Source organism: Python bivittatus, unplaced genomic scaffold (genome assembly GCF_059951505.1).
Source record: "Python bivittatus isolate LINGU-HERP-01145 unplaced genomic scaffold, Pbiv_v1 ctg000330_np1212, whole genome shotgun sequence".
Lineage (NCBI taxonomy): Eukaryota > Metazoa > Chordata > Lepidosauria > Squamata > Pythonidae > Python > Python bivittatus.
The window spans coordinates 38,023,790-38,312,147 of NW_028277058.1; the positions used below are offsets into that span (position 1 = coordinate 38,023,790).

General features: G+C 39.2%; 3 protein-coding genes across 10 annotated transcripts in view; 1 reads left to right on the forward strand and 2 right to left on the reverse strand.

The window, feature by feature from the left end:
- The window catches only part of GGA1 (golgi associated, gamma adaptin ear containing, ARF binding protein 1), a 21,275-nt gene extending 6,141 nt beyond the window's left edge, over positions 1-15,134 (reverse strand). The window contains exons 1-11 of the mRNA XM_007423221.4: positions 14,753-15,134; positions 13,281-13,365; positions 10,923-10,998; positions 9,067-9,165; positions 8,563-8,686; positions 4,552-4,652; positions 3,687-3,767; positions 2,965-3,102; positions 1,152-1,233; positions 510-617; positions 12-167 (exon numbers count right to left, since the gene is read on the reverse strand). Of these exons, the coding sequence (XP_007423283.2) occupies positions 12-167; positions 510-617; positions 1,152-1,233; positions 2,965-3,102; positions 3,687-3,767; positions 4,552-4,652; positions 8,563-8,686; positions 9,067-9,165; positions 10,923-10,998; positions 13,281-13,365; positions 14,753-14,795 (1,093 nt within the window). The 5' untranslated portion in view covers positions 14,796-15,134. The remainder of the gene's footprint in view (positions 1-11; positions 168-509; positions 618-1,151; positions 1,234-2,964; positions 3,103-3,686; positions 3,768-4,551; positions 4,653-8,562; positions 8,687-9,066; positions 9,166-10,922; positions 10,999-13,280; positions 13,366-14,752) is intronic.
- A 14,750-nt stretch (positions 15,135-29,884) lies between these two features.
- CDC42EP1 (CDC42 effector protein 1) lies at positions 29,885-46,471 on the reverse strand. Of its 2 annotated transcripts, none has more exons than XM_007423223.3 (3): positions 46,240-46,471; positions 40,361-41,348; positions 29,885-35,626 (listed from the first exon to the last, which is right to left on the reverse strand). In XM_007423223.3, the coding sequence occupies exons 2-3, from the start codon at positions 40,776-40,778 to the stop codon at positions 34,779-34,781; spliced, it is 1,266 nt and encodes a 421-aa protein (XP_007423285.1). In that variant the 5' UTR covers positions 40,779-41,348; positions 46,240-46,471; the 3' UTR covers positions 29,885-34,778. The 2 variants fall into 2 exon arrangements, with proteins under 2 accessions (XP_007423285.1, XP_087997184.1); XM_088141058.1 differs by lacking the exon at positions 46,240-46,471 and adding an exon at positions 43,414-43,548.
- Positions 44,734-165,212, forward strand: CARD10 (caspase recruitment domain family member 10). 7 transcript variants are annotated; one of them, XM_025163405.2, is made up of 24 exons: positions 44,734-44,863; positions 45,029-45,250; positions 97,348-97,430; positions 113,633-115,314; positions 118,224-118,442; positions 121,547-121,684; positions 122,887-123,212; positions 129,799-129,981; positions 132,628-132,783; positions 133,474-133,599; positions 134,288-134,485; positions 135,160-135,297; positions 137,383-137,498; positions 138,284-138,324; positions 139,181-139,307; positions 140,323-140,503; positions 144,833-144,956; positions 145,167-145,407; positions 149,697-149,754; positions 150,776-150,851; positions 159,775-159,927; positions 161,170-161,291; positions 162,609-162,724; positions 164,737-165,212. In XM_025163405.2, the coding sequence occupies exons 4-24, from the start codon at positions 115,260-115,262 to the stop codon at positions 164,942-164,944; spliced, it is 3,102 nt and encodes a 1,033-aa protein (XP_025019173.2). In that variant the 5' UTR covers positions 44,734-44,863; positions 45,029-45,250; positions 97,348-97,430; positions 113,633-115,259; the 3' UTR covers positions 164,945-165,212. The 7 variants fall into 7 exon arrangements, with proteins under 7 accessions (XP_025019173.2, XP_087997182.1, XP_025019175.2 ...); XM_025163407.2 differs by lacking the exons at positions 44,734-44,863; positions 45,029-45,250 and adding an exon at positions 77,981-77,999; XM_025163404.2 differs by lacking the exons at positions 44,734-44,863; positions 45,029-45,250; positions 97,348-97,430 and adding an exon at positions 112,361-112,669 and having other exon boundaries at positions 113,633-113,779; positions 115,169-115,314.
- The last annotated feature ends 123,146 nt before the right edge of the window (positions 165,213-288,358 follow it).

The window sequence follows — 288,358 nt, forward strand, 5'->3', positions numbered from 1 at the left end:
CGTGGATTTACCTAGTGACATGAGCTCATCGTCCAACAGAGAGACGGTGCTGCTTTGCTCTGGCACAGTTGCTGAGCTACTGCCTGAGAAAGTTGGCATGGCTGGGTAGGCGGGGCTTGCAGCTGGCATGTCCAACCCCGACAGATCCAGAAGTGCAGAAGTGCTACCTAAAAAAGGAAACAAAGTCTACACCAAGAAGAACAGAGGAGCAACGAACACAGCTCTTAGCCATCACTCCCTTATGTCAGTCAAGAGATTGCTCTGCGAAAATCCCTACCCTACCTCAACTCCCCTCGGTTTTAATTTCCTGATTACTGCTCTATTTCCCCAGTCCTAGATTTGGACTAAATCAGAGTGAGCTAGTCATGTAAGATCACTTTTTGAATCCTAAGGTGGTATAGGAGATAAAAAGATTAAAAAGTCCAATCATCTTGCATTCAGATTTCTACTTTAGACAAGACCCTGACCCCTCTCCTCTTAGGTCAGCAGCTATTATCCAGCCTCCTCACCTCGGAGAGAACCTGCCATAGTTTCACCATTGATCTCCTCTCCTTTCACAAGCTGCTTGTACAAATTGATCACTTGTGTTAGGTTGTCATTAGCTTGCAAAATTTCAGCTGCAACAAGAAGATCAGGATTATAAAAATGAGGGTTCACAGGGTAATCAAATGTTCCACAACAATAGAGATAGAGCCTAACATTAACTTTTTTACAAGAATAAATAAAAATAATATTTTAAACCTATATTATTAGTTACAAGCCTTTAGTTGAAATAGTTATTTATAACATTTGGTTGACATACGGCTCATAATCCAGCCAATGTAAATAGAAAGGTTTGAATCCTCTTGATCAGTGTACGAGTGGCAAGACTACCCAGCAACCTATGAGCAATTCTGCTTCTACTCAACTAGCTAACCTGATTAAAACAGTGGAGACACACAGATGCTCAGCAGGGGATGAGAACAGAGAAGATGCCAGAAGTGGAAGGTCACAAAGTCTATGCACAAGGTAAGTCTGCCCTCACTTTAATCCAGGAACTCATGATTAGGAAGACTCAAATGGAATGTGAAGGAGTCTGTTGGCTTTCTAAAGTTTACCTGAAATTGTTCTGTGTGACTGGACGCTTGCTCAAAGGAAACTGCTGTACTTACCCAGTGCTTCGTCATTGTCCTCTGTGTCACTAGCAAGCCTGAAAAGCATGGGCCTCATGCGCTCACAGCGCTGATACAGCTCCTATAATGAGGAATGTTAAAGTTCAGCATAATTACATGCACTTCCAGGCATAAAGATACATAGTCAATTATCTGGGGTGTTTTTATTTTACTAATTACATCTGTGTGAACCTATTTGAAATTATAAAATTGATTCACATCAAAAGAACCAAAAGGAAAAAAGTAGAAGCGAAATACAAAGTGGGAAACCCACTCAGAAGAGCTCTGGAGTATCAAGAGACAGGAACACTGTGGCCTAAGAGAACAGATTTTTTGGATCTTGTATTTGGGTGATCTTGAAGCAACAGATCCTAAAAGAGCACCTGCCTTTTCATTCTTGCTCAGCCATTTGCAATTAACTGGGTGGCCAGAGGTGGGTGGGTGGGTTCATATTATTTGTGACTACACATGATAAGTCAAGGTTGAGGAGTGCACCTGAGTGAGATGCATGCATGCATACATGCTCCCATTCCAGTTTGGTAATTCCTCATTTTATTCATGGATTTATAACCTTTGAAAGGAGCAGGCAGTGTTTGTTCTGTAACTGATTATTTCAACAAGAGAAACAGTTGTAATTTCTTTTACTGGGCCATCCCTGCAACATTAACACCTTTTCTATCATTAATTGACATCACTTGCTAAATTTCAGGTTTAAAGGCTAAATTCAATGCTTGGATAAACACCATACATTGAATTAAGGTTTGTTTTAACGGTGCTTTTTGAAATAAGCCAAGAAATGGATTCATCCAATGCATTAAGCCAAACCAAGCAACTATCATAATGCCTTAGTAGTGCAGCATGTTTACTGAGGCTAATCTGGTAGACACAAATAGCCAAAAGGATGTTCTGCCCCCTTCTGGAGGCTAGTCAGATTAATCACCTAATCAGTTTCTGATTCTATCAGTCTTTCCCAGCCTGATACGTCTGGAGTGTTAGACTACCAGAATTCCCAACAGCATGCCCAATCTAGAAACTGAAAGGGTGTTAAAATAAATTATACATGACAAGCTATTCAAATGCTAATAATGATTAGAAAGGTGACCATGTTTGTTTTCTTTTGCTGCAATGGATAAGCAGTCCTGAGGCAGCTTAAAGATTAACAAGTATCTTAACATGTAGATTTTCTGTAGATTGAAGTCCATGTCAACAGATGTGGGGAATATTTCTGATGGAGTAGACTGTAGTGAACAAAACACTATGTCAAAAATGAAATGCGGTATAATGTGATCTGGAACCTGTTCAACTTAACAGTAAACGAAGCGATAGTATTAGAAGTAATTTAGATGGTATTATTTAAAAATAATAGTAAACTTGCTGAACATATAAATATATTAGCACAGTCGCACACCAATGTTTGCCAATCTTAGCTGGATGCAGGTGACTGATTTACTCATGTCAGAATGTGGTTTAAGCAACAGACACAAATGTAAAGCAGCCACTGGCTCAACAAAAAAATAATTAGGTAGCTGAGCCTCAAGGGTAACCGGGGAGATACTGAGAATTAGAAAATCAAGCTCACTGAATAGCTCTGTTATGTTAAGACACATAGACATTACCTCAGCATCAGTGTTTTCAATTATGCGTTCTAAGGGGATATTGGACTAACAATTTCAGCTTCTTCATGCAAACGTAAGGGGGACATTTGCTGCTTATTATGTAAGAATGCTACATGTATTCATAGTTATGAATCTCAAATCCTCCATTAGGACTTGTTGCAAAACAAAATGTAAAATATGGACATCTCCTTTCTCACTTTCATGAGATCCTCGCTGCTCTCCTTCATCTCTCCGTTGCTGTAGTTAGTCACCATCTCAGTCAGCAGTTTCACGTTGTTATTTACTTCTTCAATGGCATGCACTCTCTTGGAGATCTTCTCCATTCGCTTTTGGTCCTGGAAGAAGAGGAAGGGTTACAAGTGGGTCCTTTTCCTAATCCTTAGAAAATTAGAGAATGTAAAACATGGCAATCCTGCTTTCTTCAATGACTTTGAAGGGACCCCAGTTGACACCATCCAGTATTATTTTATCAGGATCACTGAATGCTACCTCAGCCCCCTAAGCAACCACAGACACTATGATATGCCACCACAGAAAGTTTTAATAGTTCACTAGACATGTATTTCAAGAACAGATTTTATTTCTGAATCTTGGAAACCTCTACCTTCCACATGCATAGGAAAGGTCCCCATGAAATATGTGAATACACTCAAATTTGAAAGCCATTTTTTCAATGCATCCTAGCTTTCCATTTTGCAAGCTGCTTGAATCAGTATGAGTACAGCAAAAGAGTGGTTTTATATTGGCAAAATCTAAACTGAAATCTCTGGTTAATAATACAGTTCGCTTGCTCAGACTAAGCTTGTTCACAAGATTGTGGTGAGAAAGATCCCTAGCAAGAAATCCTTGAAGAAAAGATTATTGAATAATGCCAATTACAGACAGATGGAGGTGGAAGCATGTCTCAAGCAAGGCTTACCTCTTGAACCATTTCTTTGATGAGTTTGTTGGCAGCTCGGAGATCTTCAGGATGGGAACTTTTAAGCAGGCGGGCCAGCATCTGCAAAGGCACAAAGATCAGAAGAGACCTCTGAGAACAGCTTACAATGGAACAGTGTCTGAAGGAATAGATACGAGATATGAGAACTGGATAATTTAAAAGCATTATTTCTCACATAATGCCATCTTTTTAAAACAACCAGACCTTTGGAAACCTCAGCCTCATGTGTTTTGATACAGACCAAAGATACCCCAGAAAATATTATAACCATCAACAATAGGGTAAGGATACATTTAATATTTTCTGCTTTCTCTTTAGAGCTGGGTTGCACTCTCTGTGATGTACTAAGATAGACAGCCAGATTTCAGGGGCTGTTTCTAAACCTGATTAAGGCAGGAAAAGCAGGACGTTTAGTGAACCTCTGATGTGTTGCCAATCTGTTTTAACAATATTATACTGAACTGTATGGGCCATTGTTATAACTATGCATACAGACAATTTCATCTTTTACCCAGACCAGGGCAACCTGGGCTCTCCAGAAATTGTCTGATTACAGATCCCACCAGTCCATTAAAAACAAAAACAAAGCAAAACAAAAAATGATCCAAACAATAGTCAAGAATGATGGAAACTGAAAAAAAACAGAGTATCAGAGGTTGCCTCATCCAAACATACTAAAATCTGCTAGTGTTAGTCCACTGCACTAACTATTTAAGGGTTCATTTTCACTTTCCACCCAAAGCGTTTTCAGGTGATGTGCTATCTTGAAAAGGCTAAGAGCTTCAAGTCTTAGATAAAGCAAAGGAATTACTGTAAAGTATCTAGCCAATGAATTAGTCTTTACCTTGGATTTCTCTTCATCATCAAAGATTGCATTCTTTGGCCTAGGAGGAGGTGGAGGGAAAGGTGCATCATCTGGCAACTTGGGGTCACATTTTACAATCCCTGGAAGGAAAGGAAAGATCCTACCAAGAGTTCTCTCTTTTTCTGCATAAAGAGTAGAAATGCATTGGAGAGGACAATTCTATCTGTATCCGAAAATTATAGATGTTAATATTACAACACCTCTTTCCAATGTACATATGAACAAGGAAAAAAACACAGCTGCCTCATCTCCACCAGGTGGCCAAAAGTAAGATCTTTTTAATAGACATGTTCCATATCAGGCCAATTTATGAGTCTCCCCAATTTGACCTCTTTTTCCAAGTAAATGAACGTCACAGTGAAGTAGACAGCTTCCCAGTTAAAACAAATGGAGGAACTACTGCTGGTTTCTCCTATTACCCATCCAACCATGGACAAGAGGTGGACAAAGCCTGCCTTCCAAAAAGTGAACTGTAAATCTTCTGAAGAGGTACAAAGTAGCAATGATTAGGGACTTTATTGTACTGAAATCTTTTGGAAGACAGAGCACCAAGCACAATCTTTCCAGAAAAATCCTGATTTGTCTTGTTGACAACTTTTTCCTTCAAAAGGTAGAGGAATGGACCAGAGAATTGACTATCACTGATGATATGAACTAATAAGGAAGTGGAAGAGCATAGGCGAAAGATACCATACAGTGCTCAAGTTCTTCATCTTAAAGACAGATAAACTCAGTGTAGTTGAATATGGACTTCAGTAACATGGATATTAATAAACTCAGAGTAATGTTAAGACTCCTATGGCAAGGGAAGCTAATGGGGAAAGGAGATCAAGATAGGTGGGCTCTCCTTAACAAAAGGAGATGCAATACCAAATACCATAAGAAAATACCAAATACCATGAGAAAAAAAGAAAGACAAAGATAGCAGAAGAAAATGTGTTTAATAAAGATCTGAATTTTTAAAAAAGAACACATATAGGGGATGAAAACAAGGACATGTCACCAAGAATACAAACAAATAGCATGGAACTGTAGAGAGGGTGTCTGGAAAAATAAAGCTGCTAAACTGAGATTGTACTGGAACAAAGACCAGTACAAGAACTAGGGCTTCTTTAGATAGGTTCAAATTAAAAGGAAAATAATCATATAACAAATGCTCAATGATGGTGTTAACATGCTAAAGAGTATCATGGAGGTGGCAAAAGTATTCACCTTTTGGCTCAGTCCTCTCAAACAAGTGAGTATAGATTTCACTAGGCAAATGTAAAGACCAGCATGAAGGAGCAGGATTGAAGCTTGGGACTGATGGAGACATTGTCAGGAAATTAATCAGTTCAAATCTCTAGGACTAGATGAATTATATACTGTGGTACTAAAGAAACGAGTTGATGGTCTGGCTGAAAGTATGTATTATCTTCAAAAAATTGTGGAGAACTGGGACTTCTGGGTGAGGAAAATGGCAAATTAGACAACTCTGAATGAGCGGAGATGCTGTTGTGGCAATGACCAATGGACCAGCGACAAGCTCAGTCTGACGGAACCTCTCCAGACAAGGAGAGGACGAGAGATTGCCTGTTTGTGCTCTAGGCTGTTCCTTGCGAAGAGACCACAGGACAGTGGTTCACCCGTGGGTCTGAGTGCCAGGAGATGAGGGAAGCCATTAAGCTCTCAGCTGCAGCACAGCCTTTAAGGACACTAAATTAGTCTAATCTCACTTTCTAATCATTTTAGGAATTACAATTATTTTAAAGTTAAAAGAGGTCTTCCAAACAAGTCTGAAAATCCACCTGGTGAGTAAAATTTCATCCCAAAATAGAAGAAAAATTAACTTACAGTTTAAAGAATTTAAGAACATAAAATAAATGGAAAAAAGCTAAATAAGAATTTAACCTAAGAAAGATTTAAATGGATTAAAGGACCAGATGAATTTGGAATATTAGGACTTTTGTTAAGAACTTTGAAAAATGGAGTAAATAAAACAAAACAACATTTCTGTGAGAACGTGAATTGTTGAGTCTACAAGGAAGGAAATTATTAGTGGAAACTTTAAAATAAAGAAACTTGAGATTTTGTGAATACAGGTAGCTCTCAGTTTAAGAACAAGCTCCATTCCCAAACTCTGTCCTTAAGTTGAATTTGTATGTAAGTTGGAACAGTATTATTGAATAATATTGTATAAGTAGTATTGTGTAATTAACTTGAACCTTTGTATATTTAACTCGACTCATTGTATATTTAACTTGAATTTTGCTACAATAGACTCTGTTCTTAACTATGGGTTGTCCTTAAACTGAGTGTTCCTAACCCTGTACAGAACTACCTGTACAGAAATGGGACACTAAAGGGGACTAAAGTTCCAGGCAGAAACTTGCAAAATGACAGGTAAAGGTATGATGCTCAAGACATTTCAAAGGATCTTTGAAGCACTGGGAGAAAAGCTTACAACTAAACTGACAGCAATGATTTTTACACCTGCCAACATATTTCTTGAAGAAGATTTTAAAGAAATCAAAGATTTCAAAGATGTAGAAGAGAAAATCCCAAATGATATAGAAATATTTTGAAGAAACTGTGGACAGAGATGATTGTTAGAATGGAAATACAAATGACATATCAAGAGATGGAAAATGACCTGGACAAGGACTTATTATTGGATTTACAAAAAAAGGTTTCTAGAGCCTTGAAGAAAACTTTGAGATGGGAGATAGAAAGTTGGAATGGAGATTTAACCTTATGACAGCAACTTGATGAATTAAAGATTAAGGATGTTTGAGAAAGGGAGGAATATAAAGTCAATCTATTTGATCAGGGTTAAAATAAGAAATGTCCTTAAAAATTCTGGAAACCCTTCATGGACTTTCTGCCAATACCTGGATAGAAATGACAGCAATTTTTGGATTTGTGACTGGATAAATGGGGGGGGGGGGTTATGGGAAGAAGTTAATTATGTATCTAACCACAATGGGAATGGGAAAATTTTAATTTGCTTGTACTTGTTGCAAGGAAGATAGGGAGTCACTTCTTTAAATACTTTTTTCCCATCCCTTCTCTCTTTTTTTTTAATTATTATTTTTTCTTTGCACTTCGTATTTTTTATTTTCTATTCGTTTATTTCTGACTTTAGTTTGTATTATCTTTTAGTATTGTAAAAGTCTTCAATAAAAGTATTTTTTAAAAAAGAAACATTGTGGAGAACTGGTGAAGTGCCAGATGAGCAGAAGAGATTAAATGTTAACTTTATCTTTAAAAAGGAGAAAAAGGAGGATCTGGAAACTATAAACCAGCCAGTCTAATACTGGTACCTAGGAAGTGACCTAAACTCCTTGAAAACAATGCAGTAATTAGTAGCGGTCAGCGTGGATTTGTAATAACATCTTCTCAGACTAAACTGATTTCATTTTTTTAATTTGGTAACTTTCTTAATAGATTGTGGAATGTCACAGATATAACTTGATTTCAGAAATGCATTTGACAAAGTACCTTCTAACATTCTGCTTAGTAAGCTAATTAATAAATAATCCAGAGTTCTCACTTGACCAGATTCAAATTATCATATTTTGGCAAAGACCAACTCTCTTGAGAAGTTCGTAATGCTGGGAAGATTGAATGCTGCAAGGTACTTCTTGGGATATATTTGTATTTTCATTTCTATACTTGCTGGGCAAATTAGACACACTGCTTACAAGTTAGAAACATGAAGACACAACAACAGTAACAAAAATTTAACATAAATGTAATGTTAATTATCTGCATCTTTAAGAGTCAAACAGCTGCTTCGAGGGCAAGCACTGGCCGAAAGAGGGATGCGTGTGCGTGTTTGCAAACACATGAGCTGGGGCTGAAGAAATTCCCAGTTCTTAACACCATCCCTTTAGTATTTCTGTAGTTCTGAACATAAAAAGCCCAAGGTATCAACTCAAGTTTGAAAGGAACTTCTACATTCTTGTACACCTATGTGAAAAGCTCTGGGCAAGGAAAAGTATATCCCACCTTGTTTTTTTAACATCTGATATGCTTCTGTAATTTTCACTTCATGAGAAAGACCCAATGTCCAGCTATACATCAGTTCCAAGATTTTGGATTTCACTTTCTCTGGAGTTCTGTTTCCTAGATACTGAGGAAGAAATAATCACATCTCATATTTAACATGAAGGAGTTAAAGAAAAACACAAGTGTTTGCTTCTAGGGTGTTCTGTACCAAGCACAAGATGAAGTGTCATGTGTTTGGTTCTAGATGGAAGGTGAAGACAAACACAACTGTTGCAATCCTGACAATATCAGACATTAATGGATTAAGCCACCATTAGCAATTCTTCATTTTTCATTTACAATATGCTATCATGGGACTAAAATTAAAATGAGTCAAAATACAAGGTTTTCTTAGTGATGCCAATAATATTACTTTTTATTCCACATGTTGAAGTATGAAATTGCTCTCTGTCACGTCTGCCTAAGTTACACTCTGAACCTGACATACTAGTAATAATGACTCACCTTTGGTGACACAACCTTGATGAGCTCATTAAGGAACCGAAACTTGCCAACTTCATCATGAAAACGCTTGCCACAGTTTTTCATACAGGCCTCTAGCACCTGCAAAATAGAGCGGGAAGTGACCCTAAAAGTTCACGTGCCAGTAGTTCCCCATTCTCTTCAGAATACAATAGAACAAGGGGACGGGGATGGGAACTGAGAAGAATGTTACTTAGAAAAGTATGTCTTCTGAAACTTTCATATTAACTTTTTTCTCCCTACTTAAAAACAACAATAATGCAAACCAGTCTTCCTCAACTCAGTGCCTTCTAGATATTGGACTATAATTTCCAGATATTCTCCTATGTCTGGAAAGTTCCATTTTGGGGAAGGATAATAAAGGTTTGCTCCTCTGCCAAAAATTACAAACCATGACCACAGATTTGAAAATAGATCACGTTTAGAGCTACACGTTTTGTGCACATTATCTTTCTTGTCTCTTAAGTACGGAAAAAATTAAAAGCAATCCCACCATGGCTCAGTACAGAATTAGCCACCTTGGGGCTATTGGGAGAGCATCACCTTATACTAACAACATGCTAAGCCAAAAATAAACAACCCATATTATGGCTTCCAGAACTCAGCTCAGGAATGCCTTATTCAGACAAATGTACATGAACATGAGCTAACAACCTGTTCTATAAAATATAAGTTAAATATGACACAAATTCTACTATGCCAGGAAAAAAAAGTGCCAGTTGTTCCCAAAGACTCAGAGACCTCTTATCTCTCATTTTGTTGTAGGCACAGATGACAAGAATTCATTGGAAACACCGAGCTGAGCACTGAACAGGAGTGTGCTTATTAGACACCTGATCCAAAATCTCAAATGTCAATAGACTTCATAGTCAGATGAGAATTTCCTCTTTCCCAAGTGATTACATACAGATAGCATTTACTCCTGCTAGAAGTAGATTGCAGTTAAAATCATAAAGAGAGGCTGTGGTCATAATTTGTGAGGATGGGAGTAGCAGGTTGTATCAGGGCTTTTTCAGTTACTTTAGAATTCATTACTTAGGACTCCCAACCGATATACATTCAGTTAAGGTTAGCTTTTAGAGTTCATGTATTCATACAACAATTGTTTCACATGAATGGGGAATATATTTATCAATTTACTATATTGTCTATGGGCAAAGGTCTCTGGATACTTTTTAAGTTAAAAACCAAAACACATACATGTTATAAAAATCTAAAATAATCTAAAACTGCCAGAGAATAAAACCAAAGTAAAACTAAAAGCAGTGCAAGAATCTAAAAATAGGTATTTTAAAGCTGAAAATTTAAAAAGCCTAGGAAATGCAATTTTCACTTGAAATGGAAAGGGCCATAAAAGAGTGTCACATGGCTTTTTCTAGAAAGGATGATGTCTCAGTTGACATACCAGTGCTGGAAAGACCCTCTCTTAATTAAGCCATAGTCATAAAAATATACAGTTATAATGAAGCCAAAATTCTACGCCTCATCATTCTAAAGAAATAATCAAACAGAACTGCAATTTTTCTAGAAACCAGAAAACAGTGAGGCTATGGCGTCTGTTCTCAAATACTTGGCATCCCATGAAAAAGAAAAGTGTCTGTATCTGTCAAAGGTATGGTCCTTGAAGTCAGAGTGCAGAGTGGGGTGTGGAGAGATAATAATCAACCTGAACCTCTCACATTCAGCCTTGATAATATCCTACTTTTCTTCCAACATATTCTAACACAACCCCCAAGATTGCATAAGTTATAATTCCTCAGATTCAGGTAGTTATCAAAAAGCATTGTTTCTTTCCAACTTGTAGTAAATCAAGCAGGATACAGTTCATGACTTCTTACTGTGAGAGCCTGAATGGCTTCCCATTCTTGCGGAGACTGGATCTTGTGGGCTAGGAGCCGAGTTGCTAAAGGTGGGCTGAAAGTGAGATATAGAAACAGTTAATGGAGTCACAGAAACTATTAATGAAGTACAGGTAGTCCCTGGGTTAAGAACACCCGGTTTAAGGATGACCAATAGTTACGAACAGAGCCTAATGTAGCAAAATCTGAGCTAAATACACAATGATTCGAATTAAATACACAATGGTTTGAGTTAATTACACAATATTACTTATACAGTATTACACAATTGTGAGGAAAATATATCTTTGGGTGAATCTTTGGTTAAAAGAGACAAGTCTCGTCACACAATAATACTGTTCTGGCTTACATACAAATTCGATTTAAGGACAGACCTTGGGGACGGAACTTGTTCTTAAACTGGGGACTACCTGTAGTAATATTGGGGAAAATGGACTAGTCTTACCTCCAACATCTTGGAAGCTCAAAATGGTGCACATGGGGTGAGAATTCCTCTCAAAATAACATTATGAAGGAGGTTAGTCTGACTGGCCCAAATTCACCCAGTAAATTCTATAGTAGAGCTGAGACTTGAATCTGGATCTCTCTAATCTCCATTTTATTTTAATTATTATACATTCATAATAACTGGTTAGCCACCATTCACTGGAGTATGATCTCTCAATCCAGAGGCTATTCTTTTCAGACCACCTTCAGATCACCTTGAGCCTGACACTTTATGAAAAATGAAGGTGTGTTGGTGAGATGCTGCCTATTGCTATATGAGTCTAAAATCCCACTTTTCCTTGGTGTAGTCTCCATATTTTTTATTTTCTATTAGCTGGCTTCAAGAAAATCTCACTGTTTCTTAAATTTTGCAAATGCTTTGTACCCGTTTTAAGATATTATACCACTTTTTGCAGCAAACACATGAGCCAAGGCAATTTCACAAATTGCTAAGTGATACTAAGCAATTGATTGAAGTTGACTTCTAGGAGATACGTGCTTGTATGGTCAAATTTTGATTATGACTCTAGTCCATCCCATAAAAACATACTCCTAGTTTTAATATCTTAGTGAAAACTCCAAGAAATCCAGAAAAACCTGTGCTGGAGAGCCTAACTACTGATAGAGAGCTTACAAGCAACATTTTGAAAATTCTTTTAACATCGTCTGTTAAAACAAAAGGCATCAATATAAACCGTCTATCCTTTATGCAAATTTGCACAATACAAGATATCAATCTACCCACTAACTGTAGTGTTTTTAAAAAATATCTGATTTATACATACCTACCCAGACAAAGCCTTGCTTAACTAATTGTTTTTACTATTTATTTTTTCTTTCACACATAGGACCTTTCCCCATTTGCATTTAACCACAATATAAACATGCTCTACTAATGTCTTGTTTTTGCTATGTCCCCATGACACTATTTTCAAATTGAACTCAGCTCATGAGTAAGACAGGCTTAAGTTGCATTTGGCTATCCCACCTTTAAAGTAGTGTTTTCCCCCTTAAGCCAGTGTGCAAGTGAGTAAAACCTGATGTGATTTGCTGACTATTCTGCAGGTGATACCTCAGAGATGGGGAGAGTTTGGCACCTATTGGCTACCTCAGGCTTCTGGAGCCCTGCCACTTCCCTTGGAATCTAAGGAATTATCCTCTGCTACCATTCTTATCTTTTTTCCCTCCAGGAGAAGAGAGCAGGTTATAGCTGCCAAAAACCATTCCACAGGTAGCTCTCTGTAGCCTGTCATACAGCTTATCAGCATGTAGGGAAGCAGCACCACAAAACAGGAGACTGGCTCTCTCAAAAAAGCTGCCCAGAGTTGGTTTGAAGTCATGGCACTGAAATCAAATCAAATACAAAATAAAAATCCTGCAGTTCTGAATGAGCACTAAACCCAGTGTCAAAACAAGCCAGCTTGATAGTTTACTGCCCAGTAAAGTGGAAAAACCACTCTGCCTTACAGGCAGATGCTGTCCACTGTGAATCAGGCTTGTAGCAGATCTATGGAGCAGTAGAGGTGTGCATAATAATGCAAAAGAGACTCTCTGCTTTGCTGGACAGCATCCCACATTTCATAGATCAGCTGCTGCTGATGAGAACTGCCTGGGAAAATTATGAGGATTTTGCAAACCTGGACTAGTGGGTTAATTTAGTAACCTACAGCTAAGTAAACAAAAACTTTGAACATTAGGCAAACACAAAAGGATGCAGACACAGCCATAAGCTTCCTCAGAATACTTCTTTGGGATTTTTCTTTCATTATGACTTTTTTTTTTTAGTAACAAGCCCAGATAAAATTGTGTAAACCCTAGATATTAGTCAAATATGAGATCAGGCATACTAACCCCTCTAATTCCTTGTTCAGCTGGTCACAAAAAGCACTGATGTTTTCCCATTCCAAGTCCTTATTTAGAGGATTTGTAGCTCTATCTGAATTGAAAGACAGAAAAAGAAGTTTTCTTTAAATATTTTTACTTGCAATCAGAAGTAATAAATAAGGGTCTGCCAGTGACCATTTGCCAATCATATTATGCAGAAAGGGAAGTTTTAAAAGCTTTATTGCAATGCTGCTACCAGACACAACAGAAATGAGACAGCAGGGAGAAGCCATAGTTAGTGGTAATCCATGTATTTAGATAACAAAGGTCCCAGGCTTAGTCTTCAATAACTTATTCTAACCTTGCAACAAAAAATATATCTATTTAACATTTGGGAGTGTTGCTAAATGAGTAGACAGTCCTGAACAAATTGAACCAAACATCTGGTTCAACATAAGGTAGCCCTACGAATGGAAATTGGAACATGAAGTGATAGAGAAAAAAAATTAAGTTGTGCACATTATTCCTGAGAAGATACCAAACTCAAGTCTTATTTGTCTATGCTACCAACTAACAAATGTTCATTTTTTAAAAATGCAAATCAAAGCCCTCTCAAAATAATTGATCATTATCACAATGTCACCTCAACTCAATATTGCTGCCATCTGCACTATAGCCAGGAGAAGAAACTTGCTACAGCTTCCATTCCTACAAAATAGAAGAATATATAGTATTCATCTACTCTGCCAACTGCAAGTTTGATTAAAAAATAAAGCTGTCAGACCAAAAAGGAGGGGGAAAATGTCACAGCATGAACAGATACTAAAGAAGCAGCAAGGCATTCTACAAATACACAGAATCTGCTGTACCTTAACAATTAAAACATTGCACAAAAACTTTTGGGGGCCAAAGTTCCCTTCACCAGTTTTACAGGTATTAAGAACAATCATTTTGCAAATTACAAACTACCTCATTTAGGGGAGTTCACTGCAACTAAATATTACAAATATCCCCTCGAACATGCCTTGATTTTGATGAATTATATTTAACACTAAACATGTTCCGAATTCTCTTTCGAAACCAATGTTATCTGGTACCAGCGATATATTTACTGTCCATATCGAGTATATGATTAAAGCAGCACCTCTTTCTCGGGATTTGGTTGTCTGATCGGACTGAGCCACTTACAAGCTTCACTTCTGGACACAGTAACAGACCCTAACCTCGGCAGTCGGTGAGAGGTAACTCAGGTTGGGCCGGGCAAGAGTAAAAAATCTCCAGGACTAAAGGGGAGACGGGGGGCAGAGGTCTCTTCCTCGCCCAGCAAACACGTCTGTCCGCGGCAACCTTTTCCCAGCAAGCAGCGATCCCAGGATGAGAAAGGGGAACCGGAGAGCACGTGAGGGCGAGCGGGTCACGCGAAGAAGAGCTGCCTCCGAAGCAGGCCCGAAGCACCTGCTGCCATTAGGGATAAACCCGGGCGGTCCTCCCCAACTTACTGATCCTGGACTCCAACGTCTCTGCCTCCATCCCGGGCTCCATCGGCTCCAGCTCGGTTGCCCCGCCCCTCGCTGCCGCCGCCACGGTCGCCTCGTTCAAAGACTCAGTGCTCTTGCCGCCCTCCGGCTCCGGCGGCGCGGAGCCATAGAGAAGAATCGCCGAGAACCGTCGAGAGGGCCGTTCTGGAAACAATAGAGCTTCGGAAGTTATGGCCGGAACGCCCTCTGGGAGCGGTGCAAAACTTGCTCACAACTTCCTCCTCCGAATCACTGAGACATTTTTATCTCTATGATATAACACTCAGCAACGGAAGCCGTTGACAGAATATCATAGAGAAGGACCTTTGACTACGCTAGAACTCTGCCTTCTGATTGCCTGCGTCAGACTTCTCTGGCGGGTTTTGACTGGAGCGGAAAGAGACTTCGCTATAACTTCCGTCTTTAGTGCCGTCCCCTTGTTGACAAGGGACATTGTTGTCATAAGTCATGCTTCAGGAACAGAAGCGGAGTCTTTAGTGGTGCATTCTGGGAACTGTGGTCTCATTGGTCAAAGCAGACGGGTGGGGTCGGGAGCGGTCAACAGGGGAGCGCTGTTTTTTCCGATTGAGTATTTTTCAGATGGGTTGGACTACCAGACCCACAGTTCCTAGCGAAACGCTTTGCTAGAGCGTTCCGAGCTTGAAACGGTTTCTCTGTCCGCGCACCTTAGAGACGGTTGCAAAGGAAGCAGTGGGGCCCCTGCGCGAAGAGAAGAACGCGCTTTGGGCTGATTGTCCACTGAAGAGCGTGGCTGGAGGCGGGCGCTGAACGTCCGAACGTGCTTTCGGAGATCAGGTGCTCAAGAGCAGGTTTACGCACCTGCTACCTTTGCTTGTTTACTCGTGGGTTACTGAACAAGCCACAACTGGAGCCGTACGCACGTGTGAAGTCAAAGCTAAACAAACCACATTATGTTTAAGGTTTCCTGTAGACCAGGGGTGGAAGAAGTGCTGCTTCTCTTATCTCTGGGGATAAAGAGACTCCTCTAGTCTATGTGGGTGTGTGGGAAGAAATTGGCCTATCTGAAACCACTTATTTAATTGCAAATAAATAAATCCCAGTATCTCTAGCAGGTAGGTCCCCTATATGGAATTAAGCTTGAACCCATGCTTCCTTTGAAATCTTTTTCACTCATTTTTACTAGTAGCAGTCTTCTTATTCCCATTCTGGGTCCATTGTTCAAAAATATTCTTCAGTATGTCCAGTGTTAAAATATTTTGCTTCATTCTCTATTAGTCAAATCTAAGTGTTCTTCTCCTTTAACTGTACTCTTTAGTTCCTTCTGGTTCCCTCTAGTGTCCAACTTTCAAAGTCTCATCCTATCATTTTTTAAAAAAATTAAGAATAAAAGCATTTTCCCATGGGAAGGATTCTTATTATTAATTCCAAAATCTTACTTCAAATTCATCTGGACCCTTAGTCCATTTGTAACTTTCCGAAATCAAAGTTCTAATCTCCCTTTTGCTGTTTATTCTTCCCCAATTTTTTTTAAGTCCTTAAACTTGTATTTAAAACTTCTTTCGCTAAGAATTGAAGGAAACTCACCCAGTGTTTTCAGACTTGTCGATCCAGAGGTTCCTAATAGCTAAAAAGCAGTTAAGCAATTTCTGAAAGTGATTAGAAAAGGAAGTATGCAAACCCAGTGTCCTTAAAGGCGCTAACTGTGGTTTGAGCAAGATGGCTATTCCCTTGTCTCCCAAAGCCCACTGGAGACTGCTGTCTTGTGGTCTTCTCGTGCGGAGCAACTGTCTGGAGCATTTGTGGGTGATCTCAAGTCCTCTCCTTGTCCAGAGAGGAATTACAGTGGTGCCTCTAGTTACGAACGCCCCTCCTTACGAATTTTTCGAGATACGACCAGCTCCGGCCCCAAAAATTTACCTCTACTTGCGAACTCCGCCTCTACTTACAAACTGGATCCGCGGCCATTTTCCCTGCTGCCACGCGGTTGCGGCTTCCTGTAGGCGAGATCGCGGTAGCAAGGAGACATTCAGTGAGGCTTTTGGTGTGTTTTGTGGTGTTTGGAAGGTTTTTGAGGTTTAAAAATAAAATGCATATGTTTCAGAACTGTTTAGCCGTATTTACATTGAACCTTATGGGTGAAATTTACCTCGGGGTGTGACCAAATTCGGAGGGCGGATTAGCCGTATTTACATTGAACCTTATGGGGAAATTTAACTCGAGTTGCGACCAACTCGAGTTGCAACCAGAGTCACGGAACGGATTAAGTTCGTAACTAGAGGTACCACTGTATAAAGCGCCATTGATGCGCTTTTAGCACAGCCATCTTCAGTTCGCCATTTCTTCCCCAGAAGTCAGCAATCACATAGATTTTTTCCATGACAATCTGTCCCTAACCTGATCCTTCAGATCTTCCAATGGTGCACCCATTGCCGCTGTAACTGAATCCATTCACCTTGCTGCTGGTGTTTCTCTTCTCTTTCCTTCCACCTTTCCCAGCGTCAGAGTCTTCTCCAGAGAGGTAGGTCTTTGCATAATGTATCCAAAATATTATAATATGAACTTAGTTATTTAGGCCTCAAGTGAGAACACTGGGTTGATTTGTTCAATGATCCATTTGTTTTCTTAGCTATCCATGGTATTCTCAGGAGTTTTGTCCAACACCAAAGTTCAAAAGTGTGAATACTCTTTCTATCTGGTTTCCTTTCTATCAACATTTGCACCTTAAAATTTCTTCATACATATTCCCATCTTTAATAAATGTTCTACCAAGATACAGAAATTCATCTAATTGGTCTAGTTTTTCACCCTCCTTGTATAATTGGAATCATTTGCTCCATTTTCTTTGTTAAGACACAACTATCTTCTTTCCTTCAAGTTCCCAAGATACCTCCATGAAATAGTCTGTTCCACATTCAGAACCTCTCATAACTAATTTCTCATGAGTTTAACATAATAAAATAATTCATGCTTTTAGGTTTATTCTCTTTATTTTGGTGTTTGTATGTATGAATGGATTTATGCATAAGCTACAGTATGTATTCCAAACCAATATAACAGATACTTGCCGAACAGTTACTACTATCATTCATTCTTGGATTTCCAAATAGCCCAGTCAGTTTTTCTTTATCCTTTCATACCTATCAATTCATGTGACAGAATACCGCCCTCCCCACCCAGTCTCATTCATTCAGAATATTGCCCAATTTCCTCCACATTCCTCTCTGGTCTACCATTATTGCTGTTCACTGGAATGGAGCATGCAGCAATCACCAGTCTATGGACTGTTATTTTCACAGCCTAAATTACACCAATTCATAATGTCTGACTGTATTACTCCATCCAAATAATTAGAAGATAGACGTAGTGCCCTGACTTTTTTTTTTTTTTTTGGTCCCTTCAAATCAGTATTGACTCATGGTGGCTGCCTGGATTAGTCCCTGCAGTCTTCTGGGCAAGATTTCAGAAGTGGTTTGCCATTGCCTGCTTCTTAGGGCTGAGACAGAGTGATTGGCCCAAGGTCACTCAGCTGGCTTTGGGCCTAAGGTGGGACTAGAACTCACAGTTTCCTGGTTTCTAGTGGCTTTCTGATGCCTTAACTACTACACCAGACTGGCTTTCTTTGACATATTTAGGGTATCAATACCCATAATGAACATAAGCTATCACTTAGTGCATTGTGAGTCTAAAACTAAGTTGCTCATGGCATACATACATTAATTTACATTTATGCAGTATTACAATAAATTCCATTTTTTAAAGAGAATAGTATTTATAACATTTATAACTGATGTGTTGACTCATTTCTGGTTCAAAAATATGTCTTGGCAAAATTACCCATTATCTTCCAAACTGGGTGGTAATGTTGATCCTCCTTATTATAGTTGGAGAAAAATAAGCTCTAGATAATTAAATACCATTTGTCCTTTTGTCCTTGCTGCCTCAATAAGCTATCCTGGCTGCAATTATGATAGTTAATAATAATAGCTTCTCTTTTATCTGCTCTAGCAGTCTTGGAGCAACATGGCATGTTAACTATGTACAGTACTTTTAATTTAATGCTTGGAAAAGTTGTCAGCTTGACAAGTGCAGAGTCCTCTACTTGATGACTTGAATGTCTTACTGTGAATGGGTGGGTGGGTGGGAGTAGGTGCTCCAAGAATATCTTGAATGTGATGAAGAAGAATGCAAATCGATTATTATAGCACTATTGATATTTCTAAAGCCCATTCAAATCTTGATCTGGTCAATCATGTCATACAAGACTGTATACAATTGCTAGAGGAGAGGCAGGACTGAAATGTCTGAAGATAATGGATAACAATCTAACATACCTAGATCTGTCTGTAAAAATATTAGGAAAATATTTATTGGGGCATAAAGAGAGAACACAGAAATGCTGCCTATATGAATTTTGTACTCACTCAGCTGAAGACATGCACTAAGGATTTAGCACCTGGAGGTAGCTAGACAATGTCCAACCCTTTTAGGGCTTCTGCTTTGCTTCCCAGTTGCCAAAGGTAAATGTATGGACAGTATACCAGTTTCAGTAATGAGATTTTATATGCAAGCAACTTTGAGGAATGATAGTGCAGATTTTGGTTCTCTGACCACATACTGTTCAGAGTAGTCCTGCTGTTGAGTCGGAAAATTGGCTCTCATAAAAGCTTATACAATAACAAACCTCTAATTAATGCTTGGGGTTTGTGTGATAAAATGCCAAAGAAAGTGCCATATCCCATGTTTAGACTTGGATGAGAGATAGCACTGCTTAGCAAATCACTAAATGGCATTCATTTCCCCTGAGACACCTCAAACAATTCCATCAGTTGGGGATTGTGCTTATGACAATGCCCATATGGCTTTTACAAATAGAGGGAGCCAAACTGTCACACAGAAAGGGAGCAAGAATAGGATTATTATGACAACATCCCCAAACAGAATAACTTTTGGGACAGACAAAAGATCAAAGGAACTGTGTGGGGCTGTCCAGTTAAGCTGAGATACATTCAGAGATTCAAATTCATATAGGAGGGGGAAAAATTATAGTGCAGCAATCATTGGTAACTGAAAACCTGTAAGTATACAGCTATACTTGGAAATGGGTAGAATGATTTAGCAGATTGTCCCAACATTTGACAGTGCTTGTGCAAATTACAAGGGTCCAACACATCTGGATGACTTCTTGTTGTGGAAGACTGGATTGGGGAAAAGACAATGAATCAATGCAACTCCTTACTCAGTAAGACAATCAAGAATTTCCTGGAAGAACCATGCTTGGCAGAATTTGATTCCTAATAAATGTTGGGTAAAGTCCTGCACTACTTCTTGTCTCTTTGAAAGGTTTATATGCTTTAAAAAGAGTAACCGAAATTTCTTTGGCTGGGTAAGCGTTAGTAGACAACAACAGCAATGTTACTTTAATTCATTCCTCCACTTACTCTTATCTAGATTGTCCAATCCATTTGTTTCACTTTTCTGAGCAGGTGTGTGTACTTTTAAGATATAGTGAAACTCTTCCTCCCTTTTTGCATCTGGTTATTTTGAACAAGTTATGTTCTTCAATTGCTGTTCCAATCCTGGCAATCATCTCATCTGTTATATCTTTAAAATCCAATTCGCCTTTTGTTATGAAGTGTTGGATTGCATCTATTTTTCATATTCTGAGCGTTAGTGTATAGATAGTGAAAACCATGAACTTTATAATCCAATTGTCTGATTTTGTATTGAGTGGTTTAATATGCCCCATAATGGCAACATTCCCACATCCTTATACAGCACACCAATCTTTTGGCTCTTCCTCATTGCCGAGTTAAAATACTAGCCACCAGTCCTTGAGCTGGCAGAAGAAAAGGCCAACATAAATTGTGCTATTTCCCCTGCTGATTCCCATTTGGTCACAGCAACAAGGCTGGCAAATGATACTATTCTTACTTACCTATTATGGGCCAAGCTTTGGTGGATTCTCACATTTTTGTTTCCCTTCTCATCAAGCACTAGTTTGTCTTCTGGTATATGGATATTTTTGTGAAGTTTGTTGTTATACAGCCTGGGAAAAAATAACTTGATAGCAAATTGAAGAGTTATAAAAGTGAGGGCCAAGTAACCACTTAACAAGAGTGGGAGGAAAACAAAGCATAAGAAGACTTGAACATTATTTCTCTATGTAGGGCTCATTCTAAAATCATTGTGATTGATTATGTGCCATCAAGTCGTTTTTGATTCTTAGCAACCACATAGATGGATTTTCTCCATGACAATCTGTTCCTAACCTGGTCTTTCAGTCTTCCAACAGTGCACTCATCCATCCACCTTCCTGCTGGTTGTCTTCCACATTTCCCTGCATTAGGGCCTTCTCCAGAGAGCTAGGTCTTTGCATGATGTGATGGAAAAATAATGAAATAAAAGCTGCAAACTCTTTTCCTCCCCTCCCCTCTGCCACTCTTGCTCCCTTACTTGCATATGTTAAATAGGACCTGACCCAAGAACAATCATGTTTCCGCTGCCAAGAATCTTTTAATCCTATCATGGCAAAAACAATGAGAAAGCTGTCACCTGTCTGCCTAAAGGTTTGTCTAACGGGGCAGCCTCAACGAGGACATTTTGTCAACAAGGCGAGAGGCCGCAGGCATTCCACATAATCAAGTACAGGCACCTGGTTATCTCAAGGTTCCATCCTTGTTAGCAATGGAATCCTTAGCTCACTGTTTGTCACAGAGGTGTGACTTGTTTTACAATAGAAAAACACTTTTTTCCTGTTTAACACCAATCTCACTTCTCCAAAAACTTGCTTGTGAATCAGATCCCTTAGATTTCCCACCTTGCAACCCCAAAGTGTATAAGAATATCTTTCTACTGTTTGGGGTCCCTTTTTCTTGTAAAGCAGGCACCCAACTATCATTGCAATAAAGCTTGGTTCTTCTCAGTGTTGTGCTCCTTCTTCTGATGAAATCCAGAACATGATTTGTTTGAGGTAGGATAATTTGAGCCTGATCACTGTAATATTGCTGATATATTTTTCGGGGAGTGGGTGGGTGATGACTTCTTGCTTTCTTTGAGAAATCTTATTTACCTGTAGTTCTTAGATTTCCTGAGAGCTTGTGTATGTGGTTAATTCCTGCTTCTGAGGTGAAACTGAATAGTTTTGTGCTTGGCTATACCTGCCATGATAGCCATTTTGTGCGAATGCCTATAACATGCTTTTGGCTCAAATACTTATTGTTCCCTGCCCTTAATTTTAGTTTACAAATCACAGGGATTGGATTCATGCAGTGCACTAAATCAAAACTAGAGAAGCCAATGGTGTGAAATTTAAAGCCAGCCAATGTTTGGGTGATTGCTATTCCAAATCAGCCTAGTAGTAACCTAGTAGTCTTCACAACATCCAGTTTTGTATGGTAACTAATTAACCAGTCTTTCAGAAAACGATAACCTAGATATCCCTGCAGCAACTAGGAATGGAATAATCTGGCCCTGGAAGAAATCCTTTTTGCTATATATACTAAACAGAGGTCAGCTTGAACACAAAGGGTTTTTGTACTTCTTATGTACCAAAGTTTCTATGTACTTTCTGCATTTCTTACAATAGTTTAGTTATTTTCTTTAAAATAAATAGAAACCACGAATCCAGCCAAAGTCTGTTCATCATTGATAATTCCCATGGTAACGCCTGTTACAACTATTTGCTTATTGCTCTGAACATTGTTAATTCATATTTTGCTGGAATTACCTGTTCTTTTCCATTACCTGGTTCTTTTTTTCTTTGTGTATATTTGTTATGAGGAAGCACTCATATGTCAGTATTGAGCAATTTTCTCTTGATTTTGGCCCCATCAGTTAGGAAAAGAAATTTAAAAAAAAAAGGGTTTTCAACTTCTCTCCTTTCCTGGGACCAAATAAATTGAATCTCAGTACAACCCATTATATTACTTGGGAAAAATGCATGGTTATGCAGTTACATGACTGTATTTCTGTAATTTTTGGCTGGCATTCAAGAATGAACAACTACAGACATTCTTTGAAAACACTTATTATCTCAACTGCTTTAACTCTGGGTTCAGGTCTGGTTTTGGAACAGAATCCAAAATCAGAAACAGAATCTTGTACAAGAGACAAACAGTAGAGATGTAACTCTATTGATATGGTTTGATCAATCAGCCACTTTTGGAACTGTAGTTCCAAAACATACAATTCTCTTGGATTTTCTCGGTGAATTGGGGCATTGTGCTCTGGCAGTTCCACTCCTTGTGGGAATGACCTCAGAGAGATGAGGACTATAATTTTGTATACTAGCAGCTATGCTGCAGGGTGGCAGAAGTCTCCAGTGCTGTTTAACATCTATTTGAAGGCACTGAGAATGGTTGTGAGACGGTTAGGGATAAAATATCACCAGTATGCTGATACTCAGCTTCATAACATCCTAATTAAGAGATGTTGGGCATGTTCTGAACTGGTGTCTCAATGTGGTGATGAGGTGGATGAGGGCCAATAAACTGAAATTGAATCATAAGCATCCAGTATAAACCATGATGATAAAAAAATGACAAAAAGTGTGTTGCACTGTCATAACACAAACTCTGTCCTTTTGTTCTTGTGTCCTGATGTTGGACACAAGTATGTAAGTCAGAAAGTTTGGATTGTGATGTCATGATGCATTTTCATCACTTCCTACACATCCTGCAGATCTCTATGGGATGAATCCAAACAAGATGGAGACCGAATGGTCAGCGATTCCTAGGTACAGGAATTGGGATTCCCTCAGAAAAAGAGGTATGTAATTTGGAGGTGCTCTTACAGTCATCATTTTCACTGGAGATCCAAATGATTGCAGGTAGTCCTCATTTAGCAACCACAGTTGGGACTGGCAACTCAGTTGTTAAGTGAAGTGATTGCTAAGTGAAACTGTGACTGTGCTTATGATCTTTCTTCAGCTTTCCTTTGCTTTACAGACCTACAAAAGACATAACTGTAAGGACTGGTTGTAAAGTTACTTTTTCATCACCTTTGTAACTGTGAACAGTCACTAAACGAGGACTACCTGTATACGTCCAGGTCTGGCTGCTGCCATCTTTGGTTGGCCCATCAACTCTGCCCTTTCCTGGGCAGGCTGACTGCAAATGCTCACGTAAAGAGTAGATTCATGGACTACTGCATTAAACTGAATGTGGAGCTACCTTACACAGAATGCAATGGCCAGGTTGCAAAGTGTGGCACCAGAATATGCTCACATTGGAGTCCATTGGAATTGGTCAGCTAATAAATTCAAATAAATAACAACTTGAATAATAATAAATATCCCAATATCAATATATAAATCTAGAGCAACTAGCATAAAATCAGTGCAAGCATTAGGCTAGTTCTAAGAGGCAATAAGGGAAGAAATGATTCAAGATCTGAAATGAACTAAAAACACTTAACTAAAAACACAGGGATAAATAAAATATTTTAGGCCTGGCCCCAAGAGGTACTATAGGTGCCAAGTGAGTTTCCTTGATAAGGCTGTTCCAAAAATGGGATACTATCACTAAAAAGACTTTCTCAATAGGGGCTGGCTGCTTTACTGAATTAGATGGAAAGTATACTTTTTCTGTGCAAGAAGGGGGAAAAGGAGTTTGAGGTATCAACTTGAGAGGCCCTGAGGACTAAGCTAGCATAATTGGTGTACTTCTTTCTTTCCCAGTAGAGACATTTAGTTTTTCTTTATGCAAAAGATGTTGTGGTTCAGAATAAGCCACAACCCATCAATAATGGTACAGGACTTTTTTTTGTTTGTTTGTTCTTCCTGCCCACTGCATTTCCTAGATATAGTCCTTTCTCTCTCTGCATTTTTGCCAGAGTCCCCTCATTTACTTGTTTTTGAGAGTTCTGCTCTGTTTTTCCTTTCGTTCTCTCTTATTTTTCTTAGTTCTCTTTCAGCCACCTGAAGTTCCTATTTTAGAAACCAGTTTCCTACAGCAGACCATTCATTGGGGAACTGCAAATTGTCTCTCTGTGTGTTTCCCTCTCTCCACTAAGTAGCAGCTTTTTCACTTCAGTCTCCACTCTCCAACTCCAGCTTTGCCACTTCATTGTGAAGGCAATCAAAGAGAACATATTCTATATAATGTATTTCAAACATGTGGTTTCCAGTTTGATATTCTACAGTCAAATATGACTACTACTATTTAAAGCTCTTATCTTGCAAGATGCTGAATGTCACACACTTTTGTGAAGCACTTTCCCAGAGTACCTCAAAAGATTCAGCCTCAGAAGCTGAAGTTAGGATAGCTAGGCATCATAGAGGACAACATTTTCATTCCTTCCTTACCCATCCATTCATCTATTCAATATTATTTCTACATAGAAATTGCACAGGTGAGAAGTAACACCAATTTCTGCTTACTGTATTGTGATATTCACAATCAAGGTATCTGATGTGTTTATTGATGCTATTCCTATATCATTGGTATACCTCTGTGTTAAGTTACCAGTTACCAAGGCAAAGATTATCAAGCTCATTATAGAAACATGTATTTTAAAAACTTTGAAGTGGAATACTGTATGCTGCAATTCCAAACACATTGAAAAAAAGAAGAGTCAAGTGAAGCTTGACTTCTGCTGACTTCATGGCCACATCCATGTCATTATTTTAGCCATAATATGGAAGTATTTTCCACTGCTTTTTTCTGGGATGTTTTTTAGATTTCCCAGTCCAGCCTAGAGCTTTGGTATTCCCCAGTGATTAAATCCCACTGGATTCAGGAAAGCTTGACTACACTATGTTGCACTGGACCCTTACCCTTAACCCTTTGGGGGTTAAGTTATTCAAGACAGGTGGAAAAGTATTCTCCATAACAAATGCATTTTTGCCTGTAATATCTGCCACAATAAATTTGTTAATATTTAAAGGGACCTTTAGACTGTAGGCTATTTTAAAAACAGTGTCACTTCTGATCTTGTGATTGATGTGGAAACGAAGAGTTAGTAATAAGCATCCATTATATTTGAAAAACTAGAAATTTGCATTACCATTTCCAGAAGCTTGTTCCAGAAGGATGTGACAATCTATGTGTATTTTCAGAGCAATAAATACACATTTTCAAATGACATAAAAGTTGTTTAAAGTTTATATCTGACTTAAAACACTTAAAAGTTTATACCTGAAAACATTATTATTTGTTTGCACAATTTATGACTTCTCTTCACATTTTTATGGATCCTTTGTGTGCCATTTATTATCCTAGATGAGCCAAAAATGCAATCTTTTATACAGGCATTCTTGCAAAAATCCCCCTGATACCATTTATTTAGTTCTAGGAGTTTGTAGCTTGGCACACACAGTAAGGATCTTTTAAACGTTATTTTCCCTGTGTGTAGCATAACACAAGTAAATAAACTTTCCTGTAACTTGCACATGGGATTTCTTAACTAATGCATGAGTCATACTAGAGGTAATTTTTCTATCATCTTCAGTTCTGTAAGATTATTTGTCCCATCACGTCTAATTGCACACCAATTAATTCTGTTTGGGAAAGATGGGGATTGTAGTCCAATATATATGGAATGCTCTGAGGAGTAAAGGCTGTGCTAACTGTAAAAAAAGAGCTAACTGTAGTATATACATTGTGGGACCAATTGCTATACTGCACACTGCTATAGAGTAGTTCAGTTTGCATTTAAATATTTCACTTACAACTAGTTCAAGTCACTTAGATGTTGAATTGAAAAGGTTTTCAAACCAAAGACTGTTCTCTGAGAGCGCTTTGAATGTAAGATCGTCCTCTATAAAGCAGAACATATACTAATCTAAAACTAAGGCACATTAGCAAGATTTTTCTCTTCATGTTCCAGTAAAATTTCCAAGTTCTTTTCTGATACAGCATTGATTTTTTCTTTCTAATCCCCCTAGTCTAGTTATGTATCCCATGATACTTATTCTTCAGTAGATTTATTACTAGATTCTATTTTTCCTTGTAGGACCTGATAAACAACTTCAACTTGGCTGCAAAACAAATGATGTATAAAGAGGAAGCAAGAAAGCACGAATTTTCCCAGTGCAGGAGTGTGAGCCAAGGAACCTATTGGATGGAGTGGGAAAGGGAATGCTGTTCTGTTGCACCAATGGCTCTGTAATGGTCTGTGAGTATCTCCTTGAGAGACAGGAGGAGGAGGAGCAGTCTAGGCAATGGTCAGATAAGAGGTAGCTTAGCCTGCAGAAACAACAGGGGCGTGGCAAGTGTCTCAGAAGGGACCCTGCCTAGTTTCTTAGACTGTAAAGGTGAGGGGGGAGAGTTGTACTTTCAGACTTGCAAGATTACTGTAACCTTACAATAAAGGTAGCGTTAGTACTCATGGTTGGTGCTTCTTGTCTGGACTCCCTCTAAAGGCTGACAGGTTATCCCCTTTCCTAAACTTCTCCCTTTGGGCTCATCCTCATGTCCCTCTAACATGCCTAATCTTTTTAAAATTATGTTTTCATGATGTTGTCTTCATCTCATTCCCAGCCCATAGCAGAGACAGATTAAAGTTGTCTTAAGCCGTTCCAGTTTTTAAATAGTGCTTTCCTCTTTTCCCAACATGGTTTTTGCCATGAATGTGATCTATGATGCTTCACTGAAAATGTGGTTGATTATGAGATTAGAAGCTGGGATCTGTCCAACTCCTGTTGGCTACTTGGGCTAGTGTAGACATGCCCCCTCCTGTCTGATCCCCACACTCCTTTGCCACCATTCTGGTTTTCATTTCAGAAGAACCTGGAAACTCAGCAGCCACCTCTTCTAGAGCTGATCAGTGGACTTCTACAGAGGCCATTTTAACAGCAGCAACAACATAATAAAGTTGTTGGTGGTGGCATTAGCTGGCTTAATCATCTGTAAAAACTGGCTTGGCAGCTGCATGCCTACAAGAGAAGTAATGTTTTGGTGTGAAGGGCCTCAGCCTTCAGAGGCAGCAAAGTCAGTTTCTTCAGATCGCAAGCTGATTTAAATCAAAGGCAAATGCCATTCACTTCAAAACAGATCTACAGTTTGCAAACTCAGGATTATAATACCTTCTTACTGTTTTCCTTCTTTCAACCTACACTGGGTTGGGCTTCCTTGTGGACCCAGCTGCTAAGGGGGTAGTGATTCCCCAGTTGAGCAGCAGCACAGCCTGAAGCAGGCAGAAGTAGTGGGGAGTACACATGCCTGCCTACCTGAGACAGCAATCACTCTGGAGGAGATGGGGAAGGTAAAGGTCATGGGATTCATGAAGCCTTCTTCTCTTGACAGCACAGCCAGATCCTCCCCTGTAGCTGACAGGAACTATGGAAGAGAGATAGTTGATTTCTTGGGGGATCCTCCTGGCCAGCCCCTGCCTCAAGGTATAAAGTTCAGCTGCCTCATTCTTACCTAAGTGCCATCCTGTCTTCTCCTGCCAATAACACTCCTCTCAATGCCTTCACCTTTTTTCCCACCACAGAGAGCTCCTACTAGCACAGGAACTCTATAGGAGTTCCAGAATCTTAGCAGGCTGACAGGTTGCAAATGAGGAGGAGAGGCTTTTCCTGTGTATCAGGGATGTTCCATCCCACTTCACCCCACACCCTTCCACCACAGCTCTTTTGGGACACACATTTAGTGCTCTTTCAAAAGAAAGTCAGTCTTGTATTCAGAAATAACTTGACTGACAGGTCATAGATACCTGCAAATTATTACTTGGACAACTTGAAAAATTGCTAAACCCTCTATCTTAGGCATTCACCTACATCTGCCCAACCCTGCTGCTCCCCCCCAATGTTGGTTATTTGTCATTTTTCCCACCAGCAGGTGATGAGAAGATGGTGATGAGGAGAATGAAGGCAGGAGAATCTACCAATTGCTTTCTTTAACTTGTCTTGCATTAGAACTGTAAGAACATATCAAGTGCTGTCAGAATATGGGGCAGGGCAATTTATCCTAGCATATTTTATGCTAGTTCAAGAACTGAAAAATAGCATGTTAAGATAGTTGCAAGGAACGCCCCCCCCACCCCATTACAAGATAATAATAAAGAAGCCTTGGGTTAGATTTACATACTGCAGTGAAGTTTGATTTTTGTTTAGTCCATTATATGAATCCTATCACTGCAGTTTGTAAACCTAGCCATTGGGACTGATTTATCAAAACATAATTAGAACAAACCATGGCTATGCTATGTGAACCAATCCTATGAGTCCCCAAACACTGTTTTGATGATAGAACTGCCTTTAGTAATCAAGCACCTTCTAGATGTTTTGATTATAACTCCCATCATTCCAGTCAGCTTTAGCATAATGCATTTGCTAGGGCCTCAGCTGGAGAAGACTGGATTAGACTATTGCTTCCAGGTGACAGAAAATGGCAATTCCTTTTACTTGAAGGAAGCCCTAATTCCAGGGTGCAGCATATCAGTAAGGAGCATCCAAGATTTGACGTGGCCCATATTATTTATATTTGCTTTTTTGCCCCTACTTCTTAGGGCTATTGCATCTACTGGCTTCTGCTTTAGCAAGGATTCCTGCTCTATTGCTGTAAAGGTTGAAGAAAGCTGCTTTAGAAAGCAATAGCTCAATCTGCATTCTGCAGCTGACATCATATTGCAGTAGCACTTCCTGACTAGTCAGCCTAAAGATGGTTGTTTGTCTTGTGCAACAACAGCCTCATCTTGGTACCTGGCACTGCAGTTTGGAGAAACAGGCTACCAGATGTTAAAAGTGCTTCTGAACATATTAAAGGAAAGCATCTTCCTCCACTTACCTTTATGTTACCTCTGCCTGTCATTATCTTTATGGGAAATTCCAGGCAGTTAGCAATTAACTCAATTTTATTTATCTTATTCCAGCTGTGAGGAGGAGAGGCAGATAATAGCTGGAGAATAAAGCCTCTGATAGCTGCATGAAGGACACATGCTGTCTGTTGCAAGAAGCATCTAACAAACCTCTTATGAAGCTGGAATCAGGCTTCAAAGAATCTTATCTCTATTCTACTAAAGGAGGTTTTACATTTTTATATCACTTCATTTCAGCTCAGTTCTTATCTGGGATGAATTACTGATAATTAAAATCTGTTTCACATAGCTTGCTTTGCATAATATGTTTTGTTTGGTCATAGCTTAGTGTGAATCCAGCCAGTTCTGGCTTGTAAACCATGTTTGTACAAATCCAGCTGTGTGATTTATTCAGTATGTAAGATTATAAATCTATTTTAACAGCCAGCCTAAGCATAAGTATGCACTTAATCTTATTGGAATGGTGGAATATAAGGTAATATATTTTTTTCAAAATTAAAAACACCAACATTAATTATATGGCATTGAACCCTTTGTGAGCTAAAATGGCTTAAGACAGGATCATGAGTGCTCTGAGCTTGTGGATCCATATAAAAGCATCTTTAAAAAAAAAAAAATTGACCCTTTTTGTGTCAAATGTGTGTTCAGAGGACTTTCACAGGAATAGTAACATTAGTGAATTGGATTTGTTAAAGGAAAAATGAGTTTAATTCTGAATTGTATGTGACTGCAGAAAGAATCCTTCCTTTGATTATTTGAGCTACTAAACTTTCTGGTGTATCAAGGATTAGTCAGAGCTAAAGCATTAGCCTCTCAATTAGATGGGATTCTTCTTAGCAGCCTGGTACAGTGATTAATTATGCTTTCATCTCAACCAAAACACATTTTTTCTAGTCTAAAGAAAAATTACATTGATAGTGAGTTGCTGAGAAACAACATGTAAATGGCACAAATGAGTGTGGGCCTAGTACAGGTTTGTGTACTCTTGACTCCTAAAATTGCCTCAGTTGACCTGGAATGTTCTTGAAGGTTAAAGAAAAGAACCGTAAAGATACCAACTAGTATTTATATATACAGATTTACATATAAAAATTGTAGTAAGAATAGTAATAAGTGCAAGGGATATATAGAAGAGAAAGATAGGATCTGTGGTTTGAAGCTTATCAAATAACCCAGAGCAGGAAGAGGGATATTTGCCAAGAAGATCTCCAACTTCCTAAGTGTGGCATTGAAAAATGGGTAAGCAATGGAAATGTCTATTTTTTCCTGCAGATTTTCAGGCTCTTTAGGGTCAAGCTAGACATGATGTTCAATATCTATTTGCATTTAAATGTACATTAAAAAAAAATACAAGCAGCTATAGGTATGTGTGTGGGTGAAAATCACTGAAATAGCAGTGACTGGGGAAGGGGAATGTCCCCCTTCTGCCCAGACTTGCTTTATGTAAGGGAGGGAAGCTTCCATTAATAGTATTATTTTGTAGGATACAGTCAGCTTTGTGTACTAGATTTCTAGTTTCAGTCCTGAACCTCTCCAGATAGGGCTGTGAAAATTGCCGGTTGAATCACTGCCAGCCAGGGCAAACATTATCATAACTAGATGAGCCAATGGCTTTGCTCTACATAAAGCCAATTTGGATTTTTATTTTAAAAAATGTGCACTTGAATGCAAAGATGTATTTAACATCCTGCCTTGTTCAGTGTTTAAGCCAACCCTTCCTAACATCCATCTCTAGCCATCAAAAATACTAGCTAAATGCCAAATCACTCCTGATGTTATTTAAAGGTGCTTACAGTCTTTTCCATTGGTCAGGCAGTCAGCTTGTCATAAGCCACCCAGCAAGGAAAAGCAGTTGGCTAGATGTCCCCACGCAGTGCCTGTTTATTATATTTTCTCTGTTTCTTCCTACTTTTTCTCCCTCCTCCTGCCACGTAGAGCTTATGGCAGGATTAGGCTTCCTCCAGCTGTTGCCAACTTGTGAACAATCAGAGGGTTGTGAGGGACATTTTGGTGACCTCACCTCCCAGCCATCTCTGCTTGCCACAAGGAAAAAAAAAAACAAACAGAAAAAAATTCTCTTCTGTGTGAATATGGAAATAACTTGCTCGTTCCAAAGAATCCATGTTGCCAAAGGGCATCCAAATGTAGGGACTCTCGAAGGCTGTCATCTAATACTCCACTGAATCCAGCTCTCAGGAAGACAAGCCAAGAATCTCATTTTATTCTAAGCCTGTAGAAAAGCACTTTTACTTATTCAAGTTTCTGAAAACAAGTGCTAGAATATATAAATAGTACAACTCACAGGACAGGATTACAGAGTCATGTGGTTCTGAAGGGTAGAGTACTATACAAGTAATACTCATTTAAAGACCATGGTCATTATGTGAAGTGGTCGTTAAGTGAAACTGATGTTTATGATCTTAATTCATCTTTCCTTTGCTTTACAGACCTGCGAAGGTTGTAAATGCGAGGACTGGTTGCAAAGTTACTTTTTCAACACTGTCATAACTGCAAACAGTCACTAAACAAGGCAGTTGCTAAACAAGGACTACCTGTACTCACTAGGACATTATAACAGAGGTGGGTAGCTTGTATTCCTATCAGCAAGTGATCAATTCAAACCTCTGGTTAAGAGAGTTCCCTCCTTTCCCTGTGGCCTGTTACTTGGAAGAGAGAGGGGCAGGTGAACCAAAAACTGGAAATGACTGCCAGACACAAAATAAATGTCCTTATCTATTTTTGGCTTGGATCCCATCAGTTCTTTCTTTACCCCTGCGTATGGTGTCCCCTTCAGTAATCCCTGAGGATCTACAGTCCTTGGCTGAAAAAAGGTCCCCCACAGTGATGCAGAAGACGGTAAAGAAAAAAATCTTATTCGTCACCAGTTACAGAAGAAAGAGCTTTGAAACTCCACTTACTATGATTACTTTGGTTTGCTCAGCTAGAACCAACCCAAATGAACAACTTCAGGGGACCCTTTTTATGGGAAGGGGGAAAGTTAAACATGTTTATACCTGCTTTTAAAACTTGATTTCAATTCATTAGAGAAATCTTACTGGCATCCATGTTAGAGCCTTTGGCAACATTTCTTTTTCACAGCTTCTAATCCTCTAAAGAGTTTACTCTATGACATCCACTTCTTCCCTTTTGTTTCTCACCAAAATAGTTTCTTGAGAGCAGAGTGATTTGATCAGGGAAAAATGCAGGCAGATGGGTGGGAGCTGGAAGAGGGCAATGTATGAGTACCTCCTTAAAATATGCAGGGGAGGGGAAGAGATGAGTGAGGAGCCTGATTCTCATGTTCTTCCATGTCTAGGACAAGACAACCCCTTCTTTCCCAGCCAACATAACTGGCTGAGAGCCTCTTCAAAATGAACACAAGGAGATGATTCAGACTGACTTATCTCAAATACTGATGCTTCCAAAGTCTCCCTATGTAAAAATGGTCACCACTATAATTAGCCACATCATCATAATTTCACCCACTTCTCTCCTTTTGGGGTGTTCAACTGTTGCTATGAGAGTAAAGTACATACAGAGACACTTTCAGATTAAACTGTCTGGCCTTCTCCTCAAGGATACTTTCAGAGATACTACTTTTCTTAAGGATGGTATAACTTATCATGGTTGTCTGAATGGTCCTTGGGAGAAAGGGGGACAGTCTTGTCAATGAAGTTTGTTTGTACCAGTGGGCAGAAGTGCAGAAGTAAGTTGGTAGAGCACATGGCCAAGGACGTGCAAGGCTGCATTTTTAGATTTCATTGAACCTCTCTCCTTCTGGCTGATTGGTATAGAGAATAGCTGCTTCCAAGAGCAATCAGTTGCACAGGGTGGCAGACACATAAGATTTAAATGGAAAGGGAAATGTACACAGGTGAATTTTTGCATGCTGTCCTCCCTATTTAAGCCACACTATACATTATAATTGTGGAATTATTGCAGGGAAGGCATAATAATTGTGCTCCACTCAGCCTATTTTTCAGCTAAGCAGCAGCCTTATTTATGGCAGTAGCAGCAAATTCAGGGGCTACTTGGAAGGCCTCCAAAGACAGTGTGTAAACTGTCCTTTTTTTTTTTTTTTTTAGGAATAAGGAAGCACGAAAGGCAGGCCTATTTCAGAATCTCTGGTTTTATCTTGAGAAATTATTTCCCTTCCTTTTCTTCCTGAACAAGCAATCTGTGGATAAGCTGCTGCAGTAGCCATGCAAAGCTATAAGTGCTAGGGTCAAACTGTTATTTAGGGCTTTGCATTACCAATGCCTGAATTAGGAGATGCAGGATGGAAAAAGTTATATCTCAGCCTTACATGTCAGTAAACTAGATCCTTAACATAAACTGAATTCCTGTGTGCTCTCTGGAAGCAAATAAAACAAGCTTGACATACAGGTTCCCCTGGAATAATCTCATTGGAAGTCTAGGATTACATTTCCTTCTGAGGATGTAAAATAAACAAGAAACAGTCCTATCCCAATCAGAGTTTTGGTGCAGGAGAAATGGACAGTGTGCTAATGAACTGGTTTCAGATCCAAATTTTGTGTTCCTTGAAAAAGAGAGGAATCATCCTGCCTAACTGGTGTCAGTACCTTGGACTGGAAGAACAGCTGAGTAGATCTTTACCTTCAGCACAAGGCAGAAGCATGTGGCAGTTAGGTGGATTTGGTCCCAATGGGATGTACAGCTTCTCTTCCCTTTTCTAGACTGGTCTTTTTTAAATGGTATTTCCCCCCTACAGTCATTTGATAGAGATGTGGAAGGTCTCAGTGGCCTCTGTTCTCAAGTATAATGTTTTTATTTCTAGGGAATGGAAAAATCATGGCACCATCTATCATGATGAAATCAATCAGCCAATGGGAATGAAAGAGGATGTGAAGTCATGAGCATCTTTAAGTGCCAGTTGCCAAAAAAGAGCAACTAGTACTTTTTGTTTGCTCTAAATGGTTCCTTTTTTCTTCTTTTTTTAAACCCACAAAGCAGGGAGGAGGAGGAGAGAGCAAGGTAGAGACATGAGTCCCTTCCTCCATCTGCCTTTCCTACCCTGGCACTCTGCAAGTGTGGTAGAACTGTCACTCTGTGGGAATTCTGGATGTTGCACCCCCAGTGTCTGAAAACACCAGTTTAGGAAGCACTGACATAGATCATCTGGAAAGAAGGCTAATCTTTTAAGTCTGCATGCATCCAGAATGCCAGGTAGCGATACGTTGTTCCCTTTAGTTCGGACATCTCCTAAGAAGGTGGTGGGAGGCCACAAGAGAGCACATATGTCTGTTTAAACCTTAACTTCATCTTCATCCTCTTCATCAACATATTCAAAGGAATCACTGTGTCTCTCTCTAACAATGGTTTCCTCATCACTGTCAGACTTGTCGTGATCCTCCTCCTCCTCACCTCCTCCCCTGTGTCGCCATCCAGTAGCATATTCCTGCTGCTCAGGTGCACCTACTTTCACATGCCATGAGTTGGTATTTGGGCTTTCCCATGAAGCTTGTCTCCTTGGATCTTCTTGTGGAGGTGGACTGTGATAGGTGCTTCCCATCCCATAATGGCATGCTAATACACGGGCAGCATGGTTGAATTCTCCTGCTTCCATGTTACAGTCATTGTGGTGCCCTTTTTGCCAGTAGGTCTCTTTTGGCACTGCCCCCAGTTCAGAACTAGAGCTCCTGCTTCTCAGACAGGGAGATCCTTCCTCAGACAACTCTATAGAATGAGAATCTCCATTGGCATAGACCAAGTGTCCCAGTGGTGATCTAGGCTCAGAATAATCCAAAAGGCTTGACGCGCTTTGGCTCTCTTCACTGTTACCATGATGAGATTCCGATTTCCAAGGCAGTGAGTCCTCTGCCCAGTTGCTCTTGATGTGAAGCGATGAGCTAGGCTCACTGCTGCTTGGGGGTTTACTTTCTTCACCTTCTTTCTTTGCCCTGGAGTCAGGGCTGCAGCCTCCTGAGAAGCTAATGACATGAAGAAGTTCGCTCATCAGAGAGGGGCCAAGGTCCAGGCGGAATGACAGCAAGGAATCTGAACGCTGCAATGCTGACTCAGCAAGCTGGGAGCTCTCGGGAGCCTTCTCAGACCGGGGAACACGTGGAATGGTGCAGAATCCAGATTCTAGTCCTGAAAGGCCATGAAATCAATAATGAGAAAAAAATATGAGAGAACTACTTCTCTGCATTACCTGTGAGAGCAGAAGGTGGCAATTCTCCTATACTTGTGGAATGTGAAATATGAGGGCAGGTCAATATTAGTCCCCAACTATCCTAGAGAAACCAGAGATTTTTCATACGTCCTACTCATAATTGCAGCTTTCATGTCGCAAATCTCTGGAGAAATGTTGACAGATGTGATAGCAAATGGGTTAAAAGGCAAAAAATAAACAAATGAAAACCAAGCATATATATTTGACCGCACCTGGGATTTCCAGGACCAGCTTTCAAAATGGTTCTTTTTTCCTTCTTCTATCCCTTTCTTTTAACCCACAAAATGGAGCGGGGGGTGGGGGTGGGAGGAGAGACCAAGGTAGAGAGATGAGTTCCTTCCTCCTCTTAGTGCTTAGTCAAGCTTTCTCTGTATTAAGAGAGAACCATTTCAGGATAAGACTATTGTAGAGCGCACCATGTCAAACTAACGTTGATTCACATTTGCCACCTCGTGCATGTTGTGTTAATAGTGTGCGGCTAAAATATGCAAATTAGTCGCAGCTCAGTGGCTCATGAACTGTTCCTAATGAACTGTTCTTGGTGCCAAGAGCAAATTTTTCATCCCTGGGTTAACTTAGCATCCATCCTTCAACACTGGACTCCCAGAGCCAGTAAAGGAAATATGCAGAACACGCAGGTTCAGAATTAGAGTGTGGTATTACATTTCTATGTCTGTTTTCCCATTTTATGGCATGTCTTGTGACTATTTCCACATGGCATATGTATTCTATTTCTAGACTAAAAATGAAGACACTCCGAACTCTTAAAATACAGACAGGTTCCATAACCAGCTATATTAACATCATCACAACAGTGGTTCTGTTACATAGTTAACATCAGTTTGTAAGTCATGGCCCTTGTGGGTTGATATCAACACACATACAGTACATGTTGTCATTTACCACCCCTCCCTCTGGCATGCCTGGTATTACAACATGCTAACACACTGGCAGACTATCAGAATATCATAACATATTGAACCAGAAAAGATTATTTATAATTCATTTTAATTTTAGCCCAGTTCAGTGTGCTGTGTGAGCTCAGATCATGATTCCTGAACAATGAGATTTCTCATATTTAAAAGATGCAAAATAGCCTATTTTGTGAAATTCTAGCCCATTTCGCCTCCTATCCTTAATCAAAATTACTGTATGTCATATATTGGCAGAAAGAATGAAATGGATACTGTGACATTTCTTCCATTAAATATAAATGGTGCTAGGTTATCTTCATAGAGGAGTCTTCCCAAACCTGGTGCCTTCAAGGCTGTGCATTATTTCCATTATGGGAAGCATCATGTTCCTGAATATCAGTTGCTGGAGAAACATGGGCCAGGAGGAACCTGAGAAGTCTGTGAGCATCCTATAGAAATCCCGGGTGTCCTCCGTGGGGAAAAAGAGGTTGCTGGTATAGACAGATCGAGTTGACTCTCATTTTATTTTAAATATTATATCCTGCTTTTTATTTCAAAAGCATTCAAACAGAATAAATGATCTTATGATGATTCAGTATGGTTGCTTAATTTTCCAGGGCACATTTCAGCCATCCTCAACTCTGGAATAAAAGATATCTTGATGTACATAGGCATTGCCTTAGTCAAAATCTTCTGTGAATATCCTCCTGTCCATTGCTAAACATGTATTACTAAGAGCAATATGAATTATACATCAGGGCCAGCTGGCCTGGGCAATGAAATATTGACCTTGCTTATATAGGGAGCAAATATATGGGGAGCAATGGAATTGCAAGTTTGATTACTTTCGCAAGATTGAATGGATAAAAGCAGAAAGAATGGGGAACTCGTTTTCTCTTTAAATGATTGGTTAACCTTATCTTTTCTGCACTTTGCTCATGAAGCTGGAATTTACAGGAGGGATGATAAAGTGTATAAAAAGCTGGGAGGGGGGATGTGTTCGCAACAATGGTACGACTCATAGCGTACCACAGAGGGCAGCCTTGTCTCACATCTGTTTTGAACAAAGCTGGGGAAAGAGCAACAAGGCCAGAATGGCAATGTGGGAAAAGGGAACTAAAGAGCCTCAGCTGCTCAAAGTGACTCTCCTAGTCCCACCTCAGTGCAAATACTGCAGTTTTCTACTGCAGATGCAGACACTACAGGAGGTAAAGAAAGCAGTTGGTAATTCAATAGTGAAAAACCTGAATGCTCTCCATAGTTTTGAGTTGAAATAAGAATTGGACTAGATCTTCCTGTGTTGACTGGGGCGCATAAACATCTGAACAACATCCAGGTTTATCATTTGACACTGGAGGAGATCTGCTGTACTTCAGTCTGGTTTCCTCCCATAGTCCCAAACTTTTCTGTTTCATAAATTCCTTCCTTTACATACAGAGTCCTCTCCTCTCCTATCAGCTGTTTGTTTGGCATTCTGTATTGAATACAAATTCTCTTGCTGGAGACAAGCCATCTTTCCAGCACTACTGAAAAATTTCTTCCCAAAGTCTTACCTGCATATCTACTCAAACGTAGCAAAACAGTATAGATTTATAACCTGATCTTAGGTATGTTTCCACTGACACAGGTCCCATTGCATTTGCTCATTAAGATTTAACTTCCAAAATAAGTGTACAGAACAATAATGCCTTTGATGATGATTTTTCTCCACTGTCCTATATAACTCCTCTTTTGGCATATTTACCAACTCTCCAAATAGACACTAAATGTAACAGCAGTAAAGCCCAGACCAAAAGTCATTGCATGTATTGGCATAGATCCAAAGTTAGTCTCATGTTTACAGTGGAGTAATGAAATGTCTGAGTTCTGTAAGCATAATGCCAAATCACGATCTATTTATTTATTCAAGGTATTTTATTTTTACACCAGTTTCAGCTAAACAGGATTCCAATGCAGCTTGCGTGAAATCAGTGATGAACAAAACATCTCATTTGAGATGACACTAATCAAATACATTTTACAGAATTAGAACCATAATCAGAAGATATGTGATGTGATGTGTGTTTTTATAAGCAGAGAAATCACATCTGTTCCTTTTGTTCCTACCCCTCTGCTTGCATTCAGCATAACGTGAAGTGGCCTACACACAGAGAAGTGTTTGGATTATACATATGCTGGTTGTACCCATGTATTTCTACATGACAGTTGGGAGGCCCTTCTTTTCCAGGGATTCTGACTTCCAGATGTAGAATTTATACATGTGTAGGCATTTTTATAAGTCATACTGAACATATCCTATGCTTCAATCTATGTATGATTGCTGTAACATATGCAAAAGATTTACTATTTTTCACATTTGCTGGTTGTTTAGCGCTTAGCAATAAATGTTTATATTCTGTTCACTTTTAAAATTTAAATTTATGTTACTACCTTATGGCCCCCACAAAGCAGATCTTATTGCTCTGAATTATTTGTGTTCTATTTTTCATCAATTTAACCCTTGCAAAATTTATTTTGCTTATGTACCACTGATATAGTTTAAGAAACCCAAGGGGAGTGCAGATGGTAGCAGTCTGATCTAGAATAAACAATATAGTAATAGATAAAAATAACAATTAGCAAGAGGTAAGGAAAGATACTGCAGACATACTAAGCATTAAAAAATAATTGATATGTGAGACCATCTGTACTAATGTTTATTCCACAGCAAAAGTTAAGATAGTTCTAACAATAACATTTCTGCAAGTTCTAGATTCTTTGCAATATACTTGCTTCATTTTGGTTGTACTCACTAACCTCATGCATATTTGCAATTGAAGATTACCCCACCCATTCCGTTCCCTTTCCTTTCCTTTTATAACCGCACTTCCCATTACTAATCTTTCAGCTCTCTATGGAGAGCTGGGTAAACCAGAAAATACATGTAGCTATTTCTGGCCTTATCTTTATCATTCCAGGAAAATGCCAAGTGCATTCTGGAACCATATGACTTAGTAGACTTGGTTGTAAACTAGAAGACCTGTAGCAGAAGAGCCACCACAAAAAAAGATTGATGAAACTTTAAAGCACCCTCAGATGCCTGCTGCCGCTTGGCTGAAAAGCCAAAAAAGGACATCTGAAAGCTCTGAGTCACATTATGATTTCCTGCTAGAAACCCTCAATTTTCACAGTCTTTTATTTTATACTCTTTAAAAATTTTAGACTTATATAATTGTAGAAACTTCTTATTCCAAAGCCTCTGAAAAACTTCAGGGATGTCATTCTAATATGTTCATAGAACAATGCTAAGACTTCAGAGCCAGTATCTGCTATTCAAAATAATGATTTGGTAACAACAAATTGTAGAACTGTTTTCAATAAAATAAGGGGAGACCAAGAAAAGGAAATTACTGCAGCAGAGAATCATAGAAAGTACAAAGTAAGATAGTGTATAATAGACTTCCCTTAAACACATACTATAGCACTTGTCAATCCTAAATGTATAGACCTCTAAAAATATTATTGAAATGTCTATTTGAGTGTGCTTATGAAATGTTTGTTGTGTATCTAAGTTAGTGTGTTTTTCAACCTTAGCAACTTTAAGCTGTGTGGACTTCAACTCCCAGAATTCCCCACACAGCTTAAAGTTGCTAAGGTTGAGAAACACTGATCTAAGTAAACCAAAGCACAGGAAGAACCAGTATCTAGAACAAGATCACCTATTTAACCCAAATGAGGAGTTACCTGGAAGCCACCTACCATAGTCAGAGAAGCTTGTTGGGGGGCTCTTGAAGGGAAATGCTATTCCAAGATCATCACTCTCATAGTGACTCTGATTGAGCTGAGGCAGCGACACAGCATTCTTGATGATGGGTGAGATGGCGGGAGGTGCTGATGAGCCCTGGTCCTTGTTTCGGCTTCCTCGGTTCCTTAGTGGGCTCCTCCTCACGTGCCACAGTGTCCGAGCAAAGAAATTGTGGGGTTTGGCTTCCTCTCCACCATGGTTCCTAAGGAAGGAAGTGTCTCCGAAGGCATCACCACCACGTCCCACATGCATAGTATGGCGAAAGTCCCCCAATGGTGGGCTGATCATGTCCGGGGTCAGCTCTGTTTTGAGGCGACGTTTGCTGTGTGAGCCAGATACCCAGCCGATCACTGGTAGCTTTCCAAGACTCATTTCCTAGCCACTTGACTAAAACCCTGACACAGAAATTCAATGTGTTCTTCAGAAAAGGTTGATATCAATCTGGAGGGTACCTGTGTCACTTAAAAACAATCACACTCCAGCACCCCCCATTGCTTGTTTTCTTTCACTGTTCTTCTTCCTTCTAAACTATGTAATGAAGAATAAAAAACAGGTGTGTCATGGAACTTCTGGGTTTCTTCCAGGATAATAGTGTCTAATTTCCACTGTTCTTCCCAGTCCTATTCAACAGTGACTCTTCATAGTTTTCATGTAGTTACTTATCCGATTTGTTTCTTGTAAGCCTGCATGAGCATAGGGAATCCCAGTCTCTCTCTTTGGATAGCAGTGGTCATTAAAACAGTGTTTGCACTTGTCTGGCTGAATGCGTGCAAAGCTGGAAGATCAATATTACTGAGCTGACTATTCTTCCATCATCTCTCTTTCTCAATCTCTCTCCTTCTGTTGCAAGTACCAGCAAACACATGGGGCAGCAAGGAACAAGAGCCAGGGTGGGAGTCTCACATCTAATGTCCTGATCCTGGATTCTTGCCACAGAGCATCCTAGAGAAGACAAAGAGACAGACTAATCGTTGAAGTTCCCAAATGATTTTAAGGTGATGAATTTGGAAGTAAAGACTTCCCAGGTGTGCTAGTAGCCAGCCCATAATGAAAGCACAATACACAAGGTTAGGTAGAGGAAAAATTACATAGTACATTAAGCAGGTTCCTTCTGGAGTCCTCCACCAGGTGGCAGAAATGGTTTTCTGTCTGTAACACTTGTATTTGTATTTAATACACAGTGCTGTTGATCAAACAATTCTAGAGAGATTACATATTAATAGCTGAAATGACTTTCTCCTTTGCCTTTCCCGGTAATGTAGGCTGGAATTACTGTCAAGCTGAAATAGAGCTTGATGGCAGAGTTTGCCATGACACAATATTTCTCTATGTCTGTACCCTCCAGCACACAGCCAAATGATTGGCTAGGGGGTGCATCATCTTGCAAGAGTTCCCCAACTCTTCTCCTGCAGAGCCTCTGATCCTGATTGCCCTCTGTTACATTTTGTTCTAGCCATATGTGACTTAAAAGGATCCTTCCCTAACATGGGGCTCTACAGATGGCAAAGTAAAATAGCTAAGATGCCTTCAAGTCAAACTCAACTTTTGGTGACTTACAGACACATCCACACAGTTTTCTTACCAAAGCAGTTTGTCGTTATCCTTCTCACAGGATACATACATATTTTAAAATTTCCCAGTCTTCCCAACAATTCTGAAATTTCCTGGTTGTCTCCCATCCCAATATAAACCACATCTGGCCATGCTTAACTTCTGAACCCAGGCAAGTTTGAGCAGTACTGCCAACTGCCATCACCCTCAACAGTACAGGCACCATTGTGTTATTTGCCATTATCAGCCAAATGTTACAAAAGTTGTAGTTCAACACATCTGAGGACATCTGGTTGAGGAAAACAAACATCCTTCCTGTTCCTGATTTCATCAAGAATGAAGATGCCCGAGCCTAGATGTGCTTATAGTTAATCCATTTTACAACAGTTAGGACTTTGTGACTATGTTCAGTGTTTCAATAAGTGTAATTGCTTTCTGGATGATTGGAATTATAATGTCACATCTGGAGAGCATCAGAATAGGAAAGCTATTTTACAGACTAACTCATATGCCTAAGCTAGCCTGCTTCAAACATGGAAACAATCCTACTGTACAATACTATACACTGATTGGCATGTATTTGAAGCCCACATGCATCTGTTTTTGCTCAATATTCAACATTTTAAAAAGCCAGACATTTGAAATATTACTAGCATTTGCACAGTTTTAATGTACTGGCTTAATGAAATGCTTCTTTATACACTTTTCTCAGCTGAAAATGTCCTCTCCTCCGTTGCGCTGACTTAGCCATGTCCAGACACCTCCTCAGATGTCCCTGCTAACTGTCTCCTTTGCTTTCTATTTTGCGGCTCACCTTGGAAAGGCTAGAAGGGCAGAGCAGGAGTGGCTACTGAATCACTAAGTGGTGTTCCAGCTCCACGTGTCTTTCCTTGTTCTGGCTCTATTTGTTCATTCAGGGTCATTCTTATCTACTAGGTTTAGAAGCTGGCAAATATTAAAACAAAAACAAAAACTGAATAACTTCAGTTGGAATGTATGGCATATACCAACTGCTTTTTATGAGGAATGTGGTTGGGTTGGAAAGAAACAGCTCAGTTTTTGGCAGCCTGTAGCCCTAGCCTATACCCAGAAAGGAAAAGAAGTAGCAGTCACCTATGCTGATGGAAACATGGGGGCAGAACATAATAAATGGATTACACACATATAGATGATAGGAGCTATTGGGACTGGGAAATCTTGCTGGATTTCATCCCCATGCACATTTGCTTGGGAGTTCTGTGACCTGATGTCATCCCTACAGAGATCAAGAAACTAACTCCACAGGACGACTAGAACTATACTTTACTGAGATTAAGCTATAGTAACAGAATCTTGCAAATGTGTCTGTGTTTTTCCTTCCCTCTCTCTTATACTCCAGGGAGTCAGGGGGATGCCAGTCTGAGTCTTTTTCTAATACTCTCCCACCCCCTGGACATAACACATGCTTCTTCTGTACCTGTTTGTAGTTCTAAAGACATATGGATGCCTTCTCCAAGGTTATCTCCATGGTTCCCTACACCCAATCAGGTAACACATTTTTGTAGGATATGTCACAAAGAGGGAAATGTAGGCAACATCTCTTGTGTCCCTTGTCAGTAATGATGTCACAGTTCCTTTTTTCTTCTGTTGACTATAGGAGATCAGGGAAACAACAGGGCTAAATATATGAACTTCTGCAATGTCAAGATAGATACATAAAAAACTGCTCTAGCTGGGTCCTCCTTAACAGCATCAGACTTGCATTTTACTGAAAAATACCCAAGTCTATCCATTTTCTTTCCTAGAAGGGAGATTAAACCTTGCTTATACTGTCTGGGGGAAGCTAGGAGTTTTTGTCCAATAAATTTGGAAGGTACCAGGCTGGGAAAAGATGTTTAAGACTCTCAGGTGAAGGTGGACATCTACTAAATGCACTGTTGTAAAGTACACTTCTATAAATTATCCACAAGGATTGTGACCTTTCTCCATCTCATCTCAGCTACCCTCCATCAAGACGCCTTCTTTCATTGAGACCTAGCAGGTCTCAGTAATACCATCATGAAAATGCAGATAGTAGATGGGGGTTGAAAAGAGGGAGAAAAAAGAAGGGCAGAGGAAGGTATTTGCAGATACTCTGCCTGAAGTTAGGATCTGCTCCAAAGCTGTAACAGGCCAAGCAGATTATTTTCGGTTTTTCGACACAACTCCTATTTAACAAATACAACTTTCAGAAAATCAAAAGTGTTGCCTCCTTTTGCATTTGCTGCCCCATTGCCAGCAGCCAGCTTAGCCTGCTCCTGCAGTAGCCAGAACAACTCTGGTTTCTGCCAAAACCACAGCTTTATGTGGCTCCTTATCATCCATCTTTGGTTTTGCTCCTCCTTTCCTTCTTTTTCCTGCCAACCAGCCTAAGTTGCTACTGCACGGACTCTACCAAACTCTGCTGCCCAGGAACAGTATAATCAGCAAAAGTCCTTCCCACTCCTTTGAATTCATCAAGAATCCAGAATCCAGTTATTCTTATGTTTAAGGAAAGTTCATGATATGTACAGTTAACAGATAAACAATGGCTTTTGTTCTGATCCTTCATTGGCATCTCTCTCTCTCTTTCTCAATTTAATTCATTTGATTTAGGTGCTGCCTGACTCCAGAATGACTCTGGGCCTTTCTTTCTTTCTTTCTTTCTTTCTTTCTTTCTTTCTTTCTTTCTTTCTTTCTTTCTTTCTTTCTTTCTTTCCTTGACTCTGTTGAATCCAATGCTGCTTACTCCCAAATGTGTCTCTTGAATAGCACTTGTTGTTTTACATCCCTTTCATTGCCCTGATCTTGCCCAATCCAATTTTTTTTCCAGATGCAACAGACTACAATCTTCATCATGGCTAGTCAACCCAGCCATGGATGAAAGGAATGAAAATATAACACATATGGTGGGTGATGAGTTGGGCAAAACTAGCTTAATTTCTCCAATTTATAAGGAATTTCTTGAACAAGCTTTTTTTTTTTTTTTTACTCCTGTCTTGCCTTTATATAAGAACCTTAAAACAACAAGGACTGAAATGAGAAAATACAACCAATGTCTTCTCTTGTTTTAGGAAATTCCTGTCTGCTGTCCAGACCTTCATAGTTACACAGAGCATGAACAGCCTGTTGGCACCAGAATGCTTTTCAGTTTACAAGTTCAAAAGCTCAACCAGAAACACTACCGATCCTCTTTGAAAAAAGAGTTCAAGCAAACAAATAAACAAAAATGGAAGGAAAAGATCCAGATGGCTCTTTGATGGGGATATCTGCAACTCAAGCCATCTTCCTAAAAGGTAGGAATACGAAAAGTAGAAAGAGCTAACCCTGGGTGGTTTGAAAGCAGAACTCATCCTGCTGTATTACAGCTTTGAGTGGAAACCCAGAATATTTGCTGGAAGGAGGGCTTCCTTGCTCATTTTTTTTCCTAGCAAGTCAGCAGTTAAAACACAGGCTACCGACCTATCTAGAAATGGAACTACCAAAGCCTGGAAAAAATCTTTTGCTTCCAGGCCTAAAGAAATTAGTTTCCCAAGCCACAGAAGAAAAACAAGGCTGCCCCCCCCCCTTTGGTGTGTGTGTATGTGTATATTTGTGTGTGTGTGCGCCATGTATATATGAAGCACATGGAATACTTTTTCCCAGACAGGCTCATGTCTGAGTCTTGCATCTTAAAGTACTGCTTAGTTCCATTCACATACTCACACTCCCCACTCTTAAAAAGAAATTTCATTTCATGCTTGAAAAAGTTAAGGAGCCCTAGTTCTTTAGGAGTATGATATAAGATCCCAACAATTTTACCCCTCCCCAACTTCTACTTCAACACTTATTCTTTTTTTCCTGGCTGTTCCACATGGCACCATCTGTCTTGACTCAAACCATTTCTCCATCCTACTATCTTTTCTTCTCTCCTCATTGTCCTACCCTTTCTCTCCTTCTCATAGTACATTCCTTTTCTTACAATTCCTCACAGCTCCAAACATCCTCAACTTGGTGCCATCCAGATGGGGTGAATTACATCTCCTATCATTCCAGCTAAAATACTGAAGGCATGAAAACTTAGGGGATTGTTTTCCTCCTCCCCTTACTATAATAATTTCCTTGTCCCATCATCGTGTATCATCACCATCATTACCTTTATTTCCTTCAGCGTCTTCTTCAACCCTTTAAGCTCTACCCCATAGTTCCTTTTCCCTCCTCCCGTCCTATTCTCACACTCCTCAAGACGTCCTTAAATTCACCTCTGACTTGCCGAGTGTACAAAAACGTAATCTTTAGAATTTACCTGTCCTGGGGGTGGAGGGGGGAGAGCAGAGATTGTCGTCTTTCTGAGTTTTCTAAGACTCGACTTTTTCCCAGCAAGGAAAACTTGCCGGAGAGAAGAGAGGACTTCCGAAACTCTCTTCTGCCACCGCAGCCGGCGGCGGGGGGTGTTAATGCCAGTGGCGTTGAAATCCCCCAATCGTAGCCTTTTTCTGTCGCCGTCCCTTCACCGCGGACATAAAGAAGCAAAATTAAGGGACGGACACAGAAAAGGATTTGGAAAGAGGGGGGTGGAGTTTCAGCTCCGATTGACCAATCCCGAGCCGACAGAGAATGAAGTTCGGCGAAGTCGGAATGGCTTTCAAAAGTCCAGGGAAATTCAGAAACTCGTGATCTTTCATCTTTCCCCTTCCCCACCCCTCTCTTTCCGAACGAGGCCGTCCTTCTTACAAAGAGTCTGAGATTTTGAATATTTTCCTTCCACGAATAGGATTAAGGAATGGCATTCTCAGCTTTTGGCAGGCTTTTCTCACTTTATTCAGAAAAAAAGTTGGTTTGGGTAGGGGGGTTATTAGATTTTGGTTGACACCTCCCTCCCCACTGTCTTTTCCCCCATATAACTACACACCAAAAGTGGGAAAACCTGAGTCCATGGGAGTAAGCGACTACAGGATTTAAACCTGTACTCTGCAGCTTCACTTCCTCCCTTCTTCCAGCGCCAAATGTGGATCAGGACGATGGGGAAGGAAAAGGAGGTCGTTATTCCCCGCGTGCGTTTTGTTCACGTGAAGCAGTAAATTCCAGTTGTGTTCAGTGCAATCCTAAACTCATAACAGCATGGGAGAGCTGTCTGTGGGCTTCCAGATGCTGCTGAACTACAGCTCCCGGTACAGTAGTCCCATCCAATAGGGCCAAAGAGGAGGGAGTGTAGGTGTTGGACACTCAGCAGTGTATGGAGAGTTACAATACTCTATCCTGATTTAAGGAGCTTTATTTAACATAGCAGATAGGACTTTCTTAGGAGCCCGTGTGTGTGTGCACATCTGTGGGCTTACAACTTCAGACCTGACATTGTTTAAATTGATGAATGTAGGACTGATATTCCAAACTTTCCAACTTAACATTATTCTTCAGAGCTACCAGTTAGTAAAGATGTGTGATTTATTGCAGAAAGGTAAAATGGATAAATAGGAAACTTTGTTATCACTGTGGCTAGGAAATATTTATAATGATATATGATGCGATGTTACATATGCCATTACAAGGCAAAGATTTCTTTGAGCCAAGCATGACTTCTGGTGATTAACATGGCCGTATCAGTGTAGTTTTCATGGAAACAGGGTGGAAAAGTTTGCTATTCCTTTCTTCCCAGATATTTTTCAACTTCTTAGTATAGCCTGTAGCCTTGCAATTGCCTCATAGTGTTTTATCCAAACATTAACTGGTCCAACCCTACTTAGTATTCTGAGATCAGTTGAAGTGAGCAACATGTTGCCATCTGCTTATTTACTTATTTTCTGCCTTTCTGGATACACTTGTTTCCAATGTGGCTGATGTATAATGTTAACATAAATCTTCAAAATATCCACAAACACACATATAGCAAGCACTCGCTGTTCCACCAATTTGCTGGAGAAGTCCACTTTTGGGGGTTTCTTTGACGTTCTCCATCCCTCCCTCCTTGAATCCCTAATATGATTATGTTTAACTATAATATTTTCATGTACTGTTTTGCTTGAACCCTTCCTTCCCTTATTACTCAACAGGTTGTTGATTAATCCAAATAAATGATTTTGCATATTACCGAAACAATAGTGTTTGGAAGGGATAGTGACTCAGTACGTGTATTGCACAGTAAGACCAACAGATGACTGAATGAAAATGGAGCTATAATTTGTCGGGGATTCTGACAATGTAGAATAGAGATACGGTCCCTGGGAGGGAATTTGCACTCATTCTTAAAGCAGCAGCTTTACATCCTGGGGATACTGCTAGACAGACAGGCATTGGTGTGGACCAGGAGTGCTTTTCTCCACCTTGTATCTGTAGTCATACCCCATACTTAGCCGAGTCACTGGTTTTCATCTTGCATGTTGTACAAGACCAGCATGTTTGGTTAGTTGATGGCTCTATGTATTGTGCAAGCTGAGAAAACAGGTTAATTCATTAACCAAGTTCAAGGGACATGAATGCAGTCTCTGTTTTGGTTGTGCTCATTTCTGGAGAAACTGGCCTACCTAATCATTTCCAGGATAGATTAATGGAAAGCGTTCTAGATGGAGATGCCTTTAAAGATAGCCCTAAAGGTGCCATTCAGAAGGCAGTTATCAAAGTTCTGGCTGGAGCCTGTGGGTGGATTCACACATCATTTTAAATCATGTTTTGCTTCATTCTGGTTTATGAATAAGTCACAACTGTAATCATATTGGCTAGGTTTATACAACATGCTGAGCCATAACTAAACAAACCACATGTCCTAGACCAGTGTTGTTCAAACTTGGCCACTTTAAGATGAGTGGACTTAACTGGGAGTTGAAGTCCACTCATCTTAAAGTGGCCAAGTTTGGACAACACTGGCCTAGACAAACACAAGATACCTGTAATGGCTAGGTTTATACATGGTGAAAAAAAAATATTACTGGTTTGCTGGTGGTTTAGCATATTGTGTGAACCCAGCCATTTGTGACTGATTCAGTAAATTATGATTAAACATACCATAGTGTAATGAAATATGAGAATTACCATGCAGGGCATATTGGTTAACATGTTTTCAGGATTTGGTACAATTCAATCACAAATCTCAGTTATCTTGTACATTTTTAGCAAAACAGTGGATATGACTATGTTACTGTGGTATACTCATATTATCCACAGTGCCTAGGGCCTATGAAGCTTTTGGAGTCTATGAATGTATTTTAAGTTTTAAAAAACCTGAAAATATGAGAGGGAAATCAAAATTCATATACCTTAAAATTAAATATATTTAAGATGTTTTTACTATTTCATTATGTGTATACTTATTGCAATTTAATTTTGTGACATCATTCACTGTTGGACAAAATAGAGTTCCCTGTGACTCATTGAAGAGTATAGGTCCAGGAAATACCTTTATAACCCTAAACTTGTGGATTACTATTGCAATGAGAATTTATGAAGATAAATGGGCCAAGGACCTAGAAGGGTCTTAATGTGGCCCTGTGTCACCAAACAGCCATACTTCAGAAAATACCGTTTTGTCTCAGTCTTCAGACTGAGGTTCTGTTGCTCCTGTCTGGATACTGGCAGTTTTTGCACAGTAAAAGAGTTTGCTAATCTTTTAAACCAGTGCAAACATATTTGAGTACTCCTGCTGAAGCCTTCATGAAACTGGGAGAAATGCTTTCCTCCTATAACAATGAGCTGAATTCATGGTTCAGTTAAGATGGCATTGGGAAAAATATAACCTTGCCTTTCAAATTTATGATACTGCTGTGTGGTTGACACTATATTCTTCCAGAAGACTAGGAAGCAGTGGTGTCACATTTCTCTCATCTGATGCCCCATAACAAGGAGTGTACTTTTCATTAAGGAAGTTCTTTATTGTGATTTAAAATATATTTACATAGACTGCTATGTACCTTGATCTTCTCATTTTAGTATTCAGAAAAGATCAAGGGTAGGATATAATGTTAAAGGCTGTCCATTGTTTCTAGTGCAAAGTCCTAAGGAGTTTTGCCATAGCCATTTCTAGAAAGTGATGTAGAACCTGTTTAAAAGGAAGTAAGGGAGAGACACCTATAAATAAGAAAGAAACCCTGGGAACAATAGTATGATGATAATACCAAGGCTTCAGGCTTGAAAGACCTACTTTTATTAAAACCTTAACAGCTACCAGTCAGGGTGGGGTATAGGATTAAAGCACAGAACTTGTTAAACTCAGGAATTTATCTGCACCCTCAAAGCTCAGAATCCTGTGACCAAAAAAACAAAACAAAACGAAAAGTAGCAGACTGGATTCCATTCTCCTCACACAGACCTTCTTCCATCTCAACAGCCTGAGAAGGTAAAACATTTGGAATCCCTTGCCAGTCTGTGGTAGCTCATTCCAAGATTTAAATTCTGCCCACCCGGTTGGAGCACTGTAATCAGTGACTGAACTAAGAGGGGCAATTTTGGGGGGGGGGAAATGCCACTATGGAAGCATTCACCTTTCCCTACTGTCAAACATCACAGAAAATAACAACATCTAGCTGATTTGGGTGTGACTCCATTCTTTCTGTTGCTCTACCATGAGAAAAAAGCGAAAGAACCAAAGGACCCAAGAACATATCAACACATCATGCTTAAACAAATTATAACAGCACAATGTGTAAACCTAGCAACTCGTTTTCTGATTTGTCTATGAACATCTCAGGCACTTTAGTTACATTCTGTGGGGAACCACACAAGGGCTTACTAAATAACATACTGCACAAAGCTGCGACTCAGAAGTACACAACCGACACTCCAGAGGTACATGCATCTCTCAAAGCTTTGGATGCAACTCTAAGAAACCCTCAGAAGCTGTTCCCAAATGGTAATCACTTATGGGATAGAAAGTGGAAATTCTTAAATACTAAACTGAAGAAGAATCACATAAACAGATTTAACTGCATAGACATATCAAACACAATTTCTGTCCGTGATGCATCTTTCAATGGCCAGATGCTGATCTTGTCCTGGAAAAGTTGCATTTCTGTATGTTATGTTTAGAAATGCTGCTTGAAAAGAGATGACGTCCTTTTTCACCCAAGACTATGTGCAAGTGAAAATTTTGAAATATTGTGTATTTTGTCTTTGACGTAGCCCCTCCATTGGTTGAGTTGTAATTTATTCATGGTTGAACCCCAGAGCTTGGGGCAGTATATGTTGTATATGGAATCCTATAATATTTATCATGACAACACTCTGTAAGCTGGATTAGCCTGAGAATAATTGCCCAAGCAAGCAGAGAGATTTCCAAGTGTGCTGCCATTTGAATGGCTTGAATGCATTTCTTGATACACATCCTCATCTGGGCTTACATATACTATTGCTTATCTATAACCAGATCTAGATTTCAGCCATGATGCCTCAACCTGTTTCTTGGGGATTGTAGCTTTTGGAAGGATTTAAATCTAATTAACGTATAACAATGTTTTTTCAAAAATGAATCTAAATATACAGTGCCTGTGGCCACTTCCCTTGGTATGCCTGACTCTCATATTTTTTCCCCAAACACTTTTTAATGAGCAGTAAATAAATTGGATGTTGAGACCCTTAAAAAGAGTCATCAGCCTCCATCATCATCTCTCCCTGCTCTGCCCCTCCCCTAAAAAAGTATCTGTATTCCATATAGACATTCCCAGAAAATAAAAATGGAGGATGGTTGCAATTTAATGCTTTGTCTGAAGTGTATTCATATTTACAAATATATGCTGGCATAATAAGGGGAAAGGTAGAATGTAGGCTGATTATTTGCTTTTGGGTAAATGGTTGCTTTGTAATTGGCCACGCTCACCATTTTGTGATGGTAGCCATGACATGCTCCCATATTTCCAAATGTGTCCAATAGCTCCAAAGAGTTAGGCTTTGCAGATCTAAACCAGTACCTTTCTTATTACATTTTTGAGGCAGGTCAGTTTATATTTTGTTTTGAATAATATGTTTCTGCAGATGCAATATTAGATACACTGTGGGTGTGTGCTTCCAAAAAATAACAAGACATAGGTTTTCCAGCTTGATAGAATATATTGCTTGATGTAACATCTGTCAAATATTAAAAGGTCTGGATACTTACAAAATGGGGTTAACAATAATTTACTTCACAGAAGACTTTCTGAGGCTGAACCTGGTACACCAATTTATTATTAACATGCAGGAACACCACATTCCTTTGGTTTTTATTTATAGGGATGGGATTTTTCTGTCAAACCCATAGATCTGAGTGCACCAGGCTGTGATGTTTGTACATTTCTGCCTAATAGCAGCTGATCATTTCCTTTGGCTCCAGGAAAGGAGAACCAACCTATACATTCCTCTGATTAACTTAATATCTAGGAATGCTGTGTAACTCATCCCGTCATGGAGCTTCATTTCAATCTATGCTTTACACAAGCTGGCAGTACTCCACAGAATTTTCATCAGATGAGTATTTCCATCTCCTCATGGAAGGATCACATCCTTCTCCCCACAAAAAGAAGTCTCTCTTATTGTTGTAGGGTGGAGGAGCCAATTCCAAGAAAGCTGTAATCATGCCTGCTCAGGAATGCAGAACAAATCTTTTCCAGATTGGCATCTGTTGTAGGAGGGGTCATTGACTCTCCATGGGAGGGGGCTGCAGGCACTTTTAACTCCCCCTTCTTCCCCACTACTCTCAGCATTTCATTACTCCAAGGCTGTAAAAATGGCCTTCATTTCCCAGACAAATGGGCAGAATACACTTAAAGCATCTTATAGTAGCCAGACCAACCTGGATTCTGATTCTATCCTTATCTTCTTAACAAAGAAGGCTTAGTTTAGTTCACTACTTAAAGAGGGAACCATGTTGGGTCAGCAGTGTGGTGCTGCTAGTAGCAGTGCTGAGAAAGCAGGATAATGGCAAAGATGCTCTTCCATGTATAGACTTCTGGTGTCCTCCAAAGATCACACTAACTGTTGGGAGCTGAAATCTTAACACATCTGGAGACCATAAGGTTAGGGCAGTTTGCATCAGGATATTGAAGAGCACAGTGGTTCCATTCAAAAGGAGGCAGTCTGGAATCTCAATTTCCCTGAATAAATGAGAAGCTCAGCAGTAGGGTAACCATATTTATACAGAATCTCTCCCCCCCCACCAAATCTTATCTATATCAGAAGACAGAAATAATATAGATATGCATACAAATTGCATATATCACTTGTACATGCGGGTGTAATTTTGGAGGCTGTAATTACAATTGAAATAGAAAACCAATACAGTCCATCAGAATGAGAAAGACTGTGACCAGGTGGCTCATGCATTTATTCAGTCTCCAGGGTGGGTGCTCATGGTTACTGGAGAAATTTAAGGGCCTTTCTTGATATGCTTCTTGATTTTAAAATTGGACTGGACCAGATAGCCCTTCAAAGAAGCACTGTCAAATAGAGGGCCTCCCTCTGTAACATAGAACACATGGCTATCCTAGTATGTAAATCAGCACATTATGAAAGGTTATGGAAGTATTATTGATAAGTCAGTTTTGAGAGAATTGCATACTTCTGGATAAGTCAGTTATAGAAACATGATGTGCTTAGAGAAAAGTTGCTTATGAGAGTAGTATGTACTTATGCATAAGTCTATGTCTGTTAATTAATAATTATGATAGCTACTTGAGACCCACCTGTTCAAAACCTAAAGCTCTGGTCATCAGATGCTAGGAACAATCATTATAACAATCATTACATTTCATAGTAAATCATAGTGTGGTTAGTTTGATATTGGTATAATGTGTTAGAAGAACCCAGCCAATTGTGGCTTATCAAATGATAGACGTATAAAATAAACCATAGATTAGTGTGATGCATGAAAAGCTGTTAATATATGCTGACTTCATCTGATGAGACCAGTAAACTTTGTCTCCAGATTGAGATGCAGTAGAGCCATTACCTGAACCTCACATCTAGATGGAAGATGCCAAGTTCCTGTTACCCCACTGAGCTCAGTCAATGGTCAATAAAGAGAGTTGCAGTCTAACACCTTTAGGTGACAAGATGGGGGAAGGCTACCACAGAAGGAAAGGTAAAAGTCAAGTGTATGTGTCTCAGGGAACTCAGGATACAAAATATAAATCAGAACAGCTGGAAGAGAGACAAGTATGTCAGTAGAATTCAAGATGCTTGGACAAGAATTTCAGAACAGCTTCTCCAAAATCCCATTTAATTCTCCAGATGTTTTTCATTGGTTGTTGGATATTAAAGAAATGGGTGTTCCAAATATTAGGTTCCAGTCTTGCAGAAAAACCTTGTTGATGACAGTGGAATATTTGCTGATTGGCCTACTGTAGTTTATTTGTTCTCACTTCCTTGTGGCTTATGTTAATGAGCTGTTGGTGATTATGGCTTATGTGTGTAGTGGTGAGAGAGAAAGAAAAAGTAACAGAAGGCAGAGTCAATCAAGACAGTCAATCATACTTTTCAACATGTAGGGAAACAACATGCCTTAAAATAATCAGACTGATATCTGCAGCCAGTAGATGAGAGAAGATACAGTATTCAGGCTTTTGAGAAGTTGGACATATTTTGAACATTCAGAAATCATTATAGGCACCATCAGAAGATGTCTGCCATGACTGTGCCTGGTTGTCCAGATATTTGCATATCTGGGTTGCAAATATCTGGACAACCACTAGATGACAACAAAGCACTAGAGCTTTCTGTATCCCTTCACTGCCATCTAGTGGCCATCCTGACATTGCAGCCTGGACACAGTATGCCTCCAGTACTTACAAAAACTCATAATGGAAAAAATACATCCATGTATTCCTATTGCATTCCTATACCATGGTTTGTATATTTCTACTTAGTGTGATACCTGAACCAAACACTGTGGTTAATAAATCATGATTTAGAGTATGGTGTAAACTCTCTAATAGTATATACTATAAATCACTGTTAACCATTACTTAATAAAATGGGTGAACCCAATCATATGCTTAGAAGTGTCTGTAACACATTACTGTGATGCAATAATGACCACCCACATGCAATAACATCATTCCAGTGTTGCAATTATGGGACACTTATGTAGGATGCATCATCATTTGCCCCCCTGTGGCTGTCTGTGCAGACGTTCATCTACCTTGTACAATGTACACACCCCAAAGCATAACCACCACACCCACACATGAATGCACACAAAACAGCACCGATAGTCCTAGTTATCGCTGTGTGAACCTGCGTACCGTCCTCAACCTCTGCACTAATCAGCCCAAATTCCATCCCTGTTTTCTAGATAGTAGCAATGGGAGAAATGTCCTATTCTCCCTCCCCCACCCCTTTTTTTCGAGGCACGCTGGAGCCATTCACACTGAAGGGCAGGCTTCTAGCTAGTCGCTATCATTCCTTTTTAAGAGTACCTCAGAGTCTATGTGGGAAAGGAATCTTACTTTGCATTTGCGCCTCAACTTTCCTTTGAAACGATTCCATCCCAGCTGCATGCATATGTGTGTATAGATGTCTCATCAATATAAAATATGTTAAAAGTTGGAGGAGGGAGTGAGTGGGCATTTCTGAGCTGAGCAGAGCAGAGCAGAGGTCTGGGCAGGGCTACTGGTACCGCAGCCAATGTATTATAAACCCCACCCATCAAAGGACTCTATAGACCAGTGTTGTCCAAACTTGGCCACTTTAAGATGAGTGGACTTCAACTCCCAGAATTCCCCAGCCAGCATGAAGTCCACTCATCTTAAAGTGGCCAAGTTTGGACAACACTGCTATAGACTGTGATGGCAAAATGTGAAAATATAGAGGATGGGGAATGGAGTAGAATCGGAGGGAATTAACATATTGTGCTAAGTTATGGTTTCCATTGCTCAACTATGTTTTTTTTTAATAAGCCACTAATGACTGGGTTCATATAACATGCAAAGCCAAAGCCAAATAAATTACATTATGGCTTAGTGTGCTGTGTGAATCAGGATATTTATAATGTTTAGAGTTGGAAAAAACTTTTTAGATGATTTGGTTCAGTCTCTTGCTCCTTTCAGAACTAGAGCATCTTCAAGAGGCGATTGCTCAGCCTACACTTGAAGATCTCCAGGAAGATCATATTGTTGATTACTATTATCATCAGTGTGTTTTTTTCTCACTGAAGCTATGGCATACTTGTTCTATTTCTCTCTTTTCTCTGTTCTTTCCTGTCTTTTGAATTGAAGGCTGTAAGTTGCAGTGATCTTGAACTCTTAAGCTTTATGCACATTGATGCTTAACTACGAGAATAACAATAAAAGGGCACTGTAGTTTCACTATGTTGGCAAGCTTGTAGAAAAAGCAATTACTGCTACTAGGATAATATGTAGGTTGGAGCGCTTTGACCTAAAAACAGCTGATCTAAATTTTTCCCATGGAGAAAGGCCAGGAGGGAGAAGGATTTAGAATCTTTTGGATCCTGAAATCACCTACCTACCCTGTCCTGGTATGTCCTGACCTTAGAATGTGCCAGCTGTGCACACTGACAGGGAAGTAGAAATAGGGAGTCCAAAATTGGACTCTTCCACTACTTAGGAGGGAGAATCCAGGATATCATATGGCTACTGGACATACAGTTGCTGCTGAAACTTGCAGCAAATAGTCAAGATAGAGACTGAGATGAATCCCTAAGGAGACAAGCAAGAGACTTACCAAACAGGCAGGGGGCTGGAGCATTCTGAAAAATTATTTTATCCCAAGTGCTTAAATTCTCCATGCAGCCCATGTATTTTTGGCTTCCGGAAGCAGAGAAGCTGGCAGCTAAAAATAGACCCTTTCTGCTTCAAAGTCACCATGTCCATCCATTTGATTTGTAAGGGTGCTGCAGAGAGCAGGGTGTGGTGCATAGAGGAGAAGGCAGGCTTGTCTCCACCCTGAGCTGTCTAGCTTTGCCTTTGTTTGCAACCCTAGCTCTTATGAGGACAGGAAAAGGCCTGGAGGCTGAGGAACAATAGCTCATTCTGCTCAGAGTCCATGCCTGATGCTCGGCGATAGGGAAGTGGGCAAGTGGCCAGCCTGCTGGCATGGGCTCTCACCCCCTCTCCAGTTGTACAAAATGGTGAAGGAAAGAGCAGTTATTCATGCCTTATACGTCACCTCCCCAAAACCAGACAGCGTCCTTCCCCTCTCTAACTTACTAAGAAGTGTGTTGTAAGAAAAGATGGTGGGGGTGGGAATGAGAGAGCGAGCAGTCTCCTTTGGAAACAGTGAGAGTCTGTAACCTACTATGGACAGCCTGCAGACAGAGGGCCACGTAGAGTACCTTGTTGTAACTTCATGTGATTCCTTGCTTTTACTTCAAAAGCTCCCTGCAAGCAATTAGCTTTATTTTTTTAATTAAAAAAACAAAAAGAATAATAGTGGCAACATAATTGTGTTTATATATAAAATATATATACACACACAATATATACACACACACACACACATGTATGTCATAACCTTGCCCCACCACATGAGCATCACTTGGACAACAGATTGATTAATTATACTGGTCACCTGGACAAAATCCCTCCCAGTTTGTGATTAAAATCATTGTGTTTCTGTTTACATTATAGATATTAATACTCAAACTGTTTCCCTACCTTTAAAGCAGTATTTGCAAATGTTATGCCAATGTTATGCCAGTTGTTACACTCTTGCCCTTTGTCTTGGTGATACATTATTACTAAATCATGGCAGAGTGGTCAATGGCGTTCATGCAACAGTAGGAGTCAAAGTATTTTAAAACTAATGGATCTGCAATATAAAATAAGATTGCACACTAGTGACTTATTAATGGAAAACTGCAGTTTCCTAGTAATTGAGGATTATATAGTGACAGAATGTGTATGTTGTGCTAAGTCATGGTTTAAACATGGTTCATTGAACAAACAATAATAGGCTTCACACAACATGCTAAACTTCAAACAAGGAAACTGTACTACTGATTAATGCAGTTTGTGAACCCAGTCCCAGTATCACTTGGTGAGCTGGTATAATTCTCACTTGTTAGGAAGAGAAAAAACAGTTGTTCCTTGTCTGGATCTTAATAAAGCCTAGAAAGAGCTTCTGCAGTTTGCTTAGCCGCTCCTGCTAGCAGAAGGTACCAAGTAGGAACCATCAAGCTTGAACAGGTAATGACCTATTCAAGTAGGTATTTGCTAGAAGGAACAAACCCTTGCAGGGCATGAGCAACAATTATGAAATAATTGTTGTTTGTGATATTTTAAAAGTTTAAATTAGCCACAGCATAAAGCACTTTCGGCTCATTATTGTTGGAAGCCACAGTATGGAATTCCCTTCCTGGTCATTGAATTTTTTATTTTTCAACCAGTTGCAAACCCCAGTTTGTTGGGGAAATCTATTTTTGCAGTCTCTCTTTTCTTCTCCCCATCTTAGGGAATTTTCCTGGAATCTCTTGAGCTGGTCGATGACTGGTCAGAGTTGAGAGGATGTCAAAGCCGTATGGGTTTGAAAGGTTGACTTGCTGGCCAGTGACCATGCAGGAGAAGCTGGGGGAGGGAGACAGTTGTTAGACTTTGTACTGAGGGGACCTCTTTCCAACCCTTTGCTCAAGGTCTCCAGTGTGTATAGTTGAACTGCTGCCAGAAAACAGTTGTTTACTCAACTGGGAGCTGACACATTCAAGGTCTCTACTGATTCTACTTTCCCACACGCAACTTGTTAACTACATTCCTGGGCTGAGAGGGACGCAGTGGCGTCCAAGAATGTGAGGGGGCTCCCTGTGGCATTCCACATCCATCCTACATCAGACTGCAGAGATGGAGGGCAGTGTGGTGGGGGCTGAATTACAGGAACTGTTCTCTAGTTGGAAGGAGGCCAACAAGTGACACTCTGTTATTCAGCAACTGCAGCCTTAGGTCTTTTTTTCCTCTGTTTTGTGTCACAATAGTACTGTATGGATATCCATTTCTTCAATTTTAGCTGGTTTTCAACAAACCCCATCATTGTATTCAAATTCATAACTCTCCCACAGCAAAGTTTAGTCTTCATGAGAGGCAATGAACAATTTTAACATGTGGATTCATTCAGATAAATCAGCAACATGCCGGCTTTTTTAATGGCATAAAGTTTAGAGCAATCTTCACCAACCTAGTGCCCTCCAGATGTGTAGTGGCTGCAATCCCAAACTTAGAGACATAAATAAATTCAGCAATGTAGGTGAAATGCTTATATTTCTCTGCTGCTTCAAATGTACTGCTAAGACATGGTTTGTTTCAGCCATTGTTTATTAACTAAACTACAGTGGCAGTATTTGTACATCATGCTAAGCCATAAACTATGATTTATGAACAATACTCTAAGCAAAAATAAAATAAACATAGTGTGATTTATGAGCTTAGGTGTGCTGTGAACCCAGCCATCAAGCGTGACGATTGAGTTTTTATATTTAATACTAAGCATTTTTCATAGGTCACGCTGATCTATGTAGCCACCAGTCAGGATCATCTTAGAACGATGTGCAAAGTGAGTTTACATTGCTGTGCTGAGATGAATTAGTGTGGCTAATCCAGCTTCTTGTACAGCTGGAGCCTTTAACCTAGATTCTAAGGCAAGGAAGGCTATGTACTCATTCAACCACTTTGTTGTGGTTTTTATGCTTCCTTGGCGTCTATAATCCCAGAATCTTTTATGGAATTGGGAAGATGCTTAATACAGAATCAGACGCTGGTCTGTGTTGTTCAGGATTGCTTACTCTGGCAGAAGCTCCCCAGGTTTTACATAAAGGCCTTTCTCATCATCTGTCCTTTCTAGAGATGTCAGAGAGTGAAACTGGGACCTGCATACAAAGCATGTCGTCTATTTTAGTCTCCTATTTTGCATCAGTATTTTTTATGATTGGCTGCCAGTTGCCTGTAACTTCAATAATTTCCTTGTCCTGCCTATAGCTTGTTAATCAAGCAGAGGATACAGCTGAGATCCACAGAGCCCACATGGCAAATTGTAAATAGCTTTGTTGTTCATTTAAAGTTATTATAGATTAGGAAAATAACTAGAAATGATTTTTCTTGCTTCATCACTTCATGGAAAGCAGGACTTCAGCTGAGCCTCACAGAAGAGAGGATGGGCAATGGGACAAAGGGATTGGGAGTGGAAAGGTGACAACATGGCTTCCTGGACTTCCATAATAGCCATGAATTTAAAAACACAGGGAAAAATCAATAGTTTGCGACCTGGCTCCATCTTATCCAACTGCTGGCTGATTTCTGCCAAGTCTTCAATTCCAGCCTGGATTTCTTCCAACTTCCTCACCCTTATTTCTGCATTTGGAGTTGGGCAGGGCCATTTTAGTACTTACCCCACCCTGGTCTTTAATTATATCAGTTCCTGTTGGATTCAGCAGCCTCCTTACATCTGATCCACAGTTTTTGGTTAAAGTTCCAGCCTATTTAATGGTAAATTCACTTCTGCAAAGACTTCTGCATTTTCGTTGAACACCAGCTTTTCTTTCTTCTCCACCAGCAAAGGAAGCCCCTGAGATCATATTGTATGCACGTTCCCTCCTGCTGCAGCTTTGACAAGGCAAGGCAGGATGACTGAAGTACAGGTTGGATTTCTTAAATCAGGAATGGCTATTTCACAGGTATACCTCCAGTAGCACCAGCTGAGACAACTGAAGATACTTATATCTGAACCCAATTTGAAATGTTTTTAAAATGTATTTTTAGAGCCCTATATCAGCCTTCCTCAATCTCATACCTTCTAGATGTGTTAGATTACAACTGCCATAATTCCCAATAACAGCATGAAGATCACTGGACTTGTAGCTCACCATATGTGGAGAGCACCAGGTTGGAGAAAGTTATCCTAGTATCTTAGGGTTAGCATATTTTACAAAGTGCACATCTATAGTTCACGATGTAACTGATTGATTATAAACCATCAAGTCTGTGGTGACTCTTAGTGACCATACAGATGGGCCTTCTCCAGAATTATCTATCCCCAAACCGGGGTTTTAGGTCTCCCAATGGGGCACCCATAGCCACTTTAATTTTATTTATTAATCAAATTTGTATAGTTGCCCATCTCGATATATGACTCTGGATGGCTCACAAATGGTTAAAAAAAATATAAAAACAGCAAAACAGTACAACAGTTTAAAACAATAAAAACAATATAAACAATAAAACCATATCACAAAATTCAAAATTCACTGCTGAGATGGGTACATCAATCCATAACAGTCAATATAGCCACTGCGCAGGCTTTACCATACTCCCAGAATTTCACCCAGAAACAAATCGGGAACCAATGCAGCCCATGGAGCAGAGGTGTAACATGCACTGATCGAGGGGCATACATAACTGCCCACGTAGCTGTATTTTGCACCCGCTGAAGCTTATGAATACTCTTCAAGTGCATCCCCACGTAAAGCACATTGCAGTAATTCATATGAGAGGAGACCAAGGCATGAGTGACCATGAGCAGGGCCTCCTGGTCCAGGAATGGGCATAACTGGTACACAAGATGTAGTTGAGCAAAGGCCCTCCTGGCCATGGCTGCCACTTGTTCCTTGAACAGGAACTGTGAGTCTAGAAGGGCCTCCAAATTGTGCACAGGTTCTATTTGGGGCATTGCAACCCCATCCAAAACAAGAAATGGAAAGTCCCCAGAACCAGAAGGCTTCAACACCCAAAGCCACTCAGTCTTGTTTGGGTTGAGCTGAAGTCTGTTGTTCCCCACTCAAACCCCCACAGCCTCCAGACACTGAGACAGGACCTCCACAGCATCACTTAATTGGCCTGGGGTGGAGATGTAAAGCTGGGTATCATCAGAATATTGATGATTGAGTAACTGAGTCCATTCATCTTATTGCTGGTCATCTTCTTTCCTTCCATCTTCCACCATTATAGACCTTTCAAGAAAGCTGGGTCTTCACATAACAGATTCAAAATGTGGTAATTTGAGCCTGCTCATTTATGCCTCAAGTGAGGATTGATTTGTTCGACGATCCATTTACTTGGTTTTTTTGGCTATCCATGGTATTCTCATGAGAATTAATACTCTTTCTATCCTGCTTCTTCTTCAAAATCCAGCTTTGACTTCCATAGACTGTTACAAGGAAAACCACTGCCTGCATGATTCTACTCATTGGCATAGACATGTCACAGCATCTGAATATCTTTTCCAAGACCTTCATTGCTGCCCTAGCAAGTGCTATGGTGTATTTCTTGACTTCTGGTTCCTTTACTGTTGATAGTTCACTCTAACAGACAGAAGCTATCTAATACTTCAGTATCTTCATTGTCAGTTGTAAATCTCTTAGTTGCATCTGTTGTCATTAGCTTAGTCTTCTTTATATTTAAACTTAGTCCCATTTTTTCACTGTGCCCCTGGATATTTATTAGAGCTTCCAGATGGCTTTTAGCTATCAGGGCAGTAGGATGAAGTTACACACCTGTAAAATATGTTGGATGTTGAAAGGTGGTCTCTGCTTAAGGTGCTTAATCCACCACATTTTCCCACTATCAAATAATTATTATTAGAAAGCGTCTTCTAATATTTGATTGAAATCTGCTTCCTCGCCATTTTGTCCTTCCCGCTGGAGAGATTAAATCTGCTTTGCCTTCTGTGTAATGGACAGCCTTTCGGATATAAAGATTGTTGTTGTATCTTCCCTTAAAGAGCTCTTCTCCAAGTTCAGCATTTCAACCGTTCCTTATAAGGCTTCCAGATTTCTGTCTATTCTACCCTAGTTGGCTCACTTCATCTTCATTTTCAGCTTCGCTCAGTGTCTCTTTGCCATTTGATAGGTAGCAGATAAACAGACTGGATGATAGTGACTGTCCTCTGGAAATTTCTTCTCTGAAACATTCATTCGTCTCCCGTATACTTGCATTTGGGCATTTTGACAGATTTTTCAGAAAGCTTGGTGCAGACTAACGGCAATTGAATTGCTCTCTTTGCTGTTATTGTTAATGATGATATCTTATTTGTTCTTGGGCTGCCCTTTTCTTAAGTACATGTTATAGCCTCTTACAATTTGTCTTGATTAATTTGATGCTTATTAGATGCCTTGAGAGTCCCTGTTAGACAGAAAGGCATGGTATATGAATATTTTATATAAAGAAATGCCAATAAAATAAACAATGGACAATTTTTGTTCTTGTTATTCTTCGTAAAATTAGCAAAGCCAGCTCAATCACAGTTATGCATAGAAATGAGCCTGTTTAGCAAGCTGTCTAGAAGCACTTCTGCCTCTCTGTAGGAAAAGACAAGACTATTTGTGGATGTTGAGCTAAGCTACACATTCTCCAGTATGGCATTTATGAGGGCCAATGTGCCCATTTACACCTTTTTAGCACACTTCAACATCCTAGTGCCATCTGATTTTATTTTTTAAAGTTACTTTATTTTTAAAAATGAGAAGATAGGTTGAAGCAAGGCAGGGCATCACAAACATAATCCTTATTTCCAAGGATGTCTCTTGGCACTAGATAGACCCCAGAAGCATTATTAGAAAATAAGATGGTCCTTTGTTAGGATGTGTATTCTCCTGCCCAAGAGAAAGATAAAAGTACGCGTTGTAGACATGCAACATACATATGTTATTGTGTGCAGGTCTAGGATGCTCTCTTGTAGCTAAGGAGCGGCGTTTTTCTCTCTTCAGAAGTGTAATTTCTGTTGAGGCAGTTTCTGGTCTGTTAGTCGATTGCTGCTTGTCTGCCAGTAAGCTGTTTGTATATAAATCTTTCCACATTGTCCCATATTATTTTACTCTAGATAGTAAACTTGTATACATAAAAGTTAACATGGTTTATATCTATTTGTTGTATAAAAGTTTTGCTGTGCAACACAGCTGCAATACAGAATACTCTAAGAGGCTAAAGAATATGGTGAGGAACAATTTGTTTTTCTGATAATTCAGCATCTTGTGACTGGCCACACCAACCAGAGTAGCCATTTGGTGAATGTACCTAAAACATGCTTTCAAAATTCCCACTGGCTCAAAGAAAGTTTGGGGTCTCTTATGTGAAGCCGTAAAGCTGGCTAAACGATGCGTAAGTCTGCTCAGACCTTTTGGATATGACTCATGACTTGTTCCTGGCTTGATTATTCAGAGTTGGCACCATTGATTAATGGCCTTCATTCTACCAGAAGAAACCATAGGGTGAAACTATGGTTTGTTTTTATCATATGAATGGATTTAGGTTCTGCTTTCTTTCAGAGGAGTGAAGCCAGAATCACATACATTCACACATCATGTCAAACAAGCTTGTCTAAACAAAGCCCTGAGATCATTTCTTAAACACCCATTCTTGCAGGTAGACCCATAGTGGCAATATGATAGAGGCAAGCTAATATCCTTTGTTTTTGTAGGTGTCTCTTCACCCTTGCTCTGAAATTTATTCTACTCCACATTTTTTTAAACAACTGTTACTTCTTGGTTCAGTGAGCAGGTTCTGAGAGAAGTAGCTGATTCATTCCTTATTTTGGTACCAATTATTGTAGTCTTGTTGTTTTTGCTTGTTTGCAAAAGACTCCATTCCTTCTTCTCTCCCACCACACTTTTTCTTATCAGGCTACAGGAGGCTTCAGCAGTTAAAACAATGTTGGGTTTTAGCAGGCGACTGGTGTGAAGTCAGTCGATCCAGACCTGTGGGGAAGAAATGAGCCCTTCCTTTCTAGGCACTGGGTGGTTTTCATAAGACCGTGTGAATCCAAACCTCTGCTGCTGGAGAAACAGCTTGGACCTGGAGAGAATGTCTACTTTGTCCAACAAGTATATCATTGTATAGACTAAGGAGACTACCATCTATGTAAGCATCCACAAAAATAAATCCATTGATATTTAAGGCACTTCAAAATTTTGTTGCTTTGGCTACAAAAGACTAATATGACTATCCCCCTGGAAAATGTTGATAGGAACAGATAACACCGGAGAGTTTTTCTTTGCAAACAGACAAATCAACCGGCAAACGTCCTCAAAGGAGTTTGTAAAGAATGACAGAAGCAAAACAAAATCTCCAGCTTCCCCCTTACTTCCCCCCCTTTCCCTTTTACAATAAAAGTTAAGGACACATTATTTGAGGGTCTCTTTTCTCCATGTTTTGGTTTTAGATGTGGCCATAGACTCCTTTCCTTCTTGATCTGTAAGTATATCAAACGCCTTTCCTCTGATTCATTGGCCAGTTCAATTTTATTTTAAGATACATATTTCTTCTTGTAAAGCATTGGCCCCAACTCCAGAACATCCTGGTGCCAAAGAATATAATAGATAGGCCTTATCTCAGACACCACAATCTCAGACTGTCCCTTCTGTGTGTGGGGGTGTGTGTTGTTGTTGTTTTTTCAATTTTGTTTGTAACTTTTCTTCTCGTGTGCTTGATGTAAAGAGATCTGTCTCTGGCTGCTTTTTAAACTGCCACAGGAAATGCGGTAAGGGCAGGGGTCAGCCAGCAGTCCCTCCCATGGGGAGCCCTTGTACACATAACACGGGGACTTGTTTAACTCTGAAGGAGGGAGACGACCAGGCATTTCCTGTTTATGTGACTTACCAATCCTAAGAATGGAGGGGGAGGGAGGCAGCTGTGATGGGTTGGAGGGGTGGCAACTTAACCAAGAGGAAACACAGCAGTCATATGTGTGCACCAGCATTCTGCCAAGGAGGAATAGCCGAGGAAGGATTTGCAAATGAGCCATTTTCTGGTGACCAGCAAAACGTTGCCTATCCCAGATCTCAGACTAACTTGCACCCTTATAAAAGCTGCATTGATAACATGGTGCCAGATTATGAGCATGATTTATGAAGGATAGTGACAAGACACAGCATGTGCAGAATGGGGTGACTAGGAGGGTGAAGGGTCTCAAAATTGAGCCTTCAGGGGAAATGGTCAAAAGGACTAAGCATGTTTATGCATGAGATGAGAAGACTACACTGAGGTACAGTATTAAAAACACATTTCAAATATTTCTACAGAAGATGGTGCAGACTTCTCTGCTCCAAAGTTCAGAACCAATGGTTGAGAATGGCAAGGAAGCAGATTTGGGCTAAGCATTAGGAGAAGCTTCTTGATTAATAGTGGATTACAGTATATTGCTTTGGGAGTGATGAAAGATTTTTCACTGGATGGGCTGCCTGTCAGGGAGGAGTGTCTGCAGGGGTGGGGGTGGGGTAAAAAAAAGTCAAGATGGTGGTCATGACTGTACAATCAAAGCCTTGCTCCTTTTTAATGTCCACTGCATGTAAAATAGAATTAAAATGAGGTTCAGCTAGTTGATCTCCATGGTATCTTCCAATACTACAGTTCTTTGTTCCTATGCATTGCAAAACACTATTTAAAATTTCAAAATGCTACTCCTACTGAGGCATGCCTTGAACTGTGATAACAACTTGAAAAGCATTTATCCCTTGTGGATCTTTAATCAAAAGAACACCCACTGTCTTTGCTTTTAGATCAGTGCAGGACAGGCCACTGAAGGTTAAATGAAAACAGTATATGAAGAAAAGAAAGAGACAGACTTCAAAAATGAGTCATCATGGCAGGAGGCAAACAACCAAAGATGCCTATTGTGGAAATACTAATGTCATAAGCAAAATTTTGAAAATTATTTTTTAAAAACCTTCCCTCTGTCATGAATGTAGCATTTGGAGTCCTTTCCCCACTTGAACCCAAGCATGGGACAAGCCCTCATAATTTGGCCCCATTATGTTGTCTTATCTTGTCCCCAACCTATGCTTGAGGCATCCTTACATCATTGAGTGTTAGTATTTTCCTTCTTAAATTGATAGCATTCAATGGCAGAAGCACAAACTGTATAATCTGTGTGCATCGCCACACATTACTCTGGAGGCAAAGTCAGATGACCCATAGTGGGGCAAGATCAGCCTGATATCTACTGGCGTCTTCAGGCCGGTATTAGGCATGTCCCTTCCTCTTTGGTCACTGGGTATTCTCCTCCAAAGCCGTTTTGTTTCAGGGAATGGGAAAGACCAACTTTTATGAACCAGGCTTTCCTACAATACTTGCCATCTCCAGGACAGCTGATCCACAGGCTCCAGGAAGTGGGGGTTAAAGAAAGAAATACCTGCTGTTTCAAACCCTGATGGCCAGCTTGAAAGAGCAGAGTCTCTCCACTGAACTACACCTCCTGAAGCCTGCTGGACAGTTGATCCATGACTACATTGTATTTATAGTTACTGGACTCAGAAAGCTGTTTTCATGGCTTCAGGAGAACTTGAATGTAAACTTATGACTCATTTCTACCTATCAGATTACAGCTGCACAATTTGTGTTCCTCAAAACCTTAGATGTTGCCCATCAAACCTTTCCAAAATGTGGAACCAAATGGAAAAAGTGTTAATGCAGCAATAGTAGCAGCAGCATAGTATTATTAAATCCATGGGAAGTAATCATATTAAATGAAATCAAAATGTTCTGCCTGTTTTGCCTCCACCCATTTAGGGGAATAATGTTCCCCCCAGCACATCTTTCAGAGACAAAGAGAAGTTTTGGATCTGAAAAAGATTAAGCATTTTTCTATTAGATAATATGAGGTTCTATAGAGGACTGAGGTCATGCCTCCCCCCTCCCAAAAAACCTAGACTTTCTCTGATTGCTTAGCAAAATCTTTGCTGTATAGCTAATGGTGGATCTAGGGCCCTCAAAAAATTTTTGTTTGAAGAACTGCCTGATCTAATTTCAATTTAAAGATTGAGAACCATAAGAATGGAAAAGAGGGGCTTTGAAGTTGCACTCAGCACTTGGGCATCAGACCAAGCAGGCATTAAGTCACCTGGCCCTATTCTTTCTAAATTTACATTTATGCAATCACAAAATTTAGTACCTGCAAATTGTCTACAGATCTGTGTCCTCTTTTTGGGGGGTGGAACAGTTTCTCTACTAATTTATTATTTAAGTATGATGCATAACTGCATCCCTCAAAATAGCAATCAGTTGTACTTATTTATTTACATCCTGTCTTAGTTTCTAAGGTGTGAGCCTTACAGGAGCTGCAAAATATGGAATCTGTTCTCACTTTTGCCCAGTACTATACATCTACTGTTGTGTCATCAAAAAACTGTATTGTCATGAAAGTTGCTGCGCCCATTGCCAATCTCAAACCTGCCTCTATTATTTCTGCTCCAATTATTGCCAGTCACCTGACTTCCATCTATGGCAATAGGTGCCTAAGGGCCTTTCTCCACTTGTACCTAACCATGGTACAAACATGCCCCAACACCTCCTTTTCTGATGTGTCCCCATAACATTGTCTTCATCTTTTCCTCAGCCCACAAGTGACATACAGTATTTAAATTATCCTTAGCTGAAATGATGTTAAATAGTGTTTCCCCACTTAAACTGACCACATCCAAGAGCAACTACAAGTTGAATAAAATATCTTGCATTTCACCCACTTGGAAGCCAACTCAGGTGACCAGTAGAATGTGGAATCAGAGAGGTGCTTATTGGCTTCCTGTGTATGGTGCAGGCACAGCACATTCCCTCTGATCCCCCATCAGTCTCATCTGTTGCCATTCTGCTGTGGTCTCCCTAAAGAGCTAGTCACAATGGTGTGAGAAACATAAAGAAAATGACCTGAAACAGGCGACAGTGAAATGATGCAACAGTGAAACAGCATAGCACCAAAATGACAGGAGAATCTCACCCCAACTGCCTCCTGAACAGCACGGAGAAACCTGAAAGTTGGCATTTATTGAATTCTTTATTAAAGAAAGGGAGAGAAATCCTGAGCAAAAGTGCTATTTGTGACCTTTTTTCATGATTCTGACCAGCATCTTTAAAAAAAAAAAATCTATTTGGTCTGCAAAGAAATGGGCTGTTTGGTGGAGGGGCGAAGGAAAGAGCCTAGAGATGATGAAAAGAATCCTGTAACTAACCCTACTCTGTTCCTGCTGCAGTGCAGTGATTGATGAATGTTTTTTCTGCCAGCTAGTGGTAGGCTGAAGAGGGAAGGCAGCCAAGCCAGAAGAATCAAATAATTTTGTATAAATTGCTTTGCTTATTAGGCCCTATACATGCAAGATTGGGACAGCACTATTCAGCAGTGAATCAGAACAGAGACAATAAAAACAGGGTAGGGATCAGCAATAGGGGCAATAAATTTTGTACTGGTATAATCTGCTAACTCAAGGGTTTGGAATATAGCAGTTGAACTGAGCAGTGGGGAAAGGCTCAAAGCCAAGCATATTTTAGATAATTTGAGGCTGTCCTTGGATGGTGGCAGCATGAGGGGGCAAATACTTGTGACACAAATACAGTTAAAGATGACTTAATATGATGGGGACAAGCTGAAGGCAACGCCATGAGGCATGGCAGAAAAAAGAATATGTGTATATCAGTGCACGACAAGGCATGCCTGTGTCATAATTAGGTAAAAAGGGGGACAGGGCTTGGGTTTGATCCTAGAAGTAGACCATGCTAATCTTAAAGGTCAAATTCTGCGGGGTATTCTCAAGGTATGAATGCAGGTCTTCCTGGTGACGAAAATCTGAATGTTTACTCTCAAAGCCTTTGGAGCCTCAAGCAAGTTTTGTCTATAGATTTTCTTTGTTTGTCTTGGGTTTGAATGTGATCTTGCCTCTGTCCTTGGCTGCTATTGGTATCTGTGGGATGGCCTGTGGCGATGGGGGTTGGAGAGATATTTTGGCTTGGGACACTGAAAGAAAAAGTCCTGGGAATAGTTAGGAATGTAGTCATGAGGGTTGCAAAGGAGAGTTGGAAATAGCACTAGGTGAACAAAGGGTACTCTGAGCCTGCCTGAAATCTCACTAGTGCTGTGCAGAAAAATTCTCCTGCGCTGAATGGTATGCATATTGCACTAAGCCAGGATGGTAACCCCCAGCCACAGGCTACATGCAGTCCCCTAACTCTATTTTTGCAGCTTCCACAATCTCCCTGAATTGCACTGCCAAATCTGGTTGCAAAACTCTTCTTTTCTCAGCATGATCTTCTCTTGCAGTCTCTCTCTTGATAATTTAAGCTGTAAAATAGGTTCATGTAAAGCTTGGCACATCTATTTTCTTTCAAAAATAAACATAACTACTCCAGGCCTCTAATAAACTGGCCTTATAAATATATAACTCTACTTACCTACCAATATACCCATCACCCTATTCCCTTTTGGGGTAAGCAACATTATGCAGAATGCAGAAAAGGAATAAGAAATAATAAGGCAAAGAAACTAAAAGCCTGAGAATGTATTCATCTTCTTTGGTCCTCCTTATAATTATCTTAAAGAAGGGTTCTTTCCACTATTCCATGAATTTCATGAAAGGGTTGCAGCCCAAGAACAGAGGCACCTGCTTTGCCTGCAGAAGGCCCTGATTTTAGACAGGCATACATAGCTATCATACTATAGGTAGCCCTTGCTTAGTGACTACCTTGTTTAGCAACCATTTACAGTTATGACGGTGATGAAAAAGTAACTTTGTGACTAATCCTTGCATTTATGACCTTTGCAGGTCTGTAAAGCAAAGGAAAGCTGAAGTAAGATCATAAGCATAGTCACGGTTTCACTTAGCAACCACTTTGTTTAACAACCGAGTTGCCGGTCTCAATTGTGTTTGCTAAACAAGGGTTACCTGTATGCCCTTTTAGGAGAAGGGATGTTATGGAAAACATAGAAAAGGAATAAGAAATACTAAACCAAAGAAATTAAGGATGTAAAAAAATGAAATACAGCTAAAACTAGTTGATACCAACATCATTCATGTTCTTCTCAATGTCTTTTTGTCCTTGCAAACCATCTTTGCTTCTATTACTTCCATGTATGACTTCATACATTGTCTTTTCTCACCTCTCTTTCAGGATCTCATCAATTCCATACAACCATGCCTTTCTCAATCTTTCCTTTCTCTCAACCTATTCACTCTTTCTTCATATGTTTGGCAATTCAATCCTCTTTCATTCCTTCAGAATGTATGATCTAACATCTTCAACATACTTCTGTTGTATTGGTCACCTCATTTTGTAATCCAGTCTACATTCATCTTGACCCCATTTCTTTTTTTCCACACCACATGCCTGAGGAACTCATTCCCACTGAATTCAACTTATTTTTATGTTTCTCCTGGCATATGCTGATTTCACTTCCATATAACAAAGCAGCTAAGAGCACACTCTTATAAATAGTCATTTTCACCACCTCCAATAAATATTCATTTCTCACAACAGACCACATTCAGTTCACTACCTTTTTATCAGCATTTGCATACCTTAACATTTTCCCATCCATTTTCCAATCTTTAGTAAATATTCTACCACAGTACATAAATTCATCTACATGCTCCATTTCTTTTTCTTTTTTTTTGCCATTTATGTATAGTTTGCAATTTAGTCAATTTTCCCTTTCAAATTACTTTGATCTTCAATACAGTACTTCTCAGATTCATGCTCCTCATTGCATCTTACAATCTGTATATTCACTGCAAATCGTTTGGGTTCTCTGCTAACAACACAGTATCATGCGTGTATAGATGTTGATGTACATTTATGTTTCCAATTAACACATCAGTGACATCTCTGGGGGAGTTGAATGAGTCAATCTGACTAAAGAAGCATTGTGCTGTCACGTTACAAGCCACGCTCCCTTTGTACATGCATCATGATGTCACACACGTGTCCAAAAGAGGCAGAAGTTCAGTGTAATGGCACAATCCCACTTTTGTCTTTTTGACAACAGCATCAGGAGTCCTTCTCTCATTCTGATTTTTTTGCAGTAGTCATCATTCTCTGATAAGCATTTTTTCTCATCCATGGCCTCTCTCACTTCATTATTCCACAAAGCATCCTTTTTCAGACTTAGTGTAGCTCCATACACTTGTATTTCACTTTGTAATAGAATTGTTTTCACTCTGTTCTGAGCAGCTTCCACTTCCTCTTTCCTTCCATCCACTTTTCACTGATTCTGTTAGATTAATGTCTTTCCTAATACTGTTTCATACAGGTGAAATTTTCTCTTCCTGAAATTGTTCTGCCTTTACTCTGGTTTATTTCACTTCTTTCCTTTTCTTCCATGTCCCTTTTCCCAAGATCCATACAATACTATCAAGCAATGGTATATTCCATATTCACAGCCTCTCATCACTCTTGTATCCTTCACTAATTCTCTCTGTCTTTCATTGTCTTATAAAATCCATCACAATTTTAGATTTAGATTCTGTTGCAATATTTGCATTTACATAGTCTTATACTTAACCCATGTATCTGAAACTAGTAGACATATTTCTCAGCAGATACTCACCAATATATTATTCTCCATTCATTCAGAATGTTGCACAATATTTTCCAGAACTCATTTCTTCCATTATCACCATTAATTGGAGCAACCATCTCCAGTCTATAGATTCCTACTTTCATACATATCTACAAGAATCTAGATGACGTGTACAGTATTTATGCTTTCTAACATACATTTTTGTCTTTTTAATCCTAATTAACCCGCAAGTATTACCCTAGTATGCATTTTAAAAATTGTTTCTGTTCCCTTTTGAAACATCAATATTCTTGAAATCAAGTCTTATTTTTTTCAGTAAATAATTTTGATAACTGCATATCCCTTTCTTCATAATCGCTTTCCTCCCTACTTAAAAAAAACCCCTGATTATTATTATTTTTTTGCATGAAAGTACAAGTACAGAAATAAAAAATGGGTGTACTCTGACATTTATAGGATATGTGGTAAACTCACCCTTTCTGTGTGTGCCGTTTCTCCACCTGCACATTGCTTTGTATCTATAAGATCTGGAAGAAAGGTCTTGCTCTGTATTCTAGGTGGGATACTGGTTCCCATTTTGCACCAAGCCACGTTTTGTTTAACCATGGTTTCTTGAATAAAACACTATGATAAAGATTGCACAAGGGACCCGTAAAAAATGGGCTACCAACACAATTGCTGTGCTTGCCCAATATGTGAAGTTAGAGCCAAAAGAACCACATTGTGGCTCTGTATTTATGAACTCAGCCAAAAAGAAGGTTTGAGGGGAAAAAGAAGGAAGCAGGGCTGACTTGATGCTGAAGTTGCGAGTTGCACAGTGATGGTTTTAAGAAGGAATATAAAATGATGTTGAGGGCAGTCAAGTTTGGTCCAACCTGGTGCTGTGACAGTATCAGGTTGCAATCTCTCCACTGCCACTGGATGAAGAAACAAACAATTGTTTGTTCACTAACCCCCGCCCTTTAAAAATATACAATCAATCTGCTGCACAGAAGTGTCTCTGTTCATAAGCAAAAGCCACAGGTTTTTGTTGTTGTTGTTGTTGCTGAAAGAAGACAGAAACTAGACAACCTGATATTCAGCAAGATGACTGTGTATCTGTATCTATATGGTGAAGTTTGAATTGGCCTAATAACAGTAATTGCCTAAATATGTATATTCAATTTTTTTCTTCTTGACACAATCTACCACTGTCCCCCCTGCCCCCCCCCCCATGTTCAGAAATAATGAGTTAAGGGGCCAATATTAGGAAAAAATCTTCCCCATAATAAAAAGTGATCTCTGCTTCTTTCTCTGTGGGAATTTTCTGGTTTTATCATCCAGTCTAGTGTAGCTCAAGGAACAATAGTGGAAAAGCAGAATTTGTTTTATTGCACAATATATATAGGGAAACAAACCTATATGGGGCAACACTGTTCCAAACATGCTTTCTACAGAGTAAAACTCAGTAATGGAATGGGATTTACTTCTGAGTTAATGTACTTAGGATCTTGCTTGCAGATATCATGGGATTATTGTAGGTAGTATAAAACTGCTTGAATAATATGCTTCTGCTTGCTATTGAACATAAGCAGAGTCCTGTTGGACGCCATTTAGAACCCACGCCGAGGGGCTCTTCCAAGCAGAGAAGCAGTGGAATTCAAGGGACCCTCCATCTCCATCAGACGATGCTCTGACCAGACACTTGTGCTTATATTTAGTCCTCCCGGCCTTTCTCTATTTCACGCTTTTTGTTAAGTTAAGCGCTTTTTGTTAAGTTAAGCGTGACCTCCAGTGACTATGTATGTTTGATACTGCTTTTTTCCAGGATGTTTGTTGTTAAATGGGATGCCACTGCAGAAGCCATTGTGTTCTTCTGCCTTATCTGTGATCTGTGTTAAGGTCGGAGGGGGTGGGACATTGGAGTTCCTACACTTTGTAGCCCCGTGGGATCCTGCTGTAGTGGGGGTGACCCCGCTGCTAGTAAAGGTACCCAAACATAGAATTATTGACATGTCAGCCTTTCTGACATAGAGAAAACACGGTGGCAACTGGGCCAATGTTAGCAATTTTAATCTCTCTCATTTTCTTTTTTAACATAAGGGAAGAGATGTTTGTTTTGGCACAAAACTGAGTGAATGTGAGGAGGCATTCAGTCCTGGCTGGTAACCAAGCACTGACTGGCTGATAGTGCTCTGTACTCAATTACCGGACCAGAAAAGCAAATGCTGATTAACTGTTGGTTCTCTGTGTGCTCTATAAACTTGCAAATATATAAACATGCCCATTCCCATTAGGTGGAAATAGTCAGAACTACTCACCCCATTCCAGCTGCATTTGAATTATGACATGAGAGTTAGTAGGTATTGGCAAAGCTGGCCATCTGAAAGTGCTCTTTGAGGAAGCTATGAGCAGGGTGCAAATGCGCTGGGGAAAATACTATTGCTAACTTAGTTTTCAACAAGACTAACATGTCTGCAAGTGCCTTGCAATTAATTCTTCTGACTTCAGTGGTGGGAGAGAAAAACAGGTAGTATAAATGCACACACATGTGGATATGAAAATGCCAGAGCTCTGCTTCCTCTCTGCTCCTTCCCTCCCCCATCTCTAACCAGTAACACTTGCAGAGTGAGGTGTAGCAGGTCTGCAGCAAATACAGCCAGGTATTTCAAAGTAAACAGTTCTGGTCAGTTTATTAACACATTCAGTTATTGAAGCCTGTGTGGGATTGCCTGTTGTAGAGTAAATGAATAACAGCAGGTGGCAAACCATCGCCCACATTGGAGGATGTGTGTGTGCGTTTCAGGCCGTGATTCTTGGTAGAAAAATAAACGCATGATGAAATGATTCCAGTTTTTCAATGTAACAAATTCCAGAGGTGATGCTCAACAACAGATTAAGCCATATGGCTTCCATTATGGTCCAAGACGCACTGTTAGGTATCATGTACGTCCATGATGCCAGTTGCTCATAGGGCTCAAAATTACAGTAGCCTTCCCCAGATATCGAAGGCATCAGGGCAGGAAAGACTGGCCCATATGTTTCATTTAATGGCAGCTGTTAAGGAATATAGAATTAAGGAAAGGCTGATGGTAGATTTTTGTACACAGTTTTGTTAAAACAAAAAATCATTACACTGTCTGGGGGGGGGGAATCCAAATTTTATAGCTCAGTGATAGTTTTATTAAGATCCATCCAAACAACGCCAAAGGCTATGCAAGCTTTCAAGTTCTCAAGAAATTTTTATCAGGCAAGCTGCCTTAAGAAATTAAGCTAGAGGTTTTAAGCCATGATGTTTGTAGTTTGAATTAATCTGTGGACTGAATGCAGAGCCACCTTTAAACTGTACTGGTATCAGATTTCACTTTCTCTTTAGGAATGAAGAAATTAGTTTTCCCCCCCTCCAACTTTGAAAACACAAAGATTTTAGTCCCCAGTTTATTACCATGTCCAACAAGCCTTGGAGTAGAGACAAATATTTTCAGTACATAAAAAAAAAAAATAAAACCCTAAATAATACTTGCAGTTGAAGCACCACATATAAAATCAATCAAGACAAACTGGATTGCATTTCCCAGCTGAAGAATGGCTTAGATTTTCCATTGCATGGAGCTAAATACAACCATCTATTATCATCAGTGGCTTGCCTTTCGTATCACTGAAACCATGTTTTGTGATCACAATTTACTAAATAATTCACAATTGGTGAGGTTCATACAACATGCTAAACCGTAAGCCAACCCCCAAATTGATTTAGTGCAATGTGTGAATCTAACCTCTATGTTAGTGGCCTTTAAAAGGCACACTTGTAGTGGCTGGTTGAATATCTGGCAAAGGTAATGGAAGGTTAATCTGCACAACCCACAAGATGGCAGGCATGTTGTCATGATCCAAGCCCACATGCATGTACAAAAGGGGCAGCGCTTGGATTCTGGTGCCTCCCTGCCATCTTGTAGATTTTAATTCCTCTGAGGATGACTCTGCCAACTTGCCCTGATGAATATGAGCCACCGATCCTTTCCCAAGGCCGGGAACACAGAATGTCAACTCTCCCCATCTTTTTCTGCTATGTGGAGTGTGCAGTGTGTGGGTTTGTACACACATGCTACTGCCAGTGGGGCTGGAATTACAGATATGTATGTGTGAAATGTTTTTAGAATGGAAGACCAGGATGACGAAATGCAATTAATTCTGCCTCTTTCAGGGATCAGAGATTGGTAATTCCCAGATGCCCCGTGTGCCAAATTAAATACGATATGGGAAGATCATGAATGAATAACAGTAGTTGAGGGGAAAGGGGGCAGCTTGGATAAGACCATGAAAGAGCTTGAATGGGGAAACCACCAACAAACGCATCTCTAGATTTTCCAAATGATGCATGCTTTTTAATATTTCTATCATGCTCCTCCTTATCTTTATTTCAGGCTAAAAAGCCCCAATGTTTTTAGTCTTTCTTTGTAAGAAGTTGCTCTAGCCCCTTTACTTGTTCTTTTTTCTTTGCAACTTTTCCAGCTGCAGACTGGTAGGCTAATGTGGAATTTACTTAATCATGATGTTTGAAAGTAAGCATTTATAGTAGGTCTATTACTGGAGTTGGGCGGTCAATTAATTTAAATAAATAAATAAATAAATATTACATCTTGGCTGCAAAAGTCCAGACACTTCTCTGTATCTCTTTGCTGCCATCTAGTGGTTGTCTGGATTTTTGCAACCTGACTGCAGTAACCCTAATGTATAGCAAGAGGTAATGAGAATTTATGCACAGAACCCAATGGAACCAATTCAAAGAACATCACTGGAAGAGACCCAGTTTAAAACAACACTGGAATACACTGATTGTGGACTGGACAGCAGAGGGTGCTGTTGACCTGGATTAGGCATGCTGCTGTGACGTTGAAGATGGCATTGCATCAGTTCAGCCCATGCTTTTGCGGGTCTTGGAATTTTGCAAACAAACTCTTCCCTTAAAAGGAAAAAATGTGAATTTTGGGCAGACTGGTTCTCCATCCCCTTTCCCTTCCCTTCTGTGGTGAGAAATCTGATGTCCATATGGGTTGAATATGGAAGTAGGAAGCCACCTTGTGGCCTGGATAGAGCAATGTAAGAACTTTTAAAAAGTTGTGATAGTCCATTTGTTGTTCCAGAATAAAGCAGAATTAGATGAATGTAAGAGATTTAATAGGGATGTATTGATGATAAGAAGTGTTTCTCAGCCATTTCGACCACTTCACACTGTTTTGGCCAAGCTACTGAATTTTGGTAGTGAATAATATCCTGTTAAGAATCTCATCAACTGCCCTGTTTATTTTCCTTTTACGGTATTATCAGAAATCCCTGTGCTGAAAGGTGCTCTTTGAATCTGGAGAAAGTCTGCATTTGTGTGCAGAATGCGTATGTTTTGAGCGGCTCATTTGCTTTACAAGGTAAGGGCAATATTAAATACTCCTCCAGGGAAAGAACAGGAATTAAAGCAAACTTGTTAGAAATATCAAGTCACAGTATGCCAAATTACCTTTAAATCTAAACTTCAAGTAAAAAATGTTCCTTTAAAGCTTGGATTTTGCAAACTTTTTCTTAATTCTTACCACCTCTCTCAAGATATTTTATTTGGAAATTGGCATGAAGCTTTTAAAGACATTCCATGCTGCGTTTCCTTAAGAGCAGTGTTGTCCAAACTTGGCCACTTTAAGATGAGTGGACTTCAACTCCCAGAATTCCCCAGCCAGCATGCCTGCTGAAGTCCACTCATCTTAAAGTGGCCAAGTTTGGACAACACTGCCTTAAGAGGGACATGAGGAAGAGAGAACCGTACATCAAGTGCAGTGCTGTGTTTGCCTAATAAAACAATGATGAAGCTTGTGGCAACTTGAAGAAAAATATGAAGGATTCTGCTATTTGCCAGGTGACCTCCTATATGTAAGTACTCTGTGGTAATATAGAATAGTAAGTACCTAATATTTATTTTCCATTTGTGGGGTATAACTTGCTTCTATTTTGTCTTTCTAGATTTCCCTTTATTTTAATAAATGTCTTATGTTTTCCTAGAAATTGAGCATCTGTTCTTACCATTCCAAGAGAGACTTTGCTCACCTCTTGTGCCTAACCTTCTCAAGAGAACTGATTTGCACCTTTCACTGCACCTATGCTACATCTTGGAGGCCAGCAGTTGCCTACATAATAGAGTGCTACCTAATTGTTTCTTGGTCCAGACCTTCCCTCTCCCCAAAATCAGGGGAAAGAAGAAGCTGGCAGGAACTGATTAGTTTGATGTTTGAAACCTAGGCCCATTTTGAAGGGTGGATGGAATTTGAGAGAAATCTATAGGAGTAGTGACATTTATTTCCCAAGTAATCTATAGTGACATTTTTTCCCCAAGTAAACATGCAGACTTGGAGAGATCAAATGATTTGGTGACACTAGTTAAAAATACCTGTCTCTGAATTACTAGATCACTTTCACAAACTTTTGTTGGCTGATCTTTGATTGTAGCAAATTGAAACTGAAATCATAAACTGTTGGTTGAATCATAGCTTCTCCCTAGTCCTACCATTGATCTATTAACTGCATATATATAATTTCTGTTAACCTATCAGGACCAACAACTAGCTTACATATGATGATACAGTCTGGTATGATATTAAGAGTTAACAAGAAGACTCAAAGCCAGTCCTATTATATGATCGCACAATTCTGCATAAAATTGGCACATGTTGCATGGATGCATATTTAGAAAGAATGGTTATCTTTTAAATGCAACACATCTCACCTTAGTGGGGACAACTGACCTATGTATTCACTTAGTGTTAAGTTAAACAAAAAATGATTGGCACCTTTCAAACCCCTGATTTTCTCTTTTGTCTTAATTAAATGAATCTTTAAACCAAACATGGATTAGAAAGCTCTTCATAGAGGAAGTCTGGGTTATCTTTTTTTTTTAATAATAATTTTATTAAACATTACAATTAAAAAGATAAGAACTAAGAATATAAAAGAATAAAAAGAAAAAATAGTGCAGAAAAGGAGAAAAAAGGAAAGGAAAGAAATAGAAAAGAAAGAAAAAAATAAGAATATAGTTAAGAAAAAGAAAAGAAATATATAAAAAAGATTTCCCTTTTTTATACTTGTGATGTTCCTTTATCACAAGTACAAACAATTTTAGTAACTTATCAACTTGTCTTAAAATACAGCAAATGATCTTCCCATATCTCATCTCTTATCTATAAACAAACCATTAAAGCCTTGTTGTTTCAGTCCTGATCAGCAAAAGTCCATTAAGGGTTACCAGAGATGACAACACATCCATTTTAACCTTGGTCAGATAAGCCAACTTTATATTCCTTCCTTTTACTTTTAACAATTTTGATATTTAATCCCTTCAAATAATGCCCTAGAACTTGATTTCATTTTTTTTTTTTTTGGTCCCTTCTCACAAAATCCTTCAAAGCTTTAACAAGCCTCTGTTAACATCTGGGTCCATTATTCACAAATATCCTTCAGTATGTCTCTATATTTATGTACTCAAAAATCGATATTAACTCTTAATTTTAATGGTTTATAATGTGTAATTTTAGGACGATTGAAGCCATGGTGCATAAATTATTGTAAATGATTTTTTAATTATAACCGACAAGTACCTTGACTAGCATACTTTTGGATATATAATCCCTTATTCGGATTGGACATATTTCATGTCTTTCCCTTTCTTTTAATATTGTACTGGTCTAATTGAGTGTAATAAAGTTAAAGTTAAAGTCCTTCAGTATGTCCAATGTTAAAGTATTTTGTTCCATTCTGCATTAGTAAATCAAATTTAAGTATTCTTGTCTTTTAATTTTAATCTTTAGTTCCTTCCGGTTCTCTCTAGTGTCCAACCTTCAAAGTCCCACTCTATCTTTTTTTTTTTTAAGAATTCAAAACAAAAGCATTTTCCCATGGGAAGGATTCCTATAATTAATTTCAAAAACTTATTTCAAATCCATCTGGACCCTTAGTCCATTTCTAACTTTCCAGAATCAAAGTTCTAATCACCCTTTTGCTGTTTATTCAAACAAAAAAAAATCTTTAAGTCCTTAAACTCGTATTTAAAATTTCTTTCACCAAGGATTGAAGGAGACTCAGCTGGTGCTATAAAACTTGTTGGTCCAAAGGTTCCTAATAGCTGAAAAACAATTAAGAAGCAATTTCAAAAAATTATTAAGAAATGAGGCTTGGCGGACTTTATGTCCATATAGGCTCCATTACGGCTGTGAGCTTAATTGAAATCCGTCAACTCAAAGCCGCTTGACTCACAAGCCGACCACAAAAACTTCAGTTCCTGTAGTCTACTCATGAGAAACAGCTGTCCAGAGTGCAAGTGGGCAATCTCCTTTTTCTAGAGACACTTTGCTGGGCAGAATTTGCTGCCTGGCTGCCGATCTCCACCGCAGTACCATCCCTGCTCCTTCAGAGACATCTAGTTTGCCATGAATCCTCACCTGAGGTCAGGACGTTGGGGTTATCTAAGTTAGAATACATTCCTATTCTAGTGGTGAGCAACTTTAAGTAGTATATATCTTGTTTCAGAGGTGGGGAAGGATTTCCCACTCCATTTCTGGTAGCAAAATAATTTGGGTTGGTCCTGAATGGGAACCATTAATGCTCCTGGTGAAATTTTGTTTGCCATTCAGCAGTGGTGGTTGGATGATTGTTGGGCCTTCGCTTGGGTCATCCTTTGCCTAGACCAAGGTTTGTAAGGTCCCTTCTTCTGGGCATTAAGTAATGTGTGATGAGCTGAGAGCTGGACTCCAGAAGATGGATTGGACCAGGACAAATAAATGGTTGGGGCCAGGACAAAAACTAAATTTGATTTAATGTAATTTAAATACAATTAACATTAAAGTTAAATTACACACTGTTAACACACTTCTCTTACTGTCAAATTAGAAATTACTGCTTAGTGACAACATTTGGAGAAGCTTCGGTGGGCCAATCTTAAAGTCACATGTGGTATTCATACCCTCCTTTGAGCCCTCTCCAAACACAGTTGCTGACAATTAGGGTCATCGTTTTTACTACTGTGAAGCAGGAAATACAAAACTGTAATGTAAAACATAAAAAGACGGTTAAGAAACAGAGCATGCTCCTCAGAATTCACTCCCGAAGCTGTGACGGAATGTCAGGAGAATGCAGACCCATTACAAAAGCGGTACCTCAATCTTGGAAAAGTAGAAAGCATGAGAAAGAAACTCAAAGCGATTCTACTTTGACTGGGTTATACCTGTTGAAATAGAATGGGGCTTTGATGGGCTTTCAAGATTTTGTTTTAACCCTCTAATCTTAGAGTGCTTTCCAAGACTCCTAGTTTCCTGATCTTGTATATCTCGAAGGGCTGACAAAAGGTTAGCGGGAAAGAATTCTGGTTCCACCCAAGTGTGACATCCGTTGTCATTCCCAGCCCACTGTACCCTGTGTGCCATACACAATGTGTGTGTCATGCCAGTAAAAGTGAGAAGCTCTCATCCTGCTTTAAAGGGATACATCTCTGGTTTCATACCCCTCCCTTACGCTTCGTTCTTTTCTGAGTTTGCTTTCAGCATGCTTTTTGCCATGGGTGGGCTGTTGCTTCCTGTGTTCCCATCCTCTCCATGACAGTGATAAGTAGATCTTATTTCCCCCACAAAGGCACGCTAAGACTCCAGCATGTGCTCTCCTTTGAAAGGAGCTGACCTTGAAAAGGCCATGCTGAACACCCTCCTGCTGCTGCTGCTCAAGAAAAGGGAAGGAAGAAAGCAATCTCCTTCTGAATTTGCACATCCAGCTGAAGGACATTAAATATTTATTTTGGGCCTATGGAGAATGTCAACACATTTTCTAGAAGCAGAAGTCATTAGTCGTGTTGTATTGTGGAATGCAGTGTGCAGAGAGAACCAAGTCTCTCAATGAATTCAAGAAAAGCTGCTAGCTGATACAACTGCAACGTCAGCTAGAAAATGTCGGTGGAGCACAGTAGAACAGGATTAGCCCTTGAACTCAAAAAAACCATTTCATTTGCTTTATTTACATGGCATTTGCTGATCTACTTACATTTTTAGAGAGCCTTCCTCCCCATAATTTGAATTTGTGTTTTAAATAATGCAATCTCAAATTTGCAGTGTTTGCACGCTGGGGTCTGCATGTGGCAGTTCTATTAACTGGCCTTGGTGTCCCCAACCGGGTACTCAGAAGTGTTGATATGCCCACAGATATTTCCCTTAGTTCCATCAGAATGTTTATTCTTTAAAAAGAAGTTTAAGAAAATAGGGAACTTCTGGCCTCCAGCATAATCTTTATTTCCAGGAATGCTTGTGGCATCTTTCTTAAACAACAAAAACGATGGATGGTGGTTGACCATTACTTTATTTGAAAATGTACCTACGTGTCCAGATAAAATATAAAAAATGAGGAGGGGTGGCATGGAGTGTTCTGTGGGGGGAACATTAGAGCAGTGGCCCATGACCCAGTGGGAGCTGTTATCAACTCGTGGTGCTTATTATATAGCTCAGGAGAATGAACGGCAAAGGAGAGGCAAGCTTGTGGTTCTTCCCTATATGCTCACTGGTTCTTAGCAGAGGATTGGTTTGATGAAGATCCACAAGTTGCTCTTGTTTTATAAACATTTCATTTTGCCACTCTGTCCTACTGCCTAATCCAGTGAGCTGTTACTCTCAACTGCAGAGCACAAGGGCATCCTCAGGGCAAGGGAGGGCAAATGATGATTTGTTAGTCATCATGTCATTGTGTAAATGAGGGGACTAACATACTTGCATCAGATGTCAAAATGTCATAACATAATTGTGCATCTTGCATGGTGTTGTCATGACTCATGTATTATCATGTTGATGTCTTTATGGCTTATTAGAGATGCTGTTGTCCCAACATATTCATAAGTGCTGTAATGCAGAATCTAGGACTATGGACTGACCCCAATTCAGTCCTAAGGACAACAGAGGCTCAGAGTGGCCAATAGTCTGATTAGGAACATAATTAAAACAGGTTGTTGCAGTAATGGATCTCCTACAGTTGCATATATAGATTAATAGCTTATATTTAGGGACTGAAGTTTATGTTTTTAAAATACAACAGTTCATTTCCTGATTCCAAATTTTGACTAGTGATATAACACCTCTAGGTGTCTGACTAGCATAGAGGGTGAGCCTTCCAATATGTGTCTGCTCAGAAATAAGAATGATTGACTTCATTTGGATTTACTGCCAGGTAAGTATATGATTGAAGCCTCTGTTTATGACTTAATTTATCAATGTTAAAGCAATTGTACAGCTAAAGCAAATCTACCGCCACATAACTCATGGATGTCCTTGCAACATTCTGTCTTTTCTATGATTTTGTTAATATTAAGAAATCATATTTTAGCTTTTGCTGTTCTGTATGTTAGATACTTTGATATAAAAGGAATATACCAGGGCTACAATCAACATCTAATGTGCAATTCCAAATTATTCTCAAAGTCTTCAGGGAGGATTTTAGTTCTCTGCTGTTTTGAAGAAGGACAATGAAAGATCAAGCTCTATGTATTTGTTAATAGAAATGGCAGAACTTTTCGATTAAGCTAATACATGGTCTCTATTGCTCAGGGGAAATGAAAAGCAGAGAGAGAAAGAGAGTTAAATTGGATTAAATCGTTAATTTTGTTTGATCACTTGTTTAGTGATTGTACATCTGGCACACAGACCTACGTGTTGTTCTCAGTTCTACCAGAAAAACAAAACAAGTTTTCTGACAGTAAATCACAACTAGACATTACATTCCACGCAATAATTCCAGCCGTATAAAATGCTGGAAGGATCTTATGAAGTGTAGCTCAGATGCCTCTGATGCAGAGAGTTCCAGCTTCAATTCTTGATACAGTGGTTACAATGGGGGGTGGATGGGTGGGTGCAGGAGTTGCCCTAGATATCTGCCTGGAATCCTGGAGAGCTAATGGCAACTAGGATATTGAGCTAGAAGGACAAATAACCCAACCTGGTATATAATAGCTATTCTGGGGGCGTCCACACTTGCATGTCCATGCCCCTTTCAAGGATGCTGCAAAAGTTAAAAAAAAAAAAAAAAGGAAATAGATCACTTCTTTATTCTGGCATAATCACAACAGCAACCTGGCCGTAGCAGGGGAAGGGGGGTTGATGACTGACTTTCCTTCCTTTTGGACTGCAGTTTATCGAAGGAAGTTGAGATGTCAGTGATGGGGGACCAATTGCTGGTATTATCTAGCATTTAATTCTTTTATGAAAGCACTAGCCTGGCACGTCTTACAGAGACCTGGTTGTGAGAGGAGGGGAGTTAATCTCCCCAGTCCTGCACACCAGGATACTCTATGCAGCAGGCCAGAGCTGGAGGGCAAGAAGGTGGCATGAGCTGGAGTGGGACAGGGGGACAGGTGTGGAGATGAAGATGGCAGACATTTTCTGTGAGCAATTTTCTAAGATAACCTAATTTGCTTTGATTTGAACTCCAATGTTGATATGGGTCACAGGGAGTTAACACTGGTAACTGCTTGTCAGGTCATATGGATTCCTTTTAACTTGTATATCTCAAGGATTTGGACAGGCTGTGAAGAACTGAGAACCACTGCTTGTTTACTCAACACCTGCCCCTGTGATTAAATTAGCTAGGCTGCAGCTAGCACCAAGGTGAAGGGAAGTGATTAGTACCCCTTTGAGCCTTAAGGATGCCTTATAAAGCTTACTTAAGAAGGCTTTCTTGACTTGGAAGACCTCTCTAATTTATAGACCAGTCTCTAATATCCCATTCTTGAGCAAGGCAGTTGAGAAAGTGGCACTATTCCAGGTATATCTGAATGAGACAGATATTTTGGATCCATTTCTCTCAGGGTTTTATATGGGATATAGTATTGAGATTGCTTTGATTACCTGAAGGGAAGACCTATGCTGGAAACCAGATGGAAGAGTGTAACACTGCTAGTTCTCTTGGAACTCTTGGTGATTTTAGAAACCAATGATGATGATATCCTTTTGGATCACTTAATTTAATTGGGTCTTGGGGCATTGTTTTGCAATAGATTCCAATCCCCAGCAATCACTGGATTTGCAAATAGTAGATATGATTAGCAGCATGTTTGCAGTTATGATTACTGTATCAACTGTGACTCTTCTTGAGCTTGCCAGATTTAGTGGCTGTTATCCATGCCTTGGTTACAACCTACCTTGACATCTGCAATGTGCTATACATGGGTCTACCCTTGAAAAGTGCTTGGAAATTGCAATTGGTGCAAAATGGGCAAAGATCTGGATGGCCCCAGCCCTGTTAGCCTTTCATAAGGCTCTATAGACCTGGCTGTTCCCCTGGCGTTTGGGTCAGAAGATTAGGGAAGCCCTGCTGGTGATGTGGCAATAAAATAAAAAAAAAAATAGTGATTACACAGCAAGGTACAGAGATCATACGATTCTTCTGCTGAAACATCTGCACTAGGTACCAGTTACCTACTACTGTGGTTGGGGTTGACCTATAAAGTCTTCTTTGCAGGACCACTTCTCTTACCATGAATCTGCCTGGCTACTCAGATCAGCCAGAGGTGCCCACCTGAAAATACTCTTGCTGCCATAGGTTTAACCATCTGACACATAGGTAAACATGGGATTCCTAAAAGCACTCTGTAGGGAAAGGTGCTTGGCTCCACTGTCCCAGTATTGAGGAAGCTGTTAAAAAGAAAAATCTCTTCCACCATGCTATTAATGTATTGTTTTAATGTTTAATGTTTACCTGGATGTTGTTTAATGCTATTTTGTTACTCTTATTAGAGCTTTTTTAAAAAAACGGTCACAAGCTGCCTTGATTATCAGATGGGTAGAAAAGTGAGTTATAAATCCAGTAAGTAATTAAATAAGTTTGTCAAGTGAAATACCAGTTAGCTTACACTCCAGAAATAATAGTAGTGAGTGATGGTTATTTATCAGAGGGCTTTTAAAAGTGATAAATCACAGCCATGACAGATATTTGTGCAGTTTTTATTTTGTTCTATGTTTTTTGATATAGTTTTTAATTGTTAGCTGTCCAGAGTCATGAATGTGAGATGGGTGGTCATATAAATTTAAAGAAACAAACAAACAAACTGGAGTCCTGTTTACAGCTTTCTTGGGACTGGAACTAGGTAGATGTTCACAGAATTGAGTTGCTTGTCTATCAGTGGTTATTATCATGGCTACATGGAAGCTCTTCTGGGGTCAGAGGTAATGTGCTTCTGAGAATAGCTCCTGGGGAGCAATAGCATAAGGAGTTTTCATAGGAATTTGGTTGGAACAGGATGCTGAAGATGATACAACTTGGCTGGATCCAGCAAAGCTTCTTCTTATGTGATGGTTTTCACCCTTTCGCAATTCTTACCTTTCAGATTTCTCCTTGCATTTGGGTTTTGTCTTGTCTGGCCCAGGATCTTTTGTTACCTCATGTGTTCAGACTGCTCATTGGAAGGATTGATACTGAAGCTCAGGCTCAGATACTTTGGCCACCTAATGCGAAGAGAGGACTCTTTGGAAAAGACCCTGATGCTGGGAAAGATTGAAGGCAAAAGGAGAAGGGGATGGCAGAGAATGAGATGGTTAGATAGCATCACTGATACAATGAGCATGAAACTGAGCCAACTCAGGGAGGCAGTGAAGGACAGGAAGGCCTGGTGCGATATGGTTCATGGGGTCATGAAGAGTCGGACACAACTTAATGACTGAACAACAACAAAAGTGTTCAGACTTAGTTCTTAAGAGAAAGGAGGTGATATAAGTTACATGTTGAGTGGGCAGCTGTACAGAATGAATGAATGAATGAATGAATGAATGAATGAATGAATGAATGAATGAATGAATGAAAATTAGCTTTTCATTGCTACCCTTCTGGTCGCTTCAGCTTGAAAGCAGAAGATATTGTGGAAGAAACATTGGATTAATTTACTGCTAAAGACAATTTAGGCAACTCTAATTGAGTGCTTCAAGGTGATTGTATAAAAATGGATAATAGGTTGGTAGCAGGGCATGATAGAAGGCAGGGAGGCTGATGTTTGAATCTTATTTCAGGCCTGGCAATGGGACACCATCTCTAGTTGCACATGGTGGCAAGAGGGAAGCGTATAGTAATAGGTGGCTACTGTTTGCTTCAATGAATCACTTTGCGCATGGAGGTGAGGATATTTGCCTTGTTGAGGCATAGCAATCACATGACTCATCAGGTCGCTTTGCAGTGTGTGGGAGGCATCTTCCTAAGCTTTCAGCAATTGAAAGAGGCTTCTGTACACAGGCATATTACCTTATGGTAGAACCTGGGGCAGCAAGGCATAATTCCCCCTCACAGGGGCAACTAGGTATAGGTGTAAGAAACCCTGAGCAGACATGCAGTGGAAGGAATGAAAAGGGGAAATTAAAGTATTACCATCTCCTCTGCCTCCCCAGTCCTGATCAGAAGTGCCTCACCAACTCTATCTGACATTTCCATAATTCTCATACTTACTTACTTACTTACTTACTTACTTACTTACTTACTTATTTATCAAATTTGTATGGCTGCCCATCTCACAAAAAAGTGACTCTGGGTGGCGTACAATACTTAATTATAAAAACCAATAAATATATCAAAACATTCATTTTTAAAAACTATAAATAAGCTGAAATTGCAGCTCAGGCAGGGGAGTTGCTCCATAGCAGGAAAGCCAGTAGATCAGCAATAACCCCACTGCTCCATAGAACAGAACTTCAACCACAAGATCTCACATCCAGTTATCTGTGGTGCGGGGTCTTTAAAATCCTTCAAACACTTTCACACTCTGCCACCACATCCACATTTTCCATCCATTATTGAAATTAAGTTGAAATATGTGTAACCAGGGCTAGATTAAGGTAAACTGACCTTAATAGTGCCCCTTGGCTCTTCCATTGCTTGACTGACAAGACATTATGACTCAGTAAGTGCTGGAAACTAAAGTTGAGTGTGGCAGTGAAAGAGTTAAGGGCGTGAGAGCTAGGGGGAAAAACTCTATGCCCTTCCCTTGGTGCCCTGAGGAAGTGTTTATTTTGTTTAATGGTTAATCCAGAGCTGTAACTAAATTGAGCATTCTTTCTTCTGTCCTTCTCTTTCTGAGCAGACCACCTAAACATCTTCTGCCTAGTTCTGTCAACTTTTCTTTTCTTCCTGCCAAGGAACCTATATAATTAAGGATGGAGAGGGTTCAAAAACAGGGCAAGTTTATGTTTTCAGATATAGGAAAGGAGTCATTGTTCTCATATGGTCTATCCCAACAACACTAAGGATGCTATTGAGACTTCACAAGGCCAAGTGGCACCTTATTTGGAAATCTGCATCTCCTCTCATTCTTTATCTGAATTCTGACTATGCCTCTTCAAAACAGCAAGATAGCTTGTAGCTTCTGCCTTCTGTCTCCAACCAAGTTTTCATTTGTTTGCTAATTTTTAGGATTTACATCCTACTTTTCTGGCCCTAGGCATTCAAGGAAGCTAACAATACATTTTTTAAAAAATAAAGAAGTCCTTAAATTGTTATAAAAATAGTATCATTGCAACTGAGAAGAGGGAGGTTTTGGCTCCTTCCCTAAAAAATGGAAATAATGGATGCTGAGCATCAGGGGTATTTGCAGGGGGAGTAAAAAAATCAAGATGATGGCCATGCAATTGAAAGCTCACCCCACAAAAGTCAAGATGGTGGACATGACTGTGGGATCTCATGGCCATGGCCACCATTTTGACCTTTTGACCCCCCCCCCAATGGATGTCCCTGCTGAACATAATTCTCATGGTGCAGATTCCATAGCTTGAGAACAAAGAAGCTCCCTCCCATGTTCCTGATAAAGAGACCTTGGAAAGTGGGCACATCTTTAAAAGGGTCCCTCTTGCTGTTTCCTAGCATTTGGATAAATGTCTACTTAGATAAGTGATCCCTAATTCAGGCCCTAATCTTTCTTTCCATAACAACTTGCTTGAGGAAGAAACATGAAGTTCTCATATTTGGGGGATCTTTGAGTTGGTTTAGTGACAAAAGGTATTGTCCCAATGTGCATTTGACTCTTTTTCTTTTGGTAGCTTGGCTTTGCTTGTTTTCCTTATACTGTTTCTCATGAGCTTTCCCCCCCTATCATTTAGACCGTAATGTTCACGGGCAGGTAAGTTTATTTTTATTGCTACTTGGTAAATCATGATGCATGCAGATAGCATGGTACCTAGACAAGTAGATAAATGTAGGATCTGTGGCACAAGATGGGCAATAAAAAGGCCTATATAAATCTGTAAAGTCTCTACTTGTAACACTTTGTCTGCCTTCGTTATCATTTTCAGTATATATACTGAGTATATAACATAGGACTAGGGGCAAAAACCTTATTTAAAAATTATCCAATATTTGCAAGATGACTGTGTATATTTGTATATGGTGGTGGTGGGGAATGCACAAATGCTATATTATTTTTAATTTTTTCAAGCATAACACTATTTTAATAAGACGGTATTTTAATAAGACAATTTGGAAGCAGAGCCAGGGGTATCTGAGGATGGAGATTTATGGTTTTTTTCTGATTTAGGCTTATTCATCACTGGCTTGAGGGATGGGCCCCGCTTTCTGCTGAGAAACAATTCAGTTATGAAAAATGAATTCCATTTAAAAGACCATATCTGAGGTTTGATTTTGCACAGGCATTGAAGTCCTGCTTTTCTTTGCCCCTACCCATGGCCTGTACTTCTAATGAACTTGGAGAGATATTGGCCATATTTTAGTTCGCGGCACTCTGCAATTCTTTTTTCCCCAGGGACTACTGAACTGTAAAGCTGTAGGCCTACAACAGGTCAGAGGTCATCTAATTCAACTTCTTGCATAGAGGCAAGTATGATGTATTTCAAAAATACCATTAGATACAAAGTTGTGTTAGTTAGAAAATCGGTTGTTTAGAAGGACAACTGAAGCAATTAAATAGAACAGACTACCTTAAAGTTTTATAACTTGGCATGTTTACCCCTCTGAGTTAACACTGGAGGGGCACTTCTTTCTAATACCAAAATGTGTATAAGCAGGTCTGGGACTCAGGAAACCCCAGCAAAATGCCCCACTGATATGATAGAAACCTTCCTACTTGGGTGGGGGCGGGGGGGAGGTTCTTACCAAGTGTGAGTACTAAGCACCTGCAAACCTTCTATCATTTAAAGTTTTCCACAATGCCTAAAATACACAATATCTGACAGTCTCTGAGATATCACGACCCCTACCATAGATTTGTGGTGATGATGTAATGGGAAGGGCAGCAAGGCCCCATCATTAGTTTTGGGAGAATGTTGGGATGGGGGGAAGACCTGTGCACAAGCATCTGCCTCAAGATTTGAAGTACTATTTCTGGCCCTGTGAATGAGTTAGAATGACTTACCCTCAGTGATTTGCCCCTTGTGCTGAAACACAGCATGCTATGAGTGTGTCTTCTAATTGGAAAAAGGTAACTGTATACCACTGATTTATGTAGAGAGGCAATGGATGCTGCTGTGAAGGCAATGAAAAAAGAGGATCTTATAGCCCAAATTGCTCAACCTTTGGCTCAATGCAGCAAATCCAGACGAAGAACATCTCCAGAGATATGTGTACCGCTATTGTTTGAAGATGTATGGCAATGCAATGTTCATAGGCAATTGATTTCATTCCTAAACTTCTCTTATCAAAAACGTTTCTCCTGTGGTTCAAACAAAATATATCTATCTGTAATTTAACCCTGTTAGATCTTGTCCTGCTCTATAGGGAACCAGAGAAGAAATAATGAACTTCTCTCTATGACAGTGTTGTAGGTGTCTGAAGAGAAATTATGTCTATCACCCACCTAATGTATTTCTATATCCTTTCTTTGGGCATGCATTCCATACTGCTGACCCTCCATATAAATCTTCCGGGTTATATCCTTCTTCCAGTATGGTTTCCAGAACAAAGTACACTATTTGCAATGAAATAGAATTAGCACAAAACGAATTAAAATAATTGCTTCTCACAATTTGGAAAATCTAGTTGTTGTTTTTTTTAATGCAGACCAAAATCTAATAGGCCCTTTCTAAAGCTGCATCCCTGTAGTGCAGTGTTGTCCAAACTTGGCCACTTTGAGTGGACTTCAACTCCCAGAATTCCCCAGCCAGCCATGCTGGCTGGGGAATTCTGGGAGTTGAAGTCCACTCATCTTAAAGTGGCCAAGTTTGGACAACACTGCTGTAGTGGGTCATATTCAGCTCGAGATCGACTCCAGAGTTTTTACATATATTACTGAAGAACTGTGCTCAGTGTCTAAACATTTGGAGTCACTGACTGCTTTAATTACCTCAAAGGCTCACAAATGCAGCAACACACGTTCCCTGTCTCCTATGGAAGCTAACAGAACAAAAATATGCATGGAAACAGAGACACACATAAAGTTTTCGGGTTGTACCACATACTAGACTAGGCCAAAATGGGATAGAACAGTTTGGTGTTCAGCATGTTCACATTAAGATGTAATATGGTTGGTTTGTTTGCATATTCTGTTATGCGAAAGCAGCCATTTTAATTTGTTCACTTTAAAGTTTACAAGGGTTTATGAACCTACCTAGTGAGTGCATTGGATCCAAACAGAGCATTCCTTTTGTTCTTTCCTTCTCAGGGCACAAAAGCAATTCTGTTTGCCCAAATTGGACAACTACTGAGATTGTGGGATGAGAGAAAGAGAAAATCCTCACAGTTCCTGGCTCTTTTGTTCTGGCCTCCAGCAAGAAGTGATCCTAGCAGGTCTTTTGCAAGGAAAAAGATTCATTTTGTGCCTGAGGCAGATGCTTCTTTACTGTCCCGATATCCATCCAAGTCTAGGTGCACAGAGTCCTAGGCCAGCCAGGCTTTTCTGGCAAATGAGGCAAGAGAAATTCTTCAAACATCTCTCCTCATTTTGGCATTAAAAATACAATAAGAGCAAATGGATGATTTGTTGCCTTTTCATCATAATACAAGTCTCCTGTCTACAGCAGCTTCTTAGCTCTGTCAAATGATCAAGCTGGTCCTATTAGAACAAGTGCTACTCTTTGTCCCCTTTCCAGTGATTGTAGAAGGAAAATATGTAATTTTAAATGAGAAAATTCTTTGTGGTTCTGTGGAACGGGCACACTTTATGCAATTCTTCAGACTCTACTTCGAAGAGTTCCCACTGCCGTGCCCATAGCAAAAATAAAACATCAGAATCACAGTAGGTTTAATTTTAATTAATGAGTAATTAAAAACAAAAGAAAACCAAAATCAACAGGATAAAATGCAGATCACAGGAATATCCAGTGATCTGGGCTAATAGGCTACCTTGCACCAAAAAGACAATAGGTTGAGATAGGTAAGCCTCTCCTGGGGAGGTATCATAACTGAAAAGGCTCTCAGGATTTGACTGTCTGAGTCACCTCAGAAGGCAAGGAGATCCAAAGAAGGACAACTAAGAAAAAAAGGAAAAAAACAACATTTTGCTAGGCTCATGTAGAAAAAAATGGTCCATGAATTACAGCTTGGGGAGGTGTCCATAACTCAGTGACAAAGCAGATGCTTTGCACATATAAGTTATTTGGTTCAATGTTAGACTAGAAAAGATTTCTGTCTGAAACCTTGGAGAACTGCTGCCAATTAATGATAATAATACTGAATTAAATGGACCAATAGCTTTCTGTGTTCCTAAATTCCTTCTATAGTAGAAGAATACACTATTTGATACCATAGTTTCCACAGTCCTTTTCTGTTGGTCATCCTGGCTTGGTCTGATGATCCAAAGTATCTAGAGGACACCAGGTTATCTACTATCTCTGTTCTAAAGAGTCTAAAATTAGATTTATTTTGAGCACCAGGCTTAGAACCAACTTGCATATAACAATAGGAAGTCTTTTTTTCAGCATGACAAACATTCATAGACAATTCACAACATCAGTTGCATGAAGTGTTATTCTCAGTTGGTAGATTCTCTGTGCACATGGGTATATGCCACCCAGAGTAGCTTTCTGTGAGACGGGCAGCCATATAAATGTGATGAATGAATAAATAAAGAGAAAAAAATGGCAAACAGTGGAGAGGTTAAATGGCAATAAAATGCATGAAGTACAACCTGTGACAATTCAAGTTAAATGTATGAACGTGAAGCACGAAGACCATTCATAGCAGCAGTAATTGGTGAGAATGCAACTATTCTAGGCTTGCTAAGCTAATTAGCACTGATTGTGAAGTAGTACTAGGGAAATGACTCCTTCCCTGTGTTTTCATCTTTTCAGTTTTCATATTCTTTTTTAGCAATAATTTTAAGATGTTTTCTTTCAGTGTTTGGCTCACTACCTTGGTTGGCAGTAGCTGAAGGTTAAGATCTGGCAACTAACCACATAAATAAAGGGTGTGTGGCTGACTTTTGAGAGGTGTGGAAAAAATAATCTTCATCACTTTCCAGAAGGAAAAGTCACATAAACTACTCTGGACTAGGAAAAACCTATGGGTATGAGAAATAACAAACACTAAATGCTAATATGATTCATGAGATATGCTTGTAATGGGCATTACATGTCACTCCCCTTTGGCCATGGTTGGGTTAAATCACTGAGGTTCCATAGATGATGTGAACAGGATAATTCTACACATGCTCATTTCTTGGTTTCTTAGTATTTTTAATTTTAGGACAAAAATAGTAATGCAGGTTTTTAAAAAAAAATATTTATGAGATTTATCCCTGTCTTCAACCTTACATGGACTCTAGAGTAGAAAGTCAGAATTGAACCGTCTTGAAGCTACATTTGCATTTTGATCCATGCACTGCTGTTTTGTGGTACAGTTACCAGAGATCAGAGCAAGTGCAATTAGAACATTCAAATCAATATGTAAAATCAATCTAGTTCAAATACATTTAGAAAATTAGGCTGATTCAGTTTGGATGTCTGAACTGATTCAGACCAACATTCCATACTGGGCCTGATTCAATGTGATCTCTTTTGGATCATTCAAATATATACATGCAAGTGTGCAAAACATCTAGATTGGTCCAGTGTGTTCAGTTTGATTTGTTAAATCAAGTTGATGCCCTGAAACAGTCCAAACTGATTTGGAGCTGTGAATATCATGCTGGTTGAAAAGGTGCTACAAGTGTTAGCAGTTAAATTTTTAACACTTAAAATGGACAAGAACATTGAGGGCTGTCAGGCTGGTAATACATGGCAGCTTTATCCAGATGGATGATCTGGTTTGGGGAATGACAAAGGGAATCTGATTCTGTTAATTCTTCTTGAACTTTTAGCATCTTTTGATGCCTCTGAACAAGAAGAATCACTTGTGAGATTTAGGAATAAGGAGGCATAGTTTTGCAGTACTTTTCTTTGTATCTCTCAGGCAGATTTCAGAAGGCCTCACTTGGAGACCGTTGCTCTTTGAAATGGCAGCCATTAGATGATGTTCCCTCAGAGCTCCATTCTGTCTTGATTTTTTAAGTATCTAAATCAGTGTTTCTCAACCTTGGCAACTTTAAGATGCATGGACTTCAACTTCCAGAATTCCCAGCCAGAATTCCCCAGCCAGGGGAAGTCCACACGTCTTAAAGTTGCCAAGGTTGAGAAACACTGATCTACATGAAACTGCTGGGGGATATCACCAGGACATTTGGAGTTGTGCTATCAGTGTGCTGAGTATCTATATTTCTGTGTCATCTTCAGGAAATGGTGTGGCTCCTCTGAATGTCTGCCTATACTCAGAAATGGGCTGGATGTGGGATAATATATTGAAACTGAATCCAGGCTCATTGTTAGGGGCTAGAATGCCTAGCCAGCATCTGGAGAGGTTGCCAGGTTTGGAAAGACTGTGATTGTCTATACTCACTAAATGTGAGTCTGTTTCCATGAGATGTGAAGGTAGCAAAGATTTCCAGTGAGAATGTGGACAAAGTAACAAAAAAAAAGACACAGTTCTGATTCAAACAGTGAACATCTCTCTTGCTGGGATAATGTTAGAGCATCCTTTGCCACAGGAAGGTATAATTCTTTGTTTTTCTTATTTTTCCTTGCCACGTCCCCCAGAATACTCACCCAGGAAATTTTCTGATTAAAAAAGGAGGGGTGGGAAGAGGAAATTGAGAGAGAGGGAGGGAGAGATTGATTGTGGTTGGCTGCTGCAGAATTACTAACAGCAACAATTGTAAAGCTCCATTTGGTCTCAGTTCACTGGAGACAGTACAGCGTGTACTGGCTTCTGATCATTCATTTGAAGCTGGCGAATTGATTCCTCTGATGGGAGGCAAAAAAGTGAGACAGGAATTGAATGCTCAGAGGCTGTGGGTTAAGTTTTCTCTCTTAGAGCTGCATCCTAGAGAGCAATTGTTGTGCACAGTGAGAAGCCAGGAACTGGCTGGCTGGGTTCCCACATTCCTCCCCTCCCCATAACACTTTCTTTTCCTAAGGATGAGTCAGCAGCCCTGTGAGTTAATACTGACTTTGTTAACTAGAGCTTAATGGGGCAGATGAAGGGCAAATGCTGATTTGTGCAGCTCAGGAAAATTCTCCATCCCTTCTCCTGCCCCTTTTTAAAGGCTGCATGGGCTGGAAGCCAGACTGTAGAAGAGGAGGGCATGCGGGAGGGAGGCTTACAGGAGATATCAGGGTTGCACGTTGTTTCCTCAGGTCTTGCAGTTGCACTTTTAACAGACCTGTTCTCCTTAGTCAGTTATTTAGTATGGGTCTTTCTCTCCTGACATGCATTTTTCTCATAATGGCATTTTAATTTGCATTATTTGGGGAGAATTTTTAGGGCTTATATTGCATTATTGTTTATTTTACAATAATTGTACTAACTTAGCCTATTTTATAGGTAACTTTTTTTTGTGCCTTTTTTTTTACTCCTGGACAAGTTCCTGCAGTTTTCTTGGCAAGGTTTTTCAGAAGTGGTTTGCCATTGCTTCCTTCCCAGGAATGAGAGAAAGTGACTGGCCCAAGGTCACCCAGCTGGCTTTGTGCCTAAGGCGGGACTAGAACTCATGATCCGCTGGTTTCTAGCCTGATGCCTTAATCACTACACCAAATTGGTTCCCTTACATGTAGAGTACAAAGAATAAAAGTTATATTGGAAAATATCCTAAATCCATACTACAGTATATGTATAGCCAGTTGAAGGTCGCAAAATATTGTGCGTGAGAACACTGAAGTTGTACATTTGACTAATTAAAAATAAAAGTAGACACATCCTAGACTTCCCAGACAGCTGATATTAATAGCTGTTCACATGACCACAAGAAAGGGCTATTTGCTCTTAAAGCCTTCTCTCTAAGTTTCCTAGCACATTTTCTCTTTGTCACTTTCCAGGGGGGAGAGGCATGAAAGCAAAAATGTAATGCTTTATTCTTGTCTTTGTGGAAGTCACTGGGGGAAGGACGGGAAGCAGGCTAGCTGAAGATCTACTTGGCACCTTTAAAAGGCAAGAAGAAATCCAACAGGTTAAGATCCCTGTTGAATCTTCATCCTGACCCAAATGTTTGCTGGGGCACAGCTGTTAAAAAGCCTACCAGACAGTGTGGCACAGTAGTGAGATACAGAGCTAAATCCTCATTTGACCACAGAGTTCTTCAGAACTGTCACAAACTCTTAGCCAAACTTTGGTGAGAAATAGAAGACGCCGTTTTGTGCATTGCCTTGAGCTCCCTGAGGAAAGTATGAAATCATTGCAATAGTAAAATAAATGAATAAAAATGAATAAAGCAACATCAAGAATTCTAACCAGTATGCTGTACTTCTCTATCTACAAGCCTTTTCCCAGTCTTTTGTTTTTGCTGGAGCCCAAGACTGTCATTTTTAATCTTCATCAGGAAAACAGTATTAAGTTAAACAAAATAAAAATGGGGGAGCAGTTGAGTTTACATTTAATTACCATTTTTATGCAGGAGCAGGGTCAATCAGGTGCTGGGAGGGTTTCAGGCTGCATTTCTGAGTCTTTGAAGCAACTCCCAGTGGCTGGGACAAACAGTGTGTTGACCCAGAAGATGTTTTTTCTCTCCCCCCCCCCAATTTTGGCTTAGTGTGATGTGCAAATTCAGCCATTTTGGTATGCAGACTAGGTTTTGAATTTGTATGATATGGGAACTTAATTAATTGGGTATTAATCACAAACTACAGTATGTCATAGTCTGATACAAGAATACAGTTGTAACCCTAAAGCACTCGGCAGAGAACTAAGAACCCAGCTAGAGGGGGCACTGATCAGACTAGTTTGATGTTTCTTTAATTGCACTTTTTTTCTATAGGTAAAGAAAACAGAATCCCCTCGGAATCATAGTAAGAAATATGGAAGCTTTGAGTTCTCTAGTATTCCTCCTTATGGAAAATGGTAAGCAAATAAACATAATAATAATAAAGTAAAAGGAGGAGAACACAAAGGTGCCTGAAGCTGCAGCATAGAATGGGCAACTCATGTCCATGGGCTACATGCAGCTCCTGAGCACCTTATGTGTACCCCTCTACCTCACTATCACTGACAAAATTCAGCAGTGAAATGGCCAATTTTCCATGGTGTGCTTTTTCCCTAGAAAATAAAAGGATGGGGAGGGAACTGGGAGGCCTCTAGGAAACCTAATTCAATTTCTACCCTTAAGAATTCAGATAAGCTGTCAAAAATGAATAAAGCTGGACTACCAAAATTTAGTAATTTTGTCATTGAATTTGAGAAGCATAATTTTTATTTGGGGACCTTCGGAATTTTAAGGTGAAAATGTGGTGAATTTGCTTTCCAGAGGTTGCTACTTCCATTTCCACTTTAAAATTGGGAAAACACCAATGGGCCAAAAACTTCACCTAACTCTTCCAGTATTCTTTGACCATGCATCTGACAAAGTAAGTGAATTTCAGCCCTAGGAATGTATGAGACAGATATTCTAATTGGGCATAACCAGGGTTAACATCATGTTTTTGTTGATGAAATCCTTGTTTATGTGACACAATGAATAATAGAACCATAGAACTACATTTGAGCCTAATCCCTTGCTCCATTCAGGAATCCAGATTAAAGCATCGATGACAAATGACTGTCTAGACTGCACTTAAACATGCCCAGTCAAAGGCAACTCTTTGTTGGTGATTGTTCAGTTGATCTTGTTGATTGTTGAACTTTTCTCTGACAATAGAATAAACTGAAATCCATTTTTCTATAGCTGAAATTTGGTATTTGGTGTTCTGTCTCCTGAAATTATAGAGGACACATGGTGGCCTTTTTCAGTGTGCCACCCTTTCTGATATTTGAAGAGCATTATCTTATTCTCCTCTCAATCTTCTCAAGGTTAACATCTTTTAGTCTCTGCTTATAGCATTTACCTTTGTTGTAGCCACATTCTAACACTGACTCATATCCGGTTAGTAATGAATAATTATTCCAATAACTTTTTCACAGGTACCATTATAAAGCCAGGTATCTCTTACCCTATAGCTCTACATTTTCATTTCTGTTTTCTAATTGATGAATTTAGTATTTTTCATTATTATCCATTCTTGTTTTTTTAGTCCATGTTTCATAACAGAAAACCAAAGAACATTTTTTTCTTGGTTATCTTTGGCATTCATTGCAAGCCTCTTCCCATTCTAAGCCTTAGTCTTCCTGAACTCATACTTTCAGATTTGGGGCTATTTCCTGATATGCAAGATTCTGTTAATGTAGTTTTGTAATAAGAGTAGAATTAGCTCAGTTGATTGTGTTTCCTGTCTGGTATAGCTAGTAAGGTTGCAAGTCTGGAAGTACAATTCTCCCCTGTCTCCTTTACAGCCCGAGAAACTAGGGAGGGTCTCTTCTGAGCCTCTTGCCCTGCCCACTATCCAGCTATGGGCTTTGCTGTCTCTTATCTGAATGTTCCTTAAGCAGCGTCTCTTGGCTCAGTCTCCGAGGTCTTTCCCACATACCATTACAGTAGGACCTTATTACAGATGGACATGGAGTTTAGTAGAACCAACATAAGTCCAAGGTCTTGAATGATCTTCCATTCATAACCCCAGTCTGAGGCTGAGAGACCAGCAAAGGGTATTGGAACCAAATTTCCTATCTCCCTTTCCCTATACAGGCCTGCTCCCTGCATCCCATCATATTTCTCTCTGCCCTTTGCTATTGCAATCCTCCCCCCCAACTCTCTAGCTTCCTCTCTAGCCTCTATGACTCCCCCCCCCTCAACTCTCCTGATGTACAGGGTACTCTCCAGGCTTCCTCCCAGTAGTCCTCCTTTCCCATCCCTTCCCCAGTTCTCAGACTCTGCAGAATGCTCAACTGCTCTGACTCCTGGACCTCCTGCCCTTTTGTTCTCTCACACCACTAGTTAGGGCTCTATATCTTCATCTCCACCTGTAATCTCAGGGAATTTACTCAAGCTATAAGCTTCCTTCTTCTCCTCTTCTGGAATTGGTCCTTCACCCCATCTGCCGAAGTTACTTCCAACCGAACAACCCAAGAAGCCACCATTTCCTCTTCTGTGCCAGGCCCCTTCCCCACTGTATCCTTCTCAGCAGTCCTCCAACTCACTATACCCTTCTCAGCAGCCTTCCAGCTTCCAGTATAGCACATAAAAATCAAATCGACTATATTATTGGTACAAGGAGGTGGAAGAGTTGTTATAACAGCAAAGTTGTAGTCAGGATATGACCGTGGAACAGATCAGAAACTACTCATATGCAATTTCCAAGTCAAGCTAAAGCAGAAGACAAAAGCCCAGTAGTTTCCACGATACAATCTTGAGCATATGATCACTATTTTCAAGAAAAACATCAAGAATTGCTTGGAAGTTGTGAACCTCATTGATATGGAACCAGAGGAACTGTGGAATGAAATTAAAGAAGTTATTAAGGAAGAATGTGAAAAGACACTGCCAAATATTGAGAAACAGAAGAAAGCAAATTGGTTGTCAGAATAAATGTTGAAAATTGCCAAGAAGAGAAGCCAAAGGCAAAAAGGACAAAGATCTTAGGAAATTGCTTAACAAAGAATTTGTGAGCTGTTAGAACAGAAAAGAAGCAGTACAGTATTACAAAAACATTGAAGATGGAAACACATATAGAAAACAAGGGAAGTCTTTTAAAAGATCTCTGAACTCAGAAGGGGGTTCTAGTCTCAAATTGGTATGCTAAAGGATGCCAATGGACAGATAGTAATCGATTCCAGGAAGATCAAATAAAGACGGAAGGAGTATACTGAAATTCTGTACAGTAGGGATATCAGCATCTGAGGTACCTTAGAGTATATTCCCTATTTACAGGAACCTCTAGTACTAGAGGATGAAGTTAAATCAGCACACCATTATTACCAGGTTGGAAGGCTACACAATTTTTCTACAGAAAAATGGCAAACAACAAAAGAAGAATCAGTAAAGGTTCTAACTAAACCAGCAAATCTGGAGAATGATATAGTGATCAACAAATTAGAAGAGTCCACTTACATGTCAATACTAAAGGAGACTTAACAGCATGTACAAACTAGTGCATAATATCCTTAATTTCACATGCTAGCAAAAATAATGTTTAGGACCACCCAGTGCAGATTAGAGCCCTACATGAAAAGGGAGATGCCAGATGTTCTAAAACCAGATATTTCTGGCTTTAGAAAAGGCCAAGGAATAATATACATTATTGCTTCTCCTTCATTGATGTGCTTCATTGAGTGTAGAAAGGCCTTGATTGTGTTGACCATGTCAAACTGTAGAATGCCCTTAGGAAAATGGTAATCCAAAAATTTCTCACTGTTGCTATATATGACAGAACATGGTGAAACAGATTGTCTCCAGTTTAGCAAAGAAGTGAGACAAGGTTATATACCTTCTTATTTATACAAGTCATACGCTAAATATATATGGAGGCTGGATTGGAAAGTGAGTGTGGTTTTAAAATTGAGCATGGAAGATACATAAATAACCTGCACTGTGCCGATGACACTACTCCTGATAGCTGAAAATGCAAATGATCCGCAAGTTCTAGCAATCAAAGCAGCACAGTGAAAAAATGGGCCTAACTTTAAATATAAAGAAGACCAAAGTAATGACAGCAGGTACTTGGTGCTAGCCTTAGAACCAACAATGAAGATGTTGAAGTGTTGGATAGTGTCTGCCTTTTAGGATTGACTATAAACAGCAAAGGAACCAGCAGTCAAGAAATACACCACAGATTAGCACTTGGTAGGGTAGAAATGAAGGCCTTGGAAAAGGTATTCAGATGCTGTGACGTATCTACTGTATAGCTACAAGGTCAGAATCCTGTAGGAAGTGGCTTTCCCTGTGACAGTCTATGGAAGTGAAAGTGAACTTTGAAGAAGTGGGACAGAAATAATAGTGATGCTTTTGAACTTTGATGTTGGAAAAGATTCCTGAGAATACCATGGATAGCCAAGAAAACAAACAAATGGACCAAATCAGTTCAGAGTTCTCACTCAACTCACAAATGACTAGGTTCAAATTATCATATTTTGGAGAAGTTCATAATGCTGGGAAAGATGGAAGGAAAGAGAAGAGGATGATCAGCAGCAAGGTGGATAAACCCAATCCTGTAATGTTATGTGCAGGGAAACCTAACAGAGTAGGGACAGTTCATTCTGGAAAAGGTCTATTATGTGGTTGCAAAGAGTGAACACTGATGTATTGTCAAAGGCTTTCATGGCCGGAATACGATGGCTGGTGTGGGTCTTCCGGGCTGTGTGGCCGTGTTCTGGAAGTTTTGTTTCCTAATGTTTCGCCAGCATCTGTGACCGGCATCTTCAGAGAGCAGGAGCACAGACAGGGACAGCTCCTGCCCTCTGAAGATGCCGGTCACAGATGCTGGCGAAACGTTAGGAAACAAAACTTCCAGAACATGGCCACATAGCCCGGAAGACCCACACCAGCCAAGTGAACACTGACTTGATGGCATATTATCAATTGATCAAAGCCACTTTTCTTCTTCCCCATTGCCATCTCTTCCCCTGTCCATGTTGGGAGTGCAGGAAGTAATTGTGTATGTAGTAATTGTGTATGTAGGCCTCCTGATCTGCCAAGTGGACTTTACCCAGACTTAGAAGTATGAAAGACCCCTAACGCTGGTAGAGCTGGAGCAAGAGTTGCTGCTGCTGATAAAGCTGCTCTCTACTCTAGGGCCTGTTCCAGATCTAGGCTAAGTATTGAACTTAATCTTTAGTGGGCCCTGTGGCCAGGTGAAAATAATATCCTGGCAAATGGGGTTCTTCTTACCCTGGCCTAAAGGCAGTTGGGGCTGCTAGTGTTGGTAGGCCTGGAAATTCATTTTTTTCCCCAACAGGTTGGTTGTCATTTCTTTCCTTCATGTATATTTTGTGAGGAAAACACATATATTATTTGCCCTTTGATTACTTACTTAATAACAACAGCAGCTGCTCTTAAAACAAAAAGCATCTATTTCTAGCATCACATTGTACATTTCAGAAAGCAGGCTTCAAGGAATACAGTATATCTCCAACTATACCAATCATAGCTTTTCACATATGGTAACCTTAATCAGCTGCTGAACTAGTTACCTACTTCCACAAGAGAAGATTTCTCAGTGTTTCAAACACTCAAAAATGTGCAGCTTTCAAAGCTGTATAATATTAACACAAAGGCACATCTGCAGAGAAGCACTGCCGAAACCCCCAAAATATATGTTATTACAAAAGAGAACAACTCTTAAGATAACTGCTACAGCTTTTTCTCCACAGTTTAATTACGAAAACATTAGCGTAGGCAATTAGGAATGACAAAGAAATGATAGAGAAATACATAAAAGAGAGCTCAAAGTTCCTCTTTATGCTATTTTGTACTAAACCTGAGGGAATGTCTAAATTGCTTGGTTTGTATGCAGTTTGCACAACGAAATATTATGAATGGCTTTGAAAGCCCACAATTACTTTATCTATTTAGTTGTTTAGGGCAGTCTTTTCAATACAGTGCCCTACTTACAGTATTCTTAGCAGTCAATGAGAAAGTTAGGACTTAAATATACAGTAACTTAACCACAGTAGCCATTACTTATGTTTGGAAATGTAGATTTTCATGAGGCTTGCCCATTTCTCCTTCAACACCTTATTAAACATCAGCTGATTTGTCATAAAATCTTTCCAATTTTTGATTTTGCATAACCATAGAATTTGTATCCTCCAGGGAATGCAGCAGTGTCATTTCTTTTCTTTGACTAGCACAAATTCTGTGTGAAGTATGATGATGTGTGAATACACCTTTACCTCTTCTCAAAAGTAAGGGAAGGAGCTGGACCTTTTAAAGAAGGGACATGGACACCTCACAAGAAGCTGGCTGAAGGCAAGGCCATAGAAGCTTATAGCATCAGATAGAAGAGAGGGAGATAGTCTTCTTGTTTCATTCTCCACCCTTGTGCAAAGCTAGTCAAGAGTGTCCTGGTGGTTGCCAGGAGGCTAGAGAAGGAAGTTGTCTAAAGGCTTTCAAGAATAAGCTGAGGGAGATTCACAAGAACTTACAAGAGGCACCAGCAAGGAAGTCCCACCAACAAATTATCTGGGAATGAACAAGTCAAGAAGAAACTACCATACTAGCAAATGGCCAGATACTAGCCATAGGAAAAGGCTTCCACAAAAAGCCTTGGGAGCGAATGAAAGCTGAGATGATAAAGCACTTAAGCTAAGAATGGAGTAATGGCAGTCAAGGAATAAGGGAATAGTTAAAATAGGTAAGTAAGGTGGAAGGATAATGTAAGAGGTAAAGTTCTCAGTGTGAGTAGAGAATGACTGCAGAAAGTATAGATAATAGAGATTAAGGGCTAGAAGCTAAACCCTGAGTACAGAAATAACATTACAGTTATGGGAAAAATACCAGGAAGATGAGAGAATAAATAAGGTATAGAAGTGTATATCATTGTGATATAAGGATAAGAACAGATAAAGGACAATACCTGTAGGAACTTAGTTTCTAAGCATGTCTATGAATACAGAAAAAAAGAATAAAGCTTAGAACTATAGAAATATAAACTATAGTAAAACATAAGATAAATTATAAATGATAAAGAACAACCCCTTAGACATACTGTATAGAGAAGATACAGAAGTGCAATGAATAAGAATTCACTTCGTTGTTTATGTAAAGAACAAAGTTTATTTTGTATTTTTCTTTAATCTGTTCAATCATCCCTGATTCTTGGAGACTGGACAAATCCCTGCAGTTTTCTTGGCAAGATTTTTCAGAAGTGGTTTGCCTTTGCTTCCCTTGTATACAATTCTATAATAAAACACTCTTTTCCCAGTGGGAGATTATGTCCTGTCAGATCTGTAACATCCTTAAAGGAACCCATGATAAAGGTATACTAATCCTGAATAGAGGAAAACTGATATAGCGAGATGATGTACTACAGCCAGTAAGTCTCAGATTCAGGTTTCCCTATATGGTTGAGCTTTCTCTATATGATGAGCTGGAATCTGACATGTTTGGAGGGATGTAGCCTTCAGAATTTGTATCCTACTTTTCACATAAAGAAAACCAACATAAAAACTGTAGTGAGACTTGAAGGGTGGGAAATGCAACAAATAAAGTGCTATTGATATTGCAGAACTCTGTACATTCCAAATAGCAGCAAACACATTAAAAAACCTCCTTTATTACAGGCAGTCCTTGACTTACAACCATTTGTTTAGCAACTGTTTGAAGTTACCGTGGTGCTGAAAAAAGTGACTTACGACCGGTCGTCATACTTACAACTGTCACAACGTCCCCATGGTTATGTGATCAAAATTCGGGCACTTGGCAACTGGCATGTATTTACAATGGTTGCAGCATTCTGGGGGGTCATGTGATCATCATTTGTGACCTTCTCAGCCAGCTTCTGGCAAGCAAAATCAATGGAGAACTTGTGATTCACTTAATGACCACATTATTTAACCATGTGATTCACCTAATGACAGCAGTGATTTGCTGAACAACTGCCACAAAAAAAATCATAAAATCAGGTGTGGTCATGTGATGCCTCGCTTAATGACTGCACTGCTTAATGATGAATTTTCCGGTCCCTATTGTGGTTGTAAGTCGAGGACTATCTGTATAGCCTACCATTTTACTTGGTGATTTATACTACATTGACCATGGTTTTCGAAATTAATTCTTGATTTAAAGTTTAATGCACATTAGAAAACCTGAAAGACCAGGTTAGGGACAGATCATCTTGGAAAAAATCTATCTATGTGATCACTAGGAGTCAAAAATGACTTGATGGAACATAATCAGTCAATTAGTATTTTAAAGCAATATAATACAATTATTTATATCTAATCAATAGTGTACTAGAAAATTATAACCTCTGTGGTATTTTTAAATCCCTCATTTATTCATTTGTGTTTTACTTTTTTTTCTATGTTTGTTTATACAGTATTGTGCAAAAATTTTAGGCAGGTGTGAAAAAAATGCTGTAAAGTAAGAATGTGTGTGTGTGTGTGTGTGTGTGTGTGTGTGTGTGTATATATATATATATATATATATATATATATATATATATATAGTTTATGTTTATCCAAATCAAATCAGTATTTGGTGTGACCATCCTTTGCCTTCAAAGCAGCATCAATTCTTCTAGGTACACTGGTACAGAGTTTTTGAAGGAACTTGGCAGGTAGGTTTTTCCAAACATCTTGGAGAACTAACCATAGATCTCCTGTGGATGTAGGCTGCCTCAAATCCTTCTCTTCATGTAATCCCAGACAGACTCGATGTTGAGATCAGGGCTTTACCGGGGCCAAACCATCACTTCTGAGGTTCCTTGTTCTTTAAGCTGAAGATAGTTCTTAATGACATTGGCTGTATGTTTGGGGTTGTTGTCCTACTGCAGAATAAATTTGGGGCCAATCACATGCCTCCCTGATGGTATGGCATGATGGATAAGTATCTACCTATATTTCTCAGCATTGAGGACACCATTGATCCTGACCAAATCTCCAACTCCATTTGCAGAAATGCAGCCCCAAACTTGCAAGGAACCTCCACCATGCTTCACTGTTGCCTGCAGACACTCATTATTGTACCCCTTTCCAGCCCTTCAGTGAACAAACTGCCTCCTGCTACAGCCAGATATTTCAAATTTTGACTTATCAGTCCAGAGCACCTGCTGCCATTTTTCTGCACCCCAGTTCCTATGTTTTTGTGCATAGTTGAGTCGCTTAGCCTTGTTTCCACGTCAGAGGTATGGCTTTTTGGCTGCAATTCTTCCATGAAGACCACTTCTGGTCAGACTTCTCCGGACAGTAGATGGGTGTACCCGGGTCCCACTGGTTTCCACCAGTTCTGTGCTGATGGCACTGCTGGACATCTTCCCAGATTGAAGGGAAGTAAGCATGATGTGTCTTTCATCACTGGTTTCCTTGGCCGACCACTGCGTCTATGGTCCTCAACTTTGCCTGTTTCTTTGTGCTTCTTCAAAAGAGCTTGAACAGCACATCTTGAAACCCCAGTCTGTTTTGAAATGTTTGCCTGGGAGAGACCTTGCTGCTGCTGTATAATTACCTTGTGTCTTGTTGCTGTGCTCAGTCTTGCCATGGTGTATGCCCTGTGACATGAAACTGTCTTCCACAACCTCACCTTAGTAGCAGAGTTTGGCTGTTCCTCACCCAGTTTTAAGCCTCCTACATAGCTGTTTCTGTTTCAGTTAATGACTGTGTTTCAACCTACATATGCAATTGATGATCATTAGCACCTGCTTGATATAATTGGTTAATCATACACCTGACTCTAATCCTACAAGATCCCTGACTTTGTGCAAGTGTACAAAGTGTGCAAGTATAAGAAATGATGCTGGTTTGAAGCCAAAGGGTAGTCACACCAAATATTGATTTGATTTAGATTTCTCTTCTGTTTGCTCACTTTGCATTTTGTAAATTGATAAACAAACAATTACTATATTTTTGAAAGCATTCTTACTTTACAGCATTTTTCACACCTGCCTAAAACTTTTGTACAGTACTGTATATTTTCCTTAATATTTAATAAAAAATGAATTCTTAAAAAAAAAAAAGAAATCCAAAGCCTAGGTTAAGAGATATGTTATCAAGTAATAAAACTGAAGATTTTTTATCAAAAATTTCAGAGCTGAAAAAAATCCTCACCTTTCTCACTTGAAAAGGTGCAGTTTAATTTTACTTTTTTTACTGCTGTAATAGTATATGGGAAAGACCTTGGGAGACTGGGCCAAGAGATGCTGCCAAGGGAACAGTCAGATAAGAGACAGCATAGCCTGCAGCTGGATAGTGGGTGGGGCAAGAGGCTCAGAAAAGACCTTCCCTAGTTTTTCGGGTTGTAAAGAAGACAGGGAAAGAATTGTACTTTCAGACTTGCAAGATTGATGTCAGCCTTATGAGGTAGACCAGACAGGAAACATGACCAGATGAGCTCATGCTACTTTACCATAAAGCTACATTGACAGAATCTTGCAAGTCTGAAAGTACAATTCTCCCCCTGGCTCCTTTACAGCCCGAGAAACTAGGGAGGCTCTCTTCTGAGCCTTTGCTTCACTCACTATCCAGTTGCGGGCCATGCTGTCTCTTACCTGACCGTTCCCTTGGCAGCATCTCTTGGCCCAGTCTCCCAAGGTCTTTCCCACATACCATTACAATTGCTGATGTAACCGGTATTTTATCTTTTAGCACAATGATCAATGACGAAATCAGTGGTGTTTGTGTTTTATATACCAGAGAGCCAGTATGGTATGGTTGAGGTGTTGGACTAGGAACACTGAGACCCAGGTTCTAGTCCTTCCTTAGGCACAGAAGGTGACTTTGAAACAGTCCTTCTTTCTCAGCCCTAGACTGGAAAGTCAAAAAACGTATCTACCAACTTGCACTTTACCAGTGTGATAAATTACACTCCATAATTTTTAGTGAAGAGGCTTTCATCCTGTAGTGGATTGATTCAGTCTGATAATAAGAAAAACATTAGATTTATATTCTGCCTTTATTTTGTGTAACTCAAAGTGGTGTACATACTGCTTTCACTTCCTATTTTCCCCACAACCATATAAATAGGTTGGGCTGAGAGAGAGTGACTGGCCCAAAGTTGCCCAACCAGCTTTCATGTCTTTTATTCTTTTCACATTTCTTTCTCACTCTTTCTGTGAGTCCAAGAAATATTTACTATAATTTGTACATGCCAAACATACACAATACCGTCAGCCATCTCTCCACCTTGATTTAATGCTTTACTATAATATCTTCCTTAGATGCTGATGATTGATTTACCAATGTAACTATACAATTCTCCAACCTGGAAGAATGTTATTGCTTTTCATTCCCAGAGACTGCAGAGAGGTGATTGTTTTCTTAACTGGGAAAATTGCAGGCACACTAGTTAAAAGAAGCTCTAAGACAGGCAGTCCAAAATTCACTTTAACCATGAGTTCCTTAGAACTAGCCCTGAGCAAACTGGATTCACACAATGCACTAAGCTAAAATCAATCAAACCACATTATGGCTTAGTATCAAGATCCTCAATATAGATAGTATTGGGAGATACCAATATGCTTACAGAATCTCCCTGGCCTTTGATGGACTCCATGGCGCGCTTGACTTTTTTACAGATTAAAAACATTATTTTAATTCTGAAAGAAATAAATGGGAAATGGGCATTTTGGAGAGGAAAGCACCAGTCTTCATCATTTTTATTTCCAAGAATGCCTCAAGGCCTTCAATGGATCCTGGAAGCATGATTAGAAAATAAACATGGTGGGTGACTGCAGCACAGGGCTTTATTTGGAAATGGGGATGCTTGCCTAGAGAAAGGACAAGGAAAGCAGGAATGGCAGGGAATGCTCTGGAGGAGAGGACAGCAGGAAGCAGTATGATAAATGAATGCTTTGTAGCTGGTCATGCTCCTTATGGCAGTACATGTGACACACATAAAAAACAGGGGAAGCTTCTGTTGCACAGTCATGGACACGATCTGGACTTTTCCAACCATACACTGTGGACAGCCCTGCCACCAGCTGGGTTTTATTGAATGCCCTGTGAATCCAAACCCAGCCTTGCTTGCAGTGCAAGGCTAATACCACTCAATCTTACAGAGATTTCGTATAAATTATTGAAGTTATTTAACTGAAAGATTTAGGAAGCAATATAAAAACTAATTTTTAGTATTATTCAGACCAGCTGCATGGCAAGTAATTTCAAATACAAAGCAAAGGTAAATAAACCTTGAGCTTAGATGAACTAAAAGAAAGGCAGTATTACATAATTTCAAACTCAAGTGACTGATAGAATCTATTAAGGAGAGAAGAATATATGTCCAAGGCAGCAAGGGCCCACTTTCATGAACAATTCAACAAGAACCCACTTTCTGCGCTTGCTATCTTTCAACTTCACAAACACTTCCATTTTCTGCAATTGCCTATCTCTTGCAGGCTTTACTTTTCATTTAGGTGCTGGTTAAATATTTTCCTGTCCTTACATATTTTTAATAGTTAATTTGTGGGGTTTTTTTTAATGTGTTCTAGCTTTTGAACATTTTGAATAGTTAATGCTGCTGGGTGGTTTTTATTGTTTCGATTGTCCTTTTAATATTTTAAATATTTTAATTGGCTTTGTTGCTTTGATTTTTTTTTTTTTAAAGGCTGCCTTGGAAGTTTGCCGAAATGCAGTTCCTAAATGTAAAAAAATACATAATAGCACATTTTCACACCTGCTGAGGCCAATCCTCCCATTTACCAGAGTGAGGTGTCCCATTTTATAGGTCAGATTTGGAGGAGGGGGTTGTTTAATAAAATATTCCATTTTTTTTAACCATAGGATATATACCAATTTTATTTTTTGTCTTGGGAAACAGAATGCATGAACTGTTATTGCTGCATACTGATATATTAGTGTTCCCTAGAAGCCACTGTAGATTTCTTCCTGTTCTCCCACCCTATGCACCACAGGGGAGGCATTTGCCTTCCTTGTGTTGTTTGTTAATAGCTGCAGTCTCAGAAGCTCTTTAAATTCTTTATTTGTCTTGCATAGGAAAAAGATTTATAGCCAACACTAACTATTAGCCTATGCTAACTATTAAAAATGTATAAAATCAAAAAATAAAATATTAATTCCATTGGTTAGTCTGCTTTTATTTTTCTGTCGTGCAGCATTGGAAGTAGGCTGTGCTAAGGAAAACTAGGTTGCCTTTGAGCATGATCCCAAGATGGATAATCACTATTACAGTACTCCTAGTTAAAAAGAGGGGAATGCCTTTCTTTGCTCAAGATTCTGGAAAGCCTCTGCCAATCAGAATAGAGGCTATCCTGGACTACACAGGCATATAGTCCAAAGTTTGATTGTAATACTTAAGCTTTGCATACAGAAGATCATGGTTTCAGTCTTTTGCAATTTCTCTTTCTCAAATCTATAGTATGGGGATAATAATCAATGGAAGGACATTGTTTGGGAATACAATTCAAGGTCTTCTTTTTCCAGAGCAGGAGTGGGAATGTTATCTGTCCAAGTGCTAAATCAGGCAAGTGAATCAGGTGATAACAAGACTTTCAAGCTGGACTCAAATTTGTGCCAGAATAGCACAATGTTTGGGAATGAGGGAAGTAATAAAAAATATGCCTTTGTTTTTTTTTTTAAACAGGGACCTTAATTCACTCAGGCAGTTTAAATTGGAACGCTTCTTTGCAAGAATGGTGCAGTGCCAGTTAAAAGCAAAACATATTACAGCTACCTGGAAATCTTTGGTTAAAATTTGATGTGTTTTACAAGTTGAATGTAAGTGGTCGGAAATAAGTTTAATGGTACTTATTCTCAGATCACTGGGGGATTTCCCTACTTTTGTTACTGACTTCAACACTGGCACACATAGTCAGGTTCTGCCCTGCAAGTGGTATCCAGACGACATGGGAATGCAAAAACAAGGAGGCAATCATCCCACATCCATACTGTTCCCCTTGCTGTATTCCCTTTGTGGACTAAGAGAAGCAGGGAGACAAGCTGGCCACTGTCAGCGGAGTGGGAAAAGTTTCCTCCATTCAATAGATAAGGATGGGAGAAAGAAGCCGAGGTATCATTATGGTTTGGCTTCAGAAAGGAGAAAGTAATATACAGGTAGACATTCCCACCAAAGCTGCTAGAAAGGGCTGCTAATCTGTGTTGGAGCATTTCTCCTGGACTGAAAGCTACCCATCACTGACCTTTTGAAACCCAAAGGCATTGGAGGAATATGCAAGGGTGGTACTGATCTAAAATGAGCATGCTCCTTGCATATGCAAGGAACCTATGGAGAAGAATAGGCAACCTACCCTTAACAAGTGGAATTTTATTGGATTACCTTGGGGTGTGTATACTTACTTAAAAACAATGATACACTTATTTCTTCTGGAACCCTAGTCCTTCTTTAAATAGCCCTATGTTTTACATGGGAAAAGCACTATTTTACTCCAGAAAAAAATGTTATATTTTAGAACTAAAAATATTAAAAGGAACATCATTAACTATATAGATCAGTGTTTCTCAATCTTGGCAACTTTAAGATATGCAGACTTCAGCTCCTAGAATTCCCCAGCCAGCCATGGAAATTCTGGGAGCTGAAGTCCACATATCTTAAAGTTGCTAAGGTTGAGAAACACTGATATAGATGCTCACCCAGGTGACAAAATGCTTTTTAAAAAAAGAGATGCAAAACAAGAGGTGTGGCCAAGCCCTCGGGTGCCTTATAACATCACCAAACCTCTTCGCTGCTGCCCCATCGCTTGTCGCTCTCCGGCCCTAGCACTTCGCCGTAGGTGCCTGAATTTCCGTCGCCAGATATAGCTCTGAGGCACCTCTGCATGCAAGCTCCCCGTCGAATCCACGCTTTACGCGACGGCAATGTTTAACCCTAGCTTATTAAATCAACCACAACGGGCTAGATTTACACCACCCGCGAAGCCATCAAGCATGGCTCGTAAACCACAATGGCCGGGTTCCCACCAGGCGCTAAGCCAAAAGCAAAGCTATCGCATTATGCCTGCCAGCCCGGCCACAAACCCTCACACGAACCTCCTGCGCTTTAGCAGTCACCACACCTCCCATGCAGCTAACCTGCTGAGGTTAACGCGTACGCAAGGAACACGCGCAAAGCGCTGGGTAAACACTAAAAATGCCACCTACAGCCAGCCTCCCTCACGGTCCCTGCCCGTCTGCTCCTTTCTACAAAGAGGGTGAGGGTCCCTGGGTCACTTAGCCGGCGACTGGGCGGCCCTCCTGCGAGTTCTTTTCCGCTTTTATCCCGCCATCCCCGCCCGCGGGGGTGAGTTTCTCTCTTCTGGGAATGGAATCCAGCCGCGCGCATTCCTGAGCAGGCCGAGGGGCTGCTGGGACTTGTTTAGGCTCAAGCCACCTCGAATGCTTCATTCGGTTGCAAATCTGCCCCTGCCCGCCTTTCCGCCCACCTCTTTCGCCAGGGAGGAAGCGGCTGTAATTGCGGCCGCCAGGTGCGCGTCTCGGCTTGAGTCGGGCCGAATGAGTAGGCGAGGGAGTAAGTGAGGCGGGGGAGGGGGCGAGGAAGTCAAGCTGGCAAAGAAAGGGAAGGCGAACGCGGAGAAGCTGAGAAGGTCTCTTCAGTTCGGGAGTTTGCTCCCGCTGGAATTAGCCCATCGGTTGCGAAGTTTAAGGTAATGCGAGCCCTTGTGGTGCGAGTTGGGAGAAAAGGGTGTGCATTTTTCTGATGCTGGATGTATTCCGGGGGTCTTTTGTTTCTGCTGAGCAGATGTCAACAAATCCTGCAGTAACTAAGGCCAAGGATGTAAAACTGAGGTGACTCCGTATTCGCCTGCCTTTCATTTGTTCTCTTTCTCTCCCTTCTGCCCTAGTTTTCCTTCTTTGCAGAGCCATGGATCTAGAGGGTGCTATTTTAGTGTCGATAGATACAGTTTTGAATCAGCACATATTTCTAAAGTGTCTTAGGCATGAGGGCCTAAGTTTGCTTGGAAAACATATGCTTTGCCTCTGTCTGTAACTCAGGATGTTGGCAGAATCCAGCCACTGTGACTTATTCAACAAACATTGGCTAAAAGTGATATGTGAAGCCAGACTTTTTTTTCTCTCTTTCTCTCTCTCCCCCACCCCACCCCACCCCACCCCACCCCACCGATGAAGATGGAGAGATCCCTGCAGTGTTAATACTGCAAAGGAATCACACTGTACCTGGGCAGCTATCTTCCCTTTTTAATTCTGTCACACCTGCTGAATCTTAGCATTAGGTCTTGGGTCTGAGGATAAGCCCTAGTGGTTTAAATGAAAACCAGCTGTGATTTCAAATCCCTTAAACTGCGGACACTGTATTGAATTAGGCCATTGTTTATATTTGAGTAGCAAGGTTATTCAAGGTGGGGTGAAAGTTTTATCCATAAACATTTTTCCCTTTCCTTATACTTGATTCATAACATTATGTGACAAAGTGCAATTATGTGTACTTTAGATATCCAAGTTTCAGGAGAGAGAGAGAGAGGGACGTGGCAAAGGAAGGAAGGATATATGACTGTGTAGGGATGAAAAGAAGCATTAGCATTTAGCAAATGAAATAAAAGGGAAACATTGTACTGTAATATTAAGGCAAGTTTTCTGTGCTTTTTCAGACTTACTTAGGATAATCCAAATTCCCTGAAAAGCAAGATGGCCAAGAGATGCTTTTTGTGACGCTGAGAAGAATGTGTAAAGTTGGAGGGTTTTCAAAAGAAAACTTGGCTAAGTACTATTTGGGTCTCTGAGGCACAGCAAATAAGGTAATATGGACAATGCAGTGGCTATTATTTAATCTTAATTGCTATTCTTAAATGTTTAAGTTGTTTTATATGGGTGTCTGTATGTGTGATTTTGAGCTATCTTTCTCCTCTCTTTTATCTTTAAGGGTATAGATATATAGTCCTTTGGATATAGGACTCATGCAGTCTACTATCGCAGAAGCTACATAGCCCCAAGGAAACTGTGTGTGTATGTGTGATGAGATCTATGCACCATGAATCAGCAACATGTTTGCATGTCTGAGATTGGTGATTCAAAGCATTTCCTTAGGATTCCGGCCCTTTCCTCTTAATCATAGCTAGACTTGGGAGAATTAAAGACGATGAACTTGTTCATATTTAGTTCATAAGGGAATAGGGCTGCTATGATTGACTTAATGATTATCTCACAAGATTGTTGTCACTTTTACTGATCCAGGCAATCATTTGGCAGATGTGGCTTTCTCCAGTCTGAAGATGTTGCTAAATATCAGCCAGCAGTTGTTAAAGTCACAGGAACCCCAGTGTGTTTTGGAGTAACTAGTTCATACATCATACTATGAACACTTCAATGCAAATACTTTATTGTACTGTTTTGATTTCCCCATCCATTCTAATTCGTTTGAAGGTGATCTGCAATTGTCTTCACTTCTGTCTAGCTTGAAACACTGAGAACAACTCTATTGAGACAGAAGGGGAGGTGGTGGATGAAAGGGAGCTGGGAGGTAGTGTAAGGTGAGTTTCTGTTAGTGAGGGAGTAGACTGCTGATAAATGCTGCCATGCTCCAAGCAAAAAATCAGTTGAGCTATCAGTATATAGATTTGGCTCTGGATGCCGCAAATATCATGAGATTGGATAAGTTGGGACCTTATTATGAACTAATGCAAAGATCTCACATGGAAGTGCCTAAGCCACAATGTGGTTTGAGCTTAGTATATTGTGAGCTCCCAGCCATTGTAGCTGACTAAACAAATCATAGCAAGATAGAATATGTCTTAATATGTGATAGTTCAGACTATGTTTCTGTGCTTAGCCACATTGTTGTAATAATGATTTGTTGAACAAGCCATAATGATCTGGTTTACAATAAAGCATGATGGGGGAGTTCGTTCATTATAGTAAGCCAAAATCAAACCACATTTTGGCTTAGTGAGTTCCATAAACCATTCTGGATCTGAGGGATAGATAGAGGAAAGGTATCATTTGATAGGGACCTAGCAATTTCTATCTCTCTCTCTTTGGCCTCTGTTTTACCATGCATTGCCTTACTGATGAGGACCACTGTCCCACTTCTTCCTGCTATGGGAGATAGAGCAAGGGATAAACTTTTGATTTTAATCTATGAATATATGACACTTCTTTATGCTGTATCATATAATTGATTTGTCTAGCCTAGTCCATTTTCTGTGATTGGTGGTTGCTCTCAAGTAATTCTGCTACTCAGAACTGATTGAAGTTGGTTGATCCCAAGAATTCAAAGCTATGGACTCTCCCCAGAGATGGAGCATCCCAGTGACTTTGGACACAGGACAAGATGGTATGTATATTTTGCGTTTATCCTTTTAGCTGTCTTTCACTTTTTGTTTGTGTGACGTGAACAAAGTAGATCATATTATCTCATCTTCACTTTGCTGCTTCTCAAAAAAATCTGGCTTTAGTAAGATAGTTTGATTGAACAGGACTGTCCTAGAAATATATACTGCTATAGAATTAAACTTGATATGAACCATTTTCTTTTCCCAACCTGAGGTCCTCTAGATGTGTTAAACTAAAGGGTTCCTATAAACCCATCAGTAAGAGTGGTAGCCAATTTGGAAAGCTGTTATGGAACTCAAACTCTGGAAGAAGCATTCGATACTGCTTCTTCTGTTCATTTAAATGTGGCTTAAGATCTCTCTACTAGTTGCTGGTAATTTGATATTTTTGCTATCCTTCCTTATTCTGACTGGAATTTTTAGGCTGGAAATTTTCTGAAGATTAGTGATGTCTTCTGCACTACTAAACGTTACTCTGGGAATTGCGATATGAATTCTCACACTGTGCTAAGCCAAAATGTGGTTTATTGGGTTTGGGGTATTGTGTGAAGCTAGCCAATTGTGCCTTATTCAGAAAGTTGTTAAACTAATTTACCTTGATTTACTATCTTCATAGTAATTTGTCGTGAGTTCTCAGTAACTTGTCAAATTCCAGTTGCCTGGAATTTAAGGTGAAAACATGGCAGTTAGAGTTTAGACCTCAGAATCAGATAATGGCCATTGTTTTGCCTGTTGTGTAATGTGCCCATGTCTACTGGCCATCACTGAAATTACTAAGAGTGGTTTTGGTAGAAAAGCAAGCATTTGGATCTGGGTCTTTGAAGACTTTGGATATGCTAATATTCTGCTTGAATATTCAGTGCTTTGGAGAAGGCTGTGGAAAATCCTTGAAAAGGGAATAGAAGAACAGCAGGAAGTCTTGCTCAGGCAAAGCACTGCTTATCCTGCTGCTTTGGAAGGTCTGAGCAGATTTGCTCTGATTTGAGGGTCTGACTGTATGAGTTCCTAATAATTTTGTCCCCCAGGGTAAAGGGTAACATTTTTTTGGAGTGGAGATAATAACTGTAGTTTGCTTAATAATAGGGACATTGGTTTATAATGGGGGGGGGGGCAGGGGGAGCCTATGGCTCCCAAATTGTTCTCATTATTGATTGGATAGCTAGGGCTTGTAGTTTAGCAATATTTGAAGGGCCCACTTTGCCTACATCTGTTTTGAATAATTAATATAGTGTTGTTAGCTTATTGAAGTCTTTGTTTACATTATTGAATAATTGGATTTTTCTTCTGTGGGGAGCTTTTAGATTATACAAAGTCTCTTAAATGCCTTCCCATTCTGTCTGGTTTGGCCAAACATACAGTAGATGGTCACTAACAGTTGAATTCTGGGAGACTTCTGGGAGTTGAAGTCCATACCTCTTAAAGTTGCCAAGGCTGAGAAACACTGCTTCAGGTGATCAAATGCAACAGGAGACAGAGCTCCTGCATCTTGTAAGAGTTGTGTTGAAAAGATAAATCTAGTAAGCTAGGACTACTTTCATATCAACAGGCATGTGCTTCACTAAGCAGTTTAAACCAAAAGATTTGCTGATGCTGCAAGGGACTTGCGATTAAAATTTTGATAATGAGGAAGGGTACAGTGTAAGAGAGTAGTAGTAGTGATAAATCTGAACAAATACAGTTTTCTGCTTTGCCTTGGGGTTGGGAGATTTTTTTTTCCTCTGTAAAGGCTACTGTAAAGTCATTCAGGGCTCAGTCAATCAGAGCCAGTTCTGAAAACACACTGTAGAATTATAGCGTTGCCAGAGTACATGACCATTTTCTTTCTGCATGCCACTCCATGCCTTTTGCTCCTTATGTCATTATATTATGTGCTAAACTATAATGTGATTTGTTTGAATTTGGCATAGCAAGTTGTATACATACCACCATTGTGGTTTGTCCAGCAAGCCATGCCTTGGTGCAGAGACAGAGAGTCAGTAAGAGTGGATTTGGAGACTTAGATGATACTGAGAGTTTCACAAATTAGACTGAGGGCTGAAAATTGCATGAATCACTTGAGCCAGAGAGCTGCATTCTAGATTAGATCATGTTTAAGATGGGAATAAGAACTAAGGAATTAAGCTAAAGGTTTCACCATGAAGATGGGTTTTGAGATGGATTAAAAATATGAAAAAGTAGTGACAAATTTTAGATGTCTGGTAATTATAATAGATGTCTTCAGTTAAGCTGCCCTACTCTCTAGCTTGTATAGACATCTGAAGTACACTACAACGTGGAAGATTGTTTTTATGTCTCCGTCATCCTTGCTGGTACTGTTTGTTATTTGTAGCTAATTGTTTTCTCTCTTAGGCAGGAGTATATAACTTACAGCATGTGCTAGATGTGGCCCCTGAGTTCTCTCTCTGCAGGCCTTGGAGCTACTTCTGACTTTAGTAGTTTCTTGTCATTTTGAGATGGGAAGCACAAGAAAATTGTTAAGTAGGGCTGTGCAGAGATTTGTATTTGAAAGGCAAATTATGATTTGGAGCATTCGTAGGTAGGTAGCACCTGCTGGGAATACTTTAAAGCAGCTACATCTTTTCCTGGGCTTGTGCATGATCCCCACTACTTTGTGCATCCTAAAATAAAAATATTATAGTTTAAAAAAAAAATCCCCAAGACTCCCCTCTCAAATTTAATTCCATCTACATGCATGATGTAGCTCATCATTTTGTGGTCTTCAGTCTCCAATAAAGAATAGCCCTAGGCTGTTTCCATGTTCTGTGCAGGAGTTAGAATTCCCACTTTAGCCTTCAGTATGCACTACAATGATGTGAAAAATCCATTCTGACTGTTGGTACAGCAAATTGTTTAAAAGCATTTGAGGAAATTAATGTCCTTAATTTCAGTAATACTGAATATGTGCTCATAGGGCCGGAGGATATTATCAGCCAGGTCCAAAGCCTTTCTGAAGAAGAAGAAGAAGAAGAGGCTTTGTGGGAGAAGATTGAGAGTGTGAGACACCAACTAACTCGCTCTTTGAATCCAGAAAAGCTGACACCATACTTACGCCAATGTCGTGTGATAGATGAGCAGGATGAAGAGGAGGTGCTGAGTGCCTATCGGTTCCCATGTAGGAGCAACCGGACAGGTGAGAGACATTTGGAATTTGTATGGAGGAGAGATCAAAGAAGAGGGAGTGCCTCTTGCTTTCTTTAAAGTACAATATAGAGGGTTGGCTCTTGAATGAAAGGAAGGAGCTGCTCAAGGGGTCCCAGTTATGGCTCTGTGGTGCATTAAAAAAAAGGCTATGCTGCAACAGATCAAAGTTCCACGTAGCCCAGCATTTTCTTCACCCTAAGGCTTTGCTGAACTGAAATCTGACTTGTGTTCTCAAAGTTTTCTTGCCCAACAAAAAACAAAACAAAAGCTGCCCTCTACATTTCTAATTTCTTTTGAATTTCCATTAGTGATGTTTTTCAGCTGCCTTTGTTGTTGATGGTGATGGAACATGGTAATGGTTTAGTATAGTATAGTAAACTTTATTGATTAGTCAATTGACCATATCAAGAGCATGCTCATGCTAGTGTCTATTACACAACTTCCCATCAGTATGAATCCTCTTTGGCTGCTACACTACCTCTCAACAGTGTGGCACTAGATACCTCAGTGGTCAACTAGATGCCTTTGGGAAGCCCACCATATGTTCTGAGCAACCCATTCTCAGGTTTTCCAGGAAGTCTCTAGGTAAATAAGGTAGGATATAAATCAAACAAATATAATAATGATAATAATGCTTCTTGATTACAATGGCTGTAGGTGCGCCCCTGGAAAACCTGAAGGGCCAGGTAGGGTACAGATCATTTTGAGGAAAGTCTGCCTAAGTGGTTACTTAGAGAGGCATGGCTGCCTCTTCAGTATATTTACTGCGATAATGATAACAGACTCTTCTCATGTTAAGTATGGATCAGCTTTTATAAGTGGCTGCACTCTTTCATTCATAATAGGCAAATATCTATCCAAGTGTTTTTTCTCCATTTGTTCAACTTTTGAAACACATTTTAGAATTTTAAAGTAGCTCATTTTGTGACTTGATGCATTATGAACATGCATGATTTTCCTTGTCACAATATATTTACATATATTGCTGAATCTGATGCTTACAGTTTTCTGAATTGTCATTGATGTAACAGAAAATTGTCTCATTTTTATAAGCATCACCACTAGGATTATTACCCTTCTGAAAACATTTTGAAGTGGGAAGTTATATCTTACCAATATCTACTAATTCAAGTACTGATAGGTTGTATTGTGTTCATATATACACACTCTACATATATTAATCAGTATGGGTGTATAGAATTAATATACTATGAATATTTAATACACTGTGTATTGTGTATCTGCACTGAGTTATCTATACTTTATCTGTTAATAAGTAGGTAATAAACGCTGAAACAATCTCTCTTCTAAATCAGAGTCCTCGGTTTGGTCAATAAATGGTAATTGTAAATAAAATACCTCTTCTAAATCTGAGAACTTCTACATGTTATAAGGAGCAAATATTGCAAAATAAAAGGTACAGTAATGGTAAAGATGGTCTTGAGCCAACTCCAGCTGCTGAGGAGTACATGGGTACAACCGTGCAGTTTTCTTTGGCCGTGCTCTTTTGTCCTAAATCAGAAAAGCCTCTGGTTTAGAATAATAAAGAGTTCTTCAGAATAAAATTTCTCCTCTAAACCAGTAAACGCCTGAACTGGAGTCATAAATGGTACTTCAGACTTCCTCTCAATCTGAAAAGCCCTTCCCTAGACTGGCATAATAATCCCTCAATGTCCTTATCCTTAGAAGTAAACCCATCACCAAAACCTTGGATTGTACCATGCTTTCTTGGGGGCCCTGTGGCTAGCTTGCTTCTCAATAATGCTGGCCATGCTCATCTTTTATGCTAGGGGTGGGCAACCTTTTTGTGACCAAAAGTTGCAGTTAACATTGGGGGGGAATGGAGGGCTGTAAAGTGGGTGAAGCCACACAATACATGAGGGTTAGAACAGGATTTGATGGCAGGGAATTTGGGAGTGTCTTCGTGATATGACTATTTTAGTGTTGACACTATATATATTTTTTTTTCTGTACCCCACCTCAAAGTGGCAGGAAAGTGCTGTCAGTTTTCCATAGTCATGCTTCAAGGTCCCCCAAATGGGGAATCAAAAACTACAGGAGGACCAAAGGCTGGAGGCTGCCTACCCTGGCTTTGCATCTGGAAGCAGGACTAGGACATCTGGCGCGAGTGCTCCTGTCATAGGAGACAGAGACATCAATTTTGCTATGCAAGTCCTCCCACCACTAGTCAGCCAGACTCAAGGAACTTAATTTAAAAAGTAGCATTATCACAGAGATGTTATTTTAAGGAAAACAAGCCAGAACAAACCCAGTCCCCATCAAATATAAACATAATGCAAGCCATGCGGGTAGATTATGTTGCTTTACAAGTGAAAATTGTTTGCCCTCTTTTTTTGTAAACTGCTTAATTAATTGTTGAAGACCTAGACCGAACGTGTACTGCTCAGGCCCAATAATTTAGGCAGTTGCTTGTGCTACTTGCCCCCACACCAGCCTCATCTTCCTTGTAATCATCTTCCTTGGTAGGTTGTACCATCTGGTCATTTTATTCTGATGGTAGCCTGTGGCCCTGATATTAAACTGTGGTGTTTCTCATCCCTGACTTTACTGATGGTTGCTGGAGGCAGTTGGAGCTTATGGTCATGTTATTTTGATTATTATTTTACGGAATAGATTATGGTTTCTTTTTTCCTTGACCTTACATAAGACCTAAAGAATGTCCTTAAATCCTACTCAGGAAGACTTCACTCTCACATCCAGTGACCTTTAAAAGACCGTTGCTGTTCTTGTAAAGGTTAGACCAAGTAGCCTTTTCAGACCTTTCAACTTTATAATGCTGGGACTGGATTAGCCCACTGCATGAAGTCCTAATGTGGTTTATTTGATTTTGATTTAGCATACTGTATGAACCGTGCTATTAACCGTAATTTATGGCTTAGTGTGATTGTGAACCTGGCTAATTGTTATTTATTCAACAAATCATGGTTTATTTAATGAGCCACAATTTGGCACATGATGGCTTCATGTGATATGCAAACACCAAGTCTAGGATTCTGGTTGCTAATCACATGAAGCCATCATTTGTGTCCTGTGGGTGTGATTATTTATTTATTTATTTAAAAACCTCTGTAGGACTCCTCATGGATATCCTTCGAAGACGAGGGAAACGAGGCTACGAAGCATTCTTAGAGTCCTTGGAGTTCTATTATCCTGAACATTTCACCCGACTGACAGGAAAGCAGCCTGTTCAGCGTTGCTCTATGATCTTGGGTAAGAGGTTGTAAGAAATGCAACATGCAGTCGGATTTAGAGAAGCTTGATTCTACTTTGGAAGAAGCAGGGCCTTCAAAGGTCTCGATGCACAGGTTGTCTGTATGCATAAACGGATGCTAGATTGAGCTTTCTGCTGGTATAGAGAATTTTATGTGAGATTGCTTGGCCTGTGCTGTACCTAAATTTCTATATCTGTTCCTTTTTTTGTGTTTTGTTTTGAATGCCCTCCTAACATAAAGTCTAGGTAGTGGCTGCCGTTTAGAGGATGAGGTACTCCAGAACTGGCCTTTTATTTGTCATCAGAGCGATCTGGTTTTGAAATTTTAAGAAATAGCAAATAGGCACATGGATATTTTTTAGAGCTGTCCTACCACACAAGAAGCAGCAGGAAGCTTAGCTTTGCACGTGTTGTCTTTGGTTTATGGATGACATCAGCTCTTCAGGGCAGTACAGTATTATAAAATGCTTCATGATACCAGGATTATGTTTCTGTATATTGGTTAACTATTTTGCCTTTTCTCTGCAGCTTCCACTCATATATCTTTTGTTGTTGTACGTGAATAGACTCCAATATTACCATAATGCTGTTATCTGTGAACAAATGTTATTTTTATTTGAACAGCTCTCTTCCCAAAATAAAGGCAAAATGTACAGTTTGAGCTGATTTATCCCTAAAATAATCCGCTTTGGATGCATTTTAATAAATTGCCATGTGATTATACAGTTTGTGTTTTCTGAATGCAAAGTATGTATATAATAGGTATGTATTAGAGAAACATCCCCATATTAGAAAGAGGTATGTAACGATAGAGTTCACAGAGAATTTGGTGCATTTCTCACAAAATACCAGTTGAAATGCATGTACATTTGTACAGTTTTCAGCAGAGGAATTTTGTTTGCCAGAAATGTCCGATACTTAGATTTTCTACAGAACAGTTTTACCAAGGCCAAGAGCTGTTTTGCACCCTATGCAGCAAAGTGTGTTGCTATGTGTTTGCAGTGATGATTGCCTCAAATTTTAAGTAGACATGCATGTTTATAAACATGCTATTTCACATATTACAGTGCTTGCAAATTCAGTGGGTGAGTGGCAAGCTTGCTTATTGGGTGAATTACACATGAGCTGCTCTGGCTGATGGCTCCTAGCATTTCGCCTACTTGTGAACCAACCTGATGATCATCCTCTGTCCCTTTTCCAGATGAGGAGGGCCCTGAAGGCCTGACTCAGTTCCTGATGATGGAGGTGAAGAAGGTAAGGGCCCAACGGAAGGAGCATCTGGCCAGAGAACACCAGCTCCAGATGAAGAACCAAGCGTTAGACAAAGAATGTAGCCAGTTGAAGCAACAGCTCCAAGGATTACAGAAAGTGCAAGAACGTTGGCAGAGGTTCCAAGAAGAGTGGGACTCCAACAGCCTGGAGCTGCTAAGGCTGAAGGATGAAAATTATATGCTGGCCATGCGCTATGCACAACTGTGTGAAGAGAAAAATGCTGCTGTCTTAAGGAGTAGGGACCTGCAACTTGGGGTATGGTGAGCAGGGTGTATGTGCGGTTGTACGTACACACATGAATGCATGCTAATATTAGCAATTCAGTACAATGGAATTATGTCCAAATTAAACCAGGTTCTCTTCTGTCAATCAAAGGTTATTGTGTTACTAAAATAGTGCTTGGGTGAACGTAATAGCTTCTTACAAATCCTAGAAAAGAGAAATATGAAAAACCAGAAAACTGATAGTTGTTCTTGCTTTCAGTTTCTTGGCACCTTATGTTATGTCTGGTATAAAATTGCCTGTCTTGTTCTTCAGTTTCTCATTACATTGCTCATTTTGAGGAACCCTCAACTTCATCCTAACCCTTTCTAATCCTATTCTCTGCTGAGTTTACTGCTGCTCCTGCCTACCTGCCCTTTTCCCCCTAATTTTGAATCTGCCCAAACATTCCACTTAGCTCCAGTGTAACTCATGACTCAGATGATATTCTTAAATGCCAAAAGGAACTGGGTTTGTGAAATGGCAACTGTTAAAAGTTTTAGAATTTGAGAATCAGACTGTGTCTTGTGCCATGCTAGGAGTAGGTTCTATTCAACAAGAGTTTCCTTGTTGACTGTGACATTTATTAGCTAGGAAATTTGAATTTCCATAGTTTGAAATTGCTGGTGCCTTTTCTAGAGAAACCCTGGATTTGTACTTTTAGATCTAAGCAGAGTCCTGGAAAATCAGTGACTGAACAAATACGTTTGACACTTGTGTTTACAAATCTTTATGTTAGAGATGTTGATAACAAAAATGTGATTTATAAATATGTTTTTAAATGTATCATTATCATCAATAGTTTTTCTCTTTGGTGGTAATTGTACACTTTTGCTAGATCTGGTGCATGATCAGCAGATATTCATGCAATTGCAAAATATCTAATCACCTTAGACAGGAAGGTAATTTTCCCAGGGTAATCTTTGTCCCTTGGTAATAGAATTCCCAAGTTAACATTTATGTCTCTGAAGCATTTTTGCCCACTCTTTAGCCAGAGTGTCTCCCAAAATCACTTTCAACTATGGCAGTGTTGTCCAAACTTGCCCACTTTAAGATGAGTGGACTTCAACTCCCAGAATTCCCCAGCCATGCTGGCTGGGGAATTCTGGGAGTTGAAGTCCATTCATCTTAAAGTGGCCAAGTCTGGACAACACTGAACTATGGGGTTAGCAATAGTTCCTGCCATTAGCTTTCAGTTTAAAAGACAAGACACACAAAGAAAAAAGATAGGGAGAGGTGGGAAAAAATAAAATTAAAATAATCACAATATCACTGTTATGATAGTGGCCTGAGTTGGGGAAAGCATGGCATCTTTCAAATTTCCCAGAAGTGGCTCTTATGGTAGGGGATATTTAAATGCATAATAAATGCATAATCTAAAACAATCTTAATGGCGACAGATGAACAGTAGGTCCGGAGGTCAGACGATTAACCTAATCTGCATTTAAAAAAACAAATGTAGCAGTTTCAGATGGCATTTATTATTGGGAGAAAGGAATAATTTGTCTTCTAAATTAGGTACCTTCTGGATGTGTTAGAACTGTGTGGCAGCAAAATGGTTAAAGTGTTGGGTTGGATCTAGGTTCAAATTCCCACTTGTCCATAGAGTTCACTGGCTGATTTGGGCATGTCACACTCTCAGCCCAACCTATACTAAATTGCTGTTCTGGGGATAAAACTAGGATAACTTTCCACCCTCCTATATACTGTTGTAAATTCTGAGAGGAAAGATAGAATATAGATGTGATAAATTAAATATTCTCTACCCCACCCCACCCCTCTTCCCAACCAGTGTGGCCAAGGCTGGGAATTCTGAGAATTGGCTGCCTGGGAATTTTGAAAGTTGTGGTCCAACACATCAGGGGTGTGCCAGGTTAGACAATATTGTTCAAATAGCACAGTGTTGTCCAAACTTGGCCACTTTAAGATGAGTGGACTTCAACTCCCAGAATTCCCCAGCCAGCCATGTGTTATTGTCCACTCATCTTAAAGTGGCCAAGTTTGGACAACACTGAAATAGCAAGTGCAATTTATGTGGTAGATTGTTAAGGTTTTGGTCCATAGGAGCATATCTACATTGCTTTATTTGTTTATTTGATTTATATAACTGCCCAACTCACACATTGTGACTCTGGGCAGGTAACGTAGGATTAAAACCAAAACCAGAACCAACAATAAAGACGAGAACACAGGAAAAACCAAAGGCAACCCACAACATTACTTGTAATTCAATATTTCAGATGTTATTCATGCACAGTTTTAAAGTAAAATCCAGGCACAAGTAAAATGTTCAGTAATATTGAGCATATCAAGTGTAACTGTCTCTTGCCATTTTAATCTGAGCCTGCCTAGTCATTTAGGAAGGTATCCTTTGATTCCTTGAACTATTATTCAGTCTCCATTGCAGCCCCTCATTCTGCTCTGTGTAGATGGAACATTCACCTGTTCTTGTAGAGTTGGAATAGGCCAGAAGACTAAGCCCAGCTCTCGGTCCCAATGCAGGATTCTTTCCTACTGCAGACTCTGGCACATTCTTTGTAATACATATAATGCTAGAATTATGACATAAGCAGTGAACGGGAGTGAGCAAAGTGCCTCCTATAAAAATGTCTACAGCATAGGTGAGCTTCAGATGGTCCTTTTGACTAAGCCAAAATAGTCTTTGTGGGAAAGACCAAAGGAAAGGCATATTTCTTCACAACCGAGAATAAGATAACCTGAGACTATGAGATGTGGCCTTGCTATGTGGGAACTGGATTGTGCTTACTGTTGTATTGCAACAATGGGATTTAATGAAAAACTAGTAGCAGTTTTTGTGTGTAACTTATAGTGTCCTTTTAAAGTATCCCCAGGAGAAAAATTGGTTTGGATTGGAACATAAGTTATTTTCTATATCAAATTATTAATTTATCTAACCAGGGAGTTCTCTTGGATTTTAGGCAGAAAGCTCATCCCTATCACTGCCTATCTGATATTTTTTAAGGTGCAGATGCCAAAAACTGAACTTGGGATCTGTTGCATACAAAGAAAGGGTCTGATGTATGGTCCCTCCTCAATGTTCTCATCTCCAGTTTAAAATTCCTAATGTACCAAATATGTCCAGTCATCTTTTCCAGATATCAATAAAGGTAAAAAGAAGCTCCCTTATTCCAGATCAGGCCTATTGATTTATTTAGTCCATTATTGCCTACTTTTATTAGAGGTAGTTGTCAGGCAGGAGTTTTGTATGTCATTTGCCACTTGATCTTTTTAAGTAGAGATATCAGATATTGACTCTTGGTCTGATTGCATGCAATGCAAGCCCCCTGCTAGTAGCCTATGAATGTTCTCCAGGTATAGCAGCAAGTCCAGTTGTCTATCCAGTTTTTCCTTGCCTTCCAAATCCCTCCTAAGAAATCTGGGCCTTTTGGTGACTCTCCAAATTATAACTAATCTAAGGGTATGTGTAAATTAAAATTGCATTTAAAAATATGGTGTCAGATATTTATTATTATCCTCTGTCCCTCCCCAGTTATACTGTGCCCCTGAAGAATAAGCCACTACCTCCTATTTTGCTCTTCAAAGCCCTATGCATATTGATGATGCCGTAAAAATGATAGATGGTGGCAGTCCTGGCCTTTTTTAGTTAGATCTGAGCTTGAAATTGCTTTCATATTTGCTCTGGGAAGGCATTAATTTACAGGCCATGGCAGAACTATTCCTAATCTTCTTTTGAGTGAACTAAACAAGTTAAAATTGGGGTGGGGCATCTTTTCATGTTAGCTATATCTCCCAGAAATGTAGGATGAATTCTGAGCGTACATTTATATGTACATATCTGCTATGAAATATATTTTTTATTTTGTTTATTTATATATCAAATTTGTCACTACCCATCTCATTAAAAACCAACTGAGCAGTTTACAAAGCAGTTAAAGTCAATTAAAATTACAATAGAAAATAATGCTAAATAAATAGAAAATAAATATAATCCAAGGATAGATGTTAAAATTGGCAGTAACCCAGGGAGTGTCATCAAGATGCCAGCCACCCCCAGGATTGGATAAGATTCTTGTCACCCCACACAAAGCTGGCAGAGCCAGGTCTTTAATCCTTTCTGGAAAGCTGGGAGGGTAGGGCCCTGCTGCAGCTCTGGGGAAAGGGTGGGGGCAACGGCAGAGAAGGCTCTCCTGGGCCCTGCCAGCTGACATTCTCTTGCTGATGGGGTCCACAACATGCCCTCTCTGCCTGACCAGATGGGATGGGTTGATGGGGGTGAACACTTTGAATTGGACCCGGAAGCAAGCTGGGACCCAATGCAGCTCCCGCAGTAAAGGTGTTTTATGTGCCATTCTTGGGGCACCTAAGATTGTCCACATGGCCACATTTTGAACCAGCTGTAGCTTCTGGATACTCTTCAAGGGCAGCCCCATGTAAAGCACATTGCAATAGTCTAACTGAGAGATGACCAGGGCATGAGTCACTGACCGGAGAGCCTCCTGAATCCAGGAAAGGGTATAACTGGTGCACCACACAAAGTTGGGCAAAGACCCTCCTGGCCCTGACTGCCACCTGCTCCTCAAGTAGGAGTTGTGAGTTCAGGAGGACCCCCAGATTATGTACCAGGTCTGTCCAGGGCAGTGAAACCCCATCCAAAACCAAAGATGATACATCCTCAGATACAGGGGCTTCCAATCCATATAGGTTATCCTGATTATTTCAGCATTTACCCTTCTTTGTCCTTAAAGAACAAACATGCCAGCTTAACAATATGATACCATCTGTTATTATTTGCATATAGTACAATTTAAGAATGAGTTCTGTTCCCGAGGTCTGTCCTTAAGTCGAATTTGTATGTAAACCAGAATAGTATTATTGTATAATACCGTATAAATAGTATTGTGCAATGAACTCGAACCATTGTGTATTTAACTTGAATAATTGTGTATTTAATTTGAATTTTGCTACAATAGGCTCCATTCTTAACTATGGGTCATCCTTAAACTGGGCGTTCTTAAGCCAGGGATTACCTGTATTTGAATTCACAATCATCTTAATTATTTTATCTCAATAACACAATCAGATAAACTGGTATTATTGCTCCATATTGCAGATGAAAGTTACCTGAGATTATTTCTTTTATGGTAAAGTCAAAATTTGAAACACAGACTTCATGGTTCTTGATCACAATGCTACATTAGCTTGAACAACCGAGGCTAAAGTAGAATAAAGCTATGGTTAAAGAAACACACACTCATTCCTGTACATTCATTAATCTCTTCAGCTTGTGACTATATAAAAGAGAGAAAAAAACCTTAAGAATCTCATGTTATAGTATTGATTATTTTAACATGATGGAGTATTGTGTGCTGTAGTTTTTGTGTATTGCACTTGTATGTATATTCAGCTTGCAGAGGAATGCTTGGTTATTTTTCCCCTTTGGTTGAAATACAAATAGGTAGTGCCTTTTTATAGTAGCCCCTAAGCTCACTTTGATGACACTGTTGAATTTTGTGGCATGATTTCCAAAAATTGGAGGCATGCATTTGTTACCATTTTGAGATGGGAAATGCATGGAAATTTGAAAGCATAAACCTAAAATAAGCTTAATGCTGTTAAAAAGCATAATTCCCACTCAAGCAGAAAAGAAGAAAGATCTCAACCCCACCTATGTGATGTAGCCCATCCATTTTATTTTAGTATGGCTTTTCTTTTACTTTGCTACTATCAAACATTGTCCATGGTGATCTAGGATGTGGGTTTAACTAGCTTACCTTCTGTCTTCTTTCTAGCTGCTTTCAGTGGCCTTAGAGTTGCTCCAAATTAAATGCAACCCTGAATTTCCTCTGGAGATTGGTAGATACTTCAGATGAATCCCAGGTTATGTTACATTTGAAGCAACTGAAAAGCAGGTAGGGATATAAAAGAGTCAGATGCCAAATCCCCAACTTAAACAATGTTTTCACCCAAGATACTTGACAGAATTTATTAGATCACATCTTGGTTACTTGGAGTTCACCTTGAGCATTGAACACATCTACTGCTTCCTCTGTATGCTGGATGTCTTAACTGTGAACAAATCTATTTAAAACTGTTTAGAAGTCTTTCTGAAACCACTATTCTGCTGCCTTCCTCAAACTGGTTGCCACTAATCATGTTGGATAACAATTTCCACCATCCCAAGTCACCATCCCAAGTCAGTGTTGGCTAAAAATGATGGGAGTTGAGTTTAGTACAGCTGGAGGAAATGAAACTGGAGAACACATGGCTAATCTTCTCTATTTTCAATCTAATTTTTTAAAAAAGAGATTTTGAATATGTGCCCATTAAGCACTTGTTTTGCAAACCCACAAAGCCATCCTTGATCTATCATTAAATTCAGAAATAGGGCATATATTGTGAAGAGAACTCACCTATACTAAAATGTACTCCTTTTTATTAAAGTATTTTATTGACTGAACCATTAATAAAGTTTTATGTAGGACTTAATTTTGATTAACTTCTCAATCAAAACGAAGCCCTACATAAATTTATTTACTTGTTTCTCTAGTGTTAAAATCAATGTAGTGCTGTGATAGTCCTTATTTGTTCCATATTTCAGGTAGATCAGTTGAAATGCAAGATCACTAGTATGGAGGAAGAGTGCTCCTTATTGAAGAAGCAAGCATTAATGGTTCCTCAGCGAGAGGTGGAGGATCATGGATTTATTGACAACATTTCTGAATTGCAAGCTGAGAACCAGAGGCTAATTGCTTCACTTCAGGAGCTGCAGAATGTAATGCAGGTACATTCTGAAAAATGTGGACTTAGTCTATAGAAACATTTTCTACTATGAATCTTCTCCTACATGGGATCCTCTTTGTGTTTAAACTGGGACTGCATCTGAAATGGCATCCTTGATCTATGAAGCCTAATAATTTAGTTGTAGAGGAACCCAAACATGGTAACTCAGGGAAGCGGGTGCTGCTAGACCCTCCCAGGTTCTCCATGGTATAGTCCAGACTTCCCAACTGGTGCCTTTGACAAGTTTTGGACTTCACATAATTCTTCAAGCAGCAGGGCTAAATAGGCTTGGAGTAATTTGGGTATTGTATTATACATTTAGAAACCAGATGTCAGGGAAGGCAGCTGAGGACTTGAAAGGAAGCCTATTTGTAATGGAATAATTTCATCTGCATATAATTAAAATGTCTGTTTTAGAATTTCATCTTGGGCCTGTGACTGGGTTGCTACTTCCCACTAATATTACTTGTTTTAGCTATGGTTTGTTTAATAAACAACAAGTAAACAATTGATTCATATATCACACTAAGTCATAAACAATGCTTTGCAAGCCACAGTGGTTATGTTCACAAAATAACCTATGCCAAAACAAAACAAATCACATGCTTTGGTGTGATGTATAAATCCAGTCTGTTGCTACCAGGACAGTTATTTTTTTTCTTAAAACCAAGGGATAAAGACTTTACTATTACTATTTTTCTACTTCTATTACCACTGTTATTCCAGTTGCCAGTGGAATCTAAGTGTACAGACGTAGTCCAGGGCAATTAAAGGGCATCTGATTGGCAAAGGCTAAACTAGCTATATGTGTGATTTTATGCGCAGCCCTTAAACAATTAAAGGGTGAATGCCAGCAAGGCTATTCCTTCCTTTCCTGCAGTGCCTTGTATTTTTTGTGAATCACTGTCTTTGTTCCCTTCTAAATTACCTCATCACAGCATTGACAAATGTTGCTTCCCCTTGACTGGCTTCAGAACAGAGTAGTTTTTATAATAAGTGTAAGCCTTGCCACTCCAGCTAGACACAGAATGTATTACATGGGAGATGTGTTCATTCTTGCACTGGTGCTGGATCAGAACCTGAGTTGGTAGAGTACTAAAAATAAAATATATATTTAAAAAGAGGGCCTCTAGCATTGGCTTAGATGCTGCTAAAATATCAGTGGGTGGTTTGAACAGCTGTGACTCTCAGCTGTTTGGGAGACGTAAACTGACTGTTATATCTGGGTTATCAAAGAACCCCTATTTTTACCCAAGAATATATGAATATATATAGTTTTGAAGTTTTCCTTGAATATATGATTTAAAACTAACCTGCATTATGGAATTCTAATTATTTGGTCATTTAGATAAGTTTATCTCATAATGTACAATTTATTCTAATTTGTTTTAATTTTGCTGAATGTTACGTAAAGATATTTTGGTTTGAGATTCTTCTTTTTTCCCCAAATCCACTTAGGTTTTAACCAGGAAGAATATATAGTTTTTAAGAAAAAAAAGTATTGGTGAGGAAGAAGCATATGAATGCAATCAGTTATATAAATCTATTACATGCTCAGCAAAGTATTGCCATTTCCATTATACTCTGTAATTTTTATCTAGAGTGGTTTAAGAACTGGTCCCAGAAAGCATGAAATTGTAAGGTTCTTATCTTGGAAGACATGAACCCATCTCCTCATGTTCATAATGATCCATAAAACATTGCTTAGCTATGATATTTTGACTATACGGTTTCAATCTGACACAGCTTGACTCTTTAGAATAAGTATTTTTCACTGCTTAGATCCCCTCATATCATTCCTCTAAATATAATCAAAACCATAGGTTTGGCTGTACATTATTGGCTTTGACAGCTACTGTGGCTTACTGGTTTAATGCAGACAGATGCAGAGTCAGTCTGTGGAAGCGCCATCAGGGCTGACCCTACTACTAGGGATACTGAGACAAGTATCTTGGGCTGCAAAAAGGAAGCCAATATGCTGTGGAATATATTTCTACTGCCAAGGAAGAGAGAGATCTGCTTGTGTGGTTTTCTGCTTTAGAAAGCAGTAACTTGACTGACCTTAGAATCTATGGGTCTTGATTTTGCAGGGAGGAGCATCTTTCATTGCTCTATCTCAGGGTGCAGAATATCTTGGGCTGCTCTTGCTGGGAGTGAAAAGGCTATTAAACTAGATCAACCTTATAGTCTCAAATAGGTTTAACAGTCACTCTTCCCTTAGGAACTAAGGGGCCAGACTTGCTAATGGGGAGTTCTCAGAATTCCTACTAGACTAGAGGATTCAGAATTATTTAGAAGAAGCCATGAACTTTAAAATGACATGATGCTGCTATGACATTTGTTGCATGAATACACCTTTCATTTTTGGTGGTAGTGAAGATATATAGATATAGAATCAGTTAACCTTTCTCAAAATAAGGCCTTCCAGTGCTAACTGAGGATGAAGGGTGTTGAACACATCTGGAGGGTGTCAAGTAGGCAAAGACTAAAATAGACAGAATGCTCTACTCTGGAGTTCCTGCTGGAGATATTTTAAAATATTCCACTATACAAGCATGGCAATTTCTGTTCTTTACTCCAAAAGCCTTAATTATCCTGAAATCATTATATTCTAGCAGATGAGTGACTTTGCTACTTTACTGTTTAGAAAGCAAGGGAAGACCAGGTTCCGGGCTCTGAGAGGGTCCTTCTAGACATTCTGGAGCATGATTGGAAGGAAGCACAAGCAGATCGACAGGAACTGTGCCAGAAACTCAACTCCTTACAAAATGAGCTGCAGTGGGCTGAAGAGCTGAGAGATAAGGTAAGATGTTCTAATGCTAACCCCAGACATTTAAGCTTGGAGATACTTTGGAACAGCCATGAAATCCTTGTTCCAGACATTAATGAGCAGGGAATCTCTGCTTCATGGGCTAAAGGCAGACTACCAGTCAAGATAATTTTGGACTTTATCCAGGTCACTGATAGCTCTTTGTTTTGCCCTGTTGCCAAACCACAAAACTGATGGAGGGAATCTTTTGTAAATTGAGACCAGACGATGGAGAATGATGATACTATCCCACCCTCGATGCCTACTGAATAGGTATACAAAAAGAAAAATAAGAGTCACATTCTAACATCATTCATTTCTGGATCTTGCTACTGCTAGAAGGAACACCTGCATAGATGATCATTAAGGCAATTTGAACCTCAGCAGGAAAAAGCCTTCCACCCTTCTTTTAATGTCTTTTAAACATCAGGTACATGCTTTCTACTCTGGGTACCCTAAGTTCAGTCCCATTATCCTAAGCTATGCATGATAAGTGAAAGTAGGGTGCAAGTGATGTGAAACATATGCACGTGCACTTCCTTCCTATTTCATTATATGACTTTCCCCATGTAATTATGTTCTGAACCCTGGCATTTGAAAACAGATTGCAGGCCGCCAGCTGCCTTTGTTTAAGACCTAAACATTTACTTGGAAAATAATCTATCTCTGCAATTTCTCTCTCAGTACCTGCAAGACATGGAGGATTTGCAGTTGAAATTCCAGACTCTGCAGAAGAACTGTGAACTGTATAAGCACAGGATGAACACCGTGCTGGCTCAGCTAGAGGAGATTGAGAAGGAAAGAGATCAGGTAAATTGCTTCCTCTCTGGAATATTTCCTTAGTTTATAATTATGGGCTGCAGTTAAGATTAAACCATGTGGTAATAATATTCTTGCTACCCCCATATCATGCCACTCAAAGTAACAGAAAAATAGAGAAACCATGTAGGAATGATAAGATGCAGTGGAAGAATGATGCTTGCTTTATGTTTCCAACCCAGCCTGTTTCCCAATGTGGTTCTTCATAGATACCCATGTAATATGATTTCAGATCCTAGAGAAGATAGAAGCATGTAGACAAAGAGAAGTCTGTCAGGATGGAGTTTATTTATACCAGTTCCACACTGCTTGGATTATTTTTTATTGAATGTGCTGCTGTTCCATTGCCGTGGCTCTGAAAGTAATTGTATACTGACTGAATTATATGTTAATGCATTCTCATTTCTCTGTATTTCAAATAGCTATCTTACTGTAATTTTATTATTAATCTGGAAGTTCTTTGTTCAGAAAGGCCTGGTGAATGCCAGAAGGGGCTGAAGAAGACTTTACTAAACTGGCATTTTATCTTTTTGATTGTGGATACTAAAAACAGTACAAATTATGCAGTAGTGTGCAAAAACGGGTATAATATATTTAGGAGAAAAGAAAAGCATATGCTCTGCACAGTTCTGCCTATAATTTCATCCACCAGCTCCCCTTCTTCACTGTTTCTTTTCAGGCCATTCAAAGCCGAGATAGCATTCAGCTCCAGTATTCCCAAAGCCTCATTGAGAAGGACCAGTATCGTAAACGCGTTCGGACTTTGGAGGAAGAGAGGGATGACTTGCTGAGCAAACTCACACAGGCTGAGGGCAAGATTGGCACACTAGAGGGACAGTTGCAGCGATGCTTGTGTAACAGGGGCCTTGCCAAGAAGGTGTGTTTGGAGGAAAAAAGGAGCTTCTGGCAGAAGGACAAGAAGAAGGCTAATGTCTTGCTGGGAAGGGAAGAGAGGCTAGAATTTAATGGAATGGAGTTAAGCTTGCTAGAGAGGAGGAGGGCACATGTGAGCGGCGATGTAAGCTACCCTCCTTGTCCTCATTCTCTAGATAGCTGCAAGATTGAGAAATCAAAACACAAGATGCACATGTAAAAAAATAGCCATATCCCACCATCCACCAAGAATGCAAAAACCAAAAAAGGGCAGCTAGTTATTCCAATCTTAAACTATATTAAAGTCTGTGGCATCCAAACTGCCCCAAATTCTTTTTCAAGCCCTTGATGTTTCATCAAATTGAAACAGAAACAAATCCCATTGCGTACATAGGATTTTAGCCTGATATTAAGAACTCAAACAAATTCTGGTACTGCAAAAGTGAAATTTTCCTCTGAAATGATTGCGTCAGTCTGAATGACTCTTAAGATCAGAGAAGAAATGGTCTTTTTTACTCTCCATAGAATCATTGTACTAAATGGAGTAATACAAAGCGTTCTTGTCTGAGAATTAAGCTGTGTGTGTGTGTCTGTATGTGAATGAATCTTTAGGGATTAGTTACTTTACTGAGGTATCTTTCATTCATTCTCTCTTTTTCTCTCCTCCTGCCCCCCAAGATATGTTCCTCTTCCCATTCACTCTACAGCAGCGCTTGGAGCATAATAGAGAAGCCTTTGTCCCCGGAGGATGGGATTGTAGATTCACCAGACATCTTGGACATCGTGTTCCCTAGAGACTCTGTAGGGCCAGATGTGGTAAGAAGAGATTGTAGAAGCCGTGAGCTCATAAAGCACATGTCTTAAATGCTGAAAGACCTCACTTCAGTGATAGCTCTGAGGACAAAGAATTAGGTGGCACAGAATAGTTACTCCTGACATTTCTGAGGTATAACTTTGAAAGCCTGTCCAATAGTGAGAGATGTTGAAAGTTGTAGTTCAGCAAAATGTGGAGGACTATCTTGCGGTGGCTATGAATGAAGGAAGACCGCTATTTGTGAGAGCTGATGCTTTTTGGAGGAAAGAGCTGATCTGGTATAAGATAGTTTTACATGTTCTTGGAAACTGTCGCTATTTTTCTGCTCAGGTGGCAGAAACTGATATCCGAAGCTGAAAATATGCTTAGCTAGGGCAAAGCTGAGGCTATAAACCAGACTTCTGCAACTTACTACCCTCAAGTTGTATTGGGAATCTTGGATGTTAGAGTCCCAAAACTTCTAGAGGGTTTTAAATTGGGAGTTACAATCCCAGGATATCTGTGGAAGACTGCCAATAAGCCTCTTTTATGACTTTTGATGAGAACAGAAAAAATCCCTGTTCTCAGAACAAACAAAATAATGTAACCTTCTGCACTGTGCCCAGCAGGTATGCAAGGCTGTCCACAGCCACTACCATTGGCTTATTATGTATTGGAGTCCTACATTCAGTAAATAATTTACTGCAGGAAGCCATACTCACCAGTTATTGAGACAGTGTAGTGAATCTGAATGATGAAAATTCAACTGCTTAAAAATTTGGTAGAATATAGTGACTAAACCATCAGTTCCCAACACAACTTCTTTAGGAATAAGTTCTAGTGAAGACACTAGAATTTACTTTTGAGTCTGCAGGTTCAGATGAGTTGGGCTTCATAACTGTAATCAAGGAAACACCAAATTACAAATGACAATCCAACTTTTTAATGAGCTCTGTGACATGGGGATACCCTTCTCTATCCTAGTGTCTTCCATATGTGCTGGACTACCACTCCCTGAGTCCCTGGAGGGAATGAAATTTAACAGTCTCAGCATAGTTCCATCAAGATGGAAAATGCTTCCTTATAGATAACTCTGAATGTTCCTATAGTTCTCAAGAACTTGCATTTTATTGTAGCAAAATATTATAGCTTTGATATTCTACAGAAATAAAAACCTGGAAAAAATAAAGTCTGGAAATCAGCACACTGCTTTGCATTCCCCAAGACTATGCCACCTTTTCCCTTCTTCCTCAGTCCTTTATGGACTTTTTTTTTTAAATGCAGCTGAAGTAGAGCTGACATATTACGCGTGCACACTTGACTTGTGTAATTCAATCCTCTTATAAAATGTTGGGGCCAACAACAAATCCATCCTTGGTTTTCCATACTTGTATGCCTTTTAAAGAAGAACCTGTCAGCTGTAGCCCACGTTCTCTTCACAGCTGGCTTCCAGATGGAGGAGAAACTGCCAGGAACAAATTGGTTTCTATCCTATTTGCTTCCTGAAGTTTTCTCCTTCTTCCCAGGATGGCTTTTAGTCTGGAATGTTTCTAATCTTCTATGCAGTTGCTGGTGATAACAAAATGATAAAACTATAAATAGAACTTGAACCCTCCCCTTTTATTCTGTCCTAAATTTGCAAGCCAGATAGATAAGCTCTTGATTAGAGTTTAAGTATTTAGACTAGCATTCACCAATTTGGCATCCTCTAAAAATGTTGGGACTACAGTCCACTGGATTCCCAGCCATCATGACCACTGGGAATTCTGGAGAACATCATCCCTACACCTTGGGAGGTTGCCAGGTTAGTCAATAGGGCTATACTTTTTCAATATATTACTCACTTCTGTCAGTGGCACTTCTGTGCCACTGTTAGATGATAACCTGTGTGACATGTACATGCAACTTCATCAGAAAAAAATAAGTTTTTGTCTACAGAATGTTTGTTTTGACTTGCATGCCTTTTGTTGAGTAATTCATGATTAAAATTAATTTGTTTAAATGGAGAGGTGATATCACCCCTAGCTGAAGAATGGTTTAGACAAGGAAATATGGGGTGAGGAGTAGGGAGTTGTCTGAATTCAGCGTATGTTTTCTGCCTTCCTTAGGAAGTGACTCCAGACAGAGAGAAGGAAATAAACCGGCTCTCCATCTTTCCCTTCCCGCCATGTGCGGGTTCTATACTACGACGGCAACGCGAAGATAGGCCAACTCCTGTCAAGAGGTAATTGGAATATGCTGTAGTATGCTGTAAAGAAATTTCTCTTGGTTGCTTTCCTGAAGCTTGGGCTTGTCCCTTCGGAAGAGCTAAAGAATTTTTCTTGCTGCAGAACATGCTTTGACATTAATGTATGATTGAAAGAGGAGAATTGGAAGTAGGATATTGTACCTCAAGCATATAGAGTTTCAGTGTTATCATGAATTCTGGTTTGACTCCCTGTGACTTACTTTAATTCAGATTGTCAAATGTTTGGTAGAAACTCGAGATATTCTTTCAGTGCTGAATTTGAACAGTCCAATCTCTCCTCTTTCTCAAGGCTCTCATCACTGCCAGTCCATCAGTTTTCTGTGTGGGGGGTGAAAACTTTTATCTTCAGGAAATGGAATGAAAGGAGTCAATAATGGCAGAGAGCAGAAGTAGGCCAGGTGAGAGACAGGAACACCTTAAATTCTAACCTGCTCCCCAGATATTTTAACCATTCTGTTTTGGTGTTCCAAATAAGAGATTTTAGACTCTAGGATGAATGAGAGAAACAAAGTGGTAATGGGGTTACCCTGTTCTGGTTAAAAAAAGAAACTGAAAAGGGCAATTTATTGATATAGATAATATGATAATATGGTGGAGAATTAATGAAGGCTGGAAAGGAATTTCCCACTATTTTATACGTCCTCTGAATTGTTTGAAGAAATGAAAGGATATTAATACAAGAGATTTGATTTTGATATTTGTAAGAATCTGAAATAATGTTTCTCCCCCACTGTGTTCTGTATTTTTTTCTGTGTCTTCAGTTGGTCTTATGGGTCCTTTGGTAGCATGGAAGACTTAACAGGTATTGCTAGTAATGATTTCCTATTAAACATTTTCATCTTGAAAGCTGCATGAGGGAATATTGGGGTGGGGAGAGAAGAGACTTCCCTCTTATAAAATCACCTGTGCATCCACTAGGGGGCACACTTGCCCCATGCTTGGGTTGCTAGCTCTGGGTTAGCCATCCAGGGGTTCACTGGTCTCATGCATGCGTGCTCGGCTCTCAAGTTATTCCTGTTTGGTATGCTTAATTTACTGGGGGGGTTATTAGACAATGAATTTGATTCAGATTCAGAAGAGTAGAAGCTGGAAAAGATGAATGCTTCAGCTTCCGGCTGTTATCGGTTCTTGGTGACAGGCTGTAAATCTCTAGAGTCTGTCTCACTGTATATCGTGAGATGGGCTTGTTTTGTGGCATTTACTACCAAGGCACCTAGCAGGAAGATTGGCATTTAGGATGATCCTGTCTGGAGTTTTGCATTTAGTTGTTAATACGCAGAAGGTTTGCCCAGAACCCAATCAACCAGTACCCAAATTCAGTACAAGCTTCTCTGTTGACTCCATGAATGGGCATTCCCAGTCCTGATTTTTAAAGAAATACTGGGGTCCTTTAAAGAGGTCATTTTTACTCCATGACTTGCTTTCTTGGGAGGCTGATATCACATGGAGTGACCCAAACTTGTAGGTGGGGAAGTCCTTTTCCGAGTCCCACCCATCCTGTGGCACAGTAGCCTTGCAAAGGAAAGAGTCCTTCAGTTTGGGTTTTTCTTCCCATATTTATGTCAGTGTTTTTTCTCACCTGAATCTCCCCAGCACTCTAATGATGAATCTGTTGATACTGCCCATAGGAACTTGTTCTCCATCTTTCTCCCCATCAGGAAGTACCACCACCACCACCACAGTCTCTTCTGCCAGATCACCTTCCTCTTCCAGCAGTGCACATACCAGGACAAAATCAGAAGTCTGCTTGTCCAGTGATTCTGATCAACAAAAGTTTGCCAGAAGGTCTGTTTGCCTTCATATACCCTCCCCCCCTTAATTTCTAGAGACAGCTTTATTAATGCACGTGTCATAGATAATAGGATTGTCCTACGTCATGAAAGATCAGATGTCAGCTGCAACCTATAGCACTATTTCTGCTGCTACTACTACCTTCTACTCCCTTGCCAGTTCAGACCAGTAGGGAAGCTGCTGCATAATGATAATGGCTCTTCCAGCTATTAGATATAGTCTTTTCCTTTTTAGGAAATCGAAATCCAGATTTGCTATTATCTTTCATACTTTAAGATATTTTCTTACTACCCTGCAATATACTTCTGTAGGGCAGTTCACATTAAAAAGGAAAGAAAATACAGCCTCCCACCATTCATTAACATACAAATTATATCAGATCCAAAGAATTTCAACAAAACAAAGCAGATCCTGCCTTGTTGATAGGTAAAATACAGCTTTTATTGATCTTGCATCTTCCAAATGCAGTCTAACATAGGGACTGCAACTCTCATATTCCCCAATAGACATGGTAGCTGGGGGTGATGGGAATAGTGGTCTAGTACATCCTAATGCCAGATTGTGAAAAGCTGGAAAAGTTCCAGCTTAAGTCTAGCAAAAATCTTTTTTCCACAAGAAATGGAGGCTATTACCCAAGGTGCTGGGGACCTGCTGGCAGCTGAGACTAGGTAGACCTGTGAAACAAGGACCATTGTGTTAAGACAAAAATTCTAAATATGGGATTACGCTGCATTATAGACAATGCCTTGTCTCCCTAGGATTAGAATCTCTAGCAGTGAGATGAATTTAGTTATTGCACATCTCTTCAGATGAACACTCTGCAGTAGCTGTAGAAAATCTAGGCTTGCATGGTTCATCTGAGCTTGATGCATGATAGAAACTAGAGCATTTTACTTAGAATGGCTCCATTGTTCTTATAAGGCAGAACTGATATCCATCCTCCAATCATCTCTCCATTTATACAGAGGCCAGAATCTAAATCCCTATAATTGTTTGCTTTTCTTTTCAGATTGGTTATGGTGCATTTGTCTAACACAAGTCCCCTAAGTGTTCCAGCACCCCAAAGCAGAGGACTGACTGGAGACATTTCCATCCTTGGAGGAAATAGAACTGGAATTTATGTCCAGTGGGTGAAACCAGGCTCAGAAGCTGAGAATGCAGGACTACGAGAGGGATGTCGGCTCCTAGAAGTATGAACAAAACTCTGGAATTATGACTAATTTCTATGAAGGAAGAGTTGGATAAGAAAGGGAGAAACACTAAGTCTTGGATACTAATGAAATGGCATTCATTTATTTCAGTTCCACTCAACATATAACTAATATTTCCATATACAACTTTAAAATACTCTTTTCAACATTCCCTCACTTTCAGTTAATCTTAAGTCATTTCATCACTTTTATTTTTAATCTCATTCAGCAAGATGAGGCTCCTTGTCTTGTTCCCCCCCCCCCATTCCCAGAACGTTCTTTAAAATTTCCATAAAAACTGCTCTACATTTTCTTCATAACTATTCCTTGTTCTCTTTTATTCCATTATTTGCCATAAATACTGTTATCTCATTCTCATTTTTGCAGCAGCAATCATTTTCTTATGTGGACTTTTCTTCCTCATCCACAAACTCACTTCATCATTCCACCAAGCATCCGTTCTGTACTCCCCATTAGCGTATCTTCACACACTTCCGTAGTCCTCAGTAACATAATTCCTTTCACTCTGTTCCAGGCATCTTCCACATCCTCTTAACTTACATCTACTTTCCATTCATTCTCTTGGAATATTAATCTGTTCTCTCATACTTTTTCATACAGGGGTCATACTTCCTTTTCTTGCAGACATTCTAGTTTCAGACTTATACCTTTCATGGCTTTCTTTTTCTTCAATGACAATTTTATTCCCAAGATTTACTCTTGACAGCCAAAAAAATCTGTCCCATGTTCAAAGTCTCTCATCACTCTTATATCCTCACTAATTCTCATCATAAAAGATGAAAATAATCATGAATTTAGATTTATATTAATACTTTTGCCATGTGTGCATGAAGAAACTTATGTTTAAATCATATTTTTGAAGCACACCTTTTTTCTGAACATACAGTTACCATTCTTATTTATTTTTCAATCTCCTGATGATCCAATCTCTTTTTATGTACTCTTTCATCTTGCTCCCATCTATCCATTCAGGTTACCTAACAGTAATTTTTATTCTGGATGCACTCATTCAGAATATTGTACAATTTCCCCCAAAGTCTTTTTCTTCCATTTTTCTTCCATTAACATAATTCACTACAACTGTCAGCAATCTATGGATTTCAACTTCCCTACACACCCACAGCAAACTACTGTAGATGAAACCAATTCATACTTTCTGACATAAATTTTAATGTTTATTGCTCTGGTTATTGCTCCAGTTCACAGTCTTTCATGTGCCATGGTTATCACCAGATTGTCCAAAGATACTGACCTCCACCACCCATCATAAGCGCAGCTGAGATGCATTTTACCCCAAGCAAGTTCACACTATTCTGTACCAGTTAGGAACTCCAATCTAGAGACTACTTTGGAAATCAGCATACTGTTGCCTGCATTCTACAAGTTGGAGACATAACTTCTTGATACTTTAAAATAATATTGAATTGAATGTAACATTGTCATAAGCTTATTGATTCCTCAGAATCATCTGTTTGGCTGTTATGAAATTTGAATGCTGTACTGGATAGACCCTTGGTCTATCCAGCCAGCTGTTGTTACATTTCTAAAGCAGTTAACAAACAAAACCCTGTCTGATAGGTTAAGCATTTTTACCCCTGCATTGAAAACAGAATGCTAGAAGTTCCTTTCCAAGTTCTATCTTATGATTCTGATCATTGGACTATACCAAACATGATGGAATTGCTTGTACTTCTTACTGATTGGCCTTTTCATTGAGTAGCTAATTAAATGTTATATCTCTCAGCAACTGATTGATTTTCAGCATATGTTATAATAGCTTGAGGAACAAGAGCACAGTTAGTAATTTTTGATTCTGAACTAAATTATCTCCCCCTCTCTCCCTCAGGATGGTAATATGTACAGTGGGGCAAAAAAGTATTTAGTCAGCCACCAATTGTGCAAGTTCTCCCACTTAAAAAGATGAGAGAGGCCTGTAATTTTCATCATAGGTATACCTCAACTATGAGAGACAAAATGGGGAAAAAAATCTAGAAAATCACATTGTCTGATTTTTAAAGAATTTATTTGCAAATCATGGTGGAAAATAAGTATTTGGTCAATATCAAAAGTTCATCTCAATACTTTGTTATATATCCTTTGTTGGCAATGACAGAGGTCAAACATTTTCTGTAAGTCTTCACAAGGTTTTCACACCCTGTTGCTGGTATTTTGGCCCATTCCTCCATGCAGATCTCTAGAGCAGTGAGGTTTTGGGGCTGTCACTGGGCAACACGGACTTTCAACTCCCTCCAAAGGTTTTCCATGGGGTTGAGATGTGGAGACTGGCTAGGCCACTCCAGGACCTTGAAATGCTTCTTACGAAGCCACTCCTTTGTTGCCCGGGTGGTGTGTTTGGGATCACTGTCATGCTGAAAGACCCAGCCATGTTTCATCTTCAATGCCCTTGCTGATGGAAGGAGGTGTTCACTCAAAATCTCACGATACATGGCCCCATTCATTCTTTCCTTTACACGGATCAGTCGTCCTGGTCCCTTTGCAGAAAAACAGCCCCAAAGCATGATGTTTCCACCCCCATGCTTCACAGTAGGTATGGTGTTCTTTGGATGCAACTCAGCATTCTCTCTCCTCCAAACACGATGAGTTGAGTTTAGACCAAAACGTTCTACTTTGGTTTCATCTGACCATATTTCATTCTCCCAATCCTCTTCTGGATCATCCAAATGCTCTCTAGCAAACTTCAGACGGGCCCAGACATGTACTGGCTTAAGCAGGGGGACACATCTGGCACTGCAGGATTTGAGTCCCTGGTGGCGTAGTGTGTTACTGATGGTAGCCTTTGTTACTTTGGTCCCAGCTCTCTGCAGGTCATTCACTAGGTCCCCCCGTGTGGTTCTGGGATTTTTGCTCACCGTTCTTGTGATCATTTTGCCCCCACGGGGTGAGATCTTGTGTGGAGCCCCAGATCAAGGGAGATTATCAGTGGTCTTGTATGTCTTCCATTTTCTAATTATTGCTCCCACAGTTGATCTCTTCACACCAAGCTGCTTGCCTATTGCAGATTCAGTCTTCCCAGCCTGGTGCAGGTCTACAATTTTGTTTCTGGTGTCCTTCAACAGCTCTTTGGTCTTGGCCATAGTGGAGTTTGGAGTGTGACTGTTTGAGGTTGTGGACAGGTGTCTTTTATACTGATAACAAGGTCAAACAGGTGCCATTACTACAGGTAACAAGTGGAGGACAGAGGAGCCTCTTAAAGAAGTAGTTACAGGTCTGTGAGAGCCAGACATCTTGCTTGTTTGTAGGTGACCAAATACTTATTTTCCACCATGATTTGCAAATAAATTCTTTAAAAATCAGACAATGTGATTTTCTGGATTTTTTTTCCCATTTTGTCTCTCATAGTTGAGGTATACCTATGATGAAAATTACAGGCCTCTCTCATCTTTTTAAGTGGGAGAACTTGCACAATTGGTGGCTGACTAAATACTTTTTTGCCCCACTGTATTATGTCATTCATTTAGAAATACAGCAAGTCAGTTCTACTATATTTGGGTACCTTCTGTGGAGTAGAGTCTTGTATTGTTGCTCCAAAAGATGGTGCCTCTTTAAGCGTCAAGCCCTTCAAGATAGACAAATTCAGAAAAAAAAAATCACTTGGATTTCTGGAATGAACTTTATTTCTAGTTGGATAATGTAACAGTATCTTGAAAACCTGCCAAAGCAATTCTTCAACTCAATTTATACCTACCATCATTAAGACAGAGTTGTTTGAGGTCTCTTTCTCACATTTCCCCCCTACCTTGGATCTTGAACACACTGCCGTGTTTTAATCTTTAATGCCCCTGCTTCCTCCTATAATGGTCTTGCTCCCTCCTTCATATTCCCAAGGTCATTTAGATATTCCATCACAATAAAAGAATAATAAAAATGGAATTGTTTATGAATGTTATATTATTCCATGTGGCTGTCTTTGTCACTGCTGCTAATACAGCCTGCATAGACAAGTTTCCTCTGTGTTTAGGTTTGGGCAGGGATAGCCAGGCATGGTGCATGGATCCACCAGTAAACAGAAGTCTGCAGCCTGTTTGGAAAGCTTTGGGGGAGTTCTTTGATTTAAGAGCTCATAAGACTTCCATTCCTTTTTTAGAGGAAGATCTAAGAACCCAGCAGCAGCCCATTTCAAAGATCTCCTGTTTTAAGGAAACCTCTTAGCCAGCTTGTATTCATCAATCTTCTCCTGATTTCTTGTACAATTTACCATTTCAAAGGAGGTGAAAACATTTCTTTTAAGCCCAGAAATGTTATTCTAAAGCTAGTGGATCTTGTCTTTTTTCTCTCTCTCTGTGGCAGCTTAGGGAGGCACAGCTAAATGGAGAGGGGCTCTCTTTGGAGAACTGCACACTGGAGGTTGCTCACTTAAGTTTGTTGCATTGGAAGGACCCATCTGCTCTTCTATTCTTACATGATATGAGAGGTAAGTAGCTAAGCACATGGTGTCATGGTGTGTCTTTGGACACCAAAGTTGAATATATTCTGTGTCTGTGTGACCATATTACAAACATATTGAAATGAATACCTGACCAAAATTTTTCATCTCTAAAGAACATCTAGTTGACTGCTAGGGTGCTGGTCTACATGAACCATTAAGACTGTTTCCTTACTTATACTCTCTTCTCTTTATTAGGTTACCAGCCTCTCAAAGAAGCACTTGATTCCAGAAAGAAAATTCTTGGTGACTCATTTTATGTGCGTACTAACCTGAGCCTCCTGGAGCTTTCAAACCCATATGCTCTATGTGTGAAATGTCGAGAGATCCTTCATGTTACTGATACCTTGTATAAGGGGCAGTTGGAATGGTACTGTGCCCGTGTGGACCCCTTCACGCTTCAGGACTTGGACAGGGGCACGGTACCTAATTACAACAGGTAATCATTCTGCGGTATGTGTCCCTTGTTCATGTATTTCCATTACTCCTTTGTATCTCAAAAGGAAAAAAAATAGTTCAATGCATTTTCTTCACCAGAGATCATAACTCAGTGACTAAAGATATGCCATGAGTGCAAAAAGTTCCAAATTCCAGCCCTAATATCTCCAGCTATGTAAAGAAAGGAACAAATGTGCACATGATGTGAAATCAGAGTATGCAATATTTTAATGGACAGACCCTTAAACCAGTTTTATATTCTCTACCCTATTTTTGTACTTGTAGTAGAATACTAGTAGTATCTGGGTCTTAACCCACAAAGTAAAGCACCACCATGATATATGGGTGTTGTAGATGCAAGGTTTGTAGGAAAGCAGGTTTTTGTTGGGTGAAGGAGATTTTAGTAACCCAATTTAATTTACAAAAGGTCCTGTTCATTGCCTTTGATTTGCAAATTCAAACATTTGGAGAATGAATGACAACCTTAAGGTACATTTTGCTTACTAAATATTGTTAAACTCTAGGCTGCTGGATTTCTCATCAGTTCTGCAAAATGTTATTTTTAAAAGTATTTTAATGTAATTTGTAACACTTAGATACTATTATTAGAATAACTTTAGAAGTACTTGGGTTTATAGGATTAACTTAGTTTTATTTGGTACTGTGCTTTTCCTCTACTACTTATCAGAATTTTAGAGAAGACTGGGTGGATGTATACGGAGAGGTACATGTAGACAGAGCTGGAACTGGCAATCTGGAGTAAGTGGGGTGCTCACTGGAGAGATCTTAATTTGCCAGTCCCATGTTCAAACTGCTAATGAGTTGGAAATACCCATAGGAATGTTCATGGTCAAAATCTTTGTTCTGAGATTTCCTCCAATATCACTGGGGAGAAAGAGATGAGAACTGAGTAAAGATAATGGAAATAAATATAGATTTGTATTTTAAAAAAACTCAATTTAAATTTGCCATCCTTAACCTAACACCCTCCAGGTATGTTGGATTGCATTTTCTGCTGTACGCAGCATGCTGATGGGAATGACGGAGAATAAAAATCCAGTGTAACCAAACAATATTAGATTGAGGAAACATTTTTTTAAAAAAACAATTGATTTAATAAACTATTACTTACTGTAAAATAAGTTTTAAAAAATCCTTGTGCATGGGTTAATTCTCAGTCCTTAGCAGGGTTCATTCTCAATGCAGGTGGCAGGCACTGTCTTCGCAGTGGTATTTCTTCCTTACTCTTTTGTTTCAATATGCTGACTTCTCAAATATATAACCTTTTGAAAAACAAGTACTACTTTTTCTTTAGAGTTATTATTTTAATTATACATTATTTTACGCATATTTAATTTAAAAATGAATTGATTTGGTATATAATCTGAAGTTTCCTGGGGCTGGCTGAAGGATCATATTATGCTTCACCAGCAAAATAGGGAGCTATAGATCATCCTGGGTATTGTCTAGATGTGTGAACTTGATTCACAGAATTCTCAGCAATGTGCATGTTGAATGGCAGATCTAGGAACTTGCTCAGAGTCATTCATGTCTTGGTCACTTCCCAGCTGGATATTGCAATGTGCTCTATGTGGAGCTGCCCTTGAAGACTCCCCAGGAGTTACAATTTGTCCAAAATGTGGCAACTCACACAGTATTGGGTGCCTCTTGGTTTGTCCATGTTACATAATTGCTGTGTGAGCTGCACTGGCTCCCAGTGTCTTTCCGGGTGCAACTCAAGGTGCTGGTTATTACCTTAAAGCCCTACATGGCACAGGGCCAAGTTACCTGTGGGATCACCTCTCCCTGAGGCTACCTGCCCATTCCACTAGATTGGATAGAGTGGGCATGCTCCAGATCCCTTCCCTTAAATGTTGCCATCTAGTGGGACCTAGAAAGTGTGTCTTTTCTGTAGCAGCCCCTTGCCCTGTGGAACATCCCTGCCCTTGAGATCTGGCAGGCCCTCACCTTGTTGTTGTTGTTGTTTAGTCGTTAAGTCGTGTCCGACTCTTCGTGACCCCATGAACCATATTGCGCCAGGCCTTCCTGTCCTTCACTGCCTCCCTGAGTTTGCTCAGTTTCATGCTCATTGCTTCAGTGATGCTATCTAACCATCTCATCCTCTGCCGTCCTCTTCTCCTTTTGCCTTCAATCTTTCCCAGCATCAGGGTCTTCTCCAAAGAGATCTCTCTTCGCATTAGGTGACCAAAATATCTGAGCTTGAGCTTCATTATCGATCCTTCCAATGAACAATCAGGGTTGATTTCCTTTAAGATTGACTGATTTGACCTCCTAGCAGTCCAGGGGACTCTCAAGAGTCTTCTCCAGCACCACAGTTCAAAGGCATCAATTCTTTGGCGCTCGGCCTTTTTATGGTCCAGCTCTCACAGCCATACATTACTACTGGAAAAACCATAGCTTTGACTATGCGGATCTTTGTCGGCAAGGTGACGTCTCTGCTTTTTAATATGCTATCTAGGCTTGCCATAGCTTTCCTCCCAAGGAGCAAGCGTCTTTTAATTTCATGGCTGCAGTCTCCGTCTGCGGTGATCTTGGAGCCCAAATAAATGAAGTCTGTTACTGCTTCCATTTCTACCCCTTCTATTTGCCAGGAATTGATGGGTCCAGATGCCATGATCTTAGTTTTTTTAATGTTGAGTTTCAAGCCAGCTTTTGCACTCTCCTCTTTCACCCTCATCAAGAGGCTCTTTAGTTCTTCTTCACTTTCTGCCATTAGGGTGGTATCATCCGCATATCTGAGGTTGTTGATGATTCTCCCTGCAATCTTAATTCCGGCTTGTGATTCTTCCAGCCTGGCATTTCTCATGATGTACTCTGCATATAGGTTAAATAAGCAGGGTGACAGTATACAGCCTTGTCGTACACCTTTCCCTATTTTGAACCAATCGGTTGTTCCATGACCGGTTCTAACTGTTGCTTCTTGGCATACAGATTTCTCAGGAAACAGGTAAGGTGGTCTGGTACTCCCATCTCTTTAAGAATTTGCCACAGTTTGCCTCACCTTCTTAGCCTTCTATAAAGCTGTGGAAAGCTGGTTTTTTCCCCAGGCATTGGAATGAGAAGGTTGCAGCCTGGGAATTGAAGACGTGAATTGGTATAGTTATGGCTTGGGGAACTGATTTTTCTTGATCCCCCCCCCCTTTTTTTTCTCCTCTGCATTGGTTTTATTGCTTGTGTTTTTATCATTGTTGTTAGCCACCCAGAGTTGTGTGCCACAAGATGGGCAGCCATACAAATCTTTTAAACAAGCAAACAAAAAGTCAGTCAGTCAGTCAGTCTGTCCATACATCTGGATGGAACCCAGGTTGGGGTAAAGTGTAGAGATACTTCATTCTGCTACCACTATGAGAGGAAAACTTGGTATATTAGGGTGTGCATATCAGAGATAGGCTGCTGATCCATCTGACTCAAAGCCTCCATATTCTATTTACTCTGGAATTAATGTAGTGATTTTTCTACCATGGTAGTCGTTTGGTGGGAAGAAATCAAAGCTGCTTCCCATTCTGTCAGGGCACAGATAAAATGGTGGTTTTGCCAGCAGATTTCCTCCTTCTATGGTGTAAACACAAGATGGAATTGCTGCCGGATGCCTTTTGTTGGCTACTGTCTTACTACAGATCCATTTGGGATTTTCTCTCTTTATTTTAGTGCAATGTTACATTCTGTTATGGGAAAACATAAAATGCAGCTTTTCACCTGAAGGGCGGATCTATGCGAACAGCAACAGTCCTGATTCTCAATGGTTTCCAGTGTGATCTAGAGAACAAAAGATAAAGGACGCAGTTGGGAAAATTGCTGGCAAAAGAGCAGGACCTCCAGCATTGTGATATGCACAGAAGCATCTTGAGGGAGGAAGGTGGGGGGATGCTGCTGAGTAAATTCTTTTGCTGTCTCTCATATAAGTGAATGTCTGTATTTTGAAAATAAAAATCTAAGGTATTCTATTGTGGAGTACTGTTATGTGGAAGACACATTCTGCCAATGACAGAAGATAGCTCAGTCTCTACTGAGAGGCATTTCCTCAGGAGGTATAATAGGAACTAGTGCATTGTTATGAGGAACGGGAGTTGAAGTTAGTAACAACCTCCTTGTCTGGTGTAATATAAAATGGAGAGATATAATTATGTCTTTTACTTACTAAATGATTATAAGAATGACAGTTTTTTGGCATTAGAATGTCTTGAGATGCCTCTAGAGAGTACTTGGCATTTGTTCTGTTTCATTTTAGGCTGCCAAGGGTCTGATTTTCAACTGATGTCATTCTTTCAGGGCTTACCAGCTCTTGAAGATACAGCTAGCAATGTGGCAGAAAGGCTGCAGGAATAAGGTGAGCTGGAAGTGAGAGACTGGGGGACGATGGATGGGTTACCTAGAAAGAACTAATAGTTTATCATTGATTGGAATTGCTGTCCAACATGTCTGGAGGCCACCAAGGTGGAGAAAGTTAATTTTACTCATCTATATTCTGCATCACCAACAGTGAAAGGTGACTGCAAATATTGCTATTCTTTCCACTAACCCAGATAAATGTAGCTTGAACACTGAACAATGAGAGAAGAGTGTTTTATACAAGTTCAGAAGGACTTTTTTATTATTATTACATCATGTTATTGGAGCAGAAAACCCTGCTGTTGTTAGCCATAATTGAGTCTGTTCTTTCATCTAAGGATCTCAAGCTGCCATAATATGGGGTTATCCAAATTTATTCTACCTGATGAGATTGGCTAAACTGACATAGAATGGCACAAGGTCAGCCAAGAAACTGACTGTGGGTGATTTGAACCTGTACTCCTTGTTCCAAGTCCTGCATTCTACCTATTACACCATAACAAATGAAGTCCCGGTTGAACTTAAGTCAAAAGTATTACTTTGTCTTCATCCCACAGAGATGAACTCATTGTCATAATCAGCCTGGTGCAAGGGCCAATTTGTCAGAGTCTGATTTAGATTTAACAATCTGTGTTAAACTTTAGAACCTGAGGAGTAAAGGAACTGGATAGTTGATTTCCTACCATCTTGGTATATAAAATTAAAAATACTTTACCAGGAGGGTAGAGACCCTTTGTGGTAGTACATTAGTGGTAGCTATTTCTATGGTGTATTTTCTTTCTGGGGATGAAAAGAAATGCATTGCATTTTTGTCTTGATGTGTTTCTCAATTAAGGTTCCTTCTCTGTTTAAACTGCTGGTATGTCCTACCTTGCTTGGGGAGCTGTATCTCAAGACAGTCTACTTAGCTTCCAATAATAAATATATAGCTGTGATTTTTGCAGGCACCTGAATAATGCAGCCCTTGTTTTTCCTCTTTTCCCTTTCTTCTCCCTTTCCTTTGGTCCTTTCATCTGAAGAAACGGACCCTGAAGCAGCTTCGCCTGGTAAAACACAAGAAACAGGATGAGGCCCCTTGGCTGGACTCTTGCCCAGGTGAATTGTGATTCCTCTTTTGTCTCTTTCCACAGGTAGATGGAGAAAGCTTGCCTTTGAGCTATACTGCCATTTTAGATTAGTAACTTCTGGGGGATGGTTCTTCCTACCAGGAGGTATACTCTATATGTTGGGATGGTATACTTTGTAGATGTTCGTAAGATGCTAGAAATCAATGCTTTATTAAGCCTACCTTTGAATCATCCTGTCAGGGCAGCTTACAATAAAATATTAAAAACCTGGTAAGTAATTAACAGATAAAAATAAATGTAAAACCAGGAGTCTTCCAAAATTAGCATACAAATAATACACAGTATCAAACAGATAAAAATAAATTAAAGGGGTAATAGAAAGAAAAATCAGCTGGAATCCGAAAGACATTGAATTAGGTGATAGGTGAATCTTCCTGGGAAGGGCATTTCAGAGCCACTACAGCTCAGTTTATGAAGAATTCCTTTTCCTAGTAACTATCACAAAGAACTGGGGAGAAGAGCGAGCCTCTGATGAAGATCTAAAATAAGAATATGTTGTAAATCCAATGCCTGTAGCATCTTTGTGAGTGTGCATGCATGTGAAGATAATAATGAAAACATATGTTACTATATGTAACATATATGCTATATACACTATATAAATTGATTTAATAAATAAATATTTTAACTTCCTTTTATTCTCTGTTTTATTTTGTTTTACATATTTTAATGCATTTTACTGTTTTTAGCTTTGTTGTATGCTGCCCAGAGTCACCTGTGGTGAGATGGGCAGCTATATAAATTGATTTAATAAAAAATAAATAATTGAGAGTTTAGGATCTTTCCTGCAACATTCCACCCCTCCAGGCAGTAATTTACGTTGTCTTTTTTAATATAATTTTTATTAAAATTTTTAAACAAGAAGATAAAAACTAACACAAACTAATATGAAGTAAAGAAGAAAAAAGAAAAAGAAATCAAAGAAGCAAAAAGTGGAAGAAAAGAAAAAAGTGGAAGAAAAATAGAAAAGAAAGAAAAAAAGATATAAAAAGTGGTTTCTGATTCTTCACAGTAGTTATGAGTACAAATATATTTTAACCTCTCTCTCCAAAGTTACATCATATTACTGTTCTTTCTATAATTTATTCTCTGTAATCATCAAAGCCAATGACAAGTTCATTTTTTTATTTTTATGCAAAAAGTCCATAAGAGGCTTCCAGCTACCAATAAATGTAGATAGTGTCTTTTCTCTAATCAAAAAAGTCATTTTATCCATTTCACCAAAATCTGTTAACTTCACCAACCATTCCTCTATAATGGATAGTATTGAATCTTTCCATCTCTGTGCATATAGTAGTCTTGCTGCAGTAATCATATATTGAAATAATCTTCCATGGCTTTTTTCTAACTGTTTATCCATTAATCCTAAAAGGAAAAGTTCCAGCTTCAATTAAAATTGATCTTTAAAATCCTCTGTATCCAAGTATGTATTCGAATCCAAAATTTTTTAGCTTTTTTTACATGTCCACCAAGCATGATAAAATGTCCCTTCATGCTGTTCATATTTCCAACATACATTTGAAGTGCCTTTATACATTCTAGAAAATGTCTGTGGCGTCATGTACAGTGGGGCAAAAAAGTATTTAGTCAGCCACCAATTGTGCAAGTTCTCCCACTTAAAAAGATGAGAGAGGCCTGTAATTTTCATCATAGGTATACCTCAACTATGAGAGACAAAATGGGAAAAAAAATCCAGAAAATCACATTGTCTGATTTTTTAAAGAATTTATTTGCAAATCATGGTGGAAAATAAGTATTTGGTCACCTACAAACAAGCAAGATGTCTGGCTTTCACAGACCTGTAACTACTTCTTTAAGAGGCTCCTCTGTCCTCCACTCGTTACCTGTAGTAATGGCACCTGTTTGACCTTGTTATCAGTATAAAAGACACCTGTCCACAACCTCAAACAGTCACACTCCAAACTCCACTATGGCCAAGACCAAAGAGCTGTGAAGCACACTAATTATTGCTGTGGGAGCAATAATTAGAAAATGGAAGACATACAAGACCACTGATAATCTCCCTTGATCTGGGGCTCCACGCAAGATCTCACCCCGTGGGGTCAAAATGATCACAAGAACGGTGAGCAAAAATCCCAGAACCACACGGGGGGACCTAGTGAATGACCTGCAGAGAGCTGGGACCAAAGTAACAAAGGCTACCATCAGTAACACACTACGCCGTCAGGGACTCAAATCCTGCAGTGCCAGACGTGTCCCCCTGCTTAAGCCAGTACATGTCCGGGCCCGTCTGAAGTTTGCTAGAGAGCATTTGGATGATCCAGAAGAGGATTGGGAGAATGTCATATGGTCAGATGAAACCAAAGTAGAACGTTTTGGTCTAAACTCAACTCGTCGTGTTTGGAGGAGAGAGAATGCTGAGTTGCATCCAAAGAACACCATACCTACTGTGAAGCATGGGGGTGGAAACATCATGCTTTGGGGCTGTTTTTCTGCAAAGGGACCAGGATGACTGATCCGTGTAAAGGAAAGAATGAATGGGGCCATGTATCGTGAGATTTTGAGTGAGCACCTCCTTCCATCAGCAAGAGCATTGAAGATGAAACATGGCTGGGTCTTTCAGTATGACAATGATCCCAAACACACCGCCCGGGCAACGAAGGAATGGCTTCGTAAGAAGCATTTCAAGTCCTGGAGTGGCCTAGCCAGTCTCCAGATCTCAACCCCATGGAAAACCTTTGGAGGGAGTTGAAAGTCCGTGTTGCCCAGCGACAGCCCCAAAACCTCACTGCTCTAGAGGAGATCTGCATGGAGGAATGGGCCAAAATACCAGCAACAGTGTGTGAAAACCTTGTGAAGACTTACAGAAAATGTTTGACCTCTGTCATTGCCAACAAAGGATATATAACAAAGTATTGAGATGAACTTTTGATATTGACCAAATACTTATTTTCCACCATGATTTGCAAATAAATTATTTAAAAATCAGACAATGTGATTTTCTAGATTTTTTTCCCCATTTTGTCTCTCATAGTTGAGGTATACCTATGATGAAAATTACAGGCCTCTCTCATCTTTTTAAGTGGGAGAACTTGCACAATTGGTGGCTGACTAAATACTTTTTTGCCCCACTGTACCAACGATACATCATTTTATAAAAATTCTCTTTGAGATCATAACACAATGTAAATTTCAACCCTTTTAATAACATATTTTCCCATTGATCCATCTGTATATTATAAACAAAATTCTTAGCCCACTCTGTCATATATTCTTTAATCTGTTCTTCCTCTGTTTCAAATTTCAACAAAAGTTTGTACATTTTTGTAATTACATGTTCATCATCAATACACAATTGTCTTTCAAATTCTGACTTACTTTGCTCCATGCCATAAGTCTTTTTCTCCATTTTAAATCTTTCAGATAACTGTAAATGGGAAAACCATTGCCAACTGTATCCTTCTGCTATTAGTTGTTCTCTTGATTTGATCTTAAATTCCCCTTGACAGTTTTCCAATAAGTCCTGGTACGTCAACCATTTATCTTTATCTGCCATTTCTCTTCTATAATATGCTTCTTGAGCTGAGATCCATAAAGGTGTTTTCAGGCACAACCTGGGTTTATATCTATTCCATGTTCTTAATAATGACATGTTTAATAAAATGATTTTTAAAGTCCACATTAACTTTAATTTTATCATACTGTAAATATCCATGCCATCCAAACCTCAGGTCACGATTTAACTGTAAAAGTCTCTTGTTTCTCAGCAACATCCATTCTTTCATCCAGACCAAACAAAAAGCACCAAAATACAATTTCAAATCTTGTAAACCCAATCCTCCTCTTTTCTTTGCATGTTGTAACATTTTATATTTAACTTGTGGTTTTTTGCCTTGCCATATAAATTTAGATATGTCTTTTTGCTATTGTTTAAATGATACATCCATTGTTAAAACAGGTATTTGCTGAAACAAAAACATCATTCTTGACAAAATATTCATTTTTATCACAGAATTTCTCCCCAACCGTGACAATTTTAATTTCTCCTATCTTAAAATGTCCTTATTTTCAGTCCATGTCTTAACATAATTATTTTGAAATAACATCCAATTCATATTTGTCATAGTAATACCCAAGTATTTTACTTTTTTCTCAGACTTAAAAGCAGTTTTCTCCATCAATTCTATTTGATCTTCTCATTTCATATTTTTGTTAACATCTTTGTCTTCTGATTATTAATCTTGAAACCTGCTAATACACTGAAGTTCTTTAATTTTCCCATTAATGCTTCTACACCTTCTAGTGGATCTTCTAAAATTAACACCAAATCATCCGCAGATGCCCTTAATTTAAAAGTTTCTTTTTAATCTTAACTCCCATAATTCTCTGATCTTGTCTTTCTTCTTTATCCAATATCTCAAGAAACAAAATGAAGAAAAGTGGAGACAGTGGACATCCTTGTCTTGTCCTGTTTTGAATCTCACAAGGTTTTGTTAGTTCTTCATTAACAATTATTTGGGCTTTCTGAGAAGTATAAATCAACCTTACCCATTTAATAAAATTATCTCCAGAGTTCATATGTTACAGAACTCTAAACAGAAAAACAAAACAAAAAACAGTTCAAATTGTCAAAGGCCTTCTCTGCATCTAACAATGTCAGTGCAGCTTGTTTTTCATTATGTTGCTCCAAATATTCCAGAATATTCAAAGCATTTCTAATATTACCTCTTAGTGATCTTTTTGATAAAAACCTGCATTGATATTCATGAATAAAATTCTGTAAAATTATTTTCAACCTTTCAACCAAAATCATGGTAAACAGTTTGTAATCATTATTCAATAAAGATATTGGTCAATAGGTTCTTGTTAAAGTCAAATCTTGTTCCTCTTTAGGTATTAATGTTATATTAGCTTCCTTCCAACTATCAGGAATCTTTTCATTCTGCAAAATAATATTCATCATTTGTTGTAAACGTTGTAAAAGCTCATCTTCAAAACATTTCTAGTAAGAGGCCAGCAACCCATCTGGACCAGGTACCTTTCCTGTTTTAGTCTTTTTGATAGCTTCACACAGCTCCCTTATTGTTATAGGTCTATTCAAAATTTGTCTCTGATCGTCTGATCGTCGTTTATTAATCTTTGATAAATTCTGTTTGTGCAAGTATTCATCCACTTTTTCCAAGGAAATTTCTTGACCTTTGTATAAAGTAGTATAATACTGATGAAACACTTTTCATATATTCATATTATCTGTTATTACAGTATTCCCTTCTTGTAACATTAATATCACTTTCTTTTTTTTTTCTTTTTTCAGCTTGTATGCCAACCATCTCCCTGATTTATCTGCAAATTCAAAATGTCTTTGTTTTACAAAGTTTATCTTTATTTCCATCTCTCTCACTGATAATTGCCTCTGTAAAAGCTTAATTTGGTGAGTTATAGTTAACATCCCTGGAGATTTTTTTTTAACTCTTCTTCCTTTTTTTAAAAAATCTCAAATAAAATCAATTGCATATTCTCTTGTCTTGTCTTTTTTAAATTTACTATTGCATTGTATAAAATATTCTCTTACAAAAGTTTTATTTGCATCCCAAACTATCCTTACTTCTGTATCTTTATTAAGATTATTCTCAAAACATTCCTTTTTCTTTTCACAATCCACCACCACCATTTCTTTTTGTAATAATCTCTCATTCAATATCTATCTAACAGATCCATATTTCCTTTTAAAATTTAAAGTCATTGGATTATAATCTGAAAATGTCTTTGGTAATATCTCCACTTTATAGACATTATTAGCCAAAGTCAGAAATCCAAATCATATCTATTCTTGAAAAAGATCTATGTCTTTCAGAAAAATAAGTATATTCTTTTGAATTTCCATTTTTATGTCTCCATGCATCAACAAGCATGCGTGCTCCAAATTATTCATTAAATAAATTTTTAAAAAAGTTGGTAATTTATCCTGTCTTATTGTAATATTTTTCTCAGAAGTTCTATCTTTTTATGGGGAAACCACTCCATTCCAGTCTCACAGGAGACATCAATTTTCATATGTAAAATCCAAAAGTTTATCCACAATCTTTTGTAAAATGCTGTTTTATCTTTATTTGGGGCATAAATTCCCAAATAAGGGAATTTATGCCCCAATAAGCTCAAAGTCTTAGCCCCCTATGGAGTAACTTCCACCCCAACATATATGCTGTAATCATCAGTCAGTATAAGTTTTGGATATAGCTGGGGGTTTATATACAAAACAACTCAATTTTTTCCCAATCCTGCTGAAATAAATTCCTCTCCCAGATTTTTGTGACTTAAATATTTTACATTTTTTTTCCTAATATGTGTTTCTTGTAGACAAATCACATCTTGTTTTAACTTTTTCAAAGAGTGATTTTTTTTTTCTCTTTTGAGGGGCATATGCCCCATTTATATTCCACATTAAGCATTCATAATCCATAATTAGTCCAAGATTTTGGAAAAGTCAATACCTGTAGCACCCAACATGGAATCTTCTTCAGTGTCTTGAATCTGTTGTGGCACTTGTTTAGTCTCATCTGTCATTATCCCTTCCTTTTTTGTCTCCACCAGTTCTCTAAATTTTTTCAAAAAAGTCTCTTGCTTTCTGCACAATTCAACCTAAATCTCTGTTGTTTAAAACTAAAAATCACCCCTTCCAACTTGTCCCACCTAAATGGAATTTCTTCTGTTTAAGTTTGTCAGAAAAAAGTACTCTTTTCTCTTGCATAGTATTCTAATTGGGATTTCCTTAAGTACAGTTATGTCTGTATTATCAATCCTCAGTCTAGTATTAAAATGCTGCTGTAGAACTTGGTCTTCTTCCTGACAAAGTGCACAAGGACATCCCTTGGAACATTTCTTAATTTTGCAAAACACGTATTGATCCTATATACCTTATCAATCTTTGTATCAATATCATCATCCTTCCAGTCCAAGAAATCAGACAGATTTAGCAATCTTTTCTCTGATGTCTTCTCCATGTTCTTCTGGAATTACTCTTAATCTTAAGCAGAATTCTTTTTCTCTCAGTTCCAATAATGTCAAATTGTCCAAATCCTCCATCTCTCTATTTATAACTTGTCTTGCTTTCCAAAACTTCCATTTTGTCAGTAATTTGTTTTAAGTCTGCAGCCAGTTGCCCTACAGATTCTTCAATTTTTTTAACTACTTCTTTCAAATCTTTTTTATCCCTGCAAATCCTTCTTCCACTTCCTTTTTAACTGTTGCAGTCATCTTTTTGCCAAATTCTTCAAACATTTTCTGCAGTAAATCTGGTGAAATACCTTATCTGTAATTTGTTCTAGTGAACCCTTGCGCCCTTCCCCCAGCTTGGCAGCTTTCCTTGTGGTTGCCATGGTGAGAAAGTGAAAGTATGCCAATTACTATGGTGAAAGTAAAAGGCAAGCTCCCCCCCCCCGTTTCGCTTCTCTCTGTTTTTAACATTTTAGTCCCAATTGGCTTTCTGTAGTCACAGTCATACAGTCTAGCTCATATTACTCTTACCTTCTTGTTTTATAAAATCCACCAATTATTACTGTCCTTAAAAATAAACAATCAACATTCCCACAAGGGTCCGGTCTGTTAGTCTAATTAATTTTACTATTTTCAAAGGTACTTTTATCAGAAAAAAAATCTTCTGTTTTTTTTTTTAATCACTGTTCCCCTTGTCCATTTGAAACTTTATGTCGGGCCCAGCCCAAGAACAACAGTGAAACAGTCCAGTCCAATACAGTTCCTTTATTAGCTTACACCTTATAGACAGATTCTTGCCAAACTAAATCTATACTACTGCAACTAGTGGATATACCCTGGGAGATTCTAGGAAGTGGCTATCCTGAACCTCTTTCGCTTCCCACGCTCCTGTTGTGGACTCAGCTGCCTCTTGCCTCCTCCTCTCTCCTGGAATACACCCCCTCCTTCCCGATTGCCTTGATCTCCCACATCACTCTCCTCCTCGTAGATACATTCCATCACACTTATATCACAGCCTTGTTAATCTTTCTGCTTTTAAATTAAAATTCTTTAAGATAGCGTTTTTTCTCCTCTCCTTAATTTCAAAAAGAAGGCAGTCACCGAGAGTTTTTCATTTTCTCTGCCGTTTGGAATATCTCTCTTAGGTTGTAAAGCAATTGAATCGTAAAGTGTTTAAGAAGGTAAGGCTTTTGCCAGTCAAATGTCCATAAAGACTACATAGCCATTTAGGGCACACTGTAAATACCTTGACTCTAAAGCTGCTCAATCCACGATTGACCACAATAAACTAAATTCCTGCAGCCTTCTCATGAGGAGCAGCTCTTCCAGAGCACAAGTGGGTGATCCCTCAATTTCTCCTTCCTCTGGAGAAATTTCTGTCAGCCAGAACTATCTCCTGGTTGGTAATTTCACTACTATGCTATCTCTACTTGCAGACCCACTTGCAGAGATGTCTAACCAGCCATAACACCTCACCCAGAAGCCTGGCAGTAATTTACATTATCTTTATATGCATGCACATATCCAGAGCCTTCTCAAATCTGGTGCCTTCCAAACATACACCTCTGACAGTCTCATTACTCTTAGTCTGCTGCCTGGGCATGATAGACCATGTACTTCAATATATCTAAAGGTTACCAGAGTGCAGAAGTTTGCTTCATGGTATGACAGACTCCTTCATGTATGTTGGACAGGGTGTTGCCTATTTATTTTCAATCTCAGAATATGGCTGAGGAAATCTGTTAACAATTAGACAGTGGTGGCTTCAGTAATGCATGGGCCAAACAGCTGTACCCCTTCTTTGCAAATACCCTATGCAACTACTGGAAACATAGGAATCCTTCTTATATGGTATCACTTACAGTCCTTTTCTTGCTAAACATGCATATATAAAACAAACAAAGCCTCTTCCATCATTCATTGCTTTCTACATACAGATGGAGTTGAAAAACCATATAGTCTGGTCCATCCTATAATGGTTCAGACCCGTCGCCCTGTTATGCTTTCACCTGGATGCTTAGCTCCTCTGCTCCTAAGGAACCTTCTGGACCTCCCTTCTTCAAATCAGGATTTCTGCTTCATCCCAACAGGTAAGCTAGAATAGCTGAATGCCCTGGACCAGGATTTCTACCTCAGGGTCATTCCAGAAAGTGAACTTCTGAGTTAAATAATTTTTCTTTCTTAGCAGGAAGCACATAAGCAGTCTCTGCATTCTGCATCTTGAAGGGAAGCAGAGAAAGCCTTTGAATGGGGCCTTTTGTATTTCAGTTTCATGCTTTCTGTTTCCACAGTGTAGAAAATCAACAGTTTGGGCCAGAAAAAACAGAATTCTGAGATACTTCATTCATTTATAGAAAATAAAACCCAAACCAGCCCATTTGAATGCCCTGTGAGATTGCAGCAAAAAAGTGTGCTGTTTTGAGAGCTTCACCTGCTAACGCTGTAATTTTTTGCATGGCAGGTTTTTGCATTAGGCTATGTTGAGATAATATTCAGACTGCATGTATAATAAGGACACAGGAAACTCTTTCTGAGAGCAGGATCCCTGGATATGTCTGTAAGAAAAATGGCTTTCTGCTCATAGATCGTCTTAGCAAAAATATTGGAAATTACTGTGTGGTAGAAATTCTTTGTCTAGACTATCTTGCCTTCTGTCAACTTCTGTCTAAGTAGCATTCTTCTACTGCTACTATCTTTTTTGCTGTCTCTCTCAACACATGCTTCTTTCCTTCTCTGGTGACAGTGTGGGAGAAGAAAGGGAGTAATCCTTTGGGGGGGGGAAACAAGCTAATAAATATACTGTAATCTGCAGTTCATTTCTTTGCAGTCACAGCAAATGCTAAAGATAACAATGCTATCCTCTTTGCTATTTCTTCTGAGTCCCTGTGTTTTCTTAGAGGAATGCTTTGTATTTGTATGCTGTGTGACTTGCTATCTTACAATGCAATAAGGATATTATCCCATCGCTTGCATTGTAAATTTTAATATCTGTCCAGTTGACCTGATGTGGGAAGATGCCATTTTGTCTTTTGCTTCAGATAATAAAATGTCTCAGGCTAACCCGATCTTTTGCATCTTTACTTAGTTCTAGTGTTCAGCAGACTCTACTCCAGACTGCAGGATTAGGTTTTAATCCTCTGCATACTTAATGGGGAGTAAATGCCATTAAATTCAGTGGGATTTATTCTGATTAAAGATGCAGAGGAGGATTGAGGCTGACTGTCTTAACTTATAACTTAGAAGCTTTTTGTGGCATTCATTCCATGCTTCTTAGCCCTTTTTCCCCTCCATATGTTTTACTATCCATCTTTTGTGGTTACCTCCTCTCATAGATAACCTTGAAAAACAAAGAGGATTCTCTGCCTCTTCCAAGAATGATGTTAATGCCGAGAGGCTCTCTCAGAGTCAGAGGGACCGTGGGATGATCCACATGATCCAAGAAGCTATTAAAAAAGTAAGGAAATGGAGCTCAGCAATTTCCACTGCTGAGAGGTGGTGATGGATTTTATTTATTTATTTATTTGTTAGATTTATATCCACCCTTTGTTCAGGAGCTCAAGGCAGTGAACACAGTGCACACACTTCCCATCCACAACAACAAACCTGTGAGGTAGGTTGGGTTGAGGGAGAATGACTGTCCTAAAGCCACCCATTGAGGACCTATGGCTGTGTGGATTAGAACCAGTGCAACACCTTAACCACTGGCTCTGAGTGTTATATAGGCTTGCTTTAGAGTGAGAACTACATAAATTAAAGAAACAAACAAACCACCTTTTGCTATAATGCTGCTTGTGCTAAATGCTATTAAAAAATCTGTAGAGCTGGAGGCATAATGTCTGTTGCAAATTTAATGTAATGAAAAGATTGATGGCCCATAGGCCCTTCTCTGGTAGATTAAAAATGCAAGATCAGTGAAATAGACAACAGAAGGTATAAAGCAGCCTTCTCCAAGTATGCCTTTCAGATCTGACAACAGTTCACATAATCCACCAACCATCTCAGGGATGCTGGTTAAGGAAGATTAATATAAGCTTATCTGAATAGAGAAAACCAAGAAGATTTTTTTCCCTGTGTGAATAGGAGAGAAATGTGGTTCAGTCTCGGACAACCTTACAGCATTCAGTCAATAAAACTGAATGAAGGTAACAAATAAAAGGATTGATAACTATTTGTGGCAGGGATCTTATGGTTCTGAGAGCAATTTAGCAAGCAAAAATTTATTAGGATGAAGCTATCCCAGCTTGCTGGTATGAGAATTGAGAACATTTATCGTGCTTAAAATCCTCCTATTGAGTGCCTGATACATGAAATTAAATAAAAAGCATAGGAATGTGGGCAACTACTTTGCAGAAGTTCAGTGAATTCCTATTAAGTTGTGCCTGGTTGCTGATTTGTGAGTGAGAACCAGCACTGCTCAGATCATGATTTCATCTTGCTAATTCTTTCTTACATTCTCTGACCTTTTTTGAGCTTGTGGGACATATACATCTGTGAGAATATTTAGTCTTCACATAACTCAGAAGACACTTTGTTCCTGAAAGAGTCTGAATCCTACCTAGACATGTTAGATACCCAGTCTATTATATCAGCTGGCTCTGCCCTTTGGTTCTTTCTCTTTCTTGTAAGTTGGTTGTAAATTCCATCTTCTAATGGAATTACTATTGGAAAAGCAATGAGATTTCATACTATGGTGTTTGATTTAATATAACTTGCCAGAGATAGGTTATGTCTTTTCCATTTGAATTACTAAATCTGTTGAATTTCCTCACAGAACCAACACTGTCTGCTGGAGCTGGAGGTCCAGCTGGTAAAGGACCTAATTAAAAGTGAAATATACCCCATCATTATCCATGTTAAAGTCACTGAGAAGAAGATCAAAGGAGTCAGGTATGAATAAAAGCCCTTCTCAGAATTGGAATGTGGGTGGAAAGGGATACTTTCTTCCCAAATATAAGGCAGAGATGTGGACTGGAAGAAAAACTGCTATACAACGAGAATCATAGCAGGGATGGATAGACTTTAATCTTGTAGGATCTACTTTATTTTTACTAAAACCCTGAGTTCCACTAAGAAGACTTTAGAACAAAGGATGTATACTAGATGGATGCTAGAAAAAAAATCTGCATACCAAACTCATTCTGCCACCTAAATAAATAAATATATAAACATCCATTTCTGATTACCCCCAAATACCTGTCAATCTGTTACAGATCACCAAAGATCTATTAGATTCAAATCAATATTCTACTCCTCTCCCCCCAAATCCAACCTTAACCAATTTATAGGGCTTGTTTGAATGACTGCTGTATTGGTTGCAGGTGATGGAAGTTCTCAATAAATATGAGTTGAAAATATAGCATACTGATACTGTGCTAGTTGTCAACTCTACATATTCAAGGAGAGCTTCCATCTTCTGCAACCAATACAATCAGAAGTGATCAGGAAAGTTTTCAGGAGTAAGACCCACTATAGTCAATGGGCTTAACATCCAAGTAAGGGTGAACCCCAAATAGTGGTGTGAACTGAACCCCAAATAGTAACATTTGACTATCTACCATAGACTCTGGCATTTAACCTTCAGTTTCATGGATTAATGTGGGAAGGTCCTTTAAATGGTATTTTATGCATGAATGAAAATACAAATACAATATCATATGCATGAAATATACAAAAATGTACAAGCCATGTCTGGACTGATTCACCAAACAACAGACTTTCAGATGTTTAGGCAACTTACTGCCAACAGGCTTGATTTTCTAGTATGTGTTGTGATGGCAGGAAGGTGGATCATGATGGCTGTGAACCAAATATTTCTGACAAGGAAGACATTCTGATTTCTGTATTCAGCACAAAACACTTACAAAAACACCTGGCTTGGAGGTTTTGGTTTAATATGAGTATAAATCCAGAAGTGTAGCTTAAGAAACTGTGGTTAAGCAATTGATAAGTTAGCATGAAGTATGAATCTAGCCAATGAGTAAAAGAGCTAGATTTTCTTGGATGATATATGACTCTCCTTACCTGTTGTCCAGAAATTGCCACCTCAACAATACGTGTTTTGTATGGTTTATTTACAGTTACATGAAAGAGCACTAAGAAACAGTTGGCTTAGCTAGAGATCTGAATGAACTAATATTGATTTTATATGACTATCCCTCCCCTGTTGCCAGTTCTCCCTGTAATTTTTTTCTAGCATCAATGATGTGGAAATGTTTTAATCTCTATGTTAGAATGCACCCTATATAGGAAATAAAAAAATAGTTTTATCTCAAGCTAGACCATTGATCCATCTTGCTTAGTATTGGCAACACTGACCAGCACTTTCCAGAAATTTAAATGCACCTCTCTTGCTTGGGGCATATGTTCTATTACTTAGCTAAGCACCTCCCCAAATATATCATGAATGACCAGGCTTCACTGATAGTAAAAAAACATCCTCTTTGGCTTTTTCAGTATTTGACTTATCTGAGCTCCTAGAATGTCTGCCCTCAGCTATTATTGTTGAACTACAATATTATTGTAATTTGTAATATTGTACTAATGCAATGGTTGGTGCTAACAACAACCAAAGGATTTGTTTGGTGGCCCATCTGTCAAGCCATGCAAGGCTGGCAAACTCAGGAAACAAGAATTACTTGCATTTATGTCAGAAGTGGAGTTGTTTTGAATTTCTTTCTCATGCTTCCCCCTTCTCTTGGGCTAAGGAGTCTCTTCTGTAACAGCCCTGTTTTCTGTTTGCTTTCCTGGGGCCTGTTAGACATTCATCACACCATCAGTTCTTGGAATTAGAACATTAGACTTAAAATATGCTTGACCAAACCTATATCAGCAAATATGTTATCATAGTCTCTAAAAGAGTACATGGTTAGTGCTGCATTTCTGTTTTATGTTCTTTCTAGGAGCCTATTAGGGAAGCCAGGGCAGCGAGATTCTGAGGTCCTGAAGAAATGTCAAAGAGATGAATGGGTTCTCCATACCTTACCTTGTTCATGGGCCTGGGTAGATCCTCACTCCTGGAGCAGTGCAGAGGAACTGGTAAAGGTGGTACGGGCCCACATCTTCCAAGAACAAACCAGGATAGTGTGGGTTGAGGAGAGTGATGTGTGATAGGTGATGCTGAAGAAAAAGGCTGACACTTTGGGTTCACTGCATGAAGAAGAATGGCCTCTGCAGGACAGAGGCATGGGCTCTATGACTCACCAATATTGTCTTATATTTGCCATTTACCCCATATAATTGGACATTTGGTGTATCTGGCATGTTCATGATCTGGGTCGTTTCTTTTTTTTTTTTTAAGCCACAAAATTGTGGTTGTGGTGGGGAATGAATGAATAAATAAATAAATCTAAATAAAAGGAAACCCTGGATAAAACTATTGATTTTGGTTTTGCTCAGTTTTGTACTTTTTAGCTATAATTTTATCCACTTTAGTTTGTAATTTTAATATGCTTTACAAACATATATGTAAACATCTTCTGTGTTTGTTTTTGGTAGACATATTTTTGCAAGTCTTTCTCCATAATATATTTTACATGAAAATTATATATACTTTTGTACATAGTTTTTCAGTAGATAATCAAATTGGAGAACCATATTGAAAAATATGGAGAACCATATTGAAAAATATGGAGAAGTGCAAATTCAATATAAAATTGCATTTTGATTCTTGCATTGATTCAACATGTAGCTGATATTGGTTGATCTTGAATACCTAAGCAGAGATAGATAAAAGACCATGAGAAAATCCCGGGGCTATAAGCTACTCTGGGAATTTAAATAATTTTTTTTTAAAATCCTGAAAGAAGGCAATGACAAACCACTTCTATAGTGCTGCCAAGAAAACTACTTGAATATGTCAGTGAAGTCGCTGGAAGTAGAACCAGTTCAGGAAGTTTGCATTAACTTGCATTAAATTTGCACAATGAAGCTTGCATTAGCCTGGGCATTTAGAAATTTCACTATTCTTCTCTGATTACCAAGGATGATTCTTCTCTGATTACCAAGGATGATTCTACCATTAGGCAGAGTAGGGCTTCCTTTCCAAGGAACTAGCTTAAGGTATCATAGAAATCTAACAAGCTATAAATAAAATATAAGTATCCAATTTATTGTTTTACTTTTGCTATCAAGAGATGAGCTTGAGATTTTTTGCCTCAAGCGCAAAGAAAAAGAATAGGTACTGGATATTAATGCATCTTTATTTAGGGAGATTAGGAGATATTTACTGCACTACCTCAGATAGCAAAATCTCTCGTTGAGTAGGATGTATGTTGTGCCATGTTGATGAATAGTTGAGGCAGAATTATCTGCTTTATTTGGCTGATCTGCCTTGTGAATGAAGGCATTGTTGCCTAGTGAATCAAAGTCACTGTTCCACTGATTAGAACTGCTTCAGAGAACACTTCAGAGGGCTGCTTTAGAGCATAAACAAGATGAAGATGATCTTGATGGAAATATGCAGGAACTGTTACCTAGGCAAAAGGGCTGAAACAATGAGAAACAATTCAGAAGCGGTTCAGGCCTGATCCTTATACTGGAGTATAAGAAGGGGGAGGAGATACAGCACAATCAGACTTGCAAGATTGTTATTATAGTCAATCTCAATAAAAATGGTTTTAGCTTTCCTGTGGAGTTGATTTCCACAGTAGTTGACTAGTGGGACTGACAGATGCTTTGCTGGATCTCTGTTGAAGTGAAGCACCCCTTCAAAGAACTATGCAGAGCCTTAATCTTTTGGGCTGACCCTGTAGGCTTCTATTCAGCTCTCCCAGATTCTCTCTTCATCTCCCATGTTCTCTATGATGCTTAACTCTTCCTTCACTTCAACAGAAATGCATGTTTAGGTGTTTGTGAGATGGTTATGCTGGAGGACATGTATGTATTGCACTGCATCCACACATTTCAACAGGCAGTGGCCTTCAACTGGAGCAAAAATAAGTGAGCTTGAGAGACAGTTTTTTTATTATGCACTTTACAGTGCATAAATTATTCATGGTCTCCTTTTTCTCATGACCTGATGCAAAATAAAACAGCATTTGCAGTGAAAATGAATTGTTCATGGTTGTACAAATTAGGAAAAGCATAACACAACTAAGGTTAAAGGAAGTTAGAGCTGCTCAATAATCTCTTGAGCAAGAGTTGCATTGCCCTGTTTTTCTTTAATTTGTTTCATAGATTCTTCTAGGATTTACTGGAGCTACTGCATTTCTGCTACTCAGATTCTGAGGGGTCAGTGGCATGATTCTCTGTGTAGATAGAGGCAGAACAGAAGAGTCTGAAGAATATGAACTTCATTCTTACTCTGGTCTACTGTAAAATAAGGACAGTCATGGCTTGGTGTGGCCACTAAGAATGATATTTAAATCTGTACAGATCAATTGCTGGAAGTACTTTGCACAAATCATGTAACTATTTAAAACACCTTTTGGGCTGAGGAAGTGATCTTTAGAAAAGAGAGAAAGTTGCTTCACAAGAAATGGGACTCTCCCTGCCCCTCCCCCACAAACAAAAAATTAAAAAGAAGGGAAACAGCAGAAAGCAGAATAAGAATTTAAGCAAAATACAGAATTGGAGCATGCACATTTTGACAGCACAGTTTTTACCTTCAGGATTTTAATTCTGCAAAGTGGTCAGAGAGGGTAGGAAGCACAGAGCAAAGGCAGTGTTTCTCAAATGGGATGCTCAAGTATCTGCCTATTTATATGCCCCTGTTAACAATTTTTAAGCATTCTGGCCCTTCAGCTTCATCAGTGCTGTTATACGCAGGATGTTATTCCTTTCTGAAGGCCCTGGATCTGTGCCAAATGTAGATGTCCTCTTAGCCTTCAGATTGTTATTTCACAGGGAATGATATTTAGGTGTTGAATCTGGAGGTCCCCGTCATACAGAAAAGCAGGAAGGCCTTGAGTTCTGCTCTTGGCTGGTTAACTATATTGTCTTGCAGGCTGACCATGTGAAACAGCTCTAGTTCTCTTTGTATAAGGAGATCTGCACGCAGGTGTACTTTGTATCCATGGGAAACCATTTTCTAACATTTGCATATGCACTGTACTTCAAATGCTTCTTCCCCCATATTGATAGACCAAAAAGTCCAGGAAGCCTTAGTCAGCATTTGAGGGCTCAAAGACTACATAATTGATTTTCTAGCAGCTGGAATAAGAGTTTAGTATCACTTAATAAAAGTCATAGAAGACAACATGAAAAAATAAATGTCTTCCATAGTTAGACAAGCACCTTCATTAACAGCAAAAATAAAACTATTGTTCAGGTGATTTTTTTCTCTCCTCCCTTCCCCTCCTGTGCAGACTGCATTTTCCAGTTCCACCAATAGTTTAATGGCATTAATCCTGGCTGTGTTTTTTGCCTGAAATTTTGCCAATAATTGAAGAATTCATGGTCTGAATGCATAAGGCCTCAAGTTCAGTCTCAGGTGGGGACTTTGCAATCTGAACTTTGCTTAGGTATATTTACCATGCTGGCTGGAGTGATGGGAGTTGTAGTTGATCAGATCAATTGATCAATCCTTGGTTTTGAATAAGGTAGCCCCTTGTGTTTCTAACTGTAATTCTACTGTTGACTGTGGTTTATTTCATTTAGAATCAGATCAAAAGATATGGCACTCTAGGAAAAATCAGAGTTGGCTTTATGTTTGTTCTGTGGTCTGCAACATTCCACTTCTCTTCCTTGTCTGAGCTTTGAAACATAAAGCCAGGCTGTATTGGGTTGCATCATGCTGGAGAGAAGAATGCATGCCTTTTCCTAGTTTTGGTCACATACATGTTTCAGTCCTGCATCTCAGTGCCTTAGTTGGCAGATTTAATTTGTTTTAAAATGCTTATACCTCTTTTCTTAATCACTCAGCGTGGCTCATATATAATAATACAAATAAAAATCAGGAGCAGATCTTACTGTAGATGTAAATTGCATCCAGATTAAGCACCAAAACTTGTTGGATAATAAAGCAAATCCTTAAAAGCCCAATGAAAAAGGGACTCTGGCATATTAGTGCCAGAATGTCAGTGCCAGAGCAGAAAAGATCTTACTACTTCCAATGAAACTTAATAGTAGTGCTATTATTGTAGGCAGAAGTTCAGGAACCCAATTAGAATACACAGGAGGATTTTTACCCATGACAGGGCTGACTTGCCATAGTCTGAAGTAATGGAAGGAATAAACATTACTTGCCTCATGAATGGGTCTTAAGACCAGTGAATCCAGAGCATTAAATTACATAAATATACCAACATCTTTTAAAGGGAAGGGAGCTCTTAAAGGGATAAACGTATGGCCTAGATCATGCCTCTCCAGGTACAAATTGAATGGTACTGAGATGTTAGTTGTGAATCCATGCAGCTTTGCTGAATCAGGCTAAATAAGCAAAAGTTTTCTTTTAATTGCACAAAGAGACAGGCTGCAGCATCCTGCACAAATTTGCTTTTCCAGACAGTCTCCAAGTGTTGCTTTTCTTAAAGTACCCCATGGCATTCAACCCCTGAGTCTACCAAAGCATGGAAGATAGTAGTTAGAGTTTGACTGGGAAGATTTGAAGGATATTTACTGTAGCAGTGAGAATGAAGAATCCAGATGATTTTGTGCTGGAAGAGTGATATAATAATAATTTATTACTCACTTAAACAACTAGATGCTGAACAATCAATAAAGAACAATACAGTAAATGGTCCCAGCAATAGGCTTGTTCTCTGTAAATCAAATAGGCAGCAGATGCACTAAATTACCAGCATTGGTAGTAGACCCAAACAGGCTTCTGGCTCCAGGTCAGTTCCTCTACAACACGCATCTGCAAATGCCAGTGGATGTGGGTGCACACTGCTGTGTTCTCTGAATCCTAGGAATAAATGCCAAGGGTACAGTTAAGGGGTACCATTTAATCATATTTATGAGTGTTCTACATCAGTCAAGGAAGACGTATTACTGCAGGAAACTCCAGGGAGCTGTTGATGTTCTTTACTTACTTTGAGTTACTATGCATTTTCCATTCACACAATCAGCTAGTTTGGGGTTCACTCTGATTTCCATTTTCTTAATTCTCAGCCTTATTTTTAAAACATTATTTTCTGACACAGGTGGTAAGAAGCATACTGATATGCCAGCCAATTCAATCAATTCTGGGGAGAAGCAGTGATGACAGCTATATACCTACAAAATTAGGTACTGAGAAAAAGCCACTATGTGAACTATGGTGTGGTACAAAGTCCAACACAATCCACCTAAGAATATTTGGTTGCAGGGTCTACATATACTTGCCAAATGAAAAATGCTTAAAGCTGAGTGACATAGCCACAGATGGGAGGATGATGGGATACAGTAAGATGAATCACGGAAAAGTGAAGTCCAAAGTAGAGACTTCTGGTGGGGACAATGGTGGCGTAGTCATCTCCATGAGAGAGGAGATGGCACTGCAGCTGGATTGGTGGCTGGCAGCAAGCACTGGCCACCCAACTTGCTCTGGATTAAGGAGGAAGCGAGAAATCAACCCATTTGGTCTCTGGGATGGCCGTCCCTCATAAACTAACCGCAGAAACGGAAGCTTCTGCAAATGGCTTGCAAGCGAGTGGCTAGGAGGTGGGGGATCCATCTTTGTTCACAGCTGTGGTGCAGCCTAAATATTGACACTAGAGCCAGCCAAATCCCACTTCTAAATCACTTTGGAATATAATTATTTTTCAATGTAAGAGAGACCTTCCTCTTTCCTGGGTGTTTTTTCATTATTTCTGGGACTATAACTTTAAAAGAAGAATTAGAGTTTTATTGTAATTTGAACAATTCACAAAAAGCTGGAAGATAAGGAGAATACAAAAAAGATATAAAAGTTACTTATGGTGAAAAGGGAAGATTTATTTGTTTAAAGTTTAACTTTACAAAATTCCATCTGTATTAATTGGATTTGATTTTTCTATGGGAATTTTTTTTTGTTTTTCTGTGATATGCTTGCTGAATGGATTTGAAAATCCAGCCAATTTACAAAACAGAAGAAGATAGTAATTTGAGCCCTCTGTGTATTTTTTGCTGGCGCATACCTACAATTACAGCATAAAAGGCACCAGAGGGCGTGAACTGTTTGCTTACTTTTATTTATACAATACCTACACTTGCTTGCTTCAGGGGTGGGGGTGGGGGTGGCTAGAAGAGGCCCTTTGGAGCAGCCATTAGAAGATAAAATGACTTCTTTAAATTTACTCCAATCAATGTTTGATGAATTAGGAGTTAAATTCAAGTCTCTGGGAAAAAAAGAGGAAAGATTTAATAAGATGGTTAATTTCGAAATGGAGGTGGAGACTGATTTGAAAGTAGGTTTGGCGTTTTAAAAAATGCTGGATTATGAAGGTGGTATGAACAAAGAAGTTGCGGATTTGAAAATGGATTTAAAAATGCTAAAGGATAAGAGTGATATGGAAAAGGATGCCAGAACGGATTTATAAATGAAACCAACTGATGTCACAATGATCAAAGGGGACATACAAATAATGGAAAAGAAGAGCGGCTTGGAAAGAGTCTTTATTTTGGATTTGCAAAAGGAATGTGTTGAACCTGTGAGGCTTTTCCTAGGAAGAGACAAAGAGAAATTACTGGGCCTATTTCTGGGAGAAGACAAGGAGAGAACGATGGAGAATCAACTTGTGGGACATTATTTGAAAGGATTAAAGATTAAGCTTTTTAAAAGTAAACTTAAGGTTTACAAAGTGAACTTATTTGATTATGGTTAATAAACACAGTGGGGCAAAAAAGTATTTAGTCAGCCACCAATTGTGCAAGTTCTCCCACTTAAAAAGATGAGAGAGGCCTGTAATTTTCATCATAGGTATACCTCAACTATGAGAGACAAAATGGGGGAAAAAATCCAGAAAATCACATTGTCTGATTTTTAAAGAATTTATTTGCAAATCATGGTGGAAAATAAGTATTTGGTCACCTACAAACAAGCAAGATGTCTGGCTCTCACAGACCTGTAACTACTTCTTTAAGAGGCTCCTCTGTCCTCCACTCGTTACCTGTAGTAATGGCACCTGTTTGACCTTGTTATCAGTATAAAAGACACCTGTCCACAACCTCAAACAGTCACACTCCAAACTCCACTATGGCCAAGACCAAAGAGCTGTTGAAGGACACCAGAAACAAAATTGTAGACCTGCACCAGGCTGGGAAGACTGAATCTGCAATAGGCAAGCAGCTTGGTGTGAAGAAATCAACTGTGGAAGCAATAATTAGAAAATGGAAGACATACAAGACCACTGATAATCTCCCTCGATCTGGGGCTCCACGCAAGATCTCACCCTGTGGGGTCAAAATGATCACAAGAACGGTGAGCAAAAATCCCAGAACCACACGGGGGGACCCTAGTGAATGACCTGCAGAGAGCTGGGACCAAAGTAACAAAGGCTACCATCAGTAACACACTACGCCGCCAGGGACTCAAATCCTGCAGTGCCAGACGTGTCCCCCTGCTTAAGCCAGTACATGTCCGGGCCCGTCTGAAGTTTGCTAGAGAGCATTTGGATGATCCAGAAGAGGATTGGGAGAATGTCAGATGGTCAGATGAAACCAAAGTAGAATGTTTTGGTCTAAACTCAACTCGTCGTGTTTGGAGGAGAGAGAATGCTAAGTTGCATCCAAAGAACACCATACCTACTGTGAAGCATGGGGGTGGAAACATCATGCTTTGGGGCTGTTTTTCTGCAAAGGGACCAGGACGACTGATCTGTGTAAAGGAAAGAATGAATGGGGCCATGTATCGTGAGATTTTGAGTGAACACCTCCTTCCATCAGCAAGGGCATTGAAGATGAAACGTGGCTGGGTCTTTCAGCATGACAATGATCCCAAACACACCGCCTGGGCAACAAAGGAGTGGCTTCGTAAGAAGCATTTCAAGGTCCTGGAGTGGCCTAGCCAGTCTCCACATCTCAACTCCATGGAAAACCTTTGGAGGGAGTTGAAAGTCCGTGTTGCCCAGCAACAGCCCCAAAACCTCACTGCTCTAGAGGAGATCTGCATGGAGGAATGGGCCAAAATACCAGCAACAGTGTGTGAAAACCTTGTGAAGACTTACAGAAAACGTTTGACCTCTGTCATTGCCAACAAAGGATATATAACAAAATATTGAGATGAACTTTTGATATTGACCAAATACTTATTTTCCACCATGATTTGCAAATAAATTCTTTAAAAATCAGACAATGTGATTTTCTGGATTTTTTCCCCATTTTGTCTCTCATAGTTGAGGTATACCTATGATGAAAATTACAGGCCTCTCTCATCTTTTTAAGTGGGAGAACTTGCACAATTGGTGGCTGACTAAATACTTTTTTGCCCCACTGTATGTTGAGGTTTTGGGTAATTAATAATGGGATTTTTTTTTTTTTAACCAGGATTGAATGGTGAGGTTTTAAGGATCTCTGTATAAAGGAGGAGAGATTTCATTTACTTTTTTTCTAGATAAAATAAGTTGGATTATAAAATGGATTTGTTTTTGACTAAGGTTAAAATGCATTTGTTATTTATGGAATTTTGTTCTTATATATAATAAAAGCAGTAAGGTTTTTATATGTACAAAGGTGGAAGGATTTGACATTACCTACAATGGAAGAATGGATGGTGAAGCTGATGGAGTTGGCTGAGATGGTGAAAGTGATGTTTGATTTGAGAAAACACATCATGCAATTTTAATGTCAATTGGAAACTTCTTGGACTCTCTGTGGGAGACAGAAAAAAATGAAATTATGTTGAATGGATTGGATTATTAGAAATAATACAGGTCTATAGTAATAATGAAAGTTATGTTGTAAACGTAGAGCAAGAGATTGATGTATATTGTTTATATCTGTTGTGAGGAAGGTCAGAAGTCAAATTCTCTTTCTCTTTCTTTTTCTTTGTCTTTTCGCAGTTTTGACCTTGGTCATTTTTTTTTCTTATTTTCTTCCTTTAATATTAGTTTTGTTAGTTTTTAATATTTCTATTTTAAAATTTAATAAAGTTATTTAAAAGAAAAAGAAAAGCGAAGTCCAAAATACATGTACCAATGGGTATGTCAACAAATGCAAACCGGGACAGCATTAGAGACCAACCAGCTTAATAAGAAGCAGAATACATCCTCACCAATTAGCTGATGTTAAGCTAGCAGAAAAAGAAGGGGAACCGGATCCCCAGATGTTAAGTATAGCAACCAAGGGCATACTGGCTAGAAGCCTCTCATATATAGTGAGCATCCATGAAATAAGTGAACAAATTACCTGGGAAGACATCAAAGGCTGCCCACAGATGGGAACCACCTGATGGGGAAAGTGACATAAATGGATTCACTCCAGAAAAACAAAATCTGGACACTTATCCAACTATCACAAGACTAGAAAGTATTTGGGTACAAATAGACATTTAAAGTTAAATGCAGTTCAGAAGAGATAGGGGAACAGTACAAGGCCAGACTCAGCCAAATATTTGCATACACTTGGAGATGGCTGTGATGAAACATTTGCCCCAGTTTTTAAGTATATCCATAAGGACTCTATTTCCCATTGCAGCAAGTAAAGAAATGGTGGCAAAACATCTGGATATGAAAACAACCTTCTTGTACGGCAGTGTCAGTGAGAAACTATGTCTGGAACAGCCACCAGAACTGGGAGGGGCAGATTTGCTTTGCAAACAGCAAAAGAGCATTTATGAAGTGGCAAAGTCTGGAATGGAAAAGTTAATCAGGTTTTCAGAGAAGCAATCTTTTCAAGAAGTTAGGCAGATGTGCACCTTTACACCAAGATGATAGATGGAAGAACAGTTTGTGCCTTGAAATTTGTAGACAATATCTTAAGATGTTATTAACAAGAGAATCATGGAGATGAAATCATCTGGAAGAAATTTGAAACAAAGACCTAGGACAAATGACACAGTATCTTTGAATCCAAATAGAGAGGGAGGGAGCCAGTAGTTTGCTATTCAATCAAAATCAGCAAAGCCCTAAGCCATTTGAGAAAGCCAAGGATTGAAAGACTCCCATGCCCTGGACTGCCAGAAAATGTTGGCAAACAATAACCAATAGCAAAACAAACAAACAAATGGAAGCTATTCTATATAGCTCCAGTCATGAGACCAGACATCAGAGCAGGTTGAATCTATGCAGGAAGGTTGTTACACCATCCCAAGGCAAATGAACCACAGTAGGAAGAATGTTGTGATACTTAGATGTGATTATCACCATAAAGGTGAAGCTATCAATAGCTATCCTCCATTTAAAGTGATGTAAGAAAATAAACAAATGGATCATCGAATAAATCAACCCAGAGTTTTCATTTGAGGCACAAATGACCAGGCTCAAATAATCTTACTTCAGACACATGCAAAGACCCAGCTCTCTGGAAAAGGCTCTAACGCTGAGAAAGGTAGAAGGAAAGAGAAGAAGAGGATGACTAGCAGCAAAATGGATAGACTCAGTTACAATAGCAACAAGTACACCATTGGACGAGCTGAAGGACCAGATTGGGGACAGATCATCATGGAGAATATCTATGTGGTCGCTAAGAGTAGACAATGACTTGATGGCACGTAATCATCATCATGATCATTGGAATTCATCGATGATCTTGGTGAAGGTATGGATGAGCCATTAAGGGAGAGAAACAGCAACTTAGTCTTGGGAAAGTGGAAAGCATGAGAAAGAAGCTCAAAGTTATAAGGTAGGATAGAAACTCTTTCTCATGCCTTCCACTTTCACAAAACTAAGTTATTGTTTTTACCCCCTTAGTGGCTCATCCATTTCTTCACCAACATCATCTTTACATTTCTATGCAAGTACTGACTAAACTATTGGTGTGCAAAAGTTAAAACAAAAACAAAAAAACTAGTCCCCAATTCAAGTTCAGTTTAAAGGTGAAGATCTGTGAAAGCTTACAGCTGCCCATCAACCAGCAGCAGCTAAAAAGGCACACAGATAATGTGATCCCAGTTTTCTCTGTTTATGATAGTTTGAGACAGGGCATAAATAAGGCTTACTTGACTATTTCTTTCCAATAATTTTATTGTTCTATATAATGCTGCACCTTTCTTCTGCTGTGTAATCCTAGGCAATGTCTTAGAGTTTCTAAATAGCTTCCTCTCCAGCTAATAGTTGTGGTAGGCATAATTTTCAATAAAATGTTATTCTAGTATTTCAGAAGAAGAAAAGCCACCAGATCCAGGTCTGCTAAGTTTTAGTAAGACTACTGTATCATGTGCCAGCTGACTATTCTTTAGACTCATTATTGATCCATTATGTCAGATGTAAGATAGCAGCTTGAATTACATATTGAATTCCATGAGATTTACTTCTAGGGAAAGATGTCTAAAAATATTTTTTGATTGATCCCATGAGTGATCTATCAATTGCTTTTGCATAATAATAGAATAATTGTTTCTGAGGAAAACAGAATACTTTGGTTTTTAAATGCTATATATATATAAAAACATGGATTCCAAACTAACTCCAAGCCTGTGGAGGAAATCCACTCTTGCGGCCTGAGAGACAGCAGCTAGCTTCTGTTTAAAAATCTCTAAATACTGAGAGTCCATTTCCTTCCAAAGCAATTTGTTCCATCGCTAAAAAGCTGCTGTCACCAGGAGAGTCTTCCAAATGTTTGATCAGTGTCCCTTTCTTGTCACTTGAACCAATTAGTTCCGGTTCTACTTACCAAGGCGATAAAAAATGTGAGCTACGGCAAGTATAATCTTCAATAAAAGATACTTCCAGTGTTCGAGAAAAGGAAGAATGAATTTTTAAGGCAGCAATTGCTATCCACAGCAATTATCAGCACTTGTATTAAAATTATTTTTAAAAACTTGTGACATGTTTAATAGAGGACATTTTTAGTCTAATAAAACTTTTTAATTGATTCATTTGTCTGGTATATTGATTAAATGTTGAAGCCCTAGTTAGGATCACATCATGTATTAGGTATGCTCTGCAATATATAGTAAGTCGAGCTTATGCTACACATGTTGTATTCAATTTTTCTGCTAAATGGTGATTGTTGGTTGATTATTTTCTTAGTTTGTGTGAATGCTCAGCAGTAGGACCAGATAAAAGTGGTGGTGGTGTTTAATGAATCATGTTTCTTTTTTTGTCAATGTGTAGTTTTGCCTTAGTCCAAATGGTAGAGACAGTTGGGATTGACTTTATGCCATTCTGGATGGACAAAGTGATGTCATCTCTACATCAACATAGATTACGTTCCAGATCACCCTACACTCTTGTAAAGAATAGTTCATGCAAGGAGTTGCTTCTGCTACAAACAGTACAATGGCCCATACTTCTGGGCTTCTTCCACAAGAATTGAGGTCGTGTGCCATACATCTTGCAGAATTAGGATTCTGGAGGGCAGTGCATGCTGGGCTTAGGGACAAGCAATGGTATAGCATGGGAAGAACCTGTAAGCAGCATACAAGGTTTACATGCAGAACTTTTGAATGTCAATATCCTGTTAAAGGGATCATGGAGCTAGTGGCAAAGAAATTTCCCCAGAAACCTGCTGCAGACAGGATGGGTTATCCTGGGATAGATCTCATATGAGCAAACTCTGGTATTCAAAACCTGGCATTGAATTCCCTCTCCATGCCACATTTTATCACCTCCCCACTGAGCTTTTGACTCAGCTGTTTGGCAGGCTACAGGGAATATAGCTGGTAGAGAAAGAGAGGATGCAACAATGTCCCTTCCCAGGCACTTTCCTTGATCACACTCATAGACAGCAGACTGGAAGGATGATGGCTGAGAGACTCATTTTTATTTCCCAAATAAATCACACACCCATCAGCCAACCAAAAAGTGTGGCAGATGAGCAGGCGTGTAATTTATTTGGTTCATTGATAGCCCACTCTGTGCAGTACTCTCCTCCTCTAATGCTCTTGGTGCAATAATTGGATTGTGATTGAATTTGTTCACGTTTTGAATATGAGTGTAGGAGAAGGAGATACTGGCCCAAGCCCTACTTCCTACAAGCACAGGTCCCACCCACTGGCATCTGCAAGTAAGATGACTGATGTGCAGGCTTCCATGCTCCAGTTAGGGTCACATTTGGCTCTGGGGGCAAAAGGACTGCCACTACTTTGCTAGATAGACAAGATGACCTGATTGTAGGAAGGGTAACTTCCTACAATCGTAAAGTCAAAAACATTTTTTAGGATTTTTTAGGATTAGGATATGGTGCACCTTTATGCTATTCTGGAAAGAAGAATAACCTTAAAGATGTTGCACTTCCCTTCCATGTCATTTTTACCTTCTGAAATCACTCTTTCTGTAGCTGTCCTTTCTCCCTACAGGGAAATAAGAGCAATCTGGGTTTGGAAAATGATACAAAATTACAAAAAACAAATGATTAAAATCCTAGTTCTAGACTCCTCTCTATATCACTTCTGCTACAGGTGTTATTAAGTTTTGAGAAATTGCGATCTTGTTTGTGCATCCCATGTGTTATGGTTAGTTTTGTCTACAGGATGACACTGCAAGAGAGCTGACACTGAAAAGTGTGTAGCATTTATATAAACATGTTCTTGAAACATTGTACTGATTAAGTGACACTGCGAAACAAGGCAATTTCAGTGGATGGAGAGTGAGCTACTCCATATCTCTGGGAAGTTGGAGAGTAAAAATCAGTGCTGATGCAACTGCTATCTTCCCTGTAAAATTATGATGAAGGACATAAAGGAATCCTTGAAAAGGTTGAGCAAAGTATGTTCTTCACAAAATACTGCCAGAGAAATCTAAAGGTTGGTACAACAATTTCATGATGTTAATTTCTTCCCCTTGTATATCAGGGTGCTTTTAGGGAGAGCATTGTTACGAGCAGTTGGTGAGATTGTGGCTATTCTTTTTAGGTATACTAACAGATAAAATGGAGGAAAACACCTTGCATTAGAGTTGATGGATGGATAAAATTGCACAGTTGTGCACTCTCACAGCTGGAGATGCCAAAAGGGATTTGAAAACCAAGAGGGAATTTCAAAATCTAGGTCAAACTACAATGTATACGTACGTATCTTTCTTTTGAGATGCCACTGGTAATATTCTAAAATGAAACAATTTTAATCAGGTCATCTGCTCATCAAAGCATATAACAAAAAGAAGGTTGGATATAAAATACAGAGTGGCACAATCAAGTTGAAATGAATGAAAGCCCGTTATGGGGAAGTGTTTCAGAACAGAAGATGAATGCAATACAAGAGGAATACTTAAAAGGTGGGGAAAGATGCCAACTTGTAGCAACTAGTCTGTAAGGCATTGGAAAAGTTAGTTTGTGTGTGTGCGTGAGAGAGAGAGTATCTAGACAGCATTAGTATTTTCTTCTTTTACTGGGCTAGGATTGCCATATATCCATTATTTTGCAAGACTTTACATATTGCAGAAACTGAAAACACCAGTAAGTGATCCTACAGTGCTTTTCCAAAGTACCATGGAGCTTTGATCATCTTTCTGAAATTCTGGTTTGGCAATCTGCAGCTAAGATTCCTCCATCAAAGAATTAGAATCATATATTATACTAAAGATATTAATAGATCAGTGGAATTAGGATCATACACAAAGTCCAGTAAACATGAAAAAGGCAGCAAGACCTCATAAAAATAATGTTAAATGCATGACCAGTATCTTGAGTTTATTAATCTGAGAATGTTTCACTTGAAAGTGTTTGGATGAAAAAAGTGGGGTGGGGGGATAGAATAATATCTTTTGTTCTTTTCCTTCACTGACACTCCCAGTTTCTCAGCAGAGATAGAAGAGTTCAGTGGAGACCAATAGTGAGAAAAACTTGCTGGCAACTATGCCTCCCAAGACATCTGGGAACAAACATCCATGCTGAGTGAGCATCATTCTTGGGTAATGGTTACTAGGCAAAATAAGGTAGACAATGGCTTTTGGAAATAAATATTGCTGTCTTTCAGTGGGTGCAAAAAAATCCAGTGGGATTTCTGATAATCTGCAGGGTGAACTATTATAGTCTAAGATATAGATTTATCACCTTATGTACTATTTATGACCACCAACTTGTGGAATGGACTATGAATGAATGCAACCCCCCCCCCCATTTTCAAATATAATCATATATACATTTAACCTGGACAGAGACATCCCTGGCTATTAATTCTAGTTATAGCAGGAGGGGTGGAGCTTTTGCCCACAGAAGCAGAAGAGGGGGACCTTCGTGAGGTGGGACATCCAGAAGCCCCATCCCACTATAAAACTGGAACTGGGAGGAAGCTCTGCCCTGCTGACTGTTGCTTTGGTATCTGGCATTAGTGCCCTGGGGGGAGGCGGAGCGTGGGGTGGGGCAATCCAAGGTGTGTCAAGTCTTGCAATTGCCCTGGAGGCAAATAACCTTGAACCCAGGGACCAGGATTCAATGTGTCACATTTGTTAAATCCAGTTTGCAACAAATAAAGTGAAATGGAACTTATTCCTAAAAAATTATTACACCCTGGTTCAGTTCTTAAAAGCACTCTCCATTTAACTTAAGAACGTTGGAACAAAGGAAAAGCTCCATTTCACTTTTTTCAACTATGTCTGCATATGGTATAGCTATAATTTATTCTTGGAGATCTTCAGTTAAACACGCTTACTGATATGCAAGCAAGCTTGAGAAATCACTATTGCAGGGATAGCATCTGCAATATCCCTGTAATTTTTCATTACTGAGAAGTTGAATTCTTCATCAGGAATGGAATAATTTTTATTGCCTGTCAAAGCTGCAGAGAAAGAAAGAGCTGGGGCAGAGGCAGATGGCTGGTAGAGGGGAGAGTTCCCTCAAGAAAAACAGGGACTGCCCTAACACTGTCAAGCCCATAAAAGAGTTTGGGTGGAGTCTGCCACTTAGAGCCCAAATAAAACCAAGCAGACAGCGGGCAAGACTAAAGAAAAGCAGTTTCCTTTTCTTGTTATGTCTGTAACCTGCTAGGCAAATTGCTTTGGCTTTCAGGCTCTTTGTTAGAAAAGACAAACTTTACAAGGAGTCTTCTCTTTGCAACTCAGACATTTTCTGCCCTATTTTTGTAATTTATTTTGCGATGTGAATTCAAAGGGAGCCCAGGACATCATCATCATCATCATCCATCACCACCATCATCATCCTGGCTTAGACTGCACAGTTCTCTCATCTATTGGCCACAAAGGTATCTGTCACCCCAGTATTCTTCAGGTCTCCCTAATTCCTGCAACTCTTAACTGAGTCTGAATGGGGAATAGAGAATGATGAAACAGAGCTCTTTGGTAATTTCTGCTTGTTTAAAAGCCTTACAATGCCATTTGGTTCCACTCCACCACATTTTAGGAGTATTACTTACTCAGGCCTCACCTGTTACTTTCCTCTTTGGAAAATACTAAAACAGAAGTTGCACTGCAGGCACTGAAGCTAGAAGGAAGATTTGGAACACCATTGGAAATGGTGCACTGAAGTTTCATCCATGGGGACTCTGGAACTGTTCTCCTTATAGTACAGTTTTTCTCTCCATGAGGCATCCTGGTATCCAGAAAAACATCAACTGCTAAAAATATGCAGAAATTGTGCCTGGTTAATGGGCGTAGGAGACAATGTCAGTAGATGTGATGAACTGCCAACATAAAGGCATTGTATGGAAAATTGAGAGGTCCATGTTCCAGGTTCAACTACTGGGAAACTCCTTTCCTTTGGAGAGGTTTTTTTAAGCTGTGAAAAAAAACCCAAAGTTCCACCAGTCCAGGATGAGATTACTATTAGAAACTTAGATATCCCAATTCAAAGACCAAATCGGTGTGAGGATAGGAAGGAGGATAAAAGGACAACTGAAATCAAATGCCAAGACATATTTAGTGGACTGTACTCAATCCTCTGAAGAGGAGAAGTACAATTTAAGAGCTATTCATTAAGGAAGTTTGGGTCTCGGATCAACCTCCATAATGTATTTGTTGACATGTACAACTCACAGGATTTCAATTAGCGTATACAGTTCTTTGCTTCATCCATGATAGGTCACAACAAGGCATGCAAAACTTACTGTTATATTCTAGTCTATTTAGCTTAGGAGTTCTCCTCCTCAGGATCTCTCTTCAGCTCCGCTCCAGGAAAAATAGAATGGAAGGTTCCTTGGATCTTTCTTCCCAAAGCTGAAAAATAAAAAACCAAAAAAAAGTTGTAAATATCCTAAAAGCAAAACAACGGATATGTAACCAAGCGGTCTTGCATATGTGAAGGTTTAATAGGAAATTCCCTTTTTAAATCAATGAATCCAATTCTCTGTACATATAAAAGGGCTTATTGGAAAGGAAAGACTATAGATAAAGCAAGAAAAGTTAACAATCATACACACAGAATTTTAAATGAAATAAGTTAATCTAATTAGATTAATTACATTTCTGCTTAAATAAATATTGGGTCTCAGAATGTGTTTTCATTGCAGATTTCATTGCAGAGGTGATGGTGTTTTGTGCTGCCAGTCATACAGATATGGCCAGTTTTTGGTACAAAGTCAAGGTATTTATTGCAGTTGTAAATCTTTAACTGTAGTAACATAAACACATTGCAAACTTCTGCTTTGAACTTGTATTTTTCAAGGTTTGCATATAAGTGATGTTCTTTGAGCCACTGCAGGGCTGATCTTACATGATATTCATGTTCCTGAAGGGAGGATGAATAAATCAGGATGTCATCTAAGTAGAGGCTGACAAACTGGTCTGTAAAATCCTGAAAAATGTTGTTCAAGTGATGAAATATTGTGGAAGCATTGCATAAACCAAACGTCACCACTGTATATTCAAAATGGCCATACTGGGTATGAAAAGCAGTCTTCTGTTCATCACTCTCTTGGACTCTGAGAATAAATTCTGTAAAAATTTGGGCCTTCTTCAGATGTTCCAACAGTCAGATTGTGATCTGGTTGAGGGCCCAGTAATCAAAGCTTCAGTTATCCTGACTTTTTCTTCACAAATAATACAGGAGTTGCCATACATTATTATTAATTTATTTAAATTTATTGGCCACATAACTCCAATTCCTCTATTTCATCCTGTAGATGAAATAGAGGAACAAATGAACTCACTGTTAAGGTTTTTTTTCTTATGAAGTCTTGAAGAGCTGTAAGATCAAGTTCTGAAGGGGGAAATCCATCCTATTGGGATCTTGGCTCTAGGGATCAATAGGGCATTCATAGGGATGATGTGGTGGTGGCTGATCAGCTTCCTATTCACTGAAGATGTCACTGAAGTCTACATATTTGTCTGGAAGGCTGGTCATCCCTTTTTCTATTCCAGCTGCTAGAACCACTGGAGGTATGGTGGAAAAATGCTTCTTGCAGCTGGGTGGACTGTATAGTATGATTCCTTTCAAATGGATGATCTGAGAAGCAAGATTATGGAGTTACAGAATGCCCCAAATCACTGGAAGATGAAAGGCAAAGACCAGGTAGAATCTAGTTGCTCTATGTGCTTTTTAAATTCCATCTCAGCCCAGGCCACTGGTCCAGATAGAAGGGATCTACCATCAATTCTTTCCATGTAATCAGGAAGTTGAACAGCATGTCTTGGAAACCTATGGGTCTCAGCAAATGTGAAGTCCATGAAATTTCTCATGGCTCCAGAATCAGTGGCTTGGTCCATGAAGTTAGGCAACCATAAATCTGAAACTTTATAGGCAGGAACAAGTACTGGCTAGGCACTGTAGTTAAGATTGGGGGTAGCTAGGTGACCATATGTTGCTGGTCCCTATAGCCTACAGTCCCTATAGCCTGTTTCCTGGCATGGTGTAGTGTGATTTCTTGGCTGGATGTGTGGTGGCCCAATGTCTTTGGCCCCTGCACTATAAATATGCTCCTACACACCTGCATTTAGTCTTCTCTTCCAGAGATAAATGAGGTTTTGTTCCACCTATTTTCAGAGGTTCTGCAGGTTGAGTGGATATGGCAAAAGATCCTGGCTTTGGGGGTCTGAAAGGAGGTTGCAATCCAAGTGGGGACTTGATAAGACTGACCTTGGTGTGTTTGGAGGTGTCCATCAATATGCAGGCACAGGTGGATCAAGTCATGCAGAAAGGCAGGGCATTTTTATCTGATTAACTCATCCAGGATCCTATCTACAAATATTTCCTGAAACTGGTCCATCAGAACTGTTTCATTCCACTCCAGGTCTTATGCCAGGAATCTGAAGTCACTTACATAAGCAGCTACTGCCTGCTTAACTGCTGTATCTCTCTAATACATCAATTGGCTTCAGCTGATTTAGTTTGGGTCTTCAAATATCAACTTGAAATGGTTGACAGACTCATCCTAATTAAACAGCAATGGGCTCTGTTGAAGCAGCAGAGGAGTAGCCCATTTCACCACTGAGTCAGAGAGTAAGCTGATTAGAAAACCAAATTTAAATTGGTTTGTGGAAAAGTCTTCAGGGTGGAAGCTCATATATAGGTTGCACTGGGCCAGAAAGACTGGAGCCTGGCCAAAAGTCTCATCAAAATTTTCAGGTACTGCTACAGGGCATTTACAGCTGGTATGTTTTATCTACTTCACATGGTCAAATCAAAAGCTGTACTTTCAGTTCTTTATTTTCAGCTTGTAATTACTCCACTTCAATTATTGCAACTAAAGGAATACTCTGCTGTGTGAGTGTGTATGTAGGGGAGGCAATCAAGCCATTCTGTGTTGCCAGTTGCAAGCACAGGGCCAACTTCTGATACACGGTATACACAAGGTATTTATTGCAATTGTAAATCTTTAACTTTGGTAACAAACACATTGCAAACTACACACTTTCTGCTTAGAGAATAGAAACCCAAAAGCTTACTTTTTGGATAGTCTGGAGTGACAAAACACCTGCTCAGAAATAATACAAGAGTGGTCAAGTTCCAGTCCAAAGTTCAGCAAGGAATCTAAAGCAGCATACTGATCAGGTCACAGCAGCAGTGGAAGGTTAATTGCTACAAAGAATCAGTTAAGGTGCAGTTTCTTTACTATAGCCCTTACTACCAGTTTGATTCATTTGCTATTCACAATGTGCTGGGCTAGGGATTTTGCCTAGCTCAGCACTGGATCAGCTGACTCAGCCTTCAGGTGTGCTTTTTTCAGCCAATCCCATGGTGTGGGCTGAAGAGGCTCAGTCTGGCCAAGCTCTTCAGCTCCTGAATCTGAAGACTTAGACCAGTGTTTTTCAACCTTGGCAGCTTGAAGATGTATGGACTTCAAATTGCCAAGGTTGAAAAACACTGACTTAGACTGATCCCTAACAGATGGTCTGTGAAAGACAATCTTGACCTCCTGCTTGAAAGTTGTTCAGCAGTCCTTTCTTTTTACTTCTCCTTGACTCCCTTTCTCCTTTCTTGTTGCATTCTGCTCACATTTTATAGGATGTTGAAGATATAAGCAAAAGCCTGTCTCTTTGGGGAGACTGTTGCTTTACTGAGTCACATTTTGTCCCATCTCTGATGTCATGAGACTAGTTAGCAAATTGGAAAGTTACTGGGTTAGTGGGCCCACATTTCTAACAACTCTATGGCTGAATAATAAGGGTACTGATATTTTGCAGTTATGCTGTTCTGTAAGAAGTATTTTATGAGAAAGGCTTTTTGAAAAACAAAATATGAATTTGGTCTATTTGGGCATCTGAGGTTGGATCAACTTATCCTACCATTATTATGTCATTGGAAATAAAATAAAATAAAAAATAGGGGTTTTCATGCCAACAACTAACTGGGTCTAGCTAACAACCTGGTCTAGCTTAAATGCCATAGACCTCAGACAGAAAAGTGCATATATGACTTATAGTACCTTTTTCTTGCAAAATCATGCAAGACCCAAACATAAACTAGGAACTTAAGCTTTTGTGCAGAGATATCATGGGAAGAGGTACTGGAGTGGATAAAAGAGGCCAGAGAAATTCCCTAGTGTGAGTTTTTTCTACAGTATGACAAATCTATGACTAACATACACTGAGGGAATAATTCTGTAGTTGCCAATTGAGAATTGGAAACATTCGATTTTTTTTTTTTACAGACTCCGTCGAAGCTTTCTCAATCCAGTGCCCTCTAGATGTGAGTTATAGTTCAACACATTTAAAGAACACCAGGCTGAAGAAAGCCGCTCTATCATAAAGCCTTAACATTTGCTTTAGGTAGTGAAACTCATAAGCTTCCGCCGAGTAAAGCTCAAGGTTGGAAGCAACAAGGTGACAACAAAATACACATGAAGAGTATGCCTTAAATCAAGAGTGGTCAGTTGATTTTTTATCTGGCCCTAGGTTCTGATCTTACCTGCTTTTAGTCAAGGTGTGCCTATTGTCTGGCAGAATTCAAAACTAGTTACCACATCAAACTGTTTGTCTACTTAGTCCGGTATTAACTAGATGAACAACAGTGGATTTCCAGGATCCCAGATAGATTTAACCTTCTAGTCCTTTTTGAAACTGGAGAAGCAAAGCACTACATTCGGCACCTTGCATATCAAAACATATTCTGCTTCCCTGTTGATTATACAGTTCTTCTGCTGTATAAAAAGGTAAGAGATATTCCACGGAGTCCTTCGTATTTTGAACTTACTACTCTAGTAATCCTTGAGTGCAGCTGCTGCATGCCTGTGCAGTCCTTACTGCTAGATGGTGCTGTGTTAGTATATTTCAGAGCTTGGTCACTGAGAGAAGGATTAGTTATTGTAGCAAAATGATTTCTGCCCCTGGCCTGGGCTCTCATCTGAATCCTTTCCCTCTAAATAAAGAAATTGATTAGCCACATGTGATGCAGATGCCAAGCAAATATCTTCCACAGCAAGTTCATGGGTTTGTAGCTGTTTGCATATTCTATTGCTTTCACTGCTCATTATCCTACTGGTGAACTGTCTCATCCATCACTTCATTTTATCCAAGAAAAATAACATTAATGTCTCAGTGGAACTCAAAACAAGGAGAAAGAATGAACCATGTTGATCTGGAGAGGCTTGATGGGGAGTGAGAAAGAATGCATTTTTGAGTTTTGACTTCTTCATCCAGCTTCCCCCAGTGTGGATCTTTCCACATGAGTTGGACTACAAGTCCCATCATTCAGGATGACTGTGCAGCTCAAGGATCATGGGAGTTGTGAACTGTGTTGAGAAAGGCTGTTCTAGGTCTTCCTGCTCCTTGGTCTTTTGGAGATGCTGGATGAAACTGTCTTTTGTTATATATACTTCTGTTTTGTACCCAAGTTTTCCTGTATAGACATTATTTCTCTTCTGTTTCTCATTCTGAACTCTCTTAGGTTCTTTTCACTGTAAAGCCCATATAGATAGGCCAGTTGTATCTTTCACTGAGATAGACTTGCATGAACAACTTTACATCTGCCAACCATGGCTGAGTAACTCTGCTGAAAATATACCAATGACCCCAAATAGTTGGTAGAAGCAGACAAAAGAGAATGCTTGCTTTTCCAAAATGCATACTCCTTGTGGGCTTTTCCACACATTTTTTTTAGATGTACACCCAAAAGTAAGAATATACTATAGCACATTTATTTATTTATTAAATTGATATAGCCGCCCATCTCACATATGTAACTCTGGGTGATGCACACAATTAAAATAACAAAAACCAAACAATCAAAACAATTGAAAAACAAAACCATTAAAAAATTAGAACAGTTAAAAAGTATAAATAAAACAAAACTGCAGTAGAGTGCATTCCAAAACATATAAACAATACAATCATTTCGCAGGATCCATACTTCCATGGTGTCCCCAGGCCCAATGATAAAATCAGGTTTTAAGGGCCTTCTGGAAGGTCAGTAGGGGCTGTGCCGATTTCACCTTGGGGGAGATGATGTTCCAAAGGGCAGCTGCTATAGCAGAAAAGGCTCCCCTGGGTCTCATCAGATGAAGCTCCTTAGCAGACAGGACCCGTAGCATACCCGTTCTGCTGGACCTGATGGAATGGGTAGATATAACTATGGAGAGGTGGTCCCTCAAATACCCTGGCCCCATACCATATAGAGCTTTACAGGTCATAACCAGCACCTTGGATTGAACCTGGAAGCATACTGGGGACCAATGCAGCTCACAGAGCAGAGGTGTGAAGTGTGCAGTTCTAGGGGTACAGGTAACTGCCCGTGACACTCCATTTTGCACCAGCTGAAGCTTTTGGATGCTGTTCAAGGGTAGCTTCATATACAGCGCATTACAGTAGTCCATTCAGGAGGTGACTAGGACAGTCACTAATAGTAATGCCTCCTGATGCAAGAACAGATGAAACTGGTGCACAACACAAAGTTGTGTGAAGGTCCTCCTAGCCAAGACTGCTACCTGCTTCTTGAGCAGGAGTCATGAGTCCAGAAGAACCCCCAGATTGTGCACAGGGTCTGTTTGGGGCAGTGCCACCCCATCCAACACCAAAGATGGTAAATTCCCAGTTCCAGAAAGCTCCAAAACACTTAGTCTTGCCAGGGTTGAGCTGAAGCTTGTTGTTCCACATTCAAACCCCTACAGCCTCCAGACACTGAGACAGGACATCCACAACATTGCTTAATTCACTAGGCGTAGAGATGCACAGCTAGGTTCATGTAGATGTGACAAATGACCTTGCCCAGTGGCTTCATGTAGATGTTAAATGGGAGCAGAGAGAGTACTGAATTCTGCAGTATCCCACACAATAGATTAATACTGACTGGACCTGGCCTTGGAGGAAGGAAGAGAATTAGCATAATACAGTTCCATCCACTCCCAACCTGCAGAGCCGAACCCAACCCATGGAGCCTCATCCATATTTTAACATTTCCCCAATTACTATTAATTACAACAACTATACCTGCAGCCTTATCATTTTTCAACATTCTCACAGCATTTATGACTTCCCTGTCATCAATATTTTCTTACGAAATAACATTTATAGCATTCATTTCAGTTCCACTCTTTGACATATTGCTATGATTTCCATGCAAATTCCAGCATCCCCTCGTTTCAGTTTCATCTCAAATAAATTCATCCCTTTTATTTTTAATTCCATTCACTCTGCTGGAGGCTTGCTGTTTAGCCCTATTCATCCATTTCCAAAACAATTTTACTTCCATTTAAATTGCTTTGTCTTCTCTCTGCTTCTTTTAATCCTAACAATTCCTTGCTCTTTGACTACACTACTTGCAACCATCTTTATATATGTGCATTATATCGCTCATCATTTTTGGTAGGAATCTTCCTCTTATATGCAGCCACAACTCATTTCACCATTCCACCAACCATCCTTTTCCATACAGGTAGTCCTCACTTAATGACCACAATAGGGACTGGAAAATTGGTCGTTAAGTGGTGCAGTCGTTAAGCAAGTCACCATGTGACCAGACCTGATTTTACGACCATTTTTACAATGGTTGTTCAGTGAATCACACGGTCGTTAAGCAAATCCAGCTTCCCCAATGGATGTTTTTTGCTGGAAACCAGCAAATCATGATCACATGACTGCAGGATGCTGCAAACGGTTGTAAATGCAAGCCGGTTGCCAAGCACCTGAATTGCAATCACATGACCACAGGGGTGGTGTGATGGTCTGCGATGGCTGTAAATGCGAGTACAGGTTGTAAAGCACTTTTTCTGAGGCTGTTGTAACTTCTGACCATCATTAAATGAACAGTTATTAAGCAAGGACTACTTATACTTCCCATTAATGTAACTCCATACAGTTCTGTGTCATTTTACAACATCATTCTTCCAAGCAGCTTTGATATCCTTTTAACTTGAGAGACTGTCTCTCCCCAGTTGTTTCTACCCATCCGATCTGGTCGGGCAGGATGGGCATGCTTTGGGCTAAGAAGTGCCGATTGGTGGGCCCCAAAAGATGTGCCTTTTCTGCTGTAGTGCCTGCCCTGGGGAACATTCTCCCTCCAGAGATCAGATGGCCCTGGCCCTCCTGGCCTTTCGTAAGGCCCTAAAGACCTGGCTCTGTGCCCAGGCCTGGGGCCCCAAGTGTGTGCAGGGTTCCATTTCCTGGTTATATTAGTGATTATGGGATATAGTATTTTCTTGGCTGCTCTGTATTTTAATTTTTGTAATGCTTGTAATTGTTTTTTATTTTAATTTTGTTCAGTGGCCAGAGTTACTTGTTGAGATGGGCAGCCATATAAATTGAACAAATAAATAAGACTTACATCCATTCTCCATGCATTCTGTTGGGAGGTTAGTCTATCTTCTAATACCTTTTCAAACAGGATTCACACTTTTCATTGTACTTTCCCTCTCATGTCTTTAACTTCTTCCTTTTGTTCCCCATGTTCACCCCCCCAGTCCCAAATTTACTCTTGACATTACCAAAGATGATCAGAGCCTCTCATCATCCTAGGAGCCTTCAAAAATTCAAACTTTCATCATAAATAATCAAATCAATCATGATTTTATATTTGTATTAGTTCCTTTGTCATGTTTACTTAAGAAGAGATGTATTTAAATTACTTATTCAAGAGAATCAGACCTTCTTCTAAGTAAATACTCCCAAACCAATCACTATTCTTGCTTATTCTTGGATCTAAAATAGGCCAAAAACTTTTTCTGCAGACTCTCATCCCAATCCCATCCACCCATTCATGCCACCTAACAGATATATTACCCCCTTCCTCCAGGGATCACATTAATTCAAAATAACATTTCCCCCCCTAAAATTTACCTCTCCTTCTTCCATTATTACTATTGACTGCCATGTAGCATGCAGCTATCCCCAACCTATGTATTCCTATATTTCTGTGTACCCACAACAGCCCATATGATACCAGTTCATACTTTCTGACATACATTTTAGCACTTTCTTTTATATTTAAACTTATATCTTTTGTTCCCTGCACAAATCAGTCCATCTTTATCCAAATCTATTCCATACTTCCTCTTTCTCTTAGTTTCACAGACATGCAACATGTCTACTTTCATTTATTTCATTAATTCATACTTTTTACAACTTACATTTTAAGTCACAAATGCCATGGTCATTAAAATATGGACCTGTAGATATTGTCTTCCACCACGCATTTTGGCATTGGTCAGTCAAGGCTTTCACATAATGCTTTTTAGTACAATAAGAAGATGTGGCTTAGGTTACCAACCTTAGTTATACTCATGGCACTTACTACATTCCCTGCTAATGGTCAGGATAATATCAGACAGTTCTGACACACTTGGATCCACATACCACAAGTACATCAAACAGCAGTTTTAACCCACGTATATTCACACTATATTATGCAAGCTATGATATCTGATCTAGCCACTAGCTTGCAAGTCAATATATTGTTGCCTACAACTTGCAGGTACATGCAATGTACTGACTGACATACACTCAGGATAATGAGAAACTGTTTTGAACATTTCTATGATATACAGATAGTTTATATTCCCTTTGACAATGCATATTGTTCCAGAGGAGGATACCTGATTTATATGTTTACAAATTCACATCTTCTGCCAGTAAATAGATGAACATGTATTTACCATATTCTCTCATCCTTGTTACATTTCCAGCAAATGTGCGTTTTTCTATTTTATAATTCTCCTTTTCCATGATTCCTCCTACCTTATAGCTGTTTCTCAGTTTGCTCATTCTTCTGGAAACAAGAGACCCAGAGTTGTATTCAAGGCTGGTATATAGAAAGGCTTCACCCCAGACATACCCAAGGGAGGACCATGTGCCTTGATGGCTGTCTGAATGACTATGCCCTTCTTTCAATACATTAAGCAAGCATAGTGCATTACTCACCCTGCAAGTAGCTGGTGGATAGATTGCTTAAGGCTTGTATCTTGCTTTTATTCCCCTTGGCTTCTTGAAAGTCCATTTTCCGCTTGAGAGGAGCTACTCTTTGCTGGATGTGATCCCCAATCTGCCCTTGGGTTGGGAGAAGATGGCAGTAGAGGAACTGGGAGAAGAGGGTGAGATCTGAGAAACAGCAGGGAGCCTATAGGTATGTTATACACAAACAGATGTTCTTTTCTCTATTCAGATTTCTTTTCATCACCAAGTTTCCATTCAGCCTTCCACTGGATATTTTATCAACACTAATGTAGGATTTTCTGGGGAAAAGAGATCCCTTGAGCCCATGACACATTTAGGGATATTAGATCAATTTAGGTTCTTCAGCCCCAATTAGTGTCAGGAAACACAGCATGAACTAAAGAAATGCAATATTCTAACATACCTGTTCTACAGCAGTGTTTCTCAGCCTTGGGAATTTTATGATGTGTGGACTTCAACTCCCAGAATTCCTCAGCCAGCAAGGAATTCTGGGAGTTGAAGTCCACACATCTTAAAGTTCCCAAGGTTGAGAAACACTGTTCTACAGCATGAAGCTGTGTCTGCCTTAAGCCTGTTCTCTGATTATCTGATACTGATATTTGCCTTACTCCCATACTCTGTGTACAGTTCATTCAAGACATTGTGGTTAGTCTCCCAGGTTAGTATATGTCTGGGATCTCATCATTCATCATTATGAAAAGACCCCTTGTTACATTTATATACTGCCTTTTGGTTCAGAAAAATTACTCAAGCCTGCTTAAGGTAACCCCCCCCCCCTTCTTCAAATGAATAAAATATGTAATTCACATGAAAGTCTGGTGAAATAAATGTTCCTGGATACTGTTTTAAATACTGAGACAATGGAGGCCATATCTAATTCTAACTCCTACAGAGATGGGGTTCTCTGTAGTCTGGGAGTGATGCAAGAAAAGAAACCCCCTGTGTAACGGTTGGATCATTCTCAAATCCCCTCTCTTGCAGATTTTAATCCTGACATCTTCATAACACAAGAGGTGGTCCCTCATTCAATCAATTCCTAAGCTACTTAGGACTTTAAAACTGAGCACCAGGGCTTTGAACTGTGTTAGAAAAGTAATGGGCAACCAATGCACCTCCTCCAGTCCTCATGGGTCCCTGTATTTTATGTCAACTAGCATCCTCACACACACCCCATTTTACAACAGTTGTGACTTCTGAACACTTTTTAAGGGTAGCCCCAAATACGGTATGTTTCAGTAGTCAAGGCAGAATTGACAAAGGGCATGGATGACTGTTAACAAACCTGAGCAGTTTGGAACTTTATTTTTAAACCAGTAAAACCTGGTAAAAAGCATCACAGATGGTCCAAACAGCAAGGCACATCTACTTAAAACTGGACCAGGAAAAGGTGTGTGCAGGCTGCTTTCTTAGTGGATTGGGCAGAGGAGTGAGTGGGAGTCAACATAATTCATTAGGTTCGTCTGGCAATGGATAGCAAGGCATCTTTCTCTTGTAATTAGTGGGTCATGAGGAAGGACTCTTTGTCCAGCATTTTTTTTTTCTCACAGTGACCAACCTGATGCCTCTGGTTACTCACAAACAGGAAATGGAAACATACCCTTTCCTGCCAATGTTCTCCTGCAGCTGGAATTTGGAGGCAAGTTGTCCCCAGTTCAGAGATAACATGGAGTCTCAAGCCCTCTGATTGAGATGTCCTCCATGAATTTATCCAATTCATTTTTAAAACCATCCATGTTAGTAGCCATCATCTCAAAATAATAACTTTCCTTTGTTCTAAATCTCCTTCCAGTTGGCTTCATTGGATGATCTCAGGCCGTAGCATTTTCTCCACTATTTTCATGCTATGCATGATTTTATAGACCTCAATCATGTTCCCTCAGTTGCTTTTTTTTCCAAATTAAGCTTTTTCCCTTTTCTCATTGGGAAAGTCCCTGATGTAATACTGTTTGGCATGTGTACCTGTTAAAGGGAACAAAGGAAACAGGCTACCATTTTTGGACAAACAGACTAGGAGATAGCACTGAGTTATTTCTCTTTGAAGTTTTGATATGGGGCAGAAGGATTAAACTTGTTTCCTACTTACAAAGGACGGTCCTATATCAGAAGGGCTGTCACAGAACAATCCTCTATTCGATAGTGTTCTCTATTTGAACAGCAGGTCCAAACCAATTTAAAAATAAATAACGTAAGAGCGACAAGTAGAAACCTTGAAATTGCCTATCAAGAGTGAATACCTGGACAGCAGACTGATCAGACGCACAGCGTGCCTGGCCAGTCTCGCTTACTATGATGAGAGGCGTTATATTTATATGTTTATATGCTTATATATTTATATGTTTAAATGATAATGACTCTATGTTTGAATCTGTACACATAAATTATCACCTGCACTTTTAATGCAAACCTCTTTTTGTTTTTTGTCCTCTATTTTGGAGATGTGTTTCTTTTTCTTTTTTGGTGATGTGTATGTAACTACTGTAATTAGCTTTCAGGAATTTGAAGAGCAGTTCTCAAGACCTTCCTTCCTTCCTTCCTTCCTTCCTTCCTTCCTTCCTTCCTTCCTTCCTTCCTTCCTTCCTTCCTTCCTTCCTTCCTTCCTCGTATCTTATTCAATATAATCCAACTATAGTCTAATGTTTATGCACTACTGAAACTGGAATTGATTTTTTTTTAAAGAAAAGGTTGAATACCAATAAAATTGATAACACAAACAGGTGGAGGACCCAGTGGATTCATTCACCAATTGTTTTCTTGGGGGGGTGTGATTAAATCAGATAATGAGATGGGGGAAGGCAGAGATATTTGTTGCCAGTCATTATTTTCCTCCTCTGCTGATGACGCTTACCCAATTACTGCGTGCACAGTAATTACATTAGCAATGATAGCACTAGCTAAAGGAAGAATCTCATTTCCTGAGCAGCAAAATACTGAAGCTCCGAGAACTGTGAAAATAAGATATGCCTTCAGTAGAAGCACTGTCTCGGAAAAGTAGGAAAAATGTCCAGAATTTCTGTAACAGATGAGTAATGGCTATGTCTTCATGATGCAGTTTTTAAAAATAAAAAATGTTCCCAAGATCTGCTGACTTAAAATATTTTTTGTAAAGCAGCTTAGTGTGAAACCTAGCACCACATAGATGAGAGCTGTTTTCATAAACAGTAATTATTACCTTAATACATGTAGATTTTTTAGATTTTTTTCTTTGGGGAGTTTTGCCTATTCCTTTCAAATTCTCCACCGAACCATACAATCTGTTCTAAGTGAAATTGCTGATTGTTTGATATCTGAAGACCTGAAATAGTTTTATCATATTATGTTAAGGGCTTGCCAATTGGGCTTTGATCCCTAGACCCACATATAGAGGGACATCTGCAGTCAAGATGGTGGCAACGATAGTGAGATCAAAACTCCGCCTGTTTTTTATGTGCATTGCACACACAGCACACATGAAAAACAGGCACAGCTTTGATGGCACCACCATGGCCACCATTTTGACTTTTTTGACCGTACCGTGCAGACACCCCTGCACTTCAGTGAGCATTAGGTCCACTGAATTCCATGGCACTCTTTCCAAAGAGATATTTACAGGATCATGTCTGCTGTGTTGAGGAAAGAAGTAGCTGACAAATAGCTCTACTCAAAGTGCTTGCCGGAAAGGATGTAACGGAGTGCTCTTTTTTACACTCCCCTTCAGCAGATCTTTTTTTTTGAAAGAATCGTTTAAAAATGTATGACCCGATCCCACTAGTTTCTATAGATATGGCATAGATTAACTGCTGCCTCGTTGGTATGCATATCTGAGGATACTTTCCTAACATACATTTCTTCTACATGCTTTTACTGTAAAAGTAACAATAGCCATAAAGCATGGCTTTTCCAATCTTTGATTCATACCCGTGTTCACTCTTTTATTACTTTTATGGGCCACCTGTGAGGGAGTATAGTTGGGAAAAGGAGCTGCAGCCAGGCAGAAATGCCTCTCACCCCATTTCCCTCATACATTCATGCATTCATTCCCTCAGACTTCACTCACGAGCATGGAGGCTGGCGTTCCAGCGGCCTGTGGTAATTGAGCCACACCCTGGCATTTTCAAGGATGTGCCGATGTCCAGAGGCAGCCTCACCCCACCCAGGCTCTTAGCTTAGAAAAGCAAATGCTAAGACAGAGGTGTGTGTAGCAGAAAAGGAGATAAGCAAATGGCATGCAGGCTGGGATGTGGAGGTGGCATCTGAAGATTGGCAGCTATTACAAGCCGGCAAGAGGACTATCATTCAACTGCCGGACCACAAGCTACGATGAGCAGCGTATCCTGGTGGGAGGCCTGCCTGGAGCTTGGAGCTTTGCTGGGAGCTCAGTAGCAACTAGAAAAGGAACAACCACACTGAGACAGCACCTCATCCCAACCAGAGTAAGACCATTTGAAAGGAGACGAAGGTAGTAGGCCACTTTACAGGCTTATAGACTTTTGCATGAACTGTGTATTAAAGGACTGAGTATTAAAGACATATTTACATGGCAACATCACCTTGCAAGTCCTAGAGAGGTGGAGAGCAAAAGCCTGTTGTTGGGGAAGGTGTGTGCTTCAATAAAGCATTTTGTACAGATTTGCGACGCTGTGGTGTGTCCAATCCTTGGAAAACAAAGTACCCTCACACCCCCTTTCTACTAGGGAGTTATGGCACCATATATGGTACCCTTTATTTTAGTCTTGCATTAGTCTTGTGAAAAATGTTAGAATGAGACAGGGAATAACTGGAACTGGACCATTCCAGTAAGCTCCAGAACTGGGGAGGCTTTAGGAATTGGGCCTCCCCAGCCCTGGCTTAATACTCAGGATTACTGTCAAAGGCTGTGCAAATCAGAATGCACAAGGGTATTTATGAAGTGCTTCTTTTTGAAAGGTTAAAGTAGCCAAATCTTTTCCCAGGATCCTTAGGACTCTGCTCCAGGCTGTCTCTGTATGCAGGTGAGTCCACAGCTGCTTTGCTCTTTACTACAGCACGCGGTGAAGTAAAGGGGCTGTGTGTGCACATGCTTGCAGGGATAGCTGCAAGCAGCTTCTGAAGCATGAGCATGGAAAAAGATGTGGCTGCTTGAACAATGAAAAAAAGGTGTTTCAAAAAGATCCCTGCATGCAGGGCTGCTGCTGACATACAAGGCATCTTTGGGCAGAATTCCTCTTAGTGTTCCCCCCCCCTCAAACAATTGATTAACTATTCAAACTATGGTAACTCCTTCTCCTTCTTAGGTGGTCTTTTTCTATATAACTTTGCTGTGTAGCTTTTGAAATGAAGCGGTTGGGACTGGACGTTGACCGGGCAGGACGCATGGCTGTCTCAGCGTGAAGCATGTTGATTTCTATTCATGCTGGGTGAAAAGGTGCCAGAATAACACGAAGCCTGCTGTGATCAGCTGGTCCAGGTGACAGCGGGTCGCTGCTTGTGGATAGCGTTGCACTTGCTCTGTGCTTCGAACTGTGTGCATGCACACTCGTCCGCTGAAACCAGGGCCAACGCCGATAACTGGGCCCAGTTTAAGTGCATAAGTTGCGTGATGCCAACGCCATATGTGTTTACATCTATGTCTTCTAATTTGTTGCAAATGTATGATTGCTCTATAAAATTTGGAGGAATGCATAATGTAGTAAGAGCAGCTATAAAATCTGAGTGAGCCAGCAGACTTTGCGGTACGTTATGTTCTTGCGGCTTGCTTGGTTCCCACCCCCACCCCCTTCCACACACCCATGTTTTTGACTTCTGACTACCTCAAGTTTTAATGGAACCTTTGTCCTGTCACCCTTAGCTGTAAACATATATAATAGAATAAATTAAATGTTCTTAAAATGTATGGGACATATATGCATATGCGTATAGGCACAGATATGTTGAATGAGTTGGGCATTGGAATATTGGATATGTTCCTCTTTGCTCTTAAACCGTTGAGCGGAAAACGTATTTACAACATTTCCCCTGAATCATGATTTTTTACAAATTGCAACTGGCGCCCCCCTCATGCAGTGCCCTTGGGCAGGGCACAATTTGCACACTGGGTTGCAATGGTCCTTCCTGCATGTTGTGAAGCACTCCGTTCAAAGGATTTGCACAGCTCGATCGTGCTACGCTAACTCTGAGTGTTAAGAGGAACCCGCAGGATGAGAGGCTATTGTCAGAACAACGAAAGCACTGTTCCACCACTGCGATACAAGTTCTACCCTTTTGTACAAAGTGCACATAGAAAGAAGGTGGAGTTTGCAGCAAAACGGGCACGCAAAAGAGGCAGAGCTTGCATCGCAATGGCGTGATACTGTTTTCATCATATGCCCTTCTTGATCCTTCTGCTGACGCATCTGCATTGTTCTCATGAAATATTAAAAGACGCATCAACTAAAATGTACTTTGGGCTTACCTTAGTTCATCATAACCTAGAGAAAAGTGACATTTCTCATTTCTTTATGCTGGTGAGCAAATAATTTTGCCTTTATGTTAATGATGCTTGTGAGGAAACAGGATAGGCTCTTTAAGTGTTCTTCTCAAGCCTCTTTTCCTATTAGATGACCATGCCATATATACAAACTACTCTGAGGAGCACAGCCATCTAGCATTACCTTGCAAAAATGGTAAACGAATTTGATGCATGTTTAGTCAATGGTTTGAGGTGAGCAAATTTACTTGAGTTCAGAAAACATGGGAGGTGTCAGTTTCAGCAAGGGTAGTGAGACATGGACGTATTTATGATGCATGAAAGTTGTCAGTAAATATAAATACTTGTTGCATGATTCTCCAAAGTTGCACTTTGCCACTGCACACTACGTGGGGATTAATAAGAACATACAAATAAAACATAAAAAGGCGTTTGGGGAGTCAACTTCATTTGAACAACATGGACTATGGAACAATTGATGGTATTCTGAATGGTTAGATGCATTTTCTGTAACACAGAAAATGTGAAGCTCTGACAGTGAGAAAATTCTGCTTTGTGTTCTAACTCCACGTTTGGTGGTGGTGAGAATAAAATATATGTTTCTTCAGCTGCAGTGGTTTTGCTAAGTCACCCTTTCCCACTGGCCATAATTTATTAAAACAAGACCAGATATGTAGCTGCGTTTATTTACAGAACTTCTGCTTTGGTCCTCAACAGCTTTAGCAAGCCTGGAATAGTGGTTTGGATACCAAAGACAGTTCATTAGCTAACAACAATAGTAACAGTAATTATGGATTCAGGTTAAAATACTGTCTTCCTCTTGAGTCTATCAGTTGTAATTTATTTATTTATTATATTTCATTTCTATACTGCCAAATCTGCCAAGACTCTTCTCCAGATGGTTCTGCCACCTTGAGGATGACTATCTGAACCTATAAGTTATACATATATTTTTGTCTTTTTATTGGAAAACCCAGCCTGAACAGGCCAGTTCCTATATCAGAACTCTTGCCAAACACTCAGATAGTAAGTGCAATCCTTTCATGTGCCTAAACAGGAGATTGGCTGACCAAGAATTCCACAACAATGAGTTCAAGCTTCTCTGATGAGGCCACCCTTATTCTGCTGAGACTTTCCTGTGTACATTTCAGTATGTGAATTGTGGTGAGCAGCCCTTCCCTTCTCCAAGTCATACTTGTGATGTCACCGAAGACCTGGTCTCCAGATACTGTAATGGGCTGTGATACAGTGTGCTTATTAGCAGCACCCACACTAAACATTCCAGGTGAGCTGGAATCCTGTACGATTAAGACTTAAATTTATTAGAAGCCTTCACATTTATAGGAAGTCTCTCCACTGGAGATAATAATATTTTACTTGTGGAGAATGATTCTTCACTGATATCTCCAGCACAGCGGAGGGAAGGGATTGCTCTTTGCAAGTTAAATTTAACATAGGAATGTATCATCTGAATAACATTAGAGAAGATTTCATAGAGTCCTAACATAAAGGATATCAACATATTGAATCTTTTATACATCCCACCCCTAATTTAGTTGGAAAGAGACCATAGATCAGTGCTTAACACTTGCTTTGTATCAAGAAAGTGTATTATGTGGTAGGTTTACCATATCTGGAGTACAAAAATCCATACAACATTAGGTGACAGCAAAGAGATACAGAAAACCTATGTCATTTGCAGTTAAAAGAGAGGCAGACATGAAAGACTTGAAGACCATTGCTCAGTTACAGTTGTGGACTTCTAGGCATCTGCAGCAAACTGAGATGTATTTATTTATTTATGGTCCAAGACCAAGTCAACTGAGATTACATCAAAATATTGACCAGTGTAAGGTGATGTCATGAAGCAAGCTCCACCTTTACATATTTGCGTCCTACTGTCTAACACAAGTACATGATGTGTTTTTGTTTCATGATGTCATGTTTCATCACTTCATGATGTCATGTTTCACCACATCAGTACTTGTGTGCCCCCTGCCTGCCCCTTTGCAGATGCCTACACACATAAACAGCTGAAATTTTGAGGAAATGCCAACCATTTCAAAGGGTCTGCTGTTGGGGGATGGAGAATGAATGTTAAGGTGGCAGCTATGAAACCATGCCTAATCTTAAAATGGCTGCTATACAGTATTTATGTAAGCAACAAAAGAAGCAGAACTCTGAAATGGTGTAAATATGGAGGACTTTAGTTAAAAATGTCTGAAATTCAGTGTAAAATGACTGATACAAAAAACAACTGACAAGGAAAAAATAAAAATTCTGGACAGTGCTAAAAATGACAATGTATTTGTTGGTTTTCTGAGACTTTTTGAGAATGAAGCCCCTTTTTGATCTGCTGCAAATCCCCTGTGGATTTGTAAGCAAAAAAAGAAGGCATTGTTCTGAAAACAGGGTAGAATTTTTCAACGGCAAACAGGCATGCATAAAGGCAGCTAGCCAATATGATGCCAACTTGTTAGAAAATCCTGTATCCCTATCTGCAAAAGATGTTCTTGCAGAACATGTTGAAGTTTTCTTTCTAATTACTGCCTTTTTTCCTCTTTCTTCTAAAGTTAAGTCTTATAGATGCCTACTCAATAACATGTCCTTCGGAGTACAGTGATGCTTACTTAGGGATAAATGGTCTGGGTTCCTAGCCTTTTTGTGCCGGAAGGCATATTTGTAATGTTAATAACGTGGCTTGGACACTCTCACAAAATGCCAGCCAAGAGGAGGGTGTGAACAATCACAAAGCAGCTGTTTATCAGAAAGCCAGCTAGTTTAGCTTTCACCCTCTTATCACCCACTTTAGTCTCCCAGGGTGATTTCTACCACTTCAACTTACTTTTGACTTTTTGGGGGGAGCGGAGGGGGCTGGGCTGTGAGTTGTAGCCTTCCATAATTTTTATTTTTTAAGAATGGCTCTGAGGTTTGTGTGGTACCCAGAGGTGATTTGGGGAATGAAAATGATGATTGAGGTTGGCACTTGCTTTGCAGCATGTTCATTTCCAATTTAATTAAAAATCTTTTAAAAAGTCAGGTAGGGCATGGAAGCATTCTGGTGCCAAGGGGTTGTACCTCTGGACACTATATCAGGGACCTAAGAATTTATTGCTTTTTTCTTCTAATATAATTTTTGAAATATGAAATTTAAAAAAGGCAAAGATATATGAAATGAAAATACTGACCTTAGCAAAGAAATACACTAAAGCAAAATTTAAAAGTTGTTTTAATCAGCAAGTATAAAAAGTTATTTCTGCAAAACATATGGTTGATCGTTATCATTAAAATGTTCATTTCAGTATTGAATAAACAATGCCCAATGCTCTACAAACTTATTATCTAACTGGCATCCTTCCCAAAACCTTATATAATCCGTCGGGTATCATTTGGGCTATTTGCCAAATCTTTCTTACACAGCCATTAATCTTACGAGCTGTTCCTTTTTGCTAGCTGCTGCCAAATTTCATCCTGATTGCACATTAAAGGTTAATAATAAATTTGAGATCACATGTCTCAACCTTTTGTGTGTATTATCAAAAAAAAAAAAAAAAGTGGGCGGGAGGTTGTGGATGCAGAAATAATTTGTAACCAGTAATATCTTTAATAAATTTGATAAGTCATTTTCAACTACATTAACTAGAAATGATTTGAGCTGTAGGTCCCCGTGTATAGGAGGAGGCACTAGGTTGGGGAAGGCTGAATTAGATTACAGCTTGTCTGCCAGTATTATTTATATGGGGACAAGCTCATATGGAATATAGTTCTGTAAAGAAAAAAAAATCACCTCTATCAATAACTTGAATCAATTAAAAACAACAGCAAAATGGTAGCATAAAGGACAAGCTGATGGATTCTTTTCTTCGTGTTCTCACAGGTGAATTTAAGGGACACTTTGCCCCAAATCTACTTCAATATGTATTCTGCAGTAATGGTCAATCTCATTCTCCATTTTTAAAAATATCCCTGAATTCTCTGATGGTTTATGTCAGAGAATACAGAGTAGATAGTTTTAATAGGTCTTTGTTATAACTTTTGAAGCAATCAAACATTTTCAGTTTTATTTTTTATTTCTTGACTGGGGTTTATATTCCGCTCCAGTTCAAAGAGACTCTAAGTGGCTTACATTCCCTTCCTTCGATAAAAAGATTAACATAACAAAACAATAGCATGACAAAACAACTGACAATAGGAAATAAATGTATGAAGAAAACTGTAGTCACTGAGGAACACTAAAAAACCAGACCCAGAGTGGGGCTCCCAGCTCCTGGGGCTTTCTTCAAAAATCATGTTTTAGCTCCATAGGGTGGAGAGCGACACTAATCTTGGAAGGCAAAGTGAGAAGGTATGACTCTGTGGGCCTTGTAGATGATGTAGCCCCCTTACTCAATCTTATTGTTTATTCAAACAATAAAAGTGCCTTTCCACCACTGAGTAGTTATAAAGGTAGTTAAAAACATTTAGGGCCAAAATGATTGGGCAGGATCCATCAGCTAACTTCCATCAGCTGAAGAGTCAATAGCTTGGCATGGGATGGCAATAACCCAGAGTGGATGGGTCCAGGGTTTCAGGCATTTAAAGGAGATTCCTAATCATTTTTCCACCTCCCTTTGGTGTAATCTTAATGTACACACCTCCTCTAAAAAATTCAAACACCACAATGAACACAAAAGAACAATGAAAGCAATACAACGAAACTTTGGGAAAGGTGAATTCATTGTAACAATGTCCAACTAAAAGGTTCTTCACACCTCTGGACTCTGTCTACACCTCCCCAAGGGAGGTACACTTCACAGTTTGGGAAACCCTGATTTAAAGGGATGAAAGGGGTGCTGTAAGCATCTGGAAGTTTCTACCCATGTTGCCCCTGAAAGCTCCCCAAACCACCCCAAATGCAAAACTACCTCCCTTACTCAAGAGGGCCCCAGGAGCAACCAAAGGGATGCTGGTAGGCTGCCCAGAGTCTTTGGGCCCCATTCTTTGCACCCCAGCTGAGGTCATGTTTCTATATGTTGAAATCCCACCCCAGAACTCAGGGCAGCCCAAGATGTTTGAGTTGAAGGAGAAATTAGATCACTCCAAATTTATCAACAGTGGCAATTATATATTCACAACTGAAGAAAGGACAGGATCCTTCACTGTATCTGAAAATAGCAGAATAGCTTAGGACCACAGGAAATGTGTATGTTTGGGTATCTGTGTTTGTGTAGGGGAAACCCCTGAGTTGTCACTTTATAAGGATATTTTGCTCTGACAGTATGTACTGAATATCCATTACACATAAGATTATTCCACATAATTAAATTGTATCACTCCAATGGTTTTACAGTTTCTTTACAGTTCTAACCAGGTGTCCCCTTATAAATATCAAACAGATGCTATTGGTGAGATATTTGGGCTTACTTTAGGTTTATAAATTTTACATGTCTTCCATATGGCTAATACTAAGAAATTGCCTATTTCCTTTAAAATCAGCTCTACACAAGAAAGAGTTTGGCAAAGGATTTTTACAGCATGAGATCCTAGTCCTTTGCTTTTATCACTATCCAATATTCACTCACTGCTACTAACTGTGATGAAAAGTAAAATAAGAGATTTGATATAGCTAAATCACCTGCCCCTTATTATATTTTATAAATCTGCAAGTTTCATTTGGATTGTTTCCTTTTGAGTCCAAATTACTCTAATATCAAATTATTGCCAGGTTTATAGTTTAGAATTGCCATAAATATTAAAAGCAATATAAATAAAAGTATTTTGGCAGAATGAACATCTTTATTGTGCAGGTTTTTTTAAAAAATCTATTAACTCTTTAAATTAACCAATAACTGAAAATTGTTCTAATTTTCTTAATAACTTTACCTTATTGTCCACAAGCAACTCATTCAAAGAATCAGCAGTATATCTTTCCATGTGTTTTCCAGGAAATTCCTGGCGGAATAGTACATATTTCATTTATCTCTCCTTTTTCATTTCAAAATTTTGATTCATTTTTTAAAGGATTGATGACATAAAGGATTTTTCACTGAAAATATCAAATAATACGTTGAAGTGGAAACATATATTTCATTCTTAAATAAATATGAGGCAGTGCAGAAATCTTATTGGATTTAGCCAACGTTGATATAAGACAGGAGACATTGATATCTTTGCTTGGTTTTGCTAGTGGCATTATTTCTAAAAGGGGCTCATTTACTCCAGCTCAGTGAAGTTTATTGTAAATTGCCAAAACACAATTAACAAATATTTCTGCTAGACTGTGCAGTTTTGTAAATGATAACTCAGAATTAAGCTGCAGTGACTTTAGTAGAATTTGCTTCCAGTAATTGTGTAGGAAACTTATTCCTTCTAAGCAATCAAAGGATATAAGCAATCAAAATTCCCCAAGGTCCAGCCTCTCCAAGAAGGAGAAGGAGGAGGAGGAGGAGGAGGAGAAGAAGAAGATGAAAAAAAAGACAGAAATCAAAATTAATGATATCTATTTAGTATGTTATTAACAGGACAATCTATATACTTAGAAATGCAGTGGAGAACTCAGTGGAGTTCAAATATTCACAGACCTGTTCTGGTCCAGCATCTTGGTCTTGCAATATTATCCAGATAATAACATCTATTTTAATTTTTGGAAACGATTGATAAGAACATTGCATTTTTAGTTGATTGCCTTTCTTTAGGACAAATTTCAAGTGTTTTTAAAAGCAATTGTTCTTTTAACAAATCAGATTATCAGAACGGATGCCTTGCTAATAAAACATCTATATCAAAAAGAAATCCAGCACAAAACAAGTGCTTTTCTTTTTTTAGGGCTCTGCAATGAATTCAAAAGAGAAGTTTTGCAAAGCATTTTAGGGCGAGTAAACACCCTCCTTCCCAGGGTCAAAGCAGTGATTCTTTGCAAGGCTGGAGAGCTTTGAAGACTGTCCCCAGCTCTCTGCATATGTGTATACATGAACAGTGCCTTTCCTTTGCTGGTGAGTAATAAAAGAATTTGATAAAAAAATTGAATAAATACCATTTTAAAAAGTTGCCTACAATATTAATCAATATATTTGGAAGCATACTAGCAAAGAAGTATTTGTGTATCTTGATATACTCTATATGCTGTCTCTCTCTCTAACCATACACAGACACACACATACACACACACATATATATATCCACAATGATATTTTGATTAATATATATTTCTTCACTCCCACAAATGGTCTCACTTCATATTTATTATTTGATTATATATTTGTTAAAGCTGTCCATAACATTAACAGACCTAATGCTTTTTGATCACTGGAGAGAAATCCAAGTAGCAATTGGATTTTACATTTTCAGAATATGGAGGAACAGCATATGTTTATGCCCCAGGAAGCAGTGTTGCAACTCAAATTTCTTAAATATCTTTTTTTAAAAAAGGCAAATCTGGTTAAGTCAGCAATAATAAACTTATTTACTTGGGAATGTCTTATGTGCTTCAATGGGTTTTACTCCTGTGTAGCTATGTTAAGTGTGATAGGCAATATGTGTTTTTTTGGCTACTGTACATGTAGCCCCAAATTAGATTTATGGGTCCCCAACACCCTGAGATCATATCAAATTTAATGGCAAAATGGCTGGATTTTTGCAGCAAGATTTTTTTTTTAAAAAAAGGGTAGGAGTAGGAAAAAAAATATCCCAAGAACCATCCTTAAAATGCCCTCAACACACCCACAGCCCCTAAAGTTGCCTCTAGTTGTGGGCCAAGACTGGTAGTTCATGATTTAAGTATAAGAACAGGAGCGGTTTGCCTCCAAGATGTTTCTGACTCCTATTCTAACTCTTAAGAATCATACCCTTAAAAGAAAAGAAAAATCAAAACCACCCAATCCAGGGTGGATTCTTTTCTTTTTGCAATAATATGAACAAATCACCAGCATCCCTTCCTGTTTTAAAGATTTCAACTGAAGAATGGTATCATTCATTTTTATGTGGCACAGGAAGTGGGCCAAGAGGAGAAAGCTGCTTCGGTTGCTATTAGCACATTTCTCTACTCTCCAGATGACTTGGATGTCAGCTCCCATAATGCTCCAGCCATCTGCAATATTGATTCCTATTGCAGGTCAAGAAGAATGTGCAAAGGGAGCAGGATGAACTCTTTCAGCATACATTTTAGAAGAAAACGGAGGCTGCCCCTGGAAAGACTCAGAAAACACTTTGCCAAATGCTCGCTTCCACTTTTCAGAAAGAGTTCTTTCCCCGTGGGAGAAAAAGAGCTTCTTTTCTCCACCCCACTCTACCTCAGGGTGGTTTTGAATTTTTTTTGGTATTGTTAGCTTACTTTATTGTTGCATGGTGGCAGAGGATGCTGGCGTTTCTCTTGCTTACCCATTTCTTCACCACATGCCTCCTCATCTTGAACAACAACAGGAAGATTTCTATAATGATAGTTTCCCTGGGATTTAATTCAAGTGTGGGAACCAGAGTGGCTGCAGGTGGGTGCATAGTGAAAGACAGGGCAGTCACACATGGCCACTGGTCACTTTCCACCTTAGGTAAGTCCAGGATCCCACATTAATTTTTGAAAGCTTTTTTTAAAAAATAAATTAAATTAGAATTTAAAATGATTATACTGTAACTATGAAACGTTTATTTTATTTTCTGTGACACCACCTCATCTGTTCCTCTATTTTTTTCAGTAGTAGCAACTTCCGGATCATACCAGAATTCATCCACGATCTCCCAAGAGGTTACACTGTGGGCTACATCAAATTAGCAGGTCCCTTGGTCCTTTGTGTCCTGTCTCACTTCCGCCTGGAGAATCTGTAGCTGATTCAGAATCTCTGGCTAACCAAGCAGGGAAAATGGTGCAGGAAGAAGAAAGGCGATATAAGAATATAGTTGAGTCCATGCTGGAGTGAGTCAGAGCTTTCTAAATGAAGTGTTGTGGTAGTGCAGCAGTGTTACAAATTTGTTGCCCAGAATCAAATCATCTTCGCTTGAAGTTGTTCATCCATTGCAGTGATATAGTATTTTCTCAGTTCAGTTAGGATGTGTTATATTTTGTACCTGGGAGTAATGCCATTCCTCTCCCTGATGAACTCCTTCAGTGCTACTGTGATAGCTGGGACCAGACTCACTCTTTCTTGCTACTGTCTGCAGCACAATATCTTCCTATCTGTTACGTGCAACTGGATAGCTGGCTCTTGCCTTTGAATGGGGATCTCTGCAAGTCTGATTGAAATGCCACTGGGATTTTCTGGGTAAGGATGAGCGAAAGAGGGTCAAGAGGAGAGAAGCAGGCAGGGAGGCAGTCATTCACATCATCTCCTTAGTAATTGTGACACTCATTGAATCAATCATACATTATTTAGACAAGGTTTTCCTGACAAATGCTTCCCCAGACACTTCTCTGCAGTAATAGGTAAGGGATTGCAAAAGGCAATTAAGTAGCCAATAAAACTTCTGCCAGTCAGGGCACAAGAGGAGAAGCTGTCCTTCTCTGTAGAACACAAATACAAGTTCCGAGAAATTGCTATTCTCACTCTGGGACCCAAAGGTCCAAGCACCAAGAAATTGCTACCCTCACTCTGGGACCTGAAGGATCCAGTTCACTATTTGAGAATGTGAGTGCTGGAGTGCATATTTGCATGTTCCTGTACGGAGACCTTCTACCTGAATTATCAAAATCATCAGCCAACATCCAAGGATAAATATAGGTTAAGTCATGACATGCTAGTTTTCCATATGGAGGGAGATGGGTGTATGTATTTTCTCTCTTTTTCTTTCTGTGTGTGTCTGTGTGTGCATGTGCATGCACACATGCAAGAGAGGACCTTACCTTAACTATTTGCAGCCTAGGTGGGACATCCCAGGATCTTCTGCCTCAGCTCCAGGTGATTCTGCTGGTCATATAGCTGAGCTTTGAGACTTGCCTCTCTCCTTATGGCAAATGCTCAAAGGAACTGCCACTAGAAATGAAATACAGCTAAAATTATTATTTCCAGATTTCCAAAATTATTTAGGAGTGGATGTGCAACCTTGAGTGGTGGTGGAGACAAATCCTTCCCATAAGCAAAAGTGTTAGCAATGCATCAATGGAATAAAAGGACACTCTCAACTTTGGCATTTTAAAGAAGAAATTGAATACAATCAAGCCAGGTTATCCTTTCTCCCAGCTATGCCCTAAGATGGCTTGTTATTTACAATATATTGGTAATGTTAGGAAGGTGAAGGTTGAAGACAAAGACAGAGAAGAACAACATCAGTGTTGCTTTGGGTAAACATCATGCAGGAGAAAGAGAAAAGCTCAGAATCAGAAAAACCGTGTGGTCAGAATTGTGTTGGTTCATTTCTGCTGTTTACTGAGTGCTGACTTTTATCGTCCTTTAAAATCAAACCTTTATTGCAAAACCTGAAACTGAAGCCAAACATTCAAGGTTGTTCAGACCCAAGGGGCTGGCAGGGCGTATTCTGGCTGAGGCTCTTATTAAATCTGCACAGGGTTAAAGGACCAGAAGCATCCACTGAGGCATTTTGCTGCAATGTGGTGTGAGAGCATCTGGTGCTGGATGGGACATTGGGGAGCACACACTCCTGCTACACAGCCCTTTTGCCCTCTGCAGCAAGAATTTTCTTTGTACACGCCTTTTCTCTCCACCTTCTCTAGGTTCTGATCATTTTGCTTGCCTTCTTTTTCCAGACATTTTCTGGTGCCCTTAGTAATCTGGTGACAAGTGCTCAGAGCCTGGGCTGATTGATGGGGAAAGTCCATAAAGGCCACAACTTTTTCAAATCCCTGTTCAGTGAAGACTACAGTAGCAAGATAGAAAATGAAGTATATTAAAATAAGGTGGATGATAAGCAGAGAGCTGTTTTTGGAATACTCTCTGCAAGAAGATTCACCTGGTACCTACCCTAATGTCAGTCTGATGCCAGGCAAAAACCAGGTGGAAATAAGCTGGGTTCAAAACAGCTGAGAGGTCTATTTTTTGTGTTCTATCTGTCGGATTCATTAATACTGTATTTTATGGTTGATAGTTTCAGCTTACTTTTTTTCGTGTGTCATCTTTTGAATGGATGTCCGAAAGATATAGGTTATATGTTTCATAAATGCATAAAGTATCCAAGAAGGGGATTTTTGAACACCACTGTGAATCTCTAGTTTCCCCTGCTGCAATCTGAAAGATGCCTTTAGCTTTACTGTGCCTGCATTAGTAGAATAGAGAGGGAGGGAAAATGCTTCTCTTTCTTCATCAATCAAGGATTTTTTCTAGGCTGCTCAATACTGTCAACAACAATATCTGGAGTGGTAAGATATAAAACTCTGGTTTGAGTCTAAGACCCACTGTGGTCTGAATGCAATTTATTGATGTTATATCATCACATCCAGGATCATTACAAAAATGTTCTTTGATTATACCAGGTTAGGACTGTGGAACATCCTTCCTTTGATGGTGAATCTAAGCTACTGTATTCACCAGAAGTGTTGGGGTAGATTTTGATGGCAGGTTATTCTGAACAATAATGTCCAAGATACTCTGGGAAACATTCCCAGCTAAAACAAGATTTTAATCCTAATTTCCCCCAATGCTAGTTGAAGTCTAAACTACTACACAATGCCAATACCCTTTGGCTGTTCCACTATAAGCATTAAATTACTTTTGCCTCCTAAATTATGAATCCATTGGCTTTTTAAATATGGGGGTTTACAACTTTGACATTTTATTCCAATGAAGATTTTAATGGCTGCTCTCTTTTTAATGTGCCTCAAATCAGTTTCCCTCTGAGAACATGAATCAGATAACAGGACATTGATCAAAGTGAAGCCTCCCTTCAATAAAATGGGAAACAATGAATGTTTTGAAGTCCTTGGTAGACACTTTTTTAAAAAAAACGAATGCATGAATGAGTTGGAAAGAGATTCTGTTATCATCATCGTCATCATCATTTTGATCAACAACAAACAAAATGCCCTGTGTATTGCCTCTGGATGGGGTTTCATTAGCCTTGGAGCAGCAGGTCCATGTCTTGGGTTCTTCCTGGGCTCATGGCTCCTGCTGGATTAGAGGGAAGCTGCATGCCTTTGCCCAGCTGCAGTTGGTGCACCAGTTGCAGCCTTACTTGGGGTGAGAGGACCTGACTATGGTGGCTCACACCCTCATCACCACACACTACTGTAACATGCTCGACATGAGGCAGCCTTTAAAGACCACCTAGAAGCTTCAGTTGGTGCAAAATGCAGTGGCGTGGGTGCTCACAGATGCTTGCTGGTGAGCTCATGTTACACCTATTTTGTGGGCTTTGCATTGACTTCCTATGAAATTGCTTCTCAGGGCTATTTAAACTGCTGGTTTTCCTATAAAGCCCTTTATGGTTTGATACTGGGTTACCTCAGGACCACATCTCTCCACTGGAATTGGCCTGCCACTTGAATCATACTGGGAGAAGCAGCTGGTTGTTCCCCATTTTGGGAGGTTAGGAGGGCCGAGGCCTGGAGGCACTGTTTTTCTGTTATCAGCCTGGCTCTCTGGAATGGCCCCCCATGAGATGTTTGGCCTCAACTCTGTTTGCCTTCTAGAAGCTCCTTAAAACTGAGTTTTTCTCAGGGCATTTGGAGGTTGATGCTAGATGCCCTTTGGTTTGTCTATTTTGACTGTCAATTCTATTTTATATCATCTTTATTGTTATTGTTGTTTTCTTTTATATTGTGATTCTTCAAGAGTCTGTGCGTTAGTGACAGGGTGTTAATGTAATAAGTAAATAAATAACAAAGAGAATCTTATCCTTTCCTTTTCAACCAGGGCCCTCCAGATGTGTTTGAACTGCATCTTCCAGAATTCCCATCTGCCATGATCTCCAACACTGTTAAGCTTGGAAGACTGCCTCACTTTTAATCATTAATTTATAATCTGCAAGTGGAGGCCATTCTGCACGGTGACCTTGTCTTTGGAACGTCAGTTTCTTTTGGCTCTTGAATTTCAAGAACACCACTGTAATTCTTAGTAAAGAAAGACTAAAAAAGAAGAATATATAACCTGAAAATTGGGGATTAACCTGTAAAGAGAGCATTTGTGCTTACAGCATACCCCACAAATGGCTAAGAGACTTTCAGACCACATAGAAATCAGATCTAAACAGCATCAGGGTGGTGCTGTTAAGGATTTGTATTATTGCAGATTGTAAGCATAATGCAATTCAGAAATGCAACATTGCAGTGGAAGAGACCAACACTATTTTGGAATGCTTTCATTACAGGGTTAACAGTGAATGGTCTATCCAATTATAAGAAAGGCCTGAGAAAAATATATAATATACATTGATCTATTATTTATTTATTAGATATAGATCCCACCTTCCATTTAGGAGCTCAAAGTGGCGTACATAGTGCTCCCTCCTTCTGTTCTGTCCCACAAAAAATTCTGTTGGATAGGTTGGGTTCAGCCTGGCTTAAGGGAGTGAGTTTCCTTAGTCAAAGGTAAACTGGCACCTGGTTCCTTCTGTTCTTCCAGCACTGTAACAACTATGCTACACTGTTACAATACACGGTCCAGAGACAAAATCTGGAGAAATTATTTGTTTCCCCTCCCCCCAAAAAAAGGAAATTAAAGGCACAATATTACATTTCCAGGGTTTAAAATGTTGTTGTAAGGATTATGTAGAACATCCTAGTATTCAAAAAAGTAAAGATAAAATCAGACAACTTATAAATAACAATATCATAGACTAGACTGGTTGTCTTAAGTTTTTAAAAGCATGAAAAGTTTGCTATCATATATGGAAATTTGAAATCCTAAACTTCTCTTGTTTATATATATATTCTAGTCCTCCATTAAGCATGAAAACTGGCTGGGAGGTAAAATAATTGCCAAAATCTCCTGTGCTTGTACAATCTAAGCTCATATGAGATCCTGTGAAGTAACAGCAATTTTGAAAGATACATGTGAGAACACTGAAATCTCAAGAGTTCTAATAAAATTTCAGTGATCTTGTGCAATAGCTCATACATGAAGACTGAAACCCTGGGAGGTTTGGTTTTTAGGAGATGTAAGCCTCCATGATGGCCAGTAGAGTCAGGAAAGACTTTTTATTCACAACCAGAGGCTTGGAACAGTTTCATGCAATCAAAATCAACCGATGTATGCACAAATCATGGCTAGAAGCCAGCTTATTACACAGTTAACTGCTAATAACTTGCAATACTTGTACATGTTCATAACTGCCTACCATTTTTAGGCTAGTACAAAGTGCTGTATTAACCTTTAACACTCTAGGTGGCCAGGAGCCAAGCTCTCTGAAGCAATGCTGCTTCTGAAGAATACTCACCCTTCTCAGATGTTTCCTAGGATGTTTCATTTCATCAGCAGACAGGACTTTGCAGGGATAATGTCTTAGCTGTGGAATTCCTTTCCAAGGAAACCTGCATGGCATCTGCATTTTGCTGCTTTTAGACTGGCGGGTGGGGTGGGGTGGGAAATGTATATGTATTTGTGTGTGTTAATGTTACAATATTTGCATGATTTTAAGTATCTGCAGGTTTTGTTGCTCTGTATGTTAGTTATTTTAATTATATGTTGCTGTCGGCTTTATTTCGTCTGATTTGCTTGTTCAGATGTTTTAACCACAGAGAGAAGAATGTTGATTGGCAATGTGCAAGTAAAAAAAAAAAAAATCTTTAAAATTCCAAGCATGTACTGTTTGAGCAAATGCAAAACTGAGAATCAGGGTGTCAAATTATTATTACTTTGTACTGTTCTACCATGGGAAAGCAATGTTCTTCCTCCCTGCCAGCCTTCAGTAAAGTGAAAAGGAGAAGGAATCGTGTCAGATTCTTGGATGTTAGGAAAGGTTGGAACAGAGGCATGAAAATTATGCCTGGGTTCCAATGATGTAGAAAGAATTATAGCCGTAATGGTGTGAGGGTACAAAACAGACAAGACTTGTTCAATGTAAGCAGATTTGGTTCTGGTCAATGCCTAGCAGAGAAAAAAGCAAATTTGCCGTTGTTGTTGTTGATGATGATATTAGATATCCAAAATAGTTGCATTATTATTAATAATTGCCACTTTACAAAGAAAGAAAAGACAACTTCTACCCTAAGAGGTTAGAACATTCTTTAAGAGGCTCATATTTTAAATTTATGTTTTGATATTATTTTGGCTACATGCTGCATCTTATTGATCAATAACTTTTTAAGCCTCCTAAAGGATTTTGTTATTGGACAGTATAAAAATATTATGAAGAAGTAAATCAATACTACAGATAATATAAAAATAAACACAAAAGAGAAAAACAGATAATAACCAGCTGCATGTAATGACAGAAATCAGTATAGAAAAGTTATGCTACTATTACAGTTAAGACAAAATTGGGCTTAATTCTAGTTGGGTAATCTATGATTCTCCAGATATTGAACCAGAAACCCTACCATCCTTGGACATTGGGTATTCTGGCTGGTGCTTATAACAGCTGGGATCCAACATTATTTGGAGACCATTGTAGAGCATGCAATAATATAATTTTCATAAAGGTTTCATAGAAAAAGTGGGGTTTGAGGAGCAAACAAATCCAGAGAGGTGGCTTTACAGCAGCGTCAAAAAAGTTCAAGAGATTTTGGACACCTTGGGTAGTAGAGCTGAATGAATGAAAGTCACAAGTGAGTGTGTCGGGAATTAACAGAGCATAAGGATCTGGATCTGGATAAAAAATAACACTGTAATGTAAGATATGAAAAGATTGTCTTAGGTATCTATTGATTTACAGCTTTAAGGTAAGAAGCTCGATCTGAGGGAGTAATACATGTCCTACTTTTTACACATTAGATTTCCATACTGTACAGCTTTATTTCTTTAGGTCATTACACTTATATATATATATATATATATATATTGCTTTATTCAAGAAATGTTTTGTTACAAAAATTCTGCACTTGGAAAAAAAACAAATATGTTTAGGCTCCAAATATATGTATTCAAAAGAGAGTTATCCCTAAAATGTATGAATAGTATAGAAAAATATTTTGGTTACATACAATACATGACGTACATCAGCTGTTTATTCCCTTTATTTAAGAAGTTTATCATGAACTCAAGTATTTGGATAGACATAGAGTCAAGTATAGGAAACTTTTGTTTAAAGAATACAAACTAGTATAACCATCCTTAGGCCACTTGACTGGACTTTCTAAAAAGAAAAATTCAAATACATTTACAGGTTCAAAGCCAAGGTCCTTTCATTGATGCACTTATATGACATGCTTAGTTTTTTAAAAGAAAGAAATATAATGGAGATAAATTATTTCCCTTCTTTTCCTGTAATCTGGGAGGGTTTGAAGAGACAAGGGGGAAATTATCACGCCTATCCCAGGTTTTCCTATAAGTCTTCATGGTTGCAAATCAATCTTGGCAGAAGCAGTTCAGTTATGCTATATTGGAGAGAAGTTGCACAATCTTCGGCTTCTGGCTGGTGGGGGGAATGGGGGCCCTCTTGCTCTTGGACTAATACCTGAAAGAGTCCTTAGCTTGTTGCTCCCACCAACATCCAGTAGATGGGGATAGCATATTACGGACTTCGTTGAAGTTCTTATTGGGGGCATAGTGCTATTATTTTCCTACTGACAAGTGGGATCCACAAATAGATATAGTGTAGAATGCTCTTTTCCAGGATTCCCCATTTAATTGTCCTTGCTCTCTACTATTCAATTCTTCTACATCAAAAGACATTCAACATTCAGTGACCCATGAAGATGTTTAGTCCTTGGTAAGCTGCTTTGTAGGGAGGTTTGTCTGTTCAGTTTTCTTCCCTAAAGTTTTCTCTAGTTCCCCCAAGCATGCTGATGCTTGCATTTTTAAAAATAGTCACTTTTAACATATTTAGTCATCATTAAAAAGAGCTATGTTGAATTAGATCAGGGTTTCATCCAGCCCAGCATCCTGTTTTCTGAGTAAATGCCCAAGAGAGCTCACAATAAGCACACTTTCTTCTGTGAAGAACTACATTAGATACCCACGATATTTATGGGATTACTCCAGGAGAGGTACCAAAATAAAATTACTCCTGTCTTTATTGTAATGCTTAAGAACCTTTCAGGACAAAATACAGATTATTGTGGGGTTACATTTTTGAAGAGACCCTATGATTTTGATTTGGGAAAGATAATTCCCTCTCTGAATCACAAGCAGAGAAAGGTTAGACAAGGAAGGAAACCAGCAGAAAAACTGAGTTCACACATTGCAGTAATAAGATGCCATGATATGGTTTGTTTGGCTTAGATTTAATGTATTGTGTGAAAAAAGCTCTTGGGTTATTGCTGTTTATTGCTACTGGTATGTCAAAATCCAGTTACTTTTTCGCCATGGATGCCATGAGCTCCCTAATATTTATACATATACACATACACACACACACACACACACACACACACTATATATATATAGTAAATTTGGTCACTGCCCATTTCACTAGGAAATGACTCTGGGCAGTTTACAGTAAAAACCAAAAATAAATATTAATTGCCTGACCCAGGCCCCAAGGCATGGAAATTGAAGTCACCCAATACCAGAAGGTGAGGGGACTTTAGTGCCAGCCCAGGACAAGAAGCCCAGCATGGGGTCCAACTGGGAACAGGGCACATGGTGTATTAGAAGGATACTCAGCTGATTCTTACAGTCTACAGCAGTGTTGTCCAGAGTTGGCCACTTTACGATGAGTGGACTTCAACTCCCAGAATTCCCCAGCCAGCCATGCTGGCTGGGGAATTCTGGGAGTTGAAGTCCACTCATCTTAAAGTGGCCAACTTTGGACAACACTGGTCTACAGCCTAACATGCAGGCAAGGCCTCAACAGCAGGTCCTTACTCACAGAAGTAATTTGATTTCTATTTAAAACATACAGTGCTAATAATGCATCTACAGATATAAATTGGCGTAAGCCAATACAACTGAACCACCTTGGCTTCCAGGTTAAATGTCCATCCTAACCTGAAATCAGTAGGATGATTGGAATGCATTTTGGGTCATGCAATACATTTTAGCACAGCACCTTGGGTTCAGCACTTGTCCCTGAACTTGGCTGCAATGAGACATTGGTGATTTATGCTCTCCCTGGAGAACATTTATTGTGCATACACAAGTGAAGATGTGTATGGATTGAACGGAAAGAAGAAAATCATGTGAAAATCACATGCTCAAGTAAACTTTTAATTAAGGTCGCAACATTATAGGAGACATTTCTCTCATTCTTTCATAATGAGCAGTTACACCAAAAGAAAGCAGTGTGACAGAGACTTATTTTACCTCTGAACAGGAATACAGTAGGTAATGAAAATAATTCCTATTATGCCCAAATCTGTCTTTCTGAAAATTTACTTTCCCTAGAGAGAGAGAAAAAAGCTTGTTTCCTGTCTCCTCTCCACATGCCTTTCAATTTCTTTCAGTCTTATTTTTGAACTTAACTTGATGTTGATGGTCTTTGCCCCTCCCCCCTTTCAGTTCTCTCCATCACTTTGCAACCTCTGATTGCCTAGACATCCTGATCTGAAAAGACCTTAAGGAAGGCATTTCCTTGGGATGTTAGGATATCACAGGAAACTAGAGAGACTACAGATTGCTGATGACATGATTGCATAGCGAAAGACAAAACAGTAATGCATCCTTTGTCCTCTTTATAACTAAGATAAGCACAAGCAACTTTCAGACAGGAGAATGTCATCATTATTTTCATAGAATAACAAAATCATACTTCTCAAAGGTCACCTAGTCCAATCTTCTGCTCTATGTAGGATCTCCTAACTTTCTTCTCCTTGGAGTGGAAGAAGCAATATATTTTCCATCAAATTGAAGGCCAAGAGTTGAAAAAAAGGCTGAAGATATATTTAGCACAACATTAGTAGATTTCACTCTGCTCTTGAGTCTGTTTCTGGTTTGTTAAACAAACCATTGCCCACATTCCCTACCCCCCCAAGATCTTTACACTTATACTCTTGAAAACTGAGGGGGTGTATGTGCAAATAAGCAGCACATGGAAAGTGGCCTCATTTTCTCCACCCTTTAGAAGTGAATATTGTGCAATCAAGTCAAAGGAACCTGTAAGATAGGGTTCCTCAACCTTGGTGACTTGAAGATGTGTGGACTTCAACTCCCAGAATTCCCCACCTAGCATGGCTGGCTGGGGAATACTGGGAGTTGAAGTCCACCCATCTTCAAGTCTCAAGGTTGAGGAACCCTGCTGTAAGATATTCATTTTCATTGCTGCCCTTTCCCTGATGTGAAAGGAGACACCTAAGTGGGTACAATAAAGGATATTGTTTATGTTAGAAGGTGCTAGTATCAGTAGAAGGAAGCAGGCTTGGAGCCCTAGTAGGAATGTAAAAAGGGACAGATTATAGTAAGGTCATCCCATGTTGTTATCATATAGTACATTTTGGCTGTTAGGCTGTAAAGGTCACAGTATGATTTACATTGGTTTTTTTTTTTATTATTCCTATGTAAGAATTCTGAGAGAATATAACCATAACCCTGTTTAATTTGGGGCTCTTTTGCATTCTTGTGGCAGGAGCCCAGTGATCACTGTAGTTGTGCATGCCAATAAAAGATATTGTGTTATATATACATGTGTTGCATCTGTCTCTAAATGCTTTGGTTCCTCATTTAAAGTGGGCATTTTTCCCATAACAATGTGATTAGAAACAAGCAAGCCTTCTTTAGATCTGTTCTTGCTTTTTTTTTTTTTTTTGGTGCCTTTGAGTCAGTTCTTGGCTCCTGCAACTGCCTGGGCAAGTCCCTGCAGTTTTCTTGGCAAGGTTTTTCAGACATGGTTTGCCCTTGCCTGCTTCCTAGGGCTGAGAGAGAGCAACTGGCCCAAGGTCACCCAGTGGGCTTTATGCCTAAGGTCACACTAGAATTCATAGTCTCCTGGTTTCTAGCCTGGTGCCTTAACCACTACACAAACTGGCTTTCCTTGTTATAGGATTTTTTTTTTTTTAATCTGAACATCAGACTAAATGCTTGGTTGATTGATGGTGAGACAAGCCTCCACGAAAAAAAAATAATTTATTTCAGGGTTTGTGTGCTATTAATTACTGATCTGAGGCTTGATGACTTGATGATCTCTGCTGTTTAAACTGCTTTACAGGATTTAGAAAAGTCAAGCAAGTTAATAAAATATTTAGTGTGAACAGAGTAAAACATTATTTTGTGCCTCTTCAGCCAGATGCCTGTTATTTAACAAACTCTCTGGACATGTGAAGCTGAATATCTTATTCATGACTTTGGCCAATTTGCCTCCATTTCTGCAGGACTGCAGAATCTCTCTAGCGGTGGACCTTGAAATAGGAGATTTATGCTTCTGTATTAACCTTTATAAACATGTCCAAGAAGACCAGAAGTCTTTACTTTTTTTTTTTTTTGGCTGTACAGTATTCAAATATTATCTATTGCTACTGTACATGCTAGAGAAAGGCAAATTTGTTAGTCTTTGTTTCTCTTTGTCATCCCCCCAACTCAATTTCTCAGTTTTCCATTTGTAGGCTTAGTCCCTATATTAGCTTGCCGTTGGTTTTCAAGCTTATACTAAAATATTAAATTTTAATATAATTTTATTATATTATTCTGCCATGCTAGACAGGACCCAAGGTGCAGACTGTGCAGAGAAGCCTCAGAGGCAGTCCAACATATAGTGTCAGGGTGTGAGATGCAGGCAGGAACAGCATACCCTGAACAGCACAACCAAGTAGCTGGCATTGTGTGCAGGAACATCTGCACAGTGTATGGGCTAGACCCTCCCAAGTCCAGATGGGAGATTCCACAGAAGGTCAATGAGAATAACAGGGCTAAGATCTGTGGGACTTCCAGACATTGTGGTAGTAGACAAGGACCAGAAGACAGTGGTGGTGATAGATGTAGCAGTGCCAAGTGACAGCAACATCAGGAAGGAGTATGAGAAGCTGGAGAGTACCAGGGCCTGAAGGAAGAACTAGAGGGGATGTGAAAAGTAAAGGCCAAAGTAGTCCCAGTGGTGGTAGGACCACTTGGGGCTGTGTCTCCTAAGCTGGGAGAGTGGCTTCAACAGATCCCAGGAATGACATCAGAGCTCTCTGTCCAGAAGAGTGCAGTGATATAGGAACACCTAAAATACTGTGCAGAACTCCCAAACTTCCAGGCCTCTGGTAGCGGACCCAACATTGAAGACACACACTGCCCATAGGGATGAGGGGGGATTACACATACACACACAGACACACACACACATTTCCAAGGATATGAATTTTGTTTCGAACCCTTTGTATCGTAAGTCTCACAAATCACCCTGTCAAAAATTCCTGTGCCACATCATGGTAGAAACAAAAAAACATTACCCCTTCACCCCTCCAACCTGAAAAGTACATTTATATTACAGGCATTCTGTTAGGTGTTTTTTCAGAGCTTTTTTCCATGGAATATATTAAACTAGATCCCCAAAGGATCATATTCTATTATTTCATTGTAATTATGAGGGGATCTGGGTTTTGCAAACAATTAAGTTTAATACATAGAATTAAAAACATTTTTATCCAAAATCTGTGGTTACTGTAGCTTTGCCAGTCATTGCCATACCAATATTGACAAGCATAAAAGTACCAGACAACATCAGTAGAAGACAAATGATTCAGGATCTTTGCTGCTGAGATTAATCTTATTAAAATAATATGTTATGAATTGAATCAGTTTTAAAAGCAGATGCTCTTGAAAATTCCTCTTTGCCAATCTCTTTTTCTTTTTGTTTCTAATATTTCTAAAATTGTTTAATTTTGGTTGAAACCTGATCTCTCTTTCTCTCTCTTATAACTATGTACCTACCTACTACCTGATTAATATTGTTGATAATATGAATCATGTGATGTTACTGATGCATTGATGTTTTTCCTATTTTTGCAATCTTGACACCTTAATTATGCAGTCAACCCAGGTACAGTGGAAACAGATGGAAGGAATTAGGTAGAGAAGAAAATGTGAATTCTCATTGTCATTTCCTGAAAGCCACTGAACTTTCATTCATCTGTTCATATATAGATAGAGACATTACAGAGGTGATGGACGCACTGTTGAAAGATCTGAAGGGCCAAGTTGGAGACGGATCATCACAGAGAAGGTCTGTTTAAGTGGTTGGTACTGTTGTTGATACTGACTTGATGTATATGCATGTATGTATAAAGGCGGAAACATTTTTTTTGGACTGGGTGAATTTTAAATAATGTAATGATTTGAATCATAACTATAATGTCATATTTCCACATGGCAACCTAGTTGCTTGTTTTAGAACTAAATGTCTCCTTATTTTTAACTGGACTTTTCACACGTTTCTTCTTGATTTTAGACTGATAACACTGAACCTATGCAAGGTGGGCGTGTCTTACTCTTATTACTACTACTGTCTCTTCACCTACGTCAGCCTTTACCACATTTTTGTTGTCCACTTTTTTTAATTCTTCTGGTAAGCAAACAATTACCTGTTTTATATGTCGGGAGTTCTCTAATACAGAAGAATACCATGAAAGTAACTTCTTATCCATTGGGTTAATTAAACTTACATTTAACCTGATTATTTTAGATGTCTCAATGTAGCAGTTGCCTGGTAATGCTATCAGATGTGTACCATGGAAAATGCCTACTGTGCTTGGAGACACTTGCACAGCTGGAGTGGGACTCAAAGCCAGCCATACTGAAGGACAATCTAACAAACTGATATATCTGGGGGTTTTCTTCATCAAGCTCTGGATAATTTTGCTGATGCCTCATAGCATATTTCTCATGGTTCTAAATCACATGGAGAGCTACTTCCACATAAGATACAAGTGCAGCAAGTTTTGTTTAAGTGCCTGAAAAAATTAAAGTTATTCATCAACTTCCCATGCCAATTCAAAGCACTTAAGCTAATGTACATTCTTTAGGGATTCAGTCTCTTAAAGCAACTATGACAATACTATACATCCAATGTTTTCAAACCTTTGGTTCATAAAAATCAAACTGGCATCTATGTTCATTTTGTTTGGACTCTGCCCAGGGTTGTTCTTTCATCTTCTGCTAACAGCATATATAAATGTATCATGATTCTTAACAAAACTTAATAAACTTATCTGGTTTTATTTAAGATCACCCTTCCTGAACTCCATTAGACTAATGCATTTAGCATTAGTTTATCCTTGGTCTTATGGAACTTTATTTATCACTAATATGTTACTTTATATAACACAGTTACCAATTCTTTTGATGTGCAATTGATTGGCATTTTTCTTCAACTCTTCTGGAAATACTGCCACATATTCATGTATATTCTTAGTTGATCCAAAAAATCTGTAAATATGTGACTTTATTTGTGTAAATCAAATAACCTACCTAAAGGAATTAATGACCTTCTTTGAATTCTTTATTTTGCATTCTTTATGAAACATTACTCTGATGTTGTCTTTTTATTCACTGAACACATTAATGACCATTGGATTGAGACATGAATTTCATAATTTAACGGAAGAATGCATGAAGTTTTCTTCATAATTTCTAGGTATAAGTTGCTTTAATTAATTCTGTGTGGATAATTCATCATGACAGTGTCATTGCTGGGATGGATGGACAGCAAACAGAGGAACCAGAATACATATTTGGAGTTAATTTTTGTCAGAGTACATATTTCACCGGAATATTATACTTTGCATTATAACCATTCATTTATTATGGTTTCAAGCTCTATTAGTTCTCACAATTATATCTCTAGGTGTGTGGATCAAAAGAACTTTTACGAGAATATAAGTCCATATATCTTTAATACAATTACTAAAAGAGATGCTAATATCAGTTCCCTCACATTCCTGACACTCCTGCTGCAACTTCTGAACTTAAGCTGGGCACCTTTTTCTCATCAGAAATGGAAAATGTTGGAACCTCCTGGCCTTAGAGATTTGATTTCTGATTCACTTACTGATGAATATGCCTAAATTCATTTGGCTGCCTCAGCTTTGGCTTCTCCTCGTAAGGAAACCCATATGCATTCTTTAGGTGAACTTTCTGCTGGTCATTTGAGTATAGTTCAAACTTGGCTGGGAGTTTGATTCTTTAGCGTGGCTTAAAGGCTTCTTAAAGGCAGAGGATGAGATGGTTAGATAGCATCACTGAAGCAATGAGCATGAAACTGAGCAAACTCAGGGAGGCAGTGAAGGACAGGAAGGCCTGGCGCGATATGGTTCATGGGGTCACGAAGAGTCGGATGCGACTTAATGACTGAACAACAACAACAAAGGCTTCTACCTTTGCTAGGTGCCTTGGCCTCTCTTGTGCTATGCTATTCCTATCTTTTGCCCCAGTTGAAGATTCCATCCTCTTGATCCTTCTGATGTGGCTTCTGTTTACTTTTTTTATTCCTTTAGGAGTATTTTGATTTAGCTTTAGGAACAAGAATCAATGCCCACATATATCTGTGGTGAAAGCTCATTTCCTGAGCATACCTCAGTTATGCTTGGGGCCATTTTTGACATGTCATTCCTTCCAGTGTCTTGCCAGTTTTTAACTGACATTTCAACTCAGACTTTTAGCTCTATTTGGATTTTATCAATATGTATGCCAGGCTATATTCTATTCAGTTAAAGGTATATTTTATATTTAATTTCTCTTTTTTCATTCTTTATTATTTCTGCAATTTTCACTTTTAGAATATAATTGCACTTCTGTTCTTCTTTCTTTTAAGATATTGGCAATTACATGGGTGGGAGGAAAAGTGTCCAGTGTCTTCTTCATATCAGCATGTCTGCTCATCAGAAAGAGAAATACATTTTCCTGTATAAGTTCTAGCTTAATCATATCCATTATTATTTTTAAACTGATTATGGACATTACCATATCATGACCATATGTAACTGGGGAATGGGGGGTTCTAACACAGATATGCCCTATTTATTAAATGTTCTGTGGACATGCACTATTGGGGGTTATATTTTGGGCAGGATATGGTTGGTTATTTGGGGGTATATAAGGCCCCTTTGAGATTTAATTGATCTCCCCTGGCCCAATGCATGTTTCTTTATGCCTTTTATCTGTGACTATTTGTAACAAGGAAAAGTAAATACTATCCTGCATAGAAGATCTGAGTATAAGTTGTTCTATACTGTTAATCAGCATAGTTTTAATAAAATGTTCTAAATGTATTTGTTGTCTTTCTGTGTGTGTGTGTGTGTGTGTGTTGTTAAGCCAGCAGCCATAGCATTTGCTTCTATTCCCAAAGGTGGGATTTTGGCCAAGATGGGCAGTTAATAAGAAGACTCTTAAAATATTTCTTACATCTAGTGTGAGAAATGCAGTATGAAAAGAGCATGAAGATGACAGAAGCAGTATAGCATGGAGAATGAGTAAAGCTCTATAGTCCAGGGTTCCTCAACCTTGGCAACTTTAAGAGGGGTGGACTTCAACTTCCAGAATTCCCCAGCCAGGAACCCTGCTATAGTCTGTTTTGCCAATGTGGTCTGATGCTCTTGCCTCTTATGGGCAAGGTTACTTGCTCTCTTGCCTATACATTACCTGATTTATGAGGTATTTCTCTTGTTCTGGGGAGTGATTGCACGTGAATGCCATAACCACCATGTCTCAAGATGGATTGCCCAGTCCTTCAGCGGAGACAGAAACCTGAAATTTGTAAGATTCAGAAGGGAGATTTGGGTTCTGTTGAAAAAGACCTGATCAAGGCTATTACCCTTTCTGTCCTGACAGCTGTGGCCAGTTGTCTAGAAACTCCTATCCCAAGTTTAAAGTTATTTCTGGGGATGTTCAAGGTGGAATCCATTTGATCTTTTCTAGAGAAGAACCATCTGAAGGTATCAACCTACTTCAGATGTTTCTTACCTCAATAAAATCTAATTTTCCAAGGGCTGCCAGCCCATTCAAACACCTGTATGGACCAAGCAATTGTTTAAATATCAAGATTTCACTGGGGTTGTCAGATGGTAGATCATAGTGTGATCAATCCCCAAACATTTCCATGGCAAAAAGGCTTCTGATGATCTCTTCCAAATATTGATGTTAATATTCTGGCCTGTAAGAACACAGATGTAGATTTACACTTATAGTTGAGACCATCCCAATACAATTATTAATTGGCTTTGCTCTAACCCTAGCCTTTATTTTGCACATGGTTCAGGATGGTTGATCTTGGAATTCTAATAAAATATAAATTTCACAGATACCATATCCTTGAATCTTTTAGTATGAATTTGAAAGTAACGCAGTCCAAAATCTATACTGAAATTTCTCCTGAGAAAATGGTAGCATTACTGAGTCTGCTCTATTGTTGAAGGTGGTCTTTCCATCACTCCGAAATCTCCCTGCTTGCCTACACTTTCCATTATGAAAAGGTTATGGGGGGAGTTCCTAGGGATGTGCAAAAGGTTCAAGCTCTGACCCTGAAACAGGTGATTTTGATTGCAGAATGGAGATTGGAATGGCTTGATTCAAAATGGATCAACTTCTTGTAAGGTTTAAAAACAAGCCAGTTGACCTCAGCATCAGACAGTTTGGGTAGATGATTTTGACCTTGAAATATTAGGTATCCCTCTAGAGCAGTGTTGTCCAAACCTGGCCACTTTAAGATGAGTGGACTTCAACTCCCAGAATTCCCCAGCCAGCATGGGGAATGGCTGGGGAATTCTGGGAGTTGAAGTCCACTCATCTTAAAGTGGCCAAGTTTGGACAACACTGCTCTAGAGCATCCTCATTATCCTTTTCTTTATGCCTAAATGGAAACATGAGGAACTAGAGAGGCAGCAGATGACTGATGAGGCGTTGACTGCACAATAAAAAACAAAACATACTGTACACATTTTGGCCATCTTATAACTAAATAAATGTGAAGATACCACATTGAATCCATGACAATTTTCTCATAATTCACTCATCTTCACTCTAGCAGAAAGGTTATCTCAGGATGTTTCTCTGAAGATTGAATTAAAGTGTGGGAAGCCAGGAAGGCTGCAGACTGTTGCAAAGAGAATTGTTTATTAGATATTGCAGTACTCACACACAACTCTTGGTCACTTTATGATTAAAGAAATGATTCCATAGTTCTTGCATGAGATTTTTCCCAAACTTTTCTTCTTCTTTGTTAAAAACTCAGAATCAGACTGAAGACTAGTAGTTGAAAAAATCCAGAAGAAATTTTCTGCATCGTCCTCCACAAGAGTCACCAATGCCAAAATCTATAACAGATATTTTCCCCAAACAGTATACTACAGTATACTACTACAATGTACATTGAAACATTAAAATCTGGATGTTGGAGTCAAAGGACCCAGTTTGGATGTGCACCTATTGGACTTTGCGTTTTGATTTCAGTTTGTTACTTTTGCTTCTGTTTTAGCATTGATTCCCTGGAGAACGCTATGACTCATCATAGTCGAGGGAATGAGCAGGTCCAGTGTAATTCTCACAATTCTTTAATCAATTGCACCAGCAGCATAATCTATAGCAATTAAGTGGTGATAATAGTTAGTGCTACACAATGAAACACCCTGCTGATTTTTGCATATGCAGCTGCTGTTCACAGGACACAAACAGCCAGTCCATTAGGTAACTTTAGAGAAAGGTTGGGACCTATTTTGCAAAACCCTTTAGAAGGTGAAATGGACAATTCATCACCAAAAAAAGTGGAGGAGACTTCCAGGCTTGTGCAGCTGTGAATGCAGAGTTGGAGCTTCCCCTCCATTTGTCTCAATATTCAGTTTAGTGCTAGATAGTGTCTGTTTTTAGAAACAGCAGCATATTTGAGTGCTGAACTGACTTTCTGAAGGGATGCAGAAGCAAACCACTTGCCATCTGCTCTATTGTCCTGGAGTAGCAGCTGGGAGAGGAAGAAAACGAGGAAGCGAGAACACACAAGGAGAAAAGGAGGGGGAAGAGAGAAAGGTAGAAGAACATGTGAAGAGCAAAAGCGGTAGTACTGGAAAGGATTCAGAAGCTAACGGAAGACAAAAGAATAAGAAATGATGGGTTAAAACCAGGTTTGATCATATGTAGATCCATTGAAATTCTTTAGGCTTACATTAATCATGAATAACTGAGGTTCTGCTGGGTGTACACAACAGGTATGCCTCATCCAATACGAAGTTCAGGTAGAAGAAGAGGACAAGAGAGAAACTAAAATGACTGAAAGTAACTGAGTGAGTCAACAGAGATATACAGTAAAAACAATGTCTGTCCTCTAGCAGAGTTCATGTACAGTATGCTCTGGTATAAGTGGCCAGAATGATTCTAAATAACACAACACATAAAAGTTCAAAAGAGGAGAAGAGAATAGACTACTAAGATTGTAGCACTGGGCAGTCTTTCCCAAGCCAGTGTTCTCCAGATTTGTTCAAATACAATTAGCATCATGGCCACGCAGACTTTGTGATGCCACAAATTATAATCCAACATACCTGAATATTATCAGCTTGGGAAATGCTGCTGAGGTTTTTTACTTCTTAAGAGAAAGCCTGTTGATGAAGTGGAAATTATATTTAGGAAGGTGGAGAACCTTAATATGACTGAGATCAATGCTTCCAATTTACGTTCGACTCTACATTCTTCCATTTGTATGACTATCTAGATGGAATCCAGTTTAAACATACAGAACCATAGCAAGGGAAAGCAAGGCCCTTAACATTGCCCATCAACATACCCAGAATGTTGTTTTTATTTCAGACAATACCTGTTTTGAGAACTCATGCACCATTTAAACAATGGTAAAAAGACATATCCAGATTTATATGGCAGGAGAAAGAAACAAGAGTTAAATATAAGATTCTCCAAGATGCAAAGGAAAGAGGAGGACTGGGATTATCTGATTTTAAATTGTATTTTACTGCCTGCTGTTTGGTTTGGATGAAGGAATGGCTGTTGTTAAGAAATAAAAGGCTTTTAGATTTAGAAGATGATGGTGTGGTTTGTGTGGCATGGTTACTTATGGTATGATAAAATTAAAGGAAATGTAGATTTTAGAAATCATTTTATTAGGAATGCCATACTAGGAACATGGCTATGCCTGAAAATACTTTTGTTGGCCTCCACTCAAGAAGCGTTTTATTAGAAAAGAAACAGTGGGCCAGACAAATGTTTGACATATAAAGACTTGCTAGTACAGGAAAATGGGGAGCTTAAGATGAAATCAAGAGAACAATTGACTACAGAGGGATTTAGTTTACAATGGTTCTCATATGCACAATTAAGAGAAAGATTGAATATAGATTAAAAAGTACCAGGAATAGAATGTGATAAAATGGAATTTGAAAATGAATTATGTACAAATGATGAACATGTGATGGCTAAAATGTAAAAACTTTTGTTGAGATTTGAAAGAGAGGAAGAGCAAGTTAAAGAATGCATGGTAAAATGGGCCAAGAATTTTGGTTATAATATTCAAATGGATCAATGGGAGAGAATGTGGTTAAAAGATCTGAAATTCACATTATCTTACAATTTAAAAGAAAACTTTTTAAAAATGAGGTACTGTTGTTATATGACCCCAGAGAAATTGTCTAAGATGTATAAAGGTACTTCTAACCACTACTGGAAATCTGAAAAACCTGAAGGGACATTTTATGATGGTGGACTTGTGAAAAAGAAAAAAGATACTGGACACAGATGCATATGGTGATGCAGAGAGTTTTAAATATTAACATTCAGATGAAACCAGAAATTTTCTTATTAGGGTTTTTAGTCAACTAGAAAAGGCTCATGGACGATTGGTTTTATATATGGTAACAGCAGTGAGGCTATTATATGCACAAAGATGGAAGAATACAGAAACACCCATAATGGAGGAATGGATTGTGAAGACGGCTGAGTTTGCAGAAATGGCTAAATTGACTTGTTTGGTTAAACAGGGAAAAAGACCGTGTTTATAAAAGACTGGAAACCCTTTATAGACTTTTTGCTGAAGATGGATAAAAATGGACTGCTGATTTTGGGATTCATTGATTAAAAAGGTTTGTTTTGGGGAAGAACTATGATATGCAATATGGGAGGGTGGAAATGTTAATTGATAAGTTTGTGACTGTTGCAAAGAAGTCTGGAAGTCGCTTTTTAAAATATTTTCTTTTTTCTTTTTTGTTATTCTTCACTTGTTCTTTTACCCTTTTATAATCTTTTTCTTTTTCTATTTCTTCTACCTTTCTGTAGTTTTTAAAATCTTTGTAAAATCTTCTTTTAATAAAAATTATTCCTTAAAACAATTGGCCATCAACAGTGAACCCTTGGGCAGCAGAATAAGCAACTGCACTGGTCACAATTTTCCCCACAATGGGGAAATTGATTACTTTTCTGTTAAATTCTTTATTAAATATGAATAAGTAGATATAAATTAGCCCACACTAGAGTGGTAGGGTACCACAAACAAGCCATTACCCATAGGCTGTATTGCCACAGCATGCCTACCTGGGTCAATGGGAGGGAGGTTAAAGTAACACAAAGATTCCATTTAGCCTCAAACAAACCCAGCCATACACATGGTGAAACTAGCTCCACACAATTAGTTGTGCTGCAGTAATAGTTAAACCAGTCAACCTACTTTACCTATCTTGTCCTCTCAAGACAAAGAGCTGGGAAGAAAGAGCAGCTGAAAAAGCAAGCCTCTCTATTAGAGAAGTCACTGCTGAGGCCTAGCAATTCAGAACACATCTCTCAAATGTAGTTTGGCTGCAGTGGCCAAACAATCCCTATTGATGCCCGAATGGCCAATAGAGAAGAGGCAAGTGACTGAAGCAGTAGCAGTACACTCCTTGTACAAGGGTTCATAGGGTATTAGGTACGTTCTAGAGAAGGTAGGTGGTGATTTTGATCTGGTTAGTATGACTGTGCTTGCCAGAGCCCTCCGTAAAAAGATACATTTGGGTTAGTGCTAGACTGGGTTAAGCATGTTGGAGAAACAGGGCTAAAGAGTATGAAGACAAACAAACAGACTTGACTCTATTAGGCCCCAGAGAGTTTACTGCAGCAGCTTCCCAGACTGGTGTAACATACAAGAAGAGAATGATTGTCCCAGCATTTGTCTGCACTCAGCTGAGTCTTTAAGAAGGGTCTCTGCCCTTGCACATTTGCAAAGGGGGTTAAAAAAAAGGCAGGATGGTCAGTACAGCCATCATTCAAAGCCTCACTCTTATTTAATATGTATGTGATGCATGCAATACACATTAAAAAGGTGCATGAGCTCAATCATGTGATCTCACCTACCAACTTGACCCCCTCCGTCAATGCCTCCTGGTCTGTGCAGCATTAGTGCTGCCTTACCTTCCTTCTTGTTTGCTGCTGACTCCACAGTTTAAAATCTCTTGGTCCTTTCTGAAGCTTCAGAGTCCTGTGTAGTTAGGAATCTACAGAAAATATAGCAACATCATCCTCTGAATCTGAACTCCTAGATAATGGAAGAGTCAGATCTGCAGAATGCTCAGAAGGGACTTCCCTTGAACTGGATGATCTGGGGATTCATTGATTCATTCATTCATTCATTCATTCATTTAATTTATATGGCTGTTCAGCCCGAACACCACCACTCTGAGTGGCATGCAAGAAACAAGATAAAGGCAGCAATAATAGGTGATCTGGCTCACATTCGTGCCTGCTCCCAGTGGGAAATTACTCATCCTGGCCCCCACATTTGGGGGAGTAGCCACATTTTGAAGGCCTCTCTGAGGTCAGCAGGGTCAGAGCCAACACTGGGGGGAATTCACTCCATTCCACTCATCATCATCTGAATCTGTTGCAGGGACTTGCTGGTCTCCTGATCATTGGGATGTGTTCTCTGCCAATCTAATGCAAATCCTGTATTTTTATCCTGTATTTGAATGAGAATTTTGCTTTCATTTTGATGGAAGGCAGTTGCGTGACTGTATGGTAAATTTCAGGAAGCACCAAAGAAAAGAACCTCTCTGCAAAGAGCCCTCTGTAACCTCATATATCTGAAAAGTCTAATTTCTTTCGTTCCCCACTGTGGACTTTTTTCAGAGGAGCAGTGAATGCTAGCTGGATTTCATTTCTGCAAGCGCTTGTCTCACTGAGAACAAAACACTGACATTCACTTCCATCAGGGTATCTTGTTCAAGCCTAAGTGAAAGGCTTAAGTGAAAAGCTTAACTAAATCAGATCTTGGCAGGTATTTTGTTAATTAATCCCAGTTTTGCAAATCTTTTCCAAATGCAGAGATGCACCTACACCCAAGCCCTCCTCATTTCTATAGTTCTTGAATTTTGAAATGTAACCTCTAGAGCAGTGTTTCTCAACCTAGGCAGCTTTAAGAGGTATGGACTGCAACTCCCAGAATTCCCCAGCCAGCATGCTGGCTGGGGAATTCTGGGAGTTGCAGTCCATACCTCTTAAAGCTGCCTAGGTTGAGAAATACTACTCTAGAGCATCTCATTTCTTAAGAGTAGACCTTTTTTTTTTGGAGGGCACAGTACTAAGGGCTGCCAGAGGTCTGTAGTCACTAGAGTGAGATCAGTGCTTGGATCTGGGGCAAAAACCTGCCAAAGCCTGATCTGCTTGCAAAACCTTGGCACAAGATCCTGATTACTAAACCAGGGGTGCATGACAGCCAGACACAAAACATTGCTTCCTTATCCTCCTTCTGCTTCTCTCTTGAGGTTCAGCTAGCACAGAAAATTTGGATGCCAGAGACAGAGCTCCAGGCTTCGCAGATGAGTAAACAATAGGAATTTTGCTCAAGAGGCAGGCTGGCTGGCTGGCTGGCTTTAATCACAAGGTAAAGGCAGCCAAGTTCCTCTGACCCTTAATTCAGTTTCTTAGAACTGGAGAAATATCTTTCCAAGATGGCCTTGTGCCCCACTCACCCCTCGGATGGAAATGGTTGCCAATGCAGCTGAGTCTATTTAGTGGCCAGCTATCCATCAGAGGTGAATCGCAGAGAGCCGTGCTTGGGAAAACTTCTCTAGGTTAGACGGTCATGATACGAAGCTCTGAGCGACGGCAGATTTGCTTCCTGATCAAATTTTAAAATGGCCCAAAGCAATGTTTCCCACAATTCAGAAGGTATTCCCACAAAATGATTATTTTGCATATGTGTAAAGGCAGAGCAATCTAAACCTGTTCATTTAGATAGAGCAGTTCTCAAACAGCCCCTGACCTACAGATTAAGTTTCGGCTCAGGATTCTAGAGCTGAAATGTTAACAACAGGACAGCCCTTATTTCTGCATTCTAGAATCCTATATTAAGGAACAGCCTCTCCCAGGAAATTAGACTTGCCCTGACCTTGTTAGCTTTCCAGGATCATGTTAAAATGCAGCTCTTCCGGAAGCCATTTAACTAATTCAATAGTGCCTCTGGTATTATATATTACTGTATTATGTATGGCTCCATTTTAGTGTATTTGTTTTTGATTTTCTAGGTATCTTATTATGCTTGTTTTATGCATATACCACTGAGAGTAATATGACTGCAGTGGTATAAGAATCAAATCAGATCAAATCAATAAAATGTAAAGTACAGCGCACATACAGTATCTGAGTAAATTCAACCTAGTATTAACTCATTATATATTTCTTTAAGGATACATGTCTGTGAATATCAGTGCACAACGTTTTTATCTTTTTTGTGTTTTTTTTTACTATAGTTTGTTAATTTACAAGTACAGTCAAAGAAAACAGAAGAGAAGAAGAAAAGGGGGAAAGGAAAGGCAGATTTACAAGCATCATAAAATTTGCTTCCATTAAAAAAAGCTGGTTTAAATCTGCATATTAAAATACCTTACATCAGTGTGAAGATTTAAGTGAGAGGTAAGGTAATTCAATGTTAAAATTAGGTTATTATACAATAATTAACAGCTATTGCCAATATACTCAAATTATTAGTTAGAAACCAGATAAAAGAGATGCAATAATTTCTGCCTCATCTGGAAAATGTGATTTCAAATAATCATGGAAAACATGAGTGTTTTAATCTTATGCTGGAGAAAACCCAAACCTTGGATGTGGCATGAACCCATTTATAAGATTATAATCCAAAAATATTTTCCACATTGTTTTAAATATATCAGATGGTTTGTCAGATATGAACGTAGTTTTGACAGCGATGCATACTCTCATGATTTAATTTGCCATTCTTGTATAGAATCAATTGTAATTACCAGTGAGAAGCATAAAAAATTCTAGCAGCTGTTACCATGTACAAACCCAGTTATGGATACTTTCTTGGAATATACATTTTAGTACTATTTATTTATTAAGACAACAGCGGGCTAAAAAGAGAAGTATACCTTTAGAAGTTGTTTCATTCTGTTATCAGTTGTTTTCCAATATTGTTGAGCTTTATAACATTGCCATCAAATATATTTATATATGCACACACACACACACACACACACACACATATACACACACTGTATATATAAAATGCTCCCACTTAATTGTCACATTTCCAACAAATTTAGAAAATGGATTCTCTATTTTTGCAATTGGTACTGGGGTAAAATACCACCAACAGAACATCTTGTACCAATTTTCTCTAAGTGCAATATTAACCATAAATTTAACATTTTTCTTCCACTGATACTCCCATTATTGCACATCTATTTAAATTCTGCATCCATCTTTGACTTATTCGTGTTCTGAATTGTACTTCAGCAGATACTTATAAATAAGCCCCAATAAGTGATTTATTTTTATTTTATTTATTATTAAATTTATACGATCTTAATTTTGTAATAAGTTTTTCAAATTCAGTCAAATTTCTTAGTATTCCACCTTGTTTTTGTAATTCGTTTTGGACTATACTACTTATTTGTAGATATTGAAACCAGTGGCTCTTCAAAATGGCTCTGGCCATTTTGAAGAGAGAATATTGAAGGATTTCATCTTTGTCTTGTTAATAATTGTAATCTATATGAATTACTGTCCCTCCGCGGACCAAATTTCTTCTTCTGGTATATTTCCCTTCATAAAAATAAATATATAATATTGAAGCAAGAGATGATAGATTTGTATTTTCTTTTCTTTAATTTGTTCCATACTTTAAACACACTGCTTACTATTGAAAGTTCCCTTAAAAAATGATATTTTTCTATTTGCATCAGACCAAAGAGATTTGTAAAGATCATCTGGAAATCCTGCTTCTTCCATAGAAACAATCTAGCCAATAGGGGTTGGAATCCAGTCTGTTATCCAAGCTGAGCAGCTAGTTTGTTAATACAATTTAAAATTTGATACTGTCGGTCTGCCTCATTCTTTTGCACCTTGTAATAACTGGGAATTTACCTTGGGTCTTCTACTGAACCACATACATTTCATTGTTTGTCTCTGCCAGTCATTTAATGTCTTATCTTCAATTCTTACTGGGATTGTTTGAAACAACAACAACAAAATATGCCTTGCCAAAGCAGTCGTTTTTACTGCTAACTTTACCTTGAAATGGTTACTGTTATACTTTTCCAAATCTTGTGTAATTGTTGTGGAATAATCTTTATTACTTTTTGTCAAATAAATAAATAATACATTCCCAAACATCTAATCTTTTTAGCAGTAATTTTGCAGTCCATTTTTAGTTGTAAATATGTTTTTCTTTCTTAGATCACATTCCATGTCATTGTTTGAATCTTGGTCTTATTGATCTGATATCCTGACAACTATACTTACAGTGACCATACAGACTTCATCATAAAGGACATCCCTTTATTTCAGAAAGCTATATTTTAGATTTATTTAATTTAATTATTTATTTTCTGGGTTTTGCTCTTGAATTTCCTTTGTAAAGCAAAGTTACAATTTTGCTTTACAACAATTAATTTTTTAAACCCTGATGCACCTCTTTCAGATTTGCCCCCTTTTTAGGTTTGTCCTTTATTTTTTCCAAGAAAATATGATCACTATAACTATAAAGTTGTATACATTCCATTATCAATTCTAAGAAATATTTTGGTGGGCAAATAGAACATCATCTGCATATAGTTTTAATTTATGTTATTGCTTGATCATTTGATTCCTGAGATTTTATTTTCTTGTTATCTTCTTGGTTAGTGCTTTTAATGCCAGTAGAATAAAAGAGAAAAAGGACAGCCTTATCTTGTTCTCTTCACATTTTGTGGTTAAAAAAGCATGTATAATGATCTTGGCTGTTTGGTTTTTGGTAAATATTCTGTATCCATGTAAGAAAGTCCATACCACAATGCATCTTTTTCACATTTCAAATTATCAAAGGCTTTCTCTGCATCTAGGAAAATCATGGTCATTCCTACTTTTGTACCTTATCAACAACATTCAAAATATATCATATATCTCTTAGGAACAAATCGAGTCTGACTGAAGTTATAACTTCAGTTAAAAGGCCATTTACTCTTTTTGCAAGAATTGCCATAAAACCCTTATAATCTATGTTAAGTAACAATATAATTTCAGCCCTTCAAGGTAGACCAGAGTAGGAAACCAAAGTAATGGCTGCTAATACTATTTTTATTATAAGGTTATAGTAACAGAATCTTGCAATTATGAATGTGCTTCTCCTTTCCTTCCGTTTATCTTCATGAAAACTAGGGAGGGTCTTGTCTAAGACACTTACTTGGGTTACAGTTCTATCCTGGACCCAGATTTCTTTTATCTGACCATTGTCCTGGTTGTGGCTTTTCTTCTTGTTCCTCAGGGTTATTCCTACTTCCCATTGCAATATGTCTCTGGATGGACAGGTTGTTCCCCTTTTTATAAATTAAAGGAATGAAAGCCTTATTCCAGGCAGAAAGAAGTGCTTGATCTTGTTGAATCTCATGAGTGAAAGGTTTAATCAGAATTTCCTGGAAGGCCTTGCAAAAAATATATTGCAAAAAATCTATCTGGTCCTGGATGCTTGTTCAATTTCAGTTTTTTGTAATGCTTCTTTTGTTTGCTCTTCAGTAATTGGTTTATTAAGAGTTTCCTTTTATTGTGCTGTGAATTTTGTAAACTATATTGTATCCAGATACTCTTCAATCTGTTCCAAGTTTAATATTTTTTTGCTATATAATCTGGAGTAATATTTGACAAATTGATGTGTTATCTCTTCCATTATTGAAACATAACTGTTACCATCTCAAATAGAAGTAATAATTCTTTTCTCTTTTGTAGTTGATAAGCCAACAATTTATCTGGTTTACTGCCTTTTTCAAAATATTTCTGTTTGTCAAAGTTCATCTTTTAAGTGTTATTTACTTCCATTAAATCCAGTTGTTTATGGATGTTTTCTATCTTTTGTTCTAAACCCAGAAGTGGATTCTGTTTGTGTCTTAATTCTAGTTGCTTCATTTCATTCATCAGTACATTGGCTTGTTTTTGTATAGCTTTCTTTCTCTTTGACACTAAAGAAATAAACAGTCCTCTCATAAATGCTTTACTCAGGTCCCATACTGAAAATCAACATTCAGAGTTAAATTGGTTTGGAAGAAGTTCTTTAGTTTAATATTCTCTTATAGCAACAAGCTATTAAGTCTCCACCTTTTCAGTCTTGAGAGTCCTCTGTTTAATCTTACAGTGATTGAATTATGCATAAGTAACTTCCACATCTATAAGTTTAGTTATCATTGAGCTAGAAATCCAACACGTCGATCCTTGAAAAAGTTTTATGAACTGAAGAATAATTAATATATTCCTTTTCTAAAGGATGTTTATGTCTCTATGCATCTGAGAAGGAGAGTAATGACATGTAATCTTGAACATTTTTGGAAGTTTGCCAAAAGTTGTTTTTGAAGATTCAGATTTGCCTAAGTTAAGTGAGAAAACCCCATTTATATGTCACATGTACAATTTAAATAGCATTTTCATCTTTAATTGAGTATTGGATGCTACATGTAAAACTCTAGTCCTATAGTTCCGAGTAGGGTATCCAAACAGCGATATGGTATTTTGATATATCATGTCAAAAATGATAAGTCTGCTATTTAGATTTACATAGGACAAACGGAGTTTTATTTTAACCATGATTCCTAATTTTGGTATGCCTGAATTTAATACTATTCTGGTCAGGTCAATTAACCTGTTGATGACATTTACCTGTCCTTCCAACTGCAGCATGAAGACATTCCACTAATAGTTCAAAGGCACACTTGCATGATGTTAACTTATTCTCATACCCAGCCTATTGCAGGTTTAAAGTTGTTAGGAAGGCAGTTGTGGGGTGTGGGTTTAGCATTCTTTCTGAAGAGCAATAGATCTGCCTACATAAATAGTCTGAATGACAGGTCACCATCCTGTTACTCAGGCAACTTGAATGGTGGTTAAACCCACTGTTCAAAGGACCTACTCACCGTTGCCCAACTTGACCCCACCCCTTGTTTAGGAGAGTGATTGGTAATAATGTTTCCCACTAGCAGGTGACCCTGAGTGGATGGACGGGGAAACACAGTTGGGGAATCCACCAGTTCCTCCCCTTAACATATCCTGTATCTGAAAGGACAGCGTCACTACTATTGAAGGAGGATAGGGCTTGGCAGTTGGGGTAGATCAATGTATATCAGCATACTTTTCTGTCTGCTCAAAAAATGCATGTTAATGCAGCCATCTGGAAGAGCCCTATATACCACTAAACAGAGCAAGGTTGAAAGAATTCCAACTGGAATTATTGCTGAATTTCTTTCTTGCTATTTTGCTCTATGGACATTTTTAAACTGCTTATTTAAATATTCTTATGCATTAAACATTTTAGTTTGAGTTGTTTTTTTTAATGCACAAATAATAGCCAAGTAAATTAGTTGTATTTTTTTTTTTCAGGGCTTCTATGCTATTTCTTAATTTTGCTTCCCACAGAAAACACCTAAGAAAGGGAGAGTAACTCAGACAATACATCAACAGAAAAGGTACGGCTTTCTTGTAACAGGTAAAACCTATACAAAATGGGACCATTCTGGTTCTTACAATTATTTAGAAAAGGAGTTGCTGTTCTGATTTTGTTTTCTTTCTCTCTCCTTAGTCATAATTTCTTTTCCGTTCTATCTATTAAAGTCTGATCTTATGGGGATTATCTAATTTTGTATTACCTGGGTAAAATTTAGATTTGTCTCTGTAATTGTGTGTTTGTGTGTGTGTGTGTGCATTTAATAAGAGGTGAAAATGATTACATTGTTTCCCTTTGCTGCAATGTTAGATTTTATATTCACTCATGGAAAAATTGTTTAATCCATTATGATGTTATTACAAAGCTATATCATTGTTATTGTTAAATAAGAAAGGATTAATTAAAGCAACTCCCACTCCAGAAGCAAACAGAGTGTATGTAGGCACTCCATATAGTTGAATGTATCTTTGACACAAACACAGTTTTGCAATATATAGCATTTACAGTATTGCAACACATTTAATTTATCAGTCACTATGTGAAATACTGATCAGTGTAATTTTTTTTCTGAGCTTGGCAGCAAATTATTTTAACCCAGTCCTCAGTTCAGACTATCCAATGATAGCTTAGTGAATTACCTCTACGTATATACAAACACATATTAAAACAAAATGGATTAATGTTATCCTCATCCTTATGTTTACTTATTGTAAATAGTAAGTTATTGATATGAGAGTCTCATCTGAAATTGAGGTTCACCCTGTTTTTGGTGGGGTTGTACTCTTCCTTGAAAGAGAAGCTTTACTATGTGGGAATATTCCTTCATCCTCAGCTGGATGGGGGGTGGCAATGGAAGGATCACATTACCATAATTGCAGCTATGCCAACTGGTTGACAATTTCTTCTTGGGCACAAGTCAAGGTGCTAGTATTAAGCTTTAAAGCCCTAAATGGTTTAGGACCTCAAGGAAGATGTTAGAGTGCAAGTGTCAGAAGATTTGCCTCAACTAAAACTCATTTAAGAGGAGGAGGGGAAAAATATATTTGTAAATTTTCCTGATGAGCTGATCATAGTTGTGTGAGAATTAACATATTCTTCAACCTTTGTACTCAGAATTAGAATCTTCCCCACCCTGATTTAAACTGACATGGATGCTACTTTAGATTTAGAGTTGAAGATAGGGATGTTCAGGTTAAACTGTATCAGTGTTAATAACTCCTGGGTATGCTGCTTGGGACAGTTTGGTCTACTATTTGTCTTCTTGGTCCTTGTTCAACATGGCTTTTATCAACCTGCTGGCAGATTCTGGGAGCTGGCTTGGTATATATTATGGTATGACTCTCTAAGGCAGTGTTCTTCAACCTTGGCAACTTGAAGATGTGTGGACTTCAACTCCCAGAATTCCCCAGCCTGGCTGGCTGGGGAATTCTGGGTGTTGAAGTCCACACATCTTCAAGTTGCCAAGGTTAAGGAACACTGCTCTAAGGGAGGGGACGTTGCTTTTTTTTTTTTTTTTTTAAGGAGACTCTCACTATAACATTTTCAAACAGACCTCTCTTAACCCTTTAAACCTACAGGCCTGTTTCTAACCTCCCAAGTTTATCAAGAGGCGGTCCTCAGTTTCAGGCAGTCCTAAATGAAACGGATTATTATTTAATCCTATTTCAAGCTGGCTCTAGGGTTGAGACTGCCTTGGTCAGCATTATGAATTGTCTTCATTTAGGGAGAGATAGAGGAAGTCTGAATCGGTTCATTCTCCTGGATCTCTCAGTGATTTTCAGTACCATCAACCATAGTATCTTTCTGGACTGAGTGATAGTTTTAGGAATTGCTCTGCAACTGTTACTCTCCTTTCTGTCCTGAAGGGTGTTATTTAGTGAATATTACTACACAAAGCCAGAGCAAATTTGTGGGGTCCCTCAAGGGTTCATTTTGTCCCTGAAGCCTTTTAAGTATGAGAGGTCATCAGGAGATTTGGAATTAAATGTTATCAAAACTCTGGTAATACTCAGATCCATTTTTTGGTGCCAATATCATCAGACAATGGTGTGACAACCATGAATGCTTGTCTATTGGTAGCATTATGCTGGTGAGAGAAAATAAACTAAAACTGAATCTAGATAAGATGGAAGTATTGCAGACAATCACAATTCTAGGACTGTAATAGATTCACCTGTTCTAAATGTCACAGAAAGAACAGAAATCCAGGTTGTAGTGATTCTGCAGCAGCTTTTTTTTCTGATTTCTCAGGTGGAGTCCATGACCACAAATACTTTTTATCAGCTTTGGCAAATATATCAAGATATTTTTTTTTTTTTGCACTCAGCTGAGGAATCTCTCCATGATATACAACTTGCTGTGTCCTTCTGCACAAGAATACCTATCTGAAGTGGATGAGATTAGCTTAGATTTGTAAACAGTTCCTCTTGATTTATCAAAACTACCATTGCAAACAAAGTTAAATTTCTATAGTTGAGATTTCCTGGATTCCAGTGTTTTGCTCTCCCATTGAACATCACGGTGATCAAGCCTAATCCTCTTTTCAATCAGATAGGCTAATCCTATGTAGTTTGATAAGCCACAGGCTCTGGATTTCAGGTTCATAGCAAACCAATAGTGGATAACTGTGGAGAGCTACAGACAGCTGGAAGTTCTATGCATCATGTATCCACGGAACCTCTTTTAAACGATGCCTTAGACTATAAATGTCACTTTTACTATCTGTAAAATGAATCTGTGATGCAATCTATTGAACATTTTTTTCTGATTTTTTTTTTAAAGGCCATGCCCATTGAGTCTGATAGAAAGGAAATTGCTTTTGATGCTTGCTTCAAAGAGTGGGGTTCCTGCACTTACCTTAGTTATGAGCTATGTTTGTATCCTGTATTTTTTTATATAGGAATCTGTCCAGCAGTCTGTAGCCTCCTGGTTTCACACAAGTCTGCTCTACTCTGTGGATCACATGCAGTCTGATGATATTATATATAAACAAGAAGAACAACACAGAGTTTTAAAAACTCTTCCTGAATTGCTCAGTGATATTAGGAGTTGCTGTTCAAATCTGGAAAGGAAAAATATATTTTTCTTTAATACTGGAAAATCTAAGAGTCAAGGAGCATCATTATGAACATACAAACTACTCTTTTTTGTGTTTTGTATACACTTCATGTCAGCTGGAAAACTATATTTTATGGGACATTGTAAAGCTAACTTCCACTTATTTTTATCAAATATTTCCTGGGCTACTCATTGCATAGACCAATAAAACAAGATACAGTTTCAAATGAAGCAGAAAGTTTCAGATGTTCAGTATCTGATCTAAGTTTGACCCATGCTTGTTAAATGTTAAATAAATCCAACTTTGATTTCTGACTTATTTTTTGTCCCTTTATTTTGCAACTGGAAGTAAGCAAGAAAGGTCACTTTCCCTTTTCAAGTTAGTGGCTTGTCAATTTCATTTTCTGATTCACCTGAACCAGCAGAAAATTGCTTTGTTAAGGCTGTCCCTAAGGTTGCTAGGAAATACTTCCCTTGTCTAAGCAACTCACTGAAAATTGCCTTTTATTTATTTCATTTAAGCCTTGAAAACATTTTTGCTGCTTTTCTCTTAATACAATTCTGGACTGAAATAATTTCTGCAAATTTTCTAAAAGCCATAGGGTGAATTAGAAGTGATGTTTGTTTCTTTTCCTTCAGTGTATTTTTCTAGTGGAGTAATTGAATATTCAGGATGCTTAATATTTCTTATGATGGAAAATTTCCAACTTTTTTGACTTACCTAAATTAGAAACCAAGGAACACCTTATGTGACGATATAGAGAAGTTACATCCTTATGCTGTGTGCTAGAGAGTCAGGATAACCTACAGAATAAGAAGTTCTGGAATTAATCAACATATTTAACATCTTGAATTAGAGTTGCAAGTTTGTTTTTTTGCTTACAAAATGTTTCTAAAATACTTAATCCTTGCAATATTTCTGTAATTTATGATGGTTATATTATGACATTATATTAACATTATTTATTTAGTTGTGTATTTATTTACAAAAAATTGACTAGATTCTATGTGGCTTACAATAATAAAAGTATAAGAAACATAAAACACAATACATCTTATAAAATCAAGATACAACAAAGAAACCACAGCTATAATCACTGCTGTCTCTTGCTGAGGACCTCCGGTCTGAAGGCCCTGTGATAGAGGATCATTTTCACCCCCTTTCTGAATGACAAACAGATAGGGGTAATCTGATTTCCCTCTACATAATCCATGTTAACTTGTATCTAGCCAAGTGTTGTGGTTTATTGGGGGATTAATTTGTATGTACAGTAAGTTATTTAGTATGCAATTTCTTTATAGAGGTTGATGCAAGGGCTATATGAGAAATTTGGTCCTTGAAAATGATCTTGAATTAATCACCAGTTTGGTGACATCAGGGAAGGTGGACATTCCATTATTTTAGGAATCAAAGAAAGGAAAACTTTTTGGGGATTTGCAGAACAAATATTGGACATTCACTTTTTTATGCAATAAAAAAGAAACATCATAAGAAGAAAACTGACAGAAAGACACTGGGAATGCATTTAAGGTGTAAACTTTCAAAATATGTTTACAGAAGAATCCAGAGCTTTTCATTCAAAGTCATGATACAGTTAAAATTTATAATGCAGTTATAACCAATAGATTAATGGTGATTATCAAATAATTAATTGATAATAGCTATCTAAAGTCTGTCACCTTGAATGGGCCTAAATCATAGCTATCTTTTCTTGTCTTACGTTACAGATTTTCATGTGCTAGAAAAATCTATCAACGTAATGATAATACTGTTCACTTTTATCCCTTTTCCATTTTGCAGACATAAATACTGATAACCTGAATGTCAAATTACACTATACTTTGTTGAAGGGGGAGGGGGGGGAGATCATTATCCTGCCTAAACAGGCCTAAAATGGAAGAATTAGATTTAAAAAAAAACCTGTCAAACCCGCCTCTCAGTTTTAGCACTAATTAGGTTCTTTGCTCTCCCAGCTGTTCTGGTAAGACTATTCCTTAGCATATTGTTAAAAATAGAATAATTGTTAGAACCCTTCTGCTTACAAACATGAATTTGCTGATATCCATTTGCCCTTATCCTCAAATTGTCTGTTTGTTTCAGTTATACATTTATAATATTTGCATATTGTTTCCTATAAGTCTGGCATGCTGAATTGATCAATTGTATTTGTGTAAGGTGTAAGGTTTTTTAGCCCAGAATCTATAAGTTCAAATGAGACTCTAGACCGAGGTTTTTCCAAAGAAAGTTCAGCTTTTATTTTGGCCAAGAGAAAAGCAGGGTGGACCACTCCCTGTCCGGCTGGCAGAAAGGAGACAGAGAACAGCCACACCTTAAAACAGTTTACAACAGCTTTTATACCTTTTTGTCATCAAAAAGCATAATAAAGATGAGTTTTTACAGACAATCAAAAAAACTTGAACAGGATACATTATTCTCCACCCTTGTTTGTTTATATTAATTGCAGAATATATTATTCCCCTCCCCTGTTTGCTTATATTAATTCAAATGAGTTCCCTCCCATGAAAGCCCCTAACTTTTATTCATTATAAGTCCCTGTAGACCCCTGTTCTGGGTCATTCTTCCCTTTTTCAGGCTACAGGTTTAGTCATGGGAGGCACTTCCTTATTTTCAGAGCTAGCATGGTTTGTTTGTGGTTAGGGAAATTACCATCAGCATAACTTTTACATGCTCAGTGTTTTGTAACTTTCACGAGTTCCCTATTTGCAAAAGCCTTTCTAGTTTCCTTAATAGCACTTAGACTGACCCTTAGCCACACAGTCACTATGTCAGCAAAAGCTTAAGGTACAGAAGCAAAGAAGCAACAGGTTGTTTATGCTCCCTACAAAGGTTTCTCTCTGGTTTTAATAATTTCAGTCCTGCTTCATATAGCTTTATTGTGGAGCTGGTTTAGCTCTCTCTACAGTTATTTGCAAATTCTTAACAGTTTTCCTTGGGTTTTACTTTGCTTTGTTTTTACTTTTGCCATTTTCTTCTAGCATTGTTCACCATTTTGGACACTCAGGTGCAAGGAGGAGATAAAAGGGTTGGTAATAAATAAACACTAATTTTAAGCAATTCAGAATAATTAATGACAATCAAATCTAAACCAGAGCAAGAAGGGGTAGGCAGCCATAGGTAAATGTACTGTAAATGTTCACTAAAATGTGTCTGTTGGAAACTTTAACATATTTGGTAAGTAGCATCTAAAACAGAGCTAATTTTCTACTGTCATAAGCAAAAAATTTGAAAGACATTAAGACTACCTAATATAATTTGCTCTTTGGTGCCTGTTGACTGGGTAATTTGCATGCTGATATTGCAATCTAGATGTCCTCCAGATTTAGTCATTATAGCTGGGAATTCTGAGAGTTCTGGGAATGGAAGTCCATGCATTTCAAAATGTTAGGAAATGCTACTTTAAAGTATCAGGATAAGAAGGACCTCAAAACTATGGCTACTAGATCTGAGTTGCAACAGATAATCAATAGAAGCAGCAAGGAAATATAGACAGTTCTAACCCTTTGTTGCCATCTGATGATCTTCTGGATTTCTGCCGCTCAGATCTGGTGTTTATTGTTCAGTTGCTTAAGGCTGTTTGTGATCTGATGGACATAATTTAGCTAGGATTGTTTGTCAGTAACTGCTTCTGTGAGTTCTTGATGCTCATGTTTGTGTCATCAGCCTCTTTTTCTAATGCCTTCAGTTTTCCCAAGCTTCAGTGACTTCACCTTTACATTTTGTGTCCAAAATATTTAAACTTTATTATGACTTCTACAGAGCAGTCTGGTTTTACTTCATCTAGGACTGAGTAATTTGTTCTTTTTGCAATCCAAATGCATTCACAACAATTTTCTCCAGCACCATATTTCAAAAGTATAAATTTCATTCACCTTTCTGATGGTCTAATTTTCATAACCACATGTTACAATTTGGAAACATGTGGTCTTGAAAATATGTATCTTTGCTGTCATGTTTCTGAACTTCAGTATTTTGTCTAGGTCTATCACAGTTTTTTTCCTAAGGGTTGGGCCAGTTAGCTTCCAGTATGTACTAATATTTTCAAGGAGCACACTAAGTTCAGAAGTCAATATGGTCAATAACTACACTATTCATAGGTAGTGATTCCAAGTTAAAATAACCCACCCTTTTCAGCAGAAACTACCCAGAGATATCCACTGCTTTCTCAATGAAATAAACAGGGAGGTATGTGCCCTAATTAGGGCTATATGGGATATGTTTCATTGTCTTTCTCTTTTTAGATTAGTGCAGGTTATACAGGAGAAGGTAAGCAGAGAACGTCAACTCAGAAGAAAAGCGGAATGTTGTTCCCCAATATTCATCCTTTTATGCCATCTCTTCACATAGGATTTCTATTCCCAAGGTGCTTGTAGTTTGTTACCAGAGGGCTGGGCCAACAGACTACTCCTGCTGTTGGATCATTAGACTGCAAAGCCAGGATGGACAATCTTTCACTGAAACCTGAGCAGAGCTGCAATAAATCCTCTGGCAGGAAATGGGTCCTTGATCCTTCTCTCCTTAGTTTATAATGTATTTATTTATATTTCAAATTTAGTCACCACCCATCTCACTCAAAGAGTGACTCTTGGCAATTTACAATAAAATAAGAATAAATATTGATTAAAATGTAATTAAAATGTAATAAAACAATGCTCATAAATAAATAATGTCTTCCAAGGCACCTTGGGAGTTAAGGTTATTAACCCCCCAGGGCTGGTTACTGTCCCTCAGACACGTGAGTTGGCAAAGCCAGGTCTTCACCCTTTTCCAGAAGGCTGGGAGACTGGGCATCAGCCTCCCCTCTGGGGGGAGAGTATTTCATAGGGCAGGTGCAGTGGCACAGAAGGCTTTCCTCCTGGCCCCGCCAGTCAACATTCTTTCATAGACGGGGTCCGTAACATACCTTCTCTGCCTGACTGGGTAGGATGGGTCGATGTAATGGGGATGAGATGGTCCCTCAGGTAGCCTGGTCCCATGCCATGTAGGGCTTTAAAGGTGATAACTAACACTTTGAATTGGACCCGGAAGCAAACTGGCACCCAGTTCAGTTCCTGCAGCAAAGGTGTTACATGGGCCATCCTTGGGGCACCCAAAATTGCCCACACAGCCGCATTTTGCTGTAGGTCCAGGTACTCTTCAACGGTAGCCTTATGTAGAGCACATTGCAATTTCCTGTACAGGAAATGACTAGGGCATGAGTGACTGACAGGAGGGCTTCCTGATCCAGGAAAGGGTGTAACTGGTGCCCAACAGAAAGTTGAGCAAAGGCCCTCCTGGCCACGACTGCCACCTGCTCCTTGAGTAGGAGTCGTGAGTCCAGGAGGACCCCCAGATTCCGCACTGGGTCTGTCTGGAGCAGTGCAACCCCATCCAGAACCAACGATGGTAAATGTTGAAACTGTGCTGAAATCCTAGTGTTCAGTTCTTAAGTGTACATCTATCTCACACACCCTTATCAAGATTGTGGATCCCATCCCCTTCTCTAGCTTTCAGTCAGGCATCAATCACAGATGCAAGAAACACCTCCTAATAATAACGGTTTACCTAATGATTGTCCAATTACAGACTACACACAGAAGGATAATTACAAAATCCTGATTTTTCTGCCTAGTCGTTCTTACATAAAAAGGATTGAAATATCAGAGTCCATGAAGTAATTTATCTTAGACGCAGGAGTCAGTCAAGTTCCGTAAAGATGAGACTAGATTAGATGTTGGAAGCTAGGAAGGCCAAAGAGACAAAGCACATGTCAGAATTCTTCACTGGCATTTGCTGGCAACTGGTCAATATTTTTTATTTGCTCAGAAGTCTAGGCTGCTTTCCAGAAATACTTCCTTCCTAGGCTCTGATTTGTTCTGGTCCTTCTTTGCTTGCTCTGGGTTGTCCTTTGGGACCAGCCATTCAACTCTAAGCCAGCAGGGTTGGTTCAGCAAAGCCCTGCTTACTGGCAGCGACATCTTGCCCAAACAGGAACAATCTTTGTCATCCCTTTTTATTATGATTTGTTTATTCTCTCCAAACCCCTAGTGTTATTTCTTCTTTTCCTCCCACAGAGCAAGTATCAGGGTTTTTGACACAGGCGGGAAAAGTTCAGCAAGAAAAAATAAACAATACGTCTGATCCTCTCAGCAAGGGAAATGTTATAACTTTTGCAAAAGTCTGAGTACATAATACAGCACATAATACAGCACATAATATTGGGAAGGGGGGGGGGGAATTGGCTTTAAGTTGGTAACATTGCTATTGTTGCTATTAATAAGCATGCTCTAAAGTAGTTGCAGTATTAAGTTTAACTAAAACTCTATTTTTCCACCCTTGTACCATTAAGTATGGCAGTGGTTCTTAAACTGGGGGTAATTGCTCCCAAGGGGGTAATTTGGGCATATCCAGGCGGGTAATGGAGCAATTTGTAATCACTTGTTTGTGAGTTGAGGATCCAGTTTGGGATTGTCACTGCTGAGAGATTTGTGTAAAACAGTCTGTTTGTTTTTGTGGAGCTAATGATAGTATTTGAGAGTGAAAAAAGGGGTCATTGGGTCAAACAGTTCAAGAATGGTTGATGGATTCTTTATTAATGTAAATGGATTCTTTATTGATATGTGACACTTTTCAATCTCTCAGCTCTTATCTGTCGAATAACAGGGAGAACAGAGCACATCTGGCTGAGAAACTAGCAGGTAATATATACCCTTGGTACAGAACTTATTAAATCTGGCCATACCTGCCAACCCCAGATGAGATAAACATCTGTATTCACCACCAAATGGAAGTTCCACCAGCTGAAAAATTGGAGGGGCAAACAATATGATTTATAAATGACTTAACGTGCAGCCACTTTCCTTGGCTTCTTTACTTAAAGGGAAGAGAATGGGAGCCTATTCAAGATCCCACACAAAAGAAGAGAAACATAACCCTTTCTTGCAGCTCTGCTATTTTCAAAAAATAAATGTGTATCTTGCCTGCACATCCGGTATGGGCAGCTATGCAATTTGTTTTCCATGTCATGTAGTCTGACCTTAAAACATCTTCAAGAGCAGTGCACTGAGCAGTCAAAGATGGAAATGAAAGAAGTATAGTATATATTTATGTAGCCAAGTGTACTAAGAGAATAGGAAGAAAGTTTCTCTTAACAACTTCAGTCTGGCCCTTAAGGTTAGATCCAAGAGAACTCCTAGATAATGTCATTCATCACAGATAAAAATATTATTTCCAGATCACTGGCAACCCTTACTACCAATGCATCACCTCTATTTTGTCTGAAATCACTTTCAGGTTCTGCATTCACATCTTCCTGGCCCTCCATGTGAGCACTTGTTTAGGATATAGAAGGAAATGACTGAATGCCTTGCCTAAGAAATATGAAGTTGAATGTCACTGGCTGGAATTGATAGTATTCTATCCTAGTGCTCCAGTTAATGTCATTCAGCACTTCACGCAGCTATGAAATAGTATTGCTGAATACACTTAGCCATACTCAAGGAGTTGACATGCTGACACCAGTACCCCCCTGGCCCCTGGGTCTATTAGACACAAAAGAGAGTAAATGCTGAATGAACCAGTTGTGTTGCCAGATGAGGCCAGGTGTTGGAAATCATTCATTAGAAGAATATGATGCTTAGCAATTAAAAATTGGGTTGTCTGAAATCAGCATAGATGCATTTCCCCTCTTGTCATTTCCCTAAATTCTTCAAATCTTGTTACAGTGATGGTTGTCTTCAAATATTTTTTAAAAATGTAAGCTAGGTACTCTTAAGTAGTTTTCTATGATACCTTTTTATTGCAGAGTTTTTCCAAAGTTGGTGGTAAAAAATTGGTATACTTTTTCTGGATTATTTATGAGTAGGTATCTAATTGGATGCCTGCCCAATGGGCTGAATGACAACTCCAATCACTCATGCCAGCAACCAGCAAGAATGCTTGATGTGGAGGAGGCCAACATATCTGTAGATTACCAAATTGGGAAATGATTCTTCTTCCAGTTTTGGAGGTGAAGAGAATGTGATAGACAGGAAGAAATCCAAAGGATTGTTGGAAGGGAAACCTGCATATGGTATCAATAATGTGTGATCAGAGAAAACTGAGGCAAATATGTGCATATAGATTCACCATTAATTGCACTTCTGTCATTTCTTTGGAAAGGTGGGTGCATGTTTGACAGTTTTAGAGTATGCAGTAGGGATTTAAATCTTTCCATGACTTTGTCCTGATTCAGGAAAGATACCAGCTATATTAACTGTACTTTATTGGTTACCCCTAACCAGTATACTAGGTGTCCTATCATATAACCTGTATGACTCTCAGGGCAGGTGGCTTTTTAAAAAAGCAAATGAAAATATCTACATTATTTGGTACTCCAAATCTTCATGATGTTTAGGGAAAATTGAAAATGGGACATTTGTAGATTATTTCTTCAGAGAGAAAAAATTAAAATCATATCCTCTTTTATCTTAAAATTAGCCATTTTATTTTATTTTTTTTAAAGGGAATTGTGACATCAATACATATTGTGGGCTAAGAGTTGCTTGCTGTGGCCAGTCCCCATAAGACTGCTATACTATAGAAGTAATGGTTACAGAATTAAAGACAATTCCAGAGCTGCTTATTCTTGAATATCTACATTAAAATGTTACAAAAAAGTGTGTTGGGTGAAAAATTTTAATAGGATGCTGAATCAGTTAACAGGGGAGCATTTTAAGAAATCTACAGGCATAGTAGATTAGTTGCTGCTGCTTGTCAGATTCCTTGGAGATAGTCACTAGTGCTTCACTGTCAAGAAAAGCCAAACTCTCTCATTTCCCACAAGTTCGCATGTAGAAATATATTACACATCCTTTCTTAACAGAGACAGTAAACATGAATCTTGGGAGTAAAATAAACAGCAATTTTCTCCTTATCTACAACCCTAAATCTGATATCAGGTTAGGAACTGAATAGTTGTGAGGGATTATGAATATAATACATGCTCCTTTTATCATCAGGCTCTGTACTGAAGGTTGTTTCTTTTCTGCTGGAGATGATGTCCTGGGCATGAGTTCTAGAATAGCTTTCAAGGAGACAGAGTGCTTTGATCCATTTTAGCCATTGTTGTACATTTTTATAGAGTTAAAAAGATTAACCTTAATTTCAGCAGAAGCTGTGTGCTGTCAAGAGTTCATATCAGCATTGGGGAAAGCAGATATATGATATGATGAATGCCACTGTACATATAATAACCTTATCATTCCTTTACCTTCTCTCTCCTGTAGGGGTAGATTACCTATCAATAAGTTCTCTTCCATCCATTCAAGCTCTGCCTTCTCCATCTATCAAACATTTATCTTTTTCCTTCTATTTTTGAAATTCATTTCTTTTGCAAGAGAAAACTATTTCCTCCCTCCCTTGGCTTACCTTGCTATTTTGGCCTCACTAGACCTTCCTCAAAAGTCATACATTATCTTCATTGCTATCCCATCTTTTCCCTCTGACATAGTACGTAAACCTGTCTTGGCAGGAAACCTACATTTAAGTATAAATTAATCATGAGCAGCAGTAGTATATCTTATTATTATTGTTTTACATGGACAATGATAATCTGTCCCTTTTCTAATAAGAGGGGCCAAAACAAATCAGAGATCTGTGTGCGGAATGAATTGTTCAAAATTCTATGATATTCTATGAGAGTTGCAGATGTTTTTCATTACATAGAATGGCCATAAGCTTTGGGAATTCCAATTCTATGAGCCTTAATGTGCCCGCCTACCTCAGTCTGGTTAGCTTTTCCATACCTCAAAGGAGTTAAACCAATATAAGCCCATTGTGGCATCAGAACAGATCAGGAAATGGCTTCAAGAGAGATGCCATGAGCAGAACCTGTATAAGAAAAACTGAAACCAAGAATGGCAAGTATATTTAAAGGGTTGGTTAATAATCTCAACAATGCATCTCATCCTATTATACTCAGGATGCATTTGTAATAATTATTTGGAGTAAATACTAGCGTGATTCCTAAACCATAAAATAATTTATTTGGTTTTAGTCTAATGTGTTGCACAATCTCAGCTGATTGTGGATTATTAATTAGTTTTGGCTTAACGTTGGTTTTGACTTAACCCAGTCCTACAGAATGAACCATGATGAACTTAGTTCATGAATAATTGCATGAAAACTCCTGCAGATAATTGGCAATAAAAGAAATTATAAAGTTGGGACTATGATATATGAAAACAGTTCAGCGTTATCAACACATTTTTATTTTGTTTTAATTTTTATGCTGCCCTACCCTACTGTTAACCTTACATGTTTGGGATTGCAGAGCTATAACTAAAGGCCTGAAAACTTCACTGAAATCTTATGATGGATTGTGAAAATAAAAGACCCAGGGAGCCTGGAAGAGGTATAGTTATAAACCAACAATATGCTCTAAGACATATCCTGGTTTATCAAAAAACACCGGCAGATATCCACATTTCTTTAAAAATACTAGGGAAATTCATTTCATGGTTATCCTAACCAGTACATTCTACCAGAATAAAATTCTCCAACAATGGGGACAGTATCTTAAAGGCTGGCAATTCTGGGTTGTGGGCTTAGCATGTCTGAAGGATTGAAGGTTGTGAAAGGGCTAATTAGTTCAAACAAACTGGTGAATTAACAGTTCATCTGAATTTCATGCAAGACTTTCCCAGTCTTGATTAGAACACAGGGGAACAATCTGGGTTAAATGACTAAGAACCTTCTCCAAGATTTGATCCTTGCCTATGACGTGACAGAAGAAAAGACATGAGATAATGAGATAGACAGTCTTTAGTGTGAAACCTGGTGGTCTTATCCTGGAAACTCTTAGCACAGAGGGTCTTCCTGGTACTAATTATGAAAATAGAATAATAAGGGGCCTAATAAATTAATGCAAGTCTCCTTCTGAGTAGAGAAAGTTGTATCACAAAAGTCTCACCCCCATCCCCACAGTCATGTTCTCTGGTGCTGGAGAAGAGCAAAATGGGCATTGTTAACCTTGTAAGTGATTGAATAGGGCTCTCTTAAGAAGCTCTGATGGCCTTTATCAGTCATTATTACCCTGTACAGCAATTTCAGCTTTTGGATTAGTATGACAAACAAAATAACAGCATGATGCATTACATTTCCTCCAAACAATTTACTTCAATTAGTTTATTTTTTTAGAATATACTTGCTTTTGGTTTCTGCTGCCTCCAGCAGCTTAATTTCTTGAACATTTTTTAAAAATTATGAAGGCATGAATGATTGAAGATGGTTCTTCAGACCTATAATTTTGCCTTTACAAGAAACATGGACCAACATAATCCATAATAAAAGATTTCACTATTTATTATGGACAGAGCCCCCAAAACATGAATGACCCTTAAAATTTATGAGCTGGTAGCATGCAATCAGGATAAGTTACAGGGTTTGGGATGACTTTTAATGCTATGCATAATTGAAGTAATTAGTGCAGGAAATTGCTTGTTGGACAACTACTCAGAATTCATAGCAACAAATTGGGAGTATACCTTTGAAGAAAAAAGAAACAAGACATACAGATATTGTACTGGATTTTAATCACCTGTTAATAGCCTCCCTCAGAGCCTGTTCTTAGGTGTCATATTTTTAGGAATAGTGACATCATCACCACCTTCATCATCTTTACATAGTATAAAGAACTTCACCTAAATTATTTCAGGAATTTTCAAACACTTCTAAGAGGTCAGTTAGTATTTTTTCCCAGTTTTATTGATGAGAGGAAGGTGTGAAAAGCAATATCTTGCTGAAGGCTGCTTAATGAACTTTTCACAGAATTATAGAGATTGAAATCAATGCAGAAAATCCACTGGAAAAGAATTTGGGACCAGTGGCCATTTAGTCTCTGCTTTAAAATCTCTAAGAAAAGAGAGTCTATCATTGCCCAATTCAAGCTTTAATTTTTTTTTACAATTTATAGCATTTAAAATGTCTTCCAGATGTTTAGTCTAAAACACTTCTCTTGCAGTTGTTGGGGAGAGATCCATCCTCTGGAGCAATGAAAGATAAACTTGCTGTATACTCAGTGCTAAGACTTTCAGATATTTGAAGATAGCTACTATACAGTCTTTTAATAATTTATTTTCTAGGCTAACCATATTCAGCTTCTTTGTCTTTCCCTTTGATATCTTAAAGCTATGTTCACACAAACACTTGGTCCCTTTCAGACTGGGTTCAGGCTGGGACACAGTATTGAGACAGCATTTGTCACACTTATCAATGACCTATGATGGGCTTGACATAGGGGGAGTGCATCCATCCTGGCCCTCCTTGATCTGTCAGCAGTCTTTGCTACCTTCGACTGTAGTATCCTTCCATACTGACTCAAGGGATTGGGAATAGAAGGTACAGTGTCATGGTGGTTCTCCTTCCTCTGGAGTCAGTTGCAGTCAGTGCTGGGGAAAGCAACCTACATCTCTGCTTTTCAAAGTACCTCAGGGCTCTGCCCCCTCCCTGCTCTTGTTTAACATCTACATAAAACCACTGGGTGAGGTCATTCATCAGCACAGAGTGAAGTATCGCAAATATGGTGATGATACTGAGCTGTACATCTCTACCCTGAGCCAATCAAGCAGTGCTATCAGAGTTCTGCCTCAGTATCTGAAGGCTGAGGGGTCCTGGATGGGGAAGAGTGGGCTTTGGCTCAACCATAGCAAGACTGATTGGCTGTGGATGCACAATTTGGGGGTTCTCCTGGTCTTGCTTGAGGAGCAGGTGGCAGCTATGGCCAGGAGAGCCTTTGTACAACTCCAGTTTGTGCACCATTAGCACCCACTGAATCATAAATTATCAGAATGTATTGGGTTCACACATGTTAATTCATAAAAAAGAAAAAGTTAAAAATCCACATGCTTTCCATATTCTACGAATGCAGCCTTTAGGTCACATCAACTGAGTCTGGGAAGGGTTTGGTGCACAAAGGCTCATATGCCTAGAAAGATAGCTCATCATTTTTTTGTTACCCTGCTTCCAGAAAATATCAGCCTTGCTTCATTTGAACTTTTTAAGCTTTACCATAATTATGCTTTTTGTCAAATCTTTGCAGGTATGATATAACAGTGTGCTTGACTTACAGATTGGACCTTGGATGTTGTTCTGCTTGAATATCTACATGAGGCACTGACTTATGTGCTATTCTTCAAATTTGTGGGACAGAACAGTAAGTTTTTTGGGAAGATGCAGTGTCACTAGTATGCCACCAGGTCTGCATATTTCTTTTCATTGCACGCATGCAGTTAAATCTTTAACTGTCTTTAACCATTAATGGGCCAAATGAAGAGAAAGTGAAATTGAACTCAGACATGAGAGAACTCCCATTTTGTGTTATTTTCTCGTTCTCATTGTTAAAATATGAATGAATGTTCATCTCTTCTCTACATCTTCACATGTACCATCTATACCTCCATTCTTCCTGAGATGACCAGAAGGATCTCAGTTCTTTGTGCATTTAAGTAAACTTTCTTACTTTCTTAGAATCCTCCCTGGGATTGAAAATCATATTTCTATGGAATTCCTAAACCTGGGGATTGTAAGCACATTCAGCTGAACACACAGTGAATTCCCTCTTCCATCTTCTTTTCATATGGAAAGGTAGGGAATGAAGTTGGCATACGCAACACTATTGTCAGGAAGCTCATATATAAAGCTCCATATGTTCTGGAGACATATTCTAGATTTAATTATTAATGGTTGCATCCAAGGATCAAGGGATGGATCTACTAATCTTGAAGCAAAGTATTTAATTGTTAGATTTATATCCTGCCTTTCTTTCTCAACCTCAAATTGTGTGCCCTCCTCTTATTTTTCTCACAACAACAACTCTGTAAAATAGGTTGGGCTGAGAGAGTAACTCATCCAAAGCCACCCAGTGAGCTTCTCTGACTAAGAGTAGACCAGAACTTGGGTCTCCTGGTTTTAGGTCCACACCTTAACCACTATAGCAGACCAGCTCTCATATGTAGAAAAGTTTGCCTGAGAAAATATTTGAAAGAAGTATCATAGTCTTGTTACAGATAAGGTTGGAAGCTTTGATCTTTTCTTCAATCTACCACTTTGCACCTATTTCTGAGACACAATAATTTTCTTATTGTATTGCGTACCTTAGTCATTCTCAGCCTGATTACTCAACCTTGAGCTGCCAATGAAGATAACCTGGAACTATCAGCTGGTCTAGAAAGAAGGGAGCCATGTACTGTATGAAGCTGCATGCAGAGCATATAGTACATTGGCATATTCTCTTCCCTTGATCGACACTCCAAATTCTTTTTTTTAATGTAACTTTATTAAACTTTAAAAACAAAAAGATAAAAACTAACAAGGACTAATAATCAAGAAAAAGTATAGAAGAAAAAAAAAGAAGAAAGAGAAAGAACAATAGAAGTGCAGAAAGATAAAGAAAAAGAAACAGAAATACAAAAAAAAAGAATGACTTCTGACTTCTTTTACAGCAGATATAAGTAAAACATACACTAAACTTTTACTCTAGAATGACTTAATATCCATTTTTTTCTATAATTATTATTTTTACTAATCATCAAATCCATATATCATAATTTCATTTTTTTCCGTTTCCCACAAAAAATCCAGAAGGAGCTTCCAATTAGCATCAGAATTAGTCAATATCTTTTCTCTCATTAAAGCTGTCAATTTTGACATCTCAGCTAGCTCCATCAACTTTACCATCCATTCTTCCATTATAGGTAATATCGAGTCTTTCCACCTTGGAGCATATAGAAGTCTTGCTGCAACTGACACTCCAAATTCAGTCTGCTCATGTTGGCCTTTCAAGCATCAATGACATAGGTACTTAATATTTGAAAGCACTGCCTCTCCCTGGTTATATCTGCCCATCCCACCAGATCCAGCAGAGAGGGCATGCTACAGGTCCCATCGGCTAGGGAGCTACATTTGGCGGGCCCCAGGCAGTGGGCCTTCTCTGCTGTGGTGCCTGCTCTATGGAATACTCTTCCCCTCAAAGTGAGACTGGCTTCATCACTTTTGACCGTCTGAAGGTCCCTCAAAACCAGGTTGTGCCATCAGGCCTGGGTACCCCAGGGGACTGGTGAATGATTAAGGTGGCTCCACTATTATTAATATCTCTTTGCCTAATATTCTTTCTTTTTAGTTTTGTTTTAAAGCTTTTAAAAATGTTTTTAATAATAATTGTAATAACAATTGTTTAATATTTATTAACTAACTGTTTTTTAGCTTTGTTGTACATCACCCAGAATCATTTGTTCTGAGATGGGCGGCTATATAAATAAATAAATAATAAATAAATAAATATCTTCCTTTAGCAAGTCCTCTCAACAATTAGAGTTCCAATGATGTGTTCCTAGTAGATGTCTTAGTAAAGAAAAACAAGTGATTTATCAGGAATCATGCCCATTGTAAAGAATTCCCTTCTTAGGGAAAAGTGGTAGAGTTGCACATTAGCTCTTGTAGAAATTGATGAGAACTGTTTTTATCGAGAGCTAAGCTTTCAGTGTTGTTGACTCTGGCTGTCATTTGCTTTGTCTCTGCTGATGTTTAAATGTAGTTCATTGTATTTTTTAATATATTTTTTAATTTATTGCTTTTTTAAAAATGGCACTTTGGGAAACTATGAAATTGAAAGGCAGCTTAATGAAGAAACAAACATTCAAAGAATCACAAAATTACTAATGCCCACAATACTGTCTTGTATAATATAGCCACCCTGGCTGGCTCCAAGTTTTGAGGAGACCAGAGTAAATCCGGTCTCCTGGTTTTAATTAGTCTCAATTACTCAATATATTCATTGATCTGGACCAGTGTAAGAGACCTGGCTGGCTGCTAGTTTCTGAGAGCTTGCCCAAAAGATATGAATGGCTGATGCTAGCTCTCTCCTGCTAGTTGTCCTCATAACCTTCTTGTTTCCTCTCCATGAATCTTGAGTGTGTGCCATTTTTATGGGAACATCACTAAAAATGTTTGAGCATTGTCCTTAGCCTCAAGTATTTCCTACAAATCTTTCATTACATTCCCATCTTGCCTTACTACAGAAACTGATGAAAGTATTTGTTCCCACTTTATCTTCACAACAATTTTGTGAAATAGGTTTGGCTGAGAGAGTCTAACCTCTACCCACACAGACTGGTTTGATTTGACCCAGACTTGCTTTATAAGGAAAACACTTTCTATATGAGTCATATTTTAGAAATAATTTCAAAGAACTGTTATAAAACATGTCTCTAGTTAAAAGAAGGTATAACAGTTGTCCCTAATGAACATTTGTGATGAAAACATTTCTTTATTTATTTGTTAGAGATATCCTACCTTTCTTCCAGCAACTCAAGGCAGTGCACATGACACTCTGTCCTTCAATTTTCCCCCACAACAACCTTGGAGTTAGATTGGGTTGACAGAGCTTAAAGTCACTAATTACTTTCCATGGCTGGGGATGGACTTAAACTTGGGCCTCCCCCGTCCTAGTTCAACCTCTTAACTATTACATCATTCTGGCTCCCATGTGGAAAAGACTTTCTGTTTGACTGATTATTTGAATGCACCACTGCAGTCCTACATCTGTGGACACAAGTAAGCAAACTGCTATTAGCTGATACCAGACATGACCAAATGACAATTGACAAGGAATGAAAGTGACCACCAAGCAGCCAGTTAGTTAACCTGGATGCAGCAACAGCCAATGAGCAGGAAGGAAATGATAACGTAGAGGCTGTGTGATGGAGGGCTGCTAGCACAAGATAAAATGGAGCTACACAAAGCACTTGTTAGAAGATACTATCCATGCATGCAACCATTATACCAAGCACTCTGTCTTCTCCAACACCCCTTGCATTACCTGGCCAGTATTGTAGTGGAATTTGTGAGTATTAATTTATTTACTTTACTTGTGGGCTGCCCATTTCTGAAGCCTCCATGTTAATGTGTGAGAGGGTGAAGTTTAAACAACTGTAATCAATAAAGCGAAGACATTAACAGAGACTCACTGTGTGCTGAGCTTCCTTGAGCCTTCTGTTTCTGCAATAGATACTGAAGTTCAAATCTGTAACACTCCTAGAATGGTTTTTAGATTCTAAAGCTCCAGATAGGCTTTTGAAATTTGAGCTGGAAAATACAGAAAGGTAACAATGAGCATAATAGATAGTATTTAAATTTATTTTATTTTTGTACTTTTGCAGTTTGGCTAATTTATAATCTATAAAAGTCTCTGCATAATTGTGTCTTGATTAAAATGGTATAATTAGGCACTCTGGATCTCTTTCCCCTTTCCCCAAGATTATTTCTGTCTAATTGCTTTAATCTGTGTTTTCACGCACCCACTAGAAAATCAAAGCATGCTCCCAAAGGATAGGAATGTGAGTGAATAAAGCTGACGGCTCATTAAGCGTGGAGAAGAGAAAACTGCATCTAAATCACAAATATGATAACGAGGGGGAAATAAAAATAATGAAAAATACTTTTGAGAAGTCTCAACACAGCATAGTTTTTAATATTAGGGATACACCGGAAAGCAAGCAATTCTTGTTAGAACTAGCTTGGTGAAGAATTAGGCTTGCTTAACAACTGGTATCAGAGCTCCTAGAAGGACAGCTCAGGACTCCAGCAAACTAACTATTCCTGGAGGTGAGCTATATCAGAAAGTTCCATGTCTTGGAGACTTTCAGGAAAGAAATGGTGAACTGAAGATGGCTCAGCTAAAAGAGGAGCCAACGGTCATGGCAGAATAAAGAGCTGGCAAGTAGACTGGCTCTTCATAATTCCTCTCTGGACAAGGAGAGGACTTGAAATCACCCACAAGTGCTTCAGACAGTTGCTCCTTGTGAGAAGACCACAAGACAGCGGTCTTCAGTGGGTTTAGAGCTCTGGGAGACGAGGGAATAGCCATCTTGCTGAAACTGTGATTGGCGCCTTTGAAAGGATACTGGGTTCGCAGACTTCCTTTTCCAATCACTTTTGGAAATTGTTTGCTAACTGCTTTTCAGCTATTCAGAACCTTTGACTGACAAGTTTTACAGCACTGGATGAGTTTCCTCCAATCCTTAGTGATAGATGTTTTAAATACAAATTTAAGGACTTAAAATATATAAACACTCCCCTCTCACCCCTATGGGTGGTATGTGTCTTCCTCAATCTCAGGTCCTCTACCAGAGGCCTGGGAGTTTGAGGTTTCTGTGCAGTAACTTAGCTGTTCCTAGCACTGCACCCTTCTGGATAGAGACCTCTGATGTTGTTCCTGGGATCTGTCGGAACCACTCTCCCAGCTTAGAAGTCACAGCCCTGGGACCACTTTGGCCTTTACTTTTCACATCCTCTCTAGCTCTTCCTTCAGGCCCTGGTACTCCTCTAGCTTCTCATACTCCTTCATCCTGATGTTGCTGTCACGTGGCACTGCTATATCTATCACCACTGCTGTCTTCTGGTCCTTGTCTACTATCACGATTGGCCAGTACCTGTCTGAAGCCCCACAGGATCTTAGCCCTGTTATTCTCTATGACCTTCTGTGGAATCTCCCATCTGGACTTGGGTGGGTCTAGCCCATACACTGTGCAGGTGTTCCTGTACACAATGCAGCTACTTGGTTGTGCCGTTAAGTGTATGCTGTTCCTGCCTGCATCTTACACCCTGCCACTGTGTATTGGATTGTCTCTGAGGCCTCTTTGCACAATCTGCACCTTGGGTCCTATCTAGTGTGGTAGACCCCTGCTTCTATGGATCTGGTGCTTAGTGCCTGTTCTTGTGCTGCTATGATCAGTGCCTCAGTGCTGTCTTTTAGTCCAACCCTTTCCAGCCGCTGGTAGGATTTCCCAACGTCAACCACCTCAGCTATCTGCCGATGGTACATCCCATGCAGGGGCTTGTCTTGCCATGGCACTTCCTCCACTTGAACTTCCTCCCATGCTTGCTGCTGCCTCAGGCATTCTCTCAGCAGGTCATCTTTGGGTGCCATCTTACTGATGTACAACTGGATGCTCTGGGTTTTGTCCAGGACAGTGGCTTTGACACTCATCAAACCCCAGCCAATGTCTTTGTGGCAGGTGTACAGTCTCTGGGTGTTGGACTTGGGGTGGAAATATTTTGCATTGTGAGGAGCTTCCGGGTCTTCACATCGGCAGCCTCCATGTCCTCCTTTGGCCAGCTCACTATCCCGGCAGGGTATCTGATGACTGACAGGGCATACATGTTGATAGCATGGATCCTGTTCTTCCCATTGAGCTGGCTCTTCAGGACCTGTCTTATCCTTTGGTGGTACTTGGATGTTGCTGTCTTCCTCGGCTTCTTATCATGGTTCCCATGTGACTGTGGGATACCAAGGTACTTGTAGCTGGTCTGTACATCTGCTATGCTATCCAGCAACACTTCTCCAGTCCAAATGACATCCTGAGGTCCTCACTGTAGATCCGTGTCAGGTTGATCAGTGAGTCGATGTCTTGTTCACTGTTAGCATACAGCTTGATGTCATCCATGTACAGGAGGTGGCTGATGGTATTTCCACTCTTGAACTTGTATCCGTAGGCAGTCCTTGTGATTATCTGGCTGAGGGGGTTCAAGCCTATGTAGAACAGCAGTGGGGACAGTGTATCACCTTGGTATATGCTGGACTAGATGGCCACTTGTGCAAGCTGTCTTGAGTTGACTTTGAGAGTTGTCTTCCACAGTCTCATTGAGTTCTTGAGGAAGGTCCTTTTGACTTTGTATAGCGCCAGGCATTAACAGATCCATGTGTATGGCATTGAGTCATAGGCTTTCCTGTAGATTGGTCTGTCTAGACCTTGAGTCTTGGGAACTACTCTGTCTATGAGCAACTGGTGTTTTGAGCCTCTGGTGTTGTTCCCAATGCCCTTCTGAGCTGTGGTCACATACTGGCCCATATGGTCCTGTAGCTTGGCAGCTGTTATGCCTGATAGGATTTTCCATGTTGTGAGGAGGCAGGTTATTGGCCGGTAGTTGGCTGGTGCTGTTCCCTAGTGGGGGGTTTTCATGATCAGCACTGTCTTTCCTTGTGTTAGCCAGTCTGGGTGGGAGCCTGCTGCTAGCAGCTGGTTCATCTGTGTGGCTAGGCATTTATGCACTGCTGTTAGTTTCTTTAGCCAGGACATGTGGATCATGTCTGGGCCTGGTGCTGTCCAGTTCTTCATGTTCTTGACCCACTGTTGGATGTCAGCTACTGTGATGATGATTGGTTCCTGTTCTGGGAGATTGCTGTGGTCTGCTTTCAGGCCCTGCAGCCACTTTGCACTGTTATGTGTCTTTTCTTTCTCCCATAAGTTCTTCCAGTACTGTTCAGTTTCTGCTGTGGGTGGCTCTGCTGTTACAGTGTTGTTGCACTACAGCTGTGTGTACACCTTGGATGGTTCTTTGGAGAACAGGGCATTTATCTTCTTGGTATCTGCTTCTCTAGTGTATCTCCTTAGCCTGGCAGCCAGTGCTGTGAGCCTTTGTTTAGCAGTCTCTAGGGCTTCAGAGGGAGTCAGGCCCATGTATTTTTTCAGTAGCTGAGTCTTATCCTTAATCTCCACACCCTAGTTCTACCAGCTGACTAACTTCTCTCCAAGTTACCTTGATCTTAGCCTCCAACCTCATCTACTGTTCTTCTTGATTGTGTAGCCAAGCATTTCCAGGATTACAGTGGCTGTAGCATATACCACTTCATTGGTTTGAGTTATGGTGGTAGTACAGATTGTCGTGAGGGCTCTATTGGTATCTTCTAGCATACTATCTGATGGTATTTCTCCACTGAGCCTTGGTAATTGGTCTCAACGGTTGACTGAGCTAGTTTATCCATGATCTTATGCCTCATATCAGTTGCTGTGCTCTGTAATGGAGGGGGTGGCAGTGACGTTCCAGCTTCAGGTGTTGGCTGCACATCCAGTTGTTCTTCCAGGTCTGCTTGAATCTGGGTTGTAATGTGGAGTTGGTCTATCTCAAGTTGTGAGAGCAGCTTCCTCTTCACTATGTTGAAGCGTTGAGTAACTAGCTGTTTCTCAGTTATTGTGGATATAGGTCTTCTGTCCGTCCATAGTTTCTTCATACATTTCATATATCCCCTCTCATTAGGTCTACTGCTGTAGTAGCATTCCATCAATTCCAAGTTCTCTTGTCTCATCCATATATGGTTTGTTCAAGTAGCACACTTATTGTCAGATTGTCCTGGTTCCCCAACATCTGACATGGACCTTGTTAATCCAGACGATGTCCGAGCTGGCGTGACTCTCTTAGTTTGTGTCACTTTCATATTTGAGGTAGGCAGGTGAAGTGTTAGGGGATGGACCCCGACTGGTAAGGTAGGTACCAGCCAGGATTTGAACCCTGATCTCCTGCGTCAAAGGCAGTGCTCTAACCACTACCCTATCCAGCTGCTAACCAGCCAATATATTCAATATATATTGAATAAACAGCAAAAGGGTGATTAGAACATTGATTTTGGAAAGTTACAAATGGACTAAGGGTCCAAACAGATTTGAAATACGATTTTGAAATTAATTATATGAATCCTTCCTGTGGGAAAATGCTTTTGTTTTCAATTCTTAAAAAAAAAAAAGATAGGATGGGACTTTGAAGGTTGGACACTAGAGAGAACCAGAAGGAACTAAAGATTACAATAAAAGGAGATGAACACTTAAATTTGACTTATTAATACAGAATGAAGCAAAATACTTTAACCTTGCACAATATTTTTGAACAATGGACCCAGAAATTAATTTCAAGAGTGTCTGCCTCTATAGAGAGACTGTGTTTAAAAGATGTTATGGAAGAGGAACAAGTTTTACTGGACAAGACTGAGACTGATCTGAAAGTGGATTTAAAAACGACAGGCTATAAGATGATATGGAAAAAGATGCTACACTGGATTTACAAAGGAAACCGGCTAATGTCTTAATAATTAAAAGGAATATACAAATAACAAACCAAGAGAGTGACCTAGATAACTTTCCTATATGGGATTTACAAAAGAGACTTGTTAAAGTTTTGAAGAATTTTGTGAGAAGGGACAGAGAAAAAATGAAAAGAAATCAAGTTCTAGGACATTATTTGAAGGGATTAAAGATCAAGATTGTTAAAAGTAAAAGGAAGGAATATAAAGTTGGTTCATTTGATCAAGGTTAAAATAGATAAGTTATTATCTTTGGTAACCGTTAATGGACTTTTGCTGATCAGGACCGAAACAACAAGGCTTTAATCGTTTGTTTATAGATAAGAGATGAGATATGGGAAGAAGAGATCATTTGCTGTATTTTAAGACAAGTTGTTAAATTACTAAAATTGTTTATACTTGTGATGAAGGGAGAAGTAATTTTTTATATATTTCTTTTCTTTTTCTTTACTATATTCTTATTTTTTCTCTCTTTCCTATTTTTCTCTCTATTTTTTCTTTTCTTTCTATTTTTTCTTTTTATTCTTTTTTTTTTTAGTTTGTATTAGTTTTTGTCTTTTTCATTATGATTTTTAATAAAATTACTATATATAAAAAAGAAGGTTCTATGTCTTTCTGAAGAAGGGGCCAAATCTGGGTATTAACAGCTTTGTCTGTCAAATTCTGATTTGAAAAGGTACCATAAATCTTAATTACATCCTTAGAAGTAAAATACTGTAGCAGGTTTCCTCAACCTATTGCCCCCCAAATGCCAGATTAAAATTACTAAAATTCCCAACTTGCTTTGCTGTTGTCCCTAATAACTGGGAATCCTAGGAATTTTAGCTTGACCTACTTGTACCCTTAAACATAGGTTGTGAAATCTATTTTATGTGGTTTGGCCAATTTGTATGAGGGCAAGTTATTTAGGTAGCTAATTGTTCTTATCTGTTGTTCTTTGCTGTTATTATTTGCTTCTTCTAGACTTAGACCCAGTATCCAGAAACAGCAAAAAGGGGGTAAATCTGTTCTGAGCTGCTTCACTTCAGAATATAGATGTGGGAGGGAATCACATGTTGATTTCTTTTTGCCAGGAGGAGAAGGAGAAGGAAGAGGAGGACGAGAAGTAATAGTAATAGTAGTAGTTAAGGAGTAGGATGGCTGTTTTTTTTTTAAATCCGTTCAGTCGTGTCCAATTCTCAGATACTGCCTGGACAATTCCTTGCAGTTTTCTTGGCAAGATTTTTCAGAAGTGGTTTGCCCTTGCCTCCTTCCTAGGGCTGAGAGAAAGTGACTGGCCCAGGGTCACCCAGCTGGCTTTGGGCCTAGGCGGGACTAGAACTCACTGTCTCCCGGTTTCTAGCCTGATGCCTTCACCACTACACCAGACTGGCTTTCAGGATGGCGGTTTACACGTCACTAAAAAGAAAAAGAAAAAAATAGACACATTGTGAAAAAATTGCACGTGCATCCAGAAAGAATTGCCATACAGTACTTAAAATAGGACTGTGGTGCATGTCTGTGAAGATGTGAACACATGACCGGTATGGCTGCTCAGGGTGCTATTCTTGATAAGTATTTTAAAGAACCCCATCCTCCCCCTCAGTATGGTTCTCTAACCAGGCCTGGACCGGACTGCCCTGCAACCCATGGACGTATAGCTAAATTATTAAAAGGCCATAATCCCTTCCTTACCTTCTGATTTTTCTGCTACAGGGAATTATTCTGCATGGAGAAACATTAAGACACACAAGCCTCTGCGCTGGCTCTGCGTGAGCTTCTGTAACTGTTTGCTCCTCCATAATTAGCAATTTCTTGACTGTTTGAAGTGGTGCAGCTTTTTTTTTAATCACCTCATCTCTTGTTTGCAAGAATGAAGGTGGTGTTTTATGACTTACAGGAACGGGAAGAATAGAGGAATAGGGAATAAGCAGACCTCTTCATTTCTCTCTCTAACTATCCCAATAACCGACCAAAAGGACAGAATAATAATCCTGCACAGGAACATGTAACAGCATTTTCCTCTTCTTGGACTGCCAGAAATACTCTAGAAGGAAGCAAACTCCATTAGGTGGCCTTGGGTATAAATTATTAATCTGGAAAAATTACCACCCGCTGCTTCTGTATTTGCAATCATGAATGCAGATTAAACTCCCCTCTTCACTCATAAACTTTATGAGGAAGGGAAAAATATATTTTATCATTCCTCCCACCCGCCCATGTTTAGATTAGGAATGCTGTTGCTTATGTAGCCAAAGTAATATCACCTATGCACAATAAAGAGACATCAGCATGCAAATCCCAAGATTGGGGAAATACTGAAAAGAAAAGTTTCTAAGAGAAAGAGACTGGGGAAAAAAACAAAACAGAAACAAAACAGCTTACTTGGCTGATCAACAGGGCTGTACAGTGGATAAGAATCAATCTCCCAAAGGTGCTTCAGATCACTTGGGGAAGTGTGAGCATAGCACATGTCTGCAACACCTTAAAGCAATGATGCCTTTTCCTAGCCTTTACTTGTGTAGTCTCTTTGTTCAGGTTTAATCTACCTCATGGCAGGCTTGTTGTGTAGATAAACTAGAATCACTTATTGTAAACTATACTGGGTTCCTTTGAAGAATGTAAAATACAAACACATTTAAGCCTTGTTCGGTATTTCTAAGATGGTACAGTTCTCATGCTGAAATACAGTCCTATGCTTTGATCTGGGCAATGGAAAAATGAGACCTCTTTATGTTCAGCTAAGATGAGCTGGTTCTTTTTATGTGGGTTACACAATCTCAGAAATGTACATTTGATTTAGCAGAATTAATTAAAAATGTAACAAAATGTAAAAGCGGAAAAGCTGGTACATCTGATAGGCATGACACTGAAGAATGCCAATGGAATCCGCTTTCTGAGATGATGAAGCTTTGCTGCCTCTGATCACTATGTTTTGTGAGGTGCCAGGAGGGTTTGTATAGTTGGTTGGCAAACCTCCTCACTGCTAGTTTTGGTGGGACGCCATGTTGAGCAGAACACATTGGCAAAGCTTGGCCTTTTCTGGGCAGGATTCAAATAATACAGGGTTGTGGCTTGCTGTAAAGACTCCAGATTCTTTACTTGAAAAGAGGCAACAGTAGCAGGCCACAGAGAAAGAGGCTGGCACAGAGAAAGTGGAATTCATAGCTTTGTTACTCTGATTTTTAAGATCAATGCACATATGGCTCAGTGAATGTGTTAGTCTAACATTCATTCGTTTTTGAAAAAGTTAAATCTGCTCCCATGCAGAATTTAAGGAAAGAATTTACCCAAGAGTTTATACTGGTCTTCTCGATTTGTGAGCATATTCAGAGTGCTGAATATGTCCTTCCAGTGGTGTTGGAACGATGAGCACAGAAATGCAATTTCCCCTTAGCCTGACAGAGGGCTAAACTAAGGCAGGGCCAGTCACCTGAATGAAACCGAGAGGTTAGAAAGTGTACGAAGCCCAAATCAATGTCAGCCTTACCACACCCAAAAAGCTCTGAGAAGCAGAGAGTTGAAAGAGATTATTAAACTTATTGGACAGCTACTCAGTTTAGTGTCAGAGAGCCTATCACACTCCTCAGTCCCCTCTCAGCATCCTCCATATTTGGAGGTGAAGTACAATACCATAAGCCTCTACAGGTTCGGCAGGGGGCAGGGGGAGGGGGTTGGTGGAATGACAAAATGTGTCCTAAAGCAAATGCTGCCACTGAAATACTTGCATCAAATATTGGAACGCAAGTGCATAATGGCAGTGTTTGTGTGACAATATCCTCATTACTGTGTTGTAATTTTAGCATCATTGCAGCTTCTTGTTGGCACTGCTGTTTATAACAATCCCAGAAGAAGCAGGAAAGTCATCAAACCTGCAAAGTGCTTTGCAGCCATCTGATTTGATTCACTTAATCAAAGTGGGTCTCTTTGATTTGCAAATGTACTTCATTGGGGTATTTTGACTGAAACTCCATTGTACTTGAAGTTTGCTAGTAAGGATGATGGATCCTTGGGGGGACACGACATTTGTAAAATTTCAGCCAGATTGCTTCCAGGCTTTCATCATAATTAAAATGTAAAAGTTTCCTACTATACCACTGTTAAGAAAGAGGAAGCAGGGCTGAGGAAAAGACAACAGAGCAGCCTCCAAATTTTCCAGCAAAAGGTCTATATAGAAAGTGCGCTGAAACAATGCAAGAAATGTCCTACTCCAACTATAAAGAACATTAAAAAAATAAGACCTTCTTACTTAAGACTGAGGATTCACCTCTTGATTTGTTGTTTTGGGCTGGCAACTTAGGTGGCCTGGCTGATTGTCAAGGTTACTCTCTTCTGTGAATGATGTAGGAGGAGGCCAAATGATAAGTCAATTTCCAGGTTTTCCAAAACCAGGATCTTAAAGATATGAGTCCACTCTTGCACTCTCTAAACACTTCCTGTCTTGAGAGCCAGGCTTGGTATACCACCTTTAGATATGGTGAACATACTTCCTAATGGTATTAATGCAGAAGGATGTCCAAGGACAAGTCTTAGTATGCTGTAAACCTCTGACAGTGCTTATTTGAGAGGTGAAAAGGATTGCCCTTCTAGAACAACTTTGCCCTCCTAACTTTGTTGTAGATAGTTGCCAGAGTTTCTGGCATACTTATGTTGGTGAACAAACTCTGAATGATTGGCAGGTTTATGTGAGTTCAGGTTGACATGAGAGGTTGGACAATGAAGTCATTGGAAGAAGGCTAGCTGTGAGGGACTGTATCTACAAAGAAGAGGGTGATGTGAGAGATCAAGGCTATTGGGAAGGGGGGGTGGCATTCCAGGAAGGGAAAGGAGACAAAAGACCACACAGTCCGCGGTGGGGGAGGGGGCTGGGAAGCGAAAGAGGTTCAGGATAGCCGCTCCCTGGAATCTCCCAGGGTATACCCACTTGTTGCAGTAGTATAGATTTAGTCTGGCAAGATTCTGTCTATAAGGTGTAAGCAAATAAAGGAACTTAACTCAACTGGACTGCTTCACTGTTGTTCTTGGGCTGGGCCTGTGAGGAGAACATGCCTTTCAGAGCTCAGTGGCTGTACTTAGCAGAGGCTGGAGGGGTAGGTGTGCTGGCAGGTCTTGCCACCCTTTTTAAAAAATATGGGGGAGGCATTTGTAGCCTTGCATTTATTCTCAGAAGAAGCAGACATCTGAGAAAAAGACTCCTGTTAGCCCTGCCCACATTCACTCAGTGCTGAAACTGAAGCCTGCTCCAAGCAGACACACAGACAGAAAGAAGAAGAAAAAGGTTTGGCTCACGATTGCCTACTGATCAGCCTTGATCCAGTACTGAGGCTGTTGAGGGTTGATCTGAATTGCAGGAGTAGTGCTGGAACAGTGGCTCGGAAAGGTAACACTGTCTGAATAGATGTAAAGTCCATCTTAAAACTCCAACAAAAAACAAAGAAAGAAACCCCAAAACAAAATAGCAAGTAGGAGCAGCAGCAGTGTGCAGCAGAATGAGGGTGGGCATTCATATTATCTGTATATTCATCTTGGGAAAAGTCAGGAGTAAAAGATCAGCTTTCCAAGGAGCTGTTATGACGTTGCCTGCCCTGCTGAACACCCTCTGTCTTGGAATGCTAACTGGCAAGGTCCATTTCAGGTCCATGATGACCTGATCCTGTTACACCTGGGTTTGGACTGTCCAGTACTCAGGATGAGATTGGGCAATTCCTCTACACCTCAAATTGTCCATTTTGGTTAGATGTCTTAAAATCAACCAAGGAGGACACCACTTTTTCCCATATTGAAGACAAGGGTTGAAGACTTCATTATCTGATGCTAATGAACCCTGCCTGCCCTTTGCTGCTGGTGCTGATGGGAATGAGGGCTGAAGAGGTGTTAGGGCTGTGCTATGAAAAAGCAGATCCTCCTCTTGTGCTTTTGCCTACCACTGATCCTGAATTTCCCAGACAGTGCTGACTGTATTATATTTCCATTGCTGCATAGATGAAAAAGTGTAAGTTCCCATGCATGCACCCATTTGAAAAAGAGTTGTACATGCCAGCCACACATATACCTTCTCTTTGAACAATGGTCTGGGGGCTTTATGATACCCTCACTGTGCTGCTTCACCACAGCCCACATTGAATAGGCCAGTGGTTTTCCCAGTGCTGGAAATGGGTGAAAGGAACTTCTCCATCCACTGCTGAAGAGACTTACAAGCTAAAGCACTTGGAGGAATAGGGGAGTGCTAGCATGGGTCTAGTGGCCTTAATAGAGGTCTTGAGGAACAACACATTCTGAGAGATGGTGTCCCATCCATGTTTGCCAAGTGCCTACTTGGCCAATCCCTCTCACCAAGGAATTCCACTATGTTACCTCACATATACTGTGTGACCTCATATATACTGTGGGAGGCCTACTGCTATCTGCTTCTTCAGCAGCTTCCCACCTTTCACAGTGTGAATAGCTTATAATTTGGGGGCAAAATGAGGTAGCCTACAGTACTGGCACTATTTGTTTCACTGTAGTGTCTCTCTTACTGAAGCATCATGGATGACCATTTGGAGCATATGAAGCAGTGGAAATCTTGTGGAACACAGTTCCACAGCAGTGGAACACAGGCATCAACAGGATCCACTGATTTGGTGAACATAACAACAGTAATGTTATGGCATCACAATGCAAGATCCACCCTTTTATGCATCCGTGTGACATCACAACTCACATACAAAGGGGTGGTGTGTTGCTGCTTTTGTCATTTGCCAGCTGCTGTGAAGGTGACCTCATGTATTGCTTTCCCCATACTGACACCATTGTCAATCACAGTGACATAGGGGGCAAGTTTGTCTGTGTGGTTCATGATGTCCTTTCTCCACCAATCTATTACCTTTGCAAGCTCAACAGTGTTCAAAGAAGAAGATTTTGAGAGAACTGGCTTATGAGATCCCCCTCTTCTTCAGTGAGTATCTTCTCCAGCTCAGCTATGTTATCTTTCCCTAAGGGAAGCGCCTCTACCTCTGTACTACTAGACAATGGCATCTGCTGCTGGAACAAGGGCAAATCTTTTGCCTCTGCCTTTGAGTCCCACTACCATCACCCGTGATACAGGTACCACAGGACTGACATCAATTGCAGCAGGAGAGAACAAGCAATGATGGAATTGCTTTGGCAGTATGGAAAATCCCCAACAACCTTGTCTTCTCCTGCCAGAATCTTCACTGTCACTTGAATAATTTGCATAAACAAGTTATGTGCTGCTTAAGTGTATATATTATCACAATTGCATATAAAAGATATTACATAGAAATAGTCTGGAAAATATTCAAAATGGTCTAAAACAAGCACACTATATCAGACCCACTCATACAATGAAGGAGACTCATTCTGTCCAAGGTAACACAGAGATAGACAAGCAAATGAAACCAAACAGAGGATTATTTTAGAAGGTGGTGGGGAGAATGAAAAGGGAATGAAAAAGGGGACTAAGACAGGTAAAGAACTACAGACAGACTAGTCAGTAGAGCAAGAGACTACAGGAACTGTAATACAGATCTGATAAATAGATTGAGGGTAAGGAAGAGCAAGCCAGATCAAAGAAGAATAATAAAATAAATCTGAGTCTGTCTCAAAACCAGCCTCCCTAAATAGATTCTAGCTGAAGGATGTGATTCAAGCAGCAAAGTAGCACCCCTCCAAGTGGTCTGATAGGCAGGATTTTGGGAGCTGATGACCTAATTAGCCAGCCACTCATGTCATGTACCAGAAATGCCATAACACCCAAAGTTTTGTCCATATATGGATGGATAGCAGCGGCAATGTTTGAGACTTTACAAAACCAGAATGTCTACTGAATCTCTTAAGTGCCTCCAAATCTTTTCAGAGTGTTTTGAAGGCATCTGATTTGATCTGAGAGTTCAAACTGATTTGAAGATTCTGTTCAAAGATTTGATTCAACGTGCTGATTTGACTGAACCGCCTTCAAATCAAATTATCCCTTTGAAGCTCTGGGCAGATCTGATACTACAGCTAGTGAAGCAATTCTCTGCAGTGGAGATGAGTTCACGCTTTTAAAACATAGGTTATTAGGTTAGTTAACTTAACTCAGACTTTCATATTCAGTAAGTGAGATTTGTATAGGGGAACTTTGCACACAGACAGAAATAGACATAGGTAGACTATCATAATTGCATTTTTGGTACAGCAGCAAATTTCCTACATCTTTCAATGGGAAAACTTTTATTATCCTATAAATCTAAATACACATGATAGTTATTATTTACTGCAGGTTATAACCATCTCTCTGGTGTGACACATATCAGAAGGGTATCTTTTTTTTTTAATTGTTGTTATTATGTTTGTTATATATGGTTGGATGGTTGGTTAGTGCACCCAGTGTGATTATTATTTTCCAAACACATAGAGAAAAATATTTTTCTCTGTCTCTGGCATTTGTTTCCTTCCACCCCTGACTTCACACAAAAAGAATATCTATAGCCAAGACTTGTAAGTGCCAAATCATTTTTCTTCTGGCACTATATTTTCTTTAATCAAACATATCTTATTTAATACCTTCTCTTTCTTTCCCTGAGCACAGACTACTATTCGATAGGCTCCAGAAAGCAATGGAGAAATAAATTAAAGCTAGCTCTTGCTGTTTTTGAAATCAATAAGAATTTTGCTTCTGACTTCTGTGAATTGAATTTTTAAACTATTGGTGGAAAAAGAAGGGTATGTGCTTGGCTTACTCTCTCCTCTTTCCAGATTTCCAATTTTGCCCTTACAGTTAAAGCTGGCCCAGGAATCCTTCAGGAGGAACCCATTCTAGGACTCACTTATTTTTCCTTGTGAGGAGATACACTCTTGAGGATTAGGTTCCTTCCAGGTGCTTCTATAAATGTTAAGTGGCATGTTAAGTAAAGTGAAATGAAGCACATTTTCATGAAGAAGATGCCTTTGGTGCTTTTACAAATCATTGGAAATATTAGTTAATTAAGCCTTGCAAACCCATACCCCTGGTAAATATATAATTCACATGAAAAATTTAGGGCCTGTTTCTGGCTGAATCCATATGTGGAGTTGGGCTGTGAGCAGCTTACTTTCAATTCTGAAAGTCTTTACAGGCTTTGGGAGGCAGAGTGCTGGTGTGTGCACATATCAGCATGAATGCTAAACAGGAAAGTGAAGCCTTGCCTGTGAAAGTCCAAAACCAAATCAGAATTATGGTAAATGTAGTCCAGGAGCAGTCAAAGGTCCAGGTACCACAAAAAGGTAGTCAACAGTCCAGGCTGAAAAAGCTGAGGTTCAAGTAGCACATGGGATTCACAGCCATGAAAGTACAGAGTCAAACTCGGAGCGGTTGTTCCCAAATGGGAAGTAGCTGATGGTGGCTGCATTGATATAGGCCAACATGTGGGAGGCTCAGTTATGGCCACTGCCATTTTACTTCTCACGAAGCTGAGTAGAGAGCCCCTGCTTAGATCTCCAGAGTTTACAGTGCATTCTTACGTTCAATGGCCATTTGGAATTGGGGCCTCAATCAGACTTCAGGGGAAGAAATGGTGAAATGAAGATGGCTCAGTGAAAAGCAGAGCCTATGACCATGGTGGAATGGAGAATCGGCAAGTAGACCAGCTTTTCATAATTCCTTTCTGGACAAGGAGAGGACTTGAGATCGCCCACAAGTGGTCCAGACTGCAAGACAGTGGACTCCAGTGGGGTAGAGTTCTGGAAGACAAGGGAATAGCCATCTTGCTCAAACCGTGGTTAGCATTTTTGAAAGGACACTGGGTTTGCAGACTTCCTTTTCCAATCACTTTCAGAAATTGCTTGTTAACTGCTTTTCAGCTATCAGGAACCTTTGGATTGACACATTTTATAGCACCAGGTGAGTTTCCTCCAATCCTTAGCGAAAGAAGTTTTAAATACAAGTTTAAGGCACTGTTTTTTTTAAAGAAACAGCAAAAGGGTGATTAAAACTTTCATTTTAAAAAGTTACAAATGGACTAAGGGTCCAGATAAATTTGAAATAAGATTTTGGAATCAATTATAAAGAATCCTTCTCGTGGGAAAATGCTTTTGTTCTGAATTCTTTTTTTAAAAAAAACATAATAAGCTAAGACTTTAAAAATTGGACACTAGAGGGAACTAAAAGGAACTAAAGGTTATAATTAAAGGAAAAGAATACTCAAACTCAAATTATTAATACAGAATGAAGCAAAATATTTTAACATTGGACATATTGAAGGATATTTTTGAACAATGGACCCAGAAGTTAATTTTAAGAGTTTCTGCCTTTATAGACTGTGTTTAAAAGATGTTATGGAAGAGAAACAAGTTTTACCTGACAAGACTGAAAGTGGATTTAAAAATGACAGGCTACAGGAATGACATGGAAAAAGATGTTACAATGGACATACAAAAGAAACTGACTGATGTCTTAATAATTAAAAGGGATCTACAAATAACAAACCAAGACCGTGATGTGGATAATTTTCCTATATTGGATTTACCAAAGAGGCTTGTTAAAGCTTTGAAGAATTTTGTGAGAAGGGACAAAGAAAAAAATGAAAAGAAATCAAGTTCTAGGACATTATTTGAAGGGACTAAAGATCAACATTGTGAAAAGTAAAAGGAAGGAATATAAAGTTGGCTTATTTGATTGAGGTTAAAATAGATATGTTGTTATCTCTGGTAACCTATATTGGACTTTTGCTGACATCAGGACTGAAACGACGAGGCTTTATAGATTTGTTTATGGATAAGAGATGGGATATGGGAAGATCATTTGTTGTAATTTAAGAGACAGTGATAAGTTACTAAAATTGTTTATACTTGTGATGAAGGGGGAAGTCATTTCTTTATATATTTCTTTTCTTTTTCTGTATTATATTTTTCTTTCTTTTCTATTTTTCTTTCTCTTCTTTCTCTCTCTTTTACTTTATACACCTATTTTCTCTTTTTATTCTTTTCTTTTTTGCTTGTATTAGTTTGTATTGTTTTAAATGTAATTTTTAATACAATTGTTATTAAAAAAAGGAATTGGGGCCTCCATCATCAGAATTCTCCCATACCAGTTCTGGATTATTGCTGGTGGAGTGGCCTCAGATGCTTCATTGTTGCCCAGTTCTTGAAGGTGACATTCATCAGGAGCTGGCCTCTCTGTGTCTGAGTCTTTTGCCTTTGGGACACCATGATAATTTATACAATCTGAATAGAAATCAATTTGTTTTGGTCATATTGGTGTTTGACCACAAATCAATCAAAAATATTATTCATATCATCAGATGCTCAGAGATGTGAAAAATATGTGCCTTGTTTAGGGGTATAGAATGAGCCAGCTTTTGAATCAAACTTCCAATTGAATAGAAAGGGGAAACAATGGTCCTATCAGCCTGGGTTGGGAGGTTATTTTTTGCTCTGGTGTCTTAGCTTTGCTGCAAAGATCATTTCAGAAGTGAGATAGAATGAGAGCAGTTTATGACTTCCTGCTGTGAATGGTAAGGTAAAGGGCCAGAGATGGTGCCTGTTCCCTTCTTACTTAATTATTAGTGCATTTCTAGAGCTCATGGTGCAATGTGTATGGTGTTATCCCCCGAGTTTATTCCCATAACAGCAACTCTATGAGGTTGGCTGGCTGAGAAAGGAGTGCTCCCTCAAGGTCACCCAGTAAGGTCTGTGATGAAGCCCCAGGCCCAGTCTGACACCTTAATTATCACATCATACTGGCTATCACTTTCAATACAGAAGCCAGCTAGAATGCCAGTTGCATCTTATCTCAACATTAGTGATGAAACACTGTCCTTCATTTCATCCAAGGATTAGGGTTGGCTGAAGGACAGATGAGGGAAACCATTCAGCTCTGTCCTCCATGCTTAACACCTGCTCCCTGAGGGAGACCACTCACACTGCCTTGCTGCCTCTCATTCTGAGAAGTGCATAGCCCTTTCCATCCACACCGATACACTTTGGAATGGAATCAACAATGCAATAACAAGCCATTTGGAGGTGGGAAACACATTAAAAATGTGAGAAAATATCTAAAATAGGCTTCACATTTTAAAACCTGGCTTTGCTGCCCACCTACTTGATGAAATCCCACCTATTTTATATTATTAATCCCAACTTTCATTGCTGCCCTGGTTCCTTAAATCTCTGTGTGTATGTGGATCTGGCCATTCAAAGACTGCCCATCCCTGACTCAGTGGGAAATCTGGCCTTGCAGAATTAGAAATAGTATTAGGCAGGGACTTCCACAGAGAGAATAAAAAAGGTCAAGATGGCAGCCATGGCCATGTGAACAAAATCCTACTCTTTGTTAATATACATCATGCATACAACACATATTAAAAAGAGGAAGGGCTTTAATTGTGCAATTGTGGCTGTGTGAACCCAGTCTTCAGTCTTCAGGGAGAGCAATTTCCATGCCTCTGAATGAGTATGTAAAGGCTGTGGTTTGTATATCGTTCTGGAATTTGCATCTCCCTTTAAAAATTTAATATGGGAAGTTCTGTGACATTCAAGTAAAATAAAATGATAGCTACAGATAGTTCCCCAGAATGATGGATAAAATAGCTAAATGGGAAGGCAGGACCTGAGACTTCAGTGGGACTAAGTTGCTTAGAATGTACCTGAGAAAACTGCATTTAACTAGATGGATAAGAAACTAGTCAAAAGGAAATCTGAAATTTGTGTAATTGGCCCTGATGCTATCTTTCAACACAAGTCCTAAATTTATCTTGCATATATTAGGATAAAGTAATATCCTACTGTATACTGGTCCAATAAAAATATAAAAAATATATTATGTATGCAAGGGTGTCTGTCAGAAAACAATTTGAGCCATTTCATGGCTATGCTATAGAAGCTCCATTTTAAAACTTACAGAGATTTGGAGAGGTTTAATTTGGAGTTCAGAATGATTTTTGAGTAGAACTTTAAACTTTATGCTGAATTAGAACAGTAGATGAAATAAGACAGAGTATCTTTAGGGTAGTGGGGTAAACAGGTTATTATAGACATGACTGGATGCTGAACAAATAGTGGAATTATCTCAAATTCAGGGCCCCTATAAAATGATATGCCACATGTTCTTCAATGGTTGTTGAGCTCCCAAACACTGACCAACACATTTTGATACGGGCACAGATATGAGGATTACATTTATTTACTGTGTTTTAGAAAGAATGGCTGAATTTTTTTATTTCAAAAAATCCAAATATCACATTCTACAGCGTGATGATGATGATGATGATGATGATGATAGTGCCATACTTAGCCAAAGGTCATCAATCTCAAACAACTAAGCAAAGTTGGACCTGGTTAGTACTAGGTTAGAAACCATGACGAGATATGGGAGCTGTAGGCTAGACTGGGAAGTAAGAGCTAATCCCAAAAGGCCGCGTTGGTGAACCACTTTCATATTGTTGCCAAGAAAACTGCATGAAGTCAAGAAACATTCCCTTTTTTATATTCTTATTGTAAAGTTTTCAGGCAATTTATAGTAAGTTTCACCCATCCAATATAATCATGGAATACGGCAAACACAAATAAAGGATATAAATATGAAAATCATATAAACCAGCTGTTGTTGTTAATTGCGTTACTGTAATTAACTGAAGAAAACTTGCATTGCCTTTATTTTTCACAAAAAAGAAGAGGCTGAGGATTTAGAGATTTACTGTAAGGGCCAATTTTGCAGGGTGGGACAATAATTCCTAGTGTGAAATAATCAAAATAGAAGAATGAATGAATGAGATGCAGAGGGAATGTAAATTATTTTTCTTCCCTTTCCCTATTGTTCCCTTAGATCAATGCTCATGTTTTATTGCTTTCCCAAAAACAAAAGAAATTTTGAATCTGAAGGGTTAATAGAAGAGGCTTTCCTGCTGAAATTTGATAGATTGTATTTATATAATTTCTCTTTTGGATGGATGCACTCTGTAATATTCTGTCTGGAATGTCTGATTGCTTCCTGAGATTTAAATTAATGACAGAATTTGAAGGATTGTGAGTATACGCTTGCAGGTGTGGTCTGCTTTGCCTACAAGCCTCAAATAGAAATCTTGCATAAATAGATTTTGAAAACTTTAGGTACATTATGCATTGAAAAAAGATTCATGTTGCTTGGAGTGTAAATGATGATAATGAAATTATGTGAGATTATATTAAAAGCATAAAGGAATACAACATCAGACAGTGAGAGAATAGATACTGATATATTTTTGCAGACTCACTAATGAGAAAATATGGAAAGACACAGATACGGGGAGAATTATAGAATATCTGTCTTTGCATTTAGCAGTCACAATTATATGTCTTCCAGGAAAGGGCTGGTGATTTAAACAAGAATGCAGAAGTCTTGAAAAGTTGAAATCTCTGTAAGTCTCCAGCCCAAATTAGAATATTTGTTGGTGACAGATTCAATAACATGGCAGACAAGTCATGAAGGAAGCCCCCTATAGTTACATAATTTTGAAAGTATTTTTTTCCAAGTGAGTTTAGTTCTGATGGGAAGCAGTGCAAGAACAAACCCAAGCGTGAAATATTTGTTTTTTTTGTTTTTTTCTGCATATTGGGAACATTACCAGACCAACAATATAATTACTGCATGAGAAGGACACTTGGAATTAAAATAAAAACTGGGATTCACTCAGAAGTTTCAGAGTTCCTTATGACTGATTCCTGTGATGCAATCATTCTGAAAATGAACAAAGAATATAGGGAAGCTCTAGGGACCAGTTTTTACCGCTAGCTGCTGGGAATTTTCAAAGAAAGCTAGTGTAGGTGGAACTTACTGTAATTCATAAAGTAACTTGTATTGCCTTCCATTGTATTTTTAGTGTATTGAATTATGTATTTGTAGTTTTTTTTTCATAGGGTTGGATTATGTGAATTTAATGTTGAATTTTTAAATTACATTATTAAATTTTAATCAAAATGTTTGTAAGGCCTCTACAAAGCACAATGAGTCAATAATTATGCAAGAAGGCATACTGTGAATCTCATGCAACAACTGTTTAGAGATTCTTTATAGGCACTGTTGCTTGATAAATTAGAAAGAAACAGTTGGACCATGGGAATTTGGTAACATTCTTCTCCTTCTCCTCAAGAAGCCATCACTGGACCCCACTTGTCCTGGACAATTTTCAGCCAGTCTCTCACCTCCCCTTTTTGGGGAAGGTGGAAGAGAAGATGGTAGCGCTGCAGCTCCAGAGGATCCTGGATGAAATGGATTATCTGGACCACTTCCAGTCAGGTATCAGGCCCAGATATGGGACAGAAATGGCATAGGTGGTGCTTTTAGATGATCTCTGGCAGGAGCAGGATGGGGGTAATGCATCCATCCTGGCTCTTCTTGACCTCTCAGCAGCTTTCAGTACCATCAGTCATGGTATCCTTTTGGGTCAGCTGCAGGAGTTGGGAGTGGGGGCCACAGTTTTGTGCTGGTTCACCTCCTTCCTCTGAGGCCAGTCTCAATCGGTGTTGATAGGGAGTGAGAGGTCCATCCTGCTTTGTGAGGTGCCTTAGGGCTTGGTGCTCTCTCCGCTCCTTTTTAACATCTACATGAAGCTGCTGGGTGAGATCATCTGTAACCATGGGATGAGGAATCATCAGTATGCAAATGATAATTGTACATCTCCGTCCTGGGTGAAGTAAGTGATGCTGTGGATGTTCTTTTGCGGTGCTTGGAGGCTCTGGGGGTCTGGATGGGGAACAACAGGCTTCAACAGAACCCTGGTAAGATGAAATGGCTATGGGTTTGGGGCTGTTCTATATCTGGGGCCTTACTATCTTTGGTCCTGGATGGGATTGCACTGCCCCAAGCAGACCCAGTGTTTAATCTGGGGGTCCTCCTGGACTCATGACTTCTGCTCAAGGAGCAGGTAGCAGTCATGGCTAGGAGGGCCTTTGCTCAACTCTGTGTTGTGCACCAGTTGTGCCCTTTCCTGGATTGGAAAGCCCTTCTCTCAGTCACTCATGCCCTGGTCATCTCCTATATAGACTATTGCAATGTGCTCTACAAGGGGCTACCCTTGAAAAGTATCTGGAAGCTGCAACTGGTGCAGAATGTGGCAGTACAGGCACTTATGGGTGCCTCTAGGGCTGTGCATGTAACACCTCTTCTGCATGAGCTGCATTGAGTGCTGGTTTGCTTCCAAGTCCAATTCAAGGTGTTGGTTATCAGCTTTAAAGCCCTTCATGGCATGGGCCAGCTTACCATCAACAGCCTGGTTACAACAACCTGTCCCACCCAGTCTAGCAGGAATGGCACATTATGGACCCTGTTGGCTAAAGAATTTCAACTGGCAGAGTCTAGGAGGAGAGCCTTTTCTCCAATTTCCCCCGCCCTGTGGAACATCTTGCCCCCCTGAGGTGAGATTGGCCTTCATTCTTTTGGCCTTCTGGAACAGCGTTAAGACCTGGCTCTGCCAATTAGCCTAGGGATCACATGGGGGTTCGCAGCACTGGAGGTGGTTGAAGGCTTGAAGACACTCTCTCCACCTTTTAATTTATATATTTTTGGACAGATTTTTATTTTTTATTGTTTTTTTGCTTGTAAGCCACCTAGAGTCACTTTACAGTGAGATGGGCAGCGTATAAATTTGATTAATAAAATAAAATGAAAAAACAAAAACAAAAAAAGGGAAAGACTGAAATTAGACTTCCCTTACCGTTGAGTACTGGACCTTCATACTACGTTGTGAAAATGGCACAACTGGATATGTAAACTCCTGTACAGCTTATAACTAAGTAGTACCAGTAATCTGAGCGCTTTAGAAAATGATATTAAAATCATATTTTAATTTAATTTATTTGATTTAATATGGCTGGGCAGCTTTAGCAAGCTTACACACCAGTGGTAATGCTGTATATTATATCAATATAATATAATATTGTGGATTATGTCAATATAAATACATTTGTATGGTCTGATGTAAATATTCCTAATATTTGAATGGGAAGTTCTAAATATGTGGATCTTTAGTGAATGATCTAGACTTTGAGATCTCAGAATAGCATTGGGCTACAGGAATTATTATATGTCAAAAGAAGCTGCTTGTCTATCTAATTCAATGTTGTCTTGGTTAATTAGGATCACTCCAAGATCCATTGCTTCTCCTAGATCTATTTATCTAAAGATGCCAAGGACTGAATCAGAGATCTTCCATATGAGCTAAAGTTCTTTCTGTAGCTTATACCTCCCTTCCTGATTTAAAACAGAAACAGTACTGATGGCAGTGAAGTCGACTGTTTTGTCATTGATTGAATAGACTTATGTAGTAAAACATGTTTATTGCAAATTCATTTGAAATAAGAACTTTTCAATAGGTCATTAGAATTCTTTTAGCATATCCTTCCCATTCTGTACTATTTACTAATAAAAGGAGCAGAGGCCACTTGTATTGTCTTAAAGCAAAGTGTTGATGCTTTGAAGCAAGTCTGTTTTCCATCTGCAGTGTGTGTGAACATCGCTCAAATTACTGTAAACGGCAGCCTCTGAACCAATCACAGCACTTTTTTTCTCTCACTTCATTTGCATGTTCAGATGCTGTTGGTTGGAAGAGTCTCCCAGAAGAAGGACATTTGTGGCAATGGCAAATATGGCATTGAGTGTGCTTCAGGGTGCTTCCCACCTTGCAGGATTTCTAACTGTATGCAACCCACGTTTGCAATTTATCTATATATAGGCTTGCAATTTGCCCATGATTTCCTGCACAGGAGTACCTTCATGGTAAGATCTTTTGGAACAGAAATCTCATTGAAATAAATGGCAAGGAGGGCATTTCTTTTCTTTTCAATCCAATCTTCTATTTTTTTCTTAGCATAGCCACAATGGCCAAAACAGCAGTTAGGTATGATGTCTCTTGTCACATTGTGAAAACATATTAGGGTAACAGAAAACAGATTCCTTGTTAAAAGTGGACATGAGCTTTTATCTGTGTAAGGAAGGTAGTACTGAATAATGTATGTGCATAGCAACAATTAGAACTTTGCTCTTCTCTCTTTTATTGAAAAAAATAGATCTTGGTTGTGACTTGCTTGTGAAGGGGGTTTAAGAGAATAACTAAATAAAAGCCAAAGCCCAAGAAAGCTGATTCATCCTCAACCAGGGCCAGCAGCTGGCTCCAAGCAGAACTATAAAATCAATCTGTCACTGCTCACCGCATTATAGATCAGCAGAGAGATTCTGACTGCAGTGAAAGAGGCTGCAACTAGCTGCCATATAGGTCTTGCCTTTTGAGCCAGACTAGGAAATGGGAAGAAAGAATTGTGGCACCATAGCGATCAGAATGGAGTGAAAAAAAACTAAGTAAAAGGAGATTTAAATCAAGCTGCTGGCTATCTGATTTGTATATTTTTTTTATCGTCATGCATTCAAATTGGTTGCTACGATAAATTAATTAAGCAGACAATTTATGCTACCCAGGAACATAATTTAAAACGTTGGGTCACATAACCCACATTACTTTTTTATTATATGTATGTAATTTCAACCTGCTTAAGGGAACAATTATGAAGTTAAGAATTTTGTGTAGCTCTTTCTATACATACGAATATAAAAATTATAAACACGACAATTCAGTGCTCAACATTCTAAAAGGCAAGATCTAGTTGTTACTTGGTTGAGTAAGTAAATGCTCATATTGTTTGATTGACAAAATCTAACAATTTAGCTATAATAATATAAGGAATTACAATTTAGGCTTGTTTTATATTCTATATAGAAAAACAGGTTATAATGTATTTGATAGAAACTCAGTTTTAGAGGAGATTATGGGTATAAATAATATGTTCACCATGTATTAAGATACCATTGTAGACTAAGTTTTCAAAGAAGAGTTGATATATCTGAATATAAATATTTAAAAATTAAATTGAAAATGTAAAAAATTAATTTTAGAAATCTTCTTGTTCTTAGTCTCCTGGTTCTGCTGACGGGCAGAACTGACCGTTGTTAATTTTTATTACTTTCTTTCCGCATAGCAATATCAACCTGAGTTATTCATCCAAAGCCCAGCATATACATAGGAGCAAAAATGAAACTAGGCTAGTGATGGGAATTGGTATCCTACTTAACACAAAGCATCATCAACATGTTGGCATTTGGAAAACATTAAAAATTTAGAAGTAATTGCTGTCTTTCATCTTTGGGACCAAACTTGCCAGTACAAACCAGGGCTGTGATGAATGATTTTGATGAAGGTCTCAAACTGATCAAAGCTGATCTCACAAATGTTCATTGCAGGAGATATTTCTTTTTTATTAGAGTTAAAACACCCTTACTTTAAAACACTTATTATGTTTGAAGCTAATATTCCTATTTATGGCTACACTGCCAACTAATATTGGACTAGGTTAGTGTTGAGACAAGTTTGAAATTCAATTATTTTTTAATTTCATCTTCATGAGAAAGTGCTAGTCTTTCCTGAGGGTTACATTATATCTAGTGGGAGAGGGGTAACTTTCTTATCCCCCTATTTTGTGCATTGCCAAGTGTTATCCTTTATCCTTCTGATTTTCACTTCTACCAAGAACATATACTGTTACTTGGAATCAGGGTTTACATCCACATAGAAAAGAAGGTTGGAGGAGTAAAGGATGCAGGCTGTCTTCACAGATGCCTACTCTTATGTCAAAGCCAGCTGGTTGGCAAGAGTGCCACCAGTGCCACTAGAATGGACTTCTTCGAGTCCCAGTCAGAGGGCAGACTACTGGGACCCCGATATCTTGATATATAACCAGTACCCTCCTCCCAATCTTCCTTTCTGTGCAAGAGCAAAATTATGTTAGACCATTTAGAATATTGACTTAAATACATGATTTAGAAGGAAGGAAGGGAATTAAAATCTTGGATGAAAAAACAAACTCAAATCTACCCATCATATATGAAGGAAACTCTTAAGAGCTGGCCAAATATGATTTGATCTGAGGGCATTTAAATATTACTAGGTCTTATGAAGGAATATAGCTAGCTTTTTATTAGTTGGTTTAGCCAGAGATGACTATGTGCCAGTTTGCAGATCAAAAAGATGTCTCAATCATTAAGAACTGGACTCTACTATTAGAATTCATATTTAGTGGCCTTTGGCTGCTCTTGGCATGGTTGTAACATAATGAAGAATTCATTTGCATTAACCTGACCTTTATAGGTTTATGTCATAACATTTTATTTAAGAACATAATCAGACAGAGCTTATTCACACAATCAACATTTAAATGAAAAAGAGCATATTCTCATTGTCTCAGCAGGTGGCAGCAGGTGGCCAATTTTATCTGGGCTTGAAAGTTAAGCAGAGTCAGGTTTAGTTCTTGGATGGGAGTCTACCAGGCAATCTCTGGGCTACAGACTAGAGTAGGAAGTTGAAAAATATATACCTAAAGATGGCAATGGCAACCCCTTTCTGTACAGTTTCCATGAATGAGATTTGACTCAGGAAAGACTTTACGTTTATTCTGATTGCATATTTGGTGGAAGGCCGGTGTCATTCATGTTTTAATATCCTGAATTATTTAACTGTTTGGTTTTTTTTTTAAATCATAGAATAATAGAATTGCCTTTCTTCATCTTGGTCAGTCCATCAACGGAAAAAAAACCAGAGAATTTGATTGTTTTTTAGAAGTGGCACTTACAATTGCTAGCATTTTGAGAGAAAAAGAAAGGTTCATAAGGTAGAATGTTAAAATAACTTCTTTTGTTTCTACTGCGCATTAACATCCACAAATTACAAACTGAAGACTCAAAGAACTTATTTTTTTAACTTGCAGAAATACCTTGACTTACTTTTAGAAAACATTAATTCAAATTGCATCCTAGCAATTCACAATTCAAAGCCTTTGATCCACTAGTGTTCTAGCCATAAAACAACAGGATGGGCTAGAGTTTTGTGTGGATGAATTAAGAATTATACAATTGTGTACAAGTGACTAGTGTTTCAGAAATGAAATGCAGCCCACATCTGGACATATTTTCTCAGAAATATGTCTCATCAAAGACAAGGAAATTTGCTTCTTAGTAAGTATATTTGGGCTTGTAGCCATGTAACCTAATATGATGAATGTTCACTCAGAAATAAATCCCAATGCTCTTCTAACAAATCTTTGATTATGGCAGTTCCATTCTGCACACTGAGTATGTCTGTCAGGCATGGTAGAAATGTCTAGACAATAAATGTAGTTGGTGCATGGAATTTGTTAATCCTGTGTAATCTCCTGAGTGGAATGTAACTTGCCAGCAATGTCTATCATAAAGCCGAAAAAGGGATCTTGGATGTGACTACCTGCTTGGCTGCATAGTAGTTTATAGGAACTTGGGAGATCATAATATAGGGCTGTTGAGCTATCTATAGCTGGCTATTCTACACTGAGATGATCTTAGATCAAAAAGAGTGTCATGCTTCATTGGATGAGAACACACATCATACTCAACCATGCTGTAGACTCTGTGGTCTTAGTTTAGTAAGTAGTGTAAATCATGCCTATTCTACAAACCATTGTTAAGGAATTCAAGGCTTAATGCAACATATAAACCCAACCTGGGATCAGCAGTGTCGTAACATTTTCACTAAATTGGTTATATGGGTCTGGAGAAAGAGATGGGGAAGAGAGAAAAGTTATCACCCTAGTAGTTGTTGAATGTACCTGTGGAACTCTCCAGTGTTTGTATCTAAGGAAGACCACTTGATGAACTTGAGAAGTGTTGAGAAAGGGAAGCTGCTTTCTACAAGTAAGTTACTGTATGTGGGTATTTGCTGGAAGGGCTTGGCTTATTACTTTGGAGGGGCTGGATGTATGGTGCATATATGTGAAGGGCTGGTGTTTTTACAGCTGAGTTTTTCTACTGAAGAGGAGAAAATACTTACCTGCTTTTTCCAGCATTGGAAGCTATGTGATACAAAAAGTTTTGGATTTCAGAGAAATGACGAGATTCCAATCGATCCATGAAGTTCAATGGGTGATTCTGAGTCAGCTGCCTTCTTTCAGCCTCACCAATGCAGTTCAACATCTGGGCTGTTGTGTGGATAAAAGAGGAAAATCCATAGCTGCCGTATTCAGGTCCTTGGAGGAAAAAAAAATACAGATGTGGTGGTAGTAGATGCATATAGTCATGTGCAAGGGTGGGAACAGGTTTTCTCATCAGATTTTTGGTCAGAGTTTCAAAATTTTCAAAAAGACCTTTCTCTATGGGAAGAAAGAACAGTGAACTAGGTGTGAATTTGTTTAAGTTTCCCCCCCACTAGTTTATGGATTGACGCAATGTAAATATGTGAATTAAGTTAAATCCTAGTTATTTTTATCAGCAGAATATTAGTAAATTTTCATCTTTTTAGGGGACAGAAGATTTATGTCCATTAAACTATCTGCATGGCCATATATTCTACAGGTCCATCCAGAGGTGTCTGCAGCAAAGAGTAAAAAAAGTCAAGATAGCATCCATGACTGAATAATTGGAACCCTACCAGCATGGTCCCAGTTGCCATCTTGGTTGTTTTGACCCTCCCTGTGGAACTCCTGCATGCAGCTTTACCCACCATGAGCAATCAATGATAAAGTGAGTCCACAAATGTCAAAGTGCTCTACCTACTGCAGCTCTGTGAAAGGCACAGTGCCCCCATTTGTTTCCTCAAAGAAAAACGTCACAACCCTCACTGTTGGGCCAGCCCATTTTTTAAAGTAATGGACAGTTTACTTTGAAAGTATTTCTGGAAAAAATGTCTTGTTATAAGCTTTCCAAAAATGTAAATTTTATATTTGAGCTAAAATCATCCTGAACTGAGTTGGACTCCTTGTGGCCATATGCACACAAGATGACAGACTTCTTGGCAACAGTATCTGAAACAGTTTGCCCTTGTGGGATTTTTTGACTCCCCAGTCTAGCTGTAATGAATGGTATTTGCAGGCATATTGTGGATAAGAAGGAATACACAGGCACACGTAAGCGCACAACAAATGCACACATATCTGGCTTCATAGTCCTGTTCCAAGAAATGAGGTTTAAATAAAGTAAGATAAAATAACCAGTGCCATAAAAGTGTTGTGCTATTTCTTGATGACTGAGTGGAAGTCAGGGATCCTGGGAATTATATCCAGCAACCTCTGGAAGGCTACAGGGTCCACTACTCTCATACTGGGCTGCCTCTAAATGTGCAGTTCTTCTGTGCATGAAAGAAAGAGACTCGGGGTGCAAGAGAAGGCAGAAGCAACTTATTCCCTGACTTGTGTATGTATAATAGAGCTATGAATAGTTGTGTATGGTTACTGAACATTGTATTTTTTTAGCTGTCCCACACATGCTAATTTATCAGAATCGATGTTTCATAGTACGTGATGTGATATTCCTCCAGTGACTACTTATATTTCTGGTGGTGGTGGTGCCAACACTCTGGAATTCCCTCCCCCAGTAAGTCTGGTTGGTCTCTACTTTCTTGTCCTTTAACAAACAACTTAAAGAGCATTTTTTAATTCTCTACCTTTCCCTCTATAGTAGCCATGCTCGATTTGCTGCTAGATTGCTCATGCCTTGTATCTTTTATGTATTTTTGTTTTTGGTTTATTATGTTGTATTGCTTGTTCATTATTTTAAATAGCTTTATGATGCTAATATTTTATTTTGGGCTATTTTTAATTCCTGGCTGTGATAATTATTTATTGAGTGTACTGTTAACTGCTGGGGGCTGCCCTGTAGGCTGAGAATGCACAGTATATAAATTAACAGAAGAAAACATACTTAAGAAGACAAATAGGCAGATTTCAACTAGGGCTTCCATTTGGTTGTATCGCATTCTGAAATTATTTTCATAATCCCTTATTCCCAGAAAATCCTTGGAATGGTAATTTTGAAATAGACACGGAGTTCCACCACATAATTTTCCGCTCCCTTAAGTTACATTACCCAGAACTTTTTTGATGAGAGGAATTGTGATGAGATACCAACATGGTTAGAAAGACCTAGGTAGCTAACTGTCTAATAGCTGTTCTCTGAAGATATGTCAGAGCAAGTTAAGAGAGAGTGATGTAGACTAGGATTGTTGCATCATTACCCCACAATACCTGGGTGCTTTGTAACACCCAAACCCATGCTTTGTAACATGACATTTCAAACATGCAACTTCCTGATACCTATAGTTCATGCCAAATTGTTTTTAATACACTTGTTGAATTTGTGCCTGTTGTATAACTATTAATGATAGACGTCTGCTGGGAAAATGTGAATGAAATAACAAGAAGCTTCTGACAACAGCTGGAATGTTTGAGCTTTGATGTACCTTCCCAACCGTTTTTGATTACGAGTATGTGATGGATGTCTCCTAGCAGCTGTTTTGCAATTACATATAGGCATGAGTCTGGATTATGTGTAATTTCTGGCCCTGTTGTGTATGAGGTAGCCTCTCATTGTATTGATTACTTACGTGACCTTGGGGGATGTTTCGCACCTCTATGCTTGTGAGGTTTGAAGATTCCTACCCACTGCCTATGGCCTACAGACATTAAAGATGCTTCCTGCAGTGATGTGGATTCAGCTGGTGAGGCATCAATGTAAAGGATGTTGGTATCTAGTGGTTAGAGAAGCCTATATGAAAAGGATTTCTTGTCACCTGTTGCTTACGTGTAAAGCATTTTCAGAGGATATCAAAGCCTGTCACCTTCACATCCCCACATTTACCTATTTTTAGATCAAAGAGGCAGTTAAACAGCTATTATATGCATGCATTTGTAGGGCTGCGGGCACATACAGCTATTTCTTTGGCAGGTCTTGTATCTCTAATGGATGAAGGTTCCACAGCTGTGATGAAGGATGTCAGTAACTGTGGCTTGCACAGGCACGTGCTCTGGATGTACATGAGGGAGCTGCCCAACAGCTGTCCTGCAAACTGCTACTAAGTGACTGCGTGGGGCATGCAGTGCACAAAGCCTTTGGGGTGGCTGATCCTGACCACTGTCCAGTGTGTGCACGGGCAAGGTGGTTTCCTGGCAGCTCCTGTAGGCATAAGGTTATAAGTCACGGGTTAATCTTCCAGTTGATGCATGAACATCTGGAAAATTGCTGTCTCGTCTCCCTGCACACCTCTCCATTCTTCTTCCCAGCTGTTGTCAGGGACGCGGGTCGGCGCCGGCAGCTGGTCTTGGCCGCGTGTACATCCATGGGGGACTTTCCAGGCAGCTGCTACCACTTGCATGCCTGCATTTTGGGTGGGCAAATGGAAAAACGGGAGGCGAAGAATACCTGCTCTGCAGCTGCGACTTCTGTCGCGCCCTGGCTCCCCCCCTCCTCCCCCTCCCCCTCCCCATCCCACGCTGCTGATCTCGGAGCTTCGGCGCTGCCATCCCTTGCACTGTGCACATGGATAACAATAACCAGCTGTTGCGTGTGCACGCAGGCGTGTGGCTGTTTCCCAGCCCCTGTTAAATTGTGTGTGTGTGTGTGTGGAGGCGTCAGTCGCGTAAAGGGTGCGCGGAGATCTCCAGCAACGGGAGCACCGGAGTTGGGCCCCACCAGCCCCACCTGGAGAGCCGGGGAGACGGCGGCCGAACACCAAGTCGCGAGGCACCCGGCATTCTCCCCTCGGCGTTGCCACTGCCTGGCCTCCGGCTCACTCTCCTGGCACGTCCCGCCCGCCTGCCCGCCTGCCCTTTATCCATTCCCAGTGACGCGGCTGCGGTAGCGACGGCGGCGAAGCCCGGCTTCCTCAGCCGGCTTCTCCACCAGCAGCGCGCCACCTCTGCTTGCTCCCGAGCCCCGGCCGTGCTGCCCCGCGGTGGAATCTCCCGCTGCCCCGCGGCGGAATCGTACTCTGAGGTGACTGACGGCTTTCCCCCGCCCCGGGGGCAGAATCGAAGACGGGCACCATTTCAGAGAAGAAGGGAGTGCGCGCGCCACGCACGCACGCAGAGGTACGCAGGCGCGCGCGCAGCGTGTTTCTCTCTCGGTTCCAGCCCTCCCCTCAGCGAACGCCAGGAATTTGAATGAAGAGTGGTCCTCCTCCTCCTCCTCCTCCTCCTCCTCGATCTCTCGTTGGGATGCCAAGCCTGAACTTGGGGGAAGCGTCGCTTGCGGAGAAGCAGGTAGGCGGCCGGGGTCCATCTAAGCAGTCTCCGCGCGAGGCTGGACATGCAGCGATCCAACTCATATTGGCGAGCGTCGGTGTGTGCGTGTTGCCTTTTGTAAAGCTCGGGCAGTAGGCGGGGGGGGGGGCGGGGAGGGAGAAAAAGATCGACGCTTCTCCCTCCTCCTGCCTGTCCTCTGCCCTAATCCCTGCCTGCTTAGAAATGCTGAGGAGGAACAAAATAGGGGGTGTAGGCGGAAGGTCCGGGGGCGCGATTCGGGAGAGAGAAGAGTCGGGCTTGCAGGAGAGAGGAGGAGGAGGAGGAGGAGGAGGAGGAGGAAGGCGAGATTTGCCGGGATGCGGGCAAGCCGAGCTCTTTCCTTGCTTTTTCAGGCATGGAGTTCCGGCTGAATCTTCAGCCTGCTGGGCGCAGCTCTCTTTGGCTGGGTTTCTTATCCCGGTCTCTGCAAGAGCATTAGCAGCAGGAGGGAGGAGTAGCTTTTCATTTTTTTTTTTTAATTTGCAAGCACGGTTGTGGCGGCGGCGGCGGCGGCAACAGGAGGAGGAGGAGGAGGAGGAAGCGAAGCCCATCCCCGCAGCCTTCTGCCTCCGCTTCTGTGTCATCCCAGGAAACTTTGGCAGGAGCGCTTTGCGGAGCCCGCGAAGGCTGGTCTTGGGCTTCGGGTCGAGGG

What these genes read in the sequence shown, in the direction of transcription:
- CARD10 (XM_025163405.2), top strand. Translation starts at nt 115,260, where the DNA reads ATGGACTCTCCCCAGAGATGGAGCATCCCAGTGACTTTGGACACAGGA. An exon ending in ACAGGGGCCTTGCCAAGAAG is followed by an intron (nt 134,486 to 135,159) that starts GTGTGTTTGGAG and finishes CTGCCCCCCAAG; the next exon opens with ATATGTTCCTCTTCCCATTC. An exon ending in AGGCCAACTCCTGTCAAGAG is followed by an intron (nt 137,499 to 138,283) that starts GTAATTGGAATA and finishes CTGTGTCTTCAG; the next exon opens with TTGGTCTTATGGGTCCTTTG.
- CDC42EP1 (XM_007423223.3), bottom strand. Translation starts at nt 40,778, where the DNA reads ATGAGTCTTGGAAAGCTACCAGTGATCGGCTGGGTATCTGGCTCACAC. An exon ending in AACAAGCTTCTCTGACTATG is followed by an intron (nt 35,627 to 40,360) that starts GTAGGTGGCTTC and finishes ATGGCCTTTCAG; the next exon opens with GACTAGAATCTGGATTCTGC.